The sequence below is a fragment of the Heptranchias perlo genome, chromosome 24, assembly GCF_035084215.1.
Source record: "Heptranchias perlo isolate sHepPer1 chromosome 24, sHepPer1.hap1, whole genome shotgun sequence".
NCBI lineage: Eukaryota > Metazoa > Chordata > Chondrichthyes > Hexanchiformes > Hexanchidae > Heptranchias > Heptranchias perlo.
This window is the reverse complement of record NC_090348.1, coordinates 41,244,830-41,533,187: the sequence shown is the minus strand read 5'-3', so window position 1 is coordinate 41,533,187 and position 288,358 is coordinate 41,244,830. Positions and strand designations below refer to the sequence as shown.

Below are 288,358 nucleotides of genomic sequence, written 5' to 3'. Positions count from 1 at the left end.
CACGTAAGAGAATTCCTCCTCCCGGCCCGCAAGGAAACCTTTTGAAAAATAAAAATAACTAACCTTTGTGGACCTCTTCTGGGGGGCCTGCCGATCCTCGGCAACGGGTTTCCCTGGCGAGGCCGGTACCAGGCTCCGACCTCACTGCTGCCAGTTAAAATGTGGTCGGGGTCTGAATGACATCATCAGGCCCCGACTTTTGAATCTCAGTGAGACCCTCGCTCACATTGCCCGAAATACGCCTGTTCAAAATGGGAGCCTGTGCGGTGTGGCTCCAGTGAGTGCCACTCTGCCTATAATTTAACCAGCACCCCCCCCCCCCAACCCCCGCCAAATGCCCCATTCTCGTTGGGCACAGGGGGTTAAAATTCAGGGTTTGATTTCAACACAGAGTATGGAAGGAAGGGGAATGTGGAGTGGAGCAAAGCCACGGAGCGATTTGTGGACAACTGTGAGGATCTTGAAGTCAGTGTGTTGGATGAGGAAACAGTGCAGGTCATTGACGTGATAGATGAGCAGGATTTAGCATGGGACGCTGGGTGGCAGCGAATTCTGAGTGAGTTGGCCTTTGTGTAGGGTGGAGTTTGGGAGGCCGGGGAGCAGCAAATTAGGTAAGTCGAGTGTGGAGGTGACAACGGCATTGGATTACAATTCAGCAGCAGTGGGGGTGAGGTCGGGGCAGAGACAGGTGATATTATGGAGATGGAATTACGCAGCTTTGGTGATGGCCTACCTTCCCAGAGCCCCCAGCCAAGTTCTCTGTCAAGTACATATCCATTTCCCTCTTGAATTTGCTGACAGGATCTGCTTCCACCCACTCCCTGAAAAGTTTGTTTCATATCGTCTCCACCCTCTGAAGGAAAGTCACGGGGGGAAGATTTTCATCTTCACTGCCTGGGTGGCAATTGACTGGTAAGGGTCGCACGCCCTTGGTCGAATCTGCCTTATTTTCATTCCGTTAATTTCAATAGAATGAAAATGAGGCAGGTTCTATCGTGGGCATGCGATCTGCTGCCCCACCCAATTACTGCCCAAACGGTAAAGTCGAGAATCTACCCCATTAAAAACCTAAACCACCTTCTCTCTTTGTAGCTGAGTCTGTGCTTCCTGTGTAGAATTAATGATTATGTCAAACATATCACTCTGGTTCAATTCACCTACAACAATAATAACCAGTGCCCAAGGCACCATCGGTGTGGTTTTACAGCACAGTCAGAGGTGATCTCCTATTGGTACTGGCCTCTCACGATGACCTAAGCCTCTTGAGTTTAAGGTGAGGGCTTTCACCCAAAGAATTTTGGTGCTTTTGTTTTATTTGAATGATTCACTGTGTAACAAATAGATACAGATTCCTCATTCCTTCTTATTCTCATTGCATTAATTCAAACCATTGCATTGATTACGTGTTAACATATGTTTCCAGCTGTAAAAATGGCATGAGGTTATCTATTACCTCCCAGCTTCGGGATTAAAACTTTAAATTATGTAGATTAACAAAGTGAAATGAAATTAACATGTCACCAGGTTACAGTTTCCATAAATTGCATTTCCAATCAACGAGACATTAATAAAATGGTGGATTAGGAATGGTGCAATGCAATCTATCAGCAAAACAGATCACAGTTCGTAAATGAAAGGCAATGGAAGGCAGAATAGCTGAGACACAGCTTTAGCAAGTAGCCACAGTTAAGTCACTTCAGCTCAATGTCTTCCAAGTGGAAGCCAGAGGGACCATCTGCTGGTGTAGGACAGTGACTACCTCACACCGTGCCGGGGTGCAGAGTGGGGGATTCCCACGAGGGAAAATCAGAGAACTATTCAACAACAACAACTTGCCTTTATACAGTACCTTTAATGTAGTAAAACGTCCCAAGGTGCTTCACAGGAGTGATTATCAGACAGAATTTGACACCAAGCCACATAAGGAGATATTAGGACAGGCAGCTTCGGGCCTGGGCAGCTGAAAGCACGGCCGCCAATGGTGGGGCGAAGGAAATTGGGGATGCACAAGAGGCCAGAATCGGAGGAGTGCAGAGATCTCGGAGAAGGTTACAGAGATAGGGAAGGGCGAGGCCATGGAGGGATTTGAACACAAGGATGAGAATTTGAGGCGTTGCTGGACCGGGAGAGCTGGCATCGCACTTGCCTACCCCCTTACAGCCGGTTGCAGTCACGGGCAGCAGGCCAGGAAAGAGGTCATCGTTGGCATCACAGCCTCGGCCAACCAATGGTGCCCGTGGCAGGGGAAACAAAAAGCAACTTCATGAAACAGTAGGAAAAACAGTAGAAGCTGCAATTCCAGACACATTACAAATTAGCCCTTGTCAACAACAGCTTACATCAATTTTGTCTTAACATCAATGGAAAGTGCAGTGTAATTCATGGGCCAAGCCATTTAATGAATCAGTGTGAGGCCCCCTCCACCTCAATGGATTGATCGAGGTGAATGGTTCTTGATCAGTTCTTTTTTTTGATTTGGTCTTTGGATTGCCTGAAGCTCAGTATCATTAACTCATCTTGTTCTTTTTATAACGATACTTACATTGGTATACCATCATATCATGATAATGTCTGAAAGAGCTTCATACAATCAATTGCTTTTTTTGGAGTGTTGTGGCATGAAGGCAATTGCCAGTGCCATCCTTTTCAAGCAGTGTCCCACAAAGAGCAATCAGGTGAATGATCAATTCGTTTCTTTCTCGTGGTGTTGGTTAAAGGAGGAAAATTGGGCAGAAAATTGGTTGAGCACCCTGCCCATGTTTGAATAAGGCCATGAGACCTTTAATACCCACCATCAGAACAAGTCAACACATCCTCAGTTAACATCTCAGTCCCAAGAGTGGTACCTCTGATGACGTAGCACTCCCCCAGTCCCTCATGGGAATGAAAGTCTCGATCATGTGCTCAAGGACTGGTGTTGGGTTTGAAGCATAGCCTCCTGGCCCAGAGGGGAGAGTGGTACCAACTGAGCCAAGCTGGCACTTTTTCATTCCAACCTCAAGACACATATAATACATGCTTAGACTATGAAGTAATGCTTACCGGAAAGATATCAATCGAGGGCGGATTATCAGACCATGCATTATGTCGACCTTTAATGCCATATTACAGGTCAACTCCCCGCCCTCCCCTTCCCCCACAGCATCTTTGCTCATTGGTTATGAGGACAAGGTCCAATGTGGAGAAATACCCACATCCTCACTATGTATGATGACTGCTTTCAGTGAAAGAAACAACAGCTTTAACACTGTGCCAAACCTAGGTAGGTTCGGCCCTGGGCATTAATCCAGTAATGCCATTATTGTTACAAACCCTGCTCATTCTGACTGGGCCAGAAAGTATTCCTTGCTGACCAGCAGTGAATCTTCACTTCCTTTTTTTAAGATATACATGAATTTTATTCAGATAATTCCTGACAAGTGAAATAAGAGAGCCGACAATCAAGAATTTTTCAAAACATACACATTGATATTCCTTCAGATCTGATGCTGGGGCAAGTCAGTCTCAACCCCGAATCAGTCATGAGGTTTGACATCTGGTGTGATTAAAAGCTCATGAAACATACAGGGAATCAGTGTGGGATCAAAGGGCTCATCACTTAGATTTCCAGTCAGGAGCTAATGAGCTGCATTATGCGAACATAACGCATGAAAGCAGGAATCTGGACAAAGTCTTCCCTCCTTGATCTGATAAGAATTTCATGGCATTTCCTAAAGCAAACCTGCCGTGTAGCACACAGAGACACTGTTCAATTGCTGAACAAATGCGGCCAGCACTGTCGTGGCTTGGCAGAAGCTTGCATTTGTGCTGTGCGAGGGACCTCACTCTAACTCAAAGTGGATGCGATGGATATGGGCAATGTGTGCAGAAAGCCTCACACACGAAGGCATCAAAGAAGGGGGAGGAGTTTCAAACGCCTGGTCTGTGTAAACATTGGTATTGCATATATCCATTCCTGATGTACGTGCACAAGCTGGTGAAGGGGAAAATCACAGACGACTGAGCCGTGGGTTTTCCTGGTGGCTCAAATTTCAAAACTGAGATTGATAGATTTTTGTTGGGTAAGGGTGTTCGGGGATATGGAACCAAGGCGGGTAAATGGAGTTAAGATACAGATCAGCCATGATCTGATTGAATGGCGGAACAGGTTCAAGGGGCTGAATGGCCGACTCCTGTTCCTATGTTCCTCAGGAGCACACCTGACAGCTGCCCCGCCGGAGGAAGTAGAATTTGACTATTTTCCTGGTTACCACGAGCGGAGAGGCATTTCAGAGGCTGTCTCCAGCCAGCTAACACCAGCTCAGAGCAAAATCCGGCAGGTCAACCAAACCGGTTCATGCCTGACTAAATTATTTTCCGCAATGTGTACGTAAATTGTATTTGACTGTTCGCAGCAATTTAACCCATGAACTGACAGGGGCAGATAGCGTATAGGACCCTTGTTAACATCAATCCCGGGGTAGAAAATGGACGGAATGCAAACTTGAGGAAGATAAAACAAAATATTACATTCCACAAACACCAGCACATTCTTTCCAGTGTAAGGAGGTGACTGCAGACAACATTGAGTTCATCAACTTTAAATCATAACCACTGGTAATGGTTCTGCTGTTACCATTTACACCCCCTCTCGACCCATCTTTTGTTTCTTTACTGTCCCAGTGCCGCTCCCTTTTTGCGTTGTACCATCATCCCTTTCGTCGTTTAATCACGCCTGCCCTCCGCCCGATTATAGACTTTCACTTCTGTTCTTTCCTCCTTTTCCCCGGCTCTGTGCTTGCTTAAATACTGTTAAATCTCAAACATCTTCCAATGCTGATGAAAGGTCATCGACCTGAGACGTTTCTCTCTCTCCGCGGATGCTGCCTGACCTGCTGAGTGTTTCCAGCATTTTCTGTTTTTATTTCTTCTTTCTCATTGCTGCCGACACCTGGAGCTGAGCAGAGAAAAACAGTTACCGTCAAAAGAATGTGGACCCCTATCGCTCGAACATCTAAGGCCTTTAAACAACACTCTGCCAATATTAACGGACCTCCATCTGCAATTTAAATGGAGGTATTAGGCTGCTCAATAGAAGCCTCCATTGAAACAGCGGACAAAGGAACTGTACACGACTGTGTCAAGCGTTTGTACACTAATATTTGCACAGCATAATTTCATGGTCTGAAAGTCAGTCTGACTCCACTCCTCTCGTACAAGAAAAAACCCTGAAGCAAAACAGTTTTTGAATTTTATAAAGTTTTCACGTTGAATAGGGACCGTTTTGCCAGTGCGGCTGGTGGCCAGAATCCTCACTCGCTGGCAGCACACGCTTGTAAGGTAACCCCCATTTACCAAGGTTTTAATATACGCCACACGTTACCAGCTACTTGCAGGTGGATACATTGAGGATCTGATACAGCTCGGTACATTCTGGTGGTGTTGCCTGGCCAACCATTCATCAGCCCGCTATGTTTCCCAGCAACGACAACAACTTGCATTTATATAGGGCCTTTAACATAGTGAAAACGTCCCAAGGCGCTTCACAGGGGTGTTATCAGACAAAATTTGACACCGAGCCAGATAAGGAGATATTAGGACAGGTGAGCAAAAGCTTGGTCAAAGAGGATGGTTTTAAGGAGCATCTTAAAGGAGGAGAGAGAGGTGGAGAGACGTAGAGGTTAGGGAGGGAATTCCAGAGCTTAGGGCCTAGGCAGCTGAAGGCACGGCCGCCAATGGTGGAGCGATGATAACTGGGGAAGCCAGAATTGGAGGAGCGCAGAGATCTCGGAGAGTTATGGGGCCAGAGGAGGTTACAGAGATCGGGAGGGGCCAGGCCATGGAGGGATTTGAGCACAAGGATGAGAATTTTTAAATTGAGACAAACATTGACACCCAGTCGTATAAAGAGATATTAGGACAGGTGACCAAAAGCTTGGTCAAAGAGGTAGGTTTTAAGGAGCGTCTTAACAGAGAGAGATATGGTGAGATGGAGAGGTTTAGGGAGGGAATTCCAGAGCTAAGGACTAAGGGCCTAAATGGCTGAAGACACAGTTGCCAATGGTATGCTCTTTACCTCTATCAAAGAATGGATATAAGCCAGAAAACACAACCTTACAGCTTTATCGTTACAAAGGATGATAAAAGGCTGGAATAATCCACCAGGAAGTGGAGTGGAGACACAGACTTTAGGATTATGTAAAATGCGTTGAATGTTGAGCTGGGATAGTTCGGACACTGGAGGGATGAGCTTCGATGGGCTGAATGGATGTCTTGTCTTTGACTTTTCTTAGGTTCTTATGTATTGAGGGTTGATCAAAGAAGCAAAGGGAAAGCTCTCGGGCAGAAGCATAAGGAGGAAAATCCGGCCTCAATCTGAACCCGCTGATAAGACTAACTCCGGAAACCACTTCAGATTTACCGAACACAGGTCAGAGAATGAAACCAATAATAGTCATCAAGTGTAAGGCTTTAACACAGGTGCAGACAGGACCAAACACGGAACTAAACTAATGATCTCTGGCATAGCATGAGTCAAAACCTGTTTATATTGGGCCATACAGGGCTAAATCACAAAGTGTGTGAATTTGCTTTACTTCCCTGCATGCTGATGTGTTGAGGGACCTTGGTGTTGGTGAGTGGACTGCAATAAAGATACAGAAAAGATGATAAGGCTGACTGCAAGTGTAAGGGGATGGGGCTGTAAAGAGAGAATCAATCTCTGCAGCCAGAGAAAGATACAGAGGCAAAACGAGCCGCCATGTCGTAAAGGAGGCAGAGATTGAAAGACTGACTGAAAGCAGAAAATACTAGAAACAGACAGCAAGTCCTTCAGCTTCAATAAAGACAAAAAGCTGCATTAAGATTTTGGGTCCTGCACCTTCCTCAGAACAGTTTGAGGAAAGTTGCACACTTGCCATGTTAATCCACCTGTCCTCTTTCAAACACTGCTCTGTATTCCAGACTTCTCAGTTCACTTTCCACCATTTGCAAGTTATTTCTTTCTCTACACTGAACCATAGCTACTTGCTGAAGGCATCGATAAGGTCATCTTGTGCTGCCTGTTGTTTTTAGTGCCTTAAACTATCAGCAAAAGTTACAAAGGATTGCGAACACCCCGAATAGCTTTTTTATCCTTTGACTTTTGCCAGTTTCTTCATTAATTTTTCTCTAAATTTTGTTTAAACCGCATTACATCTGAGTTGAAGGAGTTATAAAGAAGCTTTGCATTACAACAATGACCACACCACAAAGGCACTTCGTTGGCTGTAAAGCTCTTTAGGACATCCTGAAAGGAGCTATATAAATGCGAGTCTTTCTTTTCTATTTGCCACTTGTTTAATTCGGAGCAATGCGCCTATGCAATGAGTCCTTGGAATACGCTTCTAAAGCTGACGCCCTTATCCGAACAGGACAATTTTCGCGGGCCTAAAATTCTGCCATTGGGGTAAATGAGTTGGATTTAGCGGGGTAATCCCTAAGGAACAGGCAGATAGATGCCTCTCCCGTGATCCAAACTGAACCAGCGCCAAATCCTGATTGACGGAAATAAATGACTACGCAATGTGGAAATAAAACACCAATATCCAACAATTGTATCTCCACATGGAATGGTTGAGGCAAACAGCGTCAAGGCCTTTAAGGGGAAGCTAGATAGGTAGATGAGGAAGAAAGGATTAGAAGGATATGCTGATGGGGCGAGATGAAGTGAGGTTGGAGGAGGCTTGTGTGGAGCAAAAATACCAGCAAAGACCTGTTGGGCCGAATGGCCTGTTTCTGTGCTGTAAATACTACGTATTTCCACTGATGATAACTGAGCTCAAGTCCTGTCAGGCTCAGAAGCTCCCAAACCACTTTCTCCCCGTTACGATTAACTCTTGCCGAGTGAAAGAATTTTTTAAAATCAGCAGAGCCAGAAGGCAACAAGGAAGCATTAATGATAATCATTGAATATCTTTGATTGTTTTTTTCAATAAGGCAGCTGATGGTGAGATTCCCTTATTAATTTTCCAAATTAGAAAGACATCCCCTGCTGTCGTGATGTGATATCTTCCCCATCTGGGAGTGACAATATTCCATTAGCATCAACTTCTGCTAAAAATTAAAGGAAAAATCATACTCCTTCTCTGAGCGTGAAGCATTCCCCTCGTCACACATTTCGATTCTCTCGAGCACTGCACAAAAAGTCAGTCTGCTGTCAGATATCGACTTCAGGCGCCGTGTGGAAATCAAATTTTTTGCTTTGTGTTTCCGTTTGGCCTGGACTGAATTTATGAATGGACAACGAAACAAGCCGCTTTGTTTGTAGTTCATTTAAATCCTGGTCCAGGGATAACGATGCAGATGGTGACTCGTTCCATGGGCATCAATATCCCATCCATCAGTTCAACAGTCCTTGAACCTGTAATCAGTTCAGAGGCTAAATGGGCAGACACAAAAAAAAAATCAGGCGGACTCCACTGGTGACATGTTCTCCTCCCCACCCAAACTTCCTACATATCCGCTGGGCTCAAGGTGACCCAATAGCCCTAGGCACTGAAATCTGCCCCTAGATTTAGTTTCAATTAGTCCATAGCCAGTCTGTATTATTAACACCACCATTCATAAGACGTAGGGTCGATAGAGAGAAACTATTTCCTCTGGTGGAGGGAGTCCAGAACAAGGGGGCATAACCTTAAAATTAGAGCTAGGCCGTTCAGGGGTGATGTCAGAAAGCAGTTCTTCACACAGAGGGGAGTGGAAATCTGGAACTCTCTTCCCCCAAAAAAGCTGTTGAGGCTGGGGGTCAATTGAAAATTTCAAAACCGAGATTGATAGATTTTTGTCAGGCAAGGGTTATGGAGCCAGGGCAGGTAGATGGAGTTAAGATACAGATCAGCTATAATCTCGCTGAATGGTGGAGCAGGCTCAAAGGGGCTGAATGGCCTACTCCTGTTCCTGTGTTCCTAAAGGGGGTTCTTCCCTGGTACTGTTGCTGCAGGCAATGCGAAAACACAGAGAACCAGCACCCTGAACCGAACCTGACAGCACATTTGCCAAACCACGTTGCAATTCCATCGATTTCTGATGGCGTCTTGATGCAAGGATCTCAAGTGTGGCTCATAAAGACTTTCTGCCTTGACCCGTGTTTCTTTCTGGTTGTCGGTGAGCCTTGGACTCCATGCAGTGTTGGAGCAAATCGGACTTTGTCCGGCACCAGCTTGGACCAGGGCTGCCAGCTGAGGAATGTGAAAAGCAAACAGCTCGGGCTATCACCATATCCAGTGACAGGCGCCACCAAGGCCTGAGTCAGGAGCTGCTCTTAGAGTATTAGCAGGTCATATATCACAGATAACACTGAGCTGCAGTTCGGCAGATAAAGGTGCTAATTACCTCACGGCATCAAAATACCAAAGCATTTTAATGTCGTAACATTACCAGATCTGATGAGCAGGGGAAAACTTTTTTTTAAAGGTTGCTTTTATTTTTAGTTGTCTTCCATCCTCTCCTCTCCTTATGATTTTGGCTCCTTGCCAGGTTTCACGGACACCATCTAGATCTTCACTTAAACAGAAAGAAAGAACTTGCATTCATACAGGACCTCTGGCAACCTCAGGACATCCCAAATGAAGTGCTTTTGAAGTGTAGTCACACCTGTTGTAATGTTGGAAACATTTGCACCCAATTTGAGCACAGCAAGGTCCCACAAACAGCAATGATATAAATGACCAGATCATCTGTGCTTTTTAGTGTTGATTGAGGGATAAATGTTGGCCAGACCAGCGGGAGAACTCCCCTGTTCTTCTTCGAAATAGTGCCATGGGATCTTTTACATCCACTTAAGGGGACTGACGGGGCCTCGGTTTAACAGCTCATCCGAAAGAAGGCACCGCTGACAGTGCGGCACTCCCTCAGTCACTGTGTTTACCGAATGCCCGAGGCTCATCTGTGACATTTTTTTTTGTCTGCGCTACTTTGGAGCATCCACGTATCATCGACTGGGCCTTTGCTATATTCCTGAGTAGTAAAAAGTTCAAATCGTTTCACTGTCCTGGACTCTCAATCCAGTTTTCGTTATTTTCCCTCCTGTCCGTTGCATTGTGTTGCTGATGCTTTACCTTATTGTCACTGTTTCATTTAATCCCTCCTCCCCTTGAGTTGCCAACTCTGGTTCGATGTCTTCCTGAAGGTTTTATCACATGACGTTCTCCCTCCAATTGCCCCACCCCTATGCTTCCCCCATTGGTCGTCCAACATGTCCATCCTCACAGTTCTCATGCCACATTGGAAAGCGAACAGACTCTTTGTTACCCGATTGGATGGTTCTTGACTGTCCAGTCAAACACCACTTTCTAAAACTAACCAACAAAAGTGTTGAAAGAATTTATTTTTGTGCCCCCTATGATTTTTCTCCTTGGTTGTCCTGGAGATTAATCCTCAATTCCGAGAGACTTCGGGACAATCCTGGAAGGTTGGCAACCATGTTTGAGCAATTATCAGATTTACTTCTTGGAGTACATATGTCATCTTTAGCAAGCATTTTTCACACAACCTTGCTGTCTATCTTACTGCCTCTCGGTTGTCTCATTCCCTCAGATGCTCAAAACTTGTTGAGGCTTGCCAGCCCAACAATGAATATTAATTTCACCAGGTGTGAGATACTTCATCTTCCTCCTGCCAGTTCAGCTGTGCTGCAACTTAGGAGCATTTATATTACCTAGAATTGCATAGAAAATACAGCACAGAAACAGGCCATTCGGCCCATCTGGTCTCCACCAGTGTTTATGCTCCACATGAGCCTCCTCCCACCCTATAAGTAGCAAATATTAGGCAAATAAAAATACAGGAAGCAAATAACTACAGTTATAACACTGTAAAATCAGAGTGTAATAAAATAACATCTGTAATAAGAAGCAGAGTAAAGTAACAAAGTGGCAGAATCTAAACGAAACACCATTTGTTCATGAGGAGTTTGCCATTATCTTTATCACAAGCATCGACTTTAGGGTTTTATGTCAACAGAAATTCCTTGGAAGGCGCCAAGAATGTCTCCAACAAACCCTGAACTCTTAGTTCTGTATCATCTGTGCTCCAGAGGTGGGAATACATCATGTTCACAATTTGACACATTGAGTTTTGACCCTCTGCCGGGCTATTAGGGGGGAGATACTGGCTGAAGATCGGGAATTTCTTCATAGGATCAATGGGTGGGGGAGGTAAAATTTTGAAAAGACCACAATATTCAGGGGATTGGTAAACTTAGCTCAAATGCAGTTTATGCTGGAGGATTTACAACCACTTCAATCACAACTTTGAGGCACAAGAGGGTACAAAAACTTCTAGTCAGGCTTACCATATTCAGCAGAAAAATAGTGCAGGAAAATAGGAAAATCTTGCTAGGTTTCATCACTGGCTTTTTAAAATAAATGTAACCAACAAAAGCAAGAGCTTGTGTGCAGTAAGCATTACCTTGGCAATCTGCGATTCATCTCTTGTCATTGGATCATTTATTAGATCTGATGAGTAATACCACAATGGTGTGTAATGCCATTACATACAACAGGGTGCAGCATCCTACAGAAAAAGAACACTAAATGATGTGGGCCCACCTAACTTATTCATCCTCTCGACTCCTGGATTTTGGAGGAAAGATTAAAATCTACAATCTGGGCTCAGGTTGTGTGAAAAGGTTGCAGCACACAGACTTCAACCGAGGAGCCTGAGTCTGGGAATGTGTCTGTCTGATTTATAACATTCAGGGTTAAAGCAGGTTCAATGTTCGGGGCCTGTTACGGTGTTTAATTTAAACACAAGGGAGAGGACACAGTCCAGCATCAATCATTATTAGTCATCTGCTCACAAAAAAAAAGTCCTCAATTGTTTGGTTTCTCTTTTCTATTTTAGCTGAGGATGTGGGCTGTATATGAATATAAAGGCAGGAAAAGGACCAATTGGTCCATCCATCTGATATGGTGCAGTCAACACGCATCATCGACCCAGCTCCCAGTCACAAAGTCTACCGGGAGAAGAGAAAGACTGAGCCCAATTTAGGAAAAACTCATGGCAAATTCCCCTCAGGCAACCATGCAAGCTCCAGGGTATTGCAGTAACTGAGGTCGCTGGTCACAGCTTACCCACCTACCTTGAGGTTAGGGTTGCCAACCCTCCAGCATTGGCCTGGAGGCTCCAGGAATTGAAGATTAATCTCCTGGACACTGCTGCGAGCAAAACCCAGGAAGAAAAATCACAGGGGCATTAAAAAAGATTGTGTTTTTTTCATTTTCCTTGAACACTTCTGTTCATTAGTTATAAAAATATTGGAGATGGGAAAAAAGGCTGTTTGACCAACATCCAATTGGGTAACGGAGAGTCTTTTCGCTTTTCGATTGGCCACGGGAAGGCGGTGCACTCCAAGGATGAACGTGTCAGGCGACCAATGGTGGGAGCGTGGAGGTGGGTCATGTGATGAAACCTCCAGGAATACATTCAACCAGAGTTGGCAACCCTACTTGAGTTTTCTTCCACTCCCAGGATTTTTGTGTGGGGGTGTGTGTGTGTGTGTGTGTGTGTGTGTGGGGACGGGGGGTATAACTCCAGGACTATTAGTGTGAGCTGGAAGAACAGCTGATTGGGGAGCTGGCTGAATTTGCTCAGAGTCCTCAGCAGATAGTGCCTTCTGCACACATGCGGAAGAGAAACTCAAACATGCTGTGGGGACCATGAAAACTTGGAGTACGACGTAAGCAGTGTGAACGAGAGGGTCCTCGCGCTAAAACAGAGGCCTGTTTCCTGATCCAGTCTGGGCCCAGGTTACCTGCCCTCTCATTTCAGATCATGGGGTGAGAACAGAACCCAAAAGCCGAATGAAAATCAAAAAGATTTTTGCTTTCAAAACAAAACCTGAGGATTTTAACAGAATTACTTCAATCTTCCACTCGAAGCCAGTGCTCTGAACACTGCTGCCTTACCCTGATAACAAGACAAGGATCTTTAACGTGTTTGAAAGGACGGAGACCACGTCCTGACCCCAAAACTCCGCAGCTTGGATCTGTTATCCCTCAACTCCCACACCCTCAGTGTTATTCCAGGTCGAAGGTTGAGGAACAGTTAACCCTGTGTGCGATTGATGGAGGAGTTCATCCTTTTTAGTGACGGTGGGGCCTCTCCCACTCTCAATCATCTCCTTCAGAAATTGCCGTACTTTGTTTTTATCTACTTAAAATAAAGTCAGCTTCATTTGGGTGGGGTGGAAATGGCGCTGTCAGGAAATTGAGCCCTCCGTTGGCATTTAAATAAACTTCAAAGCAACCAACATGAGAATTTTTTTTTTTGTATTTCGACTTCTGCATGAAACAAAAAACGGAAAGAGTTGTGGACAAAGGTGGTCGGTATCAGTGAATCAGGCAAATCAGTCACGTGCTACAATAAATGAGTATAAGTTGTGCGAGTCTGTTGTCGTGGATAGTTGAGGTCACTAACTTGCAGCATGCCTACATCAGCAAACGTAGCAAACTCGGAGGGGTCCAAAACAGGGGGATGACTGTGGCTCCCCATCTCCCCCAGCCATGTGTCACCTCCCTCCCCATTGTCAAGGAGAAGCAGGCCACAGTTATGCTGGCAGGGGACATTGCGAGCAGGACAAAGAACGCCGGAAAGGGGGAAAGAAGGGAGGGAAGGAAAGAGGGTGAAGAGAAGAAAGAGAGGAGAGAAAACAAATACTTATTTATAATCATACCAGAGTGCCCAGAGGCTGTGGTACAGGTGAAGAGTCATGAAGTAGATTGGGTCCAAGGGCTTGCCGTAGTAGGCATTGGCACAAAAATGCCCTGAAGACCACCTGCCTGCTGCCCAAAACCCAAAAGTCTCTCAAAGGCCACTTGCAAGATTCTGTGAAGTGCTTTCTCCTTTTGTTCTCTATATTGGACTCTAATATTCTGAGAGTTAGCAGCTGCACACCGCTAAGAATGTATGAATTTGAGTTGAAGTACCACATGTTAACTTTAACACGTGCTTCAAAAATGGGAACTGTTTTTGTTAGAATAGAGGAGATCACAGTGTGATTTGATAGGATTGGTTACAAATATGATAGGATGGGACAGAGTGTCTAGAAGAAGACAGATTCCAGTGATTGAGGGGTCTAGAATGAGGGGGACATAGATATAAGATTAAATATAAGAGATTTAAGGTGGAGAAACTGTTTTATACAGAGGGAGTTATGAGGCTGTGGAATGCACTACCAGAGTTCATGATTGAAGCAGAGACCATGTCAACATTTAAGAATAGGTCAGACAGATGAATCATAGAACCTTACAGCACAGAAGGAGATCATTCGGCCCATCGTGCCTGTACCAGCCCTTTGAAAGAGATATTCAATTAGTCCTCCTCCCCTGTTCTTTTCCTATAGCGGTTGAAGGAAAGGGGGATAAAGGGATATGGGAACAGGGCAAGCACATGGGGTTAGGACTACTGCTCATGCGGAGGATAAACACCAACTGGACAGGTTGGACCAAACGGCCTGTTTCTGGGTTGTAATTTCTATGTACTTCTATGCAGGCCTGGGAGTAAAACAGTGCAAGACACAATAGCGGCCAGACCCAGCATTAATGCTCTTTTCCCACTTTAGCAGCTTATTGAGTGCCAATTGAAGGGAAACATGAACAGTTTTACTGAAAGAGAAATTTGTCTTGGGCAGTAGTGTGAAACAGGCAATAACAAGTGGGCAGTCCGTCTTAATGGAAAAGGAAATCAGGCAGAGTGTTAGATGCGCTGCCCATGCACTATTTCCCATTTTGAGTTCTCGCCCAAGATGTATCTGTACCCCCACTGCTTTCTGTATTACTTCTATTTCAATCTGGAGCTAAAGCAGCGAGGGAGCGGGTGGAGTGTACATTTTAGAAGCAGCTCCACACATGGATTGTGCTTATGGCTGTAGGAGACACTAAGCAGCATGGGTGCTGCATTAAGCCTACAACAGCATTAAGTTGCATTTTTAATCACGTACTTAACGTAATGAAATGTCCCAATAGGCAAGTAAGTGGACACCATGCGGTAGTCGGAGAGATCACCAAAGGCGTTGTCGAAAAGATAGGCTTTGTGAAGACAGAGAGAAAAGTGGCAAGGCAAAGAGGTTGAGGGAGGGGGTTTCAGATGTTAGTGAGGTGGTGGGAGAGTCTGCCACCAAAGGAGCAGCAGGACGTCTGGAGGTGGGACCAGAAGGATTCCGGGCTCCCCTGGAAAATAGGAGCAAGAGGAGGCCATTCAGCCCCTCAAGCCTGTTCCGCCGTTCAGTTAGGCCATGGCTGATCTGTACCTCAACCTCATTTACCCGCCTTTGCTCCACATCCCTTGATGCCTTTACCAAAGATCTCACCTGTTCTGCAGGAGTTTTAGCCTCTGTGCCCCAATGTAGTCTTTCAGGCCACGGTACACAACCCGTGCTGCAAAACGAAAACATACTAATTGAGATTCAAATTGCTCAAACGTGACTTTGGCGAGTACATTTAGAAACTAATTTGTGAACATATAAAGTAAATTGCAATAGTCCCTAAAATGCTCACATACTTAACAAAATTGGAATATCAGACACTGGGCTGTTTTTAAACATACTTATCATTTCCACAGAGATTTGTGTCTGGGGAGTGTTCGTGTCAGGGATAGTTGCTAAAATAATTTAAATAGAGGCATATTTCTCATTTCTAGTTTACATTACTGAAACAGTTATTTATATCTCAGTGACTCAAGTGTCAAGAAGGGAATGGGGAGGGTCGTGTATGAAGTATGCTGCGGAACATTGCAGAACCTTTGATAAGTGAGTTGCAGATGTGCCTGTACTCTCTCACTATGGAATGTTAGGTAAGGATATAAAGAACAGTATCATCACGGACTCCTTCCCTGTCCTTCACATTCCACAGGCATTCCTGCAAGGAGACCAGGTCACCAGCGACCGGAGCTCAGAACTAATCTCAGATTCTTCTGTGCTGTAGGTGGGTAAATACCTTGACTGAAGGTGGGACTTGATAGGTACAAATCTGCCCAAGAACTGCTATTTGTTTTAACGGTGAATTTAGTCAAGAGCTTTGGCCAAGTCCACTCCAGACTCATCGCTGGGTGCACACTTTGATGCAAGCATCTCTTTCTGGTGTTTACCCGACTCGAAGAAGGCTACAAGAGGGGCTGGAGAGTAATGGACAGGGCCAACTTCTCAAAGTGCAACGGTATCTTTATGGAGGTTGTTATGTGAGTGAGACACGCAATTCACTGAGAAATCCAGTGACATCATCAACTGCAGTGACTGTGCAGTTTGAAGATAAAAATGGTTTGCACTTCTCGCTGGTGATGAACTATCTGGAGAACTCGTGTCGGTCTGAAGTCTGATAGGCTTCATCTGGACACAGCCTGGTACTGCAGATGTGCACAACTGGCGGGGAGCTGAATAGATTAGGGAGGACCAGGAATCACGCTGACAAGTTATGTCGGGTTAGATGTCAGGCGGTCCTGCTCTTCCCAGACAATAGTGGACTTGTGGATCAGGCTGCCAGCTCGTGCTGTGAACACTGATTCGCTCTTTTCCTTCAAGAGGGAGCTGGACCTGTTTCAGGCTGAGACGGAGATCACCTCGTACAAGAGGTAGGTATCCTGTTACGTAAGTCAGGGTCTGTGTGATACCCTGGACTAGTTTTGATCGCCTAAGTGGGTCGGAGAGGAATTTTCCATTTTCTCCCCCCCACAATTGGCCTGGGTCTTTATCTGCTTTTTTCGCCTCTCCCAAGAGATCACGTGATTCCAGGTGGGTGAGGAGTGTTTGTATTGTGATACATAAGGCATCGCAACTGAGTGGGACCAGTAGGTCTTTTCCTGTCTTTGTATGTTCAACATGCACGTAACAGCTGTAACTTTTTCAATCCTGCCACAAAAGATAATATAGCTGTTTCAACAAAAGCTCCCAAATTATTCAGAATATAAGTTACATTGACAAATAGATAAAACTCATCATACACCATAATGTTGCCTTTAAGATCGCAGAAGTGCCCAGACTCCCTCTTCCCTCTGACCTCACTCAATAGTGCGCCCAAATGCATACCTAATAATATTTAAATTAGGGCCAACAGGAAGATCAGGTGCTGAGGTTATGTTCTAGGCATATCGCATTTCTGGTGTGCTGTGCTCAAATTGCCCCTGGACTGCGTTGGGAGAGGATGATGAGGACTATAGACCGTGTCAACGGCAGATACCTTTGAAGAATAACACTTTAGACACAGAAAGAAGCACAGATGCACCGGATATGTCAGGACCCTGGTCGACCTTCCAGGGAATTGGATGAATCAAGTACACGGTGGGGGTGAGTTTCCTCAGGGCTTCTCCTGCTTTGCTGCTGTAATTTCAGCAGACACAAGGGTAGGCCTGTAAAGGTGATCGATCCCCTCTGAGATCAATTGTCTACTCTAGGGAAGTATTTTGGGGTCTTTGGAAGACCCAACATGGAACTCACGCCAGCTCTCAGGTGGCTTCCACTGGGGCTTGGGAAGACACAATGGATGGAATTTCCAGGGCAGCCCAGGAACTCCCATTGTTGGCGCCTCCGAAACAGTCTTCGGATGTAGGCAGGTGGGTAGATGACATGCCCAGAACTCTTCCCCCTCCCCCACTCAAGTAAGGAGTCGCACAACACCAGGTTATAGTCCAACAGCTTTATTGGAAATCACAAGCTTTCGGAGCTTTGTTCCTTCGTCAGGTGATGAAGGAGCAAAGCTCCGAAAGCTTGTGATTTCAAATAAAGCTGTTGGACTATAACCTGGTGTTGTGCGACTCCTTACATTTGTCCACCCCAGTCCATCACCGGCATCTCCACATCATGGCTACGATCTCCCCCACTCAGGTTGGACATGTGGCGGAAACCCAGCAGATCTGGGCCCCACCTCAAATCCTGCTCCTGCCCATGGACAATTCACCCACTAGAATTTCAACCCTTAGAACATTTTAGGAGAAAAGGCTATTAGGCAAAAGAAGCCTGTCCCTTTATAACAGATCAACCAACCTACCCGCCTTCTCACCATATTCCTCAATCCCTTCTCCCTCCAGGAACACACCAAATTGCCTCTTGAACCCATTTTTATTGTTTGCTTCAATGACCTTCCCCGTAGTTTATTCCACAACTCGACTGCTGTTTGGTAAAAGAGGTTGTGTCTCACTTCCCCTCTTCCTTTCAATGTCCTAATCCTTAACCTTAGCAGCAACTCCCGTTATTTTCTAAGGAACTATAAAAGAAGAATGAACTTGCATTTATATGGCGCCTTTCATGATCTCAGGATATCCCAAAGTGCTTTACAGCCAATGAAGTATTTTTGAAGTGTAGCCACTGTTGTAACGTAGGAAATGCAGCAAATCCCACAAACAGCAATGTGATAATGGCCAGACAATCTGTTTTAGTGATGTTGCCTTAGCTGGCCTACACTGTTTGGAGAGCACCTATTTTACTGCATTGCGCCCAAAGCAGGATAAAGTGGCTTGATGTGGAAGTTAACTGGACCTTTGGAATGAAGCAGGGATGAAGAAAAAAAACCATAAGGTATTAACGCCAAAAATAATCAGAGTGAGCCCGCTCACTAATAGGTTTTTAATCTGAACTTCGTACTCAGTAGGAAATGAAGGAAAAGGCGGCGCCATTCTTGGAATGTTTTCTGTGGGTAATGAGGCGGACTCTCTTCGAGTTTAGAATGGGAATCAAACCATCAGGCAACCCTATTAAGAATGTAAACAGTTTGGAAGAATTATTATTCATGTCCTTTCAGGAATTCCCCACCCACCCCAACCATTTTCCTTCGTCTTGTGAAATAATTTGTTTGAACAATCTTTGCCGATGACATCATTGCGAGAGCTTCTTTGGGACTGAAGGAGCTGATTGGGTCTCGCTCGGGACAATGGGGCCTGGTGCAAGTGGTGGGGGTGTGCTGGCCGGGAACCTCCACCGCTGAGCCGAGTGGACTTCCTGAGGCCAGGGGGTAGGTTTCCCCCTCTCCATACCAATGATGGACACTCCAGATGCATTCCCAGTGCTGACAGAGACCGTAAACTGCATCATGAGCGTGTCGAGCTTGGGGTTGTTGGAGCCCCCCCTCTCCCGTCTCTCTTCCCAGAGAGCAAGTGCCGGTGTCCCTTTGCGCCCCCCACTTTGTAAGGGGGCTGATAACTAAAAATGTTAGCTTCTGTCTTCAGGAGTCCATGCCATGACCCAAGCCCTCAGCTCTGGAATTACCTCCCCAAAATCTCTCCACCTCAATTCCTCTCTCTCCTCCTTTAAGACCCTCCATAAAACTTACCTATTTGACCAAGCTTTTGGTCAGCTGTCCTGATACCTCCTTCTTTGGCTCGGTGTCGATTTTTATCTCATTACATTCCCGTGAAGCACCCCTAGGGAAGTTTTCCTGCGTTAAAGGTGCTATATAAATGCAAGTCATTCTTGTTGGACCCTCATATGTGTCTCATTTCTGCTGATCAGCAGGAACCAGGTGCACATACCGGCCGCCAGTGATCCCCATCTGGCTGCTGAGAGGACGGGAACGTTGGGATATCCCGGTGTTGAGAGTCTCCGTCCCTGGTCCTGCCCCTTCTGCGCCCATGGCCTTTTCTGTGGCTCCGCCCCTTATGAGGCCATCAGGAAACTCCCATTCAAAGTTAATTTGCGGCCGTTCTGTCATGTCAGGTAGGCCACGGATTTTCAATTAAAATTAATAGACAGAACAGCACGCCTGTGATTTCCAGATATGCATCGGTGAGGCTGTCACCAGTAGTGCACATCTGTAAAGAATGCCCTCTTGTATCAGCCTTAACTCAGTTGTAGCACTCTCACCTCTGAGTCAAAAGGTCATGGGTTCAAGCCTCATTCTTGGGGCTTGAGCATGTAATCTCGGCTGACATTCCAGTGCAGTACTGAGGGAGTGCTGCACTGTCAGAGGTGCCATCTTTCAGATGAGTTGTTAAGCTGTCCTGCCCTCAAAGGTGGGCGTAAAAGATCCCATGGCACTTTCAAAGAAGAGAAGGGGAGTTGTCCTGGCCAACATTTATTTCCTCAACCGAGACAGAGGAACTGGTCATTTATGTTGTTGCTGTTTGAGGAACCTTGCTTTGTGCAAAAGCAGAAAAATGCTGGAAACATTCAGCAGGTCAGGCAACATCTGACCATAGAAAGGAAAAACCTTAATAGGAACATAAGATGGAAAAAGACCAAGGACCATCTAGTTCGCCTTCAACCACCCTGGTAGTCACTTGATACAATGATAATGGAGTTAATGTTTCAGATATAACCCTTCATCAGGTATAACGTTTCAGGTTGCAACCCTCGCTTTGTGCAAATTTGCTGCTACGTTCCCCACATTACAACAGTAACCACACTTCAAAAGTACTTCATTGGCTGTGAATCACTGAGACGTCCTGAGGATGTGAAAGGTGATATGTAAATGCAAGTTCTTTCTTTTATCGGGGTCACTTTCAACCATGTGCATTCATTTAGCTTCCTCGCATTGTCAGGGTGGTGGTTTTAATTTTTAACCAACGACAGTTCAGATGTCCCGTAAGATAAACTTGGCCTGTACGTTTGTGGAATTATTATCAATTCATCGAATTTGAGTCCGAATGTACCACTTTATGCAGCAAGGACCCTCGTGCACCCTCGGTTCTTAATCAACCAGCCCTGAACTTGGTAAAGAAGTAAACAAGGAGTGACGGTAGTGCTGCTGTGACAATTACAAACCTTCATCACCACTCCCGTCTGCAGCAGAAGAGAAACCAGATAATACCAGAAAAGGGAAGGCTGAGAGGTGACCTGACAGATGTCTTTAAAATTATGAAGGGGTTCGATAGGGTAGACGTAGAAGATATTTCCATTTGTGGGTGTGTTCAAAACTAGGGGCCATAAATATAAACTCACCTCAGAACGGGAGGCCTAAATTAGAAAATAATAATGGATACAATTTAAAATATTGAAACAAGAACAAATTAAGAACTATTTTGATTTCAAAATTCATTTTGTAAAGCTTTCTAAAGTGCAGGTCAGGCTCACACATGCTGTGAGTTTGTTTGATGGCCATGGTAATGGCTGCTATTGTACCCAGAATGCCCCATGTGTCCGAAACAGATCTATACAGTGGCTAGGTTCTCGGACTCTGAGGTTATTGCTGAGCTTCTCAGGAACTGTGCAAGTGGCACAAACAAGCCATGTGAAAGACTGACTGCTTGTGCAAAACATGAGGGAATGGCGACCATCACAGGCCCTCCTGCCATTGTATTATGTACTAAGAGCCTGAAATTTTATTTAACATCCCCTCAGTCCGATCGTTTATAAAATAATTGAATGTGTTATGGTGCAACACCTCTGGAAACAGTGAACCTCCAATTTACATGTAGCACCTTCCAAATGTTTTGGATAGAAATGAATGTAATAATGCCAACACTAATGGAAATACGTAACTCAATGTCAATGGACATGTAATGTTCTTTCAAGTGCAATGATGCGAATAGAAAGGATTGTATTCGTGTCAATGTAAAGGTTTACCTCACTGTAAATGTAGCAATGCTTGAATGCTAATTAATATTTCAATACCAACACTAACTGGAATGATGTCCCTCAAAATAACTTTGAACTGTGATTACGACTTTACAATGTAAGGCACATCTTTTGGACCAGGTTTGTACATATTCTGCTTTGTTTAAGAATAAAGTTTATTTTCGGGTAGAAAAATCTATGAAGTAGAAGGAAAAATATAAATTGTGAGATATATAAGTACCGAGACTCCTTCAGACACACAGATGGAGAATCAGAGTGCAAAAGAATGACAGAATAAAGGCATAAAAATAGAGGTATTGACAGGTGTAGATTGTGTGGAAAGATAGATATTAGCGAAATATAGATCGAGGTAGAACCATAGAGCCATAGAAAAGATACAGCACAGAAGGCGGCCATTCAGCCCATCATGTCCGCACCGGCTCGAAGAACAACCAGGTGCCCATTCTAATCCCACCTCCCAGCACCCGGTCCGTAGCCCTGCAGCTTACAGCACTTTAGGTGCAGGTCCAGGTACTTTTTAAAAGAGTTGAGGGTCCTTGCCTCTACCACCAATTCGGGCAGCAAATTCCATACACCCACCATCCTCTGGGTAAAAAAGTTTTTCCTCATGTCCCCTCTAATCCTTCCGCCAATCAGCTTAAATCTATGTCCTCTAGTTCTTGAACTCTCTGCTAGGAGAAACAGGTACTTCCTGTCTACTCTATCTGGGCCCCTCAAAATTTTGTACACCTCAATCAAGTCTCCCCTCAGCCTCCTCTGCTACAAGGAAAACAACCCCAGCCTATCCAATCTCTCCTCATAGCTGCAATTTTCAAGCCCTGGCAACATTCTTGTAAATCTTCTCTGCACTCTCTCCAGAGCAATTACGTCCTTCCTGTAATGTGGTGACCACAACTGCGCACAATACTCCAGCTGTGGCCTTACCAGCGTTTTGTACAGTTCCATCATTACATCCCTGCTTTTGTATTCTATATCTCGGCTAATAACGGAGAGCATTCCGTATGCCTTCTTCACAACCTTATCTACCTGTACTGTCACCTTCAGGGACCAATGAACATGCACTCCAAGGTCTCTCACTTCCACTACCCCTCTCAATATATTCCCGTTTACTGCGTATTCCCTTTTACTGTTTGTACTCCCTAAGTGCATTACCTCACACTTCTCCGGGTTGAACTCCATTTGCCACTTTTCCGCCCACTCCACCAACCCATTGATATCTTCTTGGAGTCTACAGCTGTCCTCTTCACTATCAACTCCACGGCCAATTTTTGTGTCGTCTGCAAATTTGCCAATCATGCCCCCTACATTCAAGTCCAAATCATTAACATATACCACAAACAGCAAGGGACCCAACACTGAGCCCTGTGGCACACCACTGGAAATGGATTTCCATTTGCAAAGACATCCATCGACTTTTACCCTTTGTTTCCTGTTATTGAGCCAATTTTGGATCCAATTCATCACATTTCCCTGTATCCCATGGGCTTTTACCTTTCTGACCAGTCTGCCATGTGGGACCTTGTCAAATGCCTTACTAAAATCCATGTAGACAACATCCACTGCACGACCCTCCTCAATCCTCCTTGTCACTTCCTCAAAGAATTCAATCAGATTTGTAAGACATGACCTTCCCTGAACAAATCCATGCTGACTATCCCTGATTAAACCATGCCTTTCCAAGTGACAGTTTATCCTATCTCTCAGTATTGATTCTTATAGTTTGTCCACCACCGAGGTAAGACTGACCGGCCTATAATTGTTCGGCCTTTCCCTCGTACCGTTTTTAAACAATGTAACTACGTTTCCAGTCCTCTGGTACCTTCCCTGTATCTAGTGAGGTATAGACAGCGTGATCAACAGTTCAAGATAGAAAAAGAGAAAGGAGATAGATGAAGAGAGAAAAGCAGACTTAGATGAGAAGTTGATAGAGATATGTAGTTAAGATGGCTACAAAAAAAGACATGTAGAGGCAGCACTCAACAGAGTAAGGTAGATGGACATATCGATACAGATAGACAAATAATTAGATAAATAGAGAGCTCTACAGAGTGATAGGTAGACAAATGGGTAGATAATGAAGAGATAACTAATTACAGATAGGTACACAGAAACAAGTAAAAAGATTTAGAAAGCAAGAAAGAGAAGTAGAGATCGAGAAAGATATACAAATAGACAGGTAGAGAGGTAAATAGATGCAGGGGTTATACATAAAATAACATTTTAGTTCTGTGCAAGTTAGCTGCAGAATTAAACTATTTCCAACTGACACTATACATTTTTCATTTGACTTTTCTTATATGTTTCCAGGAAATATACAGACACAATGGCTGAATGACCTCTTTCTGTGCTCAAAACTTCTTTGGTTCTGTGGAATCTTCCAGAAGTTCAATTCTGAAAGGCACTGAAAAAATGAGAGAAAAAACTGCCTTTTTTGCAATGCTGTGGCCATCTCTGTTGGAGTGGTGAGTCCTGCAGGAATACAGTTCCAGTCCTATGGGCATAGGCAGCAATCCAACTCTTCCAAGTGGCCATTTCTTGAGGGGTATTCAAATAAATTGTATACCAATAAAAAGCCACAAGTTTTAAATATAGTACACTAATACTCATAGATATTCTCACTGTAAATTCAAGTATATCATGGATGAAAGTTTGAACCTAACCCATCAATGTGACTTTTGATATTCTTTGCTTACAAATCTATACTGGAAATCAGTATTGTATTCCTTCATTCTCTCTCTTTCCCTTCCTCTATCTCTCTCTCTCATGCCCTCTGTCCCTCTTTCTCTCTCACATGCCATTTCCTCTCTTTCCCTCATGTCTGTCTTTAATTGTCTGTCTTTTTCTCTGTCTTTAATTTCCTATCCTGGTCTCTCCCTCATTCCATCTCCACCTGTCTCTCATTCCATCTCGACCTGCCTCATTCTCTCTCTCTTTCATTCCACCTCTACCTGCCAGTTCTTTCTTTCTTTCTTTCTTCAGGTTTGGTGGAACAACTGGTCTTTTCCTGCCCCTCATTTCCGTATGTTTGTATGTATATAAGACCAAAGGTGCGAGTGTTTCTGTCAGTGCAGAAAGAGGAGCAATAGTGCAACAGCCTGACTGCATGGGTATGCATGTATTTCGGCACACTTATATTTGCAAAAGCCGAACAGAAGTAATGGCTAATCGACTTTATTATTCTTTCAAAGATTTTGGCTACCTTGTGGTTTCTTTGTTTGAAGATATAGATACTACAATAGAAAGGAGTGCAGGCCCAGATGTAAAGAATGGAATGTGTAACTCAACTAAAAAACCTAACCACAGTGGAATATAAAATAAACCATCAATACTATAAAATTCTACAAAAGTCCAAACAGGAATGCAATAAAACTACCATTGAACCCAACATCAATGCCATAAGATTACTGTATAAAACACATCAATGTCATAAAGGTTGACCATAAAACCAAACATCAATGCTATAAACCACTATAAGATCTAACAGCTGTGTCACAAACTGTACTGTAAAACCCAGCAACATTGCTATAAGAATGGGCTCTCACATGTGCCATCTTTTGGTTGAGATGTTAAACCAAGGCCCTGTCTCCCTGCTCAGGTTTGTGTAAAAAATCCCATGGCACTATTCGAAGAAGAGCAGTGAGTGTCCTGTCTAATGTTTATTCCTCAACCAACATCAGTAAAATAGGTTATCTGGTCATTAATCGTGTTGCTGCTTGTGGGATCTTGCTGTGCACAAATTGGCTGCAACCATTGCCAACAGTGACTACACTTCAAAAGTACGTCATTGGCTGTAAAGCGCTTTGGGACATGCTGAGGTTGTGAAAGGTGCCAGATAAATACAAGTTCTCTCTATTGTATGATGAAAATCTATCAGATTTTCCCTTTGTGACTTCAGCCTCCTACCACCCCTGGTAGTTTGAAGCGGACAATATTTTTTTTCCTTGCCAATTTTCTCCCGTTGCTGATGATGCTGATTCCTTGCTGCTCTCTGGTTCCACAACCCGTCGTCATTCTCTAGGACGGCATTCAAGTGGCCTTTATTCATATTTGCCAACGGTTGGTGTTTCACACTGATATTAAGTGTTTTCTGTGTCCTGCCATGTGGGCAGGTTGCTGTTGCAGATCAGAGCATTTACTTCCTCTCAGTTTTGCTAATAATCTTTTGTACGGAACCTTATCAAATGCCTTCTCGAAGTCCATATAGACAACATCCATAGAAACTCCCTTCTCCACTGTGTTAGTGACCTCCTCAGAAAATTCAACTTGATTCGTCAGACATGACCTGTCCTTTGCAAATCTCTGCTGACTCTCGTTGATCAGCTGATACTTGTCCAAGTGCCCAGTCATTCTGTCCCTGATGATAGATTCCAATAGTTTCCCCACAACTGATGTTAAACTGGCAGGTATGTAGTTACCTAGTTTCTCCCTCCTTCCCTTCTTAAATAATAGAGTGACATTTGCAATTTTCTGATCCAAAGACACATTTTCTGAATCTGGAGAGCTTTGGAAACTTATGACTAGCGTATCTGCAATTTCCTCATCCCTCTATTTTAATCTTCTGGGCTGGAAACCACCAGTTCTTGGAGATTTGTCTATCTTAAGTCCTGTTATTTTCTCCATTATCATTTTTTAAAAACTTATAGTAAGTTCCTCTCTTATTATTTTTAGGTTCCCTTGTACTACTGGTATTTTGTTCTCTTCCTCCACTGTGTAAACGGATACAAAATATTCATCTAATAAGTCTGTAATTTCCTTATTATCCATTATAGTCTCACTTGTATCTCTCCTTAATGGGCCCACATTCTCCTTCCCCACTTTCTTTCTGTTAATATATTTCTCAAAACATTTTCTGTTAGCTTTGATATCCCTAACAATTTTTTTGCATCGTCCCTGGTGTAACACACTGCATCACATTATTCCTGATTCGCACTCCCCTGTGTAAGACACGGTTTAAATCTCTTAGCCAAGTGAAATTCGTTCCGATAGTTCAGTTCAAAATCTGAGTCATTTAAGCTGTCTCATTTCTGTCAGCAAAAAGGCAAAAATATTTATTGTTATTTAGAAAACGGAAAATACCCAGATTTCTAAATAGTGATCCCACTTTCTCAATCGAAGTTACACAGTTAATACACAGAAGTGGCAAAGTGATATTTGCATAAAACTAACCCAAAAAAAGGCCATCGTTTGAACTGAAAAAGAAGCGCAGTCTGTGGACGGGCGAGGCGAGGGCAGGTGTTTGATGCCAGATGTGTGGTTGAGAGTTTGACACCTCGGGTCTCCAGCCATCTCAACCTGTCAGACAGCCTCGCCCACTGGCAAAAAAATACTACCAGCTGCTGAGCAGAGTGTTTTAAAACGTGCGAGGTTATTGTAACGGAGATAGGTGAGCGCTCTGTCCGCGCCCAGTGAAGTTCACCAGTGGACGGAGCAACGCAAATATCCCCAGATTGAATTAAACATGTTACCTAAATTAAACTGTCACCTCCATGAACATAGAAGACAGAAAGGACAATCTCACTTTGGGTTCTCACTTAGTAATAATTAAGTTATATATTTTAATTATAATAATATATATATAGTAATTCTATATATTTTTATTATAATTAAAATCCAGTTGTTTAATTAAAAAGAGAGAATAACATATTTCATAATGATATAATAGCATTTCATGTTTTTATTTCAAAGTATATACACAGAAATTTGGCTCAGTCTTAATTGATTGAGTGGGGTGTCAGTGGCTGGCAGTGATTGGAGGTGCCTGTCCCTTTAAGGGGAGTGACGCCTGGGATTTCCTCTTGGGGCTGGTCTGTTTCAGCGGGACTGACGCTATTGTCATTTCAGTTGCCGGGGGTCTGTGAGCATCAGTGAAGCAGACATAAAGTGAGGAACTCTTACACACGCTCACAAACAACCCACAGGAGAGAGAGAGAAAACAAAAGCCGGATTGGTTAGAAAGCAAACCAGCAACTACCAAAAAAAATAACCCTCCAAGTGAAGATTTAACTTGAATGAACAGTTCCAGTTTGTAGGGGAGCCTTGAGACAAAAATCAAAAACCAACTCCATCAGTGAAGTCCGAGAAAAGGAAGATGAGGCTGTTGTGTTTTGTGTGTTCCCTCGGTGAGTCTGACACTTTCTTTCATTGTTGATGTGTTTGATCCCAGGAGGGATTATTTAGGAATGTTTTAGGTTTGAGAGGAGAAGCATGGAACGGTGTTAGCCCGCACAATAACTGCACTCTGGTGACGTTATCAAGTTGCTGTTACAACGCTGCTCACTTGTCTGCAAAGTGCAGGGGAATTGTAAACGTGTTTCTTTCTTGAGCGTCTTTTCGATTTCGCTTAAAAAAAAACCCTGATCAAAGAGTTTATTCGCGAACACACTTATGTTGTCGCTACATATAACGAGCAGAGGAATTCTTAGTGCCAGCACGAAAAAAAACAGTGGTATTACAACTGGAGCGCTTGATCCTGTTGTGCAGTTACTGCTATGCTGCATCATTTCAATGAATTAATAATCATGAAAGTTTAGGACACTGCTAATGGCTCGTTATAAAATAGTAGTTTGCTTCTTCTGAATATCATGCTCAGGTTTTGCAGGGTCTGACCGTGAATATCTTATTTGATTTGATCATGTGAATTTCTGTTTTTAAAATTTAATTCTGTTCATCTTTGAGTTCTATCTTCACCCGGCTCCCAGTTGCCCACCCTTTACGCCAATCCTTCACCGTGATGCAGCCCTCCCGGGGAATACCATTTGCCAGGAGCCGTGCCCAGGCAGCCGGGGTGCCCGGGGAAGAGTCGAACATCCAGTCGGCCCCAGCCAGCTGTTGGCAGTGCCACCCGCACCCTGCTTTGGAGGGATGGGGGCCTATTCACGATGCATCTCATGCACTGTATCTGCAGCATCTTTTGGTCGCATTGTTCACTTTTGTGATGATGCAGCTTCCGAGTCCCCCCACCCCCTACCCCACCCTGATCAGGGTTGCCAACTTTGGTGGGATGTATTCCTGGAGGTTTCATCACATGACCTCCCACCTTCAAACGCCCCATCTGATCAAACAGCCCTTTTTCTGCCGTCTCCAATATTTTTTGTAACTAATAAACTGAACAGGCTGGGGCTGTTTTCTCTGGAAAAGAGAAGGCTGGGTGGGGGGGTGACCTAATAGAGGTCTTTAAAATTATGAAGGGGTTTGATAGGATAGACAGAGAGAATATGTTTCCACTTGGGGTCATAAATATAAGATAGTCACTAATAAATCCAATCAGGAGAGACTTCTTTACCCAGAGAGTGGTGAGAATATGGAACTTGCTACCACATGGAGTAGTTGAGGCGTCGAGCATAGATGGATTTAAGGAGAAGCTAGATAAGTACACGAAGGAGCAAGGAATAGAAGGTTATGCTGATAGGGTTAGATGATGTCGAGTGGGAGGATGCTCGTGTGGAGCATAAACACCGACATCTTGGGACCAGATGGGCAAAATGGCCTATTTCTGTGCTGTAATTTCGATGTAATTCTATCCAATAAACGAAAATGTTCAAAGAAAATGAAAAAAAACACAATCTTTTTAAAATGCCCCTATGATTTTTCACCTGGGTTTCTCGCAGCAGTGTCCAGGAGATTAATCTTTTAATTCCAGGAGACTCCAGGACATTAATGTAACAAGAAGGTGTGTCATCAGTTTAAACCTACAGAAATGTCAAAATTTCAAATGAGGAAGCCTGCTCTTTAAAAAGAAGTTCCTTGTATTTTTTGTGATGCCAAACTTGCGCAGCAGAAATCTCAATGTCAGGAGAGCACAGTTCGTGCCCTCATGTCACTGTGTCCCGCTCTCTGCTCCCAAGTAGATGGTGATCTCAGAGCTGGACGCCAAGCAGGAGCAGAGAACAGAGGTAGGCAATGCCAGTGCACATATCATGCACGTTACTCAAATGCTAAAACTTGGGATAACTTCCCAACAGACGCCTCGTGGAAGAATTCCTTGGGACAGGTATGATGCTTTAGCTATGAAAAAAATTGTTTGACAGCGAACTGGGGCTTTAATTTTCATTCAGATTGTTGCATTGCCATGAGTACAATTATAACTTGGAGGCGTCTGTATCACTTTGAAAAAGTGCCTTGCATGGCAAAAACGTTCTTCTTTTAAACACAAAAATGACCAATTGCAAATAGGAGATTTGAGCCCTGTCTTACTGACTGTAGGATCAGTCCTCTCAGGGCTCGAGGCAGCAAACTTAGAATTGTGCAAACTCCTCCCAAAATAGATTCCACCTCTCCGTCATGTGTTTGCCAAGTTGTGATGCATTTTTAGAGGTGGGTCTGGGGTATGTTGACCTGGAAAATTTAATTTTTTAAAAATTAAAAATGGTTGCTTCAGGTTTATTTTAAACACTTTTAGACTTCACAGTTATAGAATCATCCAGCAAAGAAAGAAGCCATTCGGCCCATCGTGCCTGTGCCAGCTGTTTGAAAGAGCTATCCAATCATTCCCACTCCCTTGCTCTTTCCCCATAGCCCTGCAAATTTTTCCTTTTCAAGTATATATAGGAACAGGAGTAGACCATTCAGCCCCTCGATCCTGTTCTGCCATTCAATGAGATCATGCCTGAACTGTGTACTAACACCATCCACCCGCCTTGGCTCCATATCCCTTAATACCCTGGGCGAGCAAAAATCTATCAATCTCAGATTTAAACTTATTAATTGAGCTAGCATCTACTGCTTTTTGTGGGAGAGAGTTCCATATTTCTACCACCCTTTGCATGAAGAAATGTTTCCTAACTTCTCTGAATGGCACTTCCACCTCCACCTCCCATAGTACCACTCCCACTAACCCCCCCTCCTTCCAAAATACCGCTCCCACCTCCCCTCTCCCACAGTACCACTCCCACTAACCCCCCCTCCTTCCAAAATACCGCTCCCACCTCCCCCTCCCACAGTACCACTCCCACTAAACCCCCCTTCCAAAATACCGCTCTCACCTCCCCCTCCCATAGTACCACTCCCACCTCCCCCTCCCATAGTACCACTCCTACCAACCCCCCCTTTCAAAATACCTCCCACCTCCCCCCTCCCATAGTACCACTCCCACCTCCCTCCACTCATAGAACCACTCCCACCAACCCCCCTTCCAAAATACCAATCCGACCTCCCCTTTCCAATTGTATCACTGCCACCTCCCCCATCCCATAGTACCACTCCCACCTCCCCCCTCCCATAGTACCACTCCCACCTCCCCCCTCCCATAGTACCACTCCCACCTCCCCCCTCCCATAGTACCACTCCCACCAACCCCCCTTCCAAAATACCACTCCCACCTCCCCCTCCCATAGTACCAATCCCACCTACCCCCTCCCAAAATACCTCTCTCACCAACACCCTCCCAAAATATCACTCCCACCTACCCTCTCCAACAGTATCACTCCCACCTCCCCCTCCAACAGTATCACTCCCACCTACCCCCTCCAACAGTATCACTCCCACCTACCCCCTCCCACAGTATCACTCCCACCAATCCCCTCCCAAAGAACTACTCTTGCCTCCTCCCCATTTTGCCTGGAGCTGCTCCCAGATTCTTCATTTTTCTCTTTCTCCCTTCATTCTCCTCTTCACTTTCCCCCTTCCCTCTCCCATTCACATCTATTTCCCTTCAATTTCCCCCTTCCCTCCACTTTCCCCTTCACTCGCTCCTTAACTTTCCCCCTTTTCTCTCCCCGACACCTCCCCCTTCCACTTCACTTTACTCATTTCCCTCCCCCTTTTCTCTCCTTTTCACTTTCTCCCTTCTCTCTCCCATCAATGTCCACTTTCCCTCTCAGTATCCCTCTTCTCTCCCTCCTTCCACTTCTCATTCTGTTTCTCCTTCACTTTCCCCTGCTTTCTTCCCTTCAATTTCCCGTTCTCTCTTCACTTCACCTTTCCTTCCCCTTTACACCTTCCCTTCACTTTTCCATCTCTCTCTCCCTTTCACCTTTGCCTCCCCTTCAATTTTGTCCTTCCATCTCCCTTCCCCTCACTCCTTTCCTCATTTCCCCCTTCCCTCCCCCCTTCAATCTCTTCCCCTGTCTCCCCTCCACTTTCCTACTTCTCTCTGTCCTTAATGTTCTCCTTCCATATTGGATAACCTTGTTTTGACCCCACGAGGAGATGTCCGACAAAACTGCAGAGAGCTTTTAAGCCAATACCATATTTCCAATGTTAGGTAATGCTGACATACTTGCAGCGTTGCAGCATTGAAAGGAACCCCACATTTTATCAAGTAAACGTAGAAATATACGGCAAACGTATGCATACCTCTTATATGTCCTTGAGTAAATTAAGTTCAAATGAAAAGGCAACCCTCAGCCCTCTTCACTACACAGTGTAAACTGTCAGACAGGCCTATTATTAATGCAGCAGCACGTTGTGCGTTAGGCTCATTTTTCGAGATTCTCTGGATAACAAAGGCACTCTCTCGTTTCTAATTTTTTTTAAGAAACAAACCTAGTCCAAGATCAAAGTGACAACTTTCATTTCAGGAGCTTCGAATTTCACAGGTGGTATCCAAGAAACAGCGACATGTTGCTCAGAGGCCAGAGTTTCAAACTCATGCACAGTGTGCATCCATGAGATGCTGAAACTGCTTCACCTCGTCGCAGATGGGCCTTCCGGTCTTGATAGTGCTTTCCTCCATCCTGAATTTATTTCGCTCTCAACATCTGCAGCGTGGGGGTCAATAGGGGATTAATAACCATTCTGCCACACTGGATTTTTGGACTTTGCCGGCTTTCAAATGGTTATAAATACCTCTTGAGAATTTACTGTCCATGGTTGGGAGTGTCTTCAGTGATCTATAGCTGGAATGTGTCAAAAAGATACCACGCTTCGGCCTGCCTACTATCAGCTCAGCTGCACTCTTTGAACAAAACTTAGGTCACCCCAGGCCGTGATGAATGATGTTATATTGCAATGAGAAAGCAGCTCCATTTCGACTCAAGGTCTTCTGGAAAAGCTTCTCTTGTGGTTTTTTGTCTCCCCCTCTAATTTTCACATTTTATTTTTTGTGAAACGAATGCTAATTCCTGTTCAAAATTAGATTGAAAACTGTAACAATGAGAGGCCATTTAAAAGGACCCGCCCATCACCCATCAGTCCGATCTGAAGGAACCCATGATAATATAACTCTTTCATTGCCACAGGCTATGATTTTGAATTTCAACAAATTTTTAATGATTTTACGTCAAGCGGAATCAGTGTGTTGCGATAGGTACATTCCCAGTCAGTGAGTGGACAATCTAGCCCACAGTCTGCAGGATTTTATGTCGAGTGTAGTACCACATCAAGGGATTGAGATTCTTTTGGCCAGTCATGTTATTATGCACACAGAAACCCACCCCCTTGCTTAAGAGTCTGTGAACCAAACCACTGATATTTCCATATAAGTAAAGAAAGAACTCGCATTTCTATAGTGCCTTTCACGACCTCAGGACATCCCAAAGTGCTTTACCATCCAATGAAGTTCTTTTTTAAAAATGTAATCACTTGTAATGTCGGAAACATGGCAAACAATTTTAACACAGCAAGGCCCCACAAACAGCAATGAGACAAATGACCAGATAATCTATTTTATAAATGACCAGATAATCTGTTTTAGTGATGATGGTTGAGAGATAAATATTGTCCAGGACACTGGGAGAACTCCCCTGCTGTTCTTCAAATAGTACCATGGGATCTCTTACATCCACCAGAGAGGGCAGATGGGGCCTTGGTTTAACGTCTTATCCAAAGGACAGCACCTCCAACAGTGCAGCACTCCCTCAGTGTTGCACTGAAGTGCTAGCCGAGATTATGTGCTCAAATTCCTGGAGTGGGACTTGAACCCACAACCTTCTGACTCAGTCAGCAAGAGTGCTTGCTTGATGTGGAGTGCATAAGGGTGGCATAAGGTCTCTCAGGGCTTGAGAACATCCCATTTACCTGAGCCCTCAGATTATGAATTAAAATATTTTAAATAGAGTTAAATTAGTCACAGGATTAAGGGGTATAAGCATAAGAAAAAAGACCTTGCATTTAATAGCAAAGATAGAGATTATTAAATCACTGGGAGCATGAAAACAACTCAAGCAGTCAGGGTTTATCGCACAGCTGAGGTTAGATAGGTGATTGAGACTTGATAACTGGGTAGAGTCTAGGATAGAGCAGATTGTACCTGTGGGATGATAGTGCGAGTCAGCTCCTTCAGGAGACAAGGGAAGGAAACTGGCACATGAGCCTCGGCATCAAAATCTTGTACTGAAGAAGCATCAGTGGCCGGACACATCCTGTCCCAAAAAAAGCCAGCAGGAAACGCTTTGATCCTCGATATCCTCTCTTCAGAATTTGTAGCAAGGCCATAAAAGACATGTTTATAACTTTTCTACAAATAGCATACAGAGGAAATCTTCTTTGCCCCACCCCAGACTTCAAAGACGTACAGCGATCATAGGCAGTCGTCGTTCAACACACTCCGCTTTAGCTGTATATAAGTTTCACCAACTAGCATTCTCTGTGGATGGACACTGATTATGGTTTCATCATCTGCCATGTCTTTATGGGTGAAGAGTTTGCTTCAACAATAGCTACAGAGACTGGTTCAGCCTTTTCCTTGTGGTCGTTGGACTTGCTTTCAGTGTTTTATTTTAACTAATCCGTGCTTGACATGTCCCTGAACACACGATTAAAACGTGACATTGGCATTTTGAATGAAGCATGTGAGTGCATCGCAGAATTTCACCAGTACAGCTAAAACAGGATGCACAAGAGGACTCAGTCATTCATAGAAAATCAAACCACCGACCAACTAGGACAGAACCTGTGAGCCTGAAGTATGAGCTAGTCCTTACAGCACTGAATAGTTCCTCCTGTAACTTAAAGGCTTTCAAAACCCAAACTTGGCACCGCCCAAGTCTTTCATTTATCTCATCTTCTCTCCCATCCTTTTCAGCCTCAGTGCTGTCCAGCACTATGAATCTTGACCCTTCGCCAACATAAGAACAGGAGCAGGCCATTTTGTCCCTTGCGCCTGTTCCGCCATTCAATGAGATCATGGCTGATCTGTGACCTAACTCCATATTCCCACCTCAGCCCCATATCCCTTAATAGCCTTGGTTCACAAAAATCTATCAATCTCAGATTTAAAATTAACAGCTGAGTTAGCATCAACTGCCATTTGCGGAAGAGAGTTCCAAACTTCGACCACCTTTTGCGTGTAGAAGCATTTCCTAATTTTACTCCTGAAAGTCCTGGCTCTAACTTTTAGGCGACGTCCCCTTGTCCTAGATTCCCCAATCAGCGGAAATAGTTTCTCTCTATCCACCCTATCAGTTCCCCTTTTTCTCAATTTAAAAATAAGGTGACTGGAACGGTACAAAGTACTCAAGATGAGTTGGGGAGAGGGGGGCTCTGGCAACACCTCTTGGGGCTTGGACCTCTTTAGCCAATGGCTGAAGCTACGTCTGTGATCTTTCTGAACCCTTTGATGTGGCCTGGCCTTGTAACAAATGCCAGCTATGTTAGTACATCCCAGCTGTGGGCTATATTTCCTCCTTGGAAAAAAAAGGCTTGAAGGTTTATGACTTTAGATTTTAATGACCCCCCCACTTCCCATAAAAATGGTGGATGAGTATGATTCGGCTGGATAGTTCATTGGCTGAACCAACCAAAGGTCAGCCAATCACGACCCAAACAGTCAATTAACCAGTTTTTAAAAAAGGACAAAAGGTTCAGCCATGTAACTGTTGCATGTGTGATACTTGTTTGGCCAAAAATTGGAGAAAATCCCGATTTACCCCCTCAAGGTACGTCATAAGAATTCCTGTAGAAACATGGAAGTGATTAGGGCCGCCAACCCTTCAGGATTGCCCTGGAGTCTCCAGGAATTAAAGATTAATCTCCAGGACACTGCAGGGAGCAAACCCGGAAGAAAAATCATTGGGAATTTTTAAAAATTGTGGAGTTTTTTCATTTTCTTTGAACACCTTTGATAATTAGGTAGAAAAATATTGGCAGGTGGCAAAAACAGGCTGTTTGACTGACAGTCAACAACCTTCTCATCGGGTCATGAAGAGTCTGTTTGCTTTCCAATTGACACAGGGAGGTGGGGCACTGTGAGGTTGGACATGTCGGGCGACCAATGGCGGGAGTGTGGGGGCGGGGCAATAGGAGGCACGATGTCGTGTGATGAAAGCTCCAGGATTATGTCCAAGCAGAGTTGGCAACCCGAGAAGCGATCAGCGTGTGATTGTGAGAATAGTAAAGGGAGAATAGTGAAATAAACCACATGCAGAATGTTAGCAGTGACACTTGGAATCTGGCGTCTGAAAAGCACGAAAGTAAATTAAAAATGTGTTGGACAGCACTTTTTTTTAACCTGATTTGTTAATGCACAGTAATTTACATGTCATGCTTTATGTCCGAACAAATGTAAATACTTAAAGATTCTGTGAAAATAATGGACACAAATAATGGCAAAGAGATAGCACGAACATACTTAAGATTTCTCTCTGGAAACAGTTAGACCTCTGTAGGCTATCAGTTTTAGTATTCCTTATTGGATGGGGTTTACTTTGTTTTTATAGCATCATAGAATCATAGAACGTTACGGCACAGAAAGAGGCCATTCAGCCCATCGTGTCTGTCCCAGCCGAAAAAGAGCCATCCAGCTCAATCCCACTTTCCAGCACTTGGTCCGTAGCCTTGTAGGTTACGGCACTTCAAGTGCACACCCAAGTACTTTTTAAATGAGTTGAGGGTTTCTGCCTCTGCCACCCTTTCAGGCAGTGAGTTCCAGACCCCCACCACAGTCTGGGTGAAAAAATTTCTCCTCAGCTCCCCTTGAATCCTTCTACCAATTACTTTAAATCTGTGCCCCCTGGTCAATGGCCCCTCTGCTAAGGGAAATAGGTCCTCCCTATCCACTCTATCTTGTCCAGTCATAATTTTATACACCTCAATTAAATCTCTCCTCAGCCTCCTTTGTTCCAAAGAAAACAAGCCAAGCCTATCCAATCTTTACTCATAGATAAAATTCTCCAGCCCTGGCAACATCCTCGTAAATCTCCTCTGTATCCTCTCTAGTGCAATCACATCTTTCCTGTAATGTGGTGACCAGAACTGTATACAGTATTCAAGCTGTGGCCTCACCAATGTTTTATACAGTTCTAGCATAACCTCCCTGCTCTTATATTCTATGCCTCGGCTAATAAAGGAAAGTATCCCACATGCTTATTTAACCACCTATTTACCTGTCCTGCTACCTTCAGGGATCTGTGGACATGCACTCCAAGGTCCCTTTGTTCCTCTACACCTGTCAGTATCCTCCCATTTATTGTGTACTCCCTTGCCTTGTTTGCCCTCCCCAAATGCATTACCTCACACTTCCCTGGATTGAATTCCATTTGCCACTTTTCTGCCCACCTGACCAGTCCATCGATATCTTCCTGCAGTCGACAGCTTTCCTCCTCACTATCAACCACAGGGCCAATTTTTGTATCATCTGCAAACTTCTTGATCAAGCCCCCCACATTCAAATTCAAATCATTAATACATACCACAAAATCTATTTTCCTTTGCGTTACAATTGGTTGGTTATGATCCTACTTGTGAATGTCTCAGTAATAAGTAAGCACAGCCTCCATGTTTCGGAACTTTATGGACTGATTCCTATCAGTCCAAGTTCTTAGCTCAAGTGGCCATAGGGTTTGGTTGGACTTGGATTACAAGCAGCAATTATTACAGTCATTTTGGAATGCAAGTATTGGAGGAAGTGGTTGAAATTACACTGGGCACTTTCAGTGCATGAAGGTTAATGCGTCTGTATGGCATTCCTTTATTCTCCATTTTAATGGAGGCGTTAACCTGTTTATTGTGAATGGGTTATCCGCTCTGTTAAAAATAGCAATCAAAGGAATTTCATACAAACGTGTTGCTGCTGTGCATGCTGATGGTGCACACCATAATTGAGCTTGCATTGTTTTTTCCAACTCTTTTTTTATGGAACCAATGCTAAGAAAAAGATAACCAACTTAAATATAAAAAAATATAAAAAGATAACCATAAATATAAGATAATCACCAATAAATCCAATAGCAAATTCAGCAGAAACTTCCTTACCCAAAGAGTGGTAAAAATGTGGAACTCGCTACCACATGGAGTAGTTGAGGCAAATAGCATTGATGCATTTAAGGGGAAGCTCGATAAACACATGAGGGAGAAAGGAATAGAAGGATATGCTGATAGGGTTAGATGAAGAGGGTGGGAGGAGGCTCGTGTGGAGCATAAACACCACAACAGACCAATTGGACTGAATGGCTTATTTCTTTGGTGTAAATTCTATATAATTCAATGTAAATGTAACTTATGTTGAGGTGATCAAAGCATCAACTTATGTAAAACTGTTATGTTGCACAACGTGGTGGGTTTGACTTCCTGTGACTCTATAGTCCGAAAACAAAGGCGATACTTCATCAGCTTAAAGGCCAGGAAGAGTTCTATCAGTTATCACTATCTACTGGCCTTTACTTCTTCATGAAAATCAACACACAGGAAAAAGTGTATGTCTTCCCCAACCAGCCCTTGATCTCCACATGCTGCACCTTCTTAACAGGACCCTGAACAGCTGGAGGGTCAGCAGTCAGTGCATCAGCCTTTCCAACAACAACTTGCATTTATATAGTGCCTTTAACATCGTAAAATGTCCCAAGGCGCTTCACAGGAGCGTTATCAGACAAAATTTGACACTGATCCACATAAGGAGATATCAGGAAAGGTGACTAAAAGCTTGGTCAAAGAGGTAGGTTTTAAGGAGCGATTTAAAAAAGGAGAGAGAGGTAGAGAGACAGAGAGGTTTAGGGAGGGATTTCCAGAGCTTAGGGCCTGGGCAGCTGAAGGTTTGGCCGCCAATGTTGGAGCGATGGAAATCGGGGATGCTCAAGAGGCCGGAATTGGAGGAGCGCAGAGATCTCGGAGGGTTGTAGGGCCGGAGAAGGTGACAGAGATAGAGAGGAGCGAGCCCATGGAGGGATTTGAATGCATGTCCGAGTTCATTGCTGTGACACACACACGACAGATCATGGCACAGCTGCAGGAGACGTGAAACATGCAAGAGTTTCACTCGGGTGGATTCTGTCTGTCGAACGAGAAGCACCCATTTTCTGGCACTGTACCAGGGCTGGGCGGTACATCACATTTCAAATTAAAGCAAATGGTAACAGTCAACATTGGCTGTCAGCCCTTGAATAATTGCTTCTAACCCAATTAAGTCTCCTTAAATAGTTTCAATATTGTCAGTTGGCGTGCTTATTATTTTAATAATTCCAGTAATCTGTTTTTTTTGCTCTCGCACTGAAAAAGTAAACATGAATCTGAAAGTTTGCAAAAACAGGGTGACATTGATCTAATTAAAAAGGGAGACGGGATAGAAGGTTCCAGAATTTTTATATTAATTTTTTGGGGGAGGTGGCTGGAACTGGGCAGGCACAAGTGGAAACAATAGATTTCCTCTTCAAGGAAACAAACAGTTTTCCTTTCTTGGTTTATCTGGGCTATAATTCAAAACGTATTCCAAATTTAACACACATTTTAAAAGCGCATTCTTCAATTATTAAATATGGTTGTTTTTTGGCCAAGTGGACTTCCAGCCTGGTGATTAGTGAGACAGAGCTTTTTCTGAATCAATATATTTCCACGTTCAAAATTTCTGCTCCCTTCTCTCCCCATGGCAGTAATTTCATGTTGCTCAAAATGTGCATCAAATTCCCTTTTTTGTTATGTTTGTTCTCAGGATGTGGGTGATGCTGGCATGGTGGCATTTATTGCCCATTCATGGTTGCCCTGAGGGCATGTCAACCATGTTGGTGTGGGACTTGAGTAACATGTAGGCCGGACTGGGTAGCGGTGGCAAGTTCCACTTCCTGAAGGACAACAGTGAACTGGTTCAGTTTTTAACGACAATTCGGCAGCTTTCATGGTCATTTCATCTGCTGAAAGCCCACAAATCACCAGATTTATTGAATTCAATTTCACACCTTGCCATGGTGGGATTCCTGGCGCCATTGTTGCACAAATCACTTAGACATCCGTCCAGAGGGATTCTTATTCGGACCCATCTCTCCTGAAGGCAGTGACCCATGCTGACATTTGGTTTTTCCATCAACAAAGAAAGACCTGCATTTATACAGCCGCTTATCACCACTCTCACGTGCAAATAACTACTTTGAAGTGCAGTGAGTGTGGTTCTGTAGGCAAACTGGTAGTCATTTTTCACACAGCAAGATCCCACAAACAATAATGAGATGAATGGCCAGTGTATCTATTTTGATGGTATTAGTTGAGGGAGGAATGTTGGCCAGGACTCAAAGTTTCTCCATCACCGACGTTCGGCTGACTGGCCTGTAGTTATCTGATTTATCCCTCTCCATGTTTTTGTAACATGTGTAACATTTGCAACCCTCCCTTCCTCTGGCACCACTCCCATATCCAAGGAGGATTGGAAGATTGTGGTCAGAGCCTCCGTTATTTCCACCCTTACTTCCCTCAGCAACCTCGGATGCATCCCATCTGAACCAGGTGACTTTTCTACTTCGAGCATTGCCAACCTTTTAAGTTACTCCACTTCATCTATCTTTATCCTATCCAATTCCTCTACTACCTCCTCCTTTAATTTGACATTGGTAGCATCCTTTTCTTTTGTCAATACAGATGCAAAATACTCATTCAGTATCTCAGCCATGCCCTCTGCTTCCACAAAAAGATCTCCTTTTAGGTCTCTAATCGACCCCACCCTTCCTTTGACTATTCTTTTACTATTTATATGTTCATAAAAGACTTTAGTGTTCCCTTTTATGTTACCTGCTAATCTTTTCTCAGACACTCTCTTTGCCCCTCTTATTTCCTTTTCCAGTTCTCCTCTGCACTTTCTAAATTCAGTTTTGTGCAGGAACAGTAAGACCTGGGGGTATATGTGCACAGGTCGTTGAAGGTGGCAGGGCAGGATGAGAAAGCGGTTAAAAAGGCATACGGGATCCTGGGCTTTATTAATAGAGGCATAGAGTACAAAAGTAAGGCGGTTATGATGAACCTTTATGAAACACTGCTTCAGCCACAATTGGAGTATTATGTCCAATTCTGGGCACCGCACTTTCGGAAGGATGTGAAGGCCTTAGAGAGGGTGCAGAAAAGATTTACTGGGATGGTTCCAGAGATGAGGGACTTCAGTTACATGGATAGACTGGAGAAGCTGGGGTTGTTCTCCTTGGAACAGCGAAGGTTGAGAGCACATTTGACAGGGGTGTTCAAAATCATGAAGGGTCTAGGCAGAATAGATAGAGAGAAACTGTTCCCATTGGCGGAAGGGTCAAGAACCAGAGGACACAGATTTAAGGTGATTGGCAAAAGAACCAAAGGCGAAATGAGGAAAAAAATTTTTACACAGCGAGTGGTTATAATCTGGAATGCACTGCCTGAAAGGGTGGTGGAGGCAGATTCAATTGTGGCTTTCGAAAGGGAATTAGATAAGTACTTGAAAGAAAAAAAATTGCAGGGCCACGGGGAAAGGGCGCGGGAATGGGACTAGCTGGATTGCTCTTGCAGAGAGCCGGCATGGAATCGACGGGCCAAATAGCCTCCTCCTGTGCTGTAACCATTCTATGATTCTCTGATTCTACTGAATTGTGAACCTGACATTTATCACAAGCCTCCCTTTTCGGAATTACCAGAGTTGCCAACCCCACTGCCCGCTGTAGAACCCGTTGTAGGATGGTTTTCATTCCATCGTGTTCAGTGGATGGAAACCCGGCCAGCTCCACAGCAGGCAGGCGATCTGCTGTGCTGGATTACCAACCAGACAGGTGAAAATTTACCCCAAAGGTAGTGTCCCACAAAACCACTGCCATTCCTTGAGGAGGTAATTAAATTGGCAGACAACATATTTCATCCCACACTCCCCACCCCAAGACCACTGGTTTGGTGTCCATTTACAGTCTGCTCCTCTTAATTCAAAGTCGCTAAATTCGAATCACCTGATAAGTCAGAATTATTCCGAGCACTGAATTCCCACTTTGCTGCGTTACTTACGTTGCTTAATTCAAACATCAGTTTTAGACCGTGTAAAGGTTAGATTTGAGTTTGTGGCCTGACTGTACTGGGGAGGAGAAAGTTTGTTACAATGCGACTGGGTTTTGCTATAATATGAGTGTTGCAGGACTGAGAGAGAATCTGTTACAATGAAGTCAGAGCTGGGTGTTTCCTACAATGCGCAGGATTCCACATTCCCTCTCCTTTCTCCCAGATCCATCTTCTCCTGGTGGGGCCGTTGGGAGAGATCGAGGAGCATGCGTGCATCAGCTTCTGTAGCTCGTTAATTCTTGTACTTTGTGTATATTAAAGTTTGTGTTTAGGAGGGAAGGGCCCCCTGATCCATGTTCTTATCTATAAATATATATACATAAAGTTCTTCTGTCTAAGGCATATCATATTTCAGACTTCACAGTTCAAAGAGTCACAAGTATAAAAAGAGAGAAAGCCAGTCATTTCTTCCTGGTTTTTTCTGACCTTGGTTCTGCTGGCTTCTTCCCCAAGGGTAGGAGCCAGGGATTTACAAGCAGCTGCCAATCCATCCAAACGTACCTCAGCAATTAACCTCTAATGACCTTAGGATGTGCCTATTTAAATCAGTTCCTCATGGGCCATAATGGTTTCGGCTATGTTGAACACAATTCCATTTACCAAAACATGCTCCAGCCTCCAAATTATCTGTGAGTCGTTCAGTGGGAGATTAACTAATGTATATATAAACATACACATAGGCTCTTACCTTCAGGATATGTGCTCAGAAAGCTCCCCCTGCCAAGCGAGGGGTGTTGGCGAAGACAGAAACACCAATGGGCACAGCCAAGGGTGGGTCTGTGGCAGCTGGTGCACAAGAAGTTGCATTTTGCCGGTGTTTGGGCCACTGCCCAGCCCATCACCTGCCAATTGCCTCAATCAGGCCTGGCGGCAGCTGCCCAGAGCAGCTAGCAGGCCCTTAGTGGTGTAGAGTTATGACATGCCCATACTTGCCAGTCTTGCTCCACCAATGTTGCACCCAATGTTGAGACTGAGTGATTTGGCCCAAGGAAATTCCTTCTTGCAGTGCATTCTTTCTCCCATCATGGCATGTATAATGCAATTTAGATAACCCTGCTCCTTTCATATCTCATACCTTCCTTGCCACATTCTTGCTGACATTTCTCTCTGTCAGGACAGTGGATTTTTTGCATAAACTGCTTTCTACGTTGTCCAAATATGTCCTGTGCTGCTACTTTACACTAGAGACGGAAAGAACTTGTATTCATATAGTGACTTTCATATCCTCAGGATGTCCCAAAGTGGTTCATGACCATTGAATTTCTATTGAAGTGTTGTCACTATTGTTTGGTAGGCAGCCAATTCAGACACAGCAAGCTCCCTCAAACAACAATGAAATAGTTGACCAGTTCATCTGTTTTGGTGATTTTGGTTGAGGGATAAATGTTAGCCAGGACACTGGGAGAACTTCCCTGTTCGTTGAATAATGCTGTGGGTTCTTTTATGTCCACCTGAATAGGCAGATGCTCCTAGGTTTAATGTCTCATCTGTAATAGTTACGTTTGATATTTGCGCTCTTTCGTAAATCATGCAACTTCTTCTGAACCTCCACCTGGTCTTTGAGTGACTTATCCCACACTTGTTGCCTCCTTTGTCTATTTGGAGCCTGTGCTTCTCAACCAAGAATCTGCTGGGTTTTTTTTAATCCATTGCAGTGATTGCCAGTGATTACAAGTCGGGCCTCATTATTAAATCTGTTCATTTGAACTTGGCAGTGAGCCATTTTCTTCAAAAATTGCACACTCCACGGTTGAATTAACAAAACTTTTGCTATTTAAGTGGCTAATTAACTGCTTGAGTTTTAAAGGGTCATTATTACAAGCGAGTCATGATTGGCTGTTCAATTTCCATTAGTGCTACCAAAATTGCATTCTCAGGAAATGCATGATTCAGAACCATGGGTTTCTGTGACTTGATTAGCAGGTCATAAATTACAACGAAAAATGGCCATTTCTTCCATTTTCCCGACAAGAAGAGACGATAATCTGTCTGGTTGGGAATCCAGCGAGGTAGCACTGTAGCTCGTTGGGCAGTCACAAACTCAATTGCAAAGATCCCCAGATATAAGAAGGTCAGTGGTAGATTATCTCTTCTGAATATTCAAACTGACCTTGCTCATATACATACATACATACTGATAAACGACTGAGACCAGAACACAAATATGGTTGAGAAGAGGCTATTGGGGGGGGGGGCCTTACTTTCTGAACCGTCACGTATAATCTGTTATGTTCTCTCCCTAGTTCATTTAGTTGCTTGAGGGAGGTGGAACAAAAAGAAAAAGTCTCCCAAAATACTGTAAAATTCCTCACTCTCACAAGGCATATCAAGGGAAAGCTCCAGGACATCAATCCAACACTGAGCAATGCCAAGGATATTTGTGTGTAATCTAGCTAAAAAAATATTTCTTTAACAAGACCCTACATTTAAAAAAAAACAATGGGGTAGTTTTAAGTCTTGACTACCTTGGCTGAAATATGGTGGGGTGGGTCATCGCCCTTTCTGGAACCCATCTGTTTATCATTCTATTCATTTCAATGGAATGAAAGTCAGGCAGGTTCTATACAGAGCAGGCGATTTGTCCTGGCAGAACACTGCCCAGACAGTGAAGATAAACATCTACCCCAATTAGTTTACGGGTCTTACGCTGTTGCTCAATATTTCTTACCTTAAAAAAAAGGAACGACTTGCATTTATATAGCGCCTTTCACGACCTCAGGACATCCCAAAGCACTTTACAGCCAATTAAGTACTTTTGAAGTGTAGTCACTGTTGTAATGTGGTGTATTTTCAGTAGATGAGTACCTTCATGAGATTGTAGGATAGGGATGAAGAAGATCATTCAATCCTCCCAGCATATCTCTCCAGGAAGATCCGATAGCGTCATTTCACAGCATCCAATTATTTCTCAAATGATCTCAGGGTTCTGACATTACCAGGTAAGGTCATTGAAAAGTGACTCGTGTAAAAGATTTCGAGAGACAACTTGATGTGATTCTAGAGAGGGAGGGATTGAAGAAGATGCTGAAAAGGTGGAGAGATGGGGCTGGGATTAACTAAACAGTTAATGTTGGGCCTAATGGATCCATCCAGCTCAAATAGCTCTGCTATTGTAAAATCTAGTCAGAAAGTTTGCTTCGCTCCATAACCACGGGAACGACTAATGTCCTTTTCAGGGTATCCCCAGATTTCCTCTCCTATGCTGTGACATCCTTAAAAATGACTTTATTGGGCGTTACTAACGCTGGAATATTACAAAAAATGGAATTGGAGCAGCATGGATCATTTCTTAAATCACTGAAGTCTGTGAATATCTCAACAAATTATTTATCTTATCCTTGCTAACCTCCAAATACACTGTTAAAATAGGAGGCAAAGGGGATTTGTTACTAATATCACACAGGGAGAGTCCAACCCAATCCAGAGAACACCTGACAGTGGTGAGGTGGTCATTCAACCCACTGGCAAACGAGGGCTGGATGAGGATGCGTGGCCTCACTGTCCCAGATGACAGTGGGGGTGAAGTTGGACAAGGGCGGGGGGGGGGGACGCAAAACGGGCCGCCTGTAATCCGTTGACTTCAATAGAACTGAATATGGCGTGTCGTACAACGATCGGCAAATGCGATTCCACCTGTTTTGCGTCCACCGCCGTCCTGTCCAATTTCACCCCCCATCGCCGTGCCAGTGCGATGAGGGCTTTTGGTTGTGTTTTCTTATTGCCCTTTATTCTGCCCTCCACCCCCACAATTGCCCTTTTCTACCCATCTGGGTGGTAAGCCACTACACTGGACCCTCTAATGGGTTTACCTTAGTGAAAGCTGGGTGGTAACAATTGCCTCTGGCGAATGTCAGCTGTTAGATAAATTACCGACTGAGAATCCCAAACTCTATTCATTCTGCATCTTTTTAAGTTGTATTTACACAGCTCGGAGGGAATTTAAATACTTCATTTACCAGCAGCAAGCGGTACAATGCACTGAAGCTGCAACATATAACATAGTGAGGGGCGCAGGTTGGCACCCATGATGCTCTCAATGGTGACCGACTTCCTGGTCTCCGGAATGCTCGGAAGGAGGGGGATATCCAAGCAACACTCGCTACAAGTTACCTTTCCGTTTCAGAGTGGCACTGGCAGCAAACTGCCAAGAGGTCATCAAACTCCACAGCTGGAGTAGGAACGAGAAGATCTGAGAAGAGGGATGGGGGAGAAAATCCCTTTTAAGTAAGGAGAACCCCTCCTTCTCTGGAAAGTGCGAGTGTGCAGACGTTAGATGAGGGCAGTGTTTGGCCGTGATGTCTCCCCACTGTCCACCGAGCCGAACAGGCTAGTGACACTCACTTTCCAGACTCCTGCATGATGATTGGCCACTTGGGCAAAATATTGGAGGGCCCAGCCCAACTGGAAAATTCTCATCCTCGTGTTCAAATCTCTCCACGGCCTCGCCCCTCCCTGTCTCCGCATCCTCCTCCAATCCTACAATCTTCCGAGATCTCTGCGTTCCTCCGATTCTGGCCTTTTGCACATCCCCGATTTCCATCGCTCCACCGTTGGCGGCCGTACCTTCAGCTGCCTAGGCCCTAATCTTTGGAATTCCCTCCCTAAACCTCTCCGCCTCTCTACCTCTCTCTCCTCCTTTAAATCGCTCCTTAAAACCTACCTCTTTGACCAAGCTTTTGGTCACCTGTCCTAATATCTACTTATGTGGCTCAGCGTCAAATTTTTTTTGTCTGTTAACGCTCCTGTGAAGCACCTTGGGACGTTTGTTGTTAAAAGGGCATTTGACACATTGATAACAGCCTTTCATTGAGTGGAAATGAGCAGTCCAGCAAAGCCCTTTCTTTACTATTAATGTCACTATGGCTCAAAGCAGGGGATCAAAAAAAAACAATCACTAAACAAATTGGGCATGAAGGTCGCCATAAATTATATAAAAAGAAGAGTTTCCTGTGGCTGGACTGAAGAATGTTCGAGAACTTTTTTGGGTTAGCGACGCAGTGTTCCTGCCACTCATGTCAAGAGGTTATTTTTACTTCATATGCAGGAAATTAATTCACTCATTCCACTCCCTTTGGTGTCATGGGTTTGAATTGTAAACGGATCCAGCCACGCAACAGAATAGGATCTAGTTGACGCCTGCTGGGAGTAAACGCGGCTTTACTGCGGGAGCACTGGCTAGCCTAACCTTGTGTCACCTACAAGTATCAAAGATGCACACACAAATAAAAACCCTTTTAACTGGCGATGATATCTGGCTTACACGAGTTTAACAACCACGATCGTTTTCACACAAGCCAGAGCAAGTTCCCTCATTTCAATCAGTCATAAGTTTTCCTCAGCAAAAAAAAAACAAATTGCCCCGAAAGTAGGGCAAGTCCTTGGCTGCACCTCATAGCCCCTTGTACCCTTCAGGGTTTCTCTGATTGTCAGAGTTGAGATACAAGTCTAATTGAATGGCGGACCAGGCTCGAGGGGCTGAATGGCCTAATCCTGTTCCTATGTTCCTAAAGCACAGTCAGAGGCAGCCGTGCGGTACAAACGATCCCGTGGCCAGTACTGCTGAGCCCCAGCGCAGTGCTCCGTTGCTGTAAATGAAGACACTGCAAACCGAGCGGGTAAAGGGACCGAGGGAATTTCAAATGTGGTGGTGTAATATAAAAGGGGACATCGAGTTTCAGAACATCATTGGTCATCTGGAAGGGGACTCTATCAATTAACCACCAATTTTGCACTCTTTATCTAGAAGACTGTCAGAGCTTGGAGCAAGGAAACTGCTGCTGAGCATGAGGTGAGGAACATTAAGCGGAGGGAGGGAAAAATTAAGGGAGGGAAAGACAACAACAATTGCAACAACTTGTATTTATATAACGCCATTAACATAATAAAATGTCCCAAGGCACTTCACAGGAGCATATTCAGACAAAAATTGACACTGAGCCAAAGATGGAGACATTGGGACAGGGGTCAAAGAGGTAGGTTTTAAGGAGTGTCGTAAAGGAGGAGAAAGAGGCGGAGAGGTTTGGGGAGGAAAATCTAGAACTGAGGGCCTAGCTGGCTGAAGGCACGGCCGCCAATGGTGGAGCGAAGGAAATCGGGGATGCGCAAGAGGCCAGAATTGGAGGAGCGCAGAGATCTCGGAGGGTTGTCGGGCTGGCTGGAAGAGGTTACAGAGATAGGACGAGAATTTTAAAATCGAGGGCGTTGTCGGACTGGGAGCCAATGTAGGTGAGCGAGCACAAGGATGATGGGTGAACGGGACTTGGTGCAAGTTAGGATACGGGCTGCACAATTTTGGAGAACCAAAATAGTAGAATGTAAGTCAGAGGAGATAATGATCAAACATTATAGTGCTCTAGACAAGACCGCACCTTGAATATTGCATCAAGCTTTGGTTCCCGAGAAATAGGAGAGATGTTCAACTGCTGGAGGCAGTGCAGAGAAGAGCCACAGGGATGATCCCCGGTGTCAGGGGTCTGGGCTGTGAGGAAAAACTGGAGAAAGTTGGATTTATAGCTCGGAGAGGAGGCATCTGAGAGGTGATCATATCGAGGTAGGTAAGATTGTTCAGGGTATGGAAAGTCAAACCAGAATATTACTTTAAACTAGTGGAAGTAGTTACTTTTCTAATAGAACTCAGAAACACAGGTTCAATCTGGAGAAAGGTACTTTTTGGACAGATATAACCTGTCATCACAATGTCATCATGATGGTGCTGCAGAAGTGATTATCCCCTCAGCTCTCGAATTCCCTCCCTAAAACCTCTCCACCTCTCTACCTCTCTCCTCCTTCAAGATGCTCCTTAAAACCTACCTACACCTGTCCTAATATCTCCTTATGTAGCTCGGTGTCAAGGCACTGTATAAACGCAAGTTGTTGTTGTCATGCGGTGGGCATTCCAAAATCATGCAAACGCAGTGCTTTTAGTGGACTGAGTTAGATCAACAGCAGGTGTTAGGACCCAGTGAAAAACAGGCTGTGGGAGATCTGGGCTGCGGGACGCGATGGTGAAAGATCAATATACAAACGGCGGAACAAATCTTGCCCAGGGTTACACAGACAAGGGGGACCCGCCCAGAGGTGTCATGAGGAAACACTTTTTTACACAGCGAGTTGTTATGATCTGGAATGAACTGCCTGAAAGGGCGATGGAAACAGATTCAGTCAGGGAATTGGATAAATAGTTGAAGGGAAAAAATTTACAGGGTTACGGGGGAATGGGTCTAATTGGATAGCACTCTCAAAGAGCCGGCACAGGCACGATGGGCTGAATGGCCTCCTGTGCTGTACCATACTACGATACTACACAGAAAGCGCCAACAGAGTGTAAATCCCTTTGACTCACCAAGGATGCTGTGGGCTGGGAAGAGGGTGTCAGCTGCAATCGGACTATGCTGGGGAAAAGCTTTGGTTGGGAGGAGAGCCCGAAATTGGGCTCCCATAACGAGCGGCCTGAATGACTGCCCGCGTGGAATTAACTGAAGGATTAAAAGCTGAACATTTTGAGGCATTTTAAATGAAGAAAAAAAAACGTATTTGTGAAAGCGAAATATTACTTCTTCGCTTGCTGGCAAAACAAAAAGAGAGGTTACATCAATAACGTCTTTTAAACTGTTTATTTTCTATTTGAGAAGGGGAGGCTGCAGGACCTTTGGGTGATCTTTACTCTGCGGTGCCTTATCGAATCATAGAATGATACAGCACAGAGGGAGGCCATTCGGCCCATCGTGCCTCTTTGGAAGAGCTTTCCAATTAGTCCCATCCCCCTGCTCTTTCCCCATAGCCCTGTAAATTTGTTCCCTTCAAGTATTTATCCGGTCCCCTTTTGAAAGTTATTATTGAATCTGCTTCCACCACCCTTTCAGACAGCGCATTCCAGATCAGAATAACTCACTGTGTAAAAAGAAATTCTCCTCATCTCGCCTCTGGTTCTTTTGCCAATTGCATTAAATCTGAGGAAAAACTTTTTTACACAGCGAGTGGTTAGGATCTGGAACGCACTGCCCGAGGGGATGGTGGAGGCAGATTCAAATCACAGCCTTCCAAAGGGAACTGGATAAGCACTTGAAAGTAAAAAATTCGCAGGGCTACGGGGATAGGGTGGGGGAGTGGGACTAGCTGGATTGCTCTTGCATAGAGCCGGTGCGGACTCGATGGGCCGAATGGCCTCCTTCCGTGCTGTAGCCTTTCTATGATCTGTGTCCTCTGGTTTCCAACCCTTCCGCCACTGGAAACAGTTTCTCTTTATTTACTCTGTCAAAACCCTTCAGGATTTTGGACACCTCTCCATCAAACCTCCCCTTAACCTTCTCTGCTCTGAAGAAGAACAACCCCAGCCTCTCCACATAACTGAAGTCCCGCATCCCTGGAGTCTTGCTGGCAGTAATCCTGTTTGACACATCCTTTCAAATGCGCCAGAAAATCAACTGAGAAGGAAGCTCATTGTTTTCAGCGGAATGCTCGCCTCTGTTGGCCGGCACGGCCTGTTCTGGGATTACATTTGAGGCTTTTTTCTTCCCTAACGGATTGTTTTAAATATTCTTTGAACCTATTCTCTGACAAAGGCACAGTTTCCTATGGCAGGAGCTGGGAGATAACATCGGAATCCCTGACAGGGAGATAACCCAGAATCTTTAGAACGCCTCCTGATGAGTCTGGTTTCCTGTAAAGATGTCAAATGGAATGAATTGAAAACTTTTCGTTTTAAAATTAAAAAGTGCTAATTTTAACCCCTGACTATTGGCGACGGGCATTCCTGTAGTGTTACATCCAGGGAGGTCCCAGGTTCAGCGATGCTGCTGAAACCCTCATCCATGCCTGTGTTACCTCTAGACTTAACCATTCCAATATGCTCCTCACCGGCCTCCCATCTTCCACTCTCCATAAACTTGAGCTCATCCAAAACTCTGCTGCCTGTATCCTAACTCGGATCAAAACCTGTTCACCCATCACCCCCTGTGATTGCGGACCTGCATTGGCACCCGGTCCAGGAACGCCTCGATTTTCAAATTCTCATTTTTGTTTTCAAATCCTTCCATGGCCTCGCCCCTCCCTATCTCTGTAACCTCCTCCAGCCCTATAATCCTCCAAAATCTCTGCACTCCTCCAATTCTGGCTTCTTGTGCATCCCCGATTTTAATCGCTCCACCATTGGCGGCCGTGCCTTCAGCTGCCTCGGCCCTATGCACTGGTATTCCCTCCCTAAACCTCTCCGCCCCTCTCCCTCTCTCTGCTCCTTTAAGATGCTCCTTAAAACCTACCTCTTTGACCAAGCTTTTGGTCACTTGTCCTAATATCTCCTTATGTGACTCGGTATCAAATTTTGTTTGATAATCGCTCGTGAAGCGCCTTGGGACGTTTTACTACATTAAAGGCGTGATATAAATGCAAGTTATTTTTATTGTTGTTGAGGTGGCAGTTTGGGCATCAAAAAATAAAAAGAAAGCATTTTATACAACAGCTTTCACTACCTCAGGACGTCCCAAAGTGCTTTACAGCCAATGAAGTACTTTTGAATGAAGCACTGTTGTAATGTAGGAAACGCAGCAGCCAATTTGCGCACAGCAAGCTCCCACAAACAGCAATGTGATAATGACCAGATAATCTGTTCTTAGTGATGTTGGTTGAGGGAGAAATATTGTCCAGGACACCGGGGAGATCTCTCTTACTCTTCTTCGAAATAGTGCCATGGGATCTTTTATGTCCAGCTGAGAGGGCAGACCTCTCAACCTCTGAGCCGAAGAGGCCTGCAGGACTGCACATCACCCTGCTGCAGGGCCCATTGGTTGGAGGGATTTAGTTGAAAAGAGCACTTAAAATAAATCATTAAAAGGAGAGTTTGCTCCGAGGAGATGTGCAAACTCATAAAACTGGAGTCACAAACCCACAGGCATCCATGTCTTCAGGGTGGTTTTGTTTTTTGATCTAAAGGTCGAGGGCATCTCTGGTGGTGCCGGACAACTGTTCTATCTCACAGATGTGCCAGTGTTGTTTTTAACGGGGAGGTTTGAGAAGCCTGCGTGTATGGGAGTCTAGAGTGTAGGAGGACAGGATTCTCACAAACAGTCAGTGAGCAGATGGAATCCGACAAAGGATGCTGCCTGAGTCCGAAAACTGTTGACATTTACGGTGAATCGATTGACTCAGGCTGCCTTAACAATGAACGAAAATGCGTTGGTGCAAAGAAAAAAACCAACAGGCAAGCTGAAGAGGCACTATCGCTGTGGAGAGCGAGGGATTTCGTGACGTTAGTGTCTGAGTGCTGGGAGTCAGCAGGGGAGTAGAGGCATTAGGGCGCTCGCATCAGAGGGGGGAGGAGAGAGTCCGCAGCCCACCATCGCACTCTCTATAAGAGGAAAGGATGAACTTGCGTTTACACAGCGCCTTTCTCGACCTCGGGACATCCCAAAGCGAAGCACTTTTTGAATCGCAGCCACTGTTGTAATGTAGGAAACGCGGCAGCCAATTTGCGCACAGCAAGATCCCACAAACAGCAATGTGATGATGACCAAATCATCTGTTTTTAGTGATAAATATCCCTCAACCAACGTCAGGCCAGGACACCAGGGAGAACTCCCCTGCTCTTCTTTGAAATAATGCCGTGGCATCTTTACTAAGAGAGAAAAAGCCTTGGTGACTATCAAGCTACAAAGGAAAACAGTGAAATTAAGAACTGGAAAGTTTCTAAAGGTTTGACATTACGGGCACTCCTGGGCGGTCAGAATGCCTGCCTGAGTCAGGCTGTGGGTCGATTTAAAATGCCAGTCGAGCTCCTATGACGTACATGGGACCCCGATCACTATCTTAGGGCAGCAGTGGGCAGAGCCTGTGCCACACACGCCCTGTCCCGTATAAAGTGGCCGTTCACCTGAAGAGCCCACAGGTAAGTTCGTGTTTATTTCTGTAGGACCGGGAGGAGCAGGAGTGTCCTGCCCTGTACCCATCCCATCTCCTGCTTCGTCCCTATCCCCCTGCGCCATCCCTTGTTCTGTCCTCATCCCCGTCCCCTGCTGTGAACTCATCTCCCGTTCCATCCCCGTGCCCCCCCACCCCGTTTCATTCCGTCCCCAACCCCTTCTCTGCCTCTGTCCCCAATCCCCTGCTCCATCCTGATCCCAATCCTCTGCTCCGTTCCCATTGCTTTCAGCCCAGGCTAATTTCCAAGCTCTGTTTATTTGAATTCCCAGTTCAAGTATCCAAGAATTCCCAGCAGACCTTACTTATTAAGAGTGCAGTTGACCACAGAGGACATTCATTCGAGTGGGCTAAAGGCTTCACACACCCCCTGTTGAGAACTCTTAATTCACGACACAATTTCTCAATTGCAGCCAGGCAACTTTGTTGACAAAGTTCAGCTGGACAAACAGGGAGGCTGGCCTAAATTAAAAATAAGTCTAAAGTCAAAGTTGATAAAATGGAGACTTTTTGGAGGATGGTCTCAAGCAAGTATTATTTTTATTTGTTACAAAGAGGATCTGACGTAAAACAAGGGCCTGACTCTTGAATTGAAGGTTCAGTTGTCAACTTTAGGCCCTTGAAAGAAATTACAAGAAAAATTGCCCCTATTTTCACCCAAACTATTTGCACTTTGGACCTAAGAAAGAAAGACCAGAGTACTTTCTAAATGGCGAGAAGCTGGGAACTGTGGATGAGCAGAGAGATTGAGGGGTCCAAGTGCAGAAATCACTAAAAGCTAGTGGACAGGTACAAAAAATAATTTTAAAGCCTTTATCTCGAGGGGGCTGGAATACAAAGTTATGTTACAGCTGTACAGAGCTCTGGTTAGACCCCCCACCCTCCCCGACCCCCATCAGGAGTACTGCATTCAGTTCTGGGCACCGCACCTCAGGAAGGATATATTGGCCTTGGAGGGGGTGCAGCGCAGATTCACCAGAATAGTACCTAAAATGGTTAAGTTATGAGGCCAGGCTGTGTAAACCAGGCTTCTCTTGAGTATAGAAGATTAAGGGGTCATCTAATTGAAGCGTTTAAGATGATTAAAGTATTTGACAGGGCAGGTGGAGGGAAAATGAGATACAGATCAGACGTGATCTAATTGAATGGCGGAACAGACTCGAGGGGCTGACTGGCCTCCTCCTGTTCCGATGGAGACCCACTCCATTAAATCATATCAGGGTGCGGGAGGATGTGCAACATGTGAGATAGTGACAGCTATTGTACCGTGGCAGCACTGGGAAACCTGACACTCAAATACTGCAACTTTTTAAAAGTGTTCCCTCCCTCCTCTCGTGAGGCTCCACTTTGAGAGCTCAGTCTCACTGAACTTACCCTGTTGTCAAAGGACGGTTTGTTGGTCAGCTGAAGTGCATCTGAGGCAGCAGGTTCAGTGGTAGCACTTTTGTCTCTAACTCAGAAGGCTGTAGTTTCAAGTCCCACTCCAGTGCCTTAAGCACAAAATCTAGGCTGATATTTCAGTGCTGAGGGAATGCTGCACTGTCAGAGGTGCTGTCTTTCGGATGAGACATTAAGCCGCGGCCCCGTCTGCCCTCTCAGGTGGATGTAAAAGATCCCACAGAGCACTATTTGAAGAAGAACAGTGGAGTTAGCCTCTGTGTCCTGGCCAATATTTTTCCCACAACTAAAACTTAAAACAGGTTATCTGGTCATTTATTTCATTGCTGTTTGTGGGATCTTGCTGTGCGCAAGTTTGCTGCTGTGTTTCCTACATTACAACAGTGACTAGACTTCCAAAAGTGCTTCATTGGCTGAGGTCCTGAAAGACTCTGTATAAATGCAAATTCTTTCTTTCACATTTGTCAGTGAGATATCGCAAAACTCCAAACAAGCCAAGTGCTGGGGTACAACTCCACTGATGTCCTCCTGTGTGCCCATGTGGCCATTTGTCACGTGCAAGCCTCAACACTCAGTGTCAATGGGCTATTCAACCATGGGGAGAGGATAACTAACAGCCAATCCTGTTCTCAACCAAGAATCACACATTCGTACTTTGCAGCAAGAGCCACTCAATATTACTGAGATCGGGAGTGAGAACCCGGTCTGATTGTTCCCCACCCTAGAACGAGGGGGAGAGGGGAGGTGGGGGGGGGTGTTGCGGGGGCTGAGGCCAATTGTAGCTCTTCTGCCCACTGTTCCCGGCTGATATCAGTAACTGAGCACAGAGCAGGGATTGAACCTGGGACTTTCCTGGTTTGTGTGGATCAGCATAATGTCAAACAGTGGGCTTCCCCACACCGAGCGATCGGGGGAACTTAAAACGCTGCTTTTTGATGCATGTTTCGACATACGCATCAACATAGGAACAAGAGTAGGCCATTCAGCCCCTCGAGCCTGCTCCGCCATTCAATTAAATCGTGGCTGATCTGTATCTTAACTCCATCTACCCACCTTGGTTCCCTAACCCTTAATACCCTTGCCGAACAAAAATCTATCAAGTTCAGTTTTGAAAGTTTCAATTGACCCCCAGCCTCAACAGCTTTTTGAAGGAGAGAGTTCCAGATTTCCACTCCCCTTTGTATGACGAAGTGCTTTCTGAACAGCCTAGCTCTAATTTTAAGGTTCTGTCCCCTTGTTCTGGACTCGCCCACCAGGGGAAATAGTTTCTCTCTATCCACCCTACTGACTCCTTTGATCATCTTAAACACCTCAATTAGATCACCCCTTAATCTCCTATATTCTATAGTCAAGAGAGCGACACAACATTCCTGACTATTGTGCTGAATAAGGTAAATATCGGAGATCGGCTTTAACACACGGATTTGCATTTGAAAAGTTACATGCAAATCCATCTCGAGGATAGGCAAGAGGCCTGTGTGTCGGCCATGAGTCTGAACACCACCTCAGACTCTTAAACTCCCATGTGTGGGGCTGGTGGAGGGGTGGGGGGATGGGGTTTGAAGGGCCAGTCTGACCTTTCATGGGGTCGTTTGTTTTTTTTTGTCTCTGGAAGAAAAAGGCAGGCAGGGATTCACGCAGAGGCTGACATAAAAAGAGTTTATAATGGCGACGACACAGTTGTCTGTCACAGAGAAACGATGGCATTTCGGGAATCACTCGATGGAACAGTTCTATTAGGAAGTAATTGTGCAGAGACAGCCTTTGTTTCAAGCACTTTTTGTGACTGTCTTTGAGCAGTAAACAGCAACACAGTATTGTGTCTGTGTCTCTGTGCCTCACGAATTGGAATCTAAAGGATTGCCTGGGTGGGCACCTCTTTCGTGAATGTATCATGTGCACTTATTCCCTCTGATAACAACGCATGATTGCACCTCCCACTCTGCTCTTCAGATTAATACACCGTAATGATGAAAAGGGAGGGCCCTCGGGCCTTTATGTGGGTACAGTAGCGCATTGGTTTTGTCACTGGGACTTGTAACCCAGAGGCCTGGACTAATAATCCAGATAAAGGTGAGTTCATAATCCCACCGTGGACAGTTTGAGAATTTGAAATAGTTTTTAAAAGAAAAGCTGGTATCTGTAAAAAGTGACCATGGAGCTGTCGGGTTGTCGTATGAAAACCCAGCCGGTTCACTGATGCCCTTTAGGGAAGGAAACCTGCCGTCCTTACCCGGTCTGGCCTATGTGTGACTGCAGTCCCACTCCAATGTGATTGACTCTCAACAGCCCTCTGAAGCAGCCGAGCAAGTAGAAAATCGCTCAGGAAGGTGGGCAATAAATGCCGGCATTGCCAGCGATGCCCTCATCCTCAGAATGAATTAAGCAAAACTGACAGATTGGCACTGCAGCCAAGTGACTGAAAGGCCCCAGCCTGGGAATTATTGCAAAGTTATTGTGTGGACACTCAATGGATTCATATCAAATTCCTCTTCTGCCCTTTTAACAGTGGTGTGAAGCCATTTATTTTAAATTTGTATTATAACACCCATTACCATACCAAGGCCTCGGGCCTCATTAATGCTCATTGGATGTGTTGCCAGCACCTGTCGCGCCTCCACAGGCAGCTCGCTCATTTGAATATCGGGTCGCTTGCTTCGTCTGCAGAGGCCCGAAGGTAAGTCCAGGGATGGGAGGGGGGAGGGGGAGTGGTAATTGGGAGGGGGGAGGCGGGGATCAGGATACTGCGGAATTAGGGGAGCACTTCTGCTCCTCCTGTCTCCACAGGAACGATTTTAAAAAAAAATTAAAATGTCCCGCAGCGAACGCTTAACAATCCCAGCCGAGCAGCCCCGGCTCTTGCTCCGCTCAATCCAAACCAATTTCTGCAAGGGAGCCTGAAACAGGCGTTGGACACCTCACTTACATATGTAAGGGACCTAACACCTGTTTTAGGCAGCCACCCTTGATGCAAGCAAAGCCACCTTTACCAATATGGCGGCGCCCGTAACGCAGGCATAGATTGTGAATGGGTGGCTAAAAAATGGACATAACAAGGACCAATTTCTACCACTCTGTTTTCCTTTGTGCTCTCAATGCTCTCTCTGTGTTCCTTGCTCTCTCTCGTTGCTCTCTCTGTTTTCCTTTGCTCTCTTGTTGCTCTCTCCGTGTTCCTTTGCTCTCTTGTTGCTCTCTCCGTGTTCCTTTGCTCTCTCGTTGCTCTCTCTGTGTTTCTTGCTCTCTCATTGCTCTCTCTGTGTTCCTTGTTCTCTCGTTGCTCTCTCTGTGTTCCTTGTTCTCTCTTGTTGCTCTCTCCGTGTTCCTTTGCTCTCTCGTTGCTCTCTCTGTGTTCCTTTGCTCTCTCGTTGCTCTCTCTGTGTTCCTTTGCTCTCTCGTTGCTCTCTCTGTGTTCCTTTGCTCTCTCGTTGCTCTCTCTGTGTTCCTTTGCTCTCTCGTTGCTCTCTCTGTATTCCTTGCTCTCTCGTTGCTCTCTCTGTGTTCCTTTGCTCTCTCATTGCTCTCTCTGTGTTCCTTTGCTCTCTCGTTGCTCTCTCTGTGTTCCTTTGCTCTCTCGTTGCTCTCTCTGTGTTCCTTTGCTCTCTTGCTCTCTCTGTGTTCCTTTGCTCTCTTGTTGCTCTCTCCGTGTTCCTTCGCCCTTATTGCTCTCTCTGTGTTCCTTTGCTCTCTCATTGCTCTCTCTGTGTTCCTTGTTCTCTCGTTGCTCTCTCTGTATTCCTTGTTCTCTCTTGTTGCTCTCTCCGTGTTCCTTTGCTCTCTCGTTGCTCTCTCTGTGTTCCTTTGCTCTCTCGTTGCTCTCTCTGTGTTCCTTTGCTCTCTTGTTGCTCTCTGTGTTCCTTTGCTCTCTCGTTGCTCTCTCTGTGTGTTCCTTTGCTCTCTCATTGCACTCTCCATGTTCCTTCGCTCCCTTATTGCTCTCTTTGTGTTCCTTGTTCTCTCGTTGTTCTCTCTGTGTTCCTTTGCTCTCTCTGTGTTCTTTTGCTCTCCTGTTGCTCTCTCTGTAGTCTTGGCCCATAAGGCACATGGGGTCGTGGTAAAATCAGCCAGGATTCCTGCTCTTGACCTCTGTCTCGTCATGCCTGTTGGAAATTGCGCACATGGATGTCATTAGGAGATCAGACTGGCAATGGCTGTGACTCCCTCCTGGAAAAATAGCCTGCGAACACTCGGTCGCTCAGCTTGCACGTCTATAATAGATACAAAGGTGAGGCTGCACCCAGCACTAGTCAGCGCTTATAAGAGAGACGGGGAGCAAATTGGAATACAGGAAATCTCTTGGTCATGAATAGGACGAATACTTGGGTGCGTCACAACGTCCCACAACAAGTCCATGAATGCATCTTTGAAAGCAGATAAATCACCAGGCCCAGATGAAATGTATCCCAGGCCGTTAAGAGAAGCAAGGGAGGAAATAGCGGAGGCTCTGACCATCATTTTCCAATCCTCCCTGGCTACTGGCGTGGTGCTGGAGGATTGGAGGACTGCTAATGTTGTACCGTTGTTTAAAAAGGGAGACAGAGACAGACCGAGTAATTATAGGCCAGTCAATCTAACCTCGGTGGTGGGCAAATTATTGGAATCAGTTCTGAGGGACAGCATAAATCATCGTTTAAAAGGCACCGGTTAATCAAGGACAGTCAGCATGGATTTGTTAAGGGAAGGTCACATCTGACTAACTTGATTGAATTTTTTGATGAGGTAACAAGGTGGGGTCGATGAGGGTAACGCGTTTGATGTAGTGTACATGGATTTTAGCAAGGCTTTTGACAAGGTCCCACATGGCAGACTGGTCAAAAAAAAAGCCCAAGGGATCCAAGGGAGAGTGGCAAGTTGGATCCAAAATTGGTTCAGTGGCAGGAAGCAAATGGTAATGGTTGACAGGTGTTTTTGCGACTGGAAGGCTGTTTCCAGTGGGGTTCTGCAAGGCTCAGTGCTCGGTCCCTTGCTTTTAGTGGTATATCTTAATGAATTGGACTTGAATGTGGGGGGCTTGATCAAGAAGTTTGCAAATGATACAAAAATTGGTCCTGTGATTGATAGTGAGGACGAAAGCTGTAAACTGCAGGAAGATATCAATGGACTGGTCAGGTGGGCAGAAAAGTGGCAAATGGATTTCAATCCGGAGAAGTGTGAGGTAATGCATTTGGGGAGGGCAAACAAGGCAAGGGAGTACACAATAAATGGGAGGAAACTGAGAGGAGTTGAGGAAGTGAGGGACCTTGGAGTGCATGTCCACAGATCCCTGAAGGTAGCAGGACAGGTAGATAAGGTGGTTAAGAAGGCATACAGGATACGTTCCTTTATTAGCTGAGGCATAGAATATAAAAGCAGGGAGGTAATGCTAGAACTGTATAAAACATTGGTTCGGCCACAGCTTGAGTACAGCGTACAGTTCTGATCACCACATTACAGGAAAGATGTGATTGCACAAGAGAGGGTACAGAGGAGATTTATGAGGATGTTGCCAGGGCTGGAGAATTTTATCTATGAGTAAAGATTGGATAGGCTGGGGTTGTTTTCTTTGGAACAAAGGAGACTGAGGGGAGATTTAATTGAGGTAAATAAAATTATGACGGGACAAGATAGAGTGGATATGGAGGACCTATTTCCCTTAGCAGAGGGGTCAGTGACCAGGGGCATAGATTTAAAGTAATTGGTGGAAGGATTAGAGGGGAGTTGAGGAGAATTATTTTTCACCCAGAAGGCGGTGGGGGTCTGGAACTCACTGCCTGAAAGGGTGGTAGAGGCAGAAACCCTCAACTCATTTAAAAAGTACTTGGATGTGCATTTGAAGTGCTGTAACCTCCAGGGCTACGGACCAAGTGCTGGAAAGTGGGATTATGCTGGATAGCTCTTTATCGGCCAGCACGGACACGATGGGCCGAATGGCCTCCTTCTGTGCCGTAACTTTCTACCATTCTATGATTCTATGAATATCTACACTTACCACAATATTGCAATATTACATAAAACACCCCAGAGGCAGTGAGAATGCTGGCTTCTGAGCAGAGCCCAAATGAGAACAAAGCACTCGCCTCACAGCTTGAGCAATAAGAAGTCATCGATCCCACTTCTGTGGCCCAGTTTGGCTCTTCGTCAGCCTCTCGCAGTACTAATGCCCCACTAAACCCTGCTGGGTGGGAATGACTTTTCAGGATAAAGTATTGCAGGTGCTGATTGCCGTCTGTCAAAGATCACTTACCCTTTTAACTCTTAAACTGCCGTCAGCTCTTGGGGAACTCCAGTCTCTCTGGACCAGCCATTTTTTTCTACAAATTCAGTTTACACATCATGACACTGAAATAAACGCCAATATTATAGCAGTAAAACATTGTAGTCTTATTAATGTAATATTAATCCTACATAACTAAAACAAGCAGTAAAAAGATTCATATAAAAATTAAACATTTACTTCTGTGTGTCCTGTATTCCCTTTTTTGCCATTCTTTCTTTCTCTCTGTTCCATTTTGATGTCACTTTTTTTTTTGAACTGGTGCATGATATTCTGTTCTTACCCAAACCACGGACTCCATTGTCTGTGGACTTTTCTCAGCCCTTGTTCAACGGTTCACACCGTTCCTAATCACAGCAGATAGGGCACAGAGTGAAAATTCCAACTGCACTGAATGCATCCTTGACAGCTCTGAGTCCCGGCAGGAGAGAGGGAATTCTTCCAGATGTTGTTGGCTTTTCATCTCTGTTTCCGCTCTGCAAACAACCCTTCCTTCATGGACCAGAAAGCAGCGGAGTCCTGCCATACATGATAAGTCAGGGAACCACCAGAATTGTCCAATGACCAGAGTTCCATGTAACAGGCACAGCAAGACTCACTAAGCCCCTATTCAAAATGACTCGGTGCGATGCTAAAAATATTAATATACAATTGTTATCCATTTTTTATGCCAGTAAAAATATTTCGATTAAGAGCAGATGAGTTATCCTGGTGTCCTGGCCAATATTGATCCTTCAACCAACATCACATTGCCGTTTGTGGGACCTTGCTGTGCGCAAATTGGCTGCCTGGTTTCCTACATTACAACAGTGACTACACTTCAAAAGTACTTCATTGGCTGTAAAGCACTTTGGGACATGCTGAGGATGAGAAAGGCACTATATAAATGCAAGTCTTTCTTCCTTTGGAGAAAACATGCAAGGATTTTTTTTTAAAAACCAAGCAGGTCAGCAGTTCTTTGCAAATACAAAGCTACAGAAAGGGAGAACCAAATTGGAACTCGATAGGCAGTTGCTCTTGTCTGGAATTTCGGGTCTGTTGGTTTTCACTTTCTACAGATAACGCTGTAAGGCCCAGCTCCCGGCATGGGGCTTCGCCAGGTGGGAATGTGGGTCGGAGGTGGGGCTGTAGGACGACAGGGCTGATTCTGCAATCCACGCTCCAGTCTAGCAAGGTCCTATCCCGGTAACATGGCACACGGATTATCCCCTATAATATGGAGGATTTCTAAGGGAGGTTTCCTTTAGGGTGGGTAGAGCATACTGGTTGTCAGGAGTGAGCACCTCATCAAGGGGTCGCAGTGATGTCACGGACAAAGGTCACGTCACAGAAATCGCAAGATGTTTGGCCTGTTTTGTCTTGTCTTTCCAGAATGCCAATCTAACCATGTTTCCATTGCAGTATCTAGAGGTCTCGTAAACAAGCCCATTGTCTTGACCTGAGTCATCACCATGTTCTGGCTGCTGATAGCGCTTTGTATTTGTACAATCTGCACCGTGTGCAGTTTGTGAGAGTGATTCTATTTCAGCAGCTCTCACGGTGGGTTGCCGGCAAATGTGCTGCACTGACCAGCAACCTGGTGAATCCCACATTATCCCTGCCTGGTTTCCACCCATCCCGAGGGTGTTGTGCTCTGTTGAGCTGATGCTGTGCAGTAGCCTCGCTGTGCTCCTGGGTAATTATTGATGAAGCAAAACCCAACCAGGTTCCAATGGTTATCACATCACACATGCGACGGGCTTTCCACTGCCCACACGAAACAGACATTGCGGCCGATTTGGATTCTCCTTTTCGTTACCAGCATGTGGACCTCCTGGCTCCACTTTTGGTTATGCGCTGCACCCACAATGCAATGCACCCTGTGGCCTGCTGATGTCTCACGGCCTGAGCGAGATTTCCCTCGCCCGCCCCTCCTCTGCCAGGACCACCGGTACCCACTCCTTCTGTACCTGCGCCTGCAAACGGTAGCAAGGGGGTGGGGGTCCTGGTGACTTTTCCCGCTTTGAGTCACACTTACGGCCACTTCCCGGGACCACCACGAGGAAGGTGGCAGTAGGCCCCAGGAAGTGGCGGCAAATAGCCAAATGGAGAGAGGGGGTCTTGTAACGGCTGCTTTTGCCTCCAGCCGGTCCCAGGGACTCACCTGCTGCAGGCCTCAGTCTCAGCCAAGGCCATGCGGAGTCTTCCTTCCAATCTTTGGGGCGCCTCTGCCCCTTTGAGGCCCCTCGTCCCCAGTGCACTTCCGCTGGGATTCTTCTCTCCCCACTGGCAGGTGACTTCTTGACAGCGGGAATCCTGACGGGAAGCCCATTGAACATTTCTGATGAACCTTGACCCAGGAAAGTAGGTCAGGCAGGAGGCTACTGTCCCAAAGAGCAGAATCCAGGCCTTGAAATCTCACCCTCCGAGATCTCTGCGCTCTTCCAATTCTGGCCTCTTGCCCATCCCCGATTTTAATCGCTCCACCATTGGCGGCTGTGCCTTCAGCTGCCTCGGCCCTCAGCTCTGGAATTCCCTCCCTAAACCTCTCTGCTTCTCTACCTCTCTCTCCTTTCAGACGCTCCTTAAAACCTATTTCTTTGACCTATTTCTGTCCTAACACCTCCTTATGTGGCCCGGTGTCAAATTTTGTTTGATAACGCTCCTGTGAAACGCCTTTGGATGTTTTACTATGTTAAAGGCGCTATATAAATGCAAGTTGTTGTTGTTGATGTAAGCAGACGTACTTTCCAATAGGAGTCACTGGATCGCGATCAGGAAGTGAAAGCTGGGGCCTTACTCCACAGGACTAAGCAAAGGTTACGAGGGCGGGACACTATTTAAAGTTATTTATACGCAGGAAACAGCTCAGGGTTGAGTAGACAAGATAACGCTTCCTGTTATAGTCACACAATATCAATCCTTCTCATGCGAAAATAAAAGTAGAGGCAATGACTTTTGAAAAAGACAGACAAAATGGAAAAGGAGGGGGATGGGGGTGGGGGGATGGGGAGTGGTGGGGGGGGGGTAGCCCTGATAATAAAGGATGACGTAAGGACAGTAGTGAGAAAGGATCTTGGCTTGGAAGATCAGGATGTAGAATCAGTATGGGTGGAGATAAGAAATAACAAGGGGCAGAAAACACTGGTGGGACTAGTTTATAGGCCCCCTAACAGTAGTTATACTGTTGCCCAGAGTATTAATCAAGAAATAAGAGGAACTTGTAACAAAGATAATGCAATAACCATGGGGGATAATCTACATGACACTCGGTCCCTTCACCAAAGTCATTAATATAGATTGTAAATAGCTGAGGCCCAAGCACCGATCCTTACGGTGCCCCACTAGTAACAGCCTGCCAACCTGAAAATTACCCGTTTATTCCTACTCTCTGTTTTCTATCCGTTAACCAATCCTCTATCCTTACTAATATATCATTATATTATGTATTGTAAATAGCTGAGGCCCAACCACTCTTCTGATCCAAGATCTTCTGAGTATAATCTTCATACAGACTGGGCAAATCAAATTGGCAAAAGTAGTTTGGAGGACAAGTTCATGGAATGCATTCGAGACAGTTTCCTGGAACAATATGTTGAGGAACCAACCAGGGAACAGGATATTTTAGATCTTGTCTTTTGTAATGAGACAGGGTTAATTAGTAATCTTATAGTAAGGGATCCCCTGGGGCAGAGTGATCATAATATGATAGAATTTCACATTGAGTTCGAGAGTGATGTACTTAAGTCTGGAACTAGGGTCTTAAACTTAAACAAAGCCCATTACATAGGTATGGGAGACGTGTTGGCTGAGGTTGATTGGGAAATTAGATTAAAAGATATGATGGTCGATAAACAATGGCGAACATTTAAATAAATATTTCATAATTCTCAACGACGATAGATTCCATCGAGGAATAAAAACTCCCTGGGAAAAGTGATCCATCCGTGGCTAACTAAAGAAGTTAAGGATAGTATTAGATTAAAAGAAGAGGCTTATAATGTTTCCAAGAAGAGTAGTAAGCCTGAGGATTGGGGGAGTTTTAGAAACCAGCAAAGGATGACCAAAAAATTGATGAAGAGGGAGAAAATAGAATATGAGAGTAAACTAGCAAGAAATATAAAAACAGATTGTCAGAGCTTCTACAAGTATGTAAAAAGGAAGAGAGCAGCAAAGTAAACGTTGGTCCCTTTGAGGCTGAGACAGGAGAAATTATAATAGGGAATAAAACATGGCAGAGACGTTAAACAAATATTTTGTATCTGTCTTCACAGTAGAAGACTCAAGAAACATACAAGAAATAGTGGGGAACCAAGGGTTTAATGAGAGTGAGAAACTTAAAGTAATTAATATTAGTAAAGAAAAAGTGCTGGAGAAATTAATGGGACGAAAAGCCAACAAATCCCCTGGACCTGATGGGCTGCATCCTAAGGTTCTAAAAGAGATGGCTGTAGAGATAGTGGATGCATTGGTTGTGATCTTCCAGAATTCCCAAGATTCCCAAGTGGGGTTACATTTGCTACCTTCCAATCTAGTGGATTGGAAGGTAGCAAATGTAACCCCACTATTCAAGAAAGGAGGGAGAGAGAAAACAGGGAACTACATCCCAGTTAGCCTGACATCAGTCATGGGGAAAATGCTGGAATCCATTATTATGGACGTGGTAATGGGGCATTTAGAAAATCATAATATGATTAGTCATGATGTGGAGATGCCGGTGATGGACTGGGGTTGACAATTGTAAACAATTTTACAACACCAAGTTATAGTCCAGCAATTTTATTTTAAATTCACAAGCTTTCGGAGATTTTCTCCTTCCTCAGGCCTGAGGAAGGAGAAAATCTCCGAAAGCTTGTGAATTTAAAATAAAATTGCTGGACTATAACTTGGTGTTGTAAAATTGTTTACAATAATATGATTAGGCAGAGTTAACATCGTTTTATGAAAGGGAAATTGTGTTTGACAAATCTATTAGAGTTTTTTGAGGATGTAACTAGCAGGGGAGATAAAGAGGAGCCAATGGATGTAGTGTATTTGGATTTTCAAAAGGCATTCAATAAGGTGCCACATTAAAGGTTGTTACACAAGATAATGGCTCATGGGGTTGGGGGTAATATATTAGCATGGATAGAGGATTGGTTAATGGACAGAAAACAGAGCGTAGGAACAAATGGGTCATTTTCAGGTTGGTTGGCTGTAACTAGTGGGATCGGTGCTTGGGCCTCAGCTATTTACAATCTATATTAATGACTTAGATGAAGGGACTGACTGTAATGTATCCAAGTTTGCTGACGACACAAAGCTAGGTGGGAAAGTAAGCTGTGAGGAGGATACAAAGAGTCTGCAAAGGGATATAGACAGGATAAGTGAGTGGGCAGGAAGGTGGCAGGTGGGGTATAATTTGGGGAAATGTGAGGTTATTCACTTTGGTAGGAAGAATAGAAAAACAGAATCAAGGGATATGGGGATCGGGCAGGAAAGTGGAGTTGAGGTCGATTTTATTGAATGGCGGAGCAGGCTCAAGAGGTTGTATGGCCTACTCCTGCTCCTATTTCTTATGTTCTTATGTTTTAATTAAGTGCCAGGGTGGGTGGCCCTTAGACCATTTTTAACACATCTGTCACTAATGCAAAGTGAGTTCAGTGGATTAAGTCAATACTTCCATGTGCAACTATCACGTGCACTGTGTTGAAGATTTGATGGTATTTGGGGTCCGTGTTTGGGGTGGGTGTGTGGTTTTCTGCAGAAATAGTAAGTCAGCTAATTTTGGGGAGTCTCACAGCCTGCCACTGTATTTCTCACCGGCACTGTTTAATGTCGGGTTCTCCTTATTGGAATTAAACTCCCCAGAAAGCTCAGCTGGTTAACACGTGTAGCCCAGGAAGGTCTCAGGTTGAGTTAGCTGATCTCACCCAGGGCAGCTCTGGGGATACTGCAGTTGGTCTTCGTGAGAAGGGAAAATCAGCCAGGCTTCCCGCTCCGGATCATTTACCGAGTGACCGCTGCACGAAAGTGTATGTGTGGCTGTTGGGTGAGGACAGGACCAGGCTCAGCTGTGATTGCCCTGGTGGCCCAATAATCTGTCACTATTCGCTCTCATGTCTGAATAAAGGCCACTTCTCAGATGAGGAACAAAAATCTATGACAAACCAAAAGAGGAGCAGCTAGATGGTGAGATTGTAGAGGAGGAAAAGATGGGTGGCAAGTTACTAGAGGAAGAACAGATGCTGGTGAGGTTCTGGAGTAGGAAGAGATCACCAGTGAGGTTCCAGAGGAGGAACAGGTGGCCTTTGAGGTTCTAGAGGAGGAACAGATGGGTGGTGAAATACTAGAGGAGGAACAGATGATGGTGAGGTTCTAGAGGAGGAAGAGATGGCCTTTGAGGTTCTAGAGGAGGAAGAGATGGCCTGTGAGGTTCTAGAGCAGGAAGAGATGGCCTGTGAGGTTCTAGAGGAGGAAGAGATGGCCTGTGAGGTTCTAGAGGAGGAAGAGATGACCAGTTAGGTTCGAGAGGAGGAAGAGATGGCCTGTGAGGTTCTAGAGGAGGAAGAGATGACCAGTTAGGTTCGAGAGGAGGAAGAGATGGCCTGTGAGGTTCTAGAGGAGGAAGAGATGACCAGTTAGGTTCGAGAGGAGGAAGAGATGGCCTGTGAGGTTCTAGAGGAGGAACAGTTGGCCTGTGAGGTTCTAGAGGAGGAAGAGATGACCAGTTAGGTTCGAGAGGAGGAACAGTTGGCCTTTGAGGTAACAGAGGGGGGAACAGATGTGCATCACAGTAAGGAATTTCTTTTGGGAGAGAAGAAAAGGAAGATGAAGATTGTCAGGAAAGGAAGGAGGAAGTGAGAATGTGCTTGACCACTGATGAACTGGGGTCCGTTTTAATCTCCTCGCAGCCACTGGTACAATAAACAAAAGAGTTTATCTCTGGTTTTGTGGCTATTGCTTTCACCTCCTGACCATGGTCTGTGGAAATTAAAAACTAGCTGTGTTGCAAAGGAAAGAGAAAGTGGCAGTGGAGATAAGATTTGGGGATTTAAAGTCAGTCTTATCTTCACTGAGGCTTTGCAATCAGCCCTGGTCTGGCATCTGTTAACCATCACTTCCATCTGACTGTTTCATAGCTGATTTGGATCAAAATTCCTCCTGACACTGTTTTTATTTCCTTGCTAATGTTTACCCTCTTCCCTCCGCTCCCCTCTCCTTCTGAAGGCGTTGACTCTTTCCTGTGGCACCGCTCCACAGGCAACCCTCCCAAGACCTCCATCAAGTGACTATTCTTCAGGCAGAAACCTGGATGGCGAGTTTTTGCAAGCTATTTGACAGCATGGGGAATCACAGCCAAACCTGATCCTGTTCACTCCCAGCAGAAGTTGCTGAATAGCTTTCAGGAGTGGGAAGCCGATTTCCTCCTCCCACACAAAAGGTTAATTCTAGTGCTTTTACTGCTGGCCCGCCCGAGAGCAGGTAACTCAGCATCGACTGGGAATCCAGCCTCAGACCTCCCTCGGTCCATAGATCTCAGCTACTCACTGGATTAATTCACTGTTCCAAAAGGAGAGCCTCCTGATTATACTTTTAAGAAGAATCCTCACTCACACAAGGCAGACATTTGAAGCACAGAGAATGGATAACAGTGTTCTAAAATGCTTGCTAAATTCTTGCTTTGAATCTTTTTTTGTCTCCCTCCCCACCGCTTGCCATGTCAATGTACGAGTCGAGGCAGTGAGCGTCAGCAAGTCTAGCCCTGCAGTCAGCTCAGGAGAGTTTGAAGCCCGATTCTAGTTACACACCCCCCCCCCCCTGACAGACACCCCCCAGTGAGGCCAGCATTCTCAGCACAGACCAGGGATCAAACCTGGCACCATCCTGGTCTCCTCAATGGAGCCATTGGCACACACATGCTCATCAAACGGTTACGATTAATTCAGGAACGAGCGATGATTTCAGGTTAATCTCAGAGAAACAATCTGGTACGTAATTCTTTCTTTTCTAAAGAACCCTGCGAGGATCTTCTGACGACTTTCAAGAACACAAATTCAAAACCTCACGGAAAATGGTCTTGATATTTTATATCAACCGCAACTTGCATTTATATAGCGCCTTTTATGTAGTTAAACATCCCAAGGCACTTCACAGGAGCAATTATCAAACAAAATTTGACACCGAGTCACATAAGGAGATATTAGGACAGGTGACCAAAAGCTCGGTCAAAGAGGTAGGTTTTGAGGAGCGTCTTAAAGGGAGGAGAGAGAGGCGGAGAGGTTCAGGGAGGGAATTCCAGCGACAGCTACAATTTGACAAATAACGCTGTTAAAAAAAATTGCGCAAATGAATAAACAACCTGAATTGCAAGGAAACGTTTGAAGATAACCTGCAGTCCGCAAACATCGTCATCAGTGCATTTGTACGAATGGCAGCAGTACGTACAGTGTTGTAATAACACCTGATGAGATCTGAGCAATGCTGAGACCTTTAGCAGTCATTTCTCATCAACAAGGAACTTGACCCCAGTCTTTACAAAGTATGACTCGCAGTAGTTTACTCACAAACAGGATCCTCTGCACAGTATTGCACACGGGTGGGGACATTCAGCCTGCTTCCTCCCCGCCTGAAGACTTTACCGGGCAGATTTCCCAATAAAGATTGTCCCGGCTGGGATAAATTTTCCACCAAGTTGGGTTACATAATAGGGCTTTTGATAATACAAACCTTCCAGCAAACGGAGCTTTGTGCCTTATATCTAAGCTTGGACTTTTTGTTGCTGGTCCACAGTGCTCAGGAGGAAAGAGGAATGGCTGCCTCGGTAATGGGTGGTTTGTAAATCCATATACGCTGTAAAGATTCTGGCACTAAGAGACTGTTACCATAGGGAAGGACAGAGGCTCCTCTCCACCCAAGTTTACTCCACTTGTAAAAGCAAAGTGGAGACCCTTCTTAAAACCCATCTCTTTGACCGAGCTTTTGGTCACCTCTCCGAATATCTCTTTCTTTGGCTCGGTGTCTATTTCTGTCTGATTACGCCTTTGGGATGTTCATCTACGTGAAAGGTACTCTCTAAGTGCAAGCTGGGATTGATCTCTTTAGAGCAGAGAAGGTTGAGGGGAGATTTCCTCAAAATGTTCAAAATTATGAGGGGTTTTGATAGAATAGACAGCAGGGAGAAACTGTCTCCAGTGGCAGGAGTGTCGGTGACCAGAGGAGTCCGATTTAAGGTAATTGGCAAAAGAACCAGAGGGGAGATGAGGAGACATTTTTTTTACGCAGTGAGTTGTAATAATCTGGAATGCGCTGCCTGAAAGAGTGGTGGAAGCAGATTCAGTCGTAACTTTCAAAGGGGAATTGGATAAATACTTGAAAAGGGAAAGTTTACAGTGCTGCGGGGAAAGAAGAGGAATTCTCTCAAAGAGCCGGCACAGAAGCGATGGGCCGAATGGCCTCCTTTTTTTTTTGCGCTGCAAGATTCAATGACCCTTTGATCACTGCAAGTTGTTGTTGTGTTGACAAGGATCTGGAAGTGAAAGCAGACCTGTTACGAATTGTCAAATAACTGCGGACGGCAATTAACGAAGCAAACAGAGTGCTAAATGATAGCGCTCGGTCGGTCGAATGTGTCAGTAGCAGCTGTGCTACAGTTGTACAATGCCCTGTGCAGAGTGCAGCTTGAGCACTGTGCCCAGCTTAGTCGCCTGGATATCAGGGAAACATTCAAGCAGAGAAGAGCCATGAGGCTCACCCCTAGTGTCAGAGGATTAAGTTATGAGGGAACGCCGGAGAAGCTGGGTTTCTCTAGCCTCGAAAGGAGTCCTTCAAGAAGTATGCAAGATCTTAAATAGCACAAATAAGATAAATTGGAACACTACTTCAAAGGTGTATAAAGGATACCGTATCAAGGGGCCTCTGCTAAAACTGGTGAAAAAGAAAACTTAGAACGGATTTCAGGAAGAGCGTCTTAATGTAAACGTTTGATGTCATATGAACCTTTGCCTGATGCATTCTTTTTTTCATTACTAAGACTTGTGAGGGTACCACTTTTAACTGGCTGTTGCAAACTCGGGGAGTCATTTTAACCTAATCCGCCCAGCAGGAAACCGACAGGATTTGCACCCCTGCCCGATTCCATTGCCGGGCTGATTAGGTTAAAACTCCCCCTCTTGGTTTCTCTGTGATGATGTGGAGATGCCGGTGATGGACTGGGGTTAACAATTGTAAACAATTTTACAACACCAAGTTATAGTCCAACGATTTTATTTTTAATCCCACAAGCTTTCGGGGGCTTTCCCCTTCCTCAGGCGGTGTGGAAATGATGGGAGGGAATCCACATTCAGATGATGGCTGGAAGTGGAGAGCAGGGAGTGGTGGAGTGGGGGGGGTGGGTGTGGGGGAGTCTGCCTTTCATTAGGGGTTATGGGAGGAAGAGGGGGAGGGGAGGGGTTCCCGAGTTTTCAGGCCCTGGGAGGGATTGAGTGGGTAATGAGCAGGTCGTAAATGAAGAGGAAGAACAGCGTGTGAGCATGAACCGACAGTTGTTGTTCTGTGTGTGTGCGAGGACAAGGAAATTCCAATGATGGAAGCTGACATATGGAATGTTTTGCCATCTAGGAACTCGATGACATAATGGCTGATTAGGACCTGCCGTGTGTTATCTTTTTGCTCTCTGCTTCGTGCCTGCACTGTTAATAAAAACAATTCAACCACTGACCAGGGCCGAGGAATGACTCCCATCGCAGTGAGGCAACTGCGACTTGTGCAGAGGGGGCAATTTCCAACTGCAGGCCGCCCGCATCTCGCCTGGGAGGGGTGAGGGACCTCGGATGTCCAAGGCCTGCCTGATGCAATTTTCAGGCAGGACCTGGCTGTTTCGAGCAGGAGGCTGTTTAAATGTGCAAGGCGGGGTCCTTCGCCATTGTGGGAATCCGATTGCAATTTTGAAGTACAAATGGGCGTAGCATGTCCGCCCATTTGTACCAGGCTCTGAGCGTCCTTAAAGGGACCGCTCCACAGGAGGGACCCAAACCTCCAAACCTCTTTAAAATTTTATTTTATCATGAGCAGGACGTGCGCTCCCCCGAGCTCCGCATAAACACTGTGGTCCGTCGCCAGCCCGTTCTCCTCCTTCCCCACCCCCCAAACAAGTCTGACCAGCCGGCCGGCTCAGCGTAGCAGCTGGCCAATTTCCCACCCGTCCACAATGGGCGAGCTGCAGCCAAGCCCGCGGCTCACCGGCAACATTCAAATGAGGCCCAAAAACCTGAAAATGATTGGGGTCTCCCGACGCCGGCTTTGGGCAGGGAGCACAGACCCTTCCCCCCACTTCATCCATGTTTTTTTGGACGAAAGTCAAGGCCCTCCCCCACATCCCATAGTGTCTTTCACGTCGTGAAATGTCTCGAGGCACTTCACAAAGATATGCAACATCACAAGGTTGATACGGTTGAAGAAAATCCGTCGGCCTAACTTGGCTCATCCATCCAGATAGGCACCACAGTCGTGTCCCCCACCCACCCCGCATAAAGGAAATAATTTTATCAACAACAACTTGCATTTATATTGCACCGTTAACACTGTAAAACGTTCCAAGGCACGTCACAGGAGCGTTAATCAGAAAAAAAATTGACACCGAGCGATATTAGGACAGGTGACCAAAAGCTTGGTCAAAGAGGTAGGTTTCAAGGGGCAACTAAAAGGAGGAGAGAGAGGTGGAGAGGTTTTAGGAGGGAATTCCAGAGCTTTGGGCCGAGGCAGCTGAAGGCACGGCCGCCAATGGTGGAGTGATGAAAATCGGGGATGCGCAAGAGGCCAGAATTGGAGGGGCGCAGAGATTTCAGAATGTTGTAGGGCTGGAGGAGGTTACAGGGATAGGGAAGGGCGAGGCCACGGAGCAGTTTGAACACTAGGATGAGAATTTTAATATCGAGGCATTGCTGGACCGGGAGCCAGTGTAGGTCAGCGAGTATAGGGCTGATGGGTGAACAGGACTTGGTGCGAGTTCGGATATGGGCAGCGGTTTTGGATGAGCTCAAGTTTACGGAGGCTGCAAGGTGAGAGGCCGGCCAGGAGAGGAACATTTTTACATGTATTTTCTTTTAAAAGCACCAAGACTAGGAAACATTTATGTTGGAAGGTGCTGGTTTCCTACATTCTCCTTCCTCTTTCAATAGCAAAAGTTATTGTAGGTTTGATCTGTTGCAGTCATCTAGTATCCTGAGTGCTCTGCCAGGCAAGTCCACATGGAGTAAAGTCTACGTTACATGTGAGCAAAAGGCGACAGAGGAGCTTTAAATTCCACACCACTGGTCACCATGACATCCTACATGTAAACTTGGCAGACGAGGGGGAAGAAAAATGAAATAAATGCTGTATTAAAGGGTGCCAGAAATTGAGGGAATCACTGTCTCCATGTGAGCAACTGAGATAAGGACAGAATAATTCACAGGCTGAGGAACACTAAGGATTATCTCACGTTCCACACAAAGAGCTGGGGCTTATCTCTCTTGAACTCTCCTTTGGAAACATTCTGTTCCCTGGCATAGCCTGTGCTTTAGTGCTGAGCAGAGTGTTTTCTTTAAACCGAGCCCTCGTACACACATTGCCTGTAGCTCCGTAACAAAGCCAGGCCTCTGCTTAAGACCTTTTGTTGATGAGCAGCATTTACATGGAGTGCATTGTATTTACTCTTTCGGATCAGACTGCTTGCTGGCAGTTGGTAAATACTGACTCTTCTGCACCCCCCCTCCCCCAACCCCTGCCACTCCTCAACCTCTCCAATTTGCTTCTTCCCTGTCCTGAAGACACTGATATAAATTTTCAACTTGTCACCTGGGCGTAAAAGAAAGAACTTGCATTTATACAGTGCCTTTCACGACCTCGGGACATCCCAAGGCGCTTTGCAGCCGAAGAAGTAATCTTTCGATGTGTAGCCACCGTTGTCATGTAGGGAAATGTGGCAGCCAATTTGCGCACAGCAAGCTCCCACAAACAGCCATGTGATAATGATCAGGTAATCTGTTTTTGTGATGTTGGTTGGGGGATAAATATTGGCCAGGACGCCGGGGAGAACTCCCCTGCTCTTCTTCACAATCGTGGTCATGGGATCTTTTACATCCACCTGAGAGAAATTGGCGTTGCAGAAAGCAATGGAAATGAGAAATCGGGCGGTTTCTATAATGGGCGGCCGATCTGCAATGCCAGGCCAGCAAGTTGAAAATCTACCCCATTATGATTCCGCAGACGCTGGCAACTCTCTAGTGCCTCACCCAAAGGGCCATTTTCCATTCACAAGCCTCGAACGTAACTATTCAACCACAGAGAATATCATAAATTGAGCCCAATCCTGCCCTCGCCCGAACCTCACACACAAACACTTTCCAGCAGGTATCAGCCAGAAGCGGGAAACTGGCGTGATTTTTCCTTTTCCTATCCCAGGGTCTAAGGTCAATTACTGTCAACTAGCCCAAGATCACTTAACTCAGCACAGATTGCAGTTTGAACCTTGCACTCTCATGGTCTGTATGGTTCAGCTCCACACCAGGCAGTGTCTTACCATCTGAACCATGGGAGAAACCAGTGCAAACACAACCCCATCTGAGGTCTAAAGCACTTCCTCACTCTTCCAAATAATTGCCTCTTTCTTTGATATGAGAATAAATATTAGGAACATAGGGACAGGAGTAGGCCACCTAGCCCCTCGAGCCTGTTCCGCCATTCAATATTGGTCATAATAATTTAGTAACAATATAACCTGGCAGCCAGCATCTGAAAATCGAGTAAATTAATTGGACGTGCTGATTTAAACCATCCATTCAAATAGCCAGAACTAAGAATCCAATATTTTGATTGAATTGTTTAGATCTGGAAGGGCGATTCCCAGTTGCCAGGAAAAGCTATTACAGGGTATAATCAGAACATACTGTGAGTTAACCAGAAACAATTGAAGATCTTTTCGTAGTATCATAGTAGGTACCGCAGAGGAGGAGGCCATTCGGACCATCGTGCCTGTGCCAGCTCTTTGAAAGAGCTTTCCAATTCTTCCCATTCCCCTGCTCTTTCCCCATAGCCCTGTAAGTTTTTTCCTTCTCGTACTTATCCAATTCCCCCTTGGAAGTTACCATTGAATCTGCTTCCACCACCCTTTCAGGCAGTGCATTCCAGATCATTATAACTCGCTGCATTAAAAAAATATTTCCTCATGTCGCCTCTGGCTCTTTTGCTGATCACCTTAAATCTGTGTCCTCTGGTTACCGAACCTTCTGCCAATATTGAATGGCGGAACAGGCTCGAGGGATTAAATGGCCTACTCCTGACCCTGTGTTCCTGGAAACAGTTTCTCCTTATTTACTCTATCGAAACCGTTAATGGTTTTGAACACTTCTATCAAATCTCCCTTTAACCTTCTCTGTTCTAAGGAGAACAACTGCAGCTCCTCCAATCTCTCCATATAACTGAAGTCCTTTATTCCTGGTACCATTCTAGTAAATCTCTTCTGTACCCTCTCTAAGGCCTTGACATCCTTCCTTAAGTGTGGTGCCCAGAATTGAACACAATACTCCAGCTGAGGCCTAACCAATGTTTTACAACTTCCTTGCTTTTGTACTCTATGCATCTATTAATAAAGCCCAGGATCCCGTGTGCTTTGTTATCAGTCTTCTCAACTTGTCCTGCCAACTTCAAAGATTTGTGTATGTGCACCCCCAGGTCTTTCTGTTCCTGCACCCCCTTTTAAAATTGATGATATTTAGTGCTGATATTTAATTACAGTCCTCTCGGGCCTCAGTCTTGCTGTCAGCAAGCCCTTTAAAAGTTAAACGTTTACTAATAATTATTATTAATACCTTTTAGATTGGTTTTATTTTCATCCATTTCCAGTTGACGAGGGGAGAATTTTCCTTTAAACAGACCGGGATTGCTACCTGTTCTATTGTGATCAGGAATGTTTGGGAACAGATTGCCGGGAAGAGGCACTGGACACATTTAAGGATTAGCCGGGTGCTGCAATGGGAAGTTGGTAGGGTTGGTGTTCAAGAAGGATGACATCAAATGAACCGAAAAGGCTTCATCCGAATCTACCTTGTGCTCTTGTGATTTTCAGAAGATGTCCTAATGGTCCCGATACCGGACCAACACAAATTAAAAACAAGGAAGTTGGCGGTGAAAAGGGAGCTCAGGCAGAAGTTTTTTTCGCACAGAGAGTAATAGAGTTGTGGAATAAATTACTGGAGAATGTCATTGAAACAGACAGCATAAATGGGCAAGAGACAATTCGGGAGAGAGAAACCATTAAAGGACATTATGTGAAGTTGGGGTTAAAATTTCGGCCTGTTGGATCTAATAGCCATTTCCTGTTCTTAAAAATTCTAATGTGCTTATGGGCGAGATGCTGGAATAGATTTTCAACTTGCTGCTCAGGCGTAGGACTGGCCATGCGAAGAGAAAACGCACAATGTTTCATTTGCATTGAAACCAATGCTGCTGGCAGTGGAGGAATCACCCAAGGTTCCCACTCACAATCACATCACTGTGATCAACAGGAGAATATGTGTCAGGAAGGATGGGATTGAGTAGCTAATCGACACTCACTGCCCAGGCTCGCACATGAAGAATGACCTGCAGAAACCTACCCCAGTATGACCCACTGCCTTCAGGAAATGAGGTAATGTCGTAGAGGTGGGAAAAATAATGCAAACAAAATAAATATCTGGGGTGCATTGAAATATTAATCTTATGGTGAGCATTCACCTTTAATGACAGGGTTCTCCTAAAGGGACGGAAAAGAGAGAGAAAAGACCCATGTGACCCTTGAAAGAAAGAAATAACTTGCATTTATATAGCGCCTGTCACGACCTCAGGACGTCCCAAAGCACTTTACAGCCAATGAAGTACTTTTGAAATGTAGTCACTGTTGTAATGTAGTCCCACTGAAACCCTGGAGAAAGGGAGGCAAGACTGTTCACACTGGTTCTGCAGAACATTCGCTGAAATTACGGGAGACAATTGGGAGGTATCACTCCCGCGAAAATTCTACCCCATCACCTTCACGGACGCTGCTGAGAAGTTGGAGAAGCACTTTTGGAATCCAGTGGGTTAAATAGCATAATTTAAACAGCATTGTAAGGTCTGAGCCTGTCGGGATGGGTGTGTTGTGCACTGCTTCCTAAGTTATTATTCTAAGTTTCCTTTGCACTAAAAATAGCTGGAGCAAATTCAATTTATTTTAATATTTTTTAGCGAGGAGCTGTACGACGCACAATACCAACGATCCAGATGTCAAGCAAGTCAATTCTCAATAAGCATCCAACCTGTTTTCTTTGACAGTTTCATACAATGGATGGGGGGGGTGGGAGGCAAACTCATCCCCAGAGAATTTACTGAGAATTATGTTCTATAAAGAAACATTTTCGCTGTTGTTCTCGGCAAACTTTTCCAAAGCAACAATTGCAAAGATGAAAGCAATGAAAATGCTGCTTATTTTTAACTTGTATCAACCCTGCCAATTTCAGGGTCGGTTTCGTGCGGATTAGTCCCAGTTTGTGCTTGAGTTTGATGGCGAGGGGAAGGGAGATCAGTGGCTGGATGTCATCTCGATTTCATTGGGGCACTGCCATCTGAAAGGGCATCGTAGAAGTTTCACAGGGGTATTGCCATCTAAAAGGGCATTGTAGGAGTTTCATGGGGGTACTGCCATTGGTTATGCTGTGGGTTTGTAAGGCAGTAGTCAGACCGCATTTAATGTTCAGTCATGATCACCACACCACAAAGACAGTGTACATGCATTGTCGAAGGTGCAAAGAGGAATTAGGGTGCTCACAAGCGGGATCAACATAAGCTATGAGGAAAAATTAGGTAAACTTGAGGTCTATGGTCCAAAGGGGGTTTGGACTGAGGTGGGCAAAATATTAAATGGTTCAGAAATAGTTATCTGAGAACATTACATTAAATTAAGCCAGGGGATTCGGACCAGATTTAGATTCGTGAGAAATTGTTTTAAGACAGAGATTAAGAAGAACATCTTTGCTGAAATGTTTCAAATAAACTGCCAAACCGATAGTAGAGACTGAAACAGTGTGAATATTCAAAATGAGGCTGTATGCTATTATGGGATGGTTAAGATACTGAAGTGATGGACTTTGAAGGGTTAAATGGTGATTTCTCGTTGACTTTTGTTATCTTTTAAGTTGTGTCATGTGATGTTTGACTGCTACTGGCGCTTTATAATTCTAAAATTTAATATGAATTTTATTTTTGTACAACATGGATCCTATGAATAAAATTTGCTGATTTGAGACCAATGGGATACAGAAAAATAAACTCACCTCATGACTTCAGGACGCCTGTTGCCTGCGTCTTCCTGCCATCGCTCCGTAGATTATTTCCTGTATCGTACTAACCTCAGTCAGCAATTTTACACTCAAGCCACTTGGGCTTCATCAACTCAACCCCCTGATATTAAACACTGTGTCAAAGTCAAGACTTGGTGCATTGTCTCTTGCTCCAACTCAATTCTTTTCTAGGCCTGCACACTGCAACGCTCCTTACCTCCCTCTGGCCTTTCCCCATCTGCCTGCAACCTACAGGCTTTTAAAACCCAAGCTTGATGTCATCGAATCAGTATTTCTTGACTTACCCCATCTTCTCCTTTGCTCTTGACAGACTTGGTGCTGTCCTGCAATATGTCCCTTGACAAAGTATCTCCGATCCTATTGATCACAGTGTTATTTAGTTACACAGTTTTACTTAGTAAGTCATGGGGACTCTTCCATTTCTATTTGGAAGTACAGTTAAAATGCTTCTGACATTCCTTCCATGACTTGTCAACTGCAGAGATACTGTTTGGTTGCCTTGCAATCTCCACCCAAGCCTAATGCAATGTTCAATAATGCACCCATAGAATGCTGGAAGTGTTGAAAAGTGCAGAACGATATCCAAATATCAGCTGAGTCACGCTATCTTGCTCGATGGGTTGAGAAAGGGGGGATTGAGGGTCATTTTCACGGGGAGGTCGGGGAAGGAACTTTGTGTTGCTTAAAATAGGGATCAACAGTTTGCATTTGAGGAATGTCCGTGAGAGTATTGACTCAAGAAGGAGAGGGCTTGATGGACCTAATGGCTTTATGTCATTCTGGACTTTTATATATTCTTATGTTCAGTCAGGCATTAGAAAGACAAAAGGTGAATAAAATATCGCCAAAAAAGGGAACTTATTTGAATGTGAATGGGAGAAAAGGGCAAGGAAATGGAGTTGAGAGTTAAATGATCTGAGTACTCTGTGTGCTAGAAAGTGAAAGGTAAAGAGAGCAAGCTCGAATCCACAGGGAGGCAGAGTGAAGAGCGTTTCCTTGATACCAAGGTGGACTTCCTCTTAGGGGAAACCCTAAAAAACAAAAACAAGAATTTCTGGCACCTGTAGCCATCTGCAAGTACTGTGAAGAGGAAGAAAGCTTGGGTGGAGATTGCAAGGAAACCAAACAGTATCTCTGTCGTTGAGAAGTCACGGAAGGAATGTCGGAAGCATTTTAACTGTAGTTCCAAAATATCGAAGACCGTGCCAGAATGAAAAGGACCCATCACACCACCAGTGTATCCCAGAACAAGGAGTGATTCGCCTTGAAAGAAGGGATAATTGGGAGATATTTACTCAAGGGGTGATGTCCAGGACACATGGCTCTGAGGATCAAAACTTTTGGGGGGTGGGAGGGGATTTTAACTCGAAGGGGGTTTCTGGTGGCAAACCACTCCAGCAAGTTAGTTTCCTGCCCACCAGTGGTAGCACGAGGCCTTTGGCAATTTTAACCTCCGTGCCTTATTTAAATGCCGCTGGTACACTTCTCACACCACTTTACCATGGTGTCAAAACGCGCCCTTTCCTTCTCCCATTCTGCCGCTTCTCCCAAGTGCAACCAGAGGGCCAGGATCACTAGAGATGATTGGCGGCTGCCATGGTATAAATTGGATCTCGGTGTGTATGCCAATCAACAGGCTGACTGGTCCAGTGGCAGCTCTGAGATACTGAAAGCCCTGAGAGACAGCTTTCTGCATCCTGGCCCCCTAGTATCTGAGAGGTGGTATGAAGGGCGCCACCTAATCTGATCCCTACTGCCTCCAGGGCAGCAGCCGGTGCTTCCATGGAAGCAACTAGTCACCAACTGAGCCTGGGTTGCATCTAAAGTGGGGAGTTGTCACAGATTCTAGTGAAGCAGCCAGGCCCTCCTTGATGTCAACAACGAAGAGAAAGCTTCCATTATGTTGCCGCAAATAAGGACTGTAAACTCTATAAAGTAAAGTCACAGCTATCAGTTGACACACGTCCTCGGAGAGGGACCTCAGAGGCTGCACGCAGGTGTGATATTCCTTGAATATTCTTCTTTTCAGGTGAGCGCCCATGAGATCTGGGTCCCGTGACTCTGAAGCCACGGGCTTCCGCTGGGAAGGTGGGACATCCTCGCCCACTCCTCGCACTTCCAGCTCCCTCGTGTTTTGTGAATCACCCAGTGCCCAGTGCCACAACCTTACTTACATTATCCAATCCCACCCTCAGGTGACAGTTTGGTGCATAGGAACAAAAAAGCAAGTTACGCTGAGGATGACATCGAAGAGGTTGGCACAGAGGAACATGGAGCAGGCTGTCGCTCCACGAAATCCGAAGTAGCCTTTCCCACAGCATTCTGTTCCTCCTCATCATTATTATTGTCAACGTCATAGTAAACGAGGAAGAATTTTCTTCCCTCCTACTCCTCCTCCTCGGCATCATTTTCTTCCACATCACCATCCTCTGCCCTCAGTTGTTGTGATGAATCTGAATCCAAGGGGCCAAATTCATTCTGGGGCTTTGGGTGTCGCTAGCAAGGCCGGCATTTATTGCCCATCTCTAGTTGCCCTTGAGCAGGTGGGGGTGAGCCTTATTGTTGAGCTGCTGCAGTCCATGTGATGAAGGTGCTCCCATAATGCTGTTAGGTCGGCATTTCCAGGATTTCGACCCAGCGACAATGAAGGAACGGAGATACATGTCCAAATCAGGATGTTGTGTGGCTTGGAGGGGAACTTGGAAGTGGTGGTGTTCCCATGTACCTGCTGCCCTTGTCCTTCTAGGTGGTGGAGGTCGTGGGTTTGGGACGAGCTGTCGAAGAAGCCTTGGCGAGTTGCTGCAGTGCAGCTTGTCTTGAGTGCATGGAGATTTTCTCAATTTACACTCGCATTGCCAACCCTCCAGGATTGCTCTGGAGTCTCCAAGAAATGAAAGACTAATCTCCTGCAAGCACACTGCTGCCAGCAACCCGGAAGAAAAATCATAGGGGCAATAAAAAAATTGTGTTTTTTATTTAAGTTTCTTTGAACATTTTTGTTTACTAGTTATAAAAAGGATTGGACATGGGGAAAAAGGCTGTTTGACTGACAGTCAAGAATCATCTAATTGGGTAACAAAGAGTCTGTTCACTTTCCAATTGGCTTAGGAAGGTGGTACGAGTATGGACATCTTGGGCGACCAATGGCAGGATTGTGGGGACCGGGTGGTTGGATGCAGGCGGTCATGCGATGACACATCCAGGAAAACGTCCAACCAGAGATGGCAACCCTGATTTACACTTCGCCATTCTGCACAAAGACTGTGCACTTTGCAACTGGATTAATGAACATTCGGATATTTGGAGGCTCATTAGCTGCTTGAGAAGGGTTGCACGATTATTATCACAGATGCATCCTGATTAGCTGATTTTATTTTTTGTTCCCACTGATGAAATTATATTGTATGAAATCACAAGTGTCTCAAGCCACACATTCCCATGATTTCATTAACGGGCTGAAAATAACTCGGATCACAGGCTTTTCTTCTGATGTTTTCATTGCCCCAACAACTTGCAATTATATAAGAAAGAAAGAAAGAAAAAAATTGCATTTATATAGCACCTTTCACGTCCTCAGGACATCCCAAACTCCTTTACAGCCAGTGAAGTACTTTTGAAGTGTGGTCACTGTTGTAATGTAGGAAATGTGGCAGCCAATTTGCGCACAGCAAGCTCCCACAAACATCAATGTGATAATGACCAGAAAATCTGTTTTAGTGATGTTGGTTGAGGGAAAAATATTGGCTCGAACTCCCGTGCTCTTCTTCGAAATAGTGTCATGGGACCTTTTACATCCACCTGAGAGGGTAGACAGGGCCTCGGTTTAACGACTCGTCCGAAAGATGGCACCTCTGATGATGCAGCACTCCCTCAGTACTGTACTGGGAGTGTCAGCCTATATTTTGTGCTCAAGCCTCTGGAGTGGGACTTGAACCCACAACCTTCTGACTCAGAGGCAAAAGAAGCTAACAACTGAGCCACAGTTGGCACTGTATATAATGCCTTTAACGCAGCCAACATCCCAAGTTACTTCATAGCTTGGGGGTCATTTCCATGCAGGAGCAGGAGGAAGACTTAACTAATCTGCGACATCCTTGTTAAAAGGGTTGCCGTGAACTGTGAAACAGCCAGGGTCCCATGTCCAAGGGAGGGATAAGTGAGGCTGAGGCTTGAGTTGGAGGTGTGATGGTCAACACAGGCCAAATTAAATTCAAATTAAATGGAAGTCCAACAAGTCACACAACATGATAAATTTTACACAACAATAAAAGTGTCTCTTTGGTTTTTTTTCTGATCCGTTTTTATAAAAATGAATAGGTTTAAAAAAACAACAGAGGGCCACAAATCCCTCTTTGAACAAACAAAAGGGCCTGGCTTTCTCACTCTAATTTATGACCTGTTAGCAAAATTGTGGGAACGCATTGTTCTGAAATATGCGATTCGTGAGATTGCCATTTTGTTAGTGTTAACAAAAACAACAAGCATGACACACCTGCAATAATGATCCTTTAAGACTCCTCAAGCATCTAACAAGCCACATATAAGTCGAAAAGTTTATTAATCCTGCTGTAGAGTGCGCTGAGCACAATTTACTAAAAAGGCCCAGCATTTGCTGGAAACCTCTGTTATCGATAAATAGGAGCAGATTTTTGGTGGGTGAGGATGTCTCTCTAATATAGAACCTTAATATACATACACTCCAATGAATTAACCTAGAGTTTCCAATTCATTCATTTCTTTTGTTCATAGGACAATTGGAGCTTTCAAGACTGAATTGTTTTTTGTTGGGTAAGGTTCTCAAGGATTATGGAGCTAAGGCGGATGAATGAAGTTGAGGTGCAGATCAGCCACAATCGAACCTAGAGCTGGCAATTCATTCACTTATTTTGTTCATTACTAAAGGTACTGATACTTATAACTTTACTCCCCCGTATATATCAAGCCTTTCTATATTAGGAAGGGTCCAGTCTGCAACAAGTTCACATAATTCAGTGTGTGAGCAGCCATCGGGAGCTAGTTTGCGTACTGCTTGTACCCAAAGGTTAGTGCCAATTAGTTCAGGAACAAGTATAACAAACATGAGAAATAGGAGCAGGAGTAGGCCATACGGCCCCTCGAGCCTGCTCCGCCATTCAGTAAGATCACGGCTGATCTTCTACCTCAACTCCACTTTCCCACCCTATCCCCATATCCCTTCATTCCCTTCATGTCCAAAAATCTATCGATCTCAGTCTTGAATAAACTCAACGACTGAGCATTCACAGCCCTCTGGGGTAGAGAGTTCCAAAGATTCACAATCCTCTGAATGAAGAAATTTTTCTCATCTCAGTCTTAAACGGCCGACCCCTTATCTTGAGACTATGACCCCTAGTTCTAGACTCTCCAGCCAAGGGAAACGGCATCTCAGCATCTACCCTGTCAAGCCCTCTTAAGAATTTTATACATTTCAATGCGATCAACTCTCATTCTTCTAAACTCCAGAGAATATCTTATCAGTGCGCGAGTTTAGCCTACAATAGAAGCAGAGTTGTGCAGCTTCTGTGATGATACGAGGAGCAGAGGGAATCGACTGATTCTCTTGGCCATTTTTCCCGTGACTGCGGAATCAGCCTCATAATTTACTTGGATTTTCAGAAGATAGTGAATAAAATTCCATGCTTTTAAGGAAGATTACAGCTCTTGGAGCTGGAGGGAGGTTAGCTGCACAGAACGTTGACTGGACAATGGAGAAAGCAATAAATGGATGCGACTCTGCCTTGGGAAGCAGGGACTAGTGGAGATCACTGTGGGCAATTCGAGAGCCCGCCAGTTCACACCGTTCGTAAATGATATGGAGTCGGGTAGAACTATATTCTTATAAAATTTGCTGATGGCATCAGCTATAAGGACAGGTGACCAGTATAAAGGGATCTGAACAAATTCAGTGGAATGACAGATTGGAATGTGAATGCATGAAATCCAATGTACATTGGAACAGGAAACATGAACCTTGAATACACATTCACTGTCCACAGGCAAAGATGGAAAAGGAAAAGGATTTGGGTGTGGTTACCAAGAATTCACTGAAAGTATCCAGCGGTGTGAGGCTTTCTCATTCCAAGTTGAAGCAGCTTATTTTACATACACATAACACAGAATTTACAGAAACAGGCCATTCGACCCAACTGGTCTCTGTATTTATGCTCCGCACGAGCCTCCTCCCACCTTACTTCGTCTAATCCGATCAGCATATCCTTCTATTCCTTTCTCCCTCATGTACTTATCCAGCTTTCCCTTAAAGGCATCCATGCTATTCGCCTCAACTACTCCATGTGGCAGCGAGTTCCACATTCTAACCACTCTCCTGAATTCTTCATTGGATTTATTAGTGACTGCCCTATATTTATGGCCCCTAGTTTTTGACTCTCTATAGCTCTTTCGGAAGGCCACATTTGGAATATTTGTTGCAGATTAAGAATCCTTATCTTCAAAAGTAGTTTACTTCATCAGGAAGATTTCAGAGAAGAGCAATAAGAGTAGCTGATACATCCCCAAAATGTCTATCTGTACAAAATTTGGTTCCGTCACACTTTCGATATCACATCAGGTTTCACACTTCAAAGCGTCAAAGAATGGAGAAAGAGAAAAAAAAGGCAGTGATTTCATATTCTGAGCTGCAGCCAGAAATTTACAAGCATCTGCCAATCTGCAAACTTCCCTCACCAAAAGCAGTTGATCTCTACTTGACCTCTGGATGTCCCTATCTTGTTATCTGGTAATTTATCTCATTGCTATCCATGGGACCTTGCTGCGTGCAAATTGGCTGCTGCAGTACTCAACATTGCAGAAATGACTACATCTCAAAAATACTTCACTGGCTGTGAAGTGCTTTGGAATGACTTTTGGAACGACCAAGGTCCTGTATAAATGCAAGTTATTTTTTTCTTTAATCTGTTATGAGTTACTTCTTCAACCTGTGAAGGGTTGATTCACAGTTCCCAATGCAACATAGTCAGAAATTCACCAATCATCCAGGGAGTTTAATCAGAACAGGAAATCTCTTCACACTAGTTTTGAAGTGTCCATTTCCGATGAGGATTCTTTGGCAGTCTCTTTTGCAGACCCACCAAGAATTGCTGCTCCCTTAGATGACGTGGAAATTCTGGTATGCCCTGTATCCTGCACTCAGATTTAATTTTCCCACATTGCATAGTTGATCTTTAAGGACATAACAGTCAATTTGCACTGTCAAACTCCTTACTCCCAGCTGTAAGCACCATGGACAGTTTGATGGAGAAGAAATCTTAACTACCATCGAAGGTAATGGCCTGGAATTTCCTCCCCATTCGCGCCCAGATACACCTGTAATCTGGGCGCAAACCAATGAATCCCTGCCCACTAAACTGGCCGCACTTCCAACTCTCAAACGTGAGTATCGTCCGTAATGGGCTTGTTCAGGAGTCTCTCAACAGGAGCAGCAGGAAACAAAATCATTTTATTGTCATTTTATTGCAATTTTTGGAACGTTTTCAAAATAATTATCCTTACTGAGTCTTGCTCTGTCTTATCTGTTTCTTTTAATGTGTTTTTATAGCATGAGTATCAGTCACATTAAAAATTGAAAAGTTGCCCTGATTGCAGGTTCTTAAATCTGCTGTGCCTGATGTGTGTGAATGATGGTGAAATGAGTTGAAACTTGAAATTTTAAGACTCAAAGAAGAAATATACTGGTGTGGATTCAGAGTTTCCTTGGGCTTCGATTGTTTACGCTGATTTGTGCCCATTTACGCCCATTTTAAGTTTGGGCGTATTCTAATGAGATTGGGAGGATACATGGGCGTAACTTGACATCGGAAAAAGTGGGCACAGCTTTGGGTGCAACTTCCGGGTTGCGTCCAAGGAAGGCCAATGTCTTACAGGCACTGAGTTGCATTGAATGTGTTAGGGCCGATTCAGTGGTCCTGTGTATCGAGCAAGTAGGCATGATAGAGAAGCAGAGGGAATGATGAATCAGGTGAGCGGGCCCTGGACCACTTTCAGACCTACAATTCGGCGCTCTTCTGCTTTTAGGGAGCTGAAGTGCTTCCACCTTGTGCGTGCTAGCCTCATTCAAAAAATATTGTAAAATACTCCAGGCACAATTCAGCAGAGTTTGTGGCAGGTTTGCCCATTTTACTCCAGGCCTGTTTGGAATGGAGCATGGTCATCTCCACAGGTGAAAGAGTTCTTAAGCTGTCATTATGCCTTTTTTTCTGTAATATTTATAGTACGTTTTAGTGCAGCATTCTCTTTTTTGTTTGTTTCAGGCCATTTTCCACATCTCCAACATTTTTTTTCCTCAATAAGCTTTAGCTCTTTAATCTTGAGCAGCAGCACTATAAGGGCTGCATGCTCCCAATATTCTGTGGGACCTGCTTCCTCATGGTCCTTGGCCAAAAAAAACGTTGGAAATAAAAACATAAGAAATAGGAGCAGGAGTAGGCCATGCGGCCCCTCGAGCCTGCTCCGCCATTCAATAAGATCTCAACTCCACTTTCCCACCCAATCCCCATATCCCTTCATTGCCTTCGAGTCCAAAAATCTAACGATCTCAACCTTGAATATACTCAACAACTGAGCATCTGCAGCCCTCTGGGGTAGAGAATTCCAAAGACTCACAATTCTCTCAGGGAAGAAATTGCTCCTCATCTCAGTCCGAAATGGCCGACCCCTTATCCTGAGAATTCTAGACTCTCCAGCCAGGGGAAACAACCTCTCAGCATCTACCCTGTCAAGCCCTCTCCAAATCTTATATGTTTCAAAGAGATTACCTCTCATTCTTCTAAACTCCAGAGAGTATAGCCCCATTCTACTCAATCTCTCCTCATAGGACAACCCTCTCATCCCAGGAATCAATCTAGTGAACCTTTGTTGCCCCATCTCTAAGGCAAGTATATCCTTCCTTAGGTAAGGGGACCAAAACTGTACACAGTACTCCAGGTGTGGTCTCACCAAAGCCCTGTACAATTGCAGCAAGACCTCCTTATTCTTTTACTCCAACCCCCTTGCAGTAAAGGCCAACACACGGTAAGTCAATCAGTGTTCATCAAAGGTACAAACAGGTTTATGTTTCAGCTGGCAAATCCCTTTTATAGTGCTGAACAAAGCAAAGAGCGGAAAGGAGGACATTTGTTTGTATTTGTTCTTGGGATGTGGTTAACACAAGCAAGGCAGCATTTATCAGGCATCACTAGTTACCTTGAGTCACCCACATGGTGTGGGTCTGCAGTCACAGGTAGATCAGACTAGGTCGGGTGGCAGATTCCCTTCCCTGAAGGACATTAGTGAACCAGCTGGATTTAGTCCAACAATTATCTGGCAGCTCTCCATGGTAATTTTACTGGTGCTAGCCCCCTGAATGATCAGATGTATTAAATTCTATTTCACAACTTGTTATGGTGAGATTTGAACCTCTGGTTTTCTAGACTAATAAGGAGGGATGATATATTAGCAGGTTCCTCTAATGAGGCCATATGGGTGGAGCTTAAAAACAAAAAGGGGGCAAGCACTTTGATGGGAGTGTACTATAGACCCCCAAACAGTCAGGGGGAGATAGAGGAACAGATATGTAGGCAAATCTCAGAAAATTGTGCAAATAATAGGGTAATAATCGTGGGGGATTTCAACTTCCCCAATATTAACTGGGATACTCAGAGTGTAAAAGGCTTAGAGGGTACAAAATTCTTAACGTGCATCCAGGAGAGCTTTTTGAGCCAGCATGTAGAAAGTCCTACAAGAGAGGGGGCGGTACTGGACCTAATTCTAGGGAATGTGGCCGGCCAAGTGGAAGAAGTGCTAGTAGGTGAGCACTTTGGTGACAGTGACCATAATTCGGTGAGATTTAAGGTGGTCATGGAAAAGGACAGGGAGGGGCCGGAAATAAAGGTTCTAAATTGGGGGAAGGCCGATTTTAATAGGATATGGCAGGATCTGGCCAAAATGGACTGGGATAAGCTGCTTGTAGGAAAATCCGCATCGGAGCAATGGGAGTCTTTCAGAAGGGAGATTGAGACCATACAATGGCAACATGTTCCCGTAAAGGTCAAGGGTGGTTCCAAGAACTCCAGGGAACCTTGGATGTCAGGGGATATACGAGAATGGATTAGGAAAAAAAGGAGGGCTTTTGGCAGATACAAAAGGCTAAAGACGGAGGAAGCCCTAGAGGAGTACAAAAAGTGCAGGGGGATACTTAAAAAAGAAATTAGGAGATCAAGGAGGGGCCATGAAATAACACTGGCGAGCAAAATAAAGGAAAATCCTAAGATGTTTTATAAGTATATTAAGGGTAAGAGGATGACTAGGGAAAAAATAGGGCCCATTAGGGACAAAAATGGCAATCTGTGTGTGGAGCCGGCAGATGTAGGAGGGGTTCTAAATGAATTTTTTGCATCTGTTTTCACTATGGAGAAGGACGATGTAGACATAGAAATACGGCAGGGGGACTGTGATATACTCGAACATATTAACATCGAGCGGGAGGAGGTATTGGCGGTTTTAGCAGGCCTAAAAATGGATAAATCCCCAGGCCCGGACGAAATGTATCCCAGGCTACTGTGTGAGGCAAAGGAGGAGATTGCGGGGGCTCTGACACATATATTCAGAACCTCTCTGGCCACAGGGGATGTGCCAGAGGACTGGAGAACCGCTAATGTAATACCATTATTCAAGAAGGGGAGTAGGGAAAAACCGGGGAACTACAGGCCAGTGAGCCTAACATCAGTGGTAGGAAAATTATTGGAAAAAATTCTGAAGGACAAAATTAGTCTCCACTTGGAGAAGCAAGGATTAATCAGGGATAGTCAACATGGCTTTGTCAAGGGAAGATCATGTCTGACTAATTTGATTGAATTTTTTGAGGGGGTGACTAGGCGTGTGGATGAGGGTAACGCAGTGGATGTGGTATACATGGATTTCAGTAAGGCCTTCGATAAAGTCCCCCACAGGAGACTGGTCAAGAAGGTACGAGCCCATGGAATCCAGGGTGCCTTGGCACTTTGGATACAAAACTGGCTTAGTGGCAGAAGGCAGAGGGTGATGGTCGAAGGTTGTTTTTGTGACTGGAAGCCTGTGGCCAGTGGGGTACCACAGGGATCGGTGCTGGGTCCCTTGCTGTTTGTGGTCTACATTAATGACTTGGATATGAATGTAAAAGGTACGATCAGTAAGTTCGCTGATGATACAAAGATTGGTAGGGTGGTAAATAGTGAGGAGGATAGCCTCAGTCTGCAGGACGATATAGATGGGTTGGTCAGATGGGCGGAACAGTGGCAAATGGAATTTAACCCGGAAAAGTGCGAGGTGATGCACTTTGGAGGGACTAACAAGGCAAGGGAATACACAATGAATGGGAGGACCCTAGGCAAGACAGAGGGTCAGAGGGATCTTGGTGTGCAAGTTCACAGATCCCTGAAGGCGGGGAAACAGGTAGATAAGGTGGTAAAGAAGGCATATGGGATACTTGCCTTTATTAGCCGAGGCATAGAATATAAGAGCAAGGAGGTTATGATGGAGCTGTATAAAACACTGGTTAGGCCACAGCTGGAGTACTGTGTGCAGTTCTGGTCGCCACACTACAGGAAGGATGTGATCGCTTTGGAGAGGGTGCAGAGGAGATTCACCAGGATGTTACCAGGGCTGGAGTGCTTCAGCTATGAAGAGAGACTGGGAAGATTGGGTTTGTTTTCCTTGGAGCAGAGGAGGCTGAGGGGGGACATGATTGAGGTGTACAAAATTATGAGGGGCACAGATAGGATGGATACTAAGGAGCTTTTTCCCTTCGTTGAGGGTTCCATAACAAGGGGACATAGATTCAAGGTAAAAGGCGGGAGGTTTAGAGGGGATTTGAGAAAGAACTTTTTCACCCAGAGGGTGGTTGGAGTCTGGAACTCACTGCCTGAAAGGGTTGTGGAGGCAGGAACCCTCACAACATTCAAGAAGCATTTGGATGAGCACTTGAAATGCCATAGCATACAAGGCTACGCACCAAATGCTGGAATATGGGATTAGAGTAGACAGGGCTGATGGCCGGCGCGGACACGATGGGCCGAAGGGCCTCTATCCGTGCTGTATGACTCTATGACTCTATGACTCTATGACTACCAAACCCATCTCTCCAACAGGTAAAAGTCAAGAGTCCGGCATGCTAATTGCTATCTTAAAGAAGTAGTTAATGAGTTAATGAAGGGAGTGCTGTCGGGTGGGATGGCAAAGTACATGGAGGATACACACCACAGCGACCCATTGAATGTGATATCCAATCGACAGACTCGGCCAAATGACTTGTAAGTGGTAGAATATTTATATCATGAATGTAAAACCAATGTATCTCGGAGCCCAGAATGGGTGAGTAAATAGCAGTAAAAGTCACTTTGAATTCATATGATTCAACGCACAGCGAGGTCATGACCTCAAGATCGGACCTTTTTTTAAGTCACTGGTTGTTGCATGGGCTCTGGTGCAAGCTCAATTTTGACTGGTTTCTTCAGGTCTTTTGTTCCTTGGTCACAGCTTGGTTGCTAGGGGAACGTATCAATTATAGCACACAATTTCAGTAGGGCATGGTTGAATTTAACTATTAGCAGCTGCTATTGTATTATCCACCTATATAAATAATACACAAGTAGTTTTGTAAAGCTTGCATAAAGACATGCGGGATATGGTTCATATTCCATAAGTGGAGTAAGCAGAAAACTCAAGAACGACAAATCTCTCAATGAGATGTCTGCTCACAGCCACAAGTGGGTTACAAATCATCTCGCATGTTTATTCTGTTTATATCGTGCTTTAAACTTTTAATTGGAAGCACCCCCTTATGGCTCATTAGATACATGCACTGACAATTACAGAACTGAGTCATACAGAACTGGGAATTGGATAAATACTTCAAATACTTGAAGGGGAAAATTTTGCAGGGCTATGGGGAAAGAGTAGGGGTGTGGAACTAACTGGATTGCTTTTCCAAAGTGCCAGCACAGGCACAATGGGCCAAATGGCCTCCTTCTGTGCTGTATCATTCTATGATTCTCGATCAGGACAGTGCCAATATATCCCTGTCTGTGGTGAGTTCATTGATTTTTGGCAGGGCAGCAGTGGAGGTGCTATTAATTGGTCACAATGGCCTGGTCCATGGAATGAATGGGGGGATGCATTATGTGTTAATTGTATCATGTGATTTATAGCAATTAGTGTTAATTGTATTCAGGTGGTGTCTGTCAACTGGGGGCTCTCTCGTATTGTTTTTATATGAGAGCTTATCTCGGGTGTGGTGTGTGTGTGTGTCAGGGGCATCTCCGTGTATAAAGGCATGGAAGCAACTGTGGACCAGGCTCTCGTGTTCTATCCTTTACCACTTGGCTATTCAATTTATAACACTGAGGAGGGTTCCTTCTGCTGATTACTATCCAGCGACCCCCTGGACATTAAGTAAGAGCAAGATCGGACTTGGTTGCAGTGGCCTCCAGGAAGGAAAAGCCTGCAGCCACTCACTGACATGACTCAGAAGTGAAGACGCACCAATTCAGAAAATCATCCCCTAAATTCCATTCCCTACCTCAACCCACAGTCCCCCTTCTCAACGGATATTGGTCCACCTCCAAATTAACTATCATTACGGGGGGGGGGGGGGGGAATGGGGCATACGTCATGGAATAATCATGCATGAAAGCAGGAGGCTTGATGGGCAAAATGACCTTCTCTCGTCATGGACTTCCTTCTGTTCTCATAAATGAGGTTTTTCTTGTCAGCCAGAAAGAAGAAGAGACCTCCATCTTGGATTAGATTCCAAAGGTCTCCAGAAATAATCTAGAATAATCTACAAATGTCTATAATCATTCACCAGAATGATATCGGGGCTTAGAGGATTAAATTATGAGGACAAGTTGCATAAACTATCGTGTATTCTCTGAGTATAAAAGATTAAGGGGTGATCTAATTGAGGTGTTTAAGGTGACTAAAGGATTTGATAGGGTGGATAGAGAGAAACTATTTCCTCTGGAGAGTCCAGAACAAGGGGGCATAACCTTAAAATTAGAGCTAGGCCGTTCAGAGGTGACGTCAGGAAGCACTTCTTCACACAAAGGGTAGTGGAAATCTGGAACTCTCTTCCCCCAAAAAGATGTTGAAAATTTCAAAACTGAGATTGACAGATTTGTGTGAGGTCAGGGTATTAAGGGTTACAGAACCAGCGCGGGAAGATGGAGTTAAGATACAGATCAGGCATGATCTAATTGAATGGCGAAACAGGCTCAATGGGATGAATGGCCTACTCCTGTTCCTAAGTTCCTCTAATAACCTCAGACTCTTATTATTTCAGCAGGTTTCTGGTCAATCACCATTCCAGCCTCCAACATCCCAACAATCCAAACGAGTAGAAAATCAAGAACAGACGACACCATGTCCGCAACTACACTGAGCAGCAACTCACCAACTAAGCCTAACACAATAAATGTTAACTCGCCTTCCAGCACCGTACCACAAATGAAAGAAAGCTCGGTACCAGTTTCTAATTCCACCAGTAAGGAATACAGCTCTACTGCAGAGACCAAGACATCCACAGTGATCACACTCCCTCCCAGTGCAGCTCCTGAAGTGGTGACCAGTCCAGCAAAAATCACGGCCACGCCAGCAATAGCTCCGGATCAGAAAACCACCACATCTGTTAAATCTGAAGAGTTCAAAATGCTATCTGCTCCTGGTCAGAATAATGGAAATATCTCTTCAACACAGGGCTCTGAAAATAATACATTGTCTGGTAAGGAGAATGTACCATTGAAATCATAGAATCATACAGCACAGAAGGAGGCCGTTCGGCCCGTCGTGCCTTTGCCAGCTCTTTGAAAGTGCTATCCAATTAGTCCCGAATCCCCTGCTCTTTCCTCACAGCTCTGCAATTTTTTTTTCCTTTTCAAGTATTTCTCCGATTGCCTTTTGAAAGTTACGATTGAATCTGCTTCCACTACCCTTTCAAGCAGTGCATTCCAGATCATAACAACTCGCTGTGTTAAAAAAAAATTCTCCTGATCTCCCCTCTGGTTCTTTTGCCAATTATTTTAAATCTGTGTCCTCTGGTTACCGACCCTCCTGCCAGTGGAAACAATTTCTCCCTATGTACCACATCAAAACCCCTCATGCTTTTGAACACCTCTTATTCATCACCATAACATAATGTACAGAAACGGCAGCAGACCATTGCAATGCACTATCTTTGTATTACTCTCATTTGCAGTCGCCAGATCCTTGTTAAATGGATCGACAGCATGCAAAGTGTGACTTTAAGTTGGACACAAAGGAAGATTAAATCACAAGCCAAAAATAAGCATGTCTGCCAAATACTGTCAGTCATTGACGATCATTTACCGCTTTTCAAAAAAAAATGTATTATTCTCTTATTCATCATTTAAAAACAGGAAAGCCACTGCCATGGTATTCGCTTAGATAATATATTTGGGGAATGTGTGCTTTTCGATGTTCATCGATGTAAGGGATGTCAGTGTTGGGTAATGGAACTCCTTTTGACACCGGTGTCACAATCATGCTCTCCAGTTCAGATATAACAAGGACCAGGTGCAAAGTGAAGCTCACTCTCTGAAGAGCCTTGCATCATTTGCCACACGACTCTCTTTATGCCCTCGGCCTCGAGCGCGCGGCTTTCATTGAAAAACAAACAGACTCCGGGGATGTCCCACTCCAGAGACTCGAGCACAAAATCTAGGCTGATGCTCCAGTGCAGTACTGAGGGAGTGCGGCACTGTTAGAGATGCCGTCTTTCAGATGAGACGTTAAACTGTCTGTCCATGTGGAGGACGGCTGAGATTGAGAACTCAATGTGTAGGGGGTGGTGACGATCCGGATTCTTTCCCCTCAGTCTGGTTCAGTAAAAACTGAGTCGAGTACATTTTAAAGTTCATCACAACTTTAATAGCAGGTCTTAGTCTGTAGCTTCAATTCAGATTCCTGAGAGAATCCGAACGATTCTAACAGAATAAGGAGAGAGAGACAAAGACAAAAACTCATACCTTTATACAGATCGATAGGGGTTGGAACATCATTAACACAAGAGTCAACACCAATCATAAGCCGGGCACAGGTTGCCATGCAAGGTTACATTATTTCCGGCCAATCATAGATAATCATGTGCTGACCATGTTGCTGTTAGACATCAAAGGGGATACTTCCTCACCTTCCAACTTGGAATGTTCTTCCCTGTTCCTTCTGTTCCTTATCTCCCAACCTGGAATGTCTTTCAACTTTGGCTAAGCTCGTTACCTATATTGATCTGCCATAAACATGGAGACATTCAGACCAGTCCTTGAATCACATCAAAGACTCTACATTGATAAGACCATGCAAACCTGCTGACTACGCAAACATATGGCCCAGCAGGAGGCCAGGCCACCTGTACCAATCTCAGTTACTAACTAATTAACCCTTTCTCACCATTTTGCATTCTGCTTCTTTGCCACGTAGGCATCTTAATATTTTACTGAAAACTGACCACATAGGGATTATCAATGGCAGGGGGAAGGCCACCTCCTACCATTCTGTGACACAACATGTTGGAGCCCCAATACATTACGCTCTACCGGATCCACACAATTTCTCCACTTCCCTTCCTTACACCATCTATCTGAAGGTGTGACGGTAGTGGCCGCCGTGGGGGCCTGCTGATTGTGTGTGCACATCCCCACTGCTGCAGATTGAAATTCACCATAAGGCCAGGCCTAAATCCAAACTGATGGACCAAATTAACCAGCTTCATACATCCTATCTGTTATAAACAGTGGTGAAGGATGGAATACTAGAGCCTGGGCTTCAGTTGCTTCCAAGCCTTTATTGACAGAGATCAACATTACACACCCCACACCCGAGATAAGCTCTCATTTCCATGAATACAAGCGAGTTCCCAATTGATACGCACCACCTGAATACAATTAACACTAATTGATATAAATCACATGGATATAATTAACACTATCTGCTACATTAACACATTTCTGGAAAGAAAGACTTGCATTGATATAATGCCTTTCACGATCTCAGGCCGTCCCTACGCGCTTTACAGCTAATGAAGTATTTTTTTTATGTTGTAGTGTAGGAAATGCAGCAGCCAATCTGCGCACAGCAAGGTCCCACAAATGGCAATGTGATAATGACCAGGTAATCTGTTTTTTTAGTGATGTTGGTTGAGGGATAAAAATTGGCCAGGGCGCCGGGGAGAACTCCCCTGCTCGTCTTCGAAATAGCGCCGTGGTAACTTTTGCATCCACTTGACAGGTCCCTCCGTTTAATGTGTCATCCGAAAATCGGCTCCTCCAACAGTGCAGCACTCCCTCAGTACTGCACGGCTTAGATTTTGTGCTCATGTTTCTGGAGTGGGACTTGAACCCTTAGATCTTCTGACTCAGAAGTGAGAGTGCTACTGAGCCACGACTCTCAGAACCTCCCCAAGGGCAGTTATAATGCAGCGTGGAACAAACAGCGACAATTGCAAGATTTGCTATTGTGCAGAGCGCACTCAACCCTTGATAGGTGTGCCCAGCAGGCAAAGCTTCATGCCAGGACTGCCAATTTATAAATTTTACCTTAATAGTTAATGATCATTTCTACAATGCCAGTTAAAAATCAGGCACAGGACACAGTATAGTCACGAGAATTGGGATTTTTTTTAATGTATTCTAAATCTATGTTATTACAGAAAATACAAGTACCACAGCTGCATCACCAACTGCAACTAAATCTGAACCAACCGCCAGTGCCATCAATCCAGCAACACCAGTAAATCCTGGCCAAGTTACAACAGGATTAAAACAACTTGCGGAGACATCTGCTTCCACATGGAACAGCACACCTACAATTGTCACGGTCACACAAGCAAAGAATGACAGCCTTCAGACTAATTCAACAATATTGCAACATAAATCAACTGGAGGGATTCCCCAACATGCATCAACTCAAGGGACCCCGCAAAAAACTGAAAGGACCCTGAAAAATGCAACTGAAGCAACACAGATAAATGCAACTGAAGTGACACAGAAAAATGCAACTGAAGGGACACAGAAAAATGCAACTGAAGGGACACAGAAAAATGCAACTGAAGGGACACAGAAAAATGCAACTGAAGGGACACAGAAAAATGCAACTGAAGGGACCCTGATAAATGCAACTGAAGGGACCCCAAGAAATGCAACTGAAGGGACACAGAAAAATGCAACTGAAGGGACACAGACAATTGCAACTAAAGGAACCCTAGAAAATGCAACTGAAAGGACACAGGAAAATGCAACTAACGGAACCTCGAAAAATGCAATTAAAGAACCATCGATAAATGCATCAACTATCGCAAAGGCAAATATACAATCAGAGGTAAAACAAAATAATACAAGAGTGAGCATTCAGCACAGGCAATCACTCCCCTCCCTTTCCTCAATGTTTCTTTTCATTCTTGATGTCATGTTTTCGAGACTACGCAGAGCTGTCAGAACCACCGAGATATGTACCACCTTTTGCAAGAATCATTTTTGTGTGTGGTTAAAACAAAAGTTGTGAATGATTGCTGGAAGTTTCAATCCATTTCCTCCAGGAACCCGTAGCATAAAACGACCCTAATTTGGCACTGATTGATGACCTCACTCAGAGAGGGCACAAACTATCTGGTGTGGGAAATAGAACAGTGTCATGCTAACACAATACAAATGTTCTTCTGGGGTTGGGATTAAAGCATATTGCTGGGGCAGAGCAGACGGACTTTACACTAACTACACCACACCTGATCTGGAATTAACACATACCGATGGTTGGTGTCTGTAGTGGAAAGTGTTCCATTCCCTAGCACTCGGATTCCTCAACTTGCCGAGCACACAATTCACAAAAGAAAGTTTAAAAAGAATAAATGCTGACGGCATTCTTGAAATTCAGTTACATTAGGGAAACCCAAAACTTTGAACCCAAGTTCTCTCTCAAAATCTGGTCCAGCAATGGCATGTTTTCAGGACCGTGGTTCATCCAGTTCTTCTGTCATTGTTACCCACAGCACTTGCCTTCCATGATAGGATGCCTGTCTGTACTCACCTAACCCTTCTCATTTTACCAGTACCATGTAGGCCATTGTCTGTAACTTAAATGCCTTGACTAATACCCATCAAGTCTTCACGTGGGACCCTCTTGGCCCTGTGAACATAATGCATGACAGTGGCAAGAAGGGTGCTCTGCTGGCTGTGGGACTGGAGCTGAAATCCCACTGGGGAAACTTGTAAAATTGAATTCAATAAATCTGGTAGTTTGTGGGCTGGCACCAGAAAGTATAACCATGAAAGCTGCCGGATTGTTTTGAAAAGCCAACTAGTACCCCTTCTTAAGTTACAGTACCTTCATCGTCGCTGGGTCGAAATCCTTGAACTCCCCACCTAACAGCACTGTGGGAGTATCTTCACCACATGGACTGCAGCGGCTCAAGAAGGCGGCTCACCACCACCTTCCCAAGGGCAATTAGGGATGGGCAATAAACGCCATCCTTGAAAGCGACGCCCACATCCCATGAATGAATAAAATAAACCTCTAACATCTCACTGGTCCTACACTTTGAAATAACTTCATATCTTTGAGCTTATACTTAGCCACAAAGTGTGATGGTTCACTGCAACTTTTGCTCACTTTGACTGTACTTAGTTCACAGTGTTTAGTGTGTCACAAGTCCCTCGATTGCATCATTTTGTTTTTGTTCAAATGCCATTCTTTCACTGTTACTAATGTTGCACTATCCCCCTCATCCTTTCTTCACCAATGTTGGTTGTGTCTCAATCCCGAGCAACTCTCAACGTCGTCAGTCAATCCCTTCTTCCCGTTGTTAATTCATTTTTTAGTCACAGGACTTTTAATGTCCCACAAACACTTCAATCTATTTTCTAAGGTCCAAATGAAATTTTTAATCACGGTAGGTTTAATTTCATGCACCCTTTCATCAACTTCCTTCAAGTTCTGAATTAATTCTCCAGTTCATATTTTAATCTCCTCCAAACCATTTGATTCATTTCTTTCCTGGACCCAAATGAAAATTAGTTAAAGTTTTGGTTAAAGTTATACTGTCTCGTGAACCCTGACACTAATTTACTTAATTGCTGCACATGGATACAAATTAATTCTTCAGTTAACATTTTACCATCTCCCCAAACCTTGTATCAGTGATTCTTTACAAATTACTTTTGACACTTTCCAATCTTGATAAAATAGCTTATTTGTTACTGTCACTTTAAGGATGTCCCCTCCCTGTTAGTCATATTCGATCTACACTGGCATCAGTTCTGTCCTGCTGCATGCCAACCCACCTTCTCCATTCAGGTGTGGCCCTTTTGTTTTCCTAGAATTATAAAATCATAGAATATTGTAGCACAGAAAGAGGCCGTTCGGCCCATTGTAAACGTGCTGGCTCTCTGAAGGTCCCATTTTGTCCTAATCCCCTGTCTTTTCTGCAGACCCTTTAAAAAAATTTATGTTTCAAACATTTATCCACCTCCCTTTTAAAAAAAACACTCTTCTGGATTCTGCTTCCACCACTATTTCTGGTAAGGCATTCCACGCCTCAGCAACTCTCTGCGTCAAAAAATTTCTCCTAACCTCTCCCTTTCCTGAAACCACTTCCTTTCCCAAACCCTCGTTGATTTTGCTGGGCTTTCTGAACCCTGCACTTTTATCCAGAAGCTCACCCCTGATCTCAGCCTATCCCACTTTTAGACCCCGCTGCTGGTTTGTTCCCGTTTGCTTTTAATCTGTCTGGCCTGACACCTTGCAGCCGGAATGGTCACCACGAAGCCCGGTCCGAGACTCCTGCCAGTGCTCCCTGTCGCTGGCCTCTCTAAGGGACTCCAGTGATTGCCCAGGGGTAGAGACCTATCTACCAAGAACAATATTTAAGGGGGGTAATAATAATGGAAAATATGAACAACCATCGCTGACTTAATCTCTGCAAACCATCTCACCCCCATATAACGGGGTATTTGGTACTACATAATTAAGCAATTGTAAACAATTTTACAACACCAAGTTATAGTCCAGCAATTTTATTTTAACTTCACAAGCTTTCGGAGGCTTCCTCCTTCCTCAGGTAAATTTACCTGAGGAAGGAGGAAGCCTCCGAAAGCTTGTGAAGTTAAAATAAAATTGCTGGACTATAACTTGGTGTTGTAAAATTGTTTACAATTGTCAACCCCAGTCCATCACCGGCATCTCCACATCATAATTAAGCAAGGCCCAGGATAAGGGTAGGGGATAGAATCAGGTTTTGGACTCTGAGGTTTGCTATACTGATGATGAAAATTAGAAAACCTTATAACCTCAGTAACCACGGAGAAATAAAAATCGTCTGCTTTTCTTTTAAATGACGGGGGGAGATTTTCTAATATGCACTGTTGCCAGGAAAGTTCCTCACCCGAATTTAGGCTTTGGTGTCCAGGTTGAGTCTTAGAAATTTCTCGATAGGTGATTGAAAAACTGGACTGTTTGGTTCTACACTGATGCTTTCTGCTGCAAGTGCTGGGAACCTCTGGGAGATAATTGCATTTAATCACAAGTCGGTGTAAGCTGCTGCTGCAGCCCCTTCTTATTCCTTATATCTTTCTTTCCAATTTCCATTCTTCTGTTCCTGAACACGCTGTGTCATGCTGGTGGGGAGGGTTGCACAGCCCGTTGGTACCTCACCAATGTGGTTAATCTTCACACGTAGGCCTCGACAGCAAGTGTTGGCAGGCCACTGGGATCAGCTGAGCCTGGTGCTGTCCTCGCCCAGAGTCCAGACACGAACACTCCCCAGCAAACGAGTCAAAACCCTGACTGTTCCCCCCCACCCCCACGACTCTCCCTTATAGTTGTAACTCTCCCCACTGCTGCTCCAACTGAGACCAAAGACCAAGCCCTGGACCTTACTGGTGTGTATGGTGCATTTACCCACTAAGTGTTTTGAGCTAGCTTTATTCTGTGTCTTAATCTGCAATCTATAATATAGCTGTCATATCTGTGTACACTGTTTTCAAAAACCTTATTTCCTATTGTCACGATTTTGTCACATTTTAATGTTAATTTGTTTTCCATTATAAATTCCAATGTCCACATTTATAATGGAAACTGCCTATGTAAACTTGTCATGCCGTAATTACGCCCTCCCGCCAGTGGTGGCGATGCATTGCCTCAGTTTTCCATCTCCTGGACCCTCGGCCTATACTGCAGAACAAAACTCCTCTGCTGCAACCAACTCTTCTTCTCTGCTTCCCAAATTGCTGTTAGTTTTGTTATTTAGCTATAAATAAAAATATAAAAGTCAAGTATTGTGTAAAAGTAAGGACAGAATTTATGACTTTGAAATGGGGATTAAATTACTTCTGTCTGCCCTGGTCCAAATATTCCACACCCTCCAATCCTGCTTTACCTGAAAACTACCTCGGTCTTGACTCCCGGGTGTGCTATGCCTTGGAGATTGACTCTTTTTTAAAAAAAATATTGCTTTGAACAAAATCTGCTCTGACCATTTTGTGTTAATCTGTTTTCCCAGGTCTATTGTGTGACTGAATCCAATGGCCAAAAAAACTTCCTGATACTGAATAAAAACACGAACTGTGTAAGTAACTCTGTGTACAGCTCAGATAGGAACATTGGAATTGCTAGATGAAAAGAGACCAAGGTTCGTCTAGTTCGCCTTCTACCATCCTGTTAGTCGCATGATACAATGATAACGGAGTTGTTGACTAATCATAGCAATCAGTCTCTAACAATTAGTCTACAACAGACCCAGATATGGTGTGAGGAAATCCCCGGTGGTGGAGAGCTTTGGGAACCATAGGTCCAAAGTCACCGATTACAAGAGATTATCCCAAATCTTGGGTCTCCAGACCCAAAGGTTATAGTTGTTGTTGAAATCAACGGGATAAAAAGCGGACAGAAAAGACATACTTGCTCTCGAGGCAGTACAAAGAAGGTTCACTCGGCTAATCCCGGGGATGAGGGGGTGGACATATGAGGAGAGGTTGAGTAGATTGGGACTCGACTCATTGGAGTTCAGAAGAATGAGAGGCGATCTTATTGAAACATATAAGATTGTGAAGTGTCTTGATCGGGTGGATGCGGTAAGGATGTTCCCAAGGATGGGTGAAACTAGAACTAGGGGGCATAATCTTAGAATAAGGGGCTGCTCTTTCAAAACTGAGATGAGGAGAAACTTCTTCACTCAGAGGGTAGTAGGTCTGTGGAATTTGCTGCCCCAGGAAGCTGTGGAAGCTACATCATTAAATAAATTTAAAACAGAAATCGCCAGTTTCCTAGAAGTAAAGGGAATTAGGGGTTACGGGGAGCGGGCAGGAAATTGGACATGAAGCTGAGTTCGGATCGGTCAAGGCCCTGTGGGTGGCGGAGCGGGCCCAGGGGCTGAGTGGCCGGGTCCTGTTCCTACTTCTTGTGTTCTTTAGATTTGAGGTTAGGATCAGATCAGCCATGATCTTATTGAATGGCGTAGCAGGCTCGAGGGGCCGATTGGCCTACTCCAGCTCCTATTTCTTATGTTCTTATGTTCTTATGGTTCTACAACAGGTGGGTGATCCGTTCTGCCAGATCAGTGTGAAAGGGAGCATTTAGATTCCAAGCAGAGCATCCCGCCCAGGTTCATATCTTTGGACTGCCTCTCTCTCTAATTTGCCAACCGCAGTTAGGCAAATTCCCAGCCTGGCCAGTGGATGGAGTGAAGCACTTTGGAGAGAGGAGAAAGTAACTTTGCCCATCTTATTCTGCCCGAATCCTCCCTGATCCTGATTGATGATTGGGGTGGGGTGGGGGGGATGATTAATGTTAATCAGGGAAAATTTACATTGTAGATCTGTCCTCACTCCTGGTTGACGGAGGATGTGTGATGACATTTGATCTGCGGGTAAGAGGACGTAGGAGGGAAGACAAGCTTTCTATATTGTGTATGAATGGAGTCTGCTAAATTCTAACGGCAAAGTCTGACTCCAAGGCAGCATACCAATTTGCGATAAATTGAAACGTGACAACTGTAATCTCAAAGTGAAAGGTGGAGGGTCACACTGGGGTCAAAGATTACCAGAAGTGGAATTTTGAGCACCCTTGCAGCCACGGTGAAAGCCAACAGCGTGGTACAGGTTGTACCAGATGTGATATATTAGAGCTTGTAGGACTCTCCACTGTGATATCTGTGGTTTCTGCTCGTTCCACAGGTGACCTTTCAGATGAAGGGTCACTTAGATGCCAATTAAGAGAGCACAGCAATGCGATTCAAGTGAATAAGAACCTGATAAATGAACCTGATGCAGCCTCCATTAGCATCTAAAGTACCTCTGGTTTGTGTCTAGCAACAAAGGGTAAATTTTAAATAGCACATTAAAAGATGTCGGACTCACAATTGAATTATTTACCGACCTTACAGAGATTTGTTTGCTGTATGTTTGCATGTAATCAGAAAACACCAGGCTTGCTCTGACTAACTGTATTTTTTAATTGCCTGGGGCTTTTCTCCTCCAAAAAAATATTTTAAGTCGAGGGTATTAATGATTCACTCGCTTTTCGGGATCTCAGAAGTACAAAACTCCTTACCTCCCCTCAGTCTTCCCTTCCTCTTACAATCTACAGGCTTTTAAAACCCAAAAGAAAGAAAGAACGAACTTGCATTTATGTAGCGCCTTTCCAGACCGCAGGATGTCCCAATGCGTTTTAAAACCAATGAAGTACTTTTTTGAAGTGTGGTCACTGTTGTAATGTAGGATATGCAGCAGCCAATTTGTGCACAGCAAGCTCCCAAGAGCAGCAATGAGATAAATGACCAGATAATCTGTTTTAGTGATGTTGATTGAGGGATAAATATTGGCCAGAATACCTTGGTGTCACTTTGTCACTATTTCCTGATTTGCCTCATCTCTCCTACGTTTTTCACTTTGGTGGTACCTTGGACCATTGCCTTTCACCCAAGCTTCTTAATCGTTCACAATCCATTAAGGACAGGAATTCTACTTAGATTATGAGTTGCCCAATATTTGGTAACCTGAATCCCCAGTCCATTTATAAGATAGCAATGTGCCAGTTAGGAGAGCCTTCCTGTGACGTTTTTCTTTTCTAATTGGGAGGCCTAAGTGAAGGGCTGAGGACCTGGTGCAGGGCATAGGGTTGCCAACTTTGATTGGACTTATTCCTGGAGGTTCCATCACATCACCTCCAACCGCCCCACCCAGTCAAACAGCCTTATTTCCCATCTTCCATATTTTTTATAAAGAACAAACAAGGATGTTGAAAGAGAATTTAAAAAAAAATTTTTTTAAGGCCCCTATGATTTTTCTCCCTGGTTTGCTTGCAACTGTATCCTGGAGATTAATTTTTAATTCCTGGGGATTCCAGGACAATCTTGGAGGGTTGGCAGCCCTAGCAGAGCACGGCCAAAGACAAAAAGAGTTAGAAGATGAGGTCAGTGCATTTGTGCTCGCTGTCAGCATTTCACGCTGATCATAAGCGTTTACTGACTTCTGTCTGCATGTCACGCATGACTGCACGAGTCCCACACTGACTTGTGATCGGTAGCCACCAGCAACGCGTTACAATAATGGAATACAATTCTCTCGTGTTGCACAGGGTTATTCTAAGAATTAATTCTTTTGTCCTTGCAACAATCCACAAGAAGGAAGTGGGTGGCCACAGCCCCCAAGGGGACCTGAAATTTGGTTGCAATCTAAAGTTACTAGAAAAATAAGTACTTGCCAAATAGTGTGACAAAAATTGGCTTTCTTCTGAATGCCATTCTTTAACCTTCTGATCCCGATACAGCTATTTTCTCCTTGTGTTTCGATGGTTTAATTAATGTTACTGAACAGCAGTGAATCTATTAAAATGTCTTTAAGAAATGTTGGGGTTTCAATGCGCTGCTTACTGTGGCAGTGATCTGCAATGTAACACTCCTATGTATTACCATTAATGGTACCAAAATCAAGAGTGAGTATAACTTGTGACAACTATTTTAATATTTAAAATACCTGTAATCTTTCCATGAATAAATTACTTTTGGTTTTAAAGGTAGAATTATAGCACACTCCAGAATGCTGGAAAATGTGCCAAACAGCGTTAAGAATTACAGTTTCCTGCTTGCTCCCATTTCGTCCCCCGTTCACCCAGGAAATAAACCTTGCGTGTTCAATGCACACGTTCCCCTTCAGAAATTCATAGATTCACCAATCCAACACACTTTTTTGTCCAATTCCCTGCAATATAAGTGGTGGAGTATAGGAACCTGCAACTTAAGCTATGACCAAATCATGTCCCACTGCACTCTCAGTGTAGCTACTTGCTTCCACATGTCATAGGCAAACTTTTAAGGTTTCCGTTTTCACAGAAAAACAGGATGAATTGCTAAATGTGCTCCACAAAATACTGGTTATAAAGCCTGGAATAAATAGTATGTAGTGAAAACAGAATTTAACTTATCCAGTCATCACCGGGCTTATATTCAGGGCTGTTTTTTTAGTTGTTATTTGTTTTGAGTTATCAACTTTTTTTGAAGCTGCACAGTGGCTTTGTGAGTTGCCAAGTATGTAATTCAGAAGTAGTCATCATGGGATGCCAAACTTTGCTTTTCAAATCCTATAGCCTATAGAAGGATACACTTGCCTTCGAGACAGTGCAACAAAGTTTCACTAGATTGATTCCTGGGATAAGAGGGTTGTCCTGTGAGAAGAGATTGAATAGAATGGACCTATGTTCTCTGGCGTTTAGAAGAATGAGAGGTGATCTCATTGAAACATATAAGATTCTGAGAGGGCTTGAAAGGTTAGATGCTGAGAGGCTGTTTCCCCTAGAGTCTAGACCTAGGGGGGATAGTCTCAGGATAAGGGGTTGGCCATTTAGGACTGAGATGAGGAGCAATTTCTTCACTCATAGGGTTGTGAATCTTTGGCATTCTCTACCCCAGAGGGCTTTGGATGCTCAGTCATTGAGTATATTCAAGGCTGAGAGCGATAGATTTTTGGACTCCACTTGTGAAGTCGTCCAAATCTAGAGGTCATAAATATAAGATAGTCACTAATAGATCCAATAGGGAACTCAGGAGAAACTTCTTTACCCAAAGAGTGGTAAGAATGTGGAACTCGCTACTGCAAGGAGTAGTTGAGGCGAATAGCATAGATGCCTTTAAGATAACCACATGAGGGAGAAAGGAATAGAAGTAAATGCTGATAGTATTAGATGAAGAGGGGTGAGAGGAGCCTCATCTGAAGCATAAACGCTGGCATAGACCAGTTGGGCCGAATGGCCTATTTCTGTGCTGTCGACTCGATGTACCACCACATTGGCCGTAAATGCACCGCCTCACTCATTCCAGGCACTACTGAAAGTTCATGGCGTGGATGTCTGCCTAGAGAAAGAGTTCAAGGAGAAGCCAGTTCTCATCAGCAATGTTTCTTTGTGAAGTTATAACCTCTTGAGTTTCAGGACTCATCAACAACAACAACTTGCATTTATATAGCGCCTTTAACGTAGTAAAACGTTCCAAGGCGCTTCACAGGAGCAATTCATAGAATCATAGAAGTTACAACATGGAAACAGGCCCTTCGGCCCAACATGTCCATGTCGCCCAGTTTATACCACTAAGCTAGTCCCAATTGCCTGCACTTGGCCCATATCCCTCGATACCCATGTAACTGTCCAAATGCTTTTTAAAAGACAAAATTGTACCCGCCTCTACTACTGCCTCTGGCAGCTCGTTCCAGACACTCACCACCCTTTGAGTGAAAAAATTGCCCCTCTAGACCCTTTTGTATCTCTCCCCTCTCACCTTAAATCTGTGCCCCCTCGTTATAGACTCCCCTACCTTTGGGAAAAGATTTTGACTATCTACCTTATCTATGCCCCTCATTATTTTATAGACTTCTATAAGATCACCCCTCAACCTCCGACTCTCCAGGGAAAAAAGTCCCAGTCTGTCTAACCTCTCCCTGTAAGTCAAACCATCAAGTCCCGGTAGCATCCTAGTAAATCTTTTCTGCACTCTTTCTAGTTTAATAATATCCTTTCTATAATAGGGTGACCAGAACTGTACACAGTACTCCAAGTGTGGCCTCACCAATGCCCTGTACAACTTCAACAAGACATCCCAACTCCTGCATTCAATGTTCTGACCAATGAAACCAAGCATGCTGAATGCCTTCTTCACCACCCTATCCACCTGTGACTCCACTTTCAAGGAGCTATGAATCTGTACTCCCAGATCTCTTTGTTCTATAACTCTCCCCAACGCCCTACCATTAACGGAGTAGGTCCTGGCCCGATTCGATCTACCAAAATGCATCACCTCACATTTATCTAAATTAAACTCCATCTGCCATTCATCGGCCCACTGGCCCAATTTATCAAGATCCCGTTGCAATCCTAGATAACCTTCTTCACTGTCCACAATGCCACCAATCTTGGTGTCATCTGCAAACTTACTAACCATGCCTCCTAAATTCTCATCCAAATCATTAATATAAATAACAAATAACAGCGGACCCAGCACCGATCCCTGAGGCACACCGCTGGACACAGGCATCCAGTTTGAAAAACAACCCTCTACAACCACCCTCTGTCTTCTGTCGTGAAGCCAATTTTGTATCCAATTGGCTACCTCACCTTGGATCCCGTGAGATTTAACCTTATGTAACAACCTACCATGCGGTACCTTGTCAAATGCTTTGCTGAAGTCCATGTAGACCACGTCTACTGCACAGCCCTCATCTATCTTCTTGGTTACCCCTTCAAAAAACTCAATCAAATTCGTGAGACATGATTTTCCTCTCACAAAACCATGCTGACTGTTCCTAATTAGTCCCTGCCTCTCCAAATGCCTGTAGATCCTGTCCCTCAGAATACCCTCTAACAACTTACCCACTACAGATGTCAGGCTCACTGATCTGTAGTTCCCAGGCTTTTCCCTGCCGCCCTTCTTAAACAAAGGCACAACATTTGCTACCCTCCAATCTTCAGGCACCTCACCTGTAGCTGTCGATGATTCAAATATCTCTGCTAGGGGACCCGCAATTTCCTCCCTAACCTCCCATAACGTCCTGGGATACATTTCATCAGGTCCCGGAGATTTATCTACCTTGATGCGCGTTAAGACTTCCAGCACCTCCCTCTCTGTAATATGTACACTCCTCAAGACATCACTATTTATTTCCCCAAGTTCCCTAACATCCATGCCTTTCTCAACCGTAAATACCGATGTGAAATATTCATTCAGGATCTCACCCATCTCTTGTGGTTCCGCACATAGATGACCTTGTTGATCCTTAAGAGGCCCTACTCTCTCCCTAGTTACCCTTTTGCCCTTTATGTATTTGTAGAAGCTCTTTGGATTCACCTTTGCCTGATCTGCCAAAGCAATCTCATATCCCCTTTTTGCCCTCCTGATTTCTCTCTTAACTCTACTCCGGCACTCTCTATACTCTTCAAGGGATCCACTTGATCCCAGCTGCCTATGCATGTCATATGCCTCCTTCTTCTTTTTGACTAGTGCCTCAATCTCCCGAGTCATCCAAGGTTCCCTACTTCTACCAGCCTTGCCCTTCACTTTATAAGGAATGTGCTTACCCTGAACCCTGGTTAACACACTTTTGAAAGCCTCCCACTTACCAGACGTCCCTTTGCCTGCCAACAGACTCTCCCAATCAACTTCTGAAAGTTCCTGTCTAATACCATCAAAATTGGCCTTTCCCCAATTTAGAATTTTAACTTTTGGGCCAGACCTATCCTTCTCCATAGCTATCTTAAAACTAATGGAATTATGATCACTGGTCCCAAAGTGATCCCTCACTAACACTTCTGTCACCTACCCTTCCTTATTTCCCAAGAGGAGGTCAAGTTTTGCCCCCTCTCTCGTCGGGCCATCCACATACTGAATGAGAAATTCCTCCTGAATACACTCAACAAATTTCTCTCCATCCAAGCCCCTAATGCTATGGCTGTCCCAGTCAATGTTGGGAAAGTTAAAGTCCCCTACTATTACCACCCTATTTTTCTTGCAGCTGTCTGTAATCTCCTTACATATTTGCTCCTCAATTTCCCGTTGACTATTTGGGGGTCTGTAGTACAATCCTATCAAAGTGATCTCTCCCTTCTTATTTTTCAGTTCTACCCATATAGACTCAGTGGGCGAACCCTCGGATATATCCCCTCTCACTACTGCCGTGATGTTCTCCCTAATCAAGAACTCAACTCCCCCTCCTCTCTTACCTCCTGCTCTATCTTTCCTATAGCAATTATCAAACAAAATTTGATAATTGCTCCTGTGATATTAGGACAGGTGACCATAAGCATGGTCAAAGAGGTAGGTTTTAAGGTGCATCTTAAAGGATGAGAGAGAGGTGAAGAGGCGGCGAGGTTTAGGGAGGGAATTCCAGCGCTTAGAGCCTTGGCAGCTGAAGGCACGGCCGCCAATGGTGGAGCCATGAAAATCGGGGATGCGCAAGAAGCTAGAACTGGAAGAGCACTGAGATCTCCGAGGGTTGGAGGGATGAAGGAGGTTACAGAGAGAGGGAGGGCAAGGCCATAGAGCGATTTGAACACAAGGCTAAAAATTTAAAAATTGAGGCTTTGGTAAACAAGGAGCCAATGTAGGTCAGCGAGCAAGGGTGATGGGTGAATGGGGCTTGATGTGAGTTAGGATACGGGCAGCAGAGTTTTGGATGTTATCATTCCACGAGGCGCGAATCCCAGCCTGCATTGTCCAGTCGAAGATGTTGGGTAGCAACAACTTTTTCCCTGCCTGCGTTGACATTTACACCAAGGCTTCTGGTTTAATGAGACATAAAGATGTCACATACCGGGGGCCAGAAACTGAAACTGTGCCTTGGCAACAAGCAGAAAGCTTTTTAACAGGAATCTCAAACACATCGTCTGGGATAAGCCATCGAATCATAAAGATTCCAGCACAGAGGGAAGCCACTGGGCCCATTGTGCCTGAGTCAATGCTGTCTCTACATCAGAACTATCTGCTCCAGTACCATTTCCCTGCTCCGTTCCCATTTATCTGCTCCGATCCCATTTCTCTGGTCTTTTCCCGAACTCTTCAATATATAAACGCAAGTTGTTGTTTATCTCAATCATCAACAGTGCCCAAGAGCCCTGCAGACTTGCCTGGCTCAGATACCAATTGCCAGGTCTGCCACAGAGGGTCAGTTCTGTTTCCTATTGGCGTTGAGTTTGGTGGAGCCAATCCAAAAAGAAGCCATTTCCCTCCTCTCATAAGATGGATAGTCACTCATTGCTTATCAGACAATTGATGAGCACAAATTTGAACCCTGATGAGGCATCATTTTCCTCAGATCCTGAAAGCACCATGCAAGCCAATAATATATTTAGAGCACATCTCGTTTGTCTTGATGGCAGGTTACAATTTGATAGGAACGTTTTAATGTCCGTACATAGCCACAGCAGACTGGGATCTACAGCGCAGAGACGACCTCAATTTAGCACCTCGTTTACCTGGCATTAGATAAGGCTACGTCAGTCTCGGAGTTCGTGGAAGATAGAAATAGGAGTCCTGTGGGAGGCTGAATCTTGCATAGTGAGTAGGGTTGCCAACCCTCCAGGATTGCCCTGGAGTCTCCAGGAATTAAATATTAATCTCCAGGACACTGCTGCGAACAACCCGGGCGAAAAATTATAGGAGTATTAAAAAAAAATTGTCATTTTCTTTGAATGCGTTTGTTTATTAGTTATAAAAATATTGGAGATTTTTTTTAAAATGCTCTTTTACTGGGCTCGGCAGTTGCAGGCAGGAGGTCATGTGATGAAACCTCCAGGAATACGTCCAACCAGAGTTGGCAACCCTAATAGCCGGGGCATTGTGGGTGCGAAGCCTCCTTGCCTCCTCACTGCAGTGTGTCCAACCTACAATTATTTAGCAGGGCTACCATCTCCATAAGCTCCAGCAGGATTCACGCGTTAGATTGGGTTTTCCTGCTCTCCTGCCTCTGAATAGTGATTTCATGTTCAGGGTTGCAAAGGCTAAATTTAGGACAGACATCAGGAAATATTTCTTTGCACAGAGGGTGACGAAGAGCTGGAACAGGGTAGCAGGAAGGATGGGTGAGGCCCCGACACGGGACTCCATTTCAGAAACAGCTCGATGCTGTAATGGGAAGACGGCAGGGTTGGCATTCTGGAAGGATGAGATCAAAGTGGGATGAAGGGACTTCTTCGCCTGAACCGATCTTGGGAAGTAAAAGGGCAGAATTCACATCACCGCCAGTCATATTCCCAACAGTGCCGAGCAAAACAATTAACACAAAAATAACTTGCATTCCTATAGCGCCTTTCACGACCTCAGGACGTCCCAAATCACTTTACAGCCAATGAAGTACTTTTGAGGTGTAGTCACTGTTGTGATGTAGGAAACGCGGCAGCCAAACTTCGCACAGCAAGATCCCACAAACAGCAATGTGATAATGACCAGATCATCTGTTTTTAGGTGTTGATTGAGGAATAAATATTGGCCAGAACACCGAAGAGAACTCCCCTGTTCTTCTTCAAAATAGTACCATGGGATCTTTCTTGTCCGCCTGAGAGGGCAGACAGCGCCTCGGTTTAACGTCTCATCCGAGAGACGGCACCTCTGACAGTGCAGCACTCCCCCCGTACTGCACTGAAACGTCAGCTTGGATTACGTGCTCAATTCTCTGGGTTGGGACTTGAACGCAAAATTTCTGACTCAGAAGTAAAAGCGCTGATACACTAATACCGGCCATCATATTACATCCAGTTTCGGCATTGTCAGGCGTGTTGGAAGCCACAGAATACAGTCCGGGTGAGATATGTACACACTTCGGCAGACTTGGCTGCGTTAGAAATTTTTTTTTTAAAAGTTTAGTCCAAACTTTTCATTGAACAACCGTGCATTTGCTTTGACAGGTTTGCTTTCTGCACCACTGGGATGGGCCTTTTACTGCCTTGTGCAGCCTGCCATCAGGGCACTTTTACCTAGCTCTCACCGGCCTCTCTCTGCAGCTTCAACCTCTGTCAGAGGTAAATACCACCATAAATCAGAGCTGCTGAACTAAAATGAGCCTGCCTCAAGTCACCAAAAGTTAATTTGTGTTTTCCCAGGCAGTTTTTTTATTTTAAACATCGATAAACAGCTGGAGGATTTTCTTTGAAGAAACTTTGTTACGTTGACGTTAACTCGACGCTGTTGTTGTTCTTTTTTCTTCTCTCCACCCCAGTGATTGTTTTTTTGACATATATGGTGGCTGTAGCGCTCACCCCACATGATAACACCAGTTCCGAACAGTTCTTACAGACCTCATGTAACCTTATAGCACAGAAGGAGGCCATAGGAACACAGCAACAGGATTTGGCCATTCAGCCCCTCGAGCCTGTTCGGCCATTCATTCGATCATGGCTGATCAGTATCTTAACTCCATTTACCCTCCTGGGTTCCATATCCCCTAATCCCCTCACCCAACAAAAATCTATCAATCTCAGTTTTGCCATTTAAAGTTGACCCCCAGCCTCAACAGCTTTTTTTGGGGGGAGAGAGTTCCCGATTTCCACTACCCTTTGTGTGAAGAAGTGCTTCCTGACATCGCCCCTGAACGGCCCAGCTCTGATTTCTTTTCTCAATTTCTGACGGCCGTTCAAGAATAATGCCAGGGTTATCCAATCAGATAACAGATAGCGATCACTTGACTAAATGTGTGCTGAGGGTTTATGGCTGGAGCCAATTGCATGTTTCCCTGTCGTCATGACAATCTCCAGTGCTAATGCCATCTTGAGCTTCAAGGCAACAATAACAAAGGGAAGGGGTGGATAAAAGGAGGCCCAGGTCAACACCAGACTGCGTATAACCAATTCCTAGCTCTCAGTTCAATAGCAACGATGTGGAGATGCCGGTGATGGACTGGGGTTGACAATTGTAAACAATTTTACAACACCAAGTTATAGTCCAGCAATTTTATTTTAAATTCACAAGCTTTCGGAGATTTTCTCCTTCCTCAGCAACCTTCAATAGCAACCACCAACGACAAGGGGAGCACTGGCTCAATTTCTTAACCAGGGAATGGTGTGTGTGGTTGGCGGGACAGATTGGCAAGTAACTCGCACCAAGTCCCGTTCACCCATCACCCCACTGTGCTCGCTGACCTACACTGGCTCCCGGTCCGGCAACGGCTTGATTTTTAAAATTCTCATCCTTCTTTTTCAAATCCCTTCATGTCCTCGCCTCCCACCACTAACTCTGTAACCTCCTCCAGCCCTACAACACACCGAGATCTCTGCGCGCTCCTCCAATTCTTGCCTCTCCCCCCGATTTTAATCGCTCCACCACCGGGGGGCCGTGCACTCAGCTGCCTCGGCCTGGACCTCTGGAATCCTCTCCCTCAACCCATCTTTTCTAAAATGGCTTGAGGGTTGCCCAATTCGGACCTTGACTTCAAGGTCTTTGAAAAGTTCTGAATTTGCACCAGAGAAAAGTCTCTCCTACTGTGAAGTGTGGCTGACATGCGAGAATTGGGCTCTCCCTTTCAGTCCCTGTGTGGCTTTAATTGGACCCTCGCCTATGTGGCTCAATCGGCCTCTTGCTTGCATTTACCGTGAGGCAGCGCCTGATTAAAATAAGCTGCTTATTCGAGTCCCAGTTCTTGTTTCGTGGCAGGATGTTTATTTTAGATTTTTGTCACTGTGGGAAAGCGCCACTATCAATTTCTGAGCGTGTAATTTAAATCTTGTTGAGTTTATTTTTTCATATTAAATTACCAGCACGCTGGCCCAAGCCCATGTGTTCAGGAGCTCCAGGCATCAACCTTTAGGTCAATGTTGGAACCAAGATCATTTGAAAGCAGCCACTGCGTTTGCGGTGCTGGGTCTGTAGAGCTCATGCTTATTTGACAGGGTACGGGTTAATTACGTTTGTACAGAGATGTGGGAGTTTGGGAAGTTATATTAATGCAGTGTTTGCTTAGCATTTAAAGGAATGCTTCAGAGAAACCTTGCAAAGCCCCGGCAGTTTCTAGTGTGTCGCTACACTGCACTATCACATCAATGTATGGTGCACTGACACAAAAAGATCCCAATCGAATGCCAAAATCTTCGAAAGCCAAGATGCCCTCCTGCCATACCTCACACCACTTCAAGTTTGCATCAGCTGCAGTATAACTCCAGTCCGGTTATGTGAAGCACATTTTAAAAGAGCTTTGCTTTGGGAACTTTTCTCACTTTGCCTCTTTACACGTGTATTCCTTGCGGAACTTTTCTAAATACTTTTATAAATATCGCCAAATTTTTTTCATGAAGCAATTAACTGCACTTGCATATCTTTTATAGTCCTTCATAGAATGGGTTTTGTGGATTCTGCCTTTCTTTTACAGCAGGTCCATTGCCATGCTGATCTGTCTCAGAACTTCCAAGTAGCTCAATGTCAAAGGTCCAACACATTAAGGGCCCCCCAACGTGGTCCTGCAATTCCACGTGTGCTAAGTTCCCAATTTCAATCATGCTGTTGTGAGGAGCCACTGAGTGGAGGCCAGGTAGAAGGGAACATCACACCAAAGTTCACTCTTGCATTGCTTCTTAGCCACCAGGACCAGGACCAAGACCAGGGCACCTGCCCATTAACCTCAGGAGCAGTTTATGACAAGGGAGATCAAAAACAGGGGAACATAGAGGAGAAAGTAGAAAAACCTTTAGAACAGTAGGTCAGGCTGCCCCGAAGGATCTGTAGATAATTGCACATCCTAGATTATAACGGGCCCAGTGGATCAGCTCGATTATCATATGTTCATATGAGCCATGCAGACATGGAAAGCCTTGGGTTCCATTTCGGGCCTGTCCTGATTCAGCTAATCTTAGCCAGGGCGGTGATGGGAGTACTACAACTAACCACAGGGTCCCTACCTTCGGAAGGGAGAAGACAATGAGGGGGTGGGTAACACTGGTAATTAGCCAGCGCCCCCCCTGCTCGAAAGTGTTCCAGTCACCAGAATGATATCGGGGCTAAAAGGGTTAAATTATGAGGTCAGGCTGCATAAACTAGGCTCGTCTTCCCTCGCGTTTAGAAGATTAAGGGGTGATCTAATTGAAGTGTTTAAGATAATTGAAGGATTTGATGGGGTCAATAGAGAGTAACTATTTCCTCTGGTGGGGGGGGGCGGGGGGAGTCCAGGACAAGGGGGCATAACCTTAAAATCAGAGCTAGGCCGTTCAGAGGTGATGTCAGGAAGCACTTCTTCACACAAAGGGCAGTGGGAATCTGGAACTCTCTCCCCACAAAAAGCTGTTGAGGCTGGGGGTCAATTGAAAATTTCAAAACCGTGATTGATGGATTTTTATTAGGTGAGGGTTAAGGAACCAAAGTGGGTAAATGGAGTTGAGGTACAGATCATCCATGATCTAATTAAAAGGTGCAACAGGCTCAAGTGGCTGAACGGCCTACTCCAGTTCCTACGTTTTAGTGTTGGTACCAAGTGAGGGCAGGATCAGGCTGGCGGGCAGTGTTTAGGCTCATACATGAAGAAAGGGTCAAGTGCTGGAGGTCACCTGGCAGCTGACACCACTCGGACTGTACCCCAGCCTGAGTCAGCGCCTTTAACAAAGCTGAGGGGGGGTTGGGGGGGAGTTGCAGAAAAGGGCAAGGACGAAACAGTAAGGTGAAGCAAAAGTAATCTATTATTGATGAAAGCTTTCATTCCGTGCACTGACTTTCTGGGTGGGCCTTCATTTGAAGGATTTTGATGAGCGCTTTCTGCAGACTTCAAAGCAAGGATGCGTTCATCAGCCCACCGAAAAAATTAAACTCACTTAACTCTCTCACACCTCAGACTCCCCATTAACCTGAATACCTGTCACCTATTAAGTGGCTGTGAAGTTTAGGGTAGCCATTACTTGTAGCTGAGGGACTTCACCATTTGGGCTCCTTTTGAGAGAGAGTGAGGGAGTGAGTGAGAGAGAGAGGAGAGGAGAGTGTGAGAGAGAGAGTGTGAGAGAGAGAGAGTGAGAGAGAGAGTGTGAGAGAGAGTGTGAGAAAGAGAGTGAGAGAGTGAGAGGAGAGGAGAGTGTAAGAGAGTGAGAGAGAGAAAGTGAGTGAGAGAGAGAGTGAGTGTGAGAAAGAGAGTGAGAGAGTGAGAGGAGAGGAGAGTGTGAGAGAGTGAGAGAGAGAAAGTGAGTGAGAGAGAGAGTGAGTGTGAGAAAGAGAGAGTGAGAGTGAGAGAGAAAGAGAGAAAGTGAGAGTGAGAGAGTGAGAGAGAGAAAGTGAGTGAGAGAGAGAGCGAGAGAGAGAGAAAGTGAGAGTGAGAGAGTGAGAGAGAGAAAGTGAGTGAGAGAGAGAGTGAGAGTGAGTGTGAGAAAGAGAGAGAGAGAGAGTGAGAGAGAGAGCGAGAGAGAGAGTGAGAGTGAGAGTGAAAGAGATCATCCTCATTCTTCAGACATCTCTTGCATTCCAAACTCTTGATTCCCACAGACGGGGACTTATTGAATGGCAAAGGGAATAACCAGCTGCCAAGGGAGTGGGTACTGAGTAAAATAAAAAGCCTTGGAATGACACAAGTAATATTGGTGTATGAAGGCTTGACATGTTTGTATGCAATTCCTTTGTCCTCTAATTGGATTAACGTCTCTATTAAAACAACTGACAGAAGTATTACACATGACTGCATTAAGCATTTCTATGCTACTATTTGCACAGCATCATTTTAAGCCCTGAGATTTAAATCTTTCAAAGAGCTTTCTTTCTTGCCTGTTAAAAAAAGAAATCATAAGTATCAAAAGGATCAGGAAATAATCCCCTCCCCCTCCAGCCCGCCAGGACCCATCGAAGACTCTTGAATGGAGAATCTTTATATTGATAATTGTTCCACTTTAATTATTTTTTAAACTAACAATTGAAGTCCCTTTAACAAGCTCGATGTTTCCGGAGTCTCCTCGGATCCATGGTCCCTGCTTTAGTGCTCCAGTGAGGCACTGCGCTGAGCAGACTGGTCTCAGTGACGCTGGGCCAAAGTCCCCCGCTCCTGATGTCTGTCCGTTGACCTCCTGTGATGAGACATCAGGTGAGGGCAAGATCCAAGCTGGGCTGGGATGCTGCTCACGGTCGATCAGCCGAATGACGCCCGTTGGTCTCCTGCGTGAAGGAATGGCCTGTGCGTTGGAACCGTACCCCAGCTTGAGTCAGTGCCGTCTTTCGGATGAGATGTTTAAAACTGAGGCCCCGTCTGCCCTCTCAGGTGGACGTACACGATCCCATGGCACTCTTTCGAAGAAGAGCAGGGGAGTTCTCCCCGGGGTCCTGGCCAATACTTATCCCTCAACCAACATCACTTAAAAAAAAATCAGATTATCCGGTCATTATCACATTGCTGTTTGTGGGAGCTTGCTGTGCGCAAATTGGCTGCCGCGTTTCCCTGCACTTCAAAAAGTATCTCAGCGGCGATAAAGCCGAGAGGCTGTTTCCCCTGGCTCGAGAGTCTAGAACTGGGGGCCAGAATGGAGTCGGCCATTTCGGACCGAGATGGGGAAAAATTTCTTCACTCAGAGGATTGTGAATCTTTGGAATTCTCTGGCCCAGAGGGCTGTGGATGCTCAGTCGTTGCGTTTATTCGAAACTGAGATCGATCGATTTTTGGACACTGAGGGAATCAAGGGATATGGGGATCGAGTGGGAAAGTGGAGTTAGAGTGGAGGATCAGCCATGATCTTACTGAATGGTGGAGGGGGCCGTATGGCCTACTCCTGCTCCTACTTCTTATGTAAAGCGCTTTGGGACGTCCAGAGGTCGTGAAAGGCGCTGTATAAATGCAATTCTTTCTTCCAGGAGAGGAGGGGGTGAAAAGTATGGAGAATTCCTGGGGAGTCAGCACTGTGGCAGTTAAACCAGCTCCACCTAAAAGAAAGGGACTGAATTCTCCGATACGGGCGGTGTGATATTTAGAGTGTTCCTTGGCACGGTTGCCGCTCAACATTCCTGCTGCTAGGTTCGATAGCATTCTCCATTTTATCAGAGGAACTGGCTACTCCCTCACAATAGAATCACTGCCTGTTTCTGAGAGGTTTCACCCACAGCTCTGTGCATTCCAAAGTGAGCTGCTTTACCTCACCCATATTGACATGGGAAAGACACCTCAAAAAACCATCGAGCCAGCAGCTTGAGATTAAATCATTCAAGTTGTTCCAAAAACTCTCCCTGATTTTTTTTTGGTGTATATCTCTATATATATATATATAAAAGTATATATACGACAACAACTGCTTGCATTTATACAGTGCCTTTTAAGGTAAAATCGTCCTGAGGCACTTCACAGAAGTGTAATCAAACAAAATTTGACACCGAGCCACATGAGGAGATATCAGGACAGGTGACCAAAAGCTTGGTCAAAGAAGTAGGTTTTGATGGAGGGTTTTAAAGGAGGAGAGAGAGGCGGAGAGGCTGAGAGGTTTATCTAAGCACATTGGAGGATGGAGTGGGGTGTATGTGAACACATGGACTTATAATTTAATACGGAAAAATAAACTCAACAAGATGGATTTTTGGTCCTAGTTTAAAGGATTAGAGGTGAATTATCATTCCCAGTGTGAGCTCCGTGTTACTTGTCTCTTTGTTTTGGGTGGATGGGGGTTGGGGGGGTGGGGTTTTCTGCCGGGGAAACCGAATGTTCTTCCTTTTCAACCCTCCACCCCCACCCCCCCAACCAGTGTCAACTCCAGGCGTTCCCAGGTCAGGGTGCAGTGAGGGTAGGCACAAAGTCAAGCTCCTTCTGCCATTCCGTCACAGCGTGCCCTGATCCCAACCTATGAGTACCCCCCTCCATACTGCACCAACGTGGCACCTTCCAGTTCCCACACCAGCCCCGTGACCTCTCTGAATGAGGCCGTCAGATTTTAGGGCCAAGTTTCGAGGCTTTTTTCTCTGGAGTGGGCCCGGAGCGCACTCTCTGAATTTGGTTTTATTTGCCACTTTGATAGCCAATGATAAATTAGCAGGCTGTGCAAACATTTGATCCAATCTACTGCACACAGTGACAGGGTGTTGTTGTCGATGTGAGGAGAGGGGGGTGGGGAGAGACCATCAGCGTTTGAGTGATATCCATGAGATGAGAGTGCCTGGCAAAGATTGATCATGTGACGACCAGTTGCTATAATTCTTTGCCAGCTGACAGGCAGGCGGGGGGAACTTTGATTGACAGCTCACTGGGCAGCGTTCCATGCGCGGCCCAAGTGCGACAAGTGAAATTCTGCACTGCTTGTTTAGTTTTTGCACTGTGTTCCAGGCATCTGGGATGATTCAGTCCCTGTCATTCACGTGTGTCTGAGAGAGAAGTACAAAAATGAGAACAGCAGAGAAAGAAGGAGGGAAATCCTGACAGGACAGTCGAGCATTCAAGTAAAGGGAGGGAGGGGCGAAGGGCCTGAATTTAGATACGGTTTGTAAGCAGAAACTGTTTGGTAGCCATATTGCAGAAATGTTTACTGCAGAAGGTTAATACTTGCATAAGTTTTGGGTGATTAATTCTCACAATAAAAACCCACCCAATAGCCTGATGGAATAGTCTGTTTACTCAATGATTGTGGGTCAGAGCTGGATCCATTTCTCTCTCTGAAGGGTATTGTAATTTGTATTCATTTAGTTCAGAACAGGCAGGAGACGTGGATGGGATAGTGAAGCAGATTATTTAGTCTATGACTTTTGACTTGCTGATAAAATGCCTGCACTCTAACAGTCTGTTAATTCAACTTATTGTGGCTGACTCGATGAAATCACTTCATCGGTCAATAAAAGTTATTTTTAATCGCACTTGGGTGACTCTCATGCCGAGCTGAGGTAGATGTCAGGAATCTTACAAGACCAGGTTATAGTCCAACAGTTTTATTTTAAAATCACAAGCTTTCGGAGATTATCTCCTTCGTCAGGTGAGTGAGTGAAAGGTTCTCAAATTGCATATCTTATATTAGGCTGGGACACGATCACACCAATCAAAGGTGTCGTTGGTGTTCAGACAGGTTAGCCACGGAAAACAGTACATCCCAGTATACTGAATACACAATGGGTCAGATTACAAAGCCAGAGAGAGAAAGAGACCCGAAAGGCAGAGCGAGAGAGAGAGAGAGAGAATGTCCAGTTGTATTAAAAACACAACTGTATTAAAAATACAACTGGACATTCTCTCTCTCTCTCTCTCTGCCTTTCGGGTCTCTTTCTCTCTCTGGCTTTGTAATCTGACCCATTGTGTATTCAGTATACTGGGATGTACTGTTTTCCGTGGCTAACCTGTCTGAACACCAACGACACCTTTGATTGGTGTGATCGTGTCCCAGCCTGATATAAGATATGCGATTTGAGAACCTTTCACTCACTCACCTGACGAAGGAGATAATCTCCGAAAGCTTGTGATTTTAAAATAAAATTGTTGGACTATAACCTGGTGTTGTAAGATTCCTTACATTTGTCCACCCCAGTCCATCACCGGCATCTCCACATCATAGCTGAGGTAGAGAGAGAGAGAGAGACAGAGAAAGATAAAAGGACCCATTTTAACCTGCAGCAGGAATCAGGCAACAGGGATCAAGGCGAGCGACAGGCGGGGGTGTGGAGTGAGGTGTGTGAGGGGATGTTTGAGGGTGTGTGTGAGGGGGTTGTGGAGCAGGGTGTGTGAGGGGGTGTTTGAGGGGGAATGTTTGAGGGGGTGTGGATTGGGATGTTTGAGGGTGTGTGATGGGGTGTGTGAGGTGGTGTGGAGCAAGTTGTTTGAGGCGTTGTTTGAGGGAGTGTTTGAGGGGGTGTGAACAGGTTGTTTGAGGGGATGTTTGAGGCGTGGTTTGTGGGGGTGTGTGAGAGGGTGTGAACGGATTGTTTTTGGGGTGTTTGAGGGGGGTGTGAGGGGTTGTTTGTGGGGGTGTGTGGGGGGTTGTGGAATGAGTTGTTTGTGGGGTGTTTGTGGGGGTGTGTGAGGGGGCGTGTGAGGGGGTGTGTGAGGGGCTGTTTGAGGGTGTGTGTGAGGGGCTGTTTGAGGGTGTGTGTGAGGGGTTGTTTGAGGGGGTGTGTGAGGGGTTGTTTGAGGGTGTGTGTGAGGGGCTGTTTGAGGGTGTGTGTGAGGGGTTGTTGGGGGTGTGAGGGGTTGTTTGTAGGGGGGTGTGAGGGGCTGTTTGTGGGGGTGTGAGGGGCTATTTGTGGGGGTGAGTGAGGGGTTGTTTGAGGGGGTGTGTGCGAAGGGTTGTTTGAGGGGGTGTGTGAGGGGTTGTTTGTCGGGGTGTGTGAGGGATTGTTTGTCGGGGTGTGTGAGGGATTGTTTGTCGGGGTGTGTGAGGGATTGTTTGAGGGGGTGTGTGAGGGATTGTTTGAGGGGTGTGTGAGAGGTTGTTGGGGGGGGGTGTGAGGGGTTGTTTGGGAGCGGTGTGAGGGGGTGTTGGTGGGGGTGAGTGAGGGGGTGTTTGTGGGGGTGTGTGAGGGATTGTTTGAGGGGTGTGTGAGGGGTTGTTGGGGGGGGTGTGTGAGGGGGTGTTTGTGGGGGTGTGTGAGGGGGTGTTTGTGGGGGTGTGTGAGGGGGTGTTTGTGGGGGTGAGCGAGGGGGTGTTTGTGGGGGTGAGCGAGGGGGTGTTTGTGGGTTGAGTGAGGGGGTGTTTGTGGGGGTGTGTGAGGGGGTGTTTGTGGGGGTGAGTGAGGGGGTGTTTGTGGGGGCGTGTGAGGGGGTGTTTGTGGGGGTGTGTGAGGGGGTGTTTGTGGGGGTGAGTGAGGGGGGTGTTTGTGGGGGTGAGTGAGGGGATGAGTGAGGGGGTGTTTGTGGGGGTGTTTGTGGGGGTGAGTGAGGGGGTGTTTGTGGGGGTGTGTGAGGGGGTGTTTGTGGGGGTGAGTGAGGGGGTGTTTGTGGGGGTGAGTGAGGGGATGAGTGAGGGGGTGTTTGTGGGGGTGTTTGTGGGGGTGAGTGAGGGGGTGTTTGTGGGGGGGTGTGAGGGGTGTTTGTGGGGGTGAGTGAGGGGGTGTTTGTGGGGGTGTGTGAGGGGGTGTTTGTGGGGGTGTGTGAGGGGGTGTTTGTGGGCTGAGTGAGGGGGTGAGTGAGGGGGTGTGAGGGGGTGTTTGTGGGGGTGAGTGAGGAGGTGTTTGTGGGGGTGAGTGAGGGGGTGAGTGAGGGGGTGTGAGGGGGTGTTTGTGGGGGTGAGTGAGGGGGTGTTTGTGGGGGTGTGTGAGGGGGTGTTTGTGGGGGTGTGTGAGGGGGTGAGTGAGGGGGTGTGAGGGGGTGTTTGTGGGGGTGAGTGAGGAGGTGTTTGTGGGGGTGAGTGAGGGGGTGAGTGAGGGGGTGTGAGGGGGTGTTTGTGGGGGTGAGTGAGGGGGTGTTTGTGGGGGTGTGTGAGGGGGTGTTTGTGGGGGTGAGTGAGGGGGTGTTTGTGGGGGTGTGTGAGGGGGTGTTTGTGGGGGTGAGTGAGGGGGTGTTTGTGGGGGTGTGTGAGGGGGTGTTTGTGGGGGTGTGTGAGGGGGTGTTTGTGGGGGGGTGTGAGGGGGTGTTTGTGGGGGTGAGTGAGGGGGTGTTTGTGGGGGTGTGTGAGGGGGTGTTTGTGGGGGTGTGTGAGGGGGTGTTTGTGGGGGTGAGTGAGGGGGTGTGGAGCAAGGTGTTTGAGGATCCAGGAGCGGAGTGAATCACGACATCACCACCTACAGTGTAACGTGGGAATTAATTGGCCCAAAGTCTCAACCTTCCAGCTCTGTGACGGGACGGCTCCTCACTGAGCTCAGATACAGGCGCCTCTTACAAAATCTCACCCAGGCCACCAAAGATAAAGGGCAGCTCCAGCTATGATTGAATATTAGTAAAACCCTATACTGCTCACATTATTCCCTCATTTAACACTTTTACAGTCCCAGTGGCCGCTTTATGGTAATATTATGTACAGCTGCCAGAAAGTGATAAGAAGTCAAGTGTTTAGTGATGAAGCTGTAACAAACGAGCTTGCTGGTGATAAGCAGCAGGAACTATTCAGGCCTTTCTCCCCTCCTAACAGAGAGGTTTCCATCTGCTCTTTCTTCCCCAGAACACGCACACATTTTGTTTGAGAGTTCAGCATGTGTGATAAGAGCCAAGTCGCTGAAATATCATTCATTACCAGAGCAGCCATTAAGAACCCCATTGATGCTTCAGGGAAGAGTTCCCGATATCAAACGGTGGCAGAATTTAACAGTCGGTTTCTTTACAAGAGGCGCAGACGGTGACAAGTCTGTGACTGGCCGGTCTTATTTTAAAGCTGCAGCATCTCACAGTTCTTCAACTGCCCAGTGTGGAACTGAGCAATACAGAGCCAGCTTTCGCAGCTCCCAGGGCATGAATCTCTCAAGGCCGATCTGTGACTGGGGACTTGGAGGCAATGGGGGACTCTTCTCCCTTTATTTGCCTCCCTCACCAGAGGAAATAGTTTCTCTCTATCCACCCTACCAAATCCTTTGATCATCTTAAACACTTGGATGAGCACTTGAAATGCCATAGCATACAAGGCTATGGACCAAATGCTGGAATATGGGATTAGAGTAGACAGGGCTTGATGGCCGGCGCGGACACGATGGGCCGAAGGGCCTCTATCCGTGCTGTATAACTCTATGACTCTATGACTCTATGACCTCAAATAGATCACCCCTTAATCTTCTATACTCTAGGGAACACAAGCCTGGTCCACGCAACCTGTCCCCATAATTTAACTCTTTTAGCCCCAGTACCGTTCTGGTGAACCTGCGCTGGGGAGAGAGAAACAGGAAGCCACTCTGTCTCCCGTTAGGCAGCGAGGAGCCTCGATAAGGCCTTAGTGAAGGACTCCGCCGGGGGAGTGGGGGAGCGGGGGTTAAATTTACCCCTCCGTCGCCCGGTGGTTGTCGAACCCGTCCGATTGTCAACCCGTTGAAGGTCTGGAGGGGATGATCCTCAGTAGGCGACATCGGTTACTTCACAAGCTGCGCAATCGGCCGAGTGAGGAACGGCGTTTTGTGTCGTCGTACCCAGCCACGCGGACCGAAGAAGGTTGGGAGGCTTGATTCCCGATCTCGACCGAGATGGTTTGTTTGCCATCGAGCCAGCAGCTGCCGATGCTACAATTGTGGGGTCAGTGCCTTCCAGACTAGGAATGAGAAAAATCAGCTGGGGTTTCCCACTCCTGATAGGTGCTATCCAGTAATCCATCCAGGGAAGTGATGCGTGCGTGTAAGGGTGTTACCATGATACCTTCCATGGTGGAATGTGTGATAACTATCTGGAAAGACTGAACGGGATGGGGCTCTTTTCGCTAGAAAGGATAAGGTTGAGAGGTGACTGATCGAGGTCTTTAAAATAAGGTAGACGTGGAGAAGATGTTTCCACTTGTGAGGGAGACCAAAACTAGGGGGGGGGTCGTAAATATAGGATCGTCACCAGTAAATCCAATAGGGAATTCAGGAGAAACTTCTTCACCCAGAGAGTGGTTAGAATGTGGAACTCGCTACCACAAGGAATAGTTGAGGCGAAAAGCAGAGATGTATTTAAGGGGAAGCTAGATAAAACACACGACGGAGAAAGGAATAGAAAGTTAGGCTGATAGGGTGAGATGAAGTAGGGAGGGAGGAGGCTCGTATGGAGCATAAACACCGGCATAAACCAGTTGGAGTATCCCACGTGACGCTCACGGTCGTGTCAGATACTTGAGGAATGGCTATTTAGGCAAGGTGGCAGAGAATGCCCAGCACCTGCAGGACTACACCCCAGCAGGAACCAGCACCTCCAGGAAAGCAGAGGAGATAATAACTTGAAAGAAACCTTTCCAACATAGATTGATACCATCGGACCTGCTGACATTGAGCTAAGGCGAGAATATTTTCATTTATTTCTTACTGCAACTTGAAAATCTTCTAACGGCATGCACTGATCTTGTTCAATAATTCTAGAAAACCTTTCAGAAGGAGAAAGGAAAGATGCTGGGGGATCTGCTGTGCTCTACACTTCACGAGGAAGAAAACCTCAAGGGGTTTAATCACTGCGAGATCAGACTCAGCCCTGCGAAAGAATCCCAGGACAATCGAATGAACATTGACATCTCTTTTAAAGGTTAGACCCGTCAGTGTGTTAATACTTTGCGCCCACAATGGCTCATCCATGCTCCACTCTCAACTTAGTCTGAACTGATGACTAAGAACGAGCTCCCCACAACAGCTCAGTGAGTAACTGCACTACCCCCCTAGGGTGGTATTAATCTACATGGACCAGATTCCATCCCTGGTTAGTGCTGAGTCAGCTGACAGTAGATGACCTCAGTTCCGTGTGCCTGTCTGTGTGTGTGTGTGTGTTTACGTGTCTCTGTGTGTTTTTGTTTATGTGTGTACGTGTGTTTACGTATCTGTGCATGTGTTTACGTGTCTGTGTGTATGTGTGTGTGCTTACATGTGTGCATTTATGTGTGTGTGAGTGTGTGCGTATGTTTATGTCTGTGTTTACGTGTGTGTTTACGTGCGTGTGTGTATTTACGTGTGTGTTTACGTGTGTGTGTTTACGTGTGTGTTTACGTATGTGTATTGATGTGTGTGTGTTTACGTGTGTGTATTTACGTGTGTCTGTTTACGTGCATGTGCGTATTTACGTGTGTGTTTACGTGTGTGTGTGTATTTACGTGTGTGTTTACGTGTGTGTGTATTTACGTGTGTGTTTACGTGTATGTATTTACGTGTGTGTGTATTTACATGTGTGTTTACGTGTGTGTATGTGTGTATGTATTTATGTGTGTTTTTACGTGTGTATGTGTGTGTGTATTTATGTGTGTGTGTATGTGTGTGTATTTACGTGTGTGTTTATGTGTGTGTATGTGTGTGTGTATTTATGTGTGTTTACGTGTGTGTATGTGTGTGTGTATTTACGTGTGTGTTTACGTGTGTGTATGTGTGTGTGTATTTATGTGTGTGTTTACGTGTGTGTATTTACGTGTGTGTTTATTTACGTGTGTGTTTACGTGTGTGTATGTGTGTGTGTATTTATGTGTGTGTTTACGTGTGTGTATGTGTGCGTATTTACGTGTGTGTTTACGTGTGTGTATGTGTGTGTGTGTATTTATGTGTGTGTTTACGTGTGTGTATTTACGTGTGTGTTTACGTGTGTGTATGTGTGTGTATTTACGTGTGTGTTTACGTGCATGTGCGTATTTATATGTGTGTTTACGTGTGTGTGTATTTACGTGTGTGTTTACGTGTGTGTGTATTTACGTGTGTGTTTACGTGTGTGTATTTACGTGTGTGTGTATTTACGTGTGTGTTTACGTGTGTGTATGTGTGTATATTTATGTGTGTGTTTACGTGTGTGTATGTGTGTATATTTATGTGTGTGTTTACGTGTGTGTATGTGTGTGTGTATGTATTGATGTGTGTGTTTACGTGTGTGTATGTGTGTGTGTATTTATGTGTGTGTTTATGTGTGTGTATTTACGTGTGTGTATTTACGTGTATGTTTACATGTGTGTATTTACGTGTGTGTATGTGTGTGTGTATTTACGTGTGTGTTTACGTGTGTGTATTTACGTGTGTGTGTATTTACGTGTGTATTTACGTGTGTGTATGTGTGTGTGTATTTACGTGTGTGTTTACATGTGTGTATGTGTGTGTGTATTTACGTGTGTGTATGTGTGTGTGTATTTACGTGTGTGTATTTACGCATGTGTGTACGTGTGTGTATGTGTGTGTGCATTTACGTGTGTGTATGTGTGTGTGTATTTACGCGTGTGTTTACGTGTGTGTATGTGTGTGTGTGTATTTACGTGTGTGTTTACATGTGTGTATGTGTGTGTGTATTTACGTGTGTGTATGTGTGTGTGTATTTACGTGTGTGTATTTACGCATGTGTGTATGTGTGTGTATGTGTGTGTGCGTTTACGTGTGTGTATGTGTGTGTATTTACGTGTGTGTTTACGTATGCGTGTGTATTTACGTGTGTGTTTACGTGTGTGTATGTGTGTGTGTATTTACGTGTGTGTTTACGTGTGTATGTGTGTGTGTATTTACGTGTGTGTATTTACGCGTGTGTTTACGTGTCTGTATTTACGTGTGTGTTTACGTGTGTGTATGTGTGTGCGTATATTTACGTGCGTGTATTTACGCGTGTGTTTACGTGTGTGTGTATTTACGTGTGTGTTTACGTGTGTGTGTGTGTGTATTTACGTGTGTGTATTTACGCGTGTGTTTACGTGTGTGTATGTGTGTGTGTATTTATGTGTGTGTTTACGTGTGTGTGTGTGTATTTACGTGTGTGTTTACGTGTGTGTATGTGTGTGTGTATTTACGTGTGTGTTTACGTGTGTGTATGTGTGTGTTTACGTGTGTGTATGTGTGTGTGTGTTTACGTGTGTGTATGTGTGTGTGTGTGTGTGTTTACGTGTGTATTTACGTGTGTGTGGAAACAATGGAGGAAAGTTCAGAGAAGCAATGAGCAAAGTGCTTCCTCTTTGACCAAGCTTTGACCACCTGTCCTAATATCTCCTTATGTGGACTGGTCAAACTTTGTTTAATAACAATCCTGTGAACCGTAGGGTTGCCAACCCTCCAGGATCGCCCCAGAGTCTCCTGAAATTGAAAATTAATCTCTAGGACACTGCTGTGAGCAAAACCCAGGAGAAAAATCATTGGGGCATTAAAAAAAAAGTGTCCTTTATCACTTTCTTTGAACACTTTCATTTGCAAGTTCTAAAAACATCAGACATGGGGAAAAAAGGCTGTATGACTGACAGTCAAGAATCATCCGATTGGGTGATGAAGAGTCTATTCACTTTCCGATTGGCCATGGGAAGACAGTGGACCGTTAGGATGGACATGTCGGGCAACCAATGGTGGGAGTGCGGGGGCGGGGCAGTCACAGGCAGCAGGTCACGTGATGAAATCTCCAACAATATGCCCAACCAGAGTTGGCGACTCCAGTGAAGCGCCTTGGGACGTTTTGAAGGCGCTGAATAAATGCCAGTTGTTGTTCTAGTAGAATGGCCGGGAGCAGATGGACGTAAACATCTGTTCTGCCTACCCAGCATGCCCTCAACATGCCATGGCACCCACCAATGGAGGGAGATCAGCTGAGGACCCCGAGGAGCTCTGCAGTGTGTCAATCCCTGACCAGATTGGGGGCCCAACCTCAGCATAAACAAGGAGAGCAGGTCAAACGTTTATCAGCCCTAAATATTGTTTTTCCTTCACAGTTGACGAAAACAAAATCAACAAGGTTCTGGGTGGTTTGCAGAAACAGTTGAAAGAGGTAATTTTCAACATTACTACATTTTCTTTTTTGTACAATCACAACAGACGATGCTTGGCCCGATCTTCGCCAGTCCTGCAAGGGGTCAGATATAAGGGGCATAAGACAGTCAAGAAGTGAGAAAGGGCCTTTTATCCCACTCCATACATGTATGCTTGTTGGATCATGGACTCCCTCTCCCGGGTCCCAGCACCACCATTTGTTGGCCCCCTCTGGCAGAGAGCTTCGTCTGCTCTGAATGCACACTGGAAACTCAGGGCCACACTGGCCATGGTCGTCCTAACCATTCATTAACCAAAGAGAAGACTGAGGGGTGACCTAATAGAGGTCTTTAAGATAATGAAAGGGTTTGATAGGGTCGACGTAGAGAAGATGTTTCCACTTGCGGCGGAGACCAGTCGTGGGGGCCGTAAATATAAGATAGTCACTAATAAATCCAACAGGGAATTCAGGAGAAACCTCTATCCCCAGAGAATGGTTAAAATGTGGAACTCGCTATTGTAGGAGTAGTGAGGCGAATAGCATAGATGCATTTAAGGGGAAGTTAGATAAGCACATGATGGAGAAAAGAATAGAAAGATATGTTGATGGGGTTAGATGAAGTAGGGGGGAGGAGGGTTGTACCAGTATAGACCTGTTGGGCCAAACGGCCTGTTTCTGTGCTGTACCTTCTATGTAATTCTAAGAAAGGGTAAAAAATGGGCTTGCATTTTGCGGGGGTGGTTTACACCACATTCCCGACCCATCCCCACCGCCCCCGCCCACCGCACCCCCCCTCACCATCTTAACCTAACTGAGATCAGGAACGGGAAAGCCGTCCAGAGGAGTAGAGGAGCAGAGGTCTCATCATCATCGGGACGCACACGCCATTTTAACTGCAGGCCGACAAACGGCCATGTCGTCCGGGACCCACCAGCGCAGGCTGGCAGTAGGCAAGCAGCATCCCGGGCACAGGAGGCACATGCCAGTTTTTGTTTTGTTACTCTTTACAGCTTCCTTGTGTGGCCGGGAGGAGCAGGAATGATACTCCTGACCCGACGCGGATCGCTCCCTGCTTCAACCGTCCCGCCACCGCAGCCCCAGTTCCTGCCCCGAGTTAAAATCGGGGAGATTGTGTCTTTCACGGCCTCAGGACGTCCCAAAGGACTTCACACCCATTGAATTACTTTTGACGTGTAGTCGCTGCTGTAAAGTCAGGAAACGCAGCAGCTAATTTACGTACAGCGAGGTCCCACAAATAGCGAGAAGATAAATGACTGGATCGTCTGTTGTAAGTGATTTTGGTTGAGGGATAAATTTTGGCCAGGACATCGGGGAGAGCTCCCCTGCTCTCAGGGACCCACTGCAAACAATGACATCCTCCCGAGGAAGACCTGTCAATAATAACACACCAGCAGATATCCTCTTGCAAATTTTGGCACATTCTCGGGGACCCCTTGTCTTTGATGGTTCTCTGAATCTTCATGCAGCTTTCAGAGCTTTTCCCATTACAACCGCAGTTGGCATATGTCTCAAAGCACTTTCTGAACTCTATTGACATGCAATGTCTTTTCACAAGTAGCAACAAGGCGAATGACCGTTTACCTTCTTTTTGGTTGGTGTTGATTTATGCGAGAAATGTTGTCCAGGGAGAACTCCCTGCTCTTCTTCAAATGGTGCCTTGGGATCTTTAACATCCACCTGAACACTGGGACAGACATTCCCTGAATTGTCAATCCTACTTACTTGTCCCATTCCCACCCTCCTTTTGCCTTGTATCATCATCCCCTTTTGTCATTCAATCACTCCCGCCCTCCACCCTATCACAGATCTTCCCCTTTGTTCTTTCCTCCCTCTCCCCATTTTCCCCGGCTTTGCACCTGCTTAAAAACTTTTTAAATCTCTTAATTTCTCCCAGTTCTGATGAAAGATCGTTGACTTGAAACATTGATCCTCTGTCTCTCTCCACCGATGCTGCCCGACCTGTTTCTCCAGCACTTTGTGTTTTTATTTTCAGATTTTGCTTTTTTGCTTGACTGAATGACCCTTCCTACTTATTGTTCTCCCTCTGCTTTTAGCTGGACATTCAGTTCTTCACTCAAGAACCCAACAGTGAAAGACAAAGTGCGTCGGAGCTCAAAAAGCTCATCGCTATGGTGGTGACAGGCTCACTGCTGCTGCTTGTCTTCCTCTCCGCCATAATCTACAGGTGCTCGCAACGCAAATCACAGCACAAGAAGGAGCCAGTGAGTACCTGTGGCCCTGCTTTAGTGGACAACACCTAACCTGTCGCCAGTGCAGCAAGTAACAGCCCGCGTGGAATTGTACTTAAAAATGTGGTGTTCATTTAAAAAAAAGAGCCCCTCTCGTCTCAGGCAAAGGCAGCACAAAGGCAGCATTCCTCTGGGCTAGAGGGGAGAAAAAAGAATCAGCCCAGGGTTCAGGCTCCTGATCGCAATCCGTCAATCCCCAGCTGCGCCAGATTAACTGGGCAAAAAAAATAACCAAGATTGGGCTCAGCCACGATGCCCCCCACAGTGGGATAGCCTGCTGACGCTCCTGGGACTGTACCCCAGTGAGGTGTAAAAGCCTTCAGGAAAGGAGTGGGACGAAACTGAGGAGAGAAAGAGGGATCTCATAGAATCAGGCAGCACAGGAGGAGGCCATTCGGCCCATCGTGCCTGTGCCGGCTCTTTGAAAGAGCCATCCAATTAGTCCCACTCCTCTGCTCTTTCCCCATTGCCCTGCAATTTTTTTTTCCCCTGTATCAAATCGATACTTTACTTTCTACTTCTGCTACTCAAAAAAAAAAGTCGTTTATCTAGTGCTGGTTGACCATAGAGTCAAGAACAAGTCAGACAGTCTACGGCTGATGTGGAGTTAGAGGGCAGTGGATAATTGGAACTAGGGTGCCCATTCAGATGTAATTCAGTCCCCATTGCAAAGTCGTGCATTCTGTCCTTATTTTTACATCATTATTTACAGTTAAATGGCTAAGTTGGGAAGCAGAGGAGTAGAGTTGCTATAAGTTTAGGTTAAGTTTTAAGTTTTATATGCAGTTCGGGCTCAGGAGCTGCCAGATACCAAACTGTAGCATTACAGTGTCACCACTGGTGGGAGGATGAACTACAGCATGATAAGGTCACCTCGGTGGGCATCAGAATTTATAATGGAAAAAGTTCATACAAAAGTATGATAAAAACATGGCAACAGAAAGCAAGGTTGTGTAAACAGGAAGTGAGCACAGACATAAGATTTTCATATATTATGAATACGCTACATAAATCGGTCTACGAGCATGAATTTGGGTGAAACTCATACACTGCTTTTAGAACAGCAACTTCAGCCACAACAAATTTCCCCAAGGCGCTTCACAGAGCCGTAATCAGACCAAAAGTGGACCCCGCAACAAAGAAGGAGATATTAGGAAGGATGACCAAAAGTTGGTCAAAGAGGTGGGTTTTAGGGAGGGACTTGAAAGAGGAGAGGGAGGTGGAGAGGCAGAGGGGATTCGGAAGGGAATTCCAGAGTTTAGGATTTCGATGACTGATGGCACTCGTGGGGAAGGGAAAGAGGGATGCACAAGAGGCCAGAGTCAGAGGAACAGAGAGTTGGGGAGAGTTGCAGGGCTGGAGGAGATTACAGAGATCGGGAGGGGAAAGGCCATGAAGGCATTTAAACACGAGGATGAGAATTTTTAATTTGAGAAGTTGGGGGAGCGATGTAGATCAGCAAGCACCAAGGTGATAGGTGTACATGACTGGTGCGGGATAGGATATGGGCAGCAGAGTTCTGGAGAAGCTGAAGTTTACAGAAGATGGAGAATGGGAGGCCGGCCAGGAGAGCATTGGAATAGTCAAGTTTGGAGCTGACAAGGCATGGATGAGCCAGGGCAGTGGCGGGTGATGATATGGAGGTGGTATTTGGGATGAGCTCGAAAACTCAGCTAGGATGCCAAGATTGCGAACAGTCTGGTTCAACCTGAAGCAATGGCCGGAGGTGGAGATGGATTCAGTGGCTGGGGTATGGAGTTTGTGGCGGGGGCTAAAGACGATGGCTTCAGTCTTCCCAACCTTTAATTACAGCTCACCCAAGGCCAGATATCAGACAAGCAGTCTCACAACACAGAGGAGGTTGACAGGGTAGAGAGGTAGAGCTGGGTATCACCAGTGTAGATGTGACCCCATATCTGCAGATGATGTCTGAAAGGGGCAGCATCGAGATGAGGAAGAGGAGGGGGCCAAGATTAGATCCTTGAGGAAATCTGGAGGTGATGGTACAGGGAGGTGGGAGTAGAAGCTATTGCTAAAGATGCTCTGGCTACAATTGGATAGGTAATAATGAAACCAAGTGAGAGCAATCCCATTGAGCTGAACAACTGAGGAGAGGTGTTGGAGGAGGATGGTGTGGTCGACCATGTCATAGATGGTCAGGGTGGATGCTGAGAGGATGTTTCCCCTGGCTGGAGAGTCTAGACCTAGGGGACATAGTCTCAGGATAAGGGGTCGGACATTTAGGACTGAGATGAGAAGGAATTTCTTCACTCAGAGGGTCGTGAATATTTGGAATTCTCTACCCCAGAGGGCTGTGGATGCTCAGTCGTTGAGTATATTCAAGACTGAGATCGATAGATTCTTGGACTCTAAAGGAATCAAGGGATATGGGGATTGGGCGGGAAAGTGGAGTTGAGGTCGAAGATCAGCCATGATCTTATTGAATGGCGGAGCAGGCTCGAGGGGCCGTGTGGCCTACTCCTGCTCCTATTTCTTATGTTTCTTACAATCTGCAGAGGTCAGTGAGGACAAGAAGGGCCTTTACAGTGCTGTGCCAGGGATGGAAACTTGATTAGAGAGATTCAGACATGGAGTTGCAGGAAAGATGGTCATACATTTGGGACAACATATTCAAGATCTTTGGTGAGAAAAGGAGGTTGGAGATGGGATGGTGGTTTGCAGGGAAAGGGGAGGAGTCAAAGGTGGGTTTTTTTTTCAGAGAACGCCGATGGTGGCAGTTTTGAAAGCGAGAAGGACAATACCTGAGGAGAGGGAACCATTTACAACATCAACTAGCATGGCGACAAGGAAGGGAATTAGGGTGGTCAGCAGTTTAGTGGGAATGGGGTCAAGGGAAGAGGAGGTATATCTCATGGACAAGATGAGCTTGGCGAGGGCGAGGGAAGATCGGAGAGAAACTGGAGGAAGACGTAGGTTCAGGGCTGGAGCAGGGGGAAGCTCGGGGAGAACTTTGGCTTGATGGGCAAGGGATGGGGCAAAGCAATAGAACAACTGAAAGGACGATAAAGAAGTCCAGGAGCTCTTTATAGTTTTTGTTGGAAGTGAGGGTTGAGAGGGCAGGCAAGAGGGGTTTAAGGACTCAGATGGTAGTGGAGGTAAAAAGTCAAGAGTTAACTTTGCTTCCCACGGAGACCATGGCATGGTGGGCAGTTTTGATAGTGGAGTGTGCGGCCTGAGAGCACTTGATACGGTCGAGCCAGATCGGTAAACCAGTTGTGCACCAGATACGGATATCAGATGGGGGCCATAACCAGGGAAAACAAGCAGGGTGGGAGAGAGTAAGGATTTTACTGGGAACAAGATCATCCAAAGCGGACATGAGGGAACAGTTAAGCAGAATGCAGAAGTATCACGACGAGTGTAGGGCCAAAAGCTAAACGGTTGGGGTTTAGTGAGCGAAGTTGTTCGTGGTTTGGGGAAGATTATTTTCCAGGGATGGATACAGAAGGAAGGGGGTAAGGGGATGTGGATGATGAGGGATGTAAGGAAGTGATCAGCGATGTCTTTGTCTGTGATAGAGACCCGTGGGAATAGAGAGGCCGTTAGAGATGGTAAGGTGGAGGGGTTGGCCGTGGACAGGGATGGGAGAATTTATATGGAGGGAGACGTTTAGGACGGTGGTCGGAGAGTAGGATGACGGAAGGGTAGTGACGGGTTAAAAGTCACAATTATGGATTTCATTCCTGGCCAAAGGGCCATTCTCCGATGGGCAGAGAAGAATTCAGCCCCTCCCGTTGCCGGAAAGAGAAATGGCGGCCGCGCCGCCGGATCCCTCCGCCGAGGCGAGCAGGACTCTGTCTTCCCGAAGGCGCCAATGTCGGCTGGTTAACTCTGTGGCCACTGAAGTCAGAGCTTCCGTCAGCAGCAACACTACATTGTAAAGGGGCATCAGTCCCTCTCCCCATCGCATTGCCAGTAAAAGAAAGAAAGACGTGCATTTCTATAGTGCCTTTCACGGCCTCAGGACGTCCCAAAGCGCTCTGCAGCCAATGAAGTACTTTTTTGAAGTGTAGGAAACATAGCAGCCAATTTGTGCACAGCAAGCTCCCACAAACAGCAATGTGATAATGACCAGATCATCTGTTTTAAGGTGCATTTAGGTTTATTTATTACAGTTGTCGTCATGCAGCCTGCCAGAGTGGTTTTTCTTCAGGCTCCAAAACAGCGGCGCGGAAGAGAAATTAATTCAATCAAATCCTCAGGTGCGACCCACATTACACAGCCTGTGTGAAAACTGACTGGTGACATTAGCCCAGAAACAGGTCCCTCTGCTGTTGGTGCCTGCTCTCTGCGTCATGTCTCCAGCTGCCCTGGGAAGTTGTTGCAGGGTCTGATCAGCAGGTGGGGATCTTGTATTTCACGCGTGCAGCAGAGTCCCCGGGGGGAAGTGAATTAACCCTTCCCTGTGCTCATCGCCAAAGAAATAACGAGAGGGCTGGAAATCTTCACCACTCGTCAGTAAGGTTACTGTATCCAGCGTATGTCACTCCTCCTGCAGTGGAAGTTTTTTACTTTAAAAAGTGCAGTGTAAATTTAACCCATTAACTTCTCTCAGCGCTGGGAGCTGCCTCTCTCCCTTTTTTTTTCTCTCTTTTCCAACTTCTTGAGATGTTTGCTTATCTTTCAGTTTACAATTCTGATCAAGGCTGCGCCCCAAAAGGCTTTTTGCCTTTTCTCTGTGCAGATGTTGACTGACCTGCACAGAGAAAATTTCAGATTTTAAACATTTGCAGTTTTTTTTTTCTTTTTCACTTCCTTTTTTCTGCCTTTTTAAAAAAAAAATCTGTATAAATTAGAACAAGCTGAACGGTCTGAGGCTCTTTTCTCCAGAAAAGAGAAGGCTGAGGGGTGACCTGATCGAGGTCTTTAAGATTATGAAAGGGTTTGATAGGGTAGATGGAGAGAAAATGTTTCCATTTGTGGGGGAGACCACAACTGGGGGCTATAAATATAAGATAGTCTCATTAATAAATCCAATAGGGAATTCAGGAGAAACTTCTTTACCCAGAGAGTGGTTACAATGTGGAACTCACTACCAAAAGGAGTAGTTGAGGTGAATAGCATAGATGCATTTAAGGGGAAGCTCGATAAACATGAGGGAGAAATGAATAGAAGGACACCCTGATAGGGTGAGATGAAGTGGGGAAGGAGGAGGCTCGTATGGAGCATAAATGCTAGTAAAGACAAGTTGGACCGAATGGCCTGTCGACTCTATGTAACTCTATGTAAATGTAAATTGTTCGGTATAATATAACCGCAGTTTAAGGGAATTTAGAGATAATAAACATACTGAGGTAATCAGAAGCCAATCTTGATCTGTGGGCCTTACATATCGAACAGCTTCAGATTAACGGATCTTGGGAGAGGAGTTAAAAAGAAAAAAGACTTGCATTTATACAGCGCCTTTCACGACCTCAGGATGTCCCAAAGTGCTTTCCAGCCAATGAAGTACTTTTTGAAGTGTAGTCACTGTTGTAATGTAGGAAACGCGGCAGCCGATTTGCGCACAGCAAGATCCCACAAACAGTAATGTGATAAAGAGCAGATCATCTGTTTTTAGGTTTGTTGGTTGAGGGATAAATATTGGCCAGGACACCAGCGAAAAATTCCCTGCTTTTCTTTGAAATATTGCCATGGGATCTGTTATATCCACCCAAGAGGGCAGACAGGGCCTTAGTTTAAAGTCTCATTTGAAAGACACCACTTCCAACAGTGCAGCAGCACTCCCACCGTACTGCACTTAAGTGTCAGCCTCGAATATGGGCTCTTGTCTCGGGAGTGGGACTTGAACCCATGACTTTCTGACTTGGAGATGAAAATGCTACCCTTTGAGCCATGGCTGAGCAGCAGAGGAGCAGGCACTCCGGTACAAGAAGGGAGGGAAGATCAAGGCAGCGTGACCCAAGGCCACACCTGTGCACCCTCTCTTGGCAGATGGTGACACCGCTGGCCCCGTCTCCCCTCCCGGCTGAGTACGGTGAGTGGCATCACTGCGTCCCCGTTAATGTACCGATTGTTGGGAGTTTCCCAATGCCCTCCCCTCCATTCCAGATGCCGTGGTAAAGTTCCATGGCCATCAGCAACCCTCTGGTACCTCGCCCAACTGACCATACTTGGCCAACTATTCGACAGGGAGAGCATTACAGCCGGGTCTGATCTCGTCCTCATCCAGCACCCACATATTCCAGCAGGCGTCACTGGATAGCATTCAGGAGCAGGAAGTCTGGGTGGTCTCTCCGTCCAATCGCCCCCCCTCCCCCCACCATCCTCACGAGCCTGGATGCACTGAGGGCAATAAAACCATCCAAGCCGAGATCAGCTAACAGCACAGATCGAAGGATTGAACCTGGGACCTTACGGTACGGAAAATGTTATTTTGTCATCGTTTCCTTTCTCCCTTCACAGTACCTGACTGAAGAGATGCGAGCGGTGGACAACGGTTGCCACGACAACCCGGCCTTGGACATCACCGAGAGGCAGTCGGAGATGCAGGAGAAGAAGCCCAACTCTAGGGCAAACACGGACAGTTGGATAGTGCCCATGGACAACCTCACCAAGGAGGAGCTTGAGGAAGAAGACACCCATTTATAGAGCAGCTGTAACATAATCCCACTGCTATCTACAGCTCCACTGCACATCTGTATGATTGCTTCAAATATATATATACTGCCAACAGGAACTGAACTCATACTGTAATCCATACAAACACCTCCTGAAAGCCATATTCTCTCTGCATCGTTATGGGGTTGTTTTATTTGTTAACGAGAAGTTCCAGGATTTGAGGAGCTCTGAGGCCTCGCACACTTCTTTTCTAAAATTCTAAGCCCCGAGCAAGAAAGTTAAAACGCATTGTTGTTAGGGGGGGCCTATTCCCACAGAGGGTTCTCCTAATCTCCTGTTGGAATTTTGGTGGACGATTAGCAGAAGCCCTGGAGAAACAACGTAAACGGCCAATACTCGCCTTTTTACCACCGTTTCTTTGGGGGAATGAGACCCCGCGGAAATTCCAGGCGAGACTCTGTAAGCTCGTCACGGTATCTCGGAAGAGTAGGGTTGCCAACCCTCCAGGATCGCCCCTGGAGTCTCCGGGAATTAAAGATTAATCTCCAGGACACTGCTGCGAGCAAACCCAAGAGAAAATGTTCCTACGTTCCTAAAATCATCGGGGCGTTAAAAAAAAAATTGTGTGCTTTTAAAAAAATTTTCTTTGAACACTTTGGTTTATTAGTTATAAAAATATCGGCCACGTGATGTGATGAGACCTCCCGGGATAACCCGTACCAGAGTTGGCAACCCTAAGGAAGAGGGGCTCAGAATCCTTGTCCTTCATCATTGCCATTCCTTGGATCGTGTGCAGTGCTGACTAATCATTTATTTGTACGCAGATAAAGAAATAAAATAAGGTTCGCAAGATAGGTTTGGATGAAGGAGGCCCTGTAGCTTCATTTGATCTTTTTGCTCCCAGAATATCAGCCCCACCATCTTCCCATTACACCTTTAACATCTACCTGAACAGACTGATGTCTCATCCGAAGGAGACTGTTAACCATGAGATTTTAATTATGAACAAATCAATAATCTGTTTTAAACTTTTAAAAAAATGGAGGCAGGGGTGCAGTTATATTTACCAAGAGAGAATATGGCTTTATATCTTTAATGCTGTACTTTAGGTCATTACTTTTATTTCAGGCAAAATGGACACCAATGAGATGGGACGGTGTATGACAGCATTTCAGCCATCTTTTAACACAATAAATAATGCCAATCAGACAAATCATATTGTTAATATTAAGTATGTACAACACTAGATGTCTTTCTAAAACTGCGGGACTTGAGAGATTATTTTATTGTGAAGTTCTGTGTATGAACAAATAAATACAAATCATCCTCCCAAGGCAACTCTTCAGACACCTCAGCAGCCATATTGGATTGGCCTGCTTTATTCCAGTGGCTCAGCTTCCATCGTGTGGGAAACGTCACTATGAGTGAGTATAAGTTGGTTTGAAACCATAATTTTCCCAAATTTCCTAACGATTGTGTGAATTTGAATGATTTTTTAATAGAAGTTTGACATTTAAGTGTAAAGCAATCATCAGATCACAGTGAATGGGGAAACACCAGCCACCGTAGCATTGTAAAAGCATTGCTCCGCCATTGGCGGCCGTGCCTTCAGCCGCCCGGGCCCGAAGTTCTGGAATTCCCTCCCCAAACCTCTCCACCTCTCTCTCTCCTCCTTTAAGACGCCCCTTAAAACCTACCTCTTGACTGTCCTAATATCTCCTTATGTGGCTCGGTGTCACATTTTGTTTAATAACGCTCTTGTGAAGCGCCTTGGGACGTTTTACTGCGTTAAAGGTGCGAGTTGTTATTGTATCTAGCAGCCCGTTCGGGGAGTGAAAAAAAATTCCTTTATTGGTCGTCAGATAAGCCAATCCCAAATTTCAATAGTCATCAGGCAACTCATTGGAATCGGTAAATTGGCAAATAGTTGGCTCCATTCCCAGCAAGTGCGGATCTTACCTCCAGATTTTAATCAATAAATCGCGCTTTATTACTGTTCCCCAAGTGGTGGTCTTGTTTAATAAGACTGGCTGTGTGCGTTGCCTCGATGGCTCAGTTGGTAGATGCACTGCCCCTTAGACAACAGCTCGTGCTCCAGGTTCAATCCCTGCTCTTGCGCTGACGCCAGCAATTGGGGTAGAGAGGAGGTAAAGCAGCACAGGGTTCCCACGCCTACTTGTTATCCCATGTGTGTGTGTGGATTTTTGAATGAGGACAAGATCATGCTTGTCTGTGATGCCCCCTTTAGTTGAGCAGTCTGCCAGCAATCGTGAAGAATGGCCACTTGGCCACCAGAGGGCAGCAAACCCCCCACTGGAAGCCCATCCTGGCGAGTGCCAGCGCCTTCAGGAGAGGGAAGCAGATTGGATGGTGGAGTGAGAAAAGTACAGAGGAGGCGGTCATGATTAGTGCAACTGTGTTTCAACACTCAAATCTCAGCTTTTAAACCATAAAAACATCATCAATGTAGCAAGTGTGTTTTTAACGGAAGGATATAGTATGTGAAAAAAGAACTTCTGTACGTTATTATCAATAGTTGTGTAAACATACAAATATAGCGGCTAATAAAAACATTTTTTTATCTTAAATTACTTTAAACTCCAAATATCTCCATTTTAAATTAAGTCTGCACATCAGATGCTCTTCTTGTTAGTCCCGAACTGGACTTACCTCTAACATAAGCAGAAATAAAAGGCATGTATTGAAGGAGTAAATTTCCAACATGGCAGTGCTGGCCGGGGAGTGTCGAGAGAGCATGTCGGAAATTCCAGGGTTCCGGGAGCATGAAGTGGGAAAATTCCACCTTTAATTGTTACTTGAATAGGTTCACGGGACTTGGGTTTAACAGGAAAAGGACAACATCTCCCAACAATGCAGCCCCCCTCCCTGCCCCCGCGCCCCCGCCCTCGCCCCCGCCCCTGTCTGTACGAGTGCCAGGTCTCAAACCCACAACCCAAAGCGAGAGTCTACCAACTGGGCCAAGCTGATACAGAGGAGAACCTTAAATTTAATCATTTCTTCATGTCCAGCTCAGCGTAATTCCCTTTCAATCTTCTGGTATTTTCTCGGACACATTATGTTGGTAAGGTACAGTTTTCCACTTCTGTGACCCAGATAATTTTCCACTGGGAGACACTCACTGTGCAGCATGTGTGGGAATTGCTGATCCAGCCAAAGCTATTTCTGCTCCTGAGGTCTAGAAACAGCATCAGGTCGGAGTTTGATCCAGGACTGGGAATGGCGAGTGCCGTCAGAGGGAGAGTGGCGAGTGCCATCAGAGAGAGAGTGACGAGTGCAGCCTCAGAGAGAGAGTGACGAGTGCAGCCTCAGAGAGAGAGTGACGAGTGCAGCCTCAGAGAGAGAGTGGCGAGTGCTGTCAGAGAGAGAGTGACGAGTGCCGTCAGAGAGAGTGGAGAGTGCCGTCTCGGAGAGAGAGTGGCGAGTGCCGTCTCGGAGAGAGAGTGGCGAGTGCAGCCTCGGAGGGAGAGTGGCGAGTGCAGCCTCGGAGGGAGAGTGGCGAGTGCCGTCTCGGAGAGAGAGTGGCGAGTGCAGCCTCGGAGGGAGAGTGGCGAGTGCCGTCTCGGAGAGAGAGTGGCGAGTGCAGCCTCGGAGGGAGAGTGGCGAGTGCAGCCTCAGAGAGAGAGTGGCGAGTGCAGCCTCGGAGAGAGAGTGGCGAGTGCCGTCTCGGAGAGAGAGTGGCGAGTGCAGCCTCGGAGGGAGAGTGGCGAGTGCAGCCTCGGAGGGAGAGTGGCGAGTGCAGCCTCAGAGAGAGAGTGGCGAGTGCAGCCTCGGAGAGAGAGTGGCGAGTGCAGCCTCGGAGAGAGAGTGGCGAGTGCAGCCTCGGAGAGAGAGAGTGACGAGTGCAGCCTCGGAGAGAGAGAGTGACAATTGCCTCTGTGAAATTAAGGAAAGGAAGATTGTCTCTGTGAACAGGTGAATTGTATTGAGAGGAAGATGAACTCTGAAGGGGAGAGGGGGATGGCATATTGGGGAGGATTGGCTCGGAAGGGAGAAGGGTGGAGTATTTCAGTGAAGGAGCAAAGTGGGGTGTGGTGGAGTGTGAAGGGGAAAGGTGGAGTGTCTGTGAAGGGGGAGGGGAAGAGTGTAAAAGGGGGAGGGGTCAAGTGTGAGGGGGAGGGGCAGAGTGTGAAGGGGAGGGGCAGAGTGTGAAGGGGAGGGGTAGAGTGTGAAGGGGAGGGGCAGAGTGTGAAGGGGCGGGGCAGAGTGTGAAAGGGGAGGGGCAGAGTGTGAAAGGGGCGGGGCAGAGTGTGAAGGGGGAGGGGCAGAGTGTGAAAGGGGAGGGGCAGAGTGTGAAAGGGGGAGGGGCTGAGTGTGAAGGGGAGGGGCAGAGTGTGAAAGGGGGAGGGGTTGAGTGTGAAGGGGAGGGGCAGAGTGTGAAAGGGGGAGGGGCTGAGTGTGAAGGGGAGGGGCAGAGTGTGAAAGGGGGAGGGGTTGAGTGTGAAGGGGAGGGGTAGAGTGTGAAGGGGAGGGGCAGAGTGTGAAGGGGAGGGGCAGAGTGTGAAAGGGGGAGGGGCTGAGTGTGAAGGGGAGGGGCAGAGTGTGAAAGGGGGAGGGGTTGAGTGTGAAGGGGAGGGGCAGAGTGTGAAAGGGTTAGGGGCAGAGTGTGAAGGGGAGGGGTAGAGTGTGAAGGGGAGGGGCAGAGTGTGAAAGGGGGAGGGGCTGAGTGTGAAGGGGAGGGGCAGAGTGTGAATGGGGGAGGGGCTGAGTGTGAAGGGGTGGGGCAGAGTGTGAAAGGGGGAGGGGCTGAGTGTGAAGGGGAGGGGCAGAGTGTGAAAGGGGGAGGGGTTGAGTGTGAAGGGGAGGGGCAGAGTGTGAAAGGGTTAGGGGCAGAGTGTGAAGGGGAGGGGTAGAGTGTGAAGGGGAGGGGCAGAGTGTGAAAGGGGGAGGGGCTGAGTGTGAAGGGGAGGGGCAGAGTGTGAATGGGGGAGGGGCTGAGTGTGAAGGGGAGGGGCAGAGTGTGAAAGGGGGAGGGGCTGAGTGTGAAGGGGAGGGGCAGAGTGTGAATGGGGGAGGGGCTGAGTGTGAAGGGGAGGGGCAGAGTGCCTCTTGGTGGTCAGTCACAAACTGAGGTTGTGGGAAAATGAGAATTATAAAAGGGCCCCAATACAGAAAGGAGTGGGAGCCCCGATCTAACAGTATTGTTTTTGGGGGTGTGGGTGGGCGGGTGCGTCCTCTTGAATTACATGACATCGTGTTGTTTGATGATGGAGAGTGTCTGTCTGTAAAGAAAGCCCCAGCTCCATTGATCTGGATAGAACCCGAACAGGTCCCAAAAATACCTTGCTGGAAAATATAATGTATTTCCCAATGGTTTGTTCTTCTGGAGCCAAAGTTTAATATAATAGTAATTGAATTAAAGTATCACTGAACTGTCACTGTTTTTGTGTGGCTGCATATAGTAACACCACTATTCCCTGCCAGAATGGAGATGATTGGATAATTCACCTGTTAATCACACCTGCAGCCCACACTGCCGTAAGCTGATTTTTACGCACACAATTTGTATTATGTAACTATCCTCCACTCACTGCATTTTGCTGGTTAAATAATCCTGCTTTTATCGGGAGAAGTTGCTGTAGGTTCGGTCATGAGTTCTGTTTCCTTTCGTTCGTAGAATCTCTTTTTAAATAGACTCTGTACACTGTTCACTGTAGCGTACTGTTTAAATAGACATTGCTGTTTTAATGGACTGTTTGCTTTGAGTCCTGCCATAAGTCCCGCCCCCCCCCGCCCTGCCCCCAACTCATTGGCTGACACAGTGGTGTCACTAAACACTCTGCTTTTTCCCAATATTTGAATGTGAATTACTGCTCACTAATCTCGAAGCAAGGTTCCCTTCGCCTTTCCTCACAGTCGAGATGGGTGAGGAAGCCCATTTAGCCCATCGAGCCACAGAGATCCCACCGCCTTCTGCGTCACGCAGTTCAGCTGTTCTTTTTTCAATGGTTCTCTTGTCGTTGGCTGCAGTTGCCAATACAAACCACTGGACTTGCCTCATTCCGGCAGCAGTGGGGGTGCACGACCTGAGGGCATGCCCCAGGATTTTTGGGGGTCCGCCCCAGGATTCACCAACTCCACTCTACCCTCCGGTACCAGGTGGAATTGGGGGAGGACAGCAGTGGGAGATCAGGGTAACCTCACTGTCCCAAATAGAGTGCTGCAATGTTTGAACCCCTCACCCACCCCTTCCTTGTCAGTGGTTCAGTTAGTATGGTTGCTGATCTATCTTTTCAATACTGTGTCCTATCCTAATTAGGGGGGGGGGTCTGTCACCTTTGTACAAAGATCGTTGGTTTGGGAGGGAATAAAATGACAGTTGCTATGAGTTTATTTTAATCAGTTCCAAAGAATCTTTCTATGTCTAAAATTTTCACCATAAAATATATGAAGAAAGATGCATTTCTCTCGGGCCTTTCACGACCTCAGGATGCTTTACAGCCAATGAAGTACTTTTATGAAGTGTAGTCACTGTTGTAATGTTGGAAATGCGGCAGCCAATTTGCTCACAGCAAGGTCGCACAAACAGCAATGTGATAATGACCAGACAATCTGTTTCTTGTGATGTTGGTTGAGGGATAAATATTGGCCAAGACACTCTGGAGAATTCCCCTGCTCTTCTTCAACACAGTGCTATGGGATCTTTTACGTCCACCTGAGAGGGCAGACGGGGCCTCAGTTTAATGTCTCATCCAAAACCTACCGCACTGGAATATCAGCCTGGATTTTGTGCTCAAGTCTCTGGAGTGGGATTTGAACCCACAACTTCAGCCTCAGAGGTGAGAGTGTTACCCACTGAGCCACTTCTATCTTGCAAGCCAGTAATCCTAGATAAAAGTCCTTTTATCATTTCCCCTTTTAACTGGAGCATTAATTCTGAATTGGACCATGATTCTGAGCACACTGGTTGTACCGTGTAACAGGTTAACCTGGCAGTCTTTGTACAGAAACCTGCATCAGTTGGATGACATGGAAATGACAATGCAAGAAACAGGCCATTCAGCCCAAGCAGTCCATGTCAGTGCTTATCCGCCACATGAGCAGTTGTCCCAGTCCCGCATGCCAGCCCTGTTCCCAAACCTCTTATCGCCCCCTTCCCTTCAACCACCCATGTCACCTATTCTTAAACGTTGACGTGCTCTCTGCTTCAATCACTAACTCAGATCGTGCATTCCACAGCCTCACAACCTCGTGCTCAAAAATCAAGTTTCTCCTGCTCTCTCCCAAACTTCCTTGTATCTATGCCATCTCATTCTAGACCCCTCAACCTGTGGAAACAGTCTGTATCTATCCAACTGTAGGTCGTTTCTCTCAACATCAGCTGCTTGTAATGCAACGGTGCTGGTAATTTGGTGCGGGGAGTTATTTTACAGCCGGCCCTCTCTTCGCGTGGGGCCGAGAGCAGACTTGCTGCTCCACATATCTCTGGGCTTCAATTCGTGGGCCTGTTCCCTGAACTTATTCCTGTCTCTCTCCTTTCCTCACTCCCCGCACCCACCCCAGCAAAAAAAAGCAATGGTATCAGGGTTTCCATACAGCAAGAGAAAGGTCTGTATTAGAACAGCACTACTTAGAATAGAACTGTTCGTTAGAAATATTGGTCCTGTTTTTTTTTTCTTTCTCTCCTCCTGTGGGCAAGTCTGGTCTCCACTTTGCAACTCCAGGGAATGGCCCAACTGAAATCGGGAGCTCACCATGCAGGAATTACGGGTGCAAGCTGTGACCCATCACTCCAGGGCACAGCTTTCTTCAGAGTGGCCTTTGATCAAGGGATTGGTTGGGATTGTAGCCCATGACCCAGGGATAGTTGAGTCACATGGTTGCAATATTAAAAAAACAAGAACACAAGGCTAATATTAATTATGCAATGGAAATTGGATCAAATAAAACCTGTTTAAATTCTAGTTCACTCCACTTCAATCCATCGCCTGGTCTTCACTTATCGTAACTGGAAATTTCAGCATGGTGCACCTGTTATAGTGCTGAACTTCTCTCTCAACCTAATCACGAAGAATCCCTCTTCCTCCTCCCAATTAATTACTATTATGCCCAGACTGTTCGCTCCTGTCTCTCGTCGTGAGGTATCCACCCAGTACTACTGCTTCAGCAAAGTGAGGAGAAAGTGAAGGAGGATAAATTTGTCTCAAGTTATCATTTGTAGTGTTGTAGGAAGCACAAAGGACGACATTATCACTTTCTATTGAAGGTTGGGCAGCTTCTACTGTTATGACCACTAAGAGTTTAATGAAAGATGTTTGTTGACATTGCTGGTCTGGAGACCTTGCTTGGTGATACAGCAATGCACCAATAGCAGCCGACGTACAATGAACGATGCAGACAAACTTCAGTCCCACTAAAAACAAAAAACTGACTTAAAAAGAAAACCTGCGAATAATGGAAATCTGAAAGAAGAGCAGAAAATTGCCTATCCAAGATTTTGTGTTTTCATTTCAGATAAAGTGAATTAGTTTTTGCCAAATATGTATTTATTGAACCATCTAATTTTCAGAGTTTTGGAACAAATAAAATACACAATTTTGTTCCACATATCATTCAGGTGCACCAGATGTGAAGTCAAGAGACAAGGACATTTATTGAGCACAAAGATCTCTGATGACTAGATCCCCATCACCGCCCGAGGTGAAGGAGAAAATTCAATATTTGTCATTTTGTGTCATGAGGTTTCATTTAAAAAAATTAAGGTGTGTTTTTGTTTGTTTGTTCTTGGGGTGTGGACAATGCGGAAAAGGCCACATTTATAGTTGCCTAGATGTAGTTACCTGCACTCCTTCTGGTGATGTTTCCCCACAATGAAGTTGGGTAGGGAATTCCAGGAGTTTGACCCAGCGATGATGAAGGAACGGCCATGGATGTCCAAGTCAGGATGCTGTGTCACTCGTACATGTTCCCTTGATGTTGCTGCTCTTGTCCTTCTTGGTGGTGGAGGTCGCAGAGGAAGGATATACTGCTGAAGTAACCTTGGCGAGTTGCTGCAGTTAATCAAAGGATTGGACCAGCAACCATCAATTTTCAGCTTAACCTTCCCTATCCTGATTCTTTGCCAAGAACTGACTTTATGCAATTCATGTAAACTTGGTTATGTATCATAATGGAGGAGACCCCTCTGGCAGAGGGGGGAGGAAGCTAATGTAACAGACTCCGCAGCATCACCGCTCTCTAGCAAAACTCAGCCTCCACTGGTCCCAGCTGACGCAATGTTGAAACGAGCGTCCACGTACCAGCATGTTTAAATAAGCAGGTTTCATCCAAGAAAATTCTCTCAAATAATTAAGTGTGTGGATAATGGGCGTGTGAATATTTGAGGTTGGACTGCAGTTCTGAAAGCAGATAGTACTCCTGTGAAATGTACTGTATATTAGACACAAGATGGCACTGTTGTTTTAATGAACAATGTACTGAATATGAAGATTTGTACCTCAATTATTCTTAAAGCTTATTTCTTTCCAAAGTGCATGATATATCAATAAAAACATCTGTTGTAAATTAATATCTCCTCCTATCTGATTGAGCTGCAAAATTATCTCAAGAACTTAAAACTATTCCTTGTAGCAGAGAGATAATAATGAATACTTCATATAATTCAGAAGCAAAAGATTTTGCTTAACAAATTATTGGAGGTAATTAAAATGGTTGAGGTGGATATAATTTTGAGAAGGTGCTAGATCAAGTTTTACTAATGAGACTTACGACGCTGACAGCTTATACAGATAGTGATCAATTTGTTTGAAAACTGGCCTTAGAATGGAATGCACAAGATGATAATTAGAATTTTGTTCTGGCTAGGGGGGCAGTGACTGCTGAAATTCTGCAGATTATCTGTGCTGGATTCATTGTTCACACACAATTCAACAGTTATGGAGGAAGCTGCTGCCTGTAATACAGGACTGGTAGAGGCAAGATAGACAACATTCACAGGTCAATTAAGTGGATGGGTTAAGGTATGGCCAATGGAGTTTCTTGCACTGGAACAGGAAATGTGAAACATTGACACATGGTGGGGATGTCAGTTAGTAAAAAAATGTAAAAGGGAAAGGATCTAGATATAATTATTAACTGAAGTATCCAGGCAACAAGGTCAGCAATGCTAAGTGCAGTGGAAACCAATTTGTCTCGTGAGACGATTAATTTCTAATACTTTTAGTGTTGTGTCAATTTGAAACTGAGTTCAAGCACTTCCTTGAAACATTAATGTCCACATACAATCAGACATAGGCTTCACATTCAATAGGAAATGTCTTAAATAAGTGTTCTTTGTTTAATGCATATTGGATTACACAAATTACAGGCCATGATGTGTGTCCATTGGGGACCTCAGCATTACTAATCCATGTGAATTCTTCTTTATGGCTGTTTCAAAGCATAAATCAGTTTTATTGGGTGTCAAGAACCAATAGTTACATCAAGTCTACAGCACAGAAATGGGCCTTTTGGCCCAACTAGTCTATGCCGGTGTTTGTGCTCCAAACGAGCCTCCTCATATCCCTCTTCTTCTAACCCTACCAGCATACCCTTCTATTCCGATCTCCCTCATGTGTTTAATCTAGCTACCACAAGGAGTCATTGAGGCAAATAGCATAGATACATTTAAGGGGAAGCAAGTTCCACATTCTTACCACTCTGAAGAATTTTCTCCTGAATTCCCTATTGGATTTCAGTGACTCTCATATTTATGACCTCTAGTTTTGGACTCCCCACAAGTGGAAACATTTTCTCTATGTCTACCCTATCAGACCCTTTCATTATCTTAAAGACCTTTATCAGGTCATCCCTCAGACTTCTCGTTTCTAGAGAAGAGTCCCACCTGTTCAGCCTTTCCTGATGAGTATATCCTCTCAGTTCTGGTATCATCCTTGTGCATCTTTTTTTGCACCCTCTCCAATTCATCAATATCCTTTTTATAATATGGAGACCACAATTATGCACAGTATTCCAAGTGTGGTCTAACCAAGGTTCTGTACAAGTTTAACATAACTATTTTGCTTTTCAAATCTCTCTAGAAATGAACCAGAGTGCTCGGTTTGCTTTTTCATGGCTTTATTAACCTGAGCGGCTACCTTTAGTGATGTGTATCTGTACCCCCAGATCCCTTTGTTCCTCCACCCCATTTAGACTTATTATCCAAGCAATAAGTGGGCCTCCTTATTCTTCCTACCAAAATGCACCACCTCACACGTATCTATATTGAAATTCATTTGCCAATTACACGCAAACAATCCAGAGCTGATGCTCATCTCAAATGTGCCCAAATCTGGCCCACAAACCCTGCTAGTTCCTTAAATTGCACAAATCCAATTTAACGTGGACTTCTCCCAGTCTCAGATCTCAATCTCTGATTGGTAGATTTAATCAGCTTTACCATACCTCCAGACTTGAAGTTTAAAGAGCAGAGGCCAAAATTTTCAAGCTTTGAAGGCGGCAGAGAAGGGTTGACGTTTTTTTTTAATTCATGCACAGCCTGGTTTTGTTTGTGGGGTTTTGTATTTTGTCTGAGGTGCTCACATTTCATTAGATTTTTTTTGGATATATTGGAAGCTTTGTATATGGGGAATTGCATTTCTGTGTATTAACATGCAGTCCGTTCACTGGTTGTGACATGTACCCAGCCCCCAATTCCAAAAGGTTGGACGTTCACCCTCCTAGACCATTAACACATGGCTTGCTGTGATTGTCCAAGGACAATCTTTACAGGGTTTACCTGGTCATCAAAACAAAGATGGCATTAAAATCCAGACACTTATTTCATTCTCAGGATGTGGGTTTCTTCAGTTACTTGCACCTTTACATGTAGGGGGGCAAACAGAAGCTCAGTGAAGGGATAATTCCCACGTAACTGCCATCAGAAACTGCTATTCAGAAGCCATTGAAAAGCACTAAGAATTTATATATTGTTCAAGACTGGTTGCTGACCATCACGTATCCTGCCATAATTCTTCTGCTTCTATGTAGTTTTACAATTAAATAATTCCAACCAAGTCGTGTAACCTGTCCACACTGCTCTGAATTGTTATTTTCTGCTTTAGGAAGTGATCGCAGATAGTGGTGGGAATCCCACACTGTCGCCAGTGAAAGATATTAGTGATTAGGAGTTAATTGTTAAACCTATGCATGCTATCCTATACAGAGCAATGATGCAAGTTTCAGTTCAGCTGGACAGCAGTTTCTATAAACAGACCACGAGAGTAAACATTGGGGAAAAAGCCCGAACTGTAACGCTAATCAGTAACTGGCACCAGATAGAAGACCCCATCAAAAGCCCCAAATCATAATATTGTTATGGATTCACTGATCTCCCAATCAGTCATCACTTTAATTATAATTCCGCCCACCAAAACACTTGAGCCACAGAAAGAGGTTTTAAGTACAAATTTGCTTTTTCATGGTTTTTTTTTATTAAGAAAAGAAACTGAACAAAATACAGTCTTTTTTCCATATGTACATTACATACAACATAATTCTACAGTTGTATTTGTTCACTGGGATCTACACATTCAGTTATTCACAACAAAGTAGTGCATAAATTGTATACATTTCAGCAAATAAGGATTGGGATCTTCATACTTTCAAAAAGAAATGGAAAAACGAGATAAAAACACACTATTCCTACCATTTCAATCAAGCCACAGGGTAAAATTGTTCAGTCAAACCATTAAGCAAACCCAGAGGTTTACTTGTGACGTCACTTTCTGTCAGAGGATGCTGAGGAATCACAAAAAGACTGAAGGAAAAACACATTCCCTGGACCCATATTCACAAATAGCCCAAAGTATAACGGGAATCCGTACATGATGTATTGCATAAATGTTTATGAATACAGGCCCCTGCGCACTAATCAAGATTATAGACACACAAAAATGAATAACTGAAGCACCAAACTGGGTTCAACACCCAATATTAGGAATTGAAAGCCTCTTTAAAACTACACACACTGCAAAGTCTTTTGGCCAAATCATTTTCCACCAGTGGTTTTCTAGTTGATTACATAACCACACTTAATCCAAGCCATAATTAGATTCCATATAGTGAGGGATGTATTAGCAAGTGTTGCTATCAGTCTGCAACAGGTCTACGTTTTAAGGATCACAAAAGAAAAACAGGTTTGTGACTTTTTCTTTGATCGTATGCTCAGTTGGATCAAGCGCAGCAAAAAATTTGCAAATTATCTAAAAGCAACAGGTGAGGACAGCAAAGAGAAGGTCCATACTGCATTAATGACCGTTGGACACTCTCAGAAGGAAGATGTAGCTGTACAACCCACTAAACCAATATGCTTGTATCCTTCATTAACAATGCTCAGGTAGACCAGGACAATTCTACCCTGATTAATGGCCCCCGCTGATTGAAATGCTGAGAAATATTAATAATTAAGATCAACATGCCTTCCCCAAGTATTTAGTGATGCTGATTTTTGATACCAAATTCACTACAAATCTCTTCGCCCTCCTCCCCACCACCCCTGCCATGGGTAGACCTAGTAGAAAATCCTCAACTACAATCACCAAATTTACACAACAAAAAAGGGTTAAAATAATAAATGTTACAAAAGGCATTCAACTGACTCTAAACACAGTCCACCATTGATTTCTGGAGCATCAACATCTATCTCAGCAATATTTCTTTACTGGGCAGTAAGGACACAGAGATAAATAGACTGCAGTACATCCAACAGTTTGAATTTTGCTGATTTTTGTCTGGGCATTCATAGGATGGGGAAGGGGAGTCAAATTCCTTCTTTAGAACACATTGGACTGATAGGCACTCTGGTCATCAACCTGTACTTGAGGTTATTACAGGTAGAAATACAAAGTGACCGGATATCTTGATAGCCTGTTGGCTATCAGACAATTATGCGCTGGATAATCCCTCTTGTTGAATTCTGTCCTGTCTACAAGCTCTACTCAGCCATTTTATTTTTAAATTCTTCGATAAAAAAGAAACTTAAACGAAGGCAGTTTCTTTGGAATTGCCATCTTGGAAAAGGTACGTTTAGCCAAAGTTTATATAATGTCACTTTAAAAACAGGAAATATTTATATTTAAGCTTTAAGAAAAAGTACTGAATATTGGTAAATGAGAGATAGTGTCAGCCCTATTTTATCAAAGCCACCAAAAGGTGGAATTATTAATCTGCAATTAATCTACTTTGTAACTTTATATAAAAGCCGAGTGCACACTAGAAAATGATATGGATCAATGATGGAAAAATGTAGACTAGTTACCAAGTCTGAGCAAAGGCAAAGTTCCAGAAAATGCATTCGGCTGAACAGGGGATGACATCAGACATTATGTAATCCTTTCTCAAACAAATTTTTTTTTTATTAATGCAACTAATCTGCTTGATCAGATTCTGAACTAAGATAACCTCTGACCCAGTTATATTAAAAAGCAATGTATGCATCTTGTGCATTGGGAAAGCCACACAATACCCTTTATAATATTAATCCATGTTACAGGGAGTGGAACTGGCTGCATTTGGGAGTTATAAACTCAACTATATTTCCAATCACGTTTACTAGCAAATGGTATGGACAACAGCTCTTTCAGTCAGAGGGCTAAAAATTAAAGGCTAGCTTTTAAAATTCAAATGGTGCATTTTCCTTTTCACTTGGTTACTGAGTTTTTACATTCTTTGTACAGTATATCTCCCCAATCACAGAGCTGAAAATAAACATAAAGGGGGTGGAAATATAAAGCAGTTTCAAGAGGAAAGACAGGTTAACATCTGGACAAAGACACATCAGAATGTGTGTGTAAGTGATGCAGGGTTTGCACTCAAGATGCTAACCAATGCATTTCCAGCATTTTCTGTTTTTGTTTCCAATATCCAGCATTCAAAATCTATTTTCTTTAATCTGTACACTTGGTTTGCCTCTGCCCTTATGAGCTTTGTTAATGTGAAAGAGGGAACTAATTTGGCCAGCAACAGCATTCTATGGGAACACACCCTCAGTTCAGAGTAAATTGCAGAACATTGCAACTTTGAACAATGGAACTGATCTAGTATCATATTCTGTTTACAAAATTAAAACTCTAAATCAACATACTCTTCCTTTTAATATTTTGGTGAACTGTTGTGCTTAAGTCGTTATTAGCAGTGGACATTTCCCCATTTCAGGCACCCAGTGTTAGCATCGAGTCAGGTATAGCACAGCCAGCTACACAGTAAAGCTCCCTCTGCTCTACCTCAATGTGCCTAATCCTAACTTCAGAAATTACCCCCCACTGCACCTTTTCCCACACGAGTCATCCTTGTGTTTACTGGCAGAAATTGCCAAATAGGGGCAACTTTGTGTTGTCAACCACTCAGTAAAAATTGATGTGACAATTTCGTCAGTCTGGGCTTTGAATTTAGGTCCCAGAGGTGAAAGTACAGTGTGCTAACCCTCTGTGCCACCCACTGGCACTTTTTAAACTGCAACACCAACACATGTACAGAAATACAAAGACCTTTTGGCTTTAGATACCCCTAAACTTACCAATAGTGCCCACTAAACACTCATTTTTCAGCAATGCTGTAAAGGAAAGTGAGAGGAATACTTTACTTTGTTTATTTGGTGGGTTTGGACGACCGATACAAGTCCAACATCTTAGGAAGATTCAATTTGTCCTGCATGGCAGTGCAGTTCAGCGATATTTATGTTTAATGTGCTTTTCCCTACCTAAGCAAGTTAGAACTTTTTTTTGGCTTTGATCAATGTTTCCTCCCATGCAACAAGAAGGAATCTATTTTAAAAATGTAAACACAAAAAATAATACATCAATTCTTAATGTATTGAAAACATGCAGCACTGTAGTTTCCTTACAAAAATTAGGTCCAAAAGTATTGTAAACACCATCTTGCTTTGAAGGAAGGGACAGACCCAATTTCAGGGCTCTACAGGATATCCATTCCCATTGCTGCTCCACTGATCATTCACCCAATTCCACAACACCTCTGCAATTCATTTAATACCACTTTCATATTGTTATTTTCAATTTAAAAAGGGTCACAGAACATCCTTTGTGATTACTGGGAGATATTAAAACTAATCAAACCTGTTAAGCGCTAAATTTGAAGCAGGAGTGTAATTTTAACAGGAAGGGCCAATTGGTTTTTTAGGACCCCCGAACGAAGAGCTAATGCTGGAGTTGGAACTTGAAACTTTTCAGTTTTTCTTCTTCTTTAGCACAGTGTGCATTTCAATTATAATTTTGCTTTAGTTTTTTGTTTCTCATCTATCTTGTTTCACACCTTTTTCATTCTTCTTTTCCGTGCTTCTTTTTTAACCAAACGGTTAAATCTGGTTTATTCAAATATGTTGGGTAAGCACAAATTTAAAAAAAAACAGCAACCAACCAAGGTGCTTCCTTCCAGAATACCAATTCCACCATCCTCCCATTACAGCATCTAGCTGCTTCTTAAAGCAGGCCAATAACCTGCCCTTAACCACCCTTCCTGGCTTCTGCCCAACCATGCCCTTTACATGTGCCACTCAGCTCTTTGAACCTGCGCCACCATTGAATCAGATCACAGCTGATCTGGTACCTCAACTTTACAATGCTGAACATATATCCTCACCAGATTATTGCACCTCAGGTTCACCAGGTCGGCCCTTATCAAATTTCAAGTTTTACTGGAGTAGGGCATGGTGCTTGGACAAATGATATGGGAGCTGGAGATAGTTGTAAAAAAAAGCATGGAGTTGAAAGTCTAACCAGGATCTGGTCATTTTATCTTACAAGCAATGTAGTATATTACAAGTTCTGTTTATTCAGTTTTCTCCTTCCAAGTCTAGACTGTGTGAGCTAAAGCAAATTATTTCAGCTTCACACCTCCATGTATTAGCATTTCTGCTAATCTGTCTTCTAGAACTCAAAAGCACTTCTCTCCTTTCCAGTCCAAAAAAAAGTATCTATTTGAGGCTATGCAAAGTGGGCTCAAAGAGGTTGAGGAAAAGGTTTAAAAAGCTCTCAAGGAGCAATGTTAGTAATGGGCCAAACAATAATTCCACACTTTGCACTGTCAACATCAAGACAGAATGAGTTCAATGCAGACTGTGGTTTCCTCCTCACTGTCCCACTACACAGTTCCGAACTGTGTCAATATCAACTTTTCCATTTCGCCAAGAGATCTTTGAAAGATGCCAATTTAGCATTAGCGACAAATTCTGGGCAATATTATTCAATGAATTCCAAAACCAAGAATAGCCAAACCCATTTAACGAATGTTTCTTTGAGTCATCCTTGTGGTCCATTGAGAAGGACATTGTTCCAACAGACCTCAAACAAATTTAAGACTTGAGCACATTAAGTGTAATGGGCTATCCCTCTTCTTTAACTGTTGGCTAACTGGTTAGAGAAAGCAAAAACACTTGTATAGTACCTTATCAGGACGTCCCAAAGTGACTGACAATCAATTAATGACTTTTTCAAGTGTAGTTAGTTACATAGCTAATTTGCACACAGCAAGGTCCCATAAACAATGACAGAATAAATGAACAGTTAACCTGTTTTTGATGACTGAGGTTGAGGGAGAAATGCTGGCCAAGACAACACTATGTCAACCAGGTTATTCACATCTGCAGAAAATGGTTTCACACCTTTTCAGGCATATAAAAGCCAGTGATCTTGCTAACACCCAGGGCAAGTGATTTGGCACAGTGAGTCATCCCATTATAAATCCCACAAGCGTCTATACTTTCCTCATGTAACAAGATTTGCAGCTTAAAATACTGCAGTTACATTAATGGTCCTAGTGGTATGAAAACGGACTATTACCAAGGGGGAATCTGAGTGATAAATCTGTCCACGATAACATAACCAGAAGTGGTCAAGAGAATCAGAGAAAATCACGTATGTGTAGCAGAGGAAATGCCAAGCAGCTTCCAAGCAGACTGAGCAGTCAACTGATGCTTGCACCTGTTTGTCAACCCAGAAACACGATGCAGAACTGATTACTAAACTGCTATCCAAAGTACAATATTTAGTCATCTCCCAGGTATTAGAAGAGCAAGTGATCTGTCGCAGCAACCGATCACTCAGATTCCCCCTCGGTAATAGTCCATTTTCATACCACTCGGACCATTAATGTAACTGTAGTATTTGAGCTGCAAATCGTGTTACACAAGGCAAGTATAGATGCTTGTGGGATTTATACTGGGATGTCTCACCGTGCCAAATCACTTGCCCTGGGTCTTAGCAAGATCCCATAACCTAGTCTTGAGGCACTGGCTTTTATGTGCCTAAAAAGCCGTGAAACCATTATCTGGGAATTTGATGATTTGAGAGTTTCTTTTTATTCGTGCTTTTATGCATTGCTTCAATTTTAACTTGAGAACAATGCATTATTAAGCCGTAAATCTAGGCAGGTCAGTTTTAGAGCTGAGCCAGCCCAAAGAAATTTAATATGCCAAAGTCTGACCTATGCATTTGTATTTTTCCTCTAATTATAAAATAATTCATATAAAACTGAATGAATCAGCCAGGCTTGTTTTACACTTGAAAAGTTGACAGATTTTGCTCTTATTTTATTTTGGCTAGATGATTAAAACATCAACTAGACAAAATCGGTCAGCGATAGTAAATTGTACTTCTTAGAGATAAAACAGCTGCAAGTTGACTGCCTTAAATACAGTCCAGCTAAATAGGAGTAAACTCAATACAGTAGATATTGTCATTTAACTATTTAGGTCACAAGTCAAAGAACTATAGTAATTTGCATTTTCCATTAAATTACTATATTGAAGCTTCGTACCAAATTGTACCAGATTACGGTCAGTTTTCTGCGTTTTACAAGCAGTAGTTTGTGGTACTTCAGCAAATAGCATAAAACAGAACACTTAAAAAAACAATAAAAAATAGTTCAGCCCACATGAGAAAGACAGGTTAATGCTTTTGGGGGGGGAGGACGGGACTCTATCAGATACTTTAACCAATCTTTATCTTTCCAGATGTTGACCGATAGTGCAAGGAGTGCATAACCTTTGTTTTATTTAACAAGTTAAGTTCAGTGGGGATAGTTCATGTCCCACCCAACCATGGGCATGACCTACAAAACATCAAAAGTCCAACCCAATTTGGCTGTGAAGCACTTTGTGACGTCTCAAGTTTGCAAAAGGCATTATACAAATGCAAGCTCACTCTCTCTTTTCTTTCAATGAGAAGCCACCACTTTCATACAGGATCTTTAACTTTTCTTTGGTTAACACCGGTGATTTGTTTATCATTAAGGCTCGCCTGTTTTGCTATGACACTTTTTTTTCCCCATTTTATAAATACAAAATGACAATGCTAGACCATTTTAACAAGAGCATTAACTGACTTGGACAAAAGTGTTTGCTGAAAATACACTGAGTTACAACATGCCTCCATATGTCAAACAGTAGAACATGTATATTAAACATTTGGACTGAGCTTTCGCTGGGTACAATTCTTGACCTCCTCACAATCTGTAGATATATTTTTAAACCATGGAATCTGGTGCAGAAGGTGCACCTTCACAAAAGGTTATAATATCTGAACCTGGAGTGTCAGCAATGTTTTGCAATTCTGTGTAGTAGTTGCTGGTGTCATCTTTACACTGTTTTAAATAGGAGCAACTGAATAAAGTGAATGTTTTCCTCGTATCTGTATTTCCATCGATATATTTCCAACTGTCCTGTATCTATTAACCTTTGTCCAAATCCGTCAGGTCAGGCTGGTCATCAATTAAAAGTGACCCCAATGCAAAACTACCAGGGACAATATGCTTTGGTTAAGTTTATTTGTTGTGAAAATTATGATCCTGAATGAGATCTGCTCAGTAAAGCGTGAAAATGATTTGCTTCCTTGTGACAGCAGACATTACAAGTTTGAATTTTATAAAAATTCCCTTTGTACAATTCTTACTAGTATTACTCTGGGGGAAAATGGGAATAGTTGGTGGCATAAAGGATTCATTGAATACCTGGTAGTACAAGGGGTGCACTGATTACTCAGAGATGGCAACATTTGAGCTTACCCAACAAAGATTCTGTCTTGTACCTTAAACGCATTATATACACAGATAGGAAGATTTTCTTCTAATTCTGCTCTTCAGCACTCCTCCCTCTTCAAAAAATCACAAAGACAATCTCACACCAACTATCTGTACAGTTGAGACTGAAGAATTTATCAAAATTAAGCAAACTTAATATCTGCAGGGCCATCTCGAAATAAATGAGGGCACCCAATGCTGACAAAATCCTGACTAACATTTTTCCCATCCATAGAAGGAAATCAGCTTTTTCACAGTGGTGCATGATGTTCAGCAGCAACAGTGAGAAACATCTTCATTCAAATCTACATTTGTTTTTTTTTTAAATGCTACTTTTTCTAGGACTTGATCGAGCATGTTGGTGCCATGCGAAGAACAAATTGAAAATTATCTTCTACAGGGGAAAAATGAAAGAACTTTGCCTCTAGTAGTCTAGCACATAAGCAGCATAAAGAGAACAATCCAATCACTGAGGTAAAGTACTCAATCACATGTATTTCTAAGACAAGTGAAAGCCTTTAAGTTAGTCACTGCTAACTAGCAGTGGCCATTTAACACCTTTGCTGTTACCATCCTACACACAAGATCACTATGTGGAATTTAAATCGAAGGGGGCCAAAGGATTAGAAAGAGAATTGTTACACAAAGCAGTACAATTTAGAAACTTGCCTCAGTGCAAAAAAACCTTTCACAATTTCCTTTATAGCAATTAGTTCAGATTCTTACAGATGTGAAAGTTAAAATAGTTTATCTGAGAAACTTGCACGCATATCAAAAATTAAAATACTGTGAAAAGGTCTCCATTTCCTAGACACAGTTTCAGACAAGTATTTCCCATCAGCACACTTCTCTATCACTCATGACTATCTTTGGCAGCTGAGCTGGAATTTCTTTTTATTATATAAAAGCATGACATACTTCAAGGCATCATGTTCCAAGAAATGACCTTACAACTGATGACTAAACTTTACTTAACATGCCTGACATCATTGAGGAACAAAGATGAAAAAGAACAAGATGCAAGAAGTTACTGAAGTCTGAACTCCTTTACTATTAATGGAAGCCAAGAAGCAACTGCAGAAAGTGTCCCAAACCAAAACCTCCGCAGTTTGGACGCAACCACATTAAGACAGACAAATCAACAGCTGTTCACATATTGTGGACATTTTATCAATTGGCCTATGATTTAACAAAGTCAGAGGACTTTGTAGTTGTTTTTAGAAGAGAAACATCTAGCATTTTTCCTCAATTTGGATAAAATTAGACAACGTGGATGTCATGCATCCTGAAGTTTAATGGGAAATGAATCTCTATTAAAAATAGGCCTTTTCATGAGCACTTTCTCAGACACGGTATGCCCCTCCAATCCCAGAGACTGGAGGCGATCTTTGCCACCTCATTTTTCTGCAGCCTACATCGCAATCAAGAGTTGAAATCAGTAATTGCAAAAAGTGAGAACAGGCTCGCTTCAAAATCAAAACAGATGCACTGTGCTTTCCAGGTAAGTCTACTTAAAAGCGGGCCTTGGAAACTGACCATTCGTGCATCACACTGGGTCAGCTATATCAGAATGGCAAATTGCTGATAACAATTGCTATCAAAAATTGTAGTTTTGTTGGAATAATCTTGTCCCTGCGGGATCTTTCACACCTTTAAAACAGCTAGCTCAACAGCAGATACCTTGAAAGCTGGATTTTTTTTTTGGCCATCAAAAATTGAGGGGGGGCGGGCAGGGGGGAAGAGAGAAAGAGAATCTGAAGATTAAAGTTAGCCCCATTTACAACAGGGCTGTAACTCAAGTGCAATAAGCAAATTAACATTAGAATGGAGCGATTCTGAAGTAAAAAGGCGTCGCAATGGCAGCAAATCTATTACACCAGCTGAGAATTCCAGAGGTGGCAGCCTCACAGGGCACTGTAATCACTGTACATGATGCACAGCACTCAAATTCATTCAGTGTCAAAAGTGTAGGTGCAGCTTTTTAAAGCAGTTATTGATATTGCTATAGAGGCCAAAGGGAATGGGAACAGCAGACTAAACAACACCTTAATGTGATATCAAGGGTATGGACTGATAAATGGACAAAGTGGACTGAAATACTGCTGATGAAAGTCAGTCTAGATCACTGCAGCATTATTCCAGGAAGCGCCACAGACATTAAGAACGTCAACTGTGTGTTTATATCGACACTCTGATGGCAGGATTTATTATTTAATCTCAAAATAGTTTTAAATATTTACCAATGCAGCAAAGGACTTAACACACAATGGGAAGCAAACCCATATTCACAAAGCCGTCATCTGATCCAACCCAGTTTTATAGTCTGCATGAAAACAGCACTGAAATTGGACACTCAAATCAAAACTAGATGAAAGGTGGATGTATTACATAAACCATCTTTGCCAGCCAAAATCATAAGCCAATCTAGCCCGTATAAAACAGGAGATCAAATTTGTGATTCACTTTCTCTTCAGCCAGAATCCATCAATTGCTGTCCAGCTACAATGTGATGAGGTCAACCAGATTGCCTTTTGGAGGTGTCATGCTGTCAGGGAAGAAGTTTACCAGCGTATCAAACAGCAGAGTCCTCTGGGCATAAGTCTGGTCAACATCTGAAAAACCTGTTGAGAAATAAAAAAAGTGTTCAACACCAAGTGAGTGATTTCATTCTGTGATGCTTATAAAGCAAGAGATGGTGGCACTGGGGAAATACAGCATACGACTCCAAAGAGGCATTTAAAACCAGTTGAGCTAGCATCTGGGCCATGGGAAAGGTACAGATTCAACTAAATTGCAACCTCACCACCGAACTTTGGACTAAATATCAGCCATTACTGGCATTCCTGGATGTTATTGCAGTCCCCAGTGTACTGTTTATGCATTCCAACCAACTAGAGGACATAATATGTTTAAAAGTTTAAAATCGAGGGAAAGATGTTAGTTTTTTTTTTAGAAAAAGATCAATTCTAAGCTTGTAATAAAACACAGTACAATCCCATTCAGCTGAAATTCTCAATGATTAACTGAATGGAATCCATGGCCCCATCCCCTTTCTTATAAATAGCTCACTCAAATTAAAAAGTTAACATTACAGCAAAACACACCCTTCAAACTTCCTTTTAACCCACTTTTTTTGTTTTTTCTACTAAATTCCTTCAGGCCCCAAAGCAAATATGGGCCACCAGCTCTTAAAGCCTATGCTACTAGCATACTTGATACTAGCTCAATTGCTAAATTTAAATGTGAGATAGATAGCTTTTTGGCAACCAAAGGTATTAAGGGATATGGGCCAAAGGCAGGTATATGGAGTTAGATCACAGATCATCCATGATCTTATCAAATGGCGGAGCAGGCACGAGGGGCTGAATGGCCTACTCCTGTTCCTATGTTCCTATGCCAAAGTTGTGCTGAATTGGTCTCCAAGAGATCAGTTTGAGAGCAGCCTATGAGCTACTGTCATATTCCCCTCCCTCTCCCTTGTGGGGGAAAGCACCCGCTCTCTGCTCAGTGTCTCCTCAGTGAGCTTCCTTTGTGAAGCAGCACATTCCTGGCTCCAAAATATTCTACCTGCCACCTGCACTCCAAAATTAGAATTTTCTTGAAATTATTTGGGAATGTAGAGCAGTCAAATTCTATGGCTGAAAAAAGAAAATTAAAAACATGATGGGTTTGAAAAAAAATCAATTTGCCCAAAGGAAATTCAAGATACAGGCAGTGCAATTTACGATTAAGACACCTAGTTAACCTGTTTATCTAAGTCCCTATACTTCCAGTTAAACTTCTGATACATCTGTAGGTTTTGGTCACATTGAGCTTCTGAATAAAGCACAATTCTTCAATTAGGAACTTCAACTGTTGTTGTATCACTGAAGCAATACTGAGCAGTGTTAGGAATGCAGGAATTGTTTGCAAATGAGCTGGCCAAACCAATTACTGGCATAGTCCTACACCACCCTCCTTCCCTAAAGAAAGCAAAACAAAAGAATTGTGGGCCACACCCTAATTGTGTCACAACAGCTCAAATTGAAAAGTCTAATCATATGCAGTATTCATGACAACTCTTGTACTCTGTTCACTTTTGCATTACAGCATTAGCTGGAATAAAAACAGAAAATGCTGGAAACACTCAGGTCAGTTAGCATCTCTGCAGAGAGGAAGGTAGTTTCAGCTCGATGACCTTTAGTCAGAACCCTGGAACTTGACTACCCACACACAGGCTCTAATTATATTCACCTCGTTTAGAAACCACCTGAACAGCTATTTATCCAGTAGACATAGATTACATAGAATTTTACAGCACAGAAACAGGCCATTCAGCCCAACAGGTCTATGCTGGTGTTTATGTTCCACACAAGTCTCCTTCCACCTTACTTCATCTCACCCCAACAACATATCCTTCTATTCCTTTCTGTCTCATGTACTTATCTAGCTTCCCCTTAAATGCATCTATGCTATTCACCTCAACTACTCCACATGGTAGCAAGTTCCACATTCTTACCACGCTATGTTCAAATTATTAAAGCACAGTTGGCAAAGCAGACTTTCAATGTTGGATACGTAAGCATTTTAAGAACACTTACCTAATGGGATGAAATCCGAACTGGATTTGAAGAGTGCCTGAGCCAGTAACTGAAACTTAAGAATAAAAATGATAAATTAGTTACAAATGCATAAATAAAGCACTGGAATAAGTGACAATAGCAAAAATGCACAACAAGCTCATAATAAAATGGATTCCTATTAGGTTAACTCAGAATCATAGAAAAGGTTACAGCAGGGAAAGATGCCATTCAGACCATCGAGTCCATGCCAGCTCTATGCAAGAGCAGTCCAGCTAGTCCCACTCCCCCGCCCTATCCCCGTGGCCCTGCAAATTTTTTCCTTTCAAGTACTTATCCAGTTTCCTTTTGAAGGCCATGATTGAATCTGCCTCCACCACCCCCACTGGTAGTGCATTCCAGATCCTCACCACTCGCTGCGTAAAAAAGATTTCTCCTCATGTCACCTTTGGTTCTTTTGTCAATCACCTTAAATCTATGCCCTCTGGTCCTTGACCCTTCCGCCAATGGGGACAGTTTCTCTATCTACTCTGTCTAGACCCTTCATGATTTTGCCTCTATCAGATCTCCTCGCAACCTTCCTTAATTCAGTTGTGTAACAATGCTCAGCCACAGCTCTATACTCTGCTTCTTGGAGCAGCGAACAAGAACTCCTTTTAGAAAGGCAACGAAAAAGAAAGTATAGACATTAGTAGGTCACAGTAAGGTTGAAGAATGCACATGAACACAAAATCCCAGCAGCAGCCTTGAGTATCAGTGCACATACGGCAAATTCCCAATCTGTAGGACATACCCAGGGGAAGGAGGCTCCAAGCAATGGCTAGATGCTTCAAGGGAGTGGGATGGAAGAAAGGAAATCTGTGGGCGAGGCACCCCATATCACCACTGTGCATCTCCTGATGGTTGATTATATAGTGGCACCGAATGAATCTTGAATCAAGCTGTTCATCCATCCACCCCGACCAAGAAAATAGTGCATGGGGCAGCAGTGGGGTCAATCAGAAAGCAAAACATCACATAGAAATGCAGCATAGTGGTCGTTAATTCACTCCAAAATTACTCTAACAATCTGGATCAAGTCTAAATACCCATTATGAATTCCAGAGCTAATATCGCCCAGTGAATCAGTCATTTAGCTGAAGCACAACTTCAAATTTGCTCAATTTTCCTACTGTAAATGCCTTTCAAGCGGCTATTAATTCCGACAACAGTCAAAAAGGACCATAAATAGCAAAGTGAAGCCTTAATGTGCTTCCTCAGCTGAAAGACAACTGGATTGATAAATGGGAAAGTGGGCCGACACATTAATAACTAATTGCAAATACACAGAAACTAGTCTTGCACAGAAAGCACCATCTACGCACAAAGCTGTCACACTCAGCAGCCAGAATGGACCCCACGCCCTGGCCAAACACGCTTCAAATAGTACAGCTGTAAGCCATTGTCTGTTTCCTGCTACCACTTAAGGTTGAGAAATGGAGAGCAGTACACACCCAGCTGAGGCAGAGCTTACACTAACTCTGCAACAAGAGTGAAACTAGTCTATAATCACCATAGATTATAGGGTGCCTGCACTGAGTGGTATGGTTCGACTCCATGCCCATTAAGAAGAAACTGACAGACGGTTAACCTACAGCAGGAGAGCGCTGGAGAAGGGAAACAAAGCCAGGAGAAAAACTAAGTAGACCTGCCACCTGCCAGACAGCAACAACCAGCAGTACACCATCAAAATATAACTGACAGCCTTGCCACGTATTTATTTTGTAAAACTTTGCTCAGCACACCCCTAACAAGAAACTGAACAATTGCAGCAACAACCCCAATTATATCTGGTCTGGTTATAACAATCATCTTTTTTGGTCCCTCAGTTTATTGCACAAGAAAATTCAAGCCCATTTAAATATATTCTTCCACCATAGTTAAATAGCAAATTTGGATATGGAGCCAATTTTTAATACATCACTTTAGAAACAATCCCAGAAGTTAAGTCCCAAGGTCCAGGGACACCTTTCATGAATAGATAAACCAGTATTTACAAAAACAGGGCATGTTCACAAAGTAATCCAGAGTTTGATCACAAGAAAAGGAAAGCCCTTTGGCCCAATTTACTTCCAGACAGAAAGCACCCACAGTCCACCCATTCTGGCATCCAATTCTTAAAACAATCAGGATTTTCAACTCCACTACCCGGGAGTCCATTCCATGAATTGATCACTGTGCATATGAAAAACTTCCTGACATCATTTGTCTTATACTATCTTGAAACTATGTCACAGGCATGCATTATTGTTTGAAGTAATTTTTGTGATTTACCTTTTCCATACCAGTTACTATATGGAACACCACGAGTTATATTTTCTACCAGACTTCATGAGTTAATTCTAAAAATAGTATTTTTTGTTAGCAGAACAATCAGACAGATGTAAATGCTACTGCAGTGAGTCATCATAAACAGGCTGACAAAAAACACATCTCACCACTGCCTCTGCCACTTCCTACAGCTGTCTGCCTGTCATCCCTTTCTTTGTGGTCTTCATACACACAGTGCCAAACAGGTTTCCTTATTTAACAGAAACTGTTGGGCTACAGGGCAATGAGCACCATATGTCCCGTGTTGCCTCACGCAAGTGGTCATCTTTCATCTGGGGACCTGGCCAGTGAATGTTGGCTTTACAGCCAAGCCCAGATCATATCCTCAACCATACGTTCACACTTTCCACCAGGAATCACTGAACAGCAACGAGTAGGAGCCCTGGCTGACTTTCCCCCCTTCCGAGTCAAGGGTCTCTGAGGTGAACTGTGGTACCCCTATTATCTCTCAGGCTGAGATCAGCTAATAAAACAGACTGAGAACTGAACTACAAGTTTCTTTATTTAATCTAAAAGTGCTGCCTCCTTACAATAATTCTGCATAAAGGAATGAAGAGGCAACAATCAAAGTGCAGCTTCTAATCCTCACTTGCGGTAATTATTAATATCCACAAATTATATCCAATATACAAGCAGCAGCATCTAAATGTACAGAAGACATAACTAGAAAGTTTATAGTCCTTACCTCTTTAGTTTCTTCTGGGTCCGAGTGATCCACAGTAACGTACAAGTCATTCTGTAAATATTTTAAAGCACTTAAAGGATCGGCTCGAGCTTTCTCCTCAAATCTACAGAAAAGATTGGAGAAAAATAAGTGTTAACAAATCAACAGAACAAGCACAAAATGGTAAGTTACATTACACAACATTTGTGCAACAGAAGGGTCACTGAAAAGCATGCAGTACAAGAAGAACAGGATTGGAGGAAGCATAAGGGCCTACAATCCTCCAAAGCTGAATTACCAAGCTCAGCTGTGCAGTCGTGGGGGGGAAATGTGGTTTGGAAGCCTGGTATTTCCACCTGAAGGAGGCGGAAGGAGAGAATAGTTTGAGAAAATCTATTTCACTGCCCCTTCGTGTGGCCAGTTGCGGAGCTGCATCGCCAGGGACCCAGGCGTCTGTGCTCTTGGCCAGGGATAGTTTGTAGTAGGAGACTGAGGAAGAGAAAACATCTCATAGGAGAGCCTTGCAAAGAAAAAATTACCACAAAATTACACAGGAAAAAAAGTTCCTGACTCTCTGCTATTCTGATTTTTAAAAAAATGTTCCTATAAACTACATTTCCCAGCAGTCCTTACAAACTCCATAACATGAAACATATTCAGGTTTCTTATAAAATACTGGGCACCATTTATAAAACTTCAATGTTCATTTGTAACAGTTACATCTGCTGGGTGAGATAATTATCAACAGATAGGAAAGCTGAAAAAATAAAGACTCTCACCCAATGGTGCTCAACAAATAAGTGTACCGTTTGGTGCAGTACATAGCCACACAGACCAGAAAGGATCGAGGCTCAATCTCTAGCCTGTGCTGATCTCAGGGATGCACAAATATTAAATACAGCATCTATAGGATTTGGGGATGGAGGGGTGGGGGGAATGGGAGTAATGTCAGTCCAAGACTTCCGCTCCCGATCAATATTCAGTGACTGCTGTTGCAAGCTGTGCGTGTCCGGGCAGAATTGGGCTTAGATGTGTGAGGTCCTTCTCACCCATCATGCTCAAATAGCCACATTTGTTATAAAGATTCTCACCAGTGAAGAATGACCACCTGGGCACAGTATTGGAGGACTGTTGCTGCACACAAAAACCATACCCGAGCATGAATCATCAAGGGGAGAGCATGGAGGGGTTAGATAAAATTATGATCGCAGAAGGAAACCGCACTTTTAACCATGACTACATTCTTCAGCTCTGCACATTTTAAATATTTCTGGATAAGGATGGCGCACATAAAGCTCAGTGAAGCACATCTCAAGATAGTTTTATTAACAAAATATTCTTTTCACGTGCCCCGACATCAGATCAAACCTAGCAATCAAGAGCAGCTGGGAATTAACAAGAAAGCTTAACAGCTGAACTTGTATCGCTTATCCAAAGGCATAATTTACACCCAAGCCCTCAATGGAAGTCAGCGTTGTGTGCTACTATCTCAGTGCATTATTGGGAACAATTTTGCAGCTCTGTTCTTATGTACCTGTGTCTCCTGATGAGGTATCTGCAATGTCTCAGGAGGTAGTCCTTGGAAGGGCGGCAAAGCTTTAGTGACCAAAAATCATCCAGTCTCATCTTGGGTGAACACGACTTGCCAGGGTTCCCACCAAACAAGTAGTGGACCTGCTCCCAAAAATACAAGGCTTCATTTGTTGTACACTATTGTAAAAAAATGTATACTACTGGTCAACATTCGAAAAACATTAGAGCTACATATATTGTGCAAAAAAGCCCTATTCTGATGCTCAAATAAGTTCTTACCAAGAGGAAACATTTTTTTTTAATGCAGTGAGTTGTCATGATCTGGAATGCACTGCCTGAAAGCGTAGTGGAAGTAGATTTAATGGTGACTTTCAAAAGGGGAATTGGATAAATACTTGAAGGGAAAAAATTTACAGGGCTATGGGAAAAGAGCAGGGGGAACAGGATTAATTGGATAGCTCTTTCAAAGAGCTAGCATAGGCACAATGGGCTGAATGGCCTCCTCCTGTGCTGTACCGACTACTATGATAGTCTCCTACCTTTTGATTTAGCTTAGGTACAGGTAGGTCGTGCTGGAAGGTCACATAAACCAGATGATGCTTATTCTTGAAATACCCAGTTTCTTTCCAGATTTTCCCATTCCACCAAATGTGCAGGGCAATTATTAAGGAAGCAGGACAATTATTTGACAGTGAACTGAAATCTGCACAAGTATTAATTCTCACGTTTCGCACTGCAGAATCAAAGTTGAGAAAGGGTGAAAGGGCAAAAGAGGACAAAAAGGTCCAATTTAAATAGAATTTTGAAAGTGTTTTTCTCCCCCCATTAATTATTCCTTCCCAAAGTCAAGTACCAATTAAAGAGATAAGCCTAGAGACTGGCTCCCAGGCCTTTATTGATGTCACTCCATGACTAGCTGCCAAGAATCCTGCTTTTCCACCCCAAGGGAAAGTAATTTCTATATGCAGGGGTACAATTCTCACCACCTCTCAAAACACTTCATATCTGCTGAAAGTGACACGGCAGTTTCCAAAGGCAGCCATATATCTCCTATGGTGAGAAATGTATAAACCTCACGTATGGAATGAATGCCACAGGATTAGAATTACTGTTGTGAGTTATATTGTACTGAAAGACATGGAGGATGCTCACTGCAGGCTCCCGATTGCTTCAGGACAGAAAAAGACTATGCTGATAGAGATATTGTTCAGGTTAACGTCACAAACTTAACTTTTTACAAGATGCAAACTTATACAGAAACAAGATAAATCTGTAGATGAATACCAACGCAGCACTTAATTTGGATTGATACTTCAAGGGGTTTTATGAAAGCAAAATAAAGAATTTCAAGATTCAGAGTTCTCTTTCAGATTCCTTTAACTAAATCTTAGATGAATGTAACATGGATGCTGCAGCTCCAGTGAGTTACACCTAATCACCATAACAGAAATATAGTTGAGCTGAATAAAGTAAGATGGCCAACAGCTTGTTATATTTATCCCAGACTGAGAGGTATCTGAACATAAAGTTGCCAATCAAGCCAGACCAAATACATCTTGAACATGGGACTATTTGAACAGCTCACCTCAATTAATATCTTGAGGCATAATTAGACATCGAGACTCGACTACTCCAATGCTCTCCCAACTACCTTCCAACCTCCATAAGCTTGAGCTCATCCAAAACTTTGCTACCCGTATCCTAACTCACACCAAGTCCCATTCACCCATCACCCCTGTGCTCGCTGACCTACAATGGGTCCCGGGGTCCAGGAATACTTCGATTTTAAAATTCTGATCCTTGTTTTCAAATCCCTCCACAGTCTCGCCCCCTCCCTATTTCTAACTTCCTCCAGTCCGACAACCCTCCGAGGTCTCTGCGCTCCTCCAATTCTTGCCTCGATTTTAATCACTCCACCACTAAAGGCCCTGCCTTCAGCTGCCTAGCTCTAAGCTCTGGAATTCCCTCTCTGCCCATCTCTCCTCCTTTAAGACACTCCTTAAAACCTACCTCTTTGACCAAGCTTTTGCTCACCTGTCCTAATTATCTTATGTGGCTCGGTGTCAAATTCTGTCCGATAACCCTCCTGTGAAGCACAATGGGAAGTTTTACTACGTTAAAGGCACTGTATAAATGCAAGTTGTTGTTGTTGGCCCTGGCGATAGTCTCTGCAACCTGACTGATTTCCAAATCAAAACACCTGGCCTGTGTTCTGAAGACTGATACTAATTTTCCGATGGTTCAGAGTTAACAAGCTTACATTCTTGGTCACCTGACTGGAATCTACAAATAAAATAACCACTGTCCTTTCAAGGAGCCATCATTTGGTTCAAGTTCATAGGTTACTGGAGCTTCAAACTAGACAACTGCACGACACATTCCAAGCTGCAGAAACAATAAGCTTCCCCTAGAGAACCACTGGCTGCAGTCCATACTAGGTCCAGCGACAGGAATATTTTACCACACAACACAGAATGAAGCCCTTATGCGTCACATCTTCCCACTAACAGCAGAAACGAGAAGGATACTGGAGCTTCCAATATGCTGTGCTGTTATGTCACCTTTTTTAAAGATTTGTTTCAGTCTCGATCCAAAGGCTGTAAAATAGATTCATGGAAAATAAGAAAACTGTTTGCTGCAGTACTCCAATTCTGGCACTAGAAGAAACTCAGAATTTTCCAGTTACAAGCCAGTAATAGAAAATGAAAGTTTTTTTTTGGCAAGGGCCAAAAAGTGTCATAAATGAGTACATTTGAAAACAGATGTAACCAAGCAAAGGTTCTCACAATTTGGGCCCTGCTGGCTAATGGAAGCACACACAGACTTGGAGAAGGAGTGCTGGGGCAAGTCAGAATTCCCATTTACATTGCAGCAACCCTCGCTCAGCAAGAAATGGTTAACTTTGTTATTACCTGGAACTATGTTCATTACATGCTGGTGGTAACTGTCTGAATGGCTCCACAGGCAGGAGGAGAAGTGGCATGTGACACTGGTATTTTGCACAAACTTAGGTTGATGCAAAATGTTGAGGTGCAGCTGCAGCATCTCTCGTTTCCTGATTCATATGAGGCTGTGATCTTAGCAACTACTTGCGTGGTGTTGCAGTGGTTAGATTTGTAAACATCGAACAGCTGGGTCACATCTCTCCAATGCTGTGCAGCGTGGACATCAACACGGAGTACGCCACCATGTTCAGTGGTATGCATAGATCTGAACTATAAGTCCAAAAATGACAGATGGTCCTATACAATCTGCTATCACTGGGCACTCAAGTTTCACAGAACATTGAAGTTCTCATATGAACAAGTAGGGCTACGCTTTCTTGAGAATTAACTTTTTCAGCCAATTTGCTGGTTTGAATCCATGTGCAGTCATCAAGCTAAGCTGAGTGTTTATAATAGAGAATTTGAAACCCTGGAGTACACATGGGAATAGCAACATTAGGGCCAATCTATCAGAGTTACTGCTTTTCATCACTCAAGGCAGCTCAATATTTGTCTGCCCTCCCTCCCACTCCATCTACCCAACAGCAAATCAGTCATCAATCACACTTCAGATAGGGAGTTAGCAACTCTGCAGAGAGTGGTTTCATCATCAATAGAACGTCAGTTATGAAGACGTGCACCGAGTCACTAACAAGAGTGGGGTCAAGTACCTTCCCCACACCCCCCCACCCTGAGGGGCACCTGTGGTAGTGCACCAAATCACAAATGCCCATTTACTGCGAGGAAGTCACCTTCCCAGTTCAGGCATTGAATATTTGTAAACAGTGCCCCCACCCCCGAGAAAAATGTTCAACTTGTAGCCCTCCCCAACCCTCCTCCTTACCAACAGCTGTTCATACTTTTTGAAGGTGAAGTCTCTGTTGAATAGAGCTGATTATTGACATTGGCATCATTACCACTTATACTAGGAACATAGGAACAGGAGAAGGCCATTCAGCCCCTCGTGCCTGCTCCGCCATTTGATAAGATCATGGCTGATCTGTGATCTAACTCCATATACCTGCCTTTGGCCCATATCCCTTAATACCTTTGGTTGCCAAAAAGCTAGCTATCTCAGATTTAAATTCAGCAATTGAGTTAGTATCAATTGCCGTTTGCAGAAGAGAGTTCCAAACTTCTACCACCCTGTGTGTGTAGAAATGTTTTCTAATCTCACTCCCGAAAGGTCTGGCTCTAATTTTTAGACACTGTCCCCCTACTCCTAAAATCACCAACCAGCGGAAATAGTTTCTCTCTATCCACCCGATCTGTTCCCCTTAATATCTTATAAACTTCGATCAGATCACCCCTTAACCTTCTAAACTCTAGAGAATACAACCCCAATTTGTGTAATCTCTCCTCGTAACTTAACCCTTGAAGTCCGGGTATCATTCTAGTAAACCTACGCTGCACTCCCTCCAAGGCCAATATATCCTTCTGAAGGTTCGGTGCCCAGAACTGCTCACAGTACTCCAGGTGTGGTCTAACCAGGGTTTTGTATAGCTGCAGCATAACTTCTGCCCCCTTGTACTCTAGTCCTCTAGATAGAAAGGCCAGCATTCCATTTGCCTTCTTGATTATTTTCTGCACCTGTTCATGACACTTCAATGATCTATGTACCTGAACCCCTAAGTCCCTTTGGACAGCCACTGTTTTTAACTTTTTACCATTTAGAAAGTATCCTGTTCTATCCTTTTTTGATCTAAAGTGGATGACCTCACATTTGCCTACATTGAATTCCATTTGCCAGTTTTGCCCATTCACCTAATCTATCAATATCACTCTGTAATTTTGTGTTTTCATCTACACTGCTTACAATGCCACCAATCTTTGTGTCATCGGCAAACTTAGATATGAGACTTTCTATGCCTTCATCTAAGTCGTTAATAAATAGTGAATAATTGAGGCCACAAGAGACATCCCTGCGGGACTCCACTAGTCACATCCTGCCAATGTGAGTACCTTCCCATTATCCCTACTCTCTGTCGCCTTTCGCTCAGCCAACTTCCTAACCAAGTCCGTACTTTTCCCTCGATTCCATAGGCTTCTATCTTAGCTAACAGTCTCTTATGTGGCAAATGCCTTCTGGAAGTCCATATAAATAACAACCATTGACATTCCCCTGTCCACTACTTTAGTCACCTCTTCAGGTTGCTGTGCCTCGGCAGTCAGTCACTGAATGGAAGCACATTATATCAACTTGCTGTACTCATATTTAATGTACAGCTGTAATCCTACAGCTCAAATTGGATGAACATTGCTGCAACATTTATGGTGCTTTTAGCCATTTTTAGAACTATTTTTAATAATTTGATTCTGCCACCCTGTCAATAAGACTATTCTTATTTAGAAATACAAATAGACTCATGTGTGTCTGTTTCCATTAGAACACCCCCGTCAACATAGCTGAAGTGTTTTGGACAATTACCTTGGAATGGGTTTTGGCTTTGGTTTGGTTCCACTTCACACGAAGTGAATTCAGCTGCATTACCTTACTAGAGGCATCACAGTCCATTTTAACAGAATGCAGTCTACAAAGTTGTCCAGTGACTCCTGCTGGAAAGTACATGGCAGCAAAAGGCTGCTCTGATGCACCTGATGAGCTAAAGCACTGAACTGCAACGAGTTTTTAAGCTTCGTTGAAAGCAGAGGGGATTTCCTCTTTCCAAACATAATTGGATTTTCTGGATTCAAGTTCAAATTGACGATTCTCCTTTGTGAGGTTAGTACGAAAGCTCAGCCTTCCAACTGCTGACTCCCAGTCAGCACAAAGTCAGCTGTGTGCAAGCAAGCAGACTCGACTGAGCAGACCGGGTCATTTAAAGGAGCTCCATTTTCAGGGGGGAAAAGTGCTCGACAAACACTTTGTTTTCGAAGGGACAACAAAGATGTAAATTACTTCGAGATGCATGATTGAAAAAAAGTCTTGCTGTTTTTCCCTCCCAAACAAGATTTATTGTTTCTACTGATGGTTCAGTTGTAAAAATCACTGTCCAATGTTACCACACGGACTGCAGCGGTTCAAGGCGGCGGCTCACCACCACCTTCTCAAGGGCAATTAGGAATGGGCAATAAATGCCGGCCTCGCCAGTGACACCCACATCCCATGAACGAATAAAAAAAAATGTAGACCCGAGACACAAACCAGGAAGTCCCAGGTCTGACCCCAGTCTGTACTCCGTTCACTGATGCCAGCCACAGCTGCATGGTCCCTAGGCTGGAAAGAGGGGTGGTGGAGGAAGAGAAGGGAAGTAAATCAACCACTTTCAACTCCAGCTGTGCTGCAACATCTGCAGATGAGCACACATATATAGATGTACGGCAAGAATGGCATCATCCTCCATGGTCACTTGGGAGAGGTAGTGAATGTTGGCCAGTGCCTGTAGAGCCATGTGGTAGCATCATGTCACCCCCTTCAGGAGTGGAGAGCAAATCGGAAGGGGAAAAACTGTGCCAAAAACCTTTTTCATGATGACACCGCTCCTTTAAGAGTGAGAATAGCCCATAACATTAATAAAAACCACGTATAATCACCACAATGGTGATTATTGGCTTGTTAACAGGCCGTGACACCTGTTTGAAACCATTATGACCTCACGTACATATGCTGTGTGGCTACACATCCATTACATCTATAGCTCGACTGCAAATTACTGCTAAAGCTTTTAAAATAGGTCCAAGTTTACTGTCACTTTCCCAGTTGTCATAGCAACCTCAAATTCATTTACATTAATATGATCAGTCTCACTGGAACCTTCAAGGTATTTTCCTGTCCTGTACGTTGAGCTTCCAACCCAGACAGGTGAAATAAATTGGCACCCATCAGTGTCAAACTGTTAAAGTCCTACAGGTGTGGTCCAACAGAGCAAACCTACAAAAATCCCACAACATTGCTGGAGTGCCACTAATGTAAAAGTGCCTAATCTTTCTCTCTTTCTGAGGCTGTCTACATATTTCCAGGATTTTTGTTTTTTAACATCAGAACTCAGTTATTCTTTTTATTCATTTCTATGTATTTGAACTTGTAAGAAGTGATAAAATATGGGAAAATTAGAAGGGGGGGAAACATTATGTACCAGAATCACTACTGTGCTGACACTGCCAGCACATCTACTTCAAAGTCAAACAATTCAAATTCTTTCAATGCTTTTAACTTCTCATTTTCTACTACCCATCAGTCACTCTACCATCTCCATTATTGTTACTTTTAAAAAAACAAATATTCCTTGTTCCCATTACTTAAAACCTTACTTTCAACACTTCTCCATTACCACATCTGATCAACGTCTAGTACCAGAAAAGTCCACTGGTCGAAGATCCAGGATTTCTATATTTGTGGATCCTGGGCAATCAGAAGCGTTTCACTGGCACTTCAAAAACAGTTTAACAAGTTTTTTTTTGGGATGGGGAAAAGAGGGGAACTAATAGAAATCCATTTGCAGGGAATGAATGAATAAATTAATTTAGTATGTTAAAAAAAGGAATTTTGAAGAAAAAAAACATTTAAATAAGCACTTTGTCAGGTATTTCAAATGCCCCAAAATGCTTCATAGACAAAGAACTGCATTGTGCAGTTGTGGTTAGGTGGGTAAAGATGGCAGCCATTTTGCACACAAGTTCTCAAAAATAACAAACGGGATGCAAGTTAATCTATTTTCAGTGGCATTCGTTGAAAGGGAGTTTTGGCCAGGACACAGAAATTCTTCCTCGAAGATCTGTTGGGTTTGATGGCTTTTTGCCTATTCCTAAGAAGATGATGACGACAGGACACGCATCAAATTGTTCTTTAGGTGCAAAATCTATCCACTTTTCTTCACTGTTGCGTTCAGCCAATCTCCTGACTGGATACACGAGGCAAAAGTTCTGGGAGCATAATATGTAAAAGTGAAGGAAAAGGGCAAGGTTGACGAGACCAAAAAAAAAGCGTGAATGGAGACCGAAAATGTAAGATACCTTATGCATATCATCATAGACCAGCTGGTGAGCAAATCGAGGGCATGGCTCCTCCTCTTGAAGGCTCTTGTTAGGATTATCTTTTACAGACTGATCGTTCTTGTAGACACAAGACCTATGCCACAGAAAAAAATGTTATGAAGGGAGCTATAAATCTTATTTTTCAGCTGGAAATCCATAGCCCTAGTGAAAACAAATACAAATAAGCCTTACTAACTGCAAACAAAAGATTTTAATCTGCATGCAATGGGACTGAAGTGCATACAGAAGTACCACAATACACACAGCACAAACCCACACTAAATGGGAACTTCTCATCAGTGGAGAATTCTCACCATGCAAGTAATGCATTTTGAAGTAGTTTCTGGCGTAATCCACAAGTGTCGAATATTACTGGCAGCTGCACAAAATAATTCAACTGATAAACCATTTAATACATCCCTCAAACATCAAGATCAGAGTAATCAGTAAAGACGTATGCATAACATAATTTTTAGCCTGCATTGCCAACTAACTATCCACAGCAATCAGGAGTGCATGAATAGGTGTAGTGTGCATTGTGACCATCTAATCTCTTGGTCCTTTTTTTGGACTGCCATCAATTGGTGTTTTATAAGATAACTGGACTCTGTGTTTGCCCTACTTTTCAGTTCCTTCCACAAATCTGGTGTGCAAGGAAGTGACTTTAATACCAGTTTTATTGTAGAAACATAGTACCCACTCACGAGGAAGTGTTGAGCCTCTGCTCCATGCCTTCCCTCCCGGACAGCACCAACAAGAGTGACAACTTTAGCAAAGAGAAAATACTCCAAATTCTATCGATAGTTGGTGCAGTGGGTTGGAACAACAACAACAGACTCCACTTCCTGGGTTAGTGGTGTATAAACCACCTAAATGAATCGTACCCTTCCCAGCTGAAAAACGTATTTTAATTTTCCTGATCCATGCATTAATGATCGCTGTGGATATTTAAACAAAATTTCAGCCATTACTTTTCAAATTCAAAATCTTCCAAAAAACAATTCTAGTCAATGTCACCGACCCGCTCAAGAACAGACAGAGCAAAAGGAAAGTCAGGCAAGGATTCACATGAACTATTTCAAGGGAGGTAGGAAAATGAGGAACATAGGAACAGGAGTAGGCCATTTAGCCCTTCGAGCCTGTTCAGCCATTCGATGAGATCATGGCTGATCTGTGCCCTAGCTCCATATACCTGCCGTAGCCCCATATCCCGTAATACCTTTGGTTAACAAAAATCTAAATCTCAGATTTAAAAAGTTAATTAAGCTAGCATCAACTGCCGTTTGCAGAAAAGTTTTCTAAACTTCTACCACCCTTTGCATGTAGAAGATGTTTCTTAACTTCACCCCTGGCTCTAATTTTTAGGCTATGTCTCCTAGTCCTAGACTCCCCAACCACAGAAATAGTTTTTCTCTATCTACCCCATCAGTTCCCCTTATTATCTTGAGAACCTCAATCAAATCACCCCTTAATCTTCTGAATTTCAAGGAATAGATCCCTATTTTGTGTAATCTCTCCTCGTAATTTAACCCTTGGAGTCCAGGTATCATTCTAGTAAATCTACAGTGCACTCCCCTCCAAGGCCAAGTATCCTACCTAAGTTGCAGTGCCCAGATCTGAACACAGTACTTCAGGTGTGGTCTCACCAGGGCTTTGTATAGCTGTAGCATAACTTCTATCCCCTTGGTATTCTAGTCTTCTAGATCTAATGGCCAGCATTCCATTAACCTTTTTGATTATTTTCTGTACCTGTCCATGATATTTTAATGATCAATGTACATGGACACCCAAGTCTCTTTGGACCTCCACTCTTTTGAGCTTTTCATCATTTAGAAAGTACCCTGATCTATCCATTTTAGGTCCAAAGTGGATGATCTCACTCTTGCCTACATTGAAATCCATTTCCCTTAATCTATTAATATCTCTAATTTTATGCTCCCATCTACACAGCTTACAATGCTGCCTATCTTTGTATCATCAGCAAACTTGGATATGTGGCTCTCTATCCTGTCATCTAAGTGGTTAATAAATACAGTGAATAGTCCAGGTACCAACACAGATCCTTGTGGGACACCACCAGTCTTCTGCTGCTCAACCAGGTCAATAATTTGCCCTCAATTCCATGAGCTTCAACAGTAGCTTACAGTCTCTTATGAGGGACTTTAGTGAATGCCTTCTGGAAGTCCATATAAACAACACCCATAGAATTCCCTTGTCCACTACTTCAGTCACCTCTTCAATAAAAACAGAAATTAAAAAAGGGGCAGTCAACCTGGGCATTTCTGATTCATGATTCAGAAAGCAGCGATCTTGGGAGATCTCAGAAAAGGCAGGGGATCACAGTATGACTATTTTGGGGGAGTGGCGGGGGAATGTTTAAGTACACAAACTTATGTGGAAAACACAAACTAAAAATCCAAGTTGTGCAAATGCAGTTTTGATTTCTTTTTTAACTCTTGTTGGAACAATCCAGATAGTTTATGTTTTCCTTTATAGGCTCTGCAGGTCTCCAGAACACAAGTACTGTGAACAGCAAAAAAAAATTTAAAGATGTGCCTTTGGTCTCTAGTGTGGATGTCAAGCAGTACAAGACCCTGTAAGGGAACTCCGCTGATGGAAGCACTTGGAGTTAGTAAAATCCACAGGCAACCCTTTGCTTTAGAACTTACCAGTTGTTCCGGGCGATGTCATAAATCCAAAAGGAATTCCGAACATTCTCTTCCCGTTTGTCCTTGTCTTTACTGAGGCCAGAGAGGACATGAATCTCATTCAGTTCTGGGTCAATTGTAGCCCTCTGAGTGAAACCTGTCATTGGAACTGAAGAGAGCAACAACTCAGAAAATGACTTACTTCAAAATAAGTATTCAGAAAAATTGTAATGTGGTTTCAGAGACACCATTTTGGATGGTCTCTTAAACCTGCATCCATCTTGTGGTTAATTCGAAGCAGAGTTAAAATATTAACGTGACATAAAATTCTAGTTTTCTCCTTTCACTAACTTTAATTAAGTGAAGACAAGCATAAACCTATTTATACATCTCAAATGCTAGACAATACTGACCAGCTCCATCCTCTACAGTTCTTTGCAAAGCAAGTACACTCATTCTACACAAAAAGCAAAATACTGCAGAACAACTTCAGATCCTAACGACAGCTTACATTTCCTCTCAGGCCGTAAGTGCTGGCAATGTAGGATGGGTGTACTATCATTTCTTGGAAAAGTGGGTTGGTGCTAGGGATGTATGAGAGAGTGCACGCACGAGTGAGAGAGGAAGAGAAAAAGAACAAGTGAACATTGTGTACCCCCTCCCCTGGTTCTGTTCCCTTTAAATGCTGTTCATCTGTAATATCTATCAGTTCTGTGGAAGGGTTTATCCCTGAAACATCAACTGATTTGTGCTCTCTCGGTAAATGTTGTATAACCTGATGAGTGTCTCCAGCAATTTCTGTTACACTCATGCTGCATTTATCAGTCAAGAAAATATTTCTATCCTTATGTATTCATACGATCAATGAAAATCAAATGAATTTATAAGCAAATGCATTAAAATACTGAAAAATTTCTCATAACAAAAATATACTGTACTCATTAGACTGCTCAACTGACAAGTGGCTTCCAACATACTCTCAAAGAGTAGTGTTGGGACTTATATTTGCGAATGAGGCACTGGAATTTACAATTTTTTCCTGCATGTTGGTCTAATTATTTTGTAATGAAATGCTGATAAGAGCAGCTGGGGAAAAAAAATCCCTCTTTTGACACTTCATAATGCTTTTCATAAAATGAAATTTCAAAGCTTGAAGTATTCTCACAAGTCAACATCTCCATTCTTCAGATCTTGCAGATCCTTGATGTTGTCCCAAAATAACAAGGAAATTCTCAGTTGGGCTTAGTTTCTTTGCAAAGGTACTTTACGGTAATCTAACTGAATTTGTTGAGATTATGAAGCAGTGTGTCCAATCAAATCAGAGCAGAAATAGTCATGGCAAATAGAATACTGAACTATCTAGCCAAAATGGTAGTGACGATTAAACTGTGCTCCAGCAAGACCACACCTTAAGCACTGTGAGCAGCTCTGCTTAAGAACACATTGAAGCTGTGAGGATAACGCAGAGAAGACTCAGGCGCATTAGCATAAGAGCAGTGAGGTGATGGCAGAGATACGAGAGGGAGAGAGAGCACGAGAGAGAGTAAGAAAAGAGAGAACCAGAGGACGAACAGAGAGCTAGGAGAAAGAAAAAGAGCGAGAGAGATTATATGTTAGTAAAGCTATACAAAAAAAAAGTTAAGAACATTACTTGAAATTAATGTGACAGCAAGACAAGGGAGCAAAAGTTCAAACTAGCCAAATCGGTTTTGGACTCGTGTCAGAAAGCTCTTCACACAAGAGAATCAAGCACATGGAATTAACATCTTGTTAGAGTAATAGAGACAAAATCCTGGAAATTACTTAGCCAGTATACATCATGATTGAGGACAGGGGAAAAAGGATGGGTTTGTCTCGATGGATGAGCGAAAAAGGGGCTAACAGCCTTCTTCATCTAGAGAAATGATGGAAATTTGGGACCGAGATGAGGCAAAATTTCTTCACTCAGGAGGGTTGTGATTCTTTGGAATTCTCTCCCCCAGAGGGCTGTAGATGCTCAGCCGTTGAATATATTCAAGACTGAGATCGATGGATATTTGGACACTAGAGGGAATCAAGAGATATGGGGATAGGGCGGGAAAGTAGAGTTGAGGTAGATGATCAGCCGTGATCATACTGAATGTCTGAGCAGGCTCAAGGAGCCATATGGCCTACTCCTGCTCCTATTCTTTACGTTCAAATAGCAGGTTAGCAACAAATAGCAACTTAAAATTCAGGAGACTAGCACAACTATTTTTTTCCCCAAATCAGGTACCCAACAACTATAACAATATATCCCATACTTTTCTAAACCAAAGTGTTAGGAAACCACAAAAATAGAAATTGTTTGCCCAATGTATAATGTGCAGTTCTCTTGTTCTGTCCTTCTTTCCCACCCATACCTCCCACTTCCCAACCCTTACATTGGGAGACATTCCACTTACCCAACTCTGGAGGGTTTAGGTTGGCATCAGACAAGAATTAGAGACCCCCAAGTATGTGCAGGGGTACTGGAGTTTAACTAGCTAAACTGAACATTTTACTAGCACAAAGCACTGATGAGCTTACCCCCATCTGCCCATTCACCCTACCCATTAGGGCACTGACTTGGGGCAGAGAGGTGTGTTGCTGAGTGTGAAGAATTTCAGGCCCCAGTGGTCAATCTAACCCTGCATATCCCATTAATGAGTCAGGCTGTTGGTTAGTCATCAATCGTGTACAGTGACAGAAACATGATAGAGGCAAATTGTTCAATAAGGCAAAAGGGATCAATTCATTCTATGCTTTCCACACTTCTCCCATTCTGATGGTTTACTTGCTAATTTTCTAATGAGAAACCAACCCTTATGGGCTTACTCAACCATGCTAAAGAACATCCGTCCACTGTGTTCTATTATTGCAGGCATCAACTTTTTTCTTTGCCAGGTCTCAAAGCTTCCTCTTTCTGGCCATGATGGTATCCCTCCCATTGTCTTCAACTTTGTGTCTTGGCATGATGCAAAAATTCAATTTTATGATCTCATTTCCAGTCTAACTTTCCTCATCTTGGAAATTGGCTCATGTTCACCCTATCCTCAAAAAATGTGTTCCTTCAAATCCTATTATCCTAACATCAGTACTTCCTAAAGTTACAAAACTCAAATTATCCAGCATCTTGAAAGTTTTGGCTAAACTATAATCCGAAGTTATGTTTTTGGGAATGCTCATGACTGGCCAGTCCCCTCAAATCGCTGTGCTTTAGTCATTAACTGATCACTTTTTTCATTATGTCAGGAGTCCCGCAGTCCGTTTCCTCTTCCTCCCCCCCGCCCATTCCTCCTCAATATCAAATATCTCCTCCACTTACCATCTACTCTCGCTGATTATTTCAGTATACGTTCATTAACTTCCTCCAGAGTTTACACCTCAAGTTTCCAGAACCTCCATTCCCCTCAGTTCAATGGTTGGAACACAGCTTCTTGATCTCCATGTACTGATCAATGCTAAGCCAATTACAGCATTCAAAAAGGTAGTGGATAATAATAAATACACAAGGATATGGAGAAAACACAGAAAAATGGGACTGGAAAATTAGCTCCAGAGAGGATCGCACAGTCAGTGCAGATATGGAGGGTCGAAAGACCTCCTACCGGCTAAAAAGTTCGACGTTTATATGTTTTCCAGGCCACTGATTTTAGCAAGGCCTGGCAGCTTTACATTTGGTTTGTTGCCGGCTGCGAGGCCAGCGCTTGGGGAACCCATCAGCACTGGCACAAAATAAGAGTATCTACTGTATCGAAAGACTTCTGCACAGCAGATTTTTGATTGTTGTAAATGACTGATCAATACAAATAACGATCAGTATAACAGGATTCTACTATAAATATAAAAATCATTTAACCCTCCTCAATTTAGAAATACCAAATTTATGCCATAAAGAATTACCACAAAGTCTAATATCAAAATAAACTAATTCCCAGTACAAGAGTGGCACAGATTACCAACCAATTTAAAACCATCACCACCCCCTCAAAACCCTTCCTCAATCCCTCTTTCAACCCCATCTCTAACCTTTCCCTCTGGAAAAGTCCTTGAAAATGTTCCCGCTTCCTAGATCCTTACTCATTCCGCCCACAACTCCATTTGAATTCTTCCAATCAGGCTTTGCTCCTCCTACCGTACCAAAACAACACTAAATAAAGTTACAAACACCACTTGCTGAATGTGACCACGGTTCATTATCCCTTCTCATCCTTTCTGACCTCTCTCGTTATCCAGCTCGATGGGATGGTCCTTCCTTGGTTCCACGCTCACCTATCAGTGTAGCCATAGCATCTCAGGCAATGGCTTCTCCGCTCATCACTTTGGGAGTCTGTCAAAGTTTCATCCTTGGCCCCCTTCCTCATCAACATGCTACATCTTGGCAACATCATCCACAAAGGGTCAGCTTCCAAATGGATGTTGACGCCGAACTCCACCGCTCCAGCACCTCTGTTACTTGTCTGACATCTAGTCTTGGATGAAGTGCAATTTTTTCCAGCTAAACATTGGGAAGACCAAAGCAATCTTCTTCAGCCCCCAGACACAAATTCTATGGCCTCACCACCAACTCTACTCCCGCCCCCAGCCACCGTCTCAAACTTGATAACCTTGATGTCCTATTTGACCTTGAGCGGAATTTCTGACTGCATATCCTCTCTATCATAAAGATCGCCTACTTCTACTTGTAACAGGGCCAGCCTCTGCCCCATCTCATACCGAAACCCTCATTCATACTTCTCTCACCTCCAGGCTTGATTATTGCAATGCTCTCCCTGCCAGCCTCCAAACCACCACTCTCTAAACTCCAGCGCATCTAAAATTCTGCATCTAAAATATGGTATCCAGCACCAAGTCCTGCTTGCCCGTTGTCAGTCCTTGCTGACTTACACTGGCTACCAGCCTCCCAAAGGCTCAAATGTAAACATGTTCATTCTTCGTTAAAATCCCTCCATGGCCCCACCCTTCCCTTTCTCTGAAAGCTCCTCCACTGCTACAAGGCTCCCTGAACTCTTGTTCTGATTCTGACATCTTCACCCCATTATTGACAGCTGTGCCTTCAGCCACCTAGGCCCCACATTCAAATTTCCTTCCTAAATCCCTCCATCTCCCTCTTTTCTAAGGCCCTACATAAAACTTACATCTTCAACCAAGCTTTTGACCACCCTTCTGAATATCTCGTTTTTTGGCTGGAACATTTTTGAACTTTAAAGGCATTGTATAAGTGCATGTTGTTTTAAAACCTAGGTATGTATGTTTATTTTCTGAAATCATCAAAATACGCTCTGTGTAAATCAAATTGAATGAACACCACTCCTGATGAGCAACACTTGGCACATTTAATAATCAACAAGGTACAGGTTGTAATAACCCTGGCTCTCCAGATCATACTGTTCCTTCAGCTTGGTACATAACTTCTTACATTTAACTGTGTCCCAAACAATGTTTGCTACGCAGTGGATGAACAATTCTGGGAAACATTCTTGGATGATGTAAGTGTTTGTTCTAGGAATGCAGGTTAGCTAATTTAATTGAAGGGAATTAAATGAAGTGGTTATATTGAGGAGTTAAACAGCTTTATAGTCCAACATAGGCTAAACAGATTTTTTTCTGGAAAAATACTAGAAAACAAATTAAGGTGATTTATTCAGGCTCATCTGATATAGAACACTATCAGATTTAGTAATGTAAGCGCCAGGAGCTGGTACAAGGGCACTGGTCTCGCGGAAGCTAAATAAAAACAGCAATATAACAGAAATTATAGCTTACTGAACCATACAGAACAAGGAACATCTCGGAGATTCCTGGTCTCAGCCCTGCCAGAACAGGAGATGTTAGCAGGCTTTGGGAGAAGGGAGCAGGCTACTCCTGATGACTATCCATTGCACCTTGCTATGTGAGTGAACAGGATTAGAGTTGGCTGCCATGCCTCTCAGTGAAATTGTCTGTCAACACATGGGGCCTATGGCTGGAGATTGTAGAGGTGCAATGAGGGGGGAGTATGGGAAGCTCTTGGAGATGGAACGATCAGTACGCAGGACATTGTGGATAATCTCTAGTTTATGGAAAGTAGAGGTGGGAGGCCAGCAAACAGACAACTGGAGAAGTCAGCCTCGACGGAATAAAGGCATGGATTAGGTGACGCGTTTGGGGCGGAGACAGGCAATGTTTCAGAAGTGGGAAAAAGCAGTCTTGGTAAAAGACTTAATGCGGGGAACGAAGCTCAGCCAAGTCTACACAACTCCACACTAAGCCTGGCAGCCAGTGAGGTTGATGGAGTCCAGGATCAGTGGCACAGAGACCCTGGCAGGAACAGAAGAACGTTGGCTTCAACCGATATTAAGCCGCAAGAAGCTACAACCCATCCAGGTCTTAATGTTACGAGATGTAGAGGGTAGCAACAATGATGGAATCAGTACAGGCAAAGCTGTGTCAATTACCAAGAGTGAAAGCCGACTCTGCTTTCAGAAGATGTCACCAAGAGGCAGCATGTGAAAAGGGTCCAAGGCTGGGAGAAGAAACCTTTGTAGCACATGTAGTGCAATCAGTGCAAGAGGCAAGATTAGAATCATGAGAGCACACTGCCATGCCAGGTGGACTGTGGAGGAGGCTCTTTGGACAACAATTCAGTGCAATATAATTTAATGTACACTGGCTTCCAAGAGCATCACTTCATTTCCAGATTCAGCAGTGTACATACGAGTGACCTTCCTCCTACCCCTTCAAACATTTGAAAATACTGCAGATATGTACATAAAAATCACTCACCCTATGGATTTGGGATTGTAAAACACACAGCTAAGTTGCACTTTAACTTTTATTTACTGCATGCTTTACATGTTTGATACATGAACAGATTTCTATCCTTCATGATACATTGTTTGGACAAATTCTTGCATTAGTTAAAATGGCTTATACAACACATGCTACCATGGCACCTGGCATTTCCTCAGCCTTGAAAAGATGCTGTTTTTGAATCCTTACAGCCAAGTGCTATTGTGAATGGAATAGATTAACCAAATGTCATTCTTGAGTGACACTCATTTTGGTTTAAAATGTTACTCATTTTTCTGCAAGTCATTGTTTGAAATAAGACATAGCCCAACATATTTAAACAAAGGTTGCAACCGGTGTTACCCTTAATGTTCATAAACAACACCAACACTTCCCTGGTGTTACAGTGCTGAATGAGGGCATATAAGTAACTCCTGTCTAACCACGACTGCCACAATTTACTGAACCCATTATTTGCTATCAAAGATGCTATCTGCAAACGGTCTCGCCCTTTAAGTTTTCAATCATGTCTTAACCAGGTTTAACAAGTCCAGGCAAGAATTTCTAAATCCTCAGAGGGGCTGTTGTGGATAAGCCCATGGCATAAAATTGTTTGTGTCTACAAACATTGAATACAATCGTAAAAATGCTTTGAAAACATTCCCAAATTACTACCATAAGTTTGCATACCTTCACAAAGGATAGCAACGGTAGCTCTCACACCTGCAAAAATGGTGTATGGTTGAAGGCGGCTTGCAAGGAACACGAAGGTAGCTAGTAAGGTGCCGGCCTGATGCAGGAACAGGAGGAAAGCCAATTCAATGACAACATCAGCAGACCTCCAAGCATCCGAGTGGTCAATTTATTACATGCACTCTCAGGGTGCCTTTAAATAATCCAAGAGTACCACTGAGGACTTAGCCGATTTCTCATTTGTTTGTTGGTATCACACACTGGAGGTGGACTGATGAATGCAGCTCAACCTGGCGGCTGCTTGGGGGTGCGGGGGCAGCAGGATGTGGGGGCAGCAGGATGTGGGGGCAGGGAGCTGACGAGGGAGAAACACGTGAGCAATATTTTTCAAATCTCATGCCATCAACAATCTTAAGTTACTTTATATTACTTGTTAACATGTTACATTTCAAATAAAAAGGACACCTCCAATGAAAATATTAATTCAGCTGTATACTGCTTATTCTTCCCTTCTCCTTCCATCACCCACACACCACTTTGGGTTCTGTAGATGAAGAACAGTGAAAGCAACCAAGGTGCTTTCGTGTAGAACAACTGCAGGCAACATCAAATCTGCAGTTCTCTTACTTAGGTTGCAGTTACAAATGCAAATCGCCTTATTCCTGGGGCAGCAGAGAGCCATCTTCTCTATGGGTCTCGTGCTGATGCCAGGGATCTGCAGTCTCACTTCTGCTTCGTAGAAATCTTAAAACAGCAAGAGCAGCACTGGGAGGCCAGTATATTATCAACCCCTGAAACCAGTGTTGTAACAAAGTCCCTCAAGCTTTTTTCAGATAACGGAACACAAGTGAGATCATAAGTATTCAGTGTAATCATTTTCAAACATTTGAACAACATCCTGTCTACAGTAAATGTAAATCAATTAAAAAGAATTTAGTTAATATGTTTTCTGGATCAATTAAAACCTAATGCTTTTTTTTAAAAAAAAAGTCCTGTAGGAAATTCATAATTCAACACGGATCATGAACGTCTCTGAAGACTGCCACGGGAAATAAAGGGCCCTACCAATTCTGAAAACAAGGGGAGCTAATAACTTCCAGAAACAGAATTACACATTGGGAGCAACAGATTTGCACAAGTGCAAGGAGTTACTTATGCGGCCTCATTCAGAGCAGTACTATCAGAAGAGTGTTAACAGTGCAAGTTATGAACAGGCCGAATAACAGATTGCAATTATGATTGAATATAATTGGGCTATGTTTTATATTGTCACATTTTAATACCAAAATAAGCAACGGTCACTCCTACTGAACAAATAAAATGAAAAACAGGAAATACTCAGCAGGTCCATCAGCATCTATGAAGAGAAAGAACAGATTAAGATGTTGGGTGTGGGCCCTTTGTCACACCTGGAAACTGAAAGATAAGGGCCTCTTAATAGGGCTGAACAAAACCTTACCCGGGTGGTCAGGGGTCATGGGGAGAGGAGAGTGTGTCAGGAATACTGACCCCTGTCATGGAGGAGTTAATGAGTTAAATAGCACTATTGTCAGCTTTTCAAACAAACAGATAGTGTACACCATCCACAGGATGCACTGCAGCAACTCGCCAAAGCTTCTTCGACAGCACCTCCCAAACCCACGACCTCTACCACAAGGGCAGCAGGCACATGGGAACAACACCACCTGCACGTTCTCCTCCAAGTCACACAACATCCCGACTTGGAAATATATCGCCGTTCCTTTATCGTCGCAGGGTCAAAATCCTGGAACTCCCTTCCTAACAGCACTGTGGGAGAACCGTCACCACACGGACTGCAGCAGTTCAAGGCGGCGGCTCACCACCACCTTCTCAAGGGATGGGCAATAAATGCTGGCCTTGCCAGCGACGCCCACATCCCATGAACGAATAAAAAAAAAGCCGTTTGCTGCCCATTTAACCCAATTACTCCTCAGCATCCCTGATACTTTTCCTTCTTGTACTTTTTCTCCCTCTGCCCTTTTTGCACAATCCTACTGGAGGGTTCTATAACCTTATAGTTAATCTATTTTTTCCTCTTTACAGCTACTGGTATCCCTGCTGTGTCACTCCTGATGTATCAGCTTGACTTAGCACTATCGCTCCAGAATTAGGATGGTTTTGGGCTCTGAGGCCCATTCCAGGGCTTGAGCACTTAATCTACAACAACACTTTGGTGCAGTATTGTCAAAGATTCCATCCTTTACATGAGATTTAATCAAGGTATCATCCTTCAGTTTAAGTGGATGTTAAAGATCCCAATGCACAATTTGAAGAGCAAGGATTTTCCCCCGGTGTCCTGGTCATGATTTCTCCCTTAACGAGCACCACAAATAAAAATCAGATTAATCTTTCATTTTGCTGCATGGTTGAATTTTGTTGGGTGCAAAATGGCTGTTGCTGTCAGCTACTTCATAGTAATTCATTGCATGTGAGGTGCTTTGGGACCTCAATGTGATACGGTGCTACATTAAATTTAATCTTTTAGTAAGCGACACTTATGAGTTGCTACAAGCATTCAAAAATACAATCTTTTCAAGACTAATCTTTGCAAGTGCCAATGTAACCTCTGCTGTCCAAGCCATTTTTTAAATAATACTAAAAATAGGTCCTTCAGGGAAAGGAACCTTCCACCCCTACCCAGTCTGGCCTATATGTGACTCTAGTCCCACATAATGTGATTCACTCTTAATGCCCTCAGGGCACTTAGGGATTTGCAATAAATTCAGCCTCGCCTGTGTTGCTCACATCCCAAGATCAAAAATAAATAAACAAACTGCCGAGGAATCCATTTAAGTAGTTTTTGTTTGCCTTATATGAAGTGCATCCCACTCCCCACATAAACTTGGTCTCACTTAACCAAATTCAAAAGAATCCCCCAGTGGTGGAAAGCTTTGGGAACCACAGGTCCAAAGTCACCTGTTGCTCCCAAGCATGCTACAGTTACCACGTATCAGGTTTCAAATTGCTCAAGGACTGTATCCAAAAATTATCTAAGTATTGTGAGCTAGTAATGGTAACCCTACTTGTACATCTTAGTTATTTAATAATTTTGGGGCATTTGGCATGTCAACTGGAGTGTGCATGTATATTGCACCTTTAGTTACTTTTATATTGGGTTAGGTGCCTTACTAGTGCTGCCAGCTCCCAGTGCACGGATCTCACAGTGGGCGACAGCCCCAAACTGGTGAGATTCACTAAAGCTAGTCACCAGGAAGACCCAATTTCTAACCAGGTCTTCGCAGCTGCTGGTCTTTGTGAATCTGGCAAGTTTACTTTGGGGTTGATGCTGGCACCTGAAACACTGTGGTACATGTGTCTGGGCCCATGGCACTGATCTAGGTTTCGAGCAATATCAAAGCAGCTTTCAACATAGTACGTCTTTGGGCACTTCATAGAGGATTCACCGATGCAGACCAATAGAAGAATTAGGAGAGGTGGCTGAAGGGATAAGTTTTCAAGGGGCATTTGAAAGTATGGAAAGACGACACAAAGCAGAAGGTTTAGTGAAATACCTCCACAATTTAGGAGGAAGATGGCTGACGGCTCTGCCACTGGTAATGGAGTAGAGAGTCAGAAGGCGGGAGGTTTTGGAAATTAACTGGAAGAAGCAGAGTTAGTGCAGAAAGATTTGCAAAAAAGGATGAAGATTTTGAATCCAGTACTTTGGGGTAACCAAAGTGCGCCACTGAATAGGTTGATGTCCGTGAGGTTAACTAATTAAGATGGAGTGTCCAGGCCAATATTCTGTAAACAAGCAAAAAAAGTCCAACTGCAATATAAGTGAACCAATGGAAAGGTAAAAACAAAAACAAAAACAGAAAATGCCTCAATTACACACGGGTTAGTCAGCATCTGAAAGACTGGGGCATTGAACCTGTCGTGCTCTTAGCTTGGAACAGCTGGACAAGTTCTGAGAACTGCATTTCTTTGCAGCATTAACACCCGGATCATAACATTAGCTCTTTGTCCTAATTTCAAAGCAGCAAGTGATTCTCATCTCAGTCTGTAAATAAGGAAACCGCTCTCAGTTGTTTATTTACATAATCAGGCAACAGCAGCAAAGGGTCAGCCATTCATTCAGAGGGAAACATCAGCAGACTATTTGTCATACAGTTTTTCCATTCATTTTCTAACAGCAGTTATTGTTTCTTCATTCCATCAGTACTCAAAAGAACTTGACAAATAATGCAAGGGCAGAAGTTGACATTTAAGTCAAATACAATGAGAATGTTAAGGGAATTGTTTTGAGTGTGTCAGTGATAACTACATCCACATGTTTAATGCATCACACAAGTACAAGCCCTCTTTTCCTTTTGCACTCGTCCAAATCCAGGTTCCAATGGGTGTTCTACTCAGACCTTATATTGAGCTAAATTTTCCATTTATCTGGAGTACACAAGGCAATAAATAGTTCAAGTCTAGCCCCAAGTTGCCAGGTTAAATTACATCATTTAAATTAATTTTACAAAATTGGAATCAAAGTAAATCTACAGACTTCACCGTATGCAAACTTTTTGTGAGGAATTCACAAACTAACAAAACTGTTCGGCATCATAAATTTCAGGGCAATTAACAGTTTTCAAAAAAGTGAACGGCTCTGGGCCTGGCAATACGTAGCATTACCCTGGTTACAGACTGCTGTTCGTTCAATCCCAAATACCCAAAAAAATAGCTCGTGGGGCACTAAAATTGGGATACGTGAATCTGGGATGAGAAGAAAAGAAAAGAAAAATTGCAAGCGTTGCCTCTTATCCAGCAATTCCTGTAGAAAGGTTTGCTTGGGTGGACAGCAGGCAAACATAGGAGTGACGGGGTTTTGATACAGTCATGATTGAATAGTCTGTCTCACTGTCCAAACTTACACATGGAGAATGAGATACTTGGCTGAGGTACAATATAAGTGGTCAGCATCTGCCAGCTGTAACCCAGAATGAAGTATAGAAGAGAAAATTAAAATATAAAAAAATAGTAGCAGCTCCTTGGTTGAGTTTATTAAACAATACGTTCCCTTCAGGCAAATCTAGTACTGTTCACAGAGTACCTGGAAAAATCCAAAACTGTTCTCAGCTCCATAAGCTCAACATCACATTCTATAAGAGAAAGAAAGCTGAAAGAGGAAGTAAATACCATCCTCCAGCTCACAAATTTAAACTGCAATCCAGTGTTCAGACAAAACACCAGTCTACTGTGTATTTCTGCATATGTACTAAAAATACTCAGTTTAGTGTAAGTCAGTCATGACCAGGCCATCCATGAGTCACAAAATTTGGTTTTACTGCTCTTCCCTCTGGCCTGCAGTGCATTCCCCCCTACCCCACCACCACCCGCTTCCCCCCCGCACCAAATTCAGCAGCAGAGCCTACAACCATCAAGGCCCTCTTCTCGAACTCTTCCCCAAAACCTCGGCCTCGCAATTGCCCTTTCACCACTAAAAGCCTCCTCGCTGACCATGCATTCAGTCATCTATCTTAACTCCTACCACCGCTTATTGTTGACTTTCTCCTATGTGAAGTGCTTTGGGACATTAAAAGAAAGAAAAACTTGCATTTATACCGTGCTTTTCACGACCTCAGGACACCCCAAAGCATTCCACAGCCAATGAAGTACTTTTCATGGGTAGTCACTCTTGTAATGTACGAAATATTACATCTCAATAAAAAGGTGCAAAATTGTTGTTGCCAGTTCCTGCAGCTGTCTATCACATGCACGCAGTTCCACCATCTCAGCTTTGGCACTTAACTGTCTTTTTGCAACAGCAACTCATTCCAACCATCCAAGGATATTGGTCTTCACCCACGCAGCATCAATGCCTTGCACATCACAATTTCTTGCTGTTAAGACTAACCACAGGGCACTCCTCATAACTTTAGCACTGGTCACACTCCCGACTTCCCAGATGTAACAACATTCTATCTGCATAGTGATTTCCAAAAGCATCTTAGCCTTTGCGTCATCAGAGACCCATCTCTCTACAACATAAGGAAATGTCAACTGGACACTAGCATTCTGCTAACGCATGATGCCCATTAACTTGCCATAAATGTCAGCATCACAGAAGGTAACGTTTGTAGGTCAACCATGAAACTAGTTAAGGTGACAGTGCTGGCACACTTCTCAGTCAAGGCTTAGAGGAACAAAACTTAGTTAAATTACTCTATCATTGTACACTCCCCCTTTCCCCCCCACCCCCATTTTACTTTTCAATTGATCAGCTGCTGCTTCCTCAGCTGGGTTACCATAACATAATTTTTTAAAAAACAATCTTAGTATGCAACACCACATTCTTGTTTTGGTCAGTGTGTGTAAGAAATGAGAGGGCATTGGAACAACCAACTTGCATACTTCATAGTCTTAAATTCTCAAAGCAACACAGCAAAGTGGCAATTTAGTGCTGAAAAAAAGCAAATGAGCGGATAATTCGAATTAAGAGCTATGTTGTACGATGCTGCCTGTCTTTTATTTGTTTGAAATAAAAAGTTACAATCAATTCAAGAAGCCTCACATTGAAACTACCAGGATTTCCACAAAATACCATCTGCCACAATCCCATGACATCCTAGCTGATAGCTAATTAAAATAGGCTAAAAGGTCTCACTTCTCAGACTAAGTTTATGGATTGTGAGCCGAAGAACTCGGTTACAATGCCAGGTATCAGAAATGTGTAGAATTCACAGACTTTTGTCTTACCCATACCAGAGTCCTTCTTTGTGCCATCGGATATTATTTCCACATGGTCACTGTCCACGTCATAACTGAAGAAATCATTCAGATAAGTCTTTGACCTCTGCCCACCAAATACATAAAGGCACCGATTTTTCTGAAACAGAGAAAAACAAAACGAGTTTTGTTCAAAGATCAGTGTGAAAAACCCACATCTCATGCCCACCTCTTTCACGGGAGGGGACGAGGAAAGAGATCTACTTGTTAACAGATTTGCAGAAACATCTCCGACTTCTACAAGTCCAGTATTACACATCAACGCTTGACATGGTTCTGAAATTAGTAGCAATTCAACACAAGACGTGAGGTGTAACACACAATGAAGCACAGGTGCTTAAGTGGATGCAAATCAAGCCCACTTCTAGAGTTGGTTGCATAGTGATACTAATTCAAATGTACACAGGATACTCAGGACAACTAATCCACCCTCAGCATTTCCACAAATTGGAGATCATGGCACTGATCTCAACAGAACCGCTAACAGTGAAACAGCAGTTGTGCTAGTTTAGTTCCTCTTCTTTACAAAGCCAATTTATAAACAAAAGTTTGTGCAAAAATGTCACTATATTGCTTAAAAAGGAAACTTCATTATTAGCCTCTTAAAAGTCAAAACATTACAGAGAATTATAAAAATGATCTCTAAGTCCTGGCTGGAAAGAATTACTCTACCTGACAATAGCACGTGGCAGCTGGAGACAGAATTAACCCAAGAATTACAATTGTGCAGATTAATTTAACACTCAGTCTGGTGTAGTAGTTTCAGGTCTGTGTCTCCCACCTATGCAAGCTCACTGTTTAAACAAGGTCAAACAGGGCAGCCCAGCAACTCTCAAGTAATAGCATTAAGGTTCCACAGCACTGTGTTCAAATAGCAGCCTTCAATACTCAAACTTATTTCCCAGGCTGAGTTCCACTGACTGTTTGCCAACCCACTAAGATGAATCCCTACAACAGTGCAATTGAGGAGAGGAGATCGGCATGCCTTAACTTTTACTATACTTAATAAAAGATTCTCAAAAAATTGAACATCTACTGGGTTTCTCCACATCTCAAATCTCTTCCTCCTTCATCCCTAACCACCTGGCATACGTGCCTCAAAGTCCCTGCCTTCCCTCCACATTCTCGGTTATTCCATCTTGACGTCACGGTTGCAACAAAGATCACTAAGATAAGTACGGATCAAAAGCCCGTTTATTTCTACATTTGCTCTCAGGAAAATGGGCTGCATTTATTATTTATCCCCAGCTGCCGTGAGGTGGCGGCAGTAGGCAGTCTCCTTGAACAGTCAAGTCCTTGTGCTGATGGTGTTCCCACAATGGTTTTACGGCAGGAACTCCAAAATTTAGACCCAGCGATGATGAAGGAACAGTGATATATGTCCAAATCAGGATGTGTGACTCGAGTGGAACCTGGAGGTGATGGTGTTCCTATGACACTGCTGCTCATCTTTCTTCGTGCAGAGAGGTGCTGTTACAGCAAGCTTACCAACTTGCTGCAGTACATCCTGTAGATAGGCACTGCGGCTGCAGTATGTACTAAGTGGTAGATATGGAGTTCACTGGCAGAGATCAATTAAGTATGCTACTGTGCTGCTTGAGTATTGCTGCAGCAGCAGTTGCACCCAGCGGCGAGTATTCCGTCACGTTACACTGTAGATAGCAGAGGGACAGTGAGCAGTCAGAAGGTGAGCCACTCGTTGCAAAGAAACCAGTTACCCTGTTCTTGTAGCCGTGGTGTTGAAATGGCTGGTTCACTAAGCTTTGAGTCAGTGGTGATGCCGAAGTTGTTGATAGTGGGGAACTTGATTATGGTGGCACCATTGAAGTTCTGGGGGAGTTGGTTAGGCTTGCGTGGCGTGAATGCTACCCGCCACTTGTCAGCTCAAGCCTGGATGCTGCCCAAGTCCTGCTGTAAGTGGACACAGGCTGCTCCATTATTGAAGGAGGTGCGAATGGAGTGGAAAACTGTAGAAATGGCAGCAGACAGCCCCACTCCTGACCCAATGACAGAGAGAGGGTCATACTGAGTCAGCTAAAGATAGTTGGGCCAAGGACATTGCCCTGAGGAACTCCCAACAGTGATATCCAGGAGTTGCAATGATTGGCCTCAGACACCACGATCATCTTTCAAAGATGTGGAGATGCCGGTGATGGACTGGGGTGGACAAATGGAAGGAATCTTACAACACCAGGTTATAGTCCAACAATTTTATTTTAAAATCACAAGCTTTCGGAGATTATCCCCTCTGATGAAGGGGATAATCACCGAAAGCTTGTGATTTTAAAATAAAATTGTTGGACTATAACCTGGTGTTGTAAGATTCCTTACATCTTTCAAAGAAACCTACAATCGATGGATCACATGGAGAGCTTTAAGCTGCTTGCACCGCCGCAGCATCCTCAGTACTAATCAAAGTCGTATATTCCCTTCACTGGTACCAAATATACCTGATTAACACCACCCCCATACCTCTCTGTTGCATTGCAAATATGCTGCTATACAGCAACAATGAGAAGGAAAAATGGATGATATCTAACTGGGTTGGGAAGCATGGAGACAGAAAGAGAGCAGATGCGAACACAGCAGACAGAAATTGGAAGTGGAAAAAAATCAGGCAGCTGGCTTTTTTTTTGCAAAATGTCAAAACAAACATATTATACACAGTCAAAAAAAATGTTGGAAAGGGTAGTCAAATATCTATGATCGGAGATTTCTCCATTCCTCGCAGCCTACATTCTGCTCTTCGTATACACATGCATACGGTGTCAGTGGTTGACAGAGTGAAAATGCCAATTACCTTGTGCATTTCCACACAATTACAAGATTTGTTCACGACAACAGAATGTATTTTTGTCACAGGCCAGGAATTATTCATCAGAAATACAAGTTACATAACTTCCGATGATCTGCAAAAATCCCCAAATTAAGGGGTCTTACTTCACTTTGACAATATACGTAATCCACTACACCAAATGTATATATTTCTGTTGGTCACTTCAAACAAACAGTAAGACTTCACAAATTTCTGACAACGTATTTATTTATACTGCAGCTGGCCTCTGATCTGTGCACAATGAAATGTCATTGCAAACAAAGCTGTGTTCAACACAGCTGGTCCCTGTTTACACAGATATCACTGGGGAATTCAAAATGTAAAAAAAATCCTGCAATCCAACAGATTTTTAATTGCCCATAACCTTGCTAGATTGGCAACACCAAGAAGGATGCATCAAATATAAAAAAGTCATTTCACAAGTCACAAAAAGTTGCCCAGAAACAGGTGGTCAATCCTACAACTATGTTTGGCTGTGCAATAAAGTGAAACCGTCACTGTTCCGACTTTTGAGGTCAGTTTTAAATGGAATCAAAAAGCACTGCAATGTTGCTGGTGAGAAGTATGAGTAACAAACCATGTGGGGTTACTTGGAGCTTTGTATGTCAAGTGCATTAAAGGCAATATTACAATCTCAGGAAGCTCAACTAACCAAGAGTGATCTTGTCTGAACCTCCTCAATTGATGCCATTTTGCAACTCATTTGCAGATCTACATTAAAAGCTTTCTGCTCTTCATCGACCATCGACTCGTCAGCTTGGCTCAGTTAGTCGCACCTCATCTTGGAGTCAGCACGTTGTGGGTTCGAGTCCTATATCAAGTGTTTCAGCTCATGATCTAAACTATTACTCCACAGCAGTGCTAAGGGAGTGGCATCTTTCAAGTGAGATACAAAGTGAAGTCTGTCTGTTCCAGTGGAAACCCAGTGATCACAGACTCTCCAGTCTCCATGGGAACCCTGATCTCCCTTTGCCCTCGACACCAACCCAGAACTGCTCTCCAGCCTCCACACCAAGCAGACATGGCCCTCTGGTCCTGCAACACTGGACTAGTCTCCAACATTAACGCAAATCCCAGACTACTATCTGATCTTATCTCCAATCACACCCTAGTCCCTTCCCCTACTCCTCCAGTGTCTTTTCCAAACTCAAGCACTCTTCGCAATGTTCGTTAAAGATTTTCCTCATCTAACACTCCACCTGATCCCCTCTCAGGCACCTACCTCACTGAATTCTCCTCCTTCCTAACTACCCTCTTTGCACGGAGAGATTTCTCCTCAGTGATTTCAACCTCTGGCTGAACATGCCCTCCCCCATCAATGCTGATGTACTTGCCCTGCTCACCTCCCTTAACCCAACTTGCCAGTGATTAGCCCACTCACAAACACCATTCCTTTGACACAGATCTCAGATGACTATCACCAACAGGTCTCTCCGATCACTTCCTCATCCCCTTGATCTTATGAATCACCTGCACACCCAAAACACCTCCACTATAGCCTTCCAGCCCGGAAAAACACAAGCACACTTCAACTTCCTCCATCTCTCACCCACAAGATGGCAGCGACACTTGTCAATCTCTTGCACAACTGCCTTGCCTGCACCTTTGTCAAAAGATCCCTCGACAGTCTCCCATCACCACCACTCCCTCGGTACAACACCAAAATACATGATCTCAAATTCAAATGTACCTAACAAGCATCTAGTTTGACTATCCTTCTGCTTCCACTACCTCGTGAGAAGTCCTTCAATCAGGCTTCTGCCCCACCCACAACTCAAAGACCATACTTGTTGATGTCACCAACATCCTGTGTGACTGCAACCATGCATCATTGTCTCTTCTCAACACTTCCATTGACCACTCTACTCCCCTTCACATGCCTCTCTTCTACAGCCTGCCTCTGTGGTACTGCTCTCTCCTGGTTCCACTTTACCTGTTGCACCACTTGTTGACCCTATCACTTCAAATGCGGTCTCCTCCCATGCCTGCATGGAGAGTACCCTGGGCAATATTCTACCCTCATCCACAGGTCACCAAAAACATTGATTGGACTTTCACTTCATTACTGCTTGTGGGAACTTACTGTCAGCAAAATTCATGCTGCAATTATCTACGCAACAGTAATCATTGTCGCAAAAAAAAAAATTGATTTTGATGTGCTTTAAGATATTTCAGCTGTTAAAAAGCATTATTTAAACACAACTGTTCAAGTACTCAGTTGAAGATCCTCAAAAACTTAAGGGTCCTGTACTTAAAAGTAAATCTCCAACACAGGCTTAAGAGGACATTAGACTACTTACAGTATGAAAGAGCATGCAGTGCCCAATCCTAGACTGGACATCCTCTGGTCCGGCATTGCAAGAATCTTCCCGAAGTAGCTTCCAAGTGTTAGACAGACAATGGTAAGCAAAAAGTCCACTGAATTGTGGTTCATTAGCTCGAGTGTCATCGACATTTCCGTTGCAAGTTAATATCCTCCCACCAAACGTGTAAATCATATGTTTTTCAGAATCCATACACATCTAAGAAAAAGAAATTTTTTTTTTGGTACCAGAATTATTAGATTAAAAAGAACAAAATCAACAGTATGTTACTTTAATCCTGCCCCCACAAAAGTAACTCCAGAAGATCAGATGAGTTTAAATATTTAAAAGAGAAGAAAAAGACACTTGTCATCTTGTCCCATCACAAGAATGTATCCTTGTTCATCAGGGATGAAGTGACATTAGTGGTAGTCATTAATAATCTCCATCTGGCCACTCTTTTGGACAAAGGAAATGGAAAAAAAATCTACAAAAAACAAACTTAAAAACAGCAGATTATTCCAAATACTCACATGAAATTTAAATTTTGACTTTTACAACAATTTTTTAAAAAAAACAGTTGCTTGTAAACTTAGTTTCAAGATCCCAGTGCATCATACCTGATGATCAAACACCAACTTTGGTCCACCATCAGTAGCTGTATCTTCACTTAACAATGTCCATTTATTAGTGTCTATATCATAGCGATAGAAGTCGCTCTTCAGAGACTTGCTATTCCTCACGGAAGAATCTAAGTAACGACCCAGTGTGTATATCTGTCTCCGTGTTGTGTCGATACACATCTTGTGGCAAGACCTAGCACTTGGGCCACTCTGGAAAGAAAAGTGAAAGGGAAGGGCGAAAAGTTAACTGCAGAGAACATGGAAATGCTCTTCAAATAATACAAGCTTGAACAAGAGTACACAAGCCATCATCTTGCATACAGGCTGAACATAGTGGCCTCAATATTTCAACTAACAGGTTGAAAATTTATTCTGAGCAAGCCCTACCAAATGAAATACAATTGTAATTGAACCTACATCTTCCAGTGAATACTGACATCACAAAAAAAGTGAAATATTTCTGATATTGTACTCCAAATCTAAATGAATGGAACAGTTGCAATTACGGTCTACTTAGTGATAATCTGAGCATGGACCATTCATTGCCCAACCCACAAACAAAATATACCCTGAAGGCCAAAATAACCTAGTGTCTTCAAACCTCTAAAATATGCATAGTAGAGTGTTAAGAATACACACCAGTGCAATATTGGTGTGAAAACCAGTGTATGATCTTTCTCTTGTTTGAAGAAATTTTGCAAACTTTAAATTAAATAACTGTTCATACAGTGTCAGTTAGTTGCTAAATATTTACCAGTAATCTTGTTTCAACTTGCGATCCATTAGTAATGTTCAATTTCTTGTAATAAAACAGGGGAAGAAGTCAGACAGCAATCTTGTTACCATTTTGAAGCCAAGAATATTAGCCAACGTTTGACGCTCTGACTAATCTCATCTACTCCATTTGAAAAAAAGGAGACGCTTTGCTCCTTGCATCAAGCCTCTCATTCCCCATAAGTTTGGGACGAAGAATCTTAAGCTGGCAAAATGAACAAACGTGCAGATCCTTGTGGCTTTATACAACAAAGGACCAGACTATCTGCAACATTGTGTATGTGTGTGCCAAGCAAGCAGCTCCCCAGAAGGTATTAAACCACACAGTACTCCAATAATGTGAGAGGAGGTGGAATGAAGAAAGTTGCAGACTGAGTTAGTTTAAAAAATATTGGAGAATATTTTTACACATATACTTCAGGATAAAGTGATTGATTGTGCACAGGTTCAAAAAATGCCAATTATATAAATTTTTGGATTCATTACAATTAAGTGTTACTTTAGCTCTGTTGGCAGCAATCTCACCTCAGAGGTTTTGACTTCAAGCCCTACTCAAGGACTTCACATAATCTAGTCTAGTTATCCAGTGAACTAACTTCTCTGCCTAATGCATCGGTCTCTTGTACTGAGGGGCTGCGAATATGTATTATTCAACAACTTGCATTTATATAGCACCTTTAATGTAGTAAAACATCCCAAGGCACTTCATAGGAGCGTTATCTAACAAAATTTGACACCAAGCCACATAAAAAGATATTTGGACAGGTGACCAAAAGCTTAGTCAAAAAGAGACAGGTTTTAAGGAGCGCTTTAAAAAAAGGAGGTAGAGAGGCGCAGAGATTTAGGGAAGGAATTTCAGAGACTAGGGCCTAGGCAGCTGAAGGCATGGCTGCCAACAGTGCAGTGATTAAAATTGGGGATGCGCAAGAGGCCAGAATTGGAGGAGTACAGAGATCCAGGAGGGTTGTAGGGCTGGAGGTGGTTACCAAGATAGGGAGGGGCGAGACCATGGAGGGATTTGAAAACAAGGATGAAAATTTTAAAATGGAGACGTTCCCAGGCCAAGAGCCAATGTAGGTCAGCGAGCACAGGGGTGATAGGAAAATGGGACTTGGTGCGAGTTAGGATACAGGCAGCAGAGTTTGGATGAGCTCAAGTTTACGGAGGGTAGAAGATGGGAGGTCAGCCAGGACAGCACTGGAATAGTCGAGTGTGGAGGTAACAGAGGCATGGATGAAGGTTTCAGCAGAAGATGAACTGAGTCTGGGACGGAGGTGGAAGTACGTCGACTTGGTAACGGAGCGAATATGTGGTTGGAAGCTCATCTCAGGGTCAACTAGGACGCCAAGGTTGCAAATGGTCTGGTTCAGCCTCAGACAGCGGCCAGAGAGAGGGATGGAGTCAGCGGCTAGGGAGCAGAGTTTGCAGCGGGGACCAAAGACAATGGTTTTCCTAATATTTAGTTGGAGGAAATTTTTGCTCATCCATCAGTGGATGTTGGACAAGCAGTGTGACAGTCGAGAGAGGTGGTGATTTTACAAAGGTATTAAGAAGTTTACAAGTAGTAAAATATGTTAAAATAGTACAAGTTATAGCACACTAAGAAAGATGTTGCAGTACAACCTGGCAAAAGCTTTACCCCGACAAGGTTCCTGAAGTGAACTCGAATTACCCTGCAATAAGATATCAAGCGGTCCAGTCGCTCCGAGAATATTCTAACAAATACATTTTACGCTCCTACCTACATACCCATAATCACACACCAAAATCTGTTGTATCTCAAACCTCCTTTATGGGCATGTCAATTAATTTCTCCAAGTTAAACACCATCTGCTAATTCTTCCACAACAAGATAGTACCGCTTCCCGTGCCATCACATTTATAAACATCAGTAGTACTCTGAGACATGGTTGAATATGTCATGAGTTGCCAAGGATATTTAGTCAACAAGGTTGAGACAATCTTGAGTACATGCAAACCATATCCAACTAAGGCCCGAGAGAAAATACTGTTCCTTACAAGCACCAAGGAAGTGCTGCATTGTCACACGTGGTCATTTGGCCATTAGGAGACTTTAAAAGTCCTATGAGGCTGTACAGTTAGGTTCTAGAAGCTGTAATGGGAAGACTGTAGAGTGGTACAGTGGAAGGATGGGATCAATTGCTTTGTAATGCTTTTCACATCCAAACCCTGTAAATGTGAATTAACCCAAGGAATGTGTCTTAAAATTGCAATTCCTTGCAATGCATAGATTCAGGTGAGGTTCACACTGAAGCAGCAAGAATCTAAGTTCAAGATTAACCTACAGTTCAGGGAACTGTTAAGGGCCAAAAGCAAGGCCACCGATTATACTGACTGAAGTAGAATCCCATTTTTATTTCATGAGACATTGGAATTTTGAAGATTCGGTGTCACAATTCCATTAATTTTTCTGTGAACACCACAAATTTGTGGCCTTGATGAACTTTAAGATGATGAAGGTAACTGCTTCATACTGTATGGAAACTAAAGTGGAGAAAAGCACCTGCTCATTCACTCTGTCAATTAATTTCAATGTACAAATTTCAAGTGCATTTACACTGAAGTACTATGATAGAGATCATAACCCATTACAAAGCAAATATTAAAACCGTGAAATTTCAAAATAGTTCTCTGCATCGCTTAAATTTCTCCATCGTCAATCAACCTGGAACTCAAACTGTAAATCCACCCCAAAGCACAAATCAAAAACTTCGCAATTGCAAAATGAACGACAAACTTACTTATAATCTCAAAGCAGTCATTTGACTAGGAGAAAGTGACACATTCCGCTATAATAAACCAAATGCTACTTTTGCATTAAATATAGTCAGGGTTACATGTGGACCCTGAAATGAACTGGACTGTGTAATTTATATCTCAATACATTTAAAACTGCTGACCACAAACAGGTTTGCCTCACTTTCAAATGCTCAGGTCAGTAATGAGTCTCCACCATTTTATGCTTGCCTATGATCCATTCTTAAAAACCGCAACTAATTAACGGTCAAACTGTAGTAAGTTCATTGTAGTTCAATAATACAAACACAAGCATGTTGAAGGGAGACACCTCATGCAGCAATCTTATGTACTGCACAAACAGCCTCAATTACAGAAATTTGTGGAGTATTTAAAAAAAAATCACCTGAATACCACCGCTACAGGTGAGGTGCCTGAAGATTGGAGGGTAGCAAATGTTGTCCCTTTGTTTAAGAAGGGCGGCAGGGAAAAGCCTGGGAACTACAGACCAGTGAGCCGGACATCTGTAGTGGGTAAGTTGTTAGAGGGTATTCTGAGGGACAGGATCTACAGGCATTTGGAGAGGCAGGGACTAATTAGGAACAGTCAGCATGGTTTTGTGAGAGGAAAATCATGTCTCACGAATTTGATTGAGTTTTTTGAAGGGGTAACCAAGATAGATAGATTAGGGCTGTGCAGTAGACGTGGTCTACATGGACTTCAGCAAAGCATTTGACAAGGTACCGCATGGTAGGTTGTTACATAAGATTAAATCTCATGGGATCCAAGGTGAGGTAGCCAATTGGATACAAAATTGGCTTGACGACAGAAGACAGAGGGTGGTTGTAGAGGGTTGTTTTTCAAACTGGATGCCTGTGTCCAGCGGTGTGCCTCAGGGATCGGTGCTGGGTCCGCTGTTATTTGTTATTTATATTAATGATTTGGATGAGAATTTAGGAGGCATGGTTAGTAAGTTTGCAGATGACACCAAGATTGGTGGCATTGTGGACAGTGAAGAAGGTTATCTAGGATTGCAACGGGATCTTGATAAATTGGGCCAGTGGGCCGATGAATGGCAGATGGAGTTTAATTTAGATAAATGTGAGGTGATGCATTTTGGTAGATCGAATCGGGCCAGGACCTACTCCGTTAATGGTAGGGCGTTGGGGAGAGTTATAGAACAAAGAGATCTGGGAGTACAGATTCATAGCTCCTTGAAGGTGGAGTCACAGGTGGATAGGGTGGTGAAGAAGGCATTCAGCATGCTTGGTTTCATTGGTCAGAACATTGAATGCAGGAGTTGGGATGTCTTGTTGAAGTTGTACAGGGCATTGGTGAGGCCACACTTGGAATACTGTGTACAGTTCTGGTCACCCTATTATAGAAAGGATATTATTAAACTAGAAAGAGTGCAGAAAAGATTTACTAGGATGCTACCGGGACTTGATGGTTTGACTTACAGGGAGAGGTTAGACAGACTGGGACTTTTTTCCCTGGAGAGTAGGAGGTTAAGGGGTGATCTTATAGAAGTCTATAAAATAATGAGGGGCATAGATAAGGTCGATAGTCAAAATCTTTTCCCAAAGGTAGGGGAGTCTATAACGAGGGGGCATAGATTTAAGGTGAGAGGGGAGAGATACAAAAGGGTCCAGAGGGGCAATTTTTTCACTCAAAGGGTGATGAGTGTCTGGAACGAGCTGCCAGAGGCAGTAGTAGAGGCGGGTACAATTTTGTCTTTTAAAAAGCATTTGGACAGTTACATGGGTAAGATGGGTATAGAGGGATATGGGCCAAGTGCAGGCAATTGGGACTAGCTTAGTGGCATAAACTGGGCGACATGGTCATGTTGGGCCGAAGGGCCTGTTTCCATGTTGTAACTTCTATGATTCTATGAATACAAGTACTCACTACTCCAGTGCAGCTGCAAAGTGAAAATAATGCAAACTTTGAGACTTAAATAAATCATCTGAGTCATAAGATCTACTGTTCTCAGATTTGAAGTAAGCCCATACTTGTTACTGATCAGCAAAAATAAAATCTACCAGTGCCACTCCCCCAAGTGTGACATTAAGTGATTCTGACCAGGAAGTTCTGTGCTGAGTTGACTGATCTCAACCGAAGATGGCAATAAAGGTTATACCATTGAATTCAGGCAATGGGGATTGGGCAAACATCAGGGTTTCCACGACTGATCACTGGAGAGAGCGCAAACGACAGGGCGAGAAGTGTGGGTGCGTGTGCACGTACGTGAACTGCAATGCCCTTGACAATGCCAGCAATGCAACACTCCCTCAGTAATGCACTGAAGTGTCAGTCCAGATCAAGGCCCAAACAGCATCTACACTGTGGATATGAGGGTCCAATTCTGACTTAGGTGGCAGCAGATAAAACTACAGGCCAACAATTCCCTCACCATAACAAAACCAGGATGAATATTTTCCACATGCTGCACTGTCCATCTGTGACTCCCAATATTTTCATGTGCTTGCTTAGCAAGTGGTGTTCCCAGAACCCATCAAGCCAAAGTACATATTCCAGAGTGGAATATCACAGCTTGTGCAAAATATATTAAAACTATATCAACTAATGTGAAAATATTCCAAACTTTGCTCTGAAAAACAAAGCATAGACAATGCAAATCTATTTGTTTTTCTTAAAAAAGAAAGTCATTTCATTACTTAAGAGGTTAATAATAGCAAGACCTAGGATAGCACAAGTCTGCGAAGCATGTGTAGAGGCCCGAGTAAAATTTTTATATAAACATTCAACCTTTGTGGCAAGCATGTCTTTATAGTTGAATGAGCCATAGAACAACGAGCAGTCAGGAATTATTTCCACACACTATACTAGGATCAAAATCAATTTTAAAATCTAGACAGACAAAAGACAGTCAATCGCAACTTAATCAATTAGAAAAAATGATTATTGTGCTTAATCTGAACTGAATAGGATAAGAGACTTCCACACATGCCCATGATCTGGTATCTCAATGTTGCACGTGACTTATGCATTGAGTTTGCATGTGCAATTAGCTTACAGACTGCAGATGCAAATCCTGAATCCTCTATTTATATCTATAAACGGCAACCACAATAGATAAAGCACAAGCGAAAAATACTTCCACTAATTTTAGGCAAGTATTCTCTCCTCCTCTCTTACCCCCCCCCTCCTACCTATTACTAGCATCAATGTGTTACTGGGTGTGGGGAGGGGGCTTTTATTTAACATTGCAATGCCTTTAATTTATCAACTCAAACAGCCCCTGGTCAGGGATAGACCTGTAACCACAGGTAGTTACTTTCCATCCTACATAGCTCAAATTGCTCATCAGATGTAACCAAAGTTAAGTGAACAATGTCTATTACTGTACTCTTGGATATCTTTCCACAATTCAAATTAACATGACAATATTACATCCCACCATTGCACTTGACTGAAATTCTTACAGGTACACTTGGCTAAATTTATACCCGTTGGTCTTTTATGTTCAAAGTGAGGGGACTTGGTGCTAAGGAATATATTTTTGCTTTTGGCAATAACCACTCACAGGTCAGGGAATAGTTGACAGCTGCCGAACAAAGTTTCTCTAGTCTCATTTCAATACCAACCTTAAATTTGTACTGCATCAGCGTCAATTTTTCCATTTCACACACCAGCATTTATATAGCGCCTTTCACCACCTCAGGTCATCCCAATGTGCTTCACAGCCAACGAAATGTTTTTGAAGCGCAGTCACTGTTAGAAACATGGCAGCCAAATTGCGCACAAGGCCCCACGAACAGCAATGAGATAATGATCAAATAATCTGTTTTCAGTGATGTTGGTTGAGGGATAAATATTGGCCAGGACAAAGAAGTGGATGGAGACTGCCCAAGCTAACTTCACCAAATCTGGGAGCAAGCAGAGAAGATTCTGAGCTAGTTTTCAGCTCGAGTCCCACCACTGGAAAGGGGGTGGGGGGCGGGGGGGAGGAGAAACAAGACAGAAAAAACAGTGCTAGCCAATTTGGAAGCAGACTAAGTAGTACACTTGTATTCAGCGCTCGCAACATTCTTGTGCAAAAGAATCATGTAGGCAATTTGCTGTTAATGTTTCACAGAATCACAAAGACAGACCTGTACTTACAAAGAACATAGTGAAACAAGGTCACTTATGGCCAGCATGATTGGTTTGAGTCGTTGCTACGACAAGGTGATCATATTCACAGGCACAGACTGCTATTTGAAAAAAAGACTTGAAGGGGAGGGAAGAGAAAAAACCAAATCACTGCATTTTACACTGTTACCTGTATTGCTTCACAACCCATTGTACAAGTACAGAAAGAGTTTAACGAGGGGAGAGAAGGGGAAGAATGGGAGGGAAAAAAAGCTTTTTAAAAACTCAGCAGCGTCAAAATGATTTAGGTTAAGTGCAGTTTGTGTTATCTTACAGGTCTGTCTATTGGAGACGTAAAAACATCTAAAGTTAAACTTCAGATGGTCACAAACTAAATATTAAATTTCAACAAATTATTTATGCTTTATATGTTGTGCTCAACACAAGAAAATTCTATATTGGAATAATCCAAATTCAAGTTCTGGAATACTGTACAGATAGTTTTAAAAAAGACCAGAAAAAATTAAATAAGGACACTATACTTGCTATACATCCTGTATTAGGAATTTCACACTACACAGCTGCATACTATTTCTCAATAAGGCTGCAGTTATGTCAGTCACTAATACTCTAGTGCGATCATGGAATGGAAAAACAAATTGAAAATAATTATAAAAAACATGAAATCAAGGTTTTTTTGGGCCAGGACTTAAATTAGGTAAGTGTCCTGGCCAATGATTATCCCTCAACCAACATCACTAAAATAGATTATTTGGTCATTATCGCTTGTGGGACCATGCTGTGTGCAGATTAGCTGCCATGTTTCCTTAAACCTCTGTCTCTCTCTCCTCCTTTAAGAGGCTCCTTAAAACCTACCTCTGATCACCTGTCCTAATATCTCCTTATACGGCTCTGTCAAATTTTGTTTGATAAAACTCCTTTGAAGCACCTGGGGACATTTTACTATGTTAAAGGCGCTACAGAAATGCAAGTTGTTATTAATTGCAACTTGTGTAGGAACTATGAACAACTGCATACAGGCATTTTTTAAGCCAACAATCCTTTTTTGCCAACATCTGAAGCATAGTTATTAGCAATTTAGGCCTGATGGTGGTGCCCAAGCAATATAAACATTACCAGTTAAATTGAAAAGCTGCAGATTCCCCGATGACTTTGTGGGTAACTGTACCCAGCCACTGCAGCACTGAGCCAAACAGATCATCAAGTCCAGATTCGATCCCTAGTTTGCGCAATCAGTCCTGCAGTTGAGGTATAACATGCAACTTCAGCCCTCAGCTCCCCTAGGATGGGGAGGGAGATGGGATAGAAATCAACTAGAGCTCCTGTTCCAACCTGCACGCCCGATGAAAAAAAGTGTGCATGTGGACATTTGGTAAAGGCAGAGTCAGGCTCAGCTACAAAGCTCTGCTCGTTTGAACAGCATGCTCACCAGCTAGGCTCACGCAAGTATGGCCAAGTCCCGACCTAAAAAATTGGATGACCTCAAAATGATTGTTTTGGGGGGCAGGGGGGGCACTCCCCACTGGAATGGGTACGATACCATTGGGCTGCCAGCATCTACAGAACCACAGCCTGCCAAAACAGAGTCAGCACCTTCAGGACAGGAGGGGGAAAGGGTAAAAGTAATGCCTAAGTTTCTTTAAAAATTCACAGGCCTCAGTTGCTGCTGCCATCGACTGACATCAAACAATTTAACTGTTTGTGAATGGTGCCAAGAAAACACTGGAAATTAAGTGCTCCTCTATCTACCTGTGTGGTGTAAGATGATCCAGGATTTCAAGCTGGCAAAGCTAATTGTCCGCCCTGAAGTTCTTGATCAAAAGGATCCGAAAAGCTCTTTCGTATACTAAAATCTAGCACCACTGGGACAGAAGGCAGCCAAGCTTTTGAAATAATTATCCTACAATCCAAAATGCAGAAATGTGCTTTCACTCTTCAACTTCAAAAGAATAGGTTTTTTTTATTTTCACAAAATCTGCTCCAAAAATACTTCAAATGGGAGTTACACAAACACAGAGGTACTCAGAATAATCCTTCAAATCCCTGGTTTAAATTCATTAGGTTGTGTAGAACTGCCTGAGGTATGCGAACATGTGAACAGTGCTTTTCTATAAAGATGGCTTTAAAAATTGAAAAAACAGGTCACTAACCAAGGCTGAGATAAACTAATTTCTCCCTCAAATGCCACCCACTCAGTCCAGAGTCAGCGCCCACAATGGAAAAAAGCTACTTATTTAACCTACAAATATGCACTACAATGCCCCAAACCACACAAATCTGTGTGCAACTTCCTTCCATAAGATTTTACAAATAACAAATGTTCTACTGAGCATACAAAACAGGCAAGATCCAGATTCAATCTCCAATTCGTTGTCTGATCTAAGCCAAGTTGGGGGTTCCATAAATAGCCTCCATGTTCCTCACCATTAGAAGAGGAATTTTGGTTGGGTGGGGGAGAAAAAAAGAGGGAACCTTGCTACTAATGCTAACCACTGACCTCTGCTGGAAAATGCATGTAAAAATTGTGCTCATCTGTGATGCCCAATACAGTCAAATAATCTGCCAAGATTCACTGGCTGGGCCCATGCATTAGAATCTTGTCCAGCCAACCATTCTCAGAGGACGACCAGAACTGTGCCCCTACCATACTCAGCTAGTCTAGGCCAAACTCACAGACATAAAACAAGAATTGCTGCCAAACTTGGCTAAAAGTCTGTCTGAGTAAGTTGAAATATTTGTAAATTAGCACAACTGTGCCCCAACATCACGGAACAAATGAGGTAGGCATGCCCGACATTGTGGTAATATTACGAGGTCTGTTTGCAGCTATTGCAAAGAGAAATTTGATAATCTTCGTCCTTCTTTCTCCTGCAGCCTTGATCTTAATTTCAAGAGGCAAATGTAGCATTCCAATGACCCAAGTGAAAAGTAAAGAACTAAGAAAGAACTTGCATTTATATACACCTTTCATGACCTCAGGACATCCCAAAGTGCTTTATAGCCAATGAAGTACTTCTAAAGTGTAATCACTGTTATAATGTAGAAAGTACGGCAGCAAGTTGAGCACAGCAAGATCCCACAAACATTGCGATAATGACCAGATAATCTGTTTTAATGATGTTGGTTGAGGGATAACTATCGGCCAGGACACCAGGGAGAATTTCACTGCTATTCTTCAAAATAGTGCCATGGGATTTTTTACATCCACATGAGGACAGACGGGGCCTCGGTTTAATGTCTCATCAGAAAAACAGCACTGTCCTTGCCCAAGCAGGAGTGACAAATAAGAAACTTGTGAATTTTTTTTTATTCGTTCACGGGATGTGGGAGTCACTGGCGAGGCCAGCATTTATTGCCCATCCCTAATTGCCCTTGAGAAGGTGGTGGTGAGCCGCCTTCTTGAACCGCTGCAGTCCGTGTGGTGAAGGTTCTCCCACAGTGCTGTTAGGAAGGGAGTTCCAGGATTTTGACCCAGCGACGATGAAGGAACGGCGATATATTTCCAAGTCGGGATGGTGTGTGACTTGGAGGGGGACGTGCAGGTGGTGGTGTTCCCATATACCTGCTGCTCTTGTCCTTCTAGGTGGTAGATGTCACGGGTTTGGGAGGTGCTGTCGAAGAAGCCTTGGAGTTGCTGCAGTGCATCCTATGGATGGTACACACTGCAGCCACTGAGTCGGTGGTGAAGGGAGTGAATGTTTAGGGTGGTGGATGGGGTGCCAATCAAGCAGGTTGCTTTGTCCTGGATGGTGTCGAGTGGTGTTGGAGCTGCACTCATCCAGGCAAGTGGAGAGTATTCCATCACACTCCTGACTTGTGCCTTGTAGATGGTGGAAAGGCTTTGGGGAGTCAGGAGGTGAGTCACTCGCCTCAGAATACCCAGCCTCTGACCTGCTCTTGTAGCCACAGTATTTATATGGCTGGCCCAGTTAAGTTTCTGGTCAATGGTGACCACCAGGATGTTGATGGTGGGAGATTTGGCGATGGTAATGCCATTAATGTAAAGGGGAGGTGGTTAGACACTGTTGTTGGAGATGGTCATTGCCTGGCGCGAATGTTACTTGCCACTTATCAGCCCAAGCCTGGATGTTGTCCAGGTCTTGCTGCATGTGGGCACGGAATGCTTCATTATCTGAGGGGTTGCGAATGGAGCTGAACACTGCAATCATCGGCGAACATCCCCATTTCTGACCTTATGCTGGAGGGAAGGTCATTGATGAAGCAGCTGAAGATGGTTGGGCCCAGGACACTGCCCTGAGGAACTCCTGCAGCAATGCCCTGGGGCTGAGATGATTGGCCTCTAACAACCACTACCATCTTCCTTTGTGTTAGGTTTGACTCCAGCCACTGGAGAGTATTCCCCCTGATTCCCATTGGTTTCAATTTTACTCGAGCTCCTTGGTGCCACACTCTGTCAAATGCTGCCTTGCTGTCAAGGGCAGTCACTCTCCCCTGGCCTCTCGAATTCAGCTCTTTTGTCCATGTTTGGACCAAAGCTGTAATGAGGTCTGGAGCAGAGTGGTCCTGGCAGAACCCAAACTGAGCATCGGTGAGCAGGTTATTGGTGAGTAAGTGCCGCTTGATAGCACTGTCGACGACACCTTCCATCACTTTGCTGATGATTGAGAGTGGACTGATGGGGCGGTAATTGGCCGGATTGGATTTGTCCTGCTTTTTGTGGACAGGACATACCTGGGCAATTTTCCATATTGTTGGGTAGATGCCAGTGTTGTAGCTGTACTGGAACAGCTTGGCTAGAGGCGCAGCTAATTCTGGAGCACAAGTCTTCAGCACGACAGCCGGGATGTTGTCAGGGCCCATAGCCTTTGCTGTATCCAGTGCACTCAGCCGTTTCTTGATATCACGTGGCGTGAATCGAATTGGCTGAAGACTCGCTTCTGTGATGGTGGGGAGATTGGGAGGAGGCCGAGATGGATCATCCACTCGGCACTTCTGGCTGAAGACGGTTGCAAACGCTTCAGCCTTGTCTTTTGCACTCCCGTGCTGGACTTCGCCATCATTGAGAATGGGGATGTTTGCAGAGCTTCCTCCTCCCGTTAGTTGTTTAATTGTCCACCACCATTCACGACTGGATGTGGCAGGACTGCAGAGCTTTGATCTGATCTGTTGGTTGTGGAATCGCTTAGCTCTGTCTGTAGCATGTTGCTTCCGCTGTTTAGCATGCATGTAGTCCTGAGTTGTAGCTTCACCAGGTTGGTACCTCATTTTTAGGTATGCCTGGTGCTGCTCCTAGCATGCTCTTCTACACTCCTCATTGAACCAGGGTTGATCCCCTGGCTTGTTGGTAATGGTACAGTGAGGACTATGCTGGGCCATGAGGTTAGAGTGTGCTGGAATACAATTCTGCTGCTGCTGATAGCCCACAGCGCCTCATGGATGCCCAGTTTTGAGCTGCTAGATCTGTTCTGAATCTATCCCATTTAGCACGGTGGTAGTGCCACACAACACTGGTGAAAGAGACAGCATTAGGGCAGGACGACAGGTTAGGGCCTCATCCCCAAATGAGAGTTTTATACACTAATGCGCAGAGTACAAAAAATAAATTGAGTGAATCAGAGGCTCAAATACAGCTCAGAGTATATGACATGTTGGCCATACCGGAGACATGGCTGAAAGCTGGTCATGATTGGGAGTTAAATATTCCAGGTTATAAGGTCTTTAGAAAGGATAGGAAAACTGCAAGAGGAGGCGGGGTAAGCCTTATTGATTAAAGATACTATTACAACATTAGTAAGAGAAGATATAGGTACAGAAAAGCAATCAGCAGAGACTCTATGGTTAGAATTAAGGAATAAGAGAGGACTTAAAACTGCAATGGGAGTTGTCTGCAGGCCTCCTGACAGCAGCAATGAAGTGGCAGAATGTACTAATTCAGAGATGAGAGGGGCTTGGAGCAAAAGCAGAATTGTTTTAATGGGCGACTTCAATTTTCATATACATGGGGAAGAGCAAAGTAGCTCAAGTCAGAAAGGTAGTGAATTTCTTGTGCATATTCAAGATAGTTTTCTGGAGCAATATGTTCCAAAACCAGCAAGGCAGGTTGTACTAGATTCAGTAATGAGTAATGAGCTAGACTTAGTTAATAATCTAACAGTATGAGAAGTGTGATGTGATACATTTTGGTAGGAAGAATGAGGAGAGGCAATATAAACAAAATGGTACAATTTTAAAAGGGGTGCTAGAGAGATCTGGGGTGCACATACACAAATCTTTGAAGGTGGCAGGACAAGTTGGAAAGGCTGTTGAAAAAGCACACAGGATTCTGGGCTTTATTTAGAGGCATAGAGTACAATAGCAAGGAAGTTATGCTAAATCTTTATAACACACTGGTTAGGCTTCAGCTGTACTAGTGTTCGATTCTGGGCCTTAAAGAGGGTGCAGAAGAGATTTACTAGAATGCCATCAGGGATGAGAGACTTCAGTTATGTGGAAAGATTGGACAAGCTAGGGTTGTTCTCCTTAGAACAGAGGTGGTTATGGGGAGATTTAATAGAGGTGCTCAAAATCATGAACGGTTTTGATAGAGTAAATAAGGAGAAACTGTTTCCAGTGACCAGGGTCGGTAACCAGAGGATATAGATTTAAGGTGATCGGCAAAAGAGCCAGAGACAACACGAGGCAACTTTTTTGTAAAAAATGCAGCGAGTTATGATGATCTGGAACGCACTGCCTGAAAGGGTCATGGAAGCAGATTCAGTAGTAACTTTCAAAAGGGAATTGGATAAATACTTGAAGGGAAAAAAAATTACAGGACTATGGGAAATAAGCAGGGGATAGCTCTTTCAAAGACAAAGCACAGGCACGATGGGCCAAATGGCCTCAGTCTGTGCCGTACCTATGATATTACGATGTGAACATTTATCTATCAGTGATCATAGTATGATCGAATTCAATGTTAGGTTGGAAAAGGAGAAACGAGGCAGTTTCTAAGATTCTAGATTTGGTATAGCTAACTTTAATGGGATGAGACAGGGACTGACAACAGGAAACTGGTCAAAACTTATCAGGTAAATCTGCAGATGAACAGTGCAAGGTATTCAAAAAAGAATTCAGTTTAATACAAGACCAATATATACCCATAACAGGCAAGAGCTCGGATTACCAAATAAAACAGCCATGGTCAAGAGCTGAGAGATAACATAAAACTGAAGGAAAAAGCATACAAAATGCAAAGCATAGTGAAGATCCAGAGGACTAGGAAAAGTATAAAGAACAGCAAAGGAAGACAAAAAAAGAATAAGGGCTGCACAAAGGGAATACGAAAAGAAACTCGAGAGCGGTATCAAGATTAACACAAAGTTTTTACATGTTAGAGGAAAAAGGGTAGTTAGGGACAATGTGAGCCCTTTAAAACAGATGCAGGTAATATTGCAAATGAAAATAAGGAAATGGCAGACTTGTTGAACATTTACTTTGTATCAGCCTTCACAGTAGAGGAAGAGGATAATATACCCGACATTCCAGGGAAACTAATAATGAGCGAAGGACTAGAACTCACTAATGTGAGCAAGAAAACGTATTAGAAAAAATAATGGCACTAAAGACTGATAAATCCCCAGGACCTGATTGTTTCCACCCCAGGATTTTTAAAGGAAGTAGGTGGGGAAATTTCAGATGCTTTAGCCACAATCTTCCAAAGCTCTCTCAATTCAGAAATTGTCCCTTTAGATTGGAAAATTGCGAATGATTTAAGAAAGGCAAGAGAGAGAGAGAGAGAGAGAGAGAGAAACCAGGAAATTATAGACCCATTAGTTCAACATCCATTGTGGGGAAGTATATTGGCCTTGGAAGGAGTGCAGCGCAGATTCACCAGAATGTAACAGGGCTCGAAGGGTTCGATTATGAGGAGAACTAAGGGCTTATATTAGGGCTTCTGAAACTCCATGGCTCAGAACAATTCTCTATCATCACTGGTAAAGTTGCATTGCACAATCTCGTATGTCGCAGACTGGACGCATGCACAAACAGCATAGGAATGAGTCACATTTTTTGGGAGAGCTGCTGAAGGAATTCTCGAAGGAGCATGCCCATAACTTCTGTTCGGACTGCTACCTCGGGACCAAATGGAAAGATTATAGTTTTGAGTTATAAAATCTCGAGACTCACTTTCTCCTTTCGATATTTGCCTGAATCAGTCCAACACGTTCACTGCATCAGTCAAGTCAGGTTGGAAGATATGACTATACAGGCGTGTGGCCTGTCAGCAATTATCTTTGATAGGAAATGGCATGCCACAAGTCAAGACACTTGAGACAGTTAGTCACAGTGGAAATTAGGCACGGTGAATTGTACTTGCAATTACAACAGTGCCATTTTTTTCCAAGAATAAACCACAACCATAAAGGCCTCACAAGAGCTTAGAGATGCAAAACTTTCACATAGACCACAGACGACAGCAGTGGAAACACTAATTTTTCTCATTCACTGAAGAGTGGGAGCCTGTGTAACATGAGCTAACCACATGGTACAGTACAGGGTTTTCTAACATTTTGACATCACTTCATAGACCAGATCTCTGATGTGTATTAATCCTGTAAGTGGTCAGTAATACACAACTAATTGAAACAATCTGGTGATGGCGCCCACAGTCCCCTCAGAAGCAGTTTCAGTTTGCCACAGTCATCTCAAGAGAAGTTCCTCCCTGAACTCCCGTAACAGCAGCACTCAAGAGCTTGCCAGAGTACTGAACTATTGCAAACATTCACTCTTACACTCAAGTTTCTGCAATGTAGAATTTGTCAAGCTGGGGACAGGTTTTAAAATGGATTTTAAAAAGAAAACTAATCCCACAAGCTCATCTGCCAGTCACTTTTTTTTAAAATCGGGGAGGGTAGAGAGAAAGAAAACCAGTCTGGCTAAGTTTCTGAGCATGTGCTCACAGGCTCCCTGTTTTCATTGGAAGAAACTAACAGTGATGAATAAAAAGTCAAACAAATGACAGCAGATTCATTTTTTTTTTAAAAACAAGGACAAAGCATTTTTCCAAGTCTGCAGAATATATTATTACAATGCATTTAAAATGATCCTCCCTTGTGCAATAATGCAACAAATAGATTAGCAATAGAACTGGAAAGTAATAGCACGGTGGGAAAAATTCAAAATTCATTTTCTTACTTATCACAGTATCATAGAAGGTACAGCACAGGAGGCGGCCATTCGGCCCACTGTGCTTGTGCCGGCTCTTTGAAAGCTATCCAATTAGTCCCATTCCCCTGCTCTTTCCCCATAGCCTGTAATGTTTTCCCTTCATGCATGTATCTAATTCCTTTTTGAAAGGTACTATTGAATCTGCTTCTACCACCCTTTCAGGCAGTGCATTCTAGATCATTACAACTCGCTGCATAACAAAACATGTCCTCATGTTGGCCCTGGCTTGTGGCCCTCTGGTTACCGACCACACACACACACACACTTACAAATTAATTGAAAAAAATCAAGCTAAAATCCATCTACTATATATAATCTAGTCCTTAGGTCTTTTAGTTCTAGAATTAAATTAGTAATAAATAAATAACTAGAAATGACCATGCAGGCTGTGTGTTGGGACTGTGGTATGTGGGAGTCTGTCCTGGATTGCCACGTCTGCAGGAGTTGTGACTGCTTTGAGTCACTCCAGCTCAGAGTCCTTGAACTGGAGTGAGTTGGAGACACTGACACATAGCTCAGCAGGGGAAGGGGAACCAATAGGAGGTAGAGAAGGAGGTCCTGCAGACACTGGTACAAACCAACAGGTCTAATGTACTTTCTATCTGTAAGGATAAAGATGTAGGCTGTGGGATGGACAGTCAGAATGCTAACCATGACACCATGGAGCAGGAGGCAGGCCAAAAGTTTGGGGGGGGGGGGGGGGGGGGGGGGGGGAGGCAGAGGGAACAGAATAGAAAGGTTGTAGTCATAGGGGATTCTATAATTAGGAGGATAGATAGTGTCTTCTGCAGTCGCGACAGAGTCCAGAAGGGTGCGATACCTACCTGGTGCAAGAGTAAATGATATCTGAGCAATTAGAGAGGAACTTGGAAAGGGAGGGGGAAGATACAATTGTCGTCGTCCATGTTGGGACCAATGACACAGGGAAGAAAAGGGAGGATTCCGGCTATGGGAACATCAGAAGATAGGAACTAAATTGAAAAGCAGGACCTCAGGGTCGCAATCTCAGGATTACTAACCAAGCCAGGTGCTGACTGGAATAGGGATAAACAGATCAGAAAAGTGAATGTGTGGCTGAAAGACAGGTGTGGGAAGAGGGGATGCCATTTCATGGGATACTGACACCAATTCTGGAACAGGAAGGAGCTGTACCGCTGGGATGAGCTCAACCTGAACCGGAATGGGACCAGTATCTTAGTGGAAAGGATAAATAAGACTGTCAATGGGACTTTAAACTAGCACAGCTGGTGATTGGGGGGTGGGAGGAGGAGGAGGAGGAGGAGGAGGAGGGATCTGGGGAAGAGGACAAGAGTCTGAAGGAGAAAGGAAATAGGACATGACAGAAAAGGTCAGACCAAGGTACGGAATAAGGGTAACAGTCAGGGAACAAATACAGTCATAGAACATAAGTGCAAAATGACTTAAAAACAAAAGGAAGGGGATCACTAAAAACAAGTCAAATTGCTTCCACAGCAATGTGCACAGCACCCGAAACAAAATGGGGGAACTGGAGGCAATAATTCATCGCATGGAGCCAGATGCGATAGGGATTATTAAAACGTGGCTACATAAGGAACAGGACTGGCAGTTAAATACTGCAGGATATAATGTATTTAGAAAGGATAGGGAAGGAAGGGGGTGGGGTAGCTGTACTAATTAGAGACAACTTAATGGCAATAGAAAAAAGGGACATAAGTAACATTAAAATAGAAACAGAATCCATATGGATTGAGACAAAAGATAAGGGATAAATCACGTTAATAGATATTCTACAGACCACCTAATAGTGGAAGAGATGTGAAGGAAGAAATAGGTAAATAAATCTATGAAATGAGTAAAAAACATTGAATAATAATGGGAGATTTCAACTACCCCTAAATAAACTGGCAAGGAGGTAGGGAAAGGAGAAAAGGGAATGGCGTTTTTACTGTGTACACAGGACTCCTTTCTTACCCAGTATGTGAGAAGCCCAAAAGAGGAATCATTGCTGGATCTAGTAATGGGAAATGAACTAGAATATGAGAAGTACGTATAGGGGAACATCTAGGCAATAGTGATCATACTATAAGGTTTAATAGAATGTCTTACTTAAGTCTCTCTTGAAGACCAAAGTAACAGATTGGGAAAAAAATTGAGAGGATGAGTGTGGATGAGAGAGCAAACTCGAAAAAAATGTTGACAAAGAAATACATAATTTAAACCAGTGATCAAGAGAGATCAGGAGGAATATATTCCTCTAAAAACAAACTAGCCAATAATGAAACACCATCAGATGAATAAAGAGATAAGGGTAAAACTGAAACTGAAGAAAAAAGCATACTCAAACCACAGACAATAAAGGAAAGGATGACAAAAGGGAATATGGAGGAGGTTAGGAAAGCAAAGAGAAATTACAAGATTAAATTATCAAGGAATATAAACAGAAATAGTTCAGTATCCGACAGACACAAATAACAAAAAAGAAAAATCAGAATAGAGATAGAGCCACTAAGGGATGCACAAGATAAACTCACAGGTAAAGACAGCGAAATGGCAGCAATATTGAATCGTTACTTTGCTTCCGTATTTACCAGGAAGACTAACAAGGTGGGCAGGACATTAGAAGAAGTCGAAAAAGATATTAAAACATTTCAGATAGATAATCAACGGGGAAGATAATTGATCAACAAATCAAATTGAAGGAGGATAAGACCCCTGGATGGATTGCATCGGTGAATATTAAAAGTTGAGGGGATAGCAGGGGCATTATTTCATATATATAATACTAGGAAATGGAAAGTGCCAGAGAACTGATAGACAGCTAATGTTATTCCTATATTTAAAAAAGGGAGCTGGAACAAGTCCACGGAACTATAGACCAGTTAGCTTAATGTCAGTGGTAGGAAAAATAATTGAATCTTCACTCAAAGATGTAATAGAAAGACATCAAGAGACTGAAAATATAAATAATAATCAGCACAGATGTCAGAAGGGAAAGTCATACTTGACCAACCTTAATGAATTTTTTGAAGTAGTAACAGAAAGAGTAGATAAGGGTAATGCAATAGATGTAATATATCTGGATTTTCAAAAGGCCTTCAGTGAGGTATCGTATTGTAGACTCATGGTTAAGGTCAGAGCATGTGGAGTCAGGAGACAGGTAGCAGAATAGCAGCAAGCTAGCTACAAAACAGAAAACAGGATTAAGGGTAGCTTCTCAGACTGGCAAAAAGGTATGAAGTGGTGTACCACAGGGATCAGTGCTGGGACCATTGTTCATAATTTACATTGACAATTTGGATTCAGGAATCAGAAATACAATTTCAAAATTTGCAGACGACACCAAATTGGGGGGGGGGGGGTGTAGTTAATACAAAAGAAGAATGTGTTAAAATACAAGAGGACATTATTAAACTTGCAGAATGGGCATGTAATTGGCAAATGAATTTCAATATAGATATGTGAGAGTTGGTGCATTTTGGTAGGAAAAATAAGGAGACCACATACTGCTTGGATAATAAAGGTAAACAGGATAGAGGGGCAAAGGGATCTAGGGGTACGGATACACAAATCACAAAGTAGTGAAGCAGGTTAATAAGGCCATAAAAAAAAGCAAATCAAGCACGAGGATTCATTTCTAGAGGGATAGAATTGAAAAGCAAAGAAGTTCTGTTAAACTTGTATAGATCCTTGGTTAGAGCACACTTGGGAGTACTGTGCACAGTTCTGGTCTCCATATTATAGAAAGGATAGAGGCATTGGAGAGGGTGCAAAAAAGATTCACAAGGATGATATCAGAACAGAGACGATCCTTATCAGGAATGTTTGAACAGGCTGGGGCTCTTTTCTCTTGAAAAATGAAGGCTGAGGGGTGACCTGATCGAGGTCTTTTAGATAATGATACTGTTTGATAGGGTAGACAGAGAAAATGTTCCCACTTGCAGGGGAGTCCAAAACAAGAAGTTATAAAACAGTCGCTAATATATCCAATAGGGAACTCAGGAGAAACTTTTCCCAAAGAGTGGTAAGAACGTGGAACATGCCACCACAAGGAGTAGTTGAGGCGAATTTAAGGGGATGCATTTAAGGGGAAGCTCGATAAGCACAAGGCAGAAAGGAATAGTAGGGTATCCTGATAGGGAGGAGGCTCACATGGAGCATAAACGCCAACATAGACCAGTTGGGCCAAATGGCCTGTTCCTGTGCTATAGTTTCAATGCATCAAATCTCCCTTAACTGTCTCTGTTCCAAGGAGAACAACCCCAACTTCTCCAGTCTCTCCACGTAACTGAATTGTTCAACCTCTGGTACCATTCCAGTAAATCTCTGCTGTACCCTCTCTAAGGCCATGACATCCTTCCTAAAGTGTGATGCCCAGAATGGATCATAATCCAGTTGAGGCCTAACCAGTGTTTTATAAAAGTTTATCATAACTTTCTTGTAATCTATGCCTCTATTTATAAAGTCTAGGATCCCATATGCTTTTTAAAAAAAGCCGACTCAACTTGTCCTGCCACCTTCAACGATTTGTGTATGCGCACCCCCAGGTTTCCCTGTTCCTGCACCCCCTTTAAAATTATACCATTTCTTTTATATTACCTCTCCTCATTCTTCCTACCAAAATGTATCACTTCATGCTTATTGGCATTAAATTTCATCTGCCATGTGTCTGCCCGTTTCATCAGTCTGTCAATGTCCTCCTCAAGTCCATTATTATCCTTCATATTGTTTACTACATTTCCGAGTTTCGTGACATCTGCAAACTTTGAAATCATACCCTCCATAACCAAGTCCAGGTCATTAATATATATCAAAAAGAGCAGTGGTCCTAATACCAACCCCTGGGAAATACCACTGTATACTTCCCTCCACTCTGAAAAACAAACCCTTCACCACTACTCTCTGCCCCCTAGCCAATTTTGTATCTAAGCTGCCACTGTCCCTTTAATCCTATGGGCTTCAATTTTGCTAACAAGACTATTATGTGGTACTTCACTGGATGTCTTTTGAAAGACCATAAACACATCAATCGCACTACCCTCATCAAACCTTTCCATTACTTCAAAGAACTCAAGTTAGTCAAACACTATTTTCCTTAAACAAATCCATGCTGACTTTCGTTTATTAGCCTATACCTTTTGAAGACAATTTTGTCCCGGATTATTGGCTCTAAAAGTTTCCCCACCACCGTTAGGCTGACTGGCCTATAATTGCTGGGGTTATCCCTCTCCCCCTTTTTGAGCAGAGGTGTAACATTTGCAACCGTCCAGTCCTCCAGCACCGTCTCCATATCTAAAGGAGCCGCCACAATTTCCACCCTAACTTCCCTCAATAACCTAGAATGCATCCCATCTGGACCGGGTGACTTTTCTACTTTGAGTCCTGCCAATCTTTTAAGTACCTCCTCTTTATCTATTTTTATCCTATCCAATATCTCTACTACCTCTTCCCTTACTGCTGCAATGGCAGCATCCTCTTCTCTAGTGAAGACAGATGCGAAATATTCATTTAGTACCTCAGCCATGCCCTCTGCCTCCACAAGAACATCTTTTTTGTTGGTTCCACCCTTCCAGTATTTACATGTTTACAACAAACTTTTGGGTTCCCTTTTATATGTTAGCCGCTAATCTATTCTCATACTCTCCTTGCCCCCCTCCCCCTTATTCCCTTTTTTAGATCTTTATACTTTGTATTCAGCTTGGTTCTCTACTGTATTATGAACTTACTTTTGGCATATCTTCAGTCATCCAGGGAGCTCTAGCTTTGGATGGCCTTCCTTTCCCTCTCATGGGAACGTGTCTACTCTATACACGAACCAACTCCTCCTTGAAGGCCACCCCTTGTTCAATTAATGTTTTCCTACCAATTTTTGATTCCAATCTACTGGGCAAGATCCCTTTTTAACTCACTGAAATTAGTCCTCTCCAGTTAAGTACTTTCACATCTGATTGTTCCTTGTCCTTTTCCACAACTACTCTAAACCTAATGATATTATGATCACTGTTCCCCAAATGCTCCCCTGCCAAAACAGGCTCCACTTAAATCACAGAAAATATCTTTTGTTTGAGAACTATCTTGACGTAGGGGGCAGATTGTGCTATGTGCAGCAAAATCTAAACAATTTCTTCATCAACAGGCTAACAGAGTGCAGAGGAAAACCTCCCCCAAGGTTCTCTCAGGTCACCAACCATTGATTGGCAGAGCCACTGGTTTATGGCAAGTAAGTCAAATTCACCTTGTATTACATGGGACTCATTCTATATTTTTTCAATGAAAACTAAAAGGCAGTTGCCTCATCAGTAAGTATTTTGATTCTAGTTATTCACTCTGCAATTTAGAGCCACATTAAAATATGGTCATGTTTCATTATTGTAACTGGTAGCCATTTCCAAATGCAGTGGAATAACCCTCAATACCAACACTGTTCAAACTGTATGGTGCAGCACCTTCTGCATTCAAGTCATGATCACAGAAGCCTGCCATGACTTCCCTGCTGGCAAAAGACAAAAACCTATAAAATACAAGCTTAACATTACAGAGAACACCACTCTCTGGAGTGTGCTTCAAGACAGTAATACATCAAGCTTTGTTCTTGCAGTTCAAGCATTTTCTCAACCCCTTAATACACAACTATCATGTAACACAACGCAGACTGTATGCTGTTTGTATAAACATTTACTGAACAAACTTCTCCACAATCAACTGCAGGTTTACAGGTGTCACAAAGACATTCAATATTGTTTCGCAACCATCACTGAACTTCTCTCATCAGCCAGTTGATGATTTAGAAACACAAATATAACCTAAATAAAATCTTTCTACTGCTGGTAATTCTTCACTTACCAGTGAGGAGAAGGATGCTTTTATACATCAGCACTAGACACAGCAAGCATTTTGTTTAGATAAAGAAACAAAGCTGCACTATTAAACCTTAGAAGTAAATAGATGAACAAAAATGTCCCAAACATGAATTATCAGTCCATTGAAGTGTAGATTCTCATCTCTAGTTTCAGGAGAGTTATAGGAACTGCTCAAACTTTGCTTTCAAGGTTTAGAATGGTATCTGAATCCTTGTTTAGGTTGTACTAGAGGTTCCCAAACTTTTTTTTTGCTGAGCTCCCCTTTGGAGATTCATGTCCTACACAAACTCCCTCTCTCTAGGAAACAGTATTTTTGCATAATTAGTGTAGATTTAACTGGTAATCCAGAACACGTCAGCAGTTTTGTCATTCCAGCTGTTTTAATTCCACACTCACATTTTTGGGTTTTAACATGAAATCCAATCATCAGAACTCACTAGCAGGAAAACTCCTCAGATCTGCTCTCCCTTGCTGGTGTTGCTTTACTGGAAGTGCGGTGTTTGCTTGTGTAAACAACAGTGAAGCAGGAGCAGATCGGAGGTATTTCCCGGCCACTATGACGGCGTAAACAACTTCACAAAAGAAAAACTGCAGGCCTCTCCTCTCCTTGGGTTGGGGACGTGCATGAACAATCCTACAGACTGAACTTGAATGGATCTGTGGTCAGGGTGTTTGAGGGTGGAACAGGGAGTACTGAATCTATTGAGTTGCTTTGGAGGAGGTAAAATATAACTTTAAAATGTTTTGTGCTAACATCCAGGATCAATAAGTGCTGATCCCATGATTAATTTATTTTTCAATTCAAGATAACTCCAAGAAAGCAGCAACTCGAAATCCAAACAGGGCAAAATAAACTTCCCAGAAAGGTGCAGAGCATTGGGCAATAAAGTAATTTTTGATGTCAAGGCAAATTTTGAAAGGAAGGCAATTTATCTATTCCCTCTTAACATCACGGGGAGCTCATGAGGACTTGGATGCGGGGATGAAAAAAAATGGCTCTGCACAGAGCTGCAGAAATCAGGACAAGAATCTTTTAAGCAATTTTTGAAGCTGAGACACCGACTTGCTGCTATTTATTTATTTCTCTATGGCAATGGGGACCCTAAGGCTCATGAGTACTTACAACTAGAAATTTATGCTCCACAGGAGGTACAAACCAAAAGGTTTTTTTATTTAAACTGAACGAAACACATTTAAACTGAGTATTGAAAATACCTGTAAGCTGGAACTGTTTGCAGGGGATGCCTGAGTTTTGGAAAGAGCATCGTTGGGAATCACCGAGTGTTCATGAGACTGCTACAGCGCCACCAATGGAGAAAATACAAATTGCAGGTGTGACCTGTCAGTGAATTACAACCACCCCCTCCCCGATAATCTTGTTGTACCACCGCTAGTGGGGTTCAACCCACAATTTGGGAACCTCTGGATCACACTTTCAATTACCAGCTAAACCTTCATTCTACTCATCTGCTACGCCAGCATCATTTTCCAATACAAAACACTTACCTCTTTCTCAGTATCTCTAGATATACAAGTCCACTGGTTTTCTTTAACACTGTACGCCCAGAAATCTGCCAAATCCTGTGTTCCATCCCAACCACCAAATAAATATACTGTTTCTGCAAAGAAAAAGCAGCCATTGTTCAGAGATTTTCCACTGGAATTTTTCACTTAAATTTCTGCAAACCAGTCTCTCAATACTGGCCAACCACCATTATTCTGGGGATGTTATCTGAACGGCAAACTTGTAGATTTTGACTGTTTATAAACTTCAGGATTTGAGTGTTAATCTCAAAGTGACAGCATCAAATTTATTGGATTACAAAATGTTATTTTCTATAGTTACTTTCCAACAACTGACTAACATTATTTATTGAGGGGGAAGAAACTGATTAAAGAAGCCTAAGTTTCCAGTGCAATGGTTTATACTAAAGAAAAGGGAATGCAAAAACAGGAAGTTACACAAAGCCGTGCATGTTTAAGGATCACTACGGTAGTATAGCACGGTCTTTGTGTAATGTATGGAAATGTACTTTAATATGTAATCCAAGCCGATGAAAAAAATGTGGCTTTAAATCCTTAAACTTGGTTCATCTGCAGGAATGTGGATCAAGTTAAGGAAAAATTAAATTGCATTTGTTTACTCAGTTTCAGTTCTATATTGCTGAGAGGGGCTGTGAGGAATCCGAATACAACCATCTCATTGGCAAGGTGAATCCCTATAAAACAGCAGAAGTAATGAAAGCAATGGCAGCTAAAATGGCAACCAGTCGATGGAACATTGAAGAGTACTGACTCTTCCCTATGAAAATCTTAATCTCTTCACAAATATTACTGAAACAAAAAAAAGCAAAATCTATCAAATAATGTTGGATTACTGCAAAGTAAAGCTCCATTCCCCTTGAAAATACAAGCTACCACTTTAGAATGAATGTTCAGAAACAGGCTAGCCAGCCTAAAAGGAGAGAAAAAATACCATCCAAATGTGAACAGTAACACTACATCTAAAAATAACTGTACCGTAACATTGTTTGTGCAGCAGAGGGGGATTAAAACAAGTTTAGCCACGTAAATTTTCAAGACTTCCAGAAAAATGCTCCTGTTCTTTGACTTCAGCTCTTTATTTCAGAAGGGGTAAAAAAAGTCACCTCTTAACAAGTTTTTCAATTAAAAGTCAAAAGCCAATTTATTTGATCCTTTTCACATGATGTTTTTGTTTTTCTTAGCAAGCAAACGAGAGAGAGAGAGAGAGAGAGAGAGAGAGAGAGAGAGAGCACACACTTGGGTATCATTGTATTTTTAAATAAGGTTATGATAGTTTGTCAACTCCAATTACCCTTCAATAACAGACTCCTAGTGTTTCAACTTAGAGAGGGCCTTCTGTGTTCATAAATTCTCACAGTTCACTGAAACCATAACATCACAACAGCCTTATTGAACACAAATCTGGCACAACCCTCACTTCCTTTTGGAGGACTAAGCCAAACTCAAAAGGTCAGCAGACACTACTTTTTTTCCCTGTCCAGGCTGAATGTCAATTCATTTTGGGATCACCTGCAACCGTTTTTCTAAAACTTCACTATTCTGTCCATTTCCTCCCAAGTTATTCTTTAAACAGTACTGAATTCTCTTGCACCAAGCAGTTCCAGTACTATTTTTCATTTTCCATCTGCCTATTTTCTTCCCTCCTGTGGTGAAGGCATTGAGTCATCCTGGCATACAATTCCATAGACATCATCAGCTGGCCTGTGTTTCACCCAAATGGCCATTCTTCATTCTCCAACATCCTCCTTGCTTGCCTCCCAAGCTCCACTCACCACAAACTCCAATGTGCCCAAAAGCCTGATGCCGGCATCCAGTCCCACTGACCCATCATGTGCCATTGCTCCTGGTGTCTCATCACAGCAAATTTGAAATTCTCATCATTTATAAGTCCTCGCCCCTCCTTAGCTCTGCAATCTTCTCCAGCCCTGCAAACCAGTATAGTGCATCGACTCTGGCCTCCCCAGCATCCCATCCTCCCTTTGATCAATAGCCATCAATAGTAGAGCTTTACCCCTGCTCTCTGGAACCCCCATCTCAAATCCCTCCACTGAACTTCTCTGCCTTCTCAAAACCCATCTTTTCGACGATGCATTCAATCAGCTCTGATCGATTGGATGGCGAGCAGTAATACATTCATCCTCTGAAGCGTGTTCAGCTGATTTATTACATTAATGGCGCAATGTGAATCTAACTTCTTGTGTGAACCTGGACAGTGAATGCTAACAGGCTTTCCAACAATGGAGTATATCACAAATGAGCCCAATTCAACAACTTGCATTGAAGAAAGTCAACTTTGTGTCATTTTCCTCCATCTCCTCCCTCACCCCACCAAGACTTCATTCTAGGATGGGGTAAGTGTCCTGGATCATTTTGTTCCTCCTGAAACAGTAACCGTTTCCCGAATCACTAACAAAATACACGAACTGTCCACCAAGAATGGCCCATAGAAAGTAACTATCTAAATATTACTTGAAGATGTGATTCAAATTCTTATTCAGAGCTACAACATCACCTCAAAATTTTGTTCCTTTGCATTGCCAGGTACAATACCAGTTTAAAATGATGCATTTTGTACACAATTTCCACTGAACAACCACATGCAACCGCAAACAACCGTGAGCATCCCAAGGCACCTCAGAGGAACAACAGACAACGAGCAAAAGGAGATGATTTCCATTTGACCACAGGTCAGAGAGGTTTTGAAGAGGCTGTGGAAGTTGGAGAGAGAGAAATAGCAAGATGGAGAGATTATCTGAAAAAGTGGTGATCAAGGGGGGGAAAATTGGACAGTAAGTGACCCAGACCATTTTCATGTACTTCTTACTAGCAGTGCTCTTGGACAGCAACCGTAGTGAGCAAATGTGCACAGCAGGGACACAGAAAAGGAAATTTAAAAAGTAGAAGCTGGCAATAAAAGGTTGTGTGCCTATATTTGGAGCGTGGTAGTGAGGAAGCATCTAAAAGTAACTTCAATCTGAGAGTGCTGTCATACTACAGAAATTACAGGTACTGATTTGCTACCTGTAGAGCAAGAGACAGAGCCAGCAGACCCTAGTTAAAGCCTAATTCCCACGCTGGGCTCTGCCCAAGAATAACCTAGCTCATTTGGATGTCAGTCTAGAGAGGTCTCAGCATGCATGGGAAATTGTAAAATTGGCTTCGCACCAAACTAGGTACACCACAGCCAGTGTTAAATCAAAGCAGTACAAGAGTAACTGCTAAAGGTTGTCTCAAAGCTCTTGAGTATACTTTGAGTGACTCAGCATCCAAATTACTCTATTGCTTTTTGCACTGATCCAAACCCTTAAAGACTTTTGCTTGCCATAAAGTGTCATACACTGGCTTAAAAAGTTCTATTGAAGTTCATAAGAACATAGTGGAGATTATTGAGAGAGATGAGAACAGGAATTGCATCCACTTCAAACTTTCCTACTCAAATTCCCAGGACAGCAATAAATGTTCTGTATCATTCTACATCTACAATTATAAACATCCAATAGGGAAATTTCAACTTGAAAAATACATCTGCTGTATTTGACAAGATTGCAAATGCAGGAACCCAACAAAATATATCCCTTACTGTAATAAGCACAATTCTCAAAAAAAGGTAAAATAAGTACGAGGATTTAATTTTTTTTTAAAAATCAGGGCCATTTGTTCCTCTTACTTCTCCAAAGCTTGACTATAGTTTCAACTGCTCAAGAGTGAAACAGAGGCAATGAGATTATGTAAACCAAGGAGGTCTCTCTAATCTCATCATTGCTATTTGCTGATCAATGATCAGCAGTCTCCTGATTTTTGCCGCATGGCCACATAAGATCAGTCGCCAGTGATTTTATCTGGTTCAAATTGGTCTAAAATGCTGGGTCACATTTTGATCAATAGAGCCACTTTGAAGTGCCATGCCACATCACTGAGGCAGCTCAGGAGACCGCACAAATATTCTTAAGCCCAAAATTAGCCTATGAAGATATCTCTGGAGTTTTTTTGAAAAAAAAGATGCTAATTGAAGCCTAATATCATTAGTTTGAACACCTAATCTAGCTGATGCAGTACCGAGTGAGTGCTGCATTGTCAGAGATGTGGTTCTTCATATGAGATGTTAAATTGATGACCTGTCTTCACAGTTCTGGTGGACATCCAAGATCCCATGATATTTTTGGAAGAGTGAGGACTACTCTGAATGTCCTGGCCAACATTCTTTGCCATGCCGAAACAATGTGAGGCAGCAATGAACAAAGTGAACAGGATGCTCAGTTATATTGTCAAATCAGATAAGATCAAGTCCCCACGATTATGGCAAAGCTTTACAGTGCCTTGTGATGCCACACCTGGAGTACTGCGTATAGTTCCAGTCAACAACAAACAGAGAGTAGCAGACTTCAGGAGGACATCGACAGACTGTGAAATGGGCAGAAATGTGGCAGATTAAATTTAACGCAGAAGAGCAAAGTGATACATTCTGGAAGGAAAAATGAGGAAAGGCATTATAACCTACATGGTACAATTTTAAAGGGGGTGCAGGAACAAAAATACCTGGGGTTCACATACACAAATCTTTGACACTGGCAGGGCAAGTTGATAAAGCTGTTATAAAGCCAAGGACCCCATGTGCTTTTTTAAATAGAGGCATAGAGTACAAAAGCAAGGAAGTCATGGTAAACCTTTAGAAATCACTGGTTAGACCTCAACTAGAGTATGGCGTCCAATTCTGGGCACCACACTTCAGAAAGGATACCAAGGCCTTTGAGAGGGTGCAGAGGAGATACACCAGAATGATATGAGAGAGTAAAGAATTCAGTTTTGTGGAGACTAGAGAAGCTGGGATTGTTCTCTTTAAGAACAAAGAACCTAAGAAATAGGAGCAGGAGTAGGCCAATCGGCCCCTCGAGCCTGCTCCGCCATTCAGTAAGATCATGGCTGATCTGATCCTAACCTCAAATCTAAATTCATGCCCAATTTCCTGCCCGTTCCCCGTAACCCCTAATTCCCTTTACTTCCAGGAAACTGTCTATTTCTGTTTTAAATTTATTTAATGATGTAGCTTCCACAGCTTCCTGGGGCAGCAAATTCCACAGACCCACTACCCTCTGAGTGAAGAAGTTTCTCCTCATCTCAGTTTTGAAAGAGCAGCCCCTTATTCTAAGATTATGCCCCCTCGTTCGAGTTTCACCCATCCTTGGGAACATCCTCACCGCATCCACCCGATCAAGCCCCTTCACAATCTTATATGTTTCAATAAGATCACCTCTCATTCTTTTGAACTCCAATAAGTAGAGTCCCAATCTACTCAACCTCTCCTCATATGTCCGCCCCCTCATCTCCGGGATTAACCGAGTGAACCTTCTTTGTACTGCCTCCAGAGCAAGTATATCTTTTCTTAAGTATGGACACCAAAACTGTATGCGGTATTCCAGGTGCGGTCTCAACAATACCTTATATAACTGCAGCAATACCTCCGTTTTTATATTCTATCCCCCTAGCAATAAACGCCAACATTCCGTTGGCCTTCTTGATCAACTGCATACTAACTTTGATTTTCTTGCACTAGGACCCCCAGATCCCTTTGTACTGCAGTACTTTCCAGTTTCTTGCCATTAAGATAATAACTTGCTCTCTGATTTTTCCTGCCAAAGTGCATAACCTCACATTTTCCAATATTGTATTGCATCTGCCAAATCTCCGCCCACTCACCCAGCCTGTCTATATCCCCTTGTAGGTTTTTTATGTCCTCCTCACTCTCTACTTTCCCTCCCATCTTTGTATCATCAAAGGAGGATAAGGGGAGATTTAATAGAGGCATTTGAAATTGAGGAGTTTTGTTAAGAGTAGATAGGGAGAAACTGTTCCCACTAGCAGGAGGGTCAGTAACCAGAAAACACAGATTTAAAATAATTGGCAAAAAATCCAGGGCGGAGATGAGAATTTTTTTTTGTTTTACACAGCGAGTTATGATGATCTGGAACGCACTGCCTGAAAGGGTGATGCAAGCGGATTCAACAGTAACTTTAAAAAAGGAACAGGATATATACTTGAGGAGGAAAAAATTGCAGAGCTATGGGGAAAAAGCAGGAGAGTGGGACTAATTGGACAGCTCTTTCAAAGAGCCAGCTAGGCGCGATGGGCCGAATGACCTCCTTCTGCACTGTTTGATTTTATGATTGTAAGAGGACCATCTATTATTCCATGTAAGTATCTACGAAGAGGAAAGACAGGTTAAAGTTTTGAGTGTAACGTTCCTTCAAACATCACCCGTTTTAGTTTCTGATTTCCAGTTTTTCTTTTTCACTGAAGACCCGTTACTTACATGCACTTCTATGCAGTCAGTTCTCAAAAACCATCGTAGTGTACTTTATCCACCAAAATAACAATAAATCCATCAGATTATACAGAAGTCTGATTTATCCTGTATAAGACAGCTCAGCAAGTTGAAGTGTGCACAATGTTCATATACAAATCCCAACTATGGCAGCTCTTATTCATTCCTTAGGATACATGAAGTTAGTCTAAGGCATCAACAAGAACAAAAATAATGAGATCAGTAAGGCAGGAAAATATGTGCAACAGCAGAAACAAAGAGGGAAGAAACCAGAAGAAAACAGAGTTCAGGTTTTGACTCATTTGGGCTTTCTATTCTTGGATTTTTGGACAATCCACTAAATTCATATCTGCAATTGTGAAAGGCTGTAGCTTCTAATATAATCAGTTGATTCAGGAGTGTCCAAACTTCTTGTCTTTTGGGACTACTTGGGTTCAGACAGTGAAGCATCATGGACCACATACAAAAAGTTTAAAGGAATGTTCCCATTTACATTCAGTTTCTCAAGCTGCCAATACTACCAGTCGTTACTCTTCAGATTTAGGATCAACAAGGGAGCAGCAACAAGATTAGAACCAAACAAACCTTCAAGCCCACAAATTTCAAACAAAAGAAAGCGGCTGAGGAAGGAATGAGTACAAAGAGAGACTGAAGTGCACAGATTTGCAGGCTGAATATTGCCCACCAGCTGTAGTTTGGACATTCCAGAGCTGATTTATATGGGAGTGGAGGGAAACAATGGAATCAAGCCACAAATGAAAATGACACCTTCTGATTATGGCTAGCTGCATTTGAAGAAGAAAGAATCAAGTCCAGTATACTGAAGGAGAAATCATTCACATTTAGCAGTTAAAATAATTCCCTTTGCCTCCCCCACCCATTGCAATTCATTTGTTGAGTCATGCACAATGCAAGAAGATGTGCACCACTGTGTGAAAGAATAGCAAAATGTTACAAAAGCTCACCAGTAAATGGCTTTGGGAAAGGTTCAATACTTTTTTGTGCAGACTGTACCAACAATGTAGTCATTGCAACTGATCTTGCTCTATAAACAAAATACATTGTGTTCCCCTTTATCTTCTCCGTTACCTAAATCTATTAGCTTTATTGGCAGTTTTCAGTTCATAAGCTGCAAATGTAAACAACTTCAATTCACATGGACTAAGCTGTTAAGTTTCAGGAGCCGTGTGGGTCAAGCTTTTTCAAGATTTGCAAAAGGAATGCTAGTAATGAGGTCTATGCAGATTGAAAACATCAAATTTGCTTGTTGACACAGAACTAACTGGGGTTTGGGAGAGGATGTGTATTGATTCTACCATGCATCCCAGTCATCACTAAACTACAAGCAGTTTACCCTCTCTAGAAAATGGGAGGGTTGGCTCAGCATTAGCATTCCCTGTACTCAGCAGCTAGCAGTGCAATAGTGGTCTTTTGGAGTAATAACAAGATCTATGGAATGGCCTAGAACAAGCTCGATTGTGTACATTTCTGAGAACACAATCTTGGCTGCATAATGTTTTGCAAATCAGCCAAAAATTCTTCTACAAACTGCATTATGAAAACAAGCACACTATTAGTTGGTGCTTTTGATTTCCTTAGTTTGTGAACTGAAACCATCCACACTAGTGCCCGCCATTACAGTACATAGCTGCTGACTCTGCAATCACTCCCCGATGCCGTAAGTGACGTCAATAAGGCATTGTTGCTACTGGCAACAGTCTAGCTTGTTCTAGGCCATTCCATAGATCTGGTTAATACTCCAAATGGTCAGTAGGAGGACTGACAGCCTTTGAAACTAAAACAAATTTCTCTTCTTTCCAGATTAAAGCTTGTGTTACACATCATTACTAGTATCAGTAATGATGGCCATGAAACTACCGGATTGTCGTAAAAACCCATCTGGTTCACTAATGTCCTTTAGGGAAGGAAACCTGCCATCCTTACCCGGTCTGGCCTATATGTGACTCCAGACCCACAGCAATGTGGTTGATTCTTAATTGCCCTCTGAAATGGCCTAGCAAGCCACTCAGTTGTAAAATCTTGCTACAACCGTCACCACACGGACTGCAGCGGTTCAAGAAGGCGGCTCACCACCACCTTCTCGAGGGCAATTAGGGATGGGCAATAAATGCTGGCCTCGCCAGCGACGCCCACATCCCGTGAACGAATAAAAAAAAATTTCATTCCCTCTAAAAAGGAAAAAATCCAATGAGCCAAGTAAACAAATTAAAAATTGCTTTCTATTTTGAACATTTGTGGCCTAAGTTCAGTCATTTTGGAGGGAAAGATCACGACAGGTATCATTCTGGTTTATTCACGAACCTTCCATTTTCCCCTGTTTTTTGACTTCTCAACACAACCAACCAGTCATTCACCTCGGCAAGCAATTCAAAAGCAAAGGTAATGTGCAACGAAGAAAATTAGGCCATCTCAAATGAGACTACACACGGTGAATTGCATAAAGCACTTTTATATGGAACTTTGAGTTCACACAATGCACTGATTACCTGCCACCTCCCAATTCCACCCCCTCTCTGCCAAAAATCCTTCAAGCTAAAGTTATGTCCTGCTATCAAACATAACATACAATTACAGGTACAAAATAGCTTTTCATTCTGCAAAGTGCTCATATAGCAATTTACAGTACAGATAAAAGCTTAATCTTCAGTATTGACATCAGATTACCTCACATAACAGGATGAGTGTTTGCCCCTCAACAATATTGTCACAGATTGAAGAGTTTATCGAAGTGGCTAAATTATGGCCCAGTCTCCATTTATCAACTGCATAAATTTTTATTTCACTGATTTAAAAAAAAAAGTTACTCTAATTGTACTGATCTGGTTCAATGTACAACATCCTTACCTGTTTGAACATCAATTACCATCTGATGACCTCCTCTCATTCCAGGTCGATTGTCATCTCCATCACCTGGCCAAAAAAAAATTCAATTTCTTTTAGTTTCTCTGAAGGGGCACCAGGATCACAATGTCAGCATTAGAAGATGCAAGGAACGTAGGCGAAACAGGAAATGTGTGCAAAAGCAAGGCATTTTCCGCAAAGGAAAACAACTTGCATTTATATAATCGCCTTTAACGCCCCAAGGCGCTTCACAGGAGCGTTATCAAACAAAATTTGTCACCGAGACACATATGGAGATATTAGGACAGATGCTGGTCAAAGGGGTACATTTTAAAGAGCGTCTTAAATGGAGGAGAGGATGGTAGAGGGGTTTAGGGGTGGAATTCCAGAGCTTAGGACCTAGGCAGCTGACGGCATGGCTGCCAATGGTGGAGCGATGAAAATCGGGGATGCGCAAGAGGCCAGAATTGGTGGAGCGCAGAAATCTTTGAGGGTTGTAGGAGGTTACCAAGATAGGGAGGGGCGAGGCTACTGAGGGATTTGAAAACAAGGATGAGAATTTTAAAAATCAAGGCGTTGCCGGAGCGGAAGCCAATGTAGGTCAGCGAGCACAGGGGTGATGGGTGAACGGGACTTTGTGAGTTAGCATAAGGGCAGCAGAGTTTTAGATGAGCTCAAGTTTAAAGAGGGTGCAAGGTGGGAGGCCAGCCAGGAGAAATTATTGCAGTTGGTTTCTAAATAACATGAGCTGATACCTGGAGTCAGGGTGACTGTCTGTTCTCTTGCCTGGAAAGAAGTTAATGCATTGTACTATTACTTTTTAAAAACAAAATTGAATATTTGTGAAGATGAATGTGTTATATGTTGGGTAAAAGTCCCAAATATCAATGGAGGAATCTTTTACCGGTTTATGGAGTACAAACCACAACTATTAATGGACAAGGAGGAAGCAGATGAACTGTGAATAAGTTAAACAATTGTAAACAATTTTACAACACCAAGTTATAGTCCAGCAATTTTATTTTAAATTCACAAGCTTTCGGAGGCTACCTCCTTCCTCAGGTGAACGATGTGGAAATGAAGTCCTCGAAATGAAGTCGCGACTTCATTTCGAGGACTTCATTTCCACATCGTTCACCTGAGGAAGGAGGTAGCCTCCGAAAGCTTGTGATTTTAAAATAAAATTGCTGGACTATAACTTGGTGTTGTAAAATTGTTTACAATTGTCAACCCCAGTCCATCACCGGCATCTCCACATCATAAGTTAAACAAGGAACTGGTTTGTCCCCAAGTGGATTCGGAATTTCCATTCTTCAAGTTTCACCAGATTCCCGTAACGCTCATCCATTCCTGTTTTGTGTTGGTGCATGTAAACTCCATTTACATTAGGATGAACAAACAGTATTCATTGTGTTTATTTGTCCTTCTCACATTTTTGGGTCTTTTTAAACCTTCTCATCTGGGATTGCTTCATACCTTAAATTACTCTCACGGGTGGGTCCCTACTCAAGTTACAAGAATCTCCATCCTTGCCGTGAGATCTAAATAGGCCTTCAGTAACACAACCAGTAAACAAGCAACGAACCCTGTTTGGCAAGTGGTTTTAGGTAAGGGACTATCACATACTTCCATTAAGATCTCACTTCAGTCACTGAACATCACAAGATCTCATTTAAAGTTTAAAATATGAAACAAATTTAACAGTAACAAGCGAATAATCAAAGATATTTATTTATAGTAGCAAGTCTTTGCAACTCCTCAATGCACAATAGATCATAATTCCAAGGATTATCTTAATCTTTGATAAATGGCTTTTAAATGCACTGGGTTTCCCCTTTCTTGCAGGAATTTAAAACCATGAATCCATTTCAAACTTCCACTGGTTGCTTCAGGTTGCAAGAACTGCCTTTCTCTCAGAATTTTTCAACTGTCTTCTGCTGACCAGGAAGGTTCTTTATTTTAGAGTATTACCACCATATCCTGCATTTTGAAAATGTCAAATTCAAAAGCAAACTGTCAAATCCAAGCTGAATCAATCAAGTTTGACGTGTGCGTGTTAGGCTCCCTCTTGAACCTTTTAAGTGTGAGGCCACAACACCAATCCTCAACGTTATATCAGGACAAGCTTGGCACAAAACCCTAGCTGTAGCTTTCTGTTAAACTCCCTGCACAATGAGACCGTTTTCCTCCATTATGACTGTTTTAAAGGGGCAGCAACCAAACCAAAGCTTAGAGAAATATAACTAATTTTTGTCACAGTCCTCCTAACTTAAACATTATAAATTTGCCACTGGAGCTCTAAAAGGAAGTTTCAGGGGAGCATAAACTGTTGCTAGATACAACACCAGACTCCCCAAATTACAAAATTAAAACAAACTTCTGAACTTGCATGGCTCAGAGTCTGCTCACATTAAAATAAGTGGGGGGGGGGGGGGGGGAACAACTACACCAAAGAAAAACAGAATTTGATCAACCTCTAGGCCGAACACCGCATTTTTCATTAGACGTGAAAATGTTTCCCGAGAGACCAAGCATGCATCAAGCTAAATTACTGTGAAGACCTACCCCCATTATAGTTTTAGAGCAACAGCTCTCAACATTAGTTAACATATGAACCTTTGAAAGAGATACAAATTAAGGGAGCGAAGCAAATGAAGTTTTCATTTCATATAATGCTGTTTGTGAGAAGGAGTTTTATCGTGAGATGAGGGATTAATCTAAAGGTCTGTCTGGTCATTCTGGTGACTGTTGAAGATTTAACGGCAGCATTTAAAGCGGAGTGGGAGCCTTCAGCAAATATCAATAAAAACAGGTGAACTAGTCATTTATTTCCTTGCTGTTGGTGAGGTCTCAGTGGCAAGATAGCTGCTGCGTTTGCCTGCGTAGACAGTCACTGCACTTCCAAGTTGCTCGTTATGTGCTTTTAAGAAGCTTCGGAGAGATGTGAAGGGGCAAATGATTTGTAAATGCAAGTCTTTTGTTTTTGTGGCAAAGCAACACCAGCACTTGAGCCTAGTCTCCTCAATAATGCCATTAATACCAGAGCTGCTGCTTAAATATTTATACAGAATAGAAAAACTCCGCTTCACCTGGAAACTTGTCCTTTGTACACAAGTCCAAATGCCAAGTTCACCAAACATCATTTACTAAACCAGGGTTTACTGGACATGTATTGGACTGGAGGTCACCAGCATTCAGCAACACTATCTGCATATGAGTTCAAGTCGATTTAGTACAATTCATTTATACCTTCCCGTTCAGTTTAGCGACTATATCCTCTGAACATACATAAAATGTGACTTGTTCAAATTATAGGGAAACATTTCATTTTTCAAATTAACAATTCATTTTGCCAAAAACCATAAAATCCATATTTATACAATCCATGTACATTTCTTTAGTGTTCCCTACCTTTGCTGCTTTGAGGGATGATCTGAGTCCACCTGGGTTTGTATTCTTGTTGACTGATGTACTGATTAAACAAACCATCTGAAATTAAAAGGAAACACGTTTTTGGATGTTGTTCCACAGCTACAAAACAAATGTTGCTTTCTTGTTTTTCACATTTTTGACATACCTTTTGCCCACTTATCAATTCTTTATTTGCACTGGAACATAAATCATCTGGTCAGAATACTAAGATCATTTTTGGGAGAGGCACTCGGGTGCCACTAAGTTCTTCGCATAAGTGGCATGTATGGAACGTGGCACTTAATTTGGGTTATCAGACCTATAAGTTGATAAGAAAGCACCCTTCCAGATTTTACAATGCTTAACTTGTCATGAGAAACAAATAAAAACAATAAGTATTTAAAAGCAGAGATAGAAGGAGCAGTAAGATGGGTTTATAACTTATTTGTTTAGAAGCAAGAGGATACTAAATGGGTTCAATAATAAATGGCTAACACTGGGAACTCAAGCACCCAATTTAGATAGCTGAATTATTCTGTAAGCTACCAGAATGCAGCAAATTCAAACCCAGTTAAATCAATCAAAAAGAAAACAAATTTCTCATTTAGCAGGCGACCTTGTTTTTTTTAAAAAATATATAAATTTATGGTTAGGGACCTGGACTCAAAGACTTGTCCCATTTGTCCAAGGGCTTCTTGGCAAGGAGACAAAGTATAAAGGATTCAGATTACACATTTGTCACTTGTGTAGTCTAACAGTGGAATAATTTTATTATTCTTCTTGAGGTTGAAGAATGTTGTTCAGTTCCTAAAATAAGAGGGAGTCACAGAGCTAGTGAAATTTCATTGCTGGGGTAATGTAATAATAGATTAAAAATTAATCTTGCATTTCCAAGTGAAATAAAATTCCAGCATTTAGTTCCGTGCTCACAGTATCGTTGACTAAAAAAGTTACATTTTAAATACATTAAATGGAGTGTGAAGATACTCAATTAATTGCTATCTATCTCACTTGTGTGGAAGGTCGTCTCCCATCGCAAGTGGTGAAATCACTGGAGCATGAATTGCTTCTCTCCTGGAAGAAAAATGCTACTCAAAAGTTACCCAGTGTTCTATTTATACAAGTGCACATATTGGGATGGTGTGTGTGTGTGTGTGTGTGTGTGTGTGTGTGTGTGTGTGTGTGTGTGTGTGTGTGGGGGGGGGGGGGGGGGAGGAGGGAAAGAGAGAAGACAAATAAGATAGTTTCTATTACTATTACTTCGCAAAACAACAAAACGGCATGGCCACTGTCCAACATTTACATGACCGGCCATGCCATCATCCTCACTCCCAAAGATGTTCCATGTGTAACTTATTGGAAACCCTATAAATGAAGAAGATGATTAAATCCACAGGGTAGCCTTAATCTGAAAAGGCAATGAGCTGAGGTTTTTAGCTCTGCCATCTGATGCAGATGAAAAACTTTTACCAAAGAAAAAGTAATTTAACACGAAGTAAAGAACCCTCTACTCAGCCTCACTGTGCTCTAGCACCAACCTCTGAAGTGATCACACCATTTATCTCTCTTTCTCAGTCTCTCCTCTTGTCCCTTCACATCTCCCTCGTACCTTGACCTCTCTTTCATCGTGTATCTCCCCCTTTTCATAAGCAAGCACAAACTGCCTATAATCTGAAACTTGACTTTGTATCGCGGATAGTGTGCCGAAGAACAAACAATGAACCCTTTCCAGCATGTTGAAATGGTATAGGTTACCAGCACAGAATCCTGATCTCTGACAACAAACACCGTGCTAACAGACTATATGGCTCAGGCTGAAAACCATGAATCAATTTAAACAAGAGCAAAAACAGCAGAATTGCTCTACGGTTTTCACAGTGCTCAGAATTTTTTTCGGTACTTGAAATGCTTCAAGTTCTGTGGCATTTCTTACTGCTGAACGATGAAACAGAAATAGATTGATGTAGGAAGACACAGAACAAGAGTTATTTTGGCACACTGCTACCAACAGCAGGTCGCAAAGAACTATTCTACTTTTTCTGGGTTTCAGTTTCGTTTCCATGGCATCAAGGACAGGACAGCAAAACACCACCAATTTAGCAGTTTACTTGCCTGGACTGCGGAATATCAGCTTCCTCAAAATCACATTGCTAGCTCAGGTCATAACACATGGCAAGTTTAAATTAAGGCTGAATTTTTTTTTAAATTAAATTATTAAAGGTTCCAGAGGGTTTCAGTTCAACATGCCAAGCACAGCACCTGGTGCATTGAATCAAACCAGGCAACTGCATTTGTGACTTGGACGAATCAAATGATTAGGTTATCAAAGCCAGGTAATGTTCCTAAGGGTGGGTGGGGGGTACAGTTATGACACAGATGTTGATTTTAGGCTTAAAATTAAGGATATATTTAAGGCAGCACAAATAATACCTCTGGCAACTCCTCTGCCATGAACATATGAAACTGATGGGCCACCATGGCTAAAGATCAAGCAAAAGGAAGAACAGCCAGAAGCCACAAGGAAATGGAATACATGCCATTCCAGGCATCCAGTGTCAGCAATCATCTTGTCAGCCACTGCAGACCAAGTTACGGCATGAACCTCCCGCCACTCGGCCAAATTTCAGACAACCACTCCTAATGCACCAGTCTGACATTGCTACCACCAGGATGATAGCAGGACTTAAAGGGTTAAATGATGACAGGTTGCATAAACTTGGGTTGTATTCCTTTGAGTTTAGACGGTTAATGGGTGATCTAATTGAGGTGTTTAAAATGATTAAGGGATTCGTTAGGGTAGATACAGAGAAGCTATTTCCTCTGGTCGGGGAATGTAGAACAAGGGGGCACAATCTTAAAATTAGAGCCAGGCCATTCAGGAGCGAAATCAGGAAGCACTTTTTCACAAAGGATAGTGGAAATGTGGAATTCTCTCTCCCAAAAGGCTGTGGATGCTGAGTCAATTACATTTTTTTTTTATTTAGACTGAGGTCGACAGATTTTTATTAGGCAAGGATATCAAGGGATATGGATCAAAGGCAGATTAATGGACTTGAGGGACAGATCAGCCATAATCTAATTGAATGGAACATACCCGAGGGGCTGAATGGCCTTGTTCCTTTATTCCCACCAGCCTTCCTCTAGTCTCAGTGAAATTACCAATGTTGCGCCAACTGGATGCATTTCATGTTGTGTGCCATTCCCACTGGAACTTGGAAAGAAACTGATCTTGTCACTCCCACCTCACTTCACAAATGGCTTTGATTTAATGTCCAGTAAGCATTATGCTCAACAGAGGATGATAAAAGTTTGAATTCCACTTGATCGCAATTCTCTCCAAATGGCAAATCAAATGTGGCGCTGAGGAAGAGCTGCACTATTGGGAGGTACAGTCTCAACATTAACCTAGCCCTGTTCAGGTGACTGTTGGAGATCCCATGATACAATTCAAAGTTGACCATGTTGTGCTTCCTATGTTCTGGGTCAATAGTCCCTCAACTACAACAAAAAAATAGATTAACCAGTCGAGCATCACATTGCTGTTTGTGGGATCTAGCGTGAGCAAAATGGCTGCCATATTCACCTACCTAACAGTGACTGGTTCGAAGTAACTTATTGCATGTGAAGCAGTAAGGTGTTTGAAAGACTGGATATGGCACTAAATAAATTAGCATTTTCTCTTTTGTGGTTCATGGTATGGTGGGATCTTGGATTTCATAGTTTCTGAAAGTCTCAAATTCCTTAATGCAGATGACCATTTTGATGTAGCCACAGTGTACAGAAGGTCCTTACTGAACAAAAACCCCAATTGCACCTCAGCTACAGGGTTCGCAGCTCACAATGACAGAACAGCCACAGTTTCTCACACAGAACTACAAACAAGTAGAATCATAGAATCCCACAGCACAGAAGGAGGCCATTCAGCCCATTATGCCTGTGACTATTCTTTAAAAGAGCTGTCCAATTTAGTCCCACATGCCAGCTTTTTCCCCATAACCCTGCAAATTAGTCCTCTTCAAGTACATGTCCAATTGCCTTTTGGAAGTTCCTATGGAATCTGCTTCCACCACCCTTTCAGGTAGTGCGTTCCAGATCTTAACAACCCTCTGTGAAAACGTCTCACTTCCCCTCTAGTTCTTTTACCAATTATTTTAAATCTATGATCTCTGGTTACCAACCCACTTGCCAGAGGAAACAGTTTCTCCCTACTTGCTCTATCAAAACCCCATATAATCTTGAGCACCTCTATTAGGTCTCCTTCTCTGTGCTAAGGAGAACAATCCCAGTTTTTCTAATCTCTCCACATAGTTGAAGTCCCTCATCCCTGGTATCATCCTGGTAAACCTCCTCCGTACTCTCTCCAAGGTCTTGACATTCTTCCTAAAGTGTGGTGCCCAGAATTGTAACAATACTCCAGCTGAGAGTGATTTGTAAAGATTTAGCATGACTTCCTTGTCTTTGTATTCAATGCCCCTATTTACAAAGCCAAGTATTCCATACACTTTCTTAACCACCTAATCAACTTGCCCTGGCACCTTCAAAGATTTGTGAATATGTACCCCCCAGGTCCCTCTGCTCTTGCACCCTCCTCAAAAATAGTACCATTTAGATTACACACAAGACAAAAACAGGAATCAAGCGAGACGAGAGAAATCCATCCCAGTGATAACACTCAAATTGAAAAATATGTTCTTGGGCATTTCTGAGGGGACCTCTGAAAACAAAGAATAAAATTTCAAGCAGAGTCTAAATAAGCAACAGCAATTGCACAGGGAGCAGCTAAAGTCATTCCAGAGCAGCTTCATCCAGGCTCTGTAGCATCCAGGATGGGATATGGCCATTTGATCAAAGCTCACCCCTCCAACACCCTAACCCTGCCATCACAGCATACAACTACATTTTGAATATGTTTTTATTCCATTTATCCGAGTGAACAAGTTCTTCCTAGCTTTTTCTAAGGCGGCCAGGCACACAAATTCAGTCTTCAATTAGCCCAACTCAGCCCACTTCAGTTCAGATGAGGAAGGAAATGTGAAGGGAATCACGGCCACTTAGATAGATTTCACCACGTTCACAAAAAAAACACAGCAATTCACTAAATCACCCACACTTCCCTCTGATTGTACAAATAGAACTACACGCAAAAGTTTCAACTTTGTTGTTATGTTTATCATATATCTTGCCTTTAAGCAAAACCATGTCATCTGTGGACAATGGTCATTCATTTCCACTCTATGCTCAACATGTTTAAATGAGGACAGTGCAAAAGCTGCTTGTGGAGTCATTTGCAACTTGATCAATGGCTCTTTTTGGTTTGATTGGACAGGAAAGCATTAAAACAGGCACACTCACCATTTACAGCTTTTTCAATCAGTCCTTCACAAGCATCAAAATCACCTTTAAGAACCAGCTTGTCATGCAGTTCGGTTAACATTGGATGTTCCAGTGCAATCTTAGTTTTCTTCTGCAGTGACTCAAAGGCCTCAGTGTAGTTGTGCTGGCGAAAGTGTTTCAGGCATAGCCTAATGGCTTCTTGTTCACGGTACTACTGGAACATAAGGAAACAGTGAAAAACATTTTTATGCTATGAAGTCTTTAGTCTCTATACTTGCATCACAATCTGTCACATTCAACAAGTATGAATATTACTTTGTTTCAATGAAGTGGGAATTACTCTGCCTTTTGCCTTGAAGCGCACATGGAGGCATATGCAAGCAGGCAGTTTCCAGTTCATTTAACATCAGACTTTAATATTACAGTCCTTAGTCACACCATCATATGTCTAGATATTTGGCAACAGGGGTAAACTTCTAATCATATGGGGTGTGGGTTCTGCTTACATTAGAGACCAAAGAAGCTGAACCTGAGAGAATATCTAGAGCAGATCTGAAATTTCTAGTGGCCACGAGAATGAACTTCACAGATAAATGTGTTAAAAAGAAAGCTTTTTTTTTTGCCTAGAAATAAAATTCTAAAAAGTTCCAACATCAGACACTAATCCAACTGAGTAAAGTAGCCCCATGCCTAGTTTCTGCTGGAAATTTAATGTCAGAAAAGCACCTGCCCAAATCACAGGCAGAGATTTGAAAGCAATCCCATCAATTTAAGGTTGGACAAGGGAGACATTGAAGGTGCTGCTGTTTAAACAGAGATTCAGAGCTAGCATGGTTCCTGGGGTCTAAGAAAAATTGTTTTCTTAAAAAAAAAATCAATGTTACCATGTGGCACAGTAGCTTCATGCTAACATGTAAAGACAGACAGATGGTGTGCATATTGCACAATGTATGGCTCATGTGTTGGCATAGTAAACAGAAAGACCACCAGTGAAGGTGTAAGGAAAGGGTTAATCTGACTAAGTGTGCTAATAATACAGCTATTGATTTGTCTTTATATTATAATAATACTACCTTTGACTTTGTTGGGCAGGGAAATATGATTTTTATTGTAATTTTAAAATAGTTACAAATGTACAACAATTCTAAGATAGCGACCACTGAACTTTTGAACTATGACCAACTCTCGCAGCACCGGCAGATTTTAATATGAAGTATCTACCTGCTTAATGAGAGAAGTTAATTAGAGACATGCCATTGCATACTGGATCCAAAGTTCCAGGTAGCTGTAATCAATGATATCAGTGCAAGACACAGTTAGTCCTGCAAAACGAAAACATCGAGAGTTTAGAATCAAACCCATGCTGAGTCTTCATCTCGACTGGGCGAACCAAATTGGCAAAAGTAGTTTGGGGGAAGAGTTCATGGAATGCATTCGAGACAGTTTTCTAGAACTGTATGTCGAGGTACCAACTAGGGAACAGGCTATTTTAGATCTAGTATTGTGTAATGAGACAGTTAATTAATAATTGTCTAGTTAAGGATCCTCTGAGGCAGAGTGATCATATGATATATGATAGCATTTCACCTCAAGTTTGAGAGTGATGTAGTTAAGTCCGAAACTAGGGTCTTAAATTTAAACAAAGCCAATTACGAAGGTATGAGGGGGCGAGTTGGCTAAAGGTAGATGGAAAATTAAAAGATAGGACGATAGATAAGCAATGGCGAACATTTAAAGAAATAATTCATAATGCTCAACGAATATACATTCCCTTGAAGAATAAAAACTCCACGGGAAGTGATTCAACCGTGGCTAACTAGAGAAGTTAAGGATAATTAGATTAAAAGAGGCTTACAATGTTGCCAAAAAGAGTAGTAAGCCAGAGGATTGGGAGGGTTTTAGAAATGAGCAACAGATGACAAAGAAATTGATAGAGGGAGAAAATAGGAGAGTAAACTCGCAAGAAATATAAAAGCAGATTGTAAGAGCTTCCACAAATAGTAAAAAGGAAGAGATTAGCTAAAGTAAACGTGGATCCCTTAGAGGCAGACAGGAGAAATTACAATGCCAAATAAGGAAATGGCGGCGACATTAAACAAATACATTGTATCTGTCTTCACAGTAGAAGACACAAAAAACATACCGGAAATAGTGGGGAACCAAGGGTCTAATGAGAGTGAGGAACTTAAAGCAATGAAGATTAGTAAAGAAAAAGTACTGGAGAAATTAATGGGACTAAAAGCCAACAAATCCCCTGGACCTAATGGCCTACATCCTAGGGTTTTTAAAAAGAGGTGGCTGCAGAGACAGTGGATGCATTGGTTTTGATCTTCCAGAATTCTCTAGATTCTACAATGGTCCCTGTGGATGGGAAGATAGCAAATGTAACCCTGCTATTCAAGAAAGGAAGGGAGAAAACAGGGAACTATAGGCCAGTTAGCCAGACATCAATAGTAGGAAAAATGCTAGAGAAAGGACGTAGTAAAAGGGCACTTAGAAAATCATAATATGATCAGACAGAGTCAACACGGTTTTATGAAAGGGAAGTAGTGTTTGACAAATCCATTAGAGTTTTGAGGGTGTAACTAGCAGGGTAGATAAAGGGGAACCAGTGCATACAGAATATTTGGATTTTCAAACAGCATTCAATAAGGTGCCACACAAGAGACACTGGGTCAAAATCCTGGAACTCCCTTCCTAACAGCACTGTGGGAAAACCTTCACCACACGGACTGCAGCGGTTCAAGAAGGCGGCTCACCACCACCTTGTCAAGGGCAATTAGGGATGGGCAATAAATGCTGGCCTTGCCAGCAACGCCCACATCCCATGAACGAATAAAAAGAAAGGCTGTTATACAAGATGAGGGATCCTGGGATTGGGGGTAATATATTAAGAACATAAGAAATAGGAGCAGGAGTAGGCCAATCGGCCCCTTGAGCCTGCTCCGCCATTCAATAAGATCATGGCTGATCTGATCCTAACCTCAAATCTAAATTCATGTCCAATTTCCTGCCCGCTCCCCGTAACCCCTAATTCCCTTTACTTCTAGGAAACTGTCTATTTCTGTTTTAAATTTATTCAATGATGTAGCTTCCACAGCTTCCTGGGGCACAGATTGAGGATTGGTTAACGGACAGAATGCAGAGAATAGGAATAAACAGGTCATTTTCGGGTTGGCAGGTTCTAACTAGTGGGGTGCCGCAAGGATCAGTGTTTAGGCCTCAGCTGTTTACTATGTATATCAATTACTTAGATGAGGGGATAGAAGGTAATGTATCCAAGTTTGCTGACAATACAAAGCTAGGGGAGAAAGTAAGCTGTGAGAAGAATGCAAAGAGGCTACAAAAAAGGGATATAGACAGGTTAAATGAGTGGGCGAGAAGGTGGCAGATGGAGATTAACGTGGGGAAATGTGAAATTATCCACTTCGGTAGGAATAGAAAAGCAGAATTTTTTTTTTTTAAAAAGACACTACAAAATGATGGTAGTCAGAGGGATTTGGGTGTCTTGTACACGAATCACAGAAAGTTAACATGCAGGTACAGCAAGCAATTAGGAAGGCAAATAGTATGTTAGCATTTATTGCAAGGGAGTTGGAGTGCAAGAGTAAGCAGGTCTTGTTGCAATTTTATAGGGCTCTGGTGAGACCACACCTGGAGTACTGTGCAGTTCTGAACTCCTTACCTAAGGAAGAATATATTTGATTCCTGGGATGAGAGGGTTGTCCTACGAGGAGAAATTAAGTAGAATGGGCCTATATTCTCTGGAGTTTAGAAGAATGAGAGGGGATCTCATTGAAACATATAGGATTCCGAGGGGGCTTGACAGGTAGATGCTGAGGGACTGTTTCCCCTGGCTGGAGAGTCTAGAACTCAGGGTCATAGTCTCAAGATAAGGGATTGGCCATTTAGGACCAAGATGAGGGAAAATTTCTTGACTCAGAGGGATGTGAATCTTTGGAATTCTCTACCCCAGAGGGCTGTGGATGCTCAGTCCTTGAGTATATTCAAGACAGAGATAGATAGATTTTTGGACTCTAAGGGGATCAGGAGATACAGGGGTAGGGCGGGAAAGTGGAGTTGAGGTAATCAGCCCTGATCTTATTGAAAGGCGGAGCAGGCTCAAGGGGCCGTAGGGCCTGCGCCTATTTCTTATGTTCTTATGAATGGTACAGAACCAAAAGACTTATAATTACAAGTTTCACTTGTGGAATAGCAATTATATTAGAAGAGAAATTTGATAAGATAATTAAATATGGAGATGTACTAATTGTTAGTCCAACAGAAAAAGAACGTGTTAGTAAGGAAATCAGCTTATCAACTAAAGTTATTGGCAAAGTATGGGTTTCAATTAGTTTTTCCTTGTATGGTGTTGTTCTTACCTTTTAATGTAACTATATAATGTAATGGCACATGAATTGTCATGTAGTGGGGTAAGAGAAAAGTGGCAAACTGTAATAAGGATTTGGATTCAGAAGATTTGGTCAACCTGAATACTGAGCTCAGATTCTAAGTACTATATTTTAAGTGCATGCTTATGTGCAATTGCATGTACTATATACTTAATATATCTATGAATGCCTGATCTCAATGTTTCAATAACCTTACTGAATGAGGAACAGTTAGAACATCTCATTATAGATAACTATCCTCCAACAAAGGCATTACAGAGAACTGGAAATATAAAAAAGGGATTCAACCATTTTGCTGCTGGGAGGTACTAACTGGGAGCTGGGCAATTCATATTAGGAATTGGGAGGGGGTGGGAGCAAGAAAGAGAAAGGAAGTACATGACAGTTTGGAGTTAACGGTCCTAACGACAAGCTATGTAATATCATCGATGGGTGCCTGGAAAAGAGCAACGTAGAAGCAAAACATGGGAAGGAATTAAGTTCAAGCACATCCCGATTATTAATCGGGCACAGTGTACTAACACTGACCTGTATTTCCATATTTAGAGTCTGTATCGTCAATTATATAAAACTTCAAATCAGTTTACGCATTGTCACACAACTGAGGATTGAATGCAGAAATCAGAATTTACGGCACAGAAGGAGGCCGTTCGGCCCATCGTGTCCCCGCCGGCTGAGACACAAGCCACCCAGCCCAACTACTTTCCCGCATTTGGTCTGTAACCCTGCAGGTCACTGCTCTTCAGGTGCACACCCAGGTATTTTTTTTTTTTTTTTTTTTTTTAAAGTCGAGGGTTTCTGCCTCCACCATGCTCTCGGACAGTAAGTTCCAGACCCCCACCGCCCTCTGGGTGAAAAAAATAATCCTAATTTCCGCTCCAATCCTTCTGCCAATCACTTTAAATCTGGTTATTGGCCCCTCCGCTAAGAGAAATATGTCCTTCCTATCCAAGCCCCTCAATTTTGTACCCCTCAATAAAATCACCCCTCAGCCTCCTCTGTTCCAAGGAAAACAACCCCAGCCTATCCAATCTTTCCTCATCGCTAAAATTCTCCAGCCCTGGCAACATCCTCATAAATCTTCTCTGTACCCTCTCTAGTGCAATTACATCCTTCCTATAATGTGGTGACCAGAATTGTGCGCAGTACTCAAGCTGTGGCCTAACTAGTGCTTGAAACAGTTCCAGCATAACCTCCCTGCTTTTGTATTCTATGCCTTGGCTAATAAAGGAAAGTATTCCATATGCCTTCTTAACCACCTTATCTACCTGTCCTGCTACCTTCAGGGATCTGTGGACATGCACTGCAAGGTCCCTCACCTTCTTCCACACCTCTCAGTATCCTCCCATTTATTGTGTATTCCCTTGCCTTGTTTGCTCTCTCCAAATGTATTAGCTCACACTTATCCATCTGCCACTTTTCTGCCCATCTGACCAGTCCACTGATATCTTCCTGCAGTCTACAGCTTTCCTATCAACCACAGGGCCTATCTTTGTGTCATCCGCAAATTTCTTAATCATGCCCCCTACGTTTAAGTGCAAATCGTTAAGGTATACCACAAAAAGCAAAGGACCTAGTATCGGCACCCCACTGGAAAGAGCCTTCCAGTCGCAAGAACACCCGACCATTACCCTTTGCTTCCTGCCACTGAGCCAATTTGCCACATTCCCTTGGATCACATGGGCCTTTACTTTTTTGACCAATCTGCCATGTGGGAACTTGTCAAAGGCCTTGCTAAAATCCATGTAGACTACATCAATTGCGCTACCCTCATTGAATTTTTCAAGGAGGATCAATCAAGTTAGTCAGACACGACATCCCCTTAACAAATCTATGCTGACTGTCCTTGATTAGTACGTGCCTTTCTAAGTGACAGTTTATCTTGTCCCTCAGAATTGATTCCAATAATTTGTCCATCACTGAGGTTAGGCTGACTGGCCTATAATTACTCGGTCTATCCTTCGCTCCCTTGTTAAACAACGGTACAACGTTAGCAGTCCTCCAAACATCCGGCACTACGCCTGTATCCAGTGAAGTTTGGAAAACGATTGTTAAAGCCTCTTATTTCCTGCCTGGCTTCTTAACAGCTTGGCATACATTTCATCCGGCCCTGGTGATTTATCCACTTTCAAAAATGCTAATCTCCTTAATACTTCCTCTCTCACTATGTTTATTCCATCCAGTATTTCATACTCTCCCTCCTTAATTTTCCCTCTCCTTTGTGAGGACAGATACAGAGAACCATACCCACATCTTCCACCTCCACACATAGTTTACCCTTTTGGTCTCTAATAGGCCCCACTCTTTCCTTAGTTATCCTCTTGCTCTTAAAATATATTTATAAAACATCTTTTGGTTTTCTTTGATTTTACCTGCTAATATTTTTTCATGCCCTCTCTTTGCTTTCCTAATTTCCTTTTTAACTTCACCCCTGCACTTTGTGTACTCCTCTAAGCTTTCCGTAGTATTGAGTTCCCGGTATCTATCATCGGCTTTCTTTTTCTGCCTTATCTTACCCTGAATGCTTGACATCCAGGGGGATGTAGATTTGGCAGCCCCTCCCTTTTTCTTTGTGGGAACATGTTTACCCTGAACTCCTTGAATCACCCCTTTGAATGTCTCCCACTGCTCTGACACATTTACCTTCAAGTAGCTGTTTCCAGTTTACTTCTGCTAAATCACTTCTCAGTTTAGTAAAATTGGCCTTTTCCCAATTGAAAACTTTAACTCCTGCTCTGTCTTTGTCCTTTTCCATAACTATGCTAAAACTAATTGTATTATGATCACTATCACCAAAATGCTCTCCCATTGCTACTTCTTCCACCTGCCCCTCTTCATTTCCTAGAACTAAATCCAGAACTGCCCCCCCCCTCCTCTCGTTGGGCTTGCTATATACTGGCTAAAAAAAAATTCTCCTGTATGCAAGTTAAGAGTTCTACACCCTCTATACCATTCACACTGTTTGTATCCCAGTTAATATTAGGGTAGTTGAAGTCTCCTACTATTACTGCCCTATTGTTTTTGCACCTCAGAAATTTGCCTACATATTTGCTCCTCTATCTCCCTCTGACTGTTTGGGGGTTGACAGTACTCTCCCAGTCATGTGACTGCCCCTTTTTTGTTCTTCAGCTCAACCCATAAAGCCTCATTTGATACTCCTAAAATATCGTCCCTCCTCAAACTGTAATTGTTTCCTTAACCAAAATTGCCACCCCCCCACCTCCTTTTTTATCCCCCTCTCCAGCACGTCTGAAAACCCTGTAACCAGGGGCGTTGAGCTGCCAGTCCTGCCCCTCTAAGCCATTTGCTGTAATAGTTAAGGTATCATACTGCCACGTGTTTGTGCCCTCAGCTCATCTGCCTTATTTCCGACGTAGTGCTGGCATTTATCCCTGCATCTCATTGATCGATTCAAGTACAATTGATTAGCACACACCTACAGGGCTTTTTTTTGTTGAGGCGAGGAAGAGGAATCATCTATTTAAAAAGTGATGTTAAATTTCCAAACAAAGTACTTGAAAATATTTCACGATGAATCTTATTGTTGATCTTTTCAATTTCACCAAGAATTGATATGTTGTTAACAAATCTTATGAATTAATTAACTTACATCACCAAATTAATCCTATTAAACCACTTTTTAAAAAAAAAATACAAATAAGGTTACTGGTTGGCACAGTGGGCTGTGCCCTGGCCTTTCAACTCAGACTGGGGTTAAAGTCAGTATAGACTCTAGGATGGCATTCTCCTCCAACTGCTGGTTTGCAGATGCAAAGTTTCAGTTTCGTGCAGTAAGGGATATTCCTTCCATGTTGGGGCTGAGGCATACGGTCGAAGTGATGTGCAGGGACGTGCCACACCTGACTGAGTGTTGGAGGCTGACATGGGAGTGTCACAAAATGGAAGGTGTGCCAATCCACAGCACCAACATCTCATCTTTGGTGAGTGCAAAGCTCAGAATAGAGACACACTTCTTCATTGTGAATAACATTTCAATTCTTCACTGAGCAGTTTTTGGACATATCCAAACTGAAAGTCTTCCAAAAATTTTCACAATTTTAGTTTCAAATGCAGAGTCATTCAAACTAAGATTCAAAATTTATTGGATGCTTCAAACAGTAGTGATTGAATAAATGTTCATTAGCAAATGCAGAAATAAAATAAACATGTACCTCAACTATAATTAAACAGACCTCAATTATGGGGAGGCTGACAAATAATTGCTCTCAGCTGCTGTAACCCCTCTTTTGGAGTTAAATTCAACTCCCACTCAAACCAGGCCTTTAAACTACTGCAAAACACATCAGCTCTCAGCAAACAATTTGAATGTTTCCCCTGCTCAGATACTGGTGAATGCTCTAATGCTCTCAGCTGAAGAGCACTTGGAAGTCAGGCTCAGCTCCCATCAACATTTTCTGTATTCAATACCTGTAACAGTTAGATGCTAAAATCATGTGAACTGGTTGCAGGATGGCTGGTTAGCGTATCTGACATGTTTTGAAAATTCTTACCAGTGACACTTCTATGTTGCTCAGAGTAGATAGCGCTAACTAAAATATAGTGGGAAGCAGAAACATTCAGCACAACACTGGTGCATTTTTTTTTATTTGTTCATGGGATGTGGCGTCGCTGGCAAGGCCAGCATTTATTGCCCATCCCTAATTGCCCTTGACAAGGTGGTGGTGAGCCGCCGCCTTGAACCACTGCAGTCCGTGTGGTGAAGATTCTCCCACAGTGCTGTTAGGAAGGGAGTTCCAGGATTTTGACCCAGCGACGATGAAGGAACAACCAATATATTTCCAAGTCGGGATGGTGTGTGACTTGGAGGGGAACGTGCAGATTCCCATGTCCTTGTCCTTCTAGGTGGTAGAGGTCGCAGGTTTAGGAGGTGCTGTCAAAGAAGCCTTGGCGAGTTGATGGTGCATCCTGTGGATGATACACACTGCAGCCACAGTGCGCCGGTGGTGAAGGGAGTGAGTGTTTATGGTGGTGGATGGGGTGCCAATCAAGCAGGCTGCTTTGTCCTGGATGGTGTCGAGCTTCTTGTGTTGTTGGAGCTGCAGTCATCCAGGCAAGTGGAGAGTATTCCATCACACTCCTGACTTGTGCCTTGTAGATGGTGGAAAGGCTTTGGGGAGTCAGGTGGTGAGTCACTCGCCGCAGAATACCCAGCCTCTGACCTGCTCTTGTAGCCACAGTATTTATATGGCTGCTCCAGTTAAGTTTCTGGTCAATGGTGACCCCCAGGATGTTGATGGTGGGGAATTTGGCAATGGTAATGCCGTTGAAAGTCAAGGGGAGGTGGTAAGACACTCTTGTTGGAGATGGTCATTGCCTGGCACGAATGTTACTTGCCACTTATCAGCCCAAGCCTGAATGTTGTCCAGGTCTTGCTGCATGCAGGCACAGACTGCTTCATTATCTGAGGGGTTGCAAATGGAACTGAACACTGTACAATCATCAATGAACATCCCCATTTCTGACCTTATGATGGAGGGAAGGTCATTGATGAAGCAGCTGAAGATGGTTGGGCCTAGGACACTGCCCTGAGGAACTCCTGCAGCAATGTCCTGGGGCTGAGATGATTGGCCTCCAACAACCACTACCATCTTCCTTTGTGCTAGGTATGACTCCAGCCACTGGTGCCACACTCAGTCAAATGCTGCCTTGATGTCAAGGGCAGTCACTCTCACCTCTGGAATTTGAGAAGTTCCTGAAAATGAGACGACCATTTAAAACAAAACGAGTTCCTGAATCAGGGAGGGGTGCAGGTTTGAGTCCTGCCCCCCACTCAGTTCCCCATCTGAGCTTCTTCAAACAAGGAAGCACCAAGCAGAGACAGTGTCACCTTCCATCAAAGCATTCTTTGGCACCCATTAGAAGCTATGTAGAGGGAACACTTGTGGGGTAAAGCTGATCAATCTATTGTGTTGAATCTAGACAGTAAGTAGATATGACTAACTTAAGCTTTTTCAGGTTTCTACTCAGTTTAATAGATGAAACAACTGCTAACTAAATTGGATTTTGAAACTAGTTGCATACTTGAATTCATGTCTTGATTGAACTGAAATCGAGTACCAAACAATTAAATTGCTGGTGCAGAAACCTTCATTACATATCGGATTTTAAAGCCTGAGCCTTTATCAGTTTTTTTTAAAAGCCTCAGATACTCCGAAGTAATTACTCCAAACTAATACAAGAAATTTTGTAGCCATTTGGTTATATGTTAATTACTACTTCTGAAATTAGAATACTTAGTTCATGAAAACATGCTAAACTTCATAAATTCAGCTACATTTAAAGATTACCAATTTAAAGAAATTTGCAATCATCAGCTTATTCAGGGAATAAAGCATTACATATTTTGGGAGGGTCTTTGTTAAAAAGTCATGTGATGGCTACAGAATTCATCAGCATAAAACTAAGACTTCACAATGTACATGGAAACTTTCCTAATGGCACGTAGCAGTTAGATAAGCTAGGCATCAATTAGCGAAAATAAAAGAAAATTCAACAACGTTTTAATAATATTTGCTATATATTTCAAACCTGCTCTCAGACACGAATAGCGTTCAGCACTGATCTTACTTACTTTAGACTATAAAGGCTTATCAAATTGCCAGTCTACCATAGGCCTAAAAACCATTTCAAATATTTTAAAACTTGGAGCTTCAGGGCCAGTTCCTCTCAGTTCAGCATCAATGCTTCATTTCCTTGGAGCTATGGTTTAAGTTTCACTGACAATCACAAATATAGGCGTGCTCGCAGCTAAGATGGTCTTGGATACTAAGCTTAACTCCTGCTCCCTCCAAACACATTTGTGGCATTAAAAAGTAAGTTTTTAAATTCAGTGTAACCTTCAAAGTGAAATAAAACATCTTACATAAAATACAATACAGTATGCCTACCTTGCTGTACCAGTTAAGGCATGGTTGTACAATGTCTGGTTCATCTATCCCATGTAGTTCAACATACCAGATGCTGAAGTTAAAGCTAGGACCCCAGGACATTAATGGAACTATAAAGAAAAGGGTGGAAAAAAGTTTCAAGAGTGCCTTTGGATATGCCTAAAGTAGTTTTATATAACCTCAAAAACAGGTAGAGCCATTTTTGCACATCATTCCTCATTTAATGACTACCTGCAAATGTATAGATTCAGATTAACAGCAAGATACATTTGGCAGAGTTAATTTGAAACGGTAATGAACATGGGATGAAGCAGAGAATGAAGTAGAGGGAAAAACAAACCAATATATTCAGTACTGTAAAGCTTCCTAATAGAGCAAAAAAGTAAAAGGGTTAAACATTCAGCTTTTGCAGAAAAAGACAGCACCCACTTTGCTCTCTTACAAAAAGTGGCCCTAAAGAAGGGCAGCATTGATGATGTGCTTTTTATAAATCATTAACATTTTCTCTCTATTGAATTTTGATGATTTAGTTTTAAAGAAGTTCAGATTTTATGCTTTGAGACGTGCTCTTCAAACGATGGCACTGTGCCATCTTAACGCTTTAATCTAGCTCTACAATACATTATTTATAGCACAAGTTCTTCAAGGCTAAGAAGATTAATTAATTGAAACCATTTCTCAAGCACAAGATTTTGTGATCATTAATGACTGACCAGGACTATATACATACTGTGACAAACATACACAACTAGTTTATCAGTTGAGGGTTAATAAAGTAGTAAAACATTTTTTTAATTTGACGGTTAAAATTGCAGTTATAACTTGTAAAATATTGATGTGCAGTGCATTTGCAAAATGCATTTTAGGGACCAATTCCCATAACCCATTTAAGTCTTGGCCAGTAACAAAACAGGAGCAATCTCTACAGTATACATATTAGTGAAATGCCAGTAACCGTGGGCAGCAGAGACAAGACACTTCACAAAAGTGAAGCTGCAAGCTCATACTCCCAGGGCGGTCCGACAATCAAGTCTACCAGCTCCAAATCAGGCTTCAAAAGGTTATGTTCCAAAAAGGAACAATTTGATTCCAGTACAGCACATCAAAATTGGCAGTAACATCCTGTTTTGAATTCCTCTACTCAAAAGAACATTCCTCCTTGTGATTTTTGCTTTTTAATCCTCCTTAAGCCACATTTCTGTACTGCAGTGTTACTTTCTGGAAAGTATTTCTAACTATAAATCCATCTGTACTTTTAATTTAACTTTTGTCCATTGATCTAGTTTCCAATTTACAAATGTCGACATTGGGTTATTAACACTGAAGTGTTTTCATTGCAGATTTGAGTCAGTGCTTCGAAGAAGGGAAACAACCCAATGGTACAAAAAAAGGGAAGGATTGCCCACACACAGTTCAAACATGATGGGGTTGTCACCAGTTCTCAGTGAGGACAAGCTCTGCATAGGATCCCTCGCCGAAGTGAAGAACCTCACTTTCAGCCTGGTGGTAGGGGGCAGAGGGAAGAAAAGTGGAGAAATAAATGTCTCCAATTGTGAATGACTTCAACTCCTAATCAAAAGGTGAACTGAAGAGGGCTCAAAAGTTAAAAAGGGAATGCAGAGAAAAATGAATGAATTGGAAAAAGTTGACTTACTTTAGAAGCATAAAGGCAAAAGAAGAGCCAAATAAACTACTTTATATGTTGAATTGGCAACATACGTTCAAAGAACAAAATATTTTTACAATACAGGAGACAGTGTCAAAACAGATCATTCCCATCTATCAAGATACGGTCTTACTACATTTAAAAATTGAAAACAGCATTATGCAGACTATATAAAAGTTGTTTTCCTAGTAATGGAATAAGGAGCTAAATTTTAGGATGAAGTCTTTCATTTATTCTGAGCTCCAAGACTACACTCCCAACCAGCTGCAAAAATGCAATTTTCTGGCAACAACTTTTTTTGTCTGCCAGAACCAGCCTTAGACTTTTCCTTCATGACAATTTTCATTTAAATGATCTGCGTATTTAAAACAGTTCATTACCAGGAAGGTATGACTGGAAACAACTAAAAGGCTTCATTTTGTAAACCATTATAATGCAAATATTGAGTGAAATTGAATTAGTTTTGCCTTAATGTCACACAAGGCCAGGGCCAACTTCGAGCAGACTAGTTATAATGAATAAATCAAATTTGGAATTTTGATGGATAACTATAACTCATATTATTCATCCTATAAAAGTCTATTAATTTAGATGAATAACTAGATGATAACATTTGAAAGTTTAATTAACTGGAAATGACTATCAAATGATATATTAACTATCTGGTATTTATAGAAAAAGTACATGTAAGGACTTGTATTATTCAAATATTGGCCAAATTATGATAAGTCGAATCCAAATTATGTTATGATTCAAAATGAGAAAATGGAGACCAGATTTCAATTTGAAGGGTTCACTTCTGTATAGATGCAATTAAGCCTCATTTCACTTCAGGTATGGTTGTGACAGAGAGGAAACGTGTTCAGTTACCCACTTTGCTGCACCCTCAATGGTCTTCATGAAGTGCAATCCACATATGCTCATGTAGTGCATCCTGCAATACAGAGGCAGACTAAAAGATCTATTTTCCAGCATTCCCTAATCTGGAATGTAAGCAAGAATGCAACCAAGTGAAGGGCTGCAGTCCATACAGCACACTGGAGGATTTCAAATTAGTTCCAAAAGAGCTTCAATTACTACTTCAAAAATGAAACTTGCAGCTGGCAGAGGGGTCATATTTTCTATGGCGAGATTCTGTTTTCTATGGCCAGCCCAGTTATAATTCAGGACTATATATGAATTTCTCAAACTGTAGGGGATACAGCGGAAGTACTGTAAAATGTTCGAGGAACTGCATGCTCAAACAATAAATATAGATTTTTTTTTATTATTCGTTCATGGGATGCGGGCGTCGCTGGCAAGGCCAGCATTTATTGCCCATCCCTAATTGCCCTCGAGAAGGTGGTAGTGAGCGGCCTTCTTGAACCGCTGCAGTCCGTTTGGTGAAGGCTCTCCCACAGTGCTATTAGGTAGCGAGTTCCAGAATTTTGACCCTAACTTGCATATTGAAATACCAACTAGGGCAGGCACCTTATTACATTTCAGAAACCAGTTAGATGCTGTAACACTGCAACACAGAACTGTGAACATGAGAATTTGAACCACGCAAACTTGACAAAATTTAATTGTTCATCCCTGATCGACACTAAATTGCACTTCAGTTTTTTTCTTTAAAATGGTTTGCACGAATCAAACGGATCTAAACGGCTTAACAGAGATCTCCCAGTGGTTCAATGGGTATATACCAAGCGTTATGGTACTGGGCTATGAAGACAAGGATGGCCCAAAATATGAACCCTAGTCTGCATTAAATTAGTTGATGTCAGCTCAAACAATAGGGGGGGGGCCTAACAATTGTGGAGAGGAGGTACAGTAAAAATCAGCCATAGTTCTCACTACTGAGTGACTACTACCATGGGTGCATGTGTATGGACATAGAACAAGATCATGATATCCCACATTGTTGAATTGTCTGACATTCGCAATCCATTTTCTTATGTGAATAGCTACTTGAGTTGGAGGAGGAAATGAACTTGCACAATATACTACCTTTAACACAAGAAACATCACAAGGCATGAGGGGGAAAACAGATGTCAAGCCCAAGAACAGGAAATTTGGAAAGTTAGGCTAATCCATTGTTTAGTCAAAGAGGAGGGTTTTAAAGTAAAAGGAGATGGTGTGGCTTGGAACAATACCGAGACACTAAAACTGCAGTGTCTAAACTATGGCACATGTACCTTACCCTGGCCATGTAGGCCACAAAGCCCCAGTGACAATTTCTTACTCTTACTCCGTTGGGCTTATTTTCAGCCTGACAACTTATAAAAAGGTCCATGCTCAGTACTATTTCCCTCAAATGGAGGAAGGATTCTAAATCTATCTATAACTTCAGATGGGGTAGTGGATTTGTGTGACCTTATGGTAATCAACTAAATTAAACAGTGGGTCAGGTGTTTTCCATTGTAATTCTTTTCATGTGGCCAGAAGTAGGCAACTAAGGGTTCTCATGAAGGTATGAAATTTAGTTGCCAATGGAGTGAAACATTTATGTTTTAATAGGTGTGAAAGATCACAACATCCAAATCACCGTAGCAATGTTTTTGCTCTAAGGATCAACACGCACAGCAAGGAAGTGAGGGATTTAGGTCCCAACCAATTTGGACTGAATTTATCAAACACAACAGCATTTCAAATGGGAGAGTGAAATGAATTGGCCTTAGTCAATTTAGTGGTGCTCTACCTGAAAGAAGTTGCAGCAACAATCCCAAATTGCAAAGCACACTTCAACACCACAGAGACAAAAACTCAAAAATTACAACAATCCCAGAATTCAATAGTCCCTCAAAAGCAAAGTGTATTCAACTATTCGAAAAGTAAAAAAAATTCAATAAAATGTAATTACACTAGTCTTTCCTTATAAAAGATGCTCCAGGACCTGCTCAACAAAATGGACCTCTTACTTCACAACATGGCAGCATCCTCGATAAGTAGGTTGCTGGTGTAGTGAGTGACTTCCTTTGCATCACAGCAGGAATTTGGGTCCAAAAAAACTCATTAATGAATCGCGGTGAGGCAAGTAGAGACAAGTAAACAGAATTTTTTTTTAATATAAAAGCAGTACTTGAAATGGTCCTCTGAGGAAACATGAAGTGTTCAGATTCTTCGCTAGCTGTTCAAATGTCATCTTCAACAGAAACTTAACTGAAATTAGTGACTTTGTTCAGGGGGCATATTTACTAAGTCACTATCCCAGAGATGTTCATACACTTGCCCTACTCAATTGCTTATACGGCTGATTGAATTAGTTTGTTTCAATCAATAAGAGACCTTACCTATTTTAATGAAACGACAGGGAAACATTTGATCATCAATTTTGTGCTTCAAGGTGAAAGTCTCCTTGTTGTAATCATTCTTTAAGCCGCTGTGAATCAAAAGCAGGTTTAGATATCAAGGGATTAACCTCCTCTGTTTGAAAACAAAAATTACAATTCACAATACAAGTAGAAAATGCTGCAAATACACACCAGGTATGTCAGCATCTGAAGGGAGAAGATTTTCGTTTTGTACCAAGATCTTTCGGAAGAACTCTGGGAGTATTACCAAGAATCTCAACCCATAGTGCAGTTCCAGCATGTTCTTAAACAACAGGACTGTCCCAATAAATCCATTGTTCATGCCTATTCCTATCCCACTGCTTCAATATCCTCAGCTAGAATCTATTCTTCCCCCTCCTTGTCCAGTCCATACCCACCTTTATCTGTGACTCATTCCCGATTTTAGATTCGCCAGCCCATAGCAGCTTCTTTTCACCTTTGACTTCCACTCCCTCTACAGCGCCAACCCTCACCAGGGCAGTCTCCGGACTCCCCTGCTCGAGGTCCAACCAGTTTCACTCCACCACCACAACCTTCCAAATCTGGTCACCTTGAACAATCTCTCGCTTAACTCCACTCAATCCCTCCAGAAAAATGGTGTCACATAGAATCATGCAGCACCGAAGGAGGCCATTCTGTCCATCATGCCTGTGCTGGCTCTTTGAATGAGCTATCGAATTAGTCCCACTCCCCCACTCTTTCCCTACAGCCCTGCAAATGTTTCCTTTTGAAGTATATATCCAGCTCCTTTTTAAAAGTTACTACTGAATTTGCTTCCACTATCCTTTCAAGCAGTGCATTCCAGATCATACCTCGCTGCATTAAAAAAAACTCATTTTCCCTCTGGTTCTTTTGCCAATGATCTTAAATCTGTGTCCTCTGGTTACCGATCCTCCTGTCAGTGGAAACAGTTTCTCCCTATCTACTCTATTAAAACCCTCATAATTTTGAGCATTTGGATCCAAACACTGCATCCCAATCCTGTTTAGGCCCCCTCCCTGATTTTCTGCTTTTATCTCAGATTTCCAGCATTTGCAGTTTTTCCTTTTTATTTTATCTAGCAAGTTCTGTTTTGATTTTGGATTTGCTGTATTTGCAGTTTTTTTTATCCTCGTAATGAAATAAATTTTAGTTTATTGGCATTGTTCTTCACTCGAGAACAAACGTTAATGACCAATATGCAAATACTGTCAGGTACGGTAGCATAGTGGTTATGTTACTGGACTAGTAATCCAGAGGCCTGGACTAATAATCCGGAGTCGTGAGTTCAAATCGTGCCACGGGAATTTAAATTCAATTAATTAAATAAAATCTGGAAGTAAAATACTAATATCAGTAATTGTGTCCATGAAACTACCGGATTGTCGTAAAAACCCATCTGGTTCACTAATCTGCCGTCCTTACCCAGTCTGGCCTATATGTGACTCCAGACCCACAGCAATGTGGTTGATTTTTAACTACCCTCTGAAATGGCCTAGCAAGCCACTCAGTTGTAAAATCTCGCTACAAAAAGTTCTAAGAACAAAACCGGACGGACCACGAGGCACCAGACACGACAAAGGCAAACCAAGCCCAGTCCACCCTGCAAAGTCCTCCTCACTAACATCTGACATAGCCATACTCACAGAATCATACCTTTCAGCCAACGTCCCAGACTCTTCCATCACCATCCCTGGGTATGTCCTGTCCCACCGGCAGGACAGACCCACCAGAGGTGGCGGTACAGTGATTTAGTCAGGAGGGAGTGGCCCTAGGAGTCCTCAACATTGACTCCGGACCCCGTGAAATTTCATGGCATCAGGTCAAACATGGGCAAGGAAACCTCCTGCTGATTACCACCTACCGCCCTCCCTCAGCTGATGAATCAGTCCTCCTCCATGTTGAACACCACTTGGAGGAAGCACTGAGGGTAGCAAGGGCACAGAATGTACTCTGGGTGGGGGACGTCAATGTCCATCACCAAGAGTGGCTCAGTAGCACCACTACTGACCAAGCTGGCAGAGTCCTGAAGGACATAGCTGCCAGACTGGGCCTGCGGCAGGTGGTGAGCGAACCAACACGAGGAAAAAAAAAAAAACTTACTTGACCTCGTCCTCACCAATCTACCTGTCGCAAATGCATCTGTCCATGACAGTATTGGTAGGAGTGACCATCGCACAGTCCTCGTGGAGACGAAGTCCCGTTCGAACTGAGGATATCATCCAACGTGTTGTGTGGCACTATCACCGTGCTAAATGGGATAGATTCAGAACAGATCTAGCAGCTCAAAACTGGGCATCCGTGAGGCGCTGTGGGCCATCAGCAGCAGCAGAATTATATTCCAGCACAATCTGTAACCTCATGGCCCTGCATATTCCTCACTCCACCATTACGAACAAGCCAGGGGATCAACGAGGAGTATAGAAGAGCATGCCAGGAGCAGCACCAGGCATACCTAAAAATGAGATGCCAACCTGGTGAAGCTAAAACTCAGGACTACATGCATGCTAAACAGCAGAAGCAACATGCAATAGACAGAGCTAAGTGATTCCACAACCAACAAATTAGATCAAAGCTCTGCAGTCCTGCCACATCCAGTCGTGAATGGTGGTGGACAATTAAACAACTAACGGGAGGAGAAGGCTCTGTAAACATCCCCATTCTCAATGATGGCGGAGTCCAGCACGGGAGTGCAAAAGACAAGGCTGAAGCGTTTGCAACCATCTTCAACCAGAAGTGCCGAGTGGATGATCCATCACAGAAGCCAGTCTTCAGCCAATCTGATTCACTCCACGTGATATCAAGAAACGGCCGAGTGCACTGGATACAGCAAAGGCTATGGGCCCCGACAATATCCCAGCTGTAGTGCCGAAGACTTGTGCTCTAGAACTAGCTGCGCCTCTAGCCAAGTTGTTCCAGTACACCTACAACACTGGCATCTACCCGACAATGTGGAAAATTGCCCAAGTATGTCCTATCCACAAAAAGCAGAACAAATCCAATCCGGCCAATTACCGCCTCATCAGTCTACTCTCAATCATCAGCAAAGTGATGGAAGGTGTCGACGACACCTTCCATCAAGCAGCACTTACTCACCAATAACCTGCTCACCTATGCTCAGTTTGGGTTCTGCCAGGACCACTTGGCTCCAGACCTCATTACAGCCTTGGTCCAGACATGGACAAAAGAGCTGAATTCCAGAGGTGAGAGTGACTGCCCTTGACATCAAAGCAACACTGGACTGAGTGCGGCACTAAGGAGCCCTAGTAAAATTGAAGTCAATGGGAATCAGGGGGAAAGCTCTCCAGTGGCTGGCACAAAGGAAGATGGTAGCAGTTGTTGGAGGCCAATCATCTCAGCCCCAGGACATTGCTGCAGGAGTTCCTCAGGGCAGTGCCCTAGGCCCAACCATCTTCAGCTGCTTCATCAATGACCTTCCCTCCATCATATGTTGGGGATGTTCGCTGATGATTGCAGTGTTCAGTTCCATTCGCAACCCCTCAAAAAATGAAGCAGTCCGTGCCCGCATGCAGCAAGACCTGGACAACATCCAGGCTTGGGCTCATAAGTGGCAAGTAACATTCGCACCAGATAAGTGCCAGGCAATACCATCTCCAACAAGAGAGAGAGTCTAACCATCTCCCGTTGACATTCAACAGCATTACCATTGCCGAATCCCCCACCATCAACATCCTGGGGGTCACCATTGACCAGAAACTTAACTGGGCCAGCCATATAAATACCGTAGCTACAAGAGCAGGTCAGAGGCTGGGTATTCTGCGGTGAGTGACTCACCTCCTGACTCCCCAAAGCCTTCCCACCATCTACAAGGAACAAGTCACGAGTGTGATGGAATTCCCTCCACTTGCTTGGATGAGTGCAGCTCCAACGACACTCAAGAAGCTCAACACCATTCAGGACAAAGCAGCCCGCTTGATTGGCACCCCATCCACCACCCTAAACATTCACTCCCTTCACCACCGACACACTGTGGCTGCAGTGTGTACCATCCACAGGATGCACTGCAGCAACTCGCCAAGGCTTCGACAGCACCTCCCAAACCCGCGACCTCTACCACCAAGAAGGACGAGAGCAGCAGGCGCATGGGAACACCACCACCTGCACGTTCCCCTCCAAGTCACACACCATCCCGACTTGGAAATATATCGCCGTTCCTTCGTCGTCACTAGGTCAAAATCCTGGAACTCCCTTCCTAACAACACTGTGGGAGAACCTTCACCACACGGACTGCAACGATTCAAGGCGGCGGCCCACCACCACCTTCTCAAGGGCAATAAATGCTGGCCTCGCCAGCGATGCCCACATCTCATGAACGACAAAAAAAATACTGCACGCTTCAACCCATTTTATATACTCATCAACTGGCATGGTGGGCAACAGCCTTTGACTTAGTGGTAGCATTCCCACCTCTGAGTCAGAAGGTGCAGGATTCAAACCCCACTCCAGACAGTCCTGGCAAATGGAGACTGAAGCTCTGAATTCTGGGTAGACATCCAGCTGGATGTGGGTGTGGGAGGCCCCTCTCATTCTATGGGTTGTAGAAGCCCATAAAACCCTTCCACTGTATAGGACTAATCACTCCAGTAGTTGGTATAAAGATAGTTACGCCATGGAAGGAACGGTCACGTCATAGCCTGTCGGACTGTTAATTAGGCTGTGAATACTTCCACACTATTCAAGGGAAGAGCAGGAAGATATATAATAAAACAAACTAGCATAGTCAATTAGTCAAAGAGAAAGAACAAACTTCTATATTTATCTACCACCTTGTCATCATGTCTCATACATCCTGGAGCACTTCACATACAATCAATTACTTCGAAGTGTAGTCATTTATGTAGGCAACTATTTGCACACAATGTCCCACAAACAGCAATGCAATAATGTTAATGCATTTTTGATGGTGTTGGTTTAAAAAATGAATTTTGGCCAGAGCACCAAGAACTCTTCACATAGTACCATGGAATTTTTAACACCCACTTGAACCATCTGGGACAGACAGACGGGACTTTGGTTTAACATCTCATCCAAAAGACGTCATCTGACAATGCAGCACTGCCATGAAGCGTCAGTATAGATTATGCGCTCAAGTCCCAGCGTTTCTAATAATTTCTACTGGTCTACTGCACACTCTCTATGCTTTGTGCATCGACACCAAAAATATGAATGTTGAGTTTTAAATCAGTGTTGTTCACGTCACATCCTTTTGATTAAGCGGGTAACAGAACAGAAGTGGAACATTAAATAAGCTTTCAAATGAAGACATTGTCCTGTACTGGCTACAATGCACCCCAATATCTAACAATCAGCTGTTCAGATGAACTTTCTTCACTGTACAGAAAGTACCTATATACTGTCTAGAATAATGATGTCAAAATAACATTCACAGACATAAAATTATGCTTCTACAACAGAAGTACCCCATTTTCAGTTTGAATTGCTGATTTGTACAATTAAAATCGACATTTTGAACATTCTTTCAACAACCAGGCACTGCAAAGGGACTGGATTAAAGTTTAATTCAGTTCTACAAATTAACAGAAGCAACTTCAAAATGAAATTGATCACACAGAATATAAGAATTTTTCAACACATGTTTGACATTTATTTTTTTTTACAATCCCCAATGCTACACACTCAAAAGGAAATCAAGGTAGCCAAAATTCAGCTTTGTAGAACTTCAGTTTAAACAGCCATTTGGCCCATTGCACCTATGCCAGCTCTCAAAGAGCTATCCATGCAATCCCATTCCAGTGCCCTTTCCACCATACTACTTGAAATATTTCTTCAAATATTTATACATTTCGGTTTTAAAAGCCATCATCAATTTTACTTCCACCACTGTTTATAATGGAATTTTGAACAAACTTCTACTTTTTAAAAAAAAAGCTCACCTCTCCCTTCGTTCTTTTAGTTATTAACTTAAATTTATGCTCTCTAATTGACTTTTGAATCAGCAGAAATAGTTTTCCCAATTTACTGCATCAAATCTCCTATAAATTTGGAACATCTCTATCAGCTCTCCTCGTAACGTACTTTGTTCCATTGAAAAGAGCTCTGGTTTTATAACTGAAGCCTCACATCCCTGCCATAATCAGTGAATCTGTGCTCCACCCTCTCAATGGCCTCCCTATGGCAAGGTGCCTGAAACTGGACATACTATTCTAACTGCGGTCTAAAAACTTAGTTAGGTTTAGCATTACCTCTTGGGGTGTTGACTACAAAACCATATTAGTAAAACCTAGGTTCCCACGTTTCATCAATTTGTCCTCCTACTTCGAAAGATTTGTGTAGCTGAACCCGTAAATCTCTGCTCCTCTACTCCTTTTGAAGTTTGGCAATTTAGTGTATATTTCTTCCTCCCAAAAATGCAGCAGCTCAAAACTTCTCCACATTAAATTTCATTGAACGTACATTGCCCAATGGCCTCCTGAAATTGCTTACAGCTCTTCAGTTAATCATGCTCCCTATTTTTGTTTCATCTGCCAACTTTTGATAATATGTAGATGATCAGATATCAGTTAACAGCCTTGACACTGACCACTTAGATTATCACTGTTTACATTTGTTCAGTCCAAAATCCATTAGCCACTACTCTTTGTTTCTATGTTTTAACCAACTTTCCATGCATGTTGCCACACTCCCTTTAATACCTGGTGTCTTAATTTTAACAAGCCACCAATGCAGCACCTTATCAAACACCTTTCAAAAATCATTACATACATCTTGTTTAACAATATGCTCAATTATTACCTCAAAGAATTACATTATATTTGTCAGACATAACTTGCCATTAATCCATGTATTCTAGATAAGTATTTTTTTTCCTGTATTATACTCACTACTGATGTTGGGCTGATTGTTCTGTAGTTACTTGGTTTATCCTTTTCTGAATAGAAGTGTTACATTGACAATCCTTCCATTTTACAGCACAACTTATATATCCATGGATGCTTGAAAGATTATGGTCAAAACCTCTGCTACTTCCTCTGACATTTCATTTTTTCTAGAGGCATGTATCAAGGCCCAGTGCTTTCTCCACCATTTTTTTTTCAGTGGTACTTCCTTATCTATTATCCTACCTAATTGCTTCACCGCCTCCTCTTGTACTTTTTCGTTCCTAATACCAAACTCATGTGAAAACGGCTAAATACTCATTTAATTTCTTCACCTTCATAAGATGATTTCTTTTCAATCTCTGATCACCCATATCCTTTCTTTATTCTTAATAAAATCCAGTATTTTATGCTGCTTACTGTACCAATTTTTATTGATTCTTCTGCTTTTCTAATCTCTTTTTAATTACCCTCTGTGTTCTACTTGATTTCTGTATTATTGGCCCTCAATGTCAAATGCCTCCAAGTCTCGTATTATTTCTCTACTCATTCAAGTAACTCCAGTTTTTGCTGCACCAATATAATTTATCTAGTATATCTCGTCTGCACCCTAATTATTTCCTGTTTGAATGCTTCCCATAGTGCATTGTTGTCTTGGCTGATAAGTTTATTTAGACTAATTCCTTTTTGAATCTATTTGAAATTAGCTTTCTTCCATTCAAGTGCAGTACTTCATCTTTAATTGTTCACTCTCCTTTTCAATTTTTGTAATGAAATGTTTATATATAATTAGGCTACGGTCACAGTTTCCTAGATGTTCCCCAACCCTACTTGCCCTATCTTAGCCACTTAGAGAACTCTTAACACAGTCTATTATGGCCCTGTTGTTCCTACTTTTTTCTTCAATTCGTCTACACATGTATTCTTCTATTTGCATCCCACTGTTTAACAGTCTATAATAACACTCCCAACAGAGTAACAGGTCCCTTCCTTTTCATTAACTTCAACTGAATAGATTAAATTTTTGCACCATTCCCTACATCAACCCTATGCTCTAGTGCTGCAATAGAATCTTTGATTCACACTCCCACCCCTACTCCTTTTCTTCTACTTAATATTTTGTAACCTGGCAAGTACAGCTCCCAGGCCTGCCCTTAGCTATACTATGCTTCTGTTGCTGCTTTGTCATAATGTATGAAAACGAAAGACAGGAAAGGGCTAGCTGGTTCAAGATGGTCCTATACTATTATTACGCAACTTCCCCACACTCATCTGCTCCCTCTCCTTCCACCCACCACCACCCTATGCGCTGCGACAGGCAACGGGAGACTTTAGGCCAATTTAGGAGCGGGAAAAAAAAAATCTAGGAAATTCCTCTCCAACCCATGACGGCAATCAGGCAAGTTTTTGGAGACTATTTAAAATCCAGAGTTCTTCACTATAGTGCCAAATAATGTTCACAGAAAGGCATGATGTCCAGTAGAATTCTTAAATTGCATTCAGGAGAACTTTTTTTAATCCAGTAAATAGCAAGTCCAATAAGCGCAGGGGGGCCAGTTCTGGACTTGGTTTTAGGGAATGAAGCTGGGCAGATGGAAGGTGTATCAGTGGCAGAGTGTTTTGCTGGTCATGGTCATAACCATGTTAAATCTAACTGAATTATGGAAAAGGACAAAAATAGAACAGGAGTAAACGTTCTCAATTGGGGAAAAGGCCAATTTTACTAAGCCGAGAAGTGATTTACCAAAAATGGACCGGAAACAGCTACTTGAAGGTAAATTAGTGTCAGGGCAGTGCGAGGCATTCAAGGGAGAAATTGTGAGGGTTCTGAACAAACATGTCCCCACAAAGAAAGAAGGGTGGGATTGCCAAATCAAGAGCCCCCTGGATGACAAGGAGAATACAGGGTGGGATAAAGCAAAAAAGGGAAGCTTACGTTAGATACCAAGAACTCACTATTGCAGAAAGCCTAGAGTATAGAGAGTTCAGAGGTGAAATTAAAAAGGGAAATCAGGAAACCTAAGAGGGCATGAAAAAATACTGGCAAGTAAAATCAAGGAAAACCAAAGATGTTTTATAAATACATAAAGAGCAAGAGAATAACTAAGGAAAGAGGAGGGCCTATCAGAAACCAAAGAGGTGACCTACGTGTGGAGGCAGAAGACGTGGATATGGTTCAAAATGAATACTTGGCATCTGTCTTCACAAAACTGGGGGACGATGCAGACATTGAAGTTGAGGGGTGTGAAATATTGGATGGGATAAAGTGAGAGAGGAAGTATTAAAGGGTTTAGCATCTTTGAAAGTAAATAAATCACCAGGCCCAGATGAAATGTATCCCAGACAAGAGAAACAAGGGAGGAAATAGCAACGGCTCTGACCATCATTTTCCAATCCTCCCTGGCTACAGGCGTGGCCTGTCTGCTAACGTTGTAACTTTGTTTAAAAAAGGGAGAGAGAGAGAGAGACCGAGTAATTATAGGCTAGTCAGTCTAACCTCGGTGGTGGGCAAATTATTGGAATCAATTCTGAGGGAGAGCATAAATAGTCATTTAGAAAGGCACGGGTTAATCAAGGACACTCAGCATGGATTTGTTAAGGGAAGGTCGTGTCTGATTAACTTGAATGAATTTTTTGAGGAGGTAACAAGGAGGGTCGATGAGGGTAACACGTTTGATGTAGTGTAATGGATTTTAGCAAGGCTTTTGACAAGGTCCCACATGGCAGACTAGTCAAAAAAGTACAAGCCCATGGGATCCAAGGGAAAGTGGCAAGTTGGATCAAAAATTGATTCAGTGGCAGGAAGCAAGTGGTTGACAGGTGTTTTCGCAACTGGAAGGATTTTTCCAGTGGGGTTCCACAAGGCTCAGTACTAGGTCCCTTACTTTTTGTGGTATATATTAATGATTTGGACTTGAATGTGGGGCACTTGATCAAGACGTTTGCAGATGATACAAAAATTGGCCATGTGGTTGATAGTGAGCAGGAAAGCTGTAGGCTGCAGGAAAATATCAATGGACTGGTTAGGTGAGCATTAAAGTGGCAAATCGAATTCAATCCAGAGAAGTATGAGGTAATGCATTTGGGCAGGGCAAACAAGGCAATGGATTACACAATAAATGGGAGGATACTGAGAGGTGTAGAGGACAAAGGGACCTTGGAGTGCACGTCCACAGATCCCTGAAGTAGCAGGACAGGTAGATAAGGTGGTTAAAAAGGCATATGGGATACTTTCCTTTATTAGTCAAGGCACAGAATACAAGAGCAGGGAGGTTATGCTAGAACTGTATAAATGATGTGGAGATGCCGGTGATGGACTGGGGTTGACAATTGTAAACAATTTTACAACACCAAGTTATAGTCCAGCAATTTTATTTTAAATTCACAAGCTTTCGGAGGCTACCTCCTTCCTCAGGTGAACGATGTTCACCTGAGGAAGGAGGTAGCCTCCGAAAGCTTGTGAATTTAAAATAAAATTGCTGGACTATAACTTGGTGTTGTAAAATTGTTTACAATAGAACTGTATAAAGCATTGGATAGGCCGCAGCTTGAGTACTGCACACAGTTCTGGTCAAATTACAGGAAAGATGTGATTGCACTAGAGGGGGTACAGAGGAGATTTATGAGGATGTTGCCAGGGCTGAAGAATTTTAGCTATGAGAAAAGATTGGATCGGCTGGGGTGGTTTTCTTTGGAACAAGAGAGGCCGAGGGGAGATTTAATTGAGATATACAAAATTATGACTGGACTAAATAAGTGGATAGGGAGGATCTATTTCCCTTAGCAGAGGGGTCAGTGACTGGTTTTAAAGTAATTGGTCGAAGGATTAGAGGAGAGCTGAGGAGAAAGTTTTTCACCCAGAGGGTGGTGAGGTCTGGAACTCACTGCCTGAAAGGGAGGTAGAGGCAAAAACCCTCAACTCATTTAAAAAGTACTTGGATGAACACTTGAAGTGCCGTAACCTACAGGGCTACGGACCAAGTGCTGGAAGGTGGGATTAAGCCGGATAGCTCTTTTTTGGCCAGCTCAGGCACGATGGGCCGAATGGCCTCCCTCTGTGTCATAGCCTTCTATGATGACTGCAAATACAGGTTACCTACAAAGTATATATTCTACAGACAATTGGTTTAGAGTGAGTTACAGCCCTAATACAATCAAGGGAATCAAAAGTCAAGTAGGAAGGTGTAACTCAATAAAATCACCCAGTCTCAGAGCTGGTGTGCCAGCTTGTGATACACAGTTCAAGTGAACCATTTATAATATTCATAATTTGTTCTCCACTTGAAAATTCAAAGTACCAGAAAGCCTGGCATTAGACCGTAATAAGATCCAAGAGACAGGAAGGGAGGGCTGGTAGATTAGTCAATTGCAAAATCTAACACAAAATCAGAAACCATCCCAACGTAAGTAGATACTAAAAAATGATTTTAATGATGTAGTATAGGCACTCAGATGATCTGTAAATCTAGGGATAGCTGAACTCCCACAATTAGATCACTAGCTCATAAGCAGTCTCCGACATCTATTAATTCGATATGTACAAAATCTCTTGCATAATCTTATTAATGCTGAACTTGGAAGCAATTTACAATCTAGGCAATGAAGATCATAATGCCACTGTTATTACTTGCCTTGACAGCAGTTCAGTCATGTTCTCTTCACTCATTCCGCCATAAACTTTGAACTTCTTCAGGTTGCAGACATGGGTCTTTTCATATTTGCCGAAGGTGATGCTCTGGACTATTGCAGGTCTCTCAAGTTTCAGAATCAAGTACTGGAGGAAAAGAATCAAGTGCAATTCATAGAGAGGCCAAGAATATTTTTTGGGAGATAAATGTAATCTTATCAAAAGATAAGTGACACAATCAGAAAATTATAAGCCAGTTAATAACACTAGTATTGGGAAAATGCTCGTTTCTTTTTTTAAAAAAGCTAAAAATGTTCAGCTAAAGACTGTAGGGAGCATAAAGGATCATCATCATGGTTTAAGAATCAACAAGCCATTTCTTCAAACATAATGGAATTCCTTGAAATGGTAACAAAAACAATAGCGATAAAAGCCTTCTGTTAGATATGAATATTAAGTAAATGGTTAAGGAGCTGCAGATTGAGTTTAATGCAGATAATTCAATCTAGTGTCGGAAATATGAAACAGTTACATAATAGATGGGTGTCCAATGCTAATGAAGATTTGGATTTGATTACCAATTTAAATTCAATAAGCTGACTCATTACGTACTGGAATGCATGGAAGATGTACCCAGTTGGAGGTAGGTTCCTAGCATTTAGCAATACGAGGGAAGGAGTGGGGGTGGAGAGTTGGCTGCTGGGGCAGTCCTTACCTTTGCTGGGACTGGGATTGGTCCTGGAGTTTGGCATCATGGAGGGGGTTGAAACTGTTCTGGTCAAGAAACTTGTGGCTTTGCGGAACTGGAGCGGGAATCTGAGGTATAGCGAAATGTAAAAAGGGAATTGGAGTGTAGCTCAAATGGTGGCTTTTTTGAGGTCAGACAGCAATGCTTTCAAGGGAAGTGGGGGTGGGGGTGGGGGGGGGAGAAAGAGAACATGAGGTTCCTGACTGCATTGATGTCTAAGTTTAAAAAAAAATGCATTTTGTGGTTGGTGTGTCTCTGACTGCTGTCACCAATTAGAACATTTACATTTGCTAATGTTAAGAAAACAGGCGTCAGCATTCCAAGCCCCTCTGCCCGAGAAGTTTTCACAATGAAGTTACTTTTTTTTTTAAAGTAACAAATTAGGATGAAGGTACTCTTTGTACGCATCTCAGCTTAATATGCTTTCCGAAGTTCAATAAGTTTTTTAGTTTTCTTGAAAATCTACTCAAATTCATCATCCAGTCTCTATTTAAATTAAATTGTTTTCAAAAACACAAACTGAAACAGACAAATAAATAGAATTTCTATAATTTGAGCTGTGAACAAAAGCCAAGAACAGGTATGAAAGAAAAAAAGTCCCACTTCAAATTTGATAGACTTCACCAATTACGCAAGTGTAAAGTGGGGCTCTTTTTTAAAAAATCTCTCGCACACAGTCCATTTAAAAAAAAGATAAATTTGACCTCAATAGTGCTTTTGAAACTTTGGCCAGCTAACTACTACTGACCCCTCATGGGAATTTGTACACATATCCAGAATCCCAGGTCTGCCTTCAGATGAAAGATATTTTTGCCCAGAAGCATGAAACTAAGTCCAAATCCAGGTCTTTGGGAGAGGCTGAGTTTTTTTTTAAAAAGAGAATTTGAGTAGATTTTCAACAAAATTCAATGCATAAATTTAATCAATGAAATATGTAAATTAACTTTTTTTTAAAAAAGTTTTGTGTAAGACTATTTTGAACCATGGAAATTTCAGTTACTGAAGAGAAAAAATTGACATAAGAAAATGTCAAAAAGCATTGAGTGGTACAATCAGTACACCACCACCATTTTTAAAACTTTTTTTCCCTCTTAACTTGTTCTTCCTTTCTATATGTTCTTCAGACCGCTCATTCAGGATTGGTTGTGCTTCATAGTTTCTCAATGACAATTTTCTAGCCATTTTCCTGTCTTGCGATTTATAAGCTCCCCATCCCTTGAGTTCTGATTTGCTGCCATTTTACTTGGGTGCCAAATCAATAAAGGATGATGGCAAAGTATGATAAACAGGGGCTAAGTGCTACACAAGACTTTTAGCACATTATAGATAGACATGCACTGACTTAAATACTTGGTAGATGATATTTCCACACATTTCCTGATTTCACTCAAACCATCAGGGTGACTGTGTCATAAATTTTCCTGCAAGGCTGGGACTAAAATATGCTGGAATTATTCATAACAGACCTCAACGGGAGAAAAACCCTTCTTACAGTATCGGAGCAAAATTATTAAAATAATTCTCAATACTTTTTATCAAGTTACATATTCACACATTGACCAAGATGACAGCACAATGTGAGGAAAATGTAACAGAATTTCATACAAGAGTGCATGCTTAAAAACAGGGGACATTTCACACTGAAATGATTACTGACAGTAGGACAGGATTTTAAGTCGATACAAGAGGACCTCCGGCTTTCAAGATCATTCACGCTATATAGGTCAGCATCAACTAATCCATGCACACAGCTCATCTGACCTCCACTTTCAGCCTTCTTCTGTGGGAGAACTGGACATGAATTGAACAAAGCTACAAGGCCTAACAGAAGAAGTTGATCACTCATCTGTTCCCAAACACCTGAAACAAAGACTAAACACTATGGTGCATGAATCAAATCTTCATTATGCTAGCAACGAGTAATGCTTCATCTTTTGGGCCGACCCATACTTCAATTTTTTTTTGACAGCAAATCAAATAAAATCTAGTTCCCAATATAAAATATGCAATGGCTGCTTAGTGATTCATTAAGAAAAAGATCTATACACAGCAAACTGAGTGCAAAGAGGGGGAAATAAGGATATCACTAACAAAAGTATGAAATATTGATGCACACAACGGGAAGTGGTACTCTTTTAAAAACTGCTGCTGGTGCGTGACATCTCCTGCATTATATATCACAAGCACACAAAAATGTGATGCTGATATGAAATTCACACCCTGGTTTTATTTCTATTTTGTTCAAGCACTGAAAATCACCTGCTTTTAAGTTATGCAAATTTTTTCAACATACAGAAGTTTTTCATAAACTTCCACCTAAAAAAAAAAATGAAAAACTGCAGTATGGTTGAATCGCAGCAGAGTCTGTATAAAAACAGGACCTGCATCAATCTCTTGATCCCGAAATGCTATTTTCTCCGCTCTGTTTTAAGTTTGCAGTTATTTAATATTTACACATTTTCGATTTGAATCTGCAATCCCCACCAAGATATGGACTTACAAACATATGGAAAAAAAATCAAGCAAACATGGTTAGACCTGTCAATACTCACTTGATCCACTAAATACAGTGCAATCTTGTGCTGCATCCTCCCAAACTGATAGCGGGGAAACTAAAAATACAGGGGGATGGGAGAAAGGTGGGAAGGGGTCTACAAAGGCTTTGGGAAGTCACACAAATGCAATAGTTCAAGGATTTAGGTTTAGGCTTATTGCCACGGCAATGTAGGGGCACCTGTACTGCATTGGAGTTGTGAAAAAGCTGAAGTTAAGTGTTTGTTGCAACCACTAGATACTTGGAACAGGAGTGAGTGGATTGAAAAGAAAGCATTTTGCCCCTCACTTCAATGAATACACATTCCTGAAGCTTCTGAGAAGTAATATGCAACGGCTTTAAAGAATTCATGTTAGAAGAGGGATGACAAAGTAGTTATACATGGGGAGCAAAAAATTAAGAGCATAAAGTTGAGGTCTTTCACCTGAGGGGGGTAGTTGCTTTCAGAGGACCATCTTGAAGACTGGTCATGAGGTTTATCCACCAAAATATTCCTGAAAGAAAACACAAACCCTTGGTTAGTTTCTCATATTCATTCAGTCTCCATTTCCTGAAGTTGTGTTGGATGCAGCTCCATACAATCTTGTCTGATAGCATAAACAGGATTCTTCACCAATTTCCTAAGCATTTCGTCATCTGTAAGAGATTCAGTGATGCCTTAATTGTGTCTGGTTTAACTGGAATCTCAAGAAAATTTGTTTTTGTGGAGGGGCTTGAAATAATTTTTCCAAGTTCAGAGAACAGCAGACATATTAACTAAAAGAAAAACAGAAAATGCTGGAAACACACAGTTGGTTAATCAGTATGTGAAACGAGTGAAGACAGTAACATGAGTCACAACTCCTGGATTCAGATGCTTTGGCTGATAGCTGAGAGAACATCACTAATGTATGTTCTCCATTTAAGCTACAGATATAGCCATCTGTTTTTTGAACTGCTGCACAAGATGGCCTGCAAATTAGACATAGTCAAGGATTGCAAACCTATCCAGGAAACTCAAACGAATCGGAGGGAACTGTTTGTTTACCCATGTTATCTCTCTCTTCCTCCATGCAAGTAAGCTAATGCCCAAGATCCACACCTTGCATTAAGCTACTTCTAGCCTCCTACATCCGTCCAACAGTTGTAAACATTCCCACCAAGGCCGAATCCAAGTGAGTGACATCTGCTCATCGGAAGAAACTTAAATTATTCCCAAATTAGCAAATTGTAGCACTAGAAAGTAGGCTTAGGCTTCAATTGATGTGACCCAGATGTTTAGTCCTTCATGTTGTATTGATCTCAAGTGAAATGTCCCACTGTATAATAAATGTTAATTCACTTGTATGTAAATTCTACAACTTTATTTTTTGCACACAAAGAAATATCATAGCAGACAATTCCCCATATGATGAGTTCCTAATTTTACCTGAACTATCTTTGGGTGAGGGGAGGGGGGGCGGCACTTAAATGGCATCAATGTTGGACATTTCCCAGGGGTCAGTAATTCAATGGCAAAAACCTAGAAACAGGTTGACGACCATTCAGGGGCTATTGCACAAGAATGCAAACACATTCCTCCATTTGTTCAGCAGAGTTTTAGTGAAGGAAAAAACAAATTTTAACACCCCCATACAACTGCTCATTGTCATGCTGCTTGCACCAAATGAACAAGGCTAAGCAAAATACATTCTAATGTCATCTTACTCCCTTTTAATGTTGCCTATAACAAGTTTCATTAGATATTAAATGACTATATCCCGGTCCTCAACTTCTGCAAAAGAAATGTTAATTTTGGAACAGATGTCCTGAGTAAAAAAAACTCAATAGGGAATGGCATGCTAAAATCAGGGCGCAATGAATCAGAGATATATGTAATCAGTTTTTCAATAGCTGAATGTTCAGTTTCACAAGGCAAAGCCAAGTGAAAACACCTAGATAATTACACTTATCTAACCGTATGATTTGTCTTAAGAGTTCAAGTTACTCATGGCCTCACAGCAACAGATCAGATCGAAAAAGTAAAAAAGCTCCCAAGTAAAACGTGTATCTATTGTGGCTTCAACAGTGGTTAACATCACACATCCACCTATTTCTGCACTAACAAATCTGGTTAGTGCATGTAAGCTATTCATTCTTATTTCTGTTGAGCATGTAAGAAAATAGGTATGTTTTTACATTATTTTAATATAGAATAAAGACAGAACAGCTAATATCAATTATGGTTAAACTGGTTTGACCTGTGTGCTGGAAGATCTTATCTTTTCATCACAATGACACCCCAGGATAAAAGCTATAGTGCAGGGAAAGGAAAGATAGGAAGCAACGGTTGCTGAGATGACAATGTGACAGGATATTGACCAGGATATTAAATTACGACATGAGGCTCCTATCATTGTGTACGATCAATCTGTTCAATGACCTGAGGGCCATAAAACACCCAAAGTTAAACCAGCAATTAGACAATGAAAGCTTGTTTTTAAAGCTAGTATTAAAAAAGACAAATAGAAAGCAAAACTCAGTAGGAACTTTGGCTAGCTTCAAGGAGAGTTATCGTGATTGGCCTGGATAGGCATCGCTCACGATTCCCAGGAAGTTCTTTATATGATAGTTTCTAAATGTAGGACTGTGTATACTGCTCTGTATGTAATCATATGACTATTTTGAAACAGTAATAAATGTATTTAATTGTCAGACATATTACTGTCTCTAGCTTTACAAATCTGTTATTAAGAAGGATAAGGATTATTCAACAGGGAGCAGCTGTCTGATCATCCCAATTTAACACCGTAACTAAGGCAACAATTATCAACTTTTTAAAAAGTTTGACACTGAAATTACATACTTAGTGCAGTATGGTACCAGCCTGGAGAAAATGAACCTTTTTGTCACTGCTCAGTAGCACTGACCATTAAATACTCATGTTTGCAACCTTCACACTTGGCTCACAACTTACTCCTTCGGCAGCTATTGGATTTACGATTGAAACCGTTTTTTAAATTTGTATTAGTTATGAAATATACCCTCAATCCAAAAGAATGATAAAATCTGCCTGAATTCAGGTAGCCCTTTGGTCAGCGACTTCAGAACAACATCTAGTGCAGCAGAGCACTACAGCTCTCATTGCACGATGTTCCCTCTAACCATTCCACAGTCAACGCTCAAGATTGCTGGCAACAGTTATTCTTCAAATTTTGCTTTAAAAGGCTAAACAAGAATAATGCAGTTTATTGCATATACTCATAAGGCGACATATCTGCAAGACCCTATTTTCCAGGCAAAAACTGCTGAAAAATCCTGACCTACATGTAAAGGCACAGTGACAGTGTAACATTGACCAGTCAAGTTTACACACAATTCCCTCCTGGCACACAGAACTGAACTTACTGGTAACTGAATGAAAAGCTGAAAAGAAAATCACCAAGAAGCTACAACCTGCTCTCAGACAGAATGTGACCCAACATGTCAGCCAAGAATTCTGGAAGATTAGCTGCAAAATCAGCTGTACCAGCACCAGATGATCTAGTCAGTGGGAGCTTATTCCACTGAAAGTCACGTCTCTAAGCTCCAGCGGGACATGTTCCCGTTGACAAGATCAGCTGATTTCAAAGTAGCTGAGCTTGCAGCTAATGTGCCAGTATTTCTGGGTGCCAACAGGTTCAGGTCAGGTTCTGCCTCAGAGCAGGGTCAGGTTGGGTTCTTGCTGGCAGCAGAATCAAGTCAAGAACAAATTTTAAGTCGTTGTGACAGTACTGGCAGAACATCCACTGCATATTACTCAGATACAATACAACACCCTCACATATACTTTCAGTCCCCAGTGACATAAATACCTCAACTTACAGATGAACATTTACTATAAACCTGACAGCAAAACTATAACACAAAAGTATGATAACTTGACCCTGAATTTTGGTCTGACAATAATCGGTGATGGAACAACTCAGCATTGCACATTTCGCTCACCTGAGTACCATAGAATCATAGAAAGGTTACACCATTCGGCCCATCAAGTCCGTGCCAGCTCTATGCAAGAGCAATCCAGCTAGACCCACTCCCCCGCCCTCTCTAGGCCTGCAAACTTTTTCCTTTCAAGTCCTTATCCAGTTCCCTTTTGAAGGCCATGATTGAATCTGCCTCCACCACCCCCTCGGGCAGTGCATTCCAGATCCTAACTACTCGCTGTGTAAAAATGTTTTTCCTCATGTCACTTTTGGTTCTTTTGCCAATCACCTTAAACTGGACACAATACTTCAGTTGTGGCCGAACCAGCGTTTTATAAAGTTTCATCATTACTTCCTTGCTTTTGTACTGTATGCCTCTATTTATAAAGCCCAGGATCCCGCATGCTTTCTTAACCACTTTCTCAACCTTCCCTGCCACCTTCAATGATTTATGCACATATAGCCCCAGGTGTGTCTGTTCCTGTACCCCGAGAGTCGGGCCCTCTAATTTATATTGCCTCTCCTCGTTCTGCCTATCGAAATGTATCACTTGGCTTTTTTCTGCATTAAATTTCATCTGCCATGTGTCCATAAACACTATTGTTGTCAAAATGTATGGATTTTAAAGTTTTGAGGTCTGAATGATTTCAGAATGATAGAAAAACATGAAAGAAAAACAGATTAGAAATAGCATTTAGGCGAGATGTAGAGCTGATGATAATTGAGAACATGTAGTGATCAGTAATGACCTTTTTGTAACATTTTACAACTTTCCAAACGTAGTTTTTGTATTAGCAAAGTTACAAGATTCTATTCAGCATAAACTTCACGCTATGTAAAATTTCCAAGATTGCTGCACTTCCGATTTAAAACAGTACGTCTTCATACAGCATAAACATACCACTGCTTATTTACAAATTGACTTCACTGTCTTGAGGCAACTAAAATGCACTTTTGAGTACAATCATTATCCACAGAAGCAAAACTTATTCCATTTCAATCATGTTCCCAGTAAATGCTATTTAAAAAAAATCAGCACTGTGTAAGCAATAAGGATGGCAATAGCCTTTGAGCAGCTCTTAACAGTTATTTTGAAAGTCAACTTATTAACCTCCAATTCCTAGATTTTCTGGGATTTTAGGTGCTAAATGGTGAAGCAGACACATTGAGGTGTGTAGAACCCCATCAACTTCTTGGCTGTACTGTCGGCTAGTCTGTAGTCTCACCAAAGGTGGCATTTTCCCTACTTTAAAAACAAGACTTTTTTTTAAAAATAGGAGAAAAGCCATTAGGTTGACCAAGCACATCACTTAGATCAATCCAAGCCACACTCACTTCACAATATCCCTCAATTCCTTTTTTCTTCAAAAACATCCAAATGTCTTTCAAACCCATTTAAATTGCCCACTTCAACAGCCTTCCCTGGTAACTTATGCCAGAGCTACTACTGTTTAAGTGAAAAGTTCCATCCAACCTCTCCTTACTTCTAGCTTGCTTTTTTTTAAATAATTTTTTTTTTAAATATTTGTATTTAATCAAAAATTAGACGGAGGATAAAAATTTGGTTGGTTTGTGCACAGCCACTGAAAAGAAATTGAAACCATTCTGATAGAGGAAGCAAAATCCTTTTCTGCTTCTAGTTGAAGGATGACATCAGCTAGGAAACAGAAATTATAAACAGTTCAACACAAAAAAAGTTAAAAGCTACTGCAGTGCACATCTTTGAAGCCAAGAAATAACTAAAATTACAGCTTTAAAAGGAGATGAATACCTGGTTAGAAACAGGATCCAGCTAGAAGATTAAATAGAGATAGAGGCAATCGAAGGCTGTATGGAACACAAGCTCAGGCCATTGAAACATTATGCCAAGAAACACAAGACTAGACGTATATGTAGGATACAAGACTGGATAAGTATTCTGGAGTTATACTCATGTTGCTTTTGAGGAACATAACAAATGTTACACAACGTTTCCTTAAGAAATTAGGGGATCAGGTGGTGCCCAAAGCCATCTATATATATTCTTCACTGGATTGATAACAGGACACTGAGAAATGGATCCAATGACAGTGGGAGTGTGACTCTAAGAGACAAATAAAGATGTCTGAATGGTAATACACATTCATTAACCAGGGTTCCCACAAAAAGCTTCTTGTACTGCCATTTTATTAACTTCCTTCAGCTACAGTGAAAGTTTTTTTCTATTATGGTGGGCGCCCAGTGACTGGTGCTGAAATCTCAGTTTCAAGCATCTGGGAAGATTTACAGTAAATTTGTCTTCTGCCTTAATATTCATTAGAGAAGTGGAAAAAAAGAGAAATCATCAGAAGTCCTCTGCCTGTTAAGGTAAAAGATCCCATAGCACTATTTGGACAAGAGCAGGGGGAGTTCTCCTGGTGTCACAGCCAACATTCAACACTCAACCAACACAGATCACCTACCAATTGTTTTGCGTTGCTGTTTGTGGGTCATAGGTGATACAACCTACCTGCAGTGCTTTTACAAGTGACTAAACGTCAAAAGTACTTCACTCTTCGAAGTGGTTTGGGGTGCCTTGAGGAATTTAAAAGGTATGAAATACAATTTTGTTCGTTCTTTATTTGGATATAAATGTGTTTGAGGCAATTTGTAATTCACCCTAGTGCTATGTTATTTAAAACACTCTCTCCAGACACAGCTCAAGTCAAAACTGAGTGCCATCTCAAATTTACTGCGGTCACATTTTTAATAGTAAAAATTAGTGTCTACAAGGACTTATTAGTTTCTAACAAAGTAGAACTATAATAAAAATAAATGTTTTTGCCTTCAGGAATTAGATCTTCCAAATCTTGCCATGTTGAAAGCCCTTTCGCAAACTTCCTAAAAATCACTAAGATCGTTGCAACAATTGAATTAGAAGAAACTCTTGCCTTTGTAGAGGGCAAGCTGTTCAAGTTATCAACTCGACCAACCTCTCTCCCACCACTGCCAAAACCCTTAACCCTCCTCTTCGATGTACTAATTTTCACTCTCCATAAACTCAATTGTCCAAAACTCAGCTGCGACGTCCTGTCCTACACGAAGCCCATCCATGCTTGCCTACACGAACTCCTTACCCCCAAAGCATCAAACCTAAAACCCCCATTCTTATGGACAAACTTTTCCACTGCCTCACCCCATTCCTACTTCCACAACCTTCTCTAGCCTTACATACTTTACTGTGTGCACTCTAGTCCTTTAACTCTGGCCTTCTGCAGAACCCTCCCTTTAAACCATTAATGGCAGAGTAATCAGCCTTTTTGGCCCAACTCTCAAACTCCTTCCCTTAATCGCTCTCTCCGCCTTTCAACTTCTTTCACTGCCTTTAAAAGATTCCTTGAAACCCAACTTTTCGACCAAGCTTTCAGTCACCTCTCATTACCCCACTAAAATTCATCGGCCATTCCCTTCTTCATCAGTGAAGCATCTTGGGAGATTTTTCTGCATTAAAAATGCTACTTAAATACAAGTTTACAGCTGCCTCTGACTTATCAGAAACCTACTTCAAGATGCCTTTCCAGGTGTCAGTTACAAACTGCCTTCAGTTTTAGCATGACTGTATGTAGCAGCAGCTGAAGCCCACTCTCTATCCTCCAGGGAGGACAGCAAGCACCTGTGCAGACCATAAGAAAAAAAACCAAGTCTATTTAAATAAACAACCCTGAAATCATTGCAAGCTAACAGAACCCCCTCCCTGATGTTAGAGAATTACTGGGTTTTATGTAGGAGCTTCTCAAAGTAAAGAGACGAATATAATTTGTCTAAACTTTCCTGCTAAGCAATTATATTAACTGATTTGAATGAAAACGTGTGCCCAAGTACAAATATCATTAAACCTTCTCTAACAGATTTACATTTATGTATTTTCTTAAATGGTTTTACAGAAATCTAATCCTTAAATAGAAACAGTTACAAAAATATTTACTTTATGAAAGTCCCTTTGCCTTATTGAGCTATCTTGATGTGAAGCTCCAGTTAAAAGTTCAGGGCTGAGTTTTATCTCTGGCTTGTAAAGAATGACTAAAGCAAACAATGTAAAGTATACAACAATATAAAATTTCTTTAAAGTTGAGAATACTGATGTAGAAGAAAAAAAGCATTAATCGTACTCTTTACATCAATCACATGCTCCAGGAATTTGCCGATTTTTAAAAAAACTTGTTTGAAGGCTCTTTCCTTCTCCACTCCCGACCTGGGAAACTCTTGCTTTCCGTGCCATTTTCACTTTCCATCCCCAGTCATCTCTTAACTATCCTACTCATCTCACAAACATGTTGCTGCTACTTTCATTTACGTTTAACATTCAGCTTAACTGGCTGAAAAAAAATGTATGTTCAGCCAAAGTTGGGGTTTCAGTGTACTCTTTATTTGAATACAGGCATGGCCGTGCTGTTTCAGTGGCATTTAAGCAACAACAGTAAAAACTGACACTTCATTACATCATTGTTTACAGTTAAAAGTTACTCAGTCACTCAAATTCAGTTCTGGCCCGGATGACCTGTTCTGCATACGACTCCCTCCTCACCTACTCGAGCTTATTGTGACTGCTGCAAAAATCATTATTACTACATTACCTGCCTTTTCAATTTAGTCCTACAGGAATCTATGAATTCATACTAACCAGGTAGATTGTTTGGTCTGTCTACCATGAATAACTCGAAAAGTATTACTTTTTTTTTTTAAAAACAGTTAAGATACCTGCTACTCAGTTAAAGGTCTGTAATGGCCCAATACTCAAGATGGATCAATGTTGCCCAATTCTACAGTTCTAGAGAATAATGAATAAAAGTACCTATCTTTAAAGACAAAAAAGTTGATTTTGTTTCTTCTTTTCAATCTCTTTTTTTTGTGTGTTCAAGAGGAGGGATTAATGTGGGAATGCAAGTCTGACTATCTCAGACACCCATGTCACCAAACACTCCCACATAAATATAGCTATTTGCAAAGTAAAGCTCAATCTATTCAGCCCCAACCTCAAAACAGCATCCCCATCTGTACCAATGCAACACTTGTTATCCATTTCCCACACCTGCCAACATGTGGGCAGACTGCCAATTAATATCGAATTTGGGGTAGTTTTGTACTACAGGCTTATGCTCAGTCATAATTGAACTAACACAACCCAAACTCATGTTACATTAAAAAAAAGACAGACTTGTATTTATATAGTGCCTTTCACAACCTCAGGACATCCCAAAGCGCTTTACAGCCGAAGAAGTACTTTTGAAGTATAGTCACCGTTGTAAGGTAGGACATTTGCAGCCAGAGGTGACCTTCATCCCATCAGTCTGTTAGGATTTGAACCCTGGTCCCAGAGATAAAAGGTCAGGGTCTAAGCCACTGCACCATCCATTTCCCAAGCTGATTTGTTTTATATGAACAAATGCCAATGAGGTTAAACCTTGGACTATTGATATTCCTCTTATGCATGCCCTTGCCTGCTTATCCATTCTAACATCATAACTTTGCTGATCACCCATGGCTCTCTTGCATTATAACAAATAACATCAAACTAGGGGTTGCAAACTTGTCGAATTCAGAAATCGTCTCGCAATGAGGCAATATTAACAACACTACTTTCCAAACTTAAAGGCTCACAAAATTCAATGGGAACAAATCAGTAAATAAATACAAGCGGAAGAATGACCAAGTTACCTGGGCTTCAAGTACTGGATTTCCAGTGCTGGGAGGAGCGGGGGCGCAAGTCACCTACAGATCGCAGTTTGAATATCCTTGGGCAAGACTAACTCAAGAAACCCGCACTCATCATTGGGGGCACAGTTTGGTTTTTCCATTCACATACAATAAACAGCCAAAATACATCTAAACGATACTTGACACTAAAAAGTTCCTTAATAAATGTGCTTACTTATGGATATGCTGTACCAATCCCTGATGTGAATTGAGTTAGCCCATCTCTGAGCAGATCCTATGTGAGCATCTAAAGCTGAATCAGTTAGATACACTGAAGGGCCTATCTTGTCCCCACCTGTGTGCGCACTCATACAATTCAAGGAGTCCTAATCATATTTTTCTAGTCCCAAAAAGACAAGCAACAAAGACCCCATCCTTAAACTTATTCTTAACAGGAACCTTAAGCTATTTCCACAGTCTTACATTCGTTGGAGACCAATACTGAGAAGCTATGCAAAAATATATTCACATACAAGCACTACCTCTTCCAAAGAACTTGTACTAAGCACTAAGAATCACATCCTAAACACTCACTTTAAAGGCAGCTACTTCCATCATAGTGTCCATCAAATGTACTTCATGGTCCTTAGCTTTTTAAGACTTACAGCAGCTAAGTATAGTCATTAAAAACGAGCAATACCTAAGCACTTCGGCCATATACTGAACTGTAAATATAGCTCGATTCTAAATGATACCTTATCTGATAAAATGTTTTAAATATTACACAGCTCATCTTGTTTATTTGTTCCAATGTGGTGTTTCAAGCCTTTTCCACATCCTAAACTGTCAAAATTGTGGTAAATGCAACTTTGATTTAAACCACATCTTTCACTCGTTGCTGGACCGAGCAGGTCATAATTTTCTGTGGTTTTATCTCATTTCGTTCTTCCATTAAATACTAGTAAAAAGCACAAATTCCACACCGAGACTTAGTGCCACTGCACTGTAAAAATCAAACTCACTCCTTATATACATTCAAAAAGGTCAAACCTATTGCGCCGTGTAGCCAAATTTAACAGATTTAATATATAAAACACCATCTTCTTTTCCTGATCATATTTTCTGGCAATTATGTGGACAATTTCAACCAGGCCAAATTATGAAATTAACTAATTTGTCACTCCACGATGTAACACATGCAACACTGTGCAGTCCTGATGATCAAAGCTAGCCCATAATCAGCAACATACCCTCACCTAACAGAAGTAATCTAGGCAAAATCTATGACTTCAAGATAAATCAAATGAAATATACAGACTAAAAGGGCTCAAAAATAAGTAAGTTTTCAGTTATGCACGGTATGTATCCCAGCACATTCAGAGAGACTTGGGAGGAGATCAGACAGGCACTGAGAATCAGAGTCACTAAACACTGGAGAAGTCCCAGTAGAGTGGAAACAGGCCATGTTCAAAAAAGTCAATTCAGACACAAGCAAATGCAGACCCATCAGTATTACTTCCATTCCATGTAAAATAATGAAATCAATCAGGAGAAAACTTGAGAATTACAAGTGTAACTTAATAGACAGAGTTCAGTATAGATGCAGAAGAGGAAGGTCCTGCCTGATCAACCTCACCAACTTCAAGGAAGTGACAACCCAAATGGATTGTGGAAAGCCCTACACCACAATGTGCCTGGATTTTCAAAAGGATTGGATAAAATGCCACATAAAATGCAAAACTTTGGGGATTTAAGGTAACCCCTGAGAATGGGTAAAAGATAGAAAATGAGGATCCATCAGAGAAGTCATGTCGAGTGCTTGGAAGGGAAGTACCAAGTCGCTTGGATTTGGGACCACTACTGTTTCTAATTTATATAAAAGTGACTTGGATTTAGACAATCAATGCAAAGTGATCAAATTTGCAGATGATACCAAACAGTGAAACATTGGCAGACAAAATTTAATGCAAAGGAATGTAACATACTGTACATGGAGAACAAATATAAAAGGCAAATCCAAACTATTATTTTCATTTAAATTGCAAGAGTAAAACAAAGGGACAGATTCAAGCTAATAAATAAAATTATTCTTCACACGGTGGTCAACATATGGAATGGACTCCAGGAAAGTAGTGAAATTTTTTTTTTAAATTGGTAATCCTAAGAAACAACTGCATGCTGAAATAGGGGAAACTGTAGCAGCTCTCTGGGCACATAACCTTCCTCATCAGGAACCACGTTGCAATCTTGTAATGTATAGCTGGCAACCCTCGGTACAAGAAATTGGTTATTATGGAAGCTGACAGCAGTGAAAGGAATGGTGCCATCAGTCCTGTCCCACCCTCAATAAATCAAAACAAAGAAAAGTTATGACAAAATTATATAAAGAGTTTTACACACTAAATGTTGAACACTTATCATCATCCTTCAGATTCAAATGAAAAGAACCTGTAGTGGCATGACTGAAAAACATTTCCAAGAACTTGGTGGTGTAGCAGGTTAGAATCAAGTCCTTTCACCTCAGCTCAGTTAAAATCTAGCACAAAAATCTCATGTTCTTCATCACCCACTCAAAAAAAAGTCAAGAAAAAAAATCTGAACATTTTCTTCCTGTGTAACTGCCACTACAACTAAAAAGTCATCTCAACTTCATCCAATGCACCATATACAGTTAAAGTCTGAGCTAAAATTACTGGGCTGGTGCTAATGATTTCAATTAGAAGGGGTAAACAATTCTTCAGCCCCAAGTAATTCACCAGCTATATGCAATGACTTTCATATTCTTGCGTGGCACATGTAAAAGTTTTTTTTGGCCTGGGAAGAGAAAAGGGCCCTTCCATGGACAATTCCATTACACTGCATTAACTTAATACAGAAGCATATCCCATCTTGAACCACTTATATTACATTCACTATTCCTATAAGCCTGTTGCACCAAAACAAAAACAACCATTCCGATTTGGAGTGGGAAACAGAATGGTACACACAATGTCTAATGACAACTTGTCTACTCTTCAGTTTTATTTGCAGGTCAAGCTCTATTAGTCCAGTATCTTCAGTTTGCAGTACAGCACTGGAACAGTTAATCATTACTACATATTACCTCTGAGAAAATACAGATAGAAATAGCTTGGTATTACGTTCACTTTGGTCAAAGTATGTGCACCAAGTGAAAACTTACTACAAAGACCAACTTTCTTGAGGAAAATGTCTGTCTGCCTTGGGCCATTTTCCTATGTTAAAGGCACTATATAAATTCAAGTTGTTGTTGAAAAAAATCAAAGGGGTAAGAGTACTGACAGGGAGCTGAATGCATGGTCAACCTCACATTTCCAAATCTACCAAGACCACTCTAGAACTCTACTCCATTCCCAGACATCTATGTCAGTTGGCAGGATTTATCTCCCTCTCCTCACATGGAAGGACATCAGAAAGCAGGACTATTCAAGCCTCCACAGTGTGAGTAAAGATGCACCATTAGCACTATGTCCTAGTATTACTACTACTACAAAATGCAAGAAAAAGCTCAGCATTCAACAGATAATTTCTCTGTCACAACCTCCTACTTTTTTCCATTTCATCAGCACTATCATAATCAATAATATTCTGGCTTCTGAACTTACTTCTCTTGTTCCTTCTCACCTTCAAATATGCTATCCAACCCAAGTGGCAGCAGGGGGAACTAGGAGTCAAATGGTTGCAAGTTCAAGCCTCACTCCAAAACCCAAGCACAAAACTTAGGCTGACCTTTCAATGCAGCACTGAAGGAAAGCTGTGTTATCAATGGTGCCGCCTTTCAGGTGACATACTAAATCGAAACCCCATCTACCTATTCAGCTCAATATAAAATTGCCCATGATATTACTTGAAGGGAGCAAGGAGTGCTCCTGGTGTCCCACAACCACCAACAAAAAGATTCATTGGTTATTTAATCTCATTTGCTGTTGGAGACACATAGCTATGCACAATTTGGCACTTCAAAAAATAATTTATTGGCTACAATTCGATTCAAGATGTCCTAAAGTGATATACAAGGGCTCTTTGTCATGGCTACTGTTTTGAAATCAAGACTCGTTGCAGTCTCCTCCTCCAACTTATTCTTTTCCAGAATCTTACAACTGTGGAATCCTCATCTCCCTCAGTCTTCCCTTCCTTGCTTACCATTAAGTGATCATCAATTTCCACTTTATCTTGCCTCATCTTTTACTATCTGCACCCTTGGTGATATCCTGTACTGTTGGTCTTGGTATTTGACCTCTGATTCTCCAATATTCATATCTATATACACAAAATTTCATTTGCGCAACACTTAAAAATATTTAATTTGAGGCATTTTTTCCACAGCTATCCAATATTATCAAACCTATTTCAATCCAATTTGTTTTTTTTTTAAACTGAGGAATGAACGTTGGATACGCCACTACATTTGTCTGGTGCCAGTTTTGTAGTGCATTGTCGACTTAGTACAGAAATATCCACTTGGTTTTGAGCAGAAAGGTACCAACATGATGGCATCGACAGGTATAAATCAAATAGCAAATCACATCACCCCACAGCAACATATGGGAGAATATTTCGAGAACGTATATTTAATTACTTCCAAGGAATACCACCTATTTGGGACAGGTATCACTGGGAATGGTTACTTTCAACACTCCGTGTTTATGTACCACCCTGACTACTTCGATGATGGAGATGGGCAGTGACGATCCCACAGCATTATTTGAATTAAACCTGAAAACACTCAACTCACACTAAAGAAGTCGACAGATCATTGTTGTTTGTAGGATGTTGCTGTGTGCAAAACGACCACCACATTAATAGTGATTGCTCAGTCATCACAAAGTAATTCATTGAAGAACTTTGGGACATTTTTGATGTTAAATAAGGCCCTATATAAATGCAAGCTCTTTCTTTCATTACTCACAAATGTTTGATCGTAGGTGTGGAATGATACAAGCAATTTATTGCTTTCCATGACAGCTGTATAAATTTCAAATCCAATTACAGTACTAGCAAAAAAATGATAGGAATAGCAAATACAAAATGCTGGAAATATACAGATCAATAATCTCAAAGAGAGACAGGCCAGCATTGTAGATGGGACCCTCATCAGACAAAAGGTCCCAACAAGCAATATTATTCTTCTCTTTCCACATTTACTACATTAATGGCAGTATATGTTGTTTCAGGTTCTTATTGGTGCAACTGTAATAACTAAGTGCTACATATTTGCAGCACCTCGTTTTTAGAACCACACCATTATTGAATGGGTTATCTTCTGGATGAATTACTGACAATATCAAAGAACTAAAGTTTGCAGATGATACAAAGATGGGAGGGAAAGTGCAGAGTGAGGAGGACATAAAAAACCTACAGGGGGATATAGACAGGCTGGGTGAGTGGGCGGAGATTTGGCAGATGCAATACAATATTGGAAAATGTGAGGTTATGCACTTTGGCAGGAAAAATCAGAGAGCAAGTTATTATCTTAATGGCAAGAAACTGGAAAGTACTGCAGTACAAAGGGATCTGGGGGTCCTAGTGCAAGAAAATCAGAAAGTTAGTATGCAGTTGATCAAGAAGGCCAACGGAATGTTGGCGTTTATTGCTAGGGGGATAGAATATAAAAACAGGGAGGTATTGCTGCAGTTATACAAGGTATTGTTGAGATCGCACCTGGAATACTGCACACAGTTTTGGTGTCCATACTTAAGAAAAGACATACTTGTTCTCGAGGCAGTACAAAGAAGGTTCACTCGGTTAATCCCGGGGATGAGGGGGTGGACATATGAGGAGAGGTTGAGTAGATTGGGACTCTACTTATTGGAGTTCAGAAGAATGAGAGGCGATCTTATTGAAACATATAAGATTGTGAAGGGGCTTGATCGGGTGGATGCGGTAAGGATGTTCCCAAGGATGGGTGAAACTAGAACTAGGGGACATAATCTTAGAATAAGGGGCTGCTCTTTCAAAACTGAGATGAGGAGAAACTTCTTCACTCAGAGGGTGGTAGGTCTGTGGAATTTGCTGCTCCAGGAAGCTGTGGAAGCTACATCATTAGATAAATTTAAAACGGAAATCGACAGTTTCCTAGAAGTAAAGGGAATTAGGGGTTACGGGGAACGGGCAAGAAATTGGACATGAATTTAGATTTGAGGTTAGGATCAGATCAGCCATGATCTTATTGAATGGCGGAGCAGGCTCGAGGGGCCGATTGGCCTACTCCTACTCCTGCTCCTGCTCCTGCTCCTGCTCCTATTCCTTACGTTCTTATAACTGACGATGTAGTTACTTGAATAAGGAACCGCAAAGCCACTCATCAGTTAGAATAAACATCATTTCCACAAATAAAAAAACATCCACAAAGCCAGGTAAACAAGACAAATATTGAGCTAACTTAAGAGGTAAATGTACTTGCTACAAACTATACTAGCAAAGCAGTTAGAAGTTGCGATGTAGCCTTTAACTGTTGATGTGTTACTGTGTAACAGTCAGCATCACAGGACACTTAACACAACTTGGTTAAAGGAGTGCTTTCCAGAACTAATACTCACCAACAAGCTATTGCAGAAACACAGCATTCACACCAGCACAAAAGTAGAGCCCAACTATAAAGTACAGCAAAACAAATCTGTCCGTGCAATACTGATGAATACGGTTTTGCTCAATTGTTCAAGTGCAACTGGGTTCAGTTATACTGCCAGTAACGCACAGCAGTTGTGTCACACATGGATAATACAAACATTTGTCAAGATCATTCAATCAGACAATTCATTTGTGTAAACAAAAACAGAAAAGGCTGGGAAATGCTCAGGTCAGGCAGAATCTATGGAGAAACAGAAGTCAGTCAGTCAGCATTTCAGGTCTAAAGCCATTCCCCAGGGCTGAAACATATTACTGATGAAGTGTGTTTAAAAAAGGAACAGAACAAGGATAAAGGGGTAGGAAAAAGAAAACAGAAAAAAAATAACCTGTGAAGTGCTTGGGTGGAGAACAGTAGATGGTTAAATGAGAGAAGCAATATTAGCAGGAGACAAAGCAAGGCACTGCAATGCTTTTTAAAAATGTATTCATGTATGTTGAATCATAAGACAAATTTTACTTCTGGAACATGCAGGTTTGATAAATGGGAAGGAAAATGATTCATAAATTTCTCCACTGTCTCAACAATTATTGGGATATTTCAGATATTGCTAGGTTCTCAGTCTACTGCTGAGCTTTAGTTAGTGACCACATACAAAAAGCTAACAGCAATCACACCAATTATGAAAATGTGAGCTGTTATTTAAATTAATGGATCAGCAATCATCCTCCATATAATTTTAAAATCTGTATTTGACCATGATGTGCTGGTTTTATTTGCTGTAATAAGGCTGTGTATCCAACATTCCCAAATATTTGAAGTGGCTGATACTATTTGCAGGCACTTGACACATTGCAAAGATCATACATAAACAACAGTATCAAAAACATTTTTTTTTTAAAACTGGTTTTGCAACATCCAGTGAAAGGAGTATGAGCAAGTAGACAACTAATCAGTGAAAGGATCTGCAACAGTTCTCAAGACTGAAACTTGCATTTTATAAATCTTAGTTCCAATACCACCTACAACTGATGTAAAACAGCAAGTTTTCACCTATTGCAATAAACAAATTACTCAGATTCCAAAAAAACTACCTACACACTGATAAAATTAAATGGTTACCAATTCCAGGATCAGGTGCTACTACCCTTTTCTATTTTAAGTGACAGGAGAAAACACACAAGTTCAACTATCTACTAAACTGTGACTGCACTGAACAAGTAATTTACTGAGTGTTAAGCAATTCAAGGCACAAGATAGGGCACTAGATAAATGCCAGTTATTTGTTTTTTTTAAATTATAACATTAAAAATCAGTTTAGTAATGTGACTACAGTGAATCATTTTCAAAGAACTGCCTGTTGCTTTGCATCAAATACAGTTACAAAAGCATCTGGGTGAAACTGAAGGTGGGCACAAATTTCCAGTCCCATTCAACTCTACTATTGCATTAGAAAAGCGAGGGGGGGGGGGGAAACAACAACACTTAAGGCTTTCTGAAAATCGCTGCACATTTTTTTGGCGGGGCAGCTATTTAATAAACCTGGGGGTGAGGGGGAAAACTATAAATACAGGCTACAAATCCCAGCCCAGACAACAGTCCCCTCCCATCACAGACTGCACATTCAACTTCATGTTCAAACAAATTAAATTGCTAGAAACTGAAGACATTTTGAAGATCTCGAATTAGGGAACTAGAACAGAACAGAAATCAACGTCTTCTCCTCTCTTCCATTCCCTCCCCTCCCCAATGGCAAGCAGCTTCCTTGCCCAGAGTAGGTGAACCCCAAAGCCGCCTGTAGCATCAAGCGAGCCCGAGGCTTCACCGGCCCTACCGGGCCCCGCTGGAAATAACGAACGGGCAACAGATTATTGTCCAAGAAAGAAGGGGAGTCCCAAAGGACACGAGAAAAAACACGGCGGATACTTACTCAGGAACGTAGATGGAGGAGTAGCTGGACCATTTATGGACGCAGTAATTCAGCGCCCTGCTCTCGGGTAACACGGCCGCCATCTTACAGCAGCAGCGCGGCGGCCAGCCCAGGCTCCGCACCACGTGACCCGGGAGAGCGGGGTGGGAGGGCACTCCCATTGCACATAGATAGATATATATATATACCCAGTACATGTACCCAATCCTCATATACACCCCCAACCCCACCCTGCACATGGATAGAAACATCCAACCCCACCCTGCACACAGATACAAACATCCAACCCCACCCTGCACACAGATACAAACATCCAACCCCACCCTGCACACAGATACATACATCCAACCCCACCCTGCACACAGATACATCCCCAACCCCACCCTGCACACAGATACAAACATCCAACCCCACCCTGCACACAGATACAAACATCCAACCCCACCCTGCACACAGATACAAACATCCAACCCCACCCTGCACACAGATACATCCCCAACCCCACCCTGCACACAGATACAAACATCCAACCCCACCCTGCACACAGATACATCCCCAACCCCACCCTGCACACAGATACAAACATCCAACCCCACCCTGCACACAGATACATCCCCAACCCCACCCTGCACACAGATACAAACATCCAACCCCACCCTGCACACAGATACATACATCCAACCCCACCCTGCACACAGATACAAACATCCAACCCCACCCTGCACACAGATACAAACATCCAACCCCACCCTGCACACAGAT

At 43.1% G+C, this 288,358-nt stretch overlaps 2 protein-coding genes across 7 annotated transcripts; one reads left to right on the top strand and one right to left on the bottom strand.

Moving 5' to 3' along the window:
* Positions 1 to 27,346: 27,346 nt before the first annotated feature.
* podxl (podocalyxin-like) lies at positions 27,347 to 145,116 on the top strand. Of its 5 annotated transcripts, none has more exons than XR_010967110.1 (9): positions 27,347 to 27,636; positions 91,860 to 92,294; positions 95,238 to 95,905; positions 100,080 to 100,145; positions 123,423 to 123,582; positions 126,701 to 126,756; positions 128,814 to 128,981; positions 135,435 to 137,014; positions 143,514 to 145,116. XR_010967110.1 is itself a non-coding variant. In XM_068005166.1 (8 exons), the coding sequence occupies exons 1-8, from the start codon at positions 27,606 to 27,608 to the stop codon at positions 135,618 to 135,620; spliced, it is 1,773 nt and encodes a 590-aa protein (XP_067861267.1). In that variant the 5' UTR covers positions 27,347 to 27,605; the 3' UTR covers positions 135,621 to 138,178. The 5 variants fall into 5 exon arrangements, 1 of the variants encoding a protein (XP_067861267.1); XR_010967108.1 differs by having other exon boundaries at positions 91,857 to 92,294; positions 144,166 to 145,116; XR_010967109.1 differs by having other exon boundaries at positions 91,857 to 92,294; positions 143,815 to 145,116.
* An 8,619-nt stretch (positions 145,117 to 153,735) lies between these two features.
* On the bottom strand, positions 153,736 to 287,679 carry mkln1 (muskelin 1, intracellular mediator containing kelch motifs). 2 transcript variants are annotated; one of them, XM_068005164.1, is made up of 18 exons: positions 287,597 to 287,679; positions 269,930 to 269,999; positions 266,208 to 266,350; positions 254,699 to 254,787; positions 249,760 to 249,869; positions 238,458 to 238,650; positions 233,106 to 233,183; positions 229,698 to 229,763; positions 220,475 to 220,587; positions 195,312 to 195,524; positions 194,689 to 194,910; positions 189,523 to 189,652; positions 175,372 to 175,519; positions 172,682 to 172,796; positions 164,746 to 164,885; positions 163,233 to 163,335; positions 160,199 to 160,253; positions 153,736 to 158,239 (listed from the first exon to the last, which is right to left on the bottom strand). In XM_068005164.1, the coding sequence occupies exons 1-18, from the start codon at positions 287,677 to 287,679 to the stop codon at positions 158,118 to 158,120; spliced, it is 2,193 nt and encodes a 730-aa protein (XP_067861265.1). In that variant the 3' UTR covers positions 153,736 to 158,117. The 2 variants fall into 2 exon arrangements, with proteins under 2 accessions (XP_067861265.1, XP_067861266.1); XM_068005165.1 differs by lacking the exons at positions 269,930 to 269,999; positions 287,597 to 287,679 and having other exon boundaries at positions 189,529 to 189,652; positions 266,208 to 266,328.
* Between the last annotated feature and the right edge of the window lie 679 nt (positions 287,680 to 288,358).

Excerpts from the sequence above, each read along its gene's own strand:
- podxl (XM_068005166.1), top strand. The coding sequence starts at position 27,606 with ATGAGGCTGTTGTGTTTTGTGTGTTCCCTCG. Across the intron at positions 27,637-91,856 it reads GTGTTTTGTGTGTTCCCTCG|CAGGTTTCTGGTCAATCACC; the intron begins GTGAGTCTGACA and ends TTATTATTTCAG. Across the intron at positions 95,906-100,079 it reads AGGCAAATATACAATCAGAG|GTCTATTGTGTGACTGAATC; the intron begins GTAAAACAAAAT and ends CTGTTTTCCCAG.
- mkln1 (XM_068005164.1), bottom strand. The coding sequence starts at position 287,679 with ATGGCGGCCGTGTTACCCGAGAGCAGGGCGCTGAATTACTGCGTCCAT. Across the intron at positions 249,870-254,698 it reads CTGTCGTTTCATTAAAATAG|TTCCATTAATGTCCTGGGGT; the intron begins GTAAGGTCTCTT and ends TTTTCTTTATAG. Across the intron at positions 195,525-220,474 it reads CTAGAGATACTGAGAAAGAG|AGTGGCCCAAGTGCTAGGTC; the intron begins GTAAGTGTTTTG and ends TTTTCTTTCCAG.